The 260,362-nt window shown below is 36.0% G+C and overlaps 6 protein-coding genes and 2 long non-coding RNA genes across 11 annotated transcripts; 1 reads left to right on the forward strand and 7 right to left on the reverse strand.

Moving 5' to 3' along the window:
- Positions 1-9,022: 9,022 nt before the first annotated feature.
- On the reverse strand, positions 9,023-23,629 carry LOC126811080 (keratin-associated protein 10-6). Its single transcript, XM_050536556.1, has 5 exons — positions 23,551-23,629; positions 15,119-15,178; positions 11,938-12,025; positions 11,015-11,167; positions 9,023-9,977 (listed from the first exon to the last, which is right to left on the reverse strand). Exons 1-5 carry the CDS (start codon positions 23,569-23,571, stop codon positions 9,028-9,030), a joined length of 1,272 nt encoding a protein of 423 aa, XP_050392513.1. The 5' UTR covers positions 23,572-23,629; the 3' UTR covers positions 9,023-9,027.
- A 9,666-nt stretch (positions 23,630-33,295) lies between these two features.
- LOC126811089 (uncharacterized) lies at positions 33,296-37,598 on the reverse strand. The gene is made up of 4 exons (XR_007675380.2): positions 37,264-37,598; positions 35,798-35,863; positions 34,893-34,986; positions 33,296-33,576 (listed from the first exon to the last, which is right to left on the reverse strand). It is a non-coding gene; the product is annotated as an uncharacterized LOC126811089 (long non-coding RNA).
- A 5,326-nt stretch (positions 37,599-42,924) lies between these two features.
- LOC126811090 (uncharacterized) lies at positions 42,925-61,962 on the reverse strand. Of its 2 annotated transcripts, XR_007675381.2 has the most exons (8): positions 61,802-61,962; positions 61,139-61,163; positions 48,687-48,784; positions 46,960-47,202; positions 45,045-45,266; positions 44,358-44,576; positions 44,025-44,066; positions 42,925-43,553 (listed from the first exon to the last, which is right to left on the reverse strand). It is a non-coding gene; the product is annotated as an uncharacterized LOC126811090 (long non-coding RNA). The 2 variants fall into 2 exon arrangements; XR_007675382.2 differs by lacking the exon at positions 61,139-61,163.
- A 5,882-nt stretch (positions 61,963-67,844) lies between these two features.
- Positions 67,845-133,787, reverse strand: LOC126811073 (follistatin-related protein 5). 2 transcript variants are annotated; one of them, XM_050536545.2, is made up of 16 exons: positions 133,685-133,787; positions 133,009-133,136; positions 87,843-88,536; positions 85,747-85,965; positions 84,797-85,117; positions 83,912-84,118; positions 82,788-82,951; positions 80,083-80,200; positions 78,806-78,964; positions 78,441-78,581; positions 77,043-77,326; positions 76,247-76,432; positions 75,517-75,697; positions 74,877-75,071; positions 72,965-73,129; positions 67,845-72,638 (listed from the first exon to the last, which is right to left on the reverse strand). In XM_050536545.2, exons 2-16 carry the CDS (start codon positions 133,099-133,101, stop codon positions 72,439-72,441), a joined length of 3,327 nt encoding a protein of 1,108 aa, XP_050392502.2. In that variant the 5' UTR covers positions 133,102-133,136; positions 133,685-133,787; the 3' UTR covers positions 67,845-72,438. The 2 variants fall into 2 exon arrangements, with proteins under 2 accessions (XP_050392502.2, XP_050392501.2); XM_050536544.2 differs by lacking the exon at positions 133,685-133,787 and adding an exon at positions 133,439-133,528.
- Positions 133,788-141,923: 8,136 nt separating this feature from the next.
- On the reverse strand, positions 141,924-172,193 carry LOC126811086 (galactoside alpha-(1,2)-fucosyltransferase 2). 2 transcript variants are annotated; one of them, XM_050536563.2, is made up of 6 exons: positions 172,067-172,193; positions 171,316-171,349; positions 158,792-159,289; positions 148,797-148,847; positions 148,273-148,346; positions 141,924-145,977 (listed from the first exon to the last, which is right to left on the reverse strand). In XM_050536563.2, the coding sequence occupies exons 5-6, from the start codon at positions 148,292-148,294 to the stop codon at positions 145,004-145,006; spliced, it is 996 nt and encodes a 331-aa protein (XP_050392520.1). In that variant the 5' UTR covers positions 148,295-148,346; positions 148,797-148,847; positions 158,792-159,289; positions 171,316-171,349; positions 172,067-172,193; the 3' UTR covers positions 141,924-145,003. The 2 variants fall into 2 exon arrangements, with proteins under 2 accessions (XP_050392520.1, XP_050392519.1); XM_050536562.2 differs by lacking the exon at positions 171,316-171,349.
- A 12,380-nt stretch (positions 172,194-184,573) lies between these two features.
- Positions 184,574-189,866, reverse strand: LOC126811084 (angiopoietin-1). Its single transcript, XM_050536560.2, has 3 exons — positions 189,524-189,866; positions 188,717-188,795; positions 184,574-187,500 (listed from the first exon to the last, which is right to left on the reverse strand). Exons 1-3 carry the CDS (start codon positions 189,830-189,832, stop codon positions 186,845-186,847), a joined length of 1,044 nt encoding a protein of 347 aa, XP_050392517.1. The 5' UTR covers positions 189,833-189,866; the 3' UTR covers positions 184,574-186,844.
- Positions 189,867-199,274: 9,408 nt separating this feature from the next.
- Positions 199,275-211,725, reverse strand: LOC126811085 (angiopoietin-related protein 4). Its single transcript, XM_050536561.1, has 3 exons — positions 211,402-211,725; positions 208,514-208,589; positions 199,275-201,193 (listed from the first exon to the last, which is right to left on the reverse strand). The coding sequence occupies exons 1-3, from the start codon at positions 211,684-211,686 to the stop codon at positions 200,544-200,546; spliced, it is 1,011 nt and encodes a 336-aa protein (XP_050392518.1). The 5' UTR covers positions 211,687-211,725; the 3' UTR covers positions 199,275-200,543.
- A 7,684-nt stretch (positions 211,726-219,409) lies between these two features.
- Positions 219,410-231,445, forward strand: LOC126811077 (uncharacterized). Its single transcript, XM_050536551.2, has 10 exons — positions 219,410-219,419; positions 221,528-221,663; positions 222,013-222,172; positions 222,286-222,456; positions 223,138-223,229; positions 224,398-224,624; positions 227,869-228,122; positions 229,010-229,232; positions 229,851-229,940; positions 231,130-231,445. Exons 1-10 carry the CDS (start codon positions 219,410-219,412, stop codon positions 231,351-231,353), a joined length of 1,587 nt encoding a protein of 528 aa, XP_050392508.2. The 3' UTR covers positions 231,354-231,445.
- The last annotated feature ends 28,917 nt before the right edge of the window (positions 231,446-260,362 follow it).

The raw sequence follows: 260,362 nt of genomic DNA on the forward strand, positions 1-260,362 counted from the left end.
CTTACTTGGCATCCTATAATACGGTCTGTAGGTAATTTTTATTTTTTTTTTTTTTACTCGTGGGGTTTGTATTGTATATTTCCTAGCATTTCTATCTTAATTACGGAGTAAGGTTCTTGAAAGTAATACCAAAATGTCAGTGTTGGAATTTGTCCACAGAAAACCACGTCAAGGCCTGGATATAGGGCTATGAGAATATGGAGAAAGGAAGTTTATGATCAGCGATTTCAGCTAAATGTAGTCATGAATTAAGCCCATCGAATAAAAGCTCGCGCGTTGGTTACGAAATAATTATTGAGCTTGTTTTGAATTTATTTATGCGGTTCTAAGGACTTCCCTTGGGCCTGTAACTCCCTTAATTTCCAATTAATCTGGCCCAAAAGATACTACATATTACCTATAGCTTACAATATATTTAAATAATCCGCATTGAAATAAAAGTAAAACCTTACGGCATAATTCAATGATTTTGAGAAACCCAATGGCATCTCGAGATTTACGTTGGTTACTGCGTAAAACAATGTTGCAGCGATAATGTTAAAATACAATACGACGAAGAGAAACTGTTAGGTAATTAATTTAATGGTTCATACTTCATTGTTTGTGATAAAAGCCTTCATTTCAATATAAATTTCGTTTTACATGCGCAAAGTATCAATGGATGCATCAATTGTAGCGTAGCCCACGTCGACGCTACTATATTGCAGCTAAGAGCAGTGCTGTCCGTAAGAGTATTAAACTACAACAACCTGGATACGTGACACACAGTAGCTGCACCCTTCTGAAACGCATAGTTATCCGCCAAGTGCAAGTGATTGTAATTCGCATTCAATCTATGTAAATTGTATTCCGCCACGTGATTGTGATTGACACTCAATGCAATGGTCAATCTAGATACGATTCTCAAAACGTTATACACAAAATCAAAATTTAAAGGACGAGAAAAAAAACAAATTATCCACCACGTTATTGTAATTGGCATTCAATCTATGATAAATAGTATTCCGCCACGTGATTGTGATTGACACTCAACGTAATGGTCAATCTAGATACGATTCTCAAAACGTTATACCCCAAATCAAATTTTAAAGGACGAGAAAAAAAACCTATAATTATCGCTTAAAATGTGTAAGTAGAGAATTACTAAAACCAATGTAGGCCTATTTTTCACAGTTTCTCTTATCTCGTGATAGTCAATTGTTTTTTATGATTTGTCCGATTTGAACGGACAACCCTATTACAGTCTCATATAACAACTTTTCGTCTTCAAAGGAATTAAAAGTGAGCTGAAAATTGACCGTGTATCTGTTACCGCTCTCTGCTTCAGCCAGTTGTATATAAGAATAACTCGTGTTTTCCCTTTTTTGCGTCATAACCTGTTTCTTCATATCTTCGCTACGCATCTACCGGTCAATGATCTCTGTGTTAAAATTATATCTGGAATGTGTTTAACCAGTTCTATCACTTATGTAATATTGGTGAACATCAACATTGGCCTTTAATAGCCACTTTCACTTATAGCAAATTGTGAATTTGATGATTAACATATGGTACTGTAATTGAGAAGGTTCTCATACCACTTAAAACATTTTATTGGGCAAGAAATAATAAAAATTGTTTAGGCATGATCTTATTAAATCATAACAAAGACTGTAATGTTTTATATGGATATGAATTGGGTTCCGATAGTACACTTTTATGGGCCAGTGCTAATGTATTATATTTACGGTACCAATAAGTCAATTGTATTAACAGGTACAAAACAAGACCCACCATGCTGTAATTGTCGGAGAATAATATTTTAAAATAAAGTTTGCAGCTCGTCATGGTTAGAACAAACCATCATCGATTGTCTTGTTCCGTTATAATATGTGCATAGTATGTGAGTACTATTAAACAAGCCTAGTTATACAAGTATTAGCCGATGATGAATAGACTTATGTGACTTGGAATTTAGGATATATCCCCAGAAAGTGATCTCCTTAATCAAAAATCGAGACTATGTTCATTAGACAAGTTCGTTTATCAAAAACTGTCGGCCAGTTTGATTAGAGTACTTTAAATCTCATCTATTATTATGTCTATCTGCAATTCAGATATACAATGAATAGTCCGGGGTTTTATTATTAGCTTGTTGTTGTGTAAAGCAGCTTTCTTGCACTTACTGTTTCACTGGCCACAACTGCATATAATTTGGAACATTAACACTCTGTTCAACAATATTATAATGTTAGTTTCTCTAATTACTAAGTCAAATTTCGAAAGAAATTTAAAAAGAAATGAATATATCCTTGAAGAAAGCATCATATTGTCAAATGCAGAGTGCTGTGAGGGGATTTTTGCCCGCAGAGCCCTTCTTAATAGGCATAGGGTTTGAATTGAATGGGGTTTAGCGACCTACTTGTCTGCACCGACTTCGTTAATGAAAACGGACATACGCCATACAGTGTGCTATGAGGGAAATTTTGCCCGAAAAGCGGCCTGGTCTTATGTCGAAGTCCAACAGTCAAGGGTTCGTTTACGTGCACGTTTACGGTACTTTGGTTATTCGCCCCATTCAAACGACCAGACGCTTTATGTCCTTGCCAGGCCTTCCATCCAGCATATTACCAGGGAAACAACCACGCTGGAAATTCCCGGAGATCTTCTTGGCCACAACCGGGATCGAATCCCGGAGACATTGCTCGGCCAACACAGGGATCGAATCCTGGACCTTCTTATAGTTAGCGAGCCAACACTTTACTCACTGAGCCACCCCGTCTCCCGATGTTGTTACAAGAATAATGGCGAATGCGTTAGTTATATATGTTTGTTTATTTCTGATATTTACAGTGTATATCAGACAAAACAATAAATCTTGTTTTTATCCGTTGTTTAGTCAACAGCATGTCTGCCAAACACCTAGAAAGTTATAGAACAATTTTCCTCCTTGAAACAAACTGACAAGTCGGCCATAAATCAAAGGGGTTATGTATATACAGTTCTTATAATGATATGTACGACTCATGCTTTACATACCTCATTTGATAAATGTATTAGTACCCAGTAAGTGAAAATACACCGTGACCATTTCCTGTATAAATGCTACCTAGACATGTATACGTTGTGCTCAGAATCATTTTGTATTGGACAATTTCGGCAAGGGTAATTAATATCTCTTAGTTTATGCTATATTCTTCGGTGCCACTTTTTTTCCCAGGTGGAACCATCGGAGACAAGGCTTTTTATTATGTTTCCCCACTTCGAACAAAAATGCGGATATATGAAAATCACATTGAAATGTATAAAATTGTATGTTATTTTTTTTAAAAAAGTTTTGTGTGCTTATTATTTATAATTATTTTTTAAAATCTGTTTTTTTTTTCTTTTGGGGGTGGGGGTGGATTCCAAATGACTCTACCTGCTTGATGGCATTATTAAACTATGATAAAAAAAACTATGAAATATAGTATGATGTATGGAAGTCATTGCTTGTCTTTATCAACATTTAAATACAACAAAATAGACCGTGCCTTACGCAACTTGTGTTGATTTTAGTGTCCAAAAGTCCATATTAGGGTGAAATGTTGAATTTATTTAGGTAATAGCCCTTATAATCTAGAAAAAGATTGATAAATAATCTACAATATAGAATTGTGCTTATTTAATAAAACCGGTGATAGTTTCCGATAAAATTGTGTTATGTTATTGGATAATAAAGTCCTGAAATGACTTCCATACAGTTAAGGTTTTCCCATTTGATGCTGTGCGATTTTGTACGCTGTTCTTTTTCTTTAATTAAGTAGACTGCAGAAAGTAACACACCGTGAAAACCGCACTGTATGATATTAAACTTCAAAGGCTGATTCATATCAGAATCTTTAAGCTGGCAAGTTCACAATTTTAAAAATACCTTTAATTTGCGTTGAACATGTTCTGTAGACGACCTTAACGCCAGAACCAAAACAAGTTAAGTGCTTTGCCCCCTTGTGTTCAGTCTTAATGTCTTTATCCATACTAGGGGCGTGTTCGGGAATTTTGGCAGAGGAGGGTCCGTGGTGGTGACAACGTCAAGTTTGGCGTGGCTATTTTATAAAATCAAAAGTTCTGAGACAATATTATATCTGCTCATTGGGTTCATACGTGTACATGACGTATAGGATTAGAGTGCTGAACTTTGAACTGTGTATGGAGACACGGTGGCTCAATAGTGAGGATTTATCAGAGAGGTGTCCCGCTGTCAGCGGAGTGGAGGACATGGCATCGAACAGCGTCTAGTCGTTCGGATGGGACAAAATACCGAGGTACCGTGTACACATTGGCGTGCAACAGTGCCGAATTAAGACTCTACTGGCCCTAAAACACATTTTAATAGGTGGCCTGAAAATAGAGATATTTTGGGTTCATCGATAAAAGGAAGAAACTTAAATTTATTACAAAGAAATTCAGAACTATTTTTTTTGGTTGACAGTGCTGTAATTACTATCAGATTACAGTAGCTAGATTACAACTTATTTTACTCTAGTTTTTGTGGCCTGGATTTTTGGCTGGCTCTAAGGCACGTGCCTTAGTTGCCTAATGGTTAACCCGGCACTGCGTGCAACCCCTTGACACTTGGAATTCGAAATACGAGTAGACCTGAGTACCGCACACTGTACGTCGTCTTCCCGGTCGTTGCAGAAAAGTAGTACGTTAACCGTTATTTTGGGAGAAAACCCACAAAGTTGGACAGGCGGTCCTACTCCTTCTCACGTTCAAACGGGTGGAATCGAAACTACGCCACTTGACTCAGTGGCAGACCTCATGATCTAAAGCCCACGCATTAAATCCCCCGCCCCTAGATTGGTTAGAATCCCCACCGTCATGCCGATGTCATTAACAGAAAACGTGTATTGATTTAGACTAATAATTAATATAAATATCGACCGAGAACAGTAGCTAGCTATATCAATTTACAGTCAGTCTAACATAGCACTTATTACAGACAGGTGTGTAACTAGAACTCATGAATCCTAGAAATGAAACTAATCAATGTCGTTTACCTATCATGTTAACATTGATTACCTACCAGGCATTTCCGATCACAAGATAATAAATCAGTTTTCCCTCTGTGCAGTTTATGGCTTTCTTAATAGTTGTAAACAGCGAAATCAGGTGTTGAGAGCGTGGTATTTTTTTACGCGAAAGGTGGCGACGACATAATAAATATGACTTAAGACATATCTACACATTAATACAACATCTGTTGTTTCGTCTTGGTGTAATATTATGGATTGTAACTGTCTGGGTCGTTTTGTCGCCAACATTAAGCTGCTTATTAACTTAGTTAATATTCGTCTACCACAGGGAAACTTAGTACGAATTTTCAACATCGCCACAGTTATTATCCAGGTTCTTTTTCATAGCCATCATAATTAAGGTCATTTTCAGCTTCTCAATCGCGATTGTTTTCAACATAACCAACCATTATCATCGTAAACAAAACCACCTATTTTATCTATTGACATCACCTTATCTTCAGCATCATGGTTGTCGATGATGTTAGACAGCTCTAATAATGATGATCTAATAATGCTGATAATGATAATAATGGTGATATAAATGCAAAGAATGGTTTCGGCAAAGATAATCATAATGTCTAATGACTAGCATACAAGTTATAATTCGAATAGATACACGGTGGCATAGTAACATAGTAGAAGTGACCCCCATCCTCTTAAAACTATCTGTAACAAAGATATATGTATAACTTTATAAGACTGCTGTATGTAACCAATCAAAAAAAAATATCACCACCCTTTGATACACGCACTTGGATGGATTGATTGATACGCATTTTCCGGCGTGGTTCTCCCTTGTCAGTGATGCAGGACGGAGGGGTTGACAAGGAAAGCTGTCTAGTCGTTCGGACTAAGAGTAGGCCGTAGTGCCGCTGTCCGGGCAAAATTTCCCTCATAGCACACTGTATGGCGTATGCCCGTCTTCATTAGCCCAGGTTAGGAGCAGAACAGTAGGACGTTAAACCCCATTTCATTTCATTTCATTTCATTTTGATTGATACGCGTGTGTGAAGATATTTGTAGAGTTTGTAAAAAGGTTTTTTTAAAAAATGGTATAGGTTATGCAATAGTAAAATATCCGACAACTGTCTATTTCATTTTTATAGTTAAAATTTCGTTCTGTTGTCCTGTTTTGCCGAGGGTCCGTCACACTTTTTGTGGGAGGGAGGGGGGGCAATAACTCTGGTTCTAATTGAGGTAGAATGTTCTAACTTGGCGTAGATGTTTATTAGGTGAAGGTGGTGATCTTCATTGATGAACATCTTCTGCTGAGGCAGTGAAAAGTAATGTGATTGATCGAGACTTTATGGCACGATCAATTTGATTCTGATCAAGTGAGAGTGGTGACGGGCAGGCAGATAGACAGACCCAATTGAGTAGTACCCTTTGTAGCATGACTTTGAATAGAGATATTAAATAATCCATTTCAATTATACATTAAGTTATCCATTCCAAGTTACCCGTGAACAATTAGTTGATTGGGGTGGCAGCATTTTTCTTATCAAATCAACAGACACGCCTGTCATTATTTGTTCTTAACCCCCCTGTTCCAGATTAGATCTATCGTATGATTATATATACATTTAACCCACGTTGTTATTTCTTAATGAGAGGAGTTGTTCTAGTTACCTATTTACAAGAATTTGACCCTAATAATTAACTGGAACTTCGTATCTCCGCATCCCAATATTTCGAGAAAAGACACATGCACCGATTTTAACACCAATGTTGACCAGATATTTCAGCTTTGTAATATTCTTCCCCAAATTCATTTAATCATCAGAAATGGAATAGAACATTTATACTTTAAAACATATATGGAATACCATCCCAAGAGAGTCGGGTTCAAAGAATTAAGATCGCCGCATTGGCTCAGTAGGAATTAACACGTTTAAATGACAATAATGATCCATTATATCTGTACGTACTTATATCGGACTTTTACTTTAATACCGCAAACACTTTTCAGATTAGGGGGGTTGGATGGCCGAATGGCCGAATGGTTAGCACGTGCGCACTGTATCATAAGACCTGTCATTGAGTCAACTGGCGTGGTTTCGAATCCCCGGTTGGACGTGACAAGGAGTATGGTCGCCTTCCAACCTCGTGGGTTTTCTCCGGGTCCCCCGGTTTCCTCCCACTGCTAAAGACCCCTACGCGCAAGCGAATTATTGAAATAAAATTAAACCATATGTTAGTCCCGAAATTACCTAGTTTGTGTCGAGTGGACGTTAAACCCATCTCTCTCTCTCTCTCTCTCTCTCTCTCTCTCTCTCGCTTTTCAAGTTAGGATTTTCGGTGGTAAGACGCTTGCTCGCTTACCAGGAAGTCTCGACTTCACTCCTGGTGTTGGCAAAGAAAGTTCCTCTGCATTTTCCGACGTAGTTTCCTACATGTCCGTGATGCAGGAAAGGCAGCCTAACAAAAACCATTGTCTAGTCGTTCGGATGGCACGAAAAACCGAGGTTCCGTCTACATATTGGCGTGTACGTAAAAGAACAATTGACAATTATAATTCGATAAAGAATAAAAATACTACATATTTCAAGACATTATACATAATAGTATACACTCTAACAGAGTTTAGACAATAATGATAACCGTGAAAATTTATCACAGGCATCCTAACAAAGTAACGATATACCTGTATATTTGCAATTTTAGTGTCTTCCGTTAGATATAAGAGAACATTTTAGCAGCATTGCTAAAAGCCTCACCACACAAAAGGTTTGGCCGGTTTCCTGTTCGTGGCAATTTTGAAATGTTAATCTAAACTGTAATTGTGATAAGGCGAAATATAGACATAAAAATTAATTTAAAGTTTCTTTCAAATAGACAACCCGGTATATCTTTTTAATGGGTGGTGTTTTCTTACACAGCGCGCAGGTGGTTTTTCATAATTAAAGCTGCATAGCAACAACATTCTATAAAACGTCATGTTTACTGAAAATACATTATATTAAAATGAAAGCTCCCGAGTTGATTTCTTTTTGAAAGCGAAGCTTACAGTTTAAGAGAAGGTGCCATTTGCGTAACACTAAAAGCCGCTTTGAATAGAAGATAGAAATGTCGATATAATATGTGACTTAAAATGCACTAAAGTGGCTTCTAATTCGTTGTTCCCTTGCAAAACAATAGTTATACTCCAGAGAACCTAATTATATCAACGGTGGAAACCTGCATATTCGTGCAATTTCTTTAGCTTTCAATGCAAACGTATACTTGTATTATACTGATAACATTGGGGATGGCTTTATAAAGGTGTTATCAATTGTTATTTTTTCAAAAAGGATTTTAAAAAAAAGCTTTAACATAAACAGATCGATTATTGTTGGAGGCTCTTCAGCAGTGTTGGATCTAGATGACGCTATTTCACATAAGAAGCCCATCCCAATTCCCCACCCTTACAACTAGATGAAGATAAAAGGGTGTTTTAAAAACAATCGGGGCAAAGCCTAGGATGATAACCCGTGTTTAATACAACGGTGTGCGTGTAAGAAAGGCGTATACACCGTTGCCCATCTTGAGGCTCAAGGCTTCAGGATGTCAGGCCTATAGGTAAATCCGGAACTGTTCGCCATTTGGATTTATATTCAGCCATAAGCTTACGAAATAAAGTTCCAAATAACCACATACCAATTGTTGTTTGTTGAGTTTCCATATGTTTCTTGTAAACTTGCATTTAAGAAATTTTCAGAAACGTCTCAATTTCAGTGAAGAACAAATGTTATTCTGAATGAAGAAAATGCAGAATGACAGAGAGATTTGCTTCATGTATCTCGGATAAATATATACTGACTAAATGTATGTCTTTATCGTCTATTTGTATTCTATCTACGTAAATACTTAGACAGCCTATCAGTCTCAATTTAGAAATCAACTAATAGGTTGAAAAGGTCGTATCGGTAATGTAATTGTATTAATCAAATAAATCAGACAAACTGCGTCATGTACCTATCAAAAAAATTTTATTTCTTGTCGATTCGAATCACCAACTACATTGTCCATACATGAACTTCCACCAAGTACAACGGGTTGGATACGGTTTATACGGTGCGATAGGTACATCAATATTCAGACTGCATATGCGACCACACCCTACAGAATGACAACATGTTTCTCCCCCAAAACAGTCAGAATCTTGGTTACAACTTGTTTGTAGGAAACAATAAAAAAGGAATTGATTATTTGCTGGGCATATAGGGACAGTCCTCAGTGGCGATTTACAGAAACGACCACAGCCATTTGAACAGCATTTCATATTACCCAAGCATTCTCCATCATACGTACATTCGTTTATACATGGACCAAACTGTGTACCAGGAGGACACTGACCTGATTTCACGATACTTACTTCAGCAGTAATTGAACATGTACGACCACAGCCGTTGCTGCAACATTTTTGGTTTTGTGGACATTCTTCGTCCACGTCACACCGGCTTTCGCAAGTTCCTAAGCCAGTGACAGAAGGGCACGTTCCTGGACGAACTACGGCTGGGCGAATATCAGTACAGATTCGACCACATCCGTTACTGCAGCATTTTTGATTTGGTGAACAGTCTGCATCAAAGCTACATCTGTTTTCACAATTTCCAAAGCCACTGACTGCAGTACAACGCCCCGAGTGTATTATTGTCTCCTTTGTATCGGTACATATTCGCCCACATGTTGATGAGCAGCATTTCTGAAAGGTAGGACAAACAAAGTCATCAGAGCAAAATCTGGTAGTTGAACACGGGATATTTGATACCGAGGGGCAAGTTCCTGGTTTTATTCTCCTCACGGGCTCCGCACAAACATCTCCACAACCATTACTACAGCATTTCTTACTTCCAGGACAATTGAAATCAGTATCACACTCCGTAATACAGGCCCCAAATTGACCAGATGTATCTGGGCATACACCTTCCTTTGCTGTGGGTGTTGGAGTGGATGTTACTGCAATAAAATTAAAATACTAGAGCTGAAATGCAACATATGTTAACTGAAACAAAAGGAAAAACATACATAGCAGAGTATCGCCATTGAAGAGACGTTCACTGTCAAGATTGGTCGCATTATTTCTCATTTTTTTTATTATTATTTTTAATGAAGCCTGTACCATAACAGGCCCGGGGCTGTACAGCGCAGTGAAAGCTAACGACTGGCCCCCGGATCCATTCACTTGATTTGATATTTGTTTATTTAGTGCAATGTCTATTTTCTGTCTTGTCCGCAGGTTTATCTTGTAGATTTTTGGTTTGCGTGTTGTGTGGTCCTCCTGCACTTACTAATAATAGATAACGAAAGTAAATTAGTCCTAAGCATTTATAATTGACCAATCACTGCTTGAATCGGATATATCAGTCTGGTGGGAAATGAAGAAATGCAATGAAATACGGTGTAAAGTACTACTTTTCTGCATCAACCGGGATAACGAAGACGTATGTTATGATTTGATATTTTGCCTGGACAGTGGCGTTTCTGTCTGCCTATTCCAAATGTCGTTTACGTGCACGCCACTAAACGCCGTTCCTTGCCATGTCCTCCGTCCTGAACCACTGATAATCTCAGGGAATCTTTCTTTACCAGCAGTGAGCCACTGCGACTCCTAGCTGCGACAAATAGAATAATTCTTGTGGACTAGGGTCAAAACCATTGGTGATGCCAATTTCAATGTGGGCGTATTTGTTTACTTCACAATTATTTGTAAAACGATATCATAAGTAATGGCAATGTTTTAAAAAAAAATACTAATTTGTAAATTAAGAACATAATGGAAGAGCTAATATAATACCGTATTATCCTAAATGCGATTCTCGGAAAATTCTAGAATACCTTTAAGCTAGCAGAATTACATAAATCAAATCCAAATACCATTATCATCAAAAGCCTCCATTAGTGTCATTTGTATCTAAGGAATTTATTTTAATCTTGATTTTGGCTCATGAATTGTATATCTTTAGACATGACTACTAGAATTATTGTAATCTAACCTTGTTGGTTCCCTGTCCAGCAGCAATATCCATTCACACATCTTGTATAGTCCGGACATAGCCTGTTACCAGAACACCGTATCTCGTTAGTTCCTGCCATTTCGAGAACTGGTGAACCTTCTTCACATACCCCATTGGTTGTGGAACCTGGAGCTGTATAAATAATAACCATATGATAACATCATTTTTACAAACTGCTGAGAGGATTAATCATTTATCCCCCGAACACGCAGATATATTTATTATATGTTATCAGATAAAAAAAAGTTTTATTACAAATCCGACATTTGTTTTATTTATGTGGGGAGGTATATTTCATAGCGTTTCAGTTAATCAATCAAAGTGATGTCTAATGTAAAGGTTTAAATAGCTTTGTTTTTGTTAAATAACCGCGGTATGCGTGTGTTTCCATGAAAATTTTTAGTCTGTTAATATTGTCACTATAAATCATAATAGTTTAATTATCTCTCAATCGTCGGAAGATTTAAAGTATTAATGGCACAAAACCTCGCGTAGCAAGATATTAATCTATGATTTAAGAGTATAAGGTATCCAAAATAGCCCAAACGAATCTTATTTTAAAACTGATTTAAATTATGCAATACTTTGGTGCGTCATGGCTCGTTTTTACAGCTTCCCCTCTCGTTCAATACCAGTATAACTGTTGATTGTAACACTCGACAAAATCGTCCTATTCAATTAGTAACACAGTTTACGGTCGTATATGGGCACTAAAGGTTGCATAACATTTAATATGAATATCTAGGATCTAATGGTAATTGGAGATTTGCCATGCGGTCAATCGGAATCTATTGCTGTTTCTCGATTGGCGGAAAGTTTTATTTCGAACATTATTACTTTTATATTACAATTACAATCGTGTTATATAAAAGCAGCAGGGCATATGTCGTTTCTGTACATACCTATACATTTAACTTGAGGTACACACGGTGCTCTTATACAGTTTACTTCTGATACAACACATTTTGTACCTTGAACACACAATGCTGCCTACAATAAATAATATGAAAAAAAATAAAATGGGGTTAAAGTTCTACTTTTCTTGACAGGCTGGGCTAATGACGACGGGCAACATGTTTTACGTTGTGTGCTTTGAAGGAAAATTTGCCCGGGCATCTGAGCTATACCTTACTCATATTAGACTTTCCTACTGTCAAAGATTCTTTTACGTGCACGCTAAAGTGTTCATAGGACCTCGGTTTTATTGTCAAATCCGAACGACTAGACACTGGCATTGGCAGGCGCAATATACCAAGCATATCAGTTACACTTATTATTCATTAGCACAGTTTGGGGAGGGGTAAGAAGGGGGTACATGCAGATCATATAAAGGTATGTTGAATGTGACAAGAGTAGGGTCGCATGTCCAACTACTTTTCTGCTAGTCCTCCGGTTTCCTCCCACTGCTTAAGACCCCTACTGGCAAGCGAATTAATGAAATATAATTAAATCATATATTAGTCCCGAAAGGACCTAGTCTGGGTCAAGTGGACCTTAACCCCTCTATCTATTTTTTCCCCTGGTTTTTTTCCACTGTTATAATCAATAAGTTCCACGATACACAAGGAAGAAATTTATAGATTTATTTTAAATCTTAAAGCTTCCGTAAGTAATGCTGATTACTAGATGTCGGATTTACTGCTGCATTTACCAAATTAATTATTTTCTGTTTCCTTTATTGTCGTTAGAAATAAAGGAGTCTTCCAGGATGTGCGTTAATCATTAAAAACAGGTTAATTCAGCGTTCAATGCTCAAGAGATTTATCTTAATGCACTACTTTTACAAATGTAAACGGGAAAATTTGGACACAATTTTCATGACCTCGGGCTATATCTGTTTAAATAAAATGTCCACCAGCTTAACGAACATATTTACTTGTTTAAGCGATCAAGAAAGAGGCAGATTTCAAAGGGACAGTCTGTCAAAAATAATGACATGTACATACCCCCGCTCTCATGAGTTTTAAAGAGTGCTACTTATTTTTATCGAAATTGTCTCATATTTTAAAATAGTTTTGACATCAAAACTGTTTTTTGGAAATATACTCTTTTTAAGTGCCGTCTTCATTAGCCCAGGTTAGGAGCAGAACAGTAGGACGTTAAACTCCATTTCATTTCATATCAAATTGACATATTTTCAACACCCAAATGTCCTTTAATTAGTTCATATGTTGTTTGTTTCGACTGCACGCTTGTTTAAACCCTATGGTAATTTGGTTGGCTGCTAAGCTTAGCCACTGAATATCTTGTCTGTATGTACTTTCCCAACATCAAATTTTCAATCTTCATTTTGAAAAGGGAAGGTGGAAACGAGGTTGTTGCCGAGCGAAGCGAGGAACAATATTTTGGAACTTTTCCCGGGAATAAACCTGAAAAGTGCAGTTTGTTACATGTTGCATTTAAACAGTTTGTGACATTCTTATTTCCGACAAAGCGGTATAAGTTAGATCCAGTATAACCCCTGCATTAAAATCACTTCATTGGCTCCGTATCGCTGAAAGAATTGACTTTCAATTTCTATCTATTGTGCATCGTTGTTTAAATGGAACTGGTCCCGCATACTTGAATGATATTTTCAGACTTTACCAACCACCAAGAAATCTTAGATCTCAGTCTCAACTTAACTTAGTTGTGCCTACATGGAAATTGAAATCATTTGGATTCAAGTCCTTGGAAGTTGCAGCTACAATTAAGTGGAATTTTACTACCCCGTTCCTCTCAAATCTGCCCCGTCACTAACAACATTTAAGTCACGTTTAAAGACATACCTGTTTAATACGTCATACAGATGAACTTAGTTTTGTTAGCGCTTTGAGCAGACACGTGCAATTAGTGGCATGTTACATAATATAGACTGTTTATGGCATTTTTATTTCCCTTTTAATTTGTTCGCAAAATATTGTCATTAGCGCTGTTTTGATTTCTTACCGATATGTGGAAACACCTAGTCTCCGTCACCCAGAAATATAGTCTTCAACGTACGGAGAGTCTGGGACCGTTGCCTATATTTGACGAAAAGTTCCAATGCCCATGCGTAACCGGGAGTTTGGGTTTTTATGTGGTTGAATATACAGTATCTTTGGCCAAGTCAAGTAAGAGTTGCGCCCATTCCCACAATAAATCCCATAATTCTTCCATTAATATAAACAAACACGAATCGTGACGACGAATTAGGATTTAAAAAAAAGAACATAGATATGGGCCATGAAGAGAGAAATTTTACAATAAAAATAAATTAGTAGGAGTGATGGGTATTGAATTGGCAATGAAATCATATGGATTTTCTGAAATGGCATTCTTTAATTACTTTCATGGGCGTCAACATATTCTTTTAGGCTAGTTACCTCCCTAACACTTTGTTTATGATAATATTAAAGACCGGATAATCTAGCCAATGACCTATTATTCTCAAATGTTGACAACGCATTTAGAGACTAGGAAACATCTTCATTCCCGGCAAAAACTTATTACATGAATACTAAACCACCGTTACCGAAGGATGAGCTGGGAACTATGCGACTGTTCCGTCGGGGTTAAATCATATAATGTATTTACTACTTTTTTTAGATGGTATTAAAGAAATATTAAAGGACAATATTGGTGCCAGTCATTATCATATATGTGATAGAACTGGTTAAACACATTCCAAATATTATTGTCAGATATCCTTTCACAGTCTCACACAACAACTTTTGGTCTTCGAAGGAATTATTAGTGGGCAGAAATTCGACCATGTACCTGTTATCATCCGTCACTTCAATCAGTTATATAGAGGGATAACTCGTGTTTTCCTTTTGCGTTCGTCATTTCCGATTGTTGAAGCATTGATTACGCCTCTATCGTAGCAATGATCTCTGTGATAAAATGATATTTGGAATGTGTTTAACCAGTTCTATCACATATGTTATAATGACTGGCACCAATATTGTCCTTTAATATTATATACGTACTAGCATAAATACTAACAAAGGATACCCTGAGAAATCTCCGGATTTTCCTTCGGGGTTAAAAACATATAATGTTTATTAGCCAACTACATTTGGAGATGATTATTATAAACGAATATTAACTACGTGTACTTACATAACAAGGATAGTAGTCTGTCTGAGCATACACAGTAGATGTACATACAAAAACAGCTAACTAAATTTAGAAGAAAAAAAAATATTCGCTTATTATTATAAAGGGTATATTTGGACATTTCATAGGATTTTCTACCATAATTGCAATCCGGAATACATTGCCCAAAACATATGAGACAGACTACATTATATCACAAAACTATATTCATATGCATAAATAAAGACAAATATCACAGATAAGGATGTTTTCAACTTAAATAAAACCATGCATATAAATATTCAAAATATGAAAACGATACATAAATAATTATATACAATTACATCACCTTACAATATAGACCCGGTTGGGCAAATAAATTATGTAATGAAAGATTTTGATCTTATGTCATTGAAATACTTGCACTCAATCAAGATCACAGCACTAAATCAACGGAATCAAGTATAAACTTCAAATGGCAATTAGTGTGAAACGCAACAAATGAAAGAGAAGTCGATACCTAGAACACAGCGACAGATACCCGAATGGACAATTGCAACGAGGTACGCGTTTTAAGAAGTTGTTATTCTGTCCCACATTAGAGGTAATGACAGCAGAAAATCCGTGTCGCATCAACGCTCTGCTCACTTTACACTAAAAACTGGAATATTACGGTAATCATAATTATTGGACCATAAACATAACCAAATAATTAAAAAAATGTAAACATAATATCCAACATGTGCGCAGTTTATTTCTAATAGCAACCATACAATCATTTTCAAAACTATTTTTGTATCATTTAAATGATAAATATTTAAAATGAAAATAGGGTTTGTACTGATAGTTAATTTTAAATCTGTCAGACAAACGTTAAATTACCTTGCGCAAACACAAGTTGCGTTGGTAATTATGCGCGTAATAATATTGAGTGTATAAAGGTTGAGGTCTAGGAATTTTGGTCTGTTTTGTTGTACAAATGAAATGAAATGAAATGGGGTTTAACGTCCCACTGCTCTGCTCCGACTGGGCTAATGAAGACGGGCATGCGCCAAACAGTGGACTATGAACATTTGCCCGGACATCGACACTACCATCTACTCTTATATCGAATTCCAACTGCCAAGGGATCTTTTACGTGCACACACGACTAGACAGCTGTCTTTGTCCGTGTTCAATTCAAAAGTGTTTTGGGTATTTTTAATCTCAAAATTCTACTTGCAAATAATATGCATTATTATACATCTGTGTCAAATGTTGCGAGAAATGATTAACTTTGGCGGACAAAGAAGAATTAAGGGGACAAACAGAATGTAAGGACTTCAAAATAGCCATAGAATAGATGTGGGGGTAGAGCGGTCCCGAAAAGGAACTACTGCACAGGGAGCTAAAGGGGCGCTCGTGAAGGAAATGCCTTACCTTAAGTGGAGTCAAAGTTAATTACATGTATTTTCTTGAAGTCGCGTGGCTATGACACTAAGCATTCTAGAGATAAGGGGAAACCGCACAAAGTTATTTGTTAGAATTATTTACAAACATAAATCGTATAATAACATGACAGATTACTAATTAATTTGCATAACAGTTTACAAACAGAAATCGTGTAAATCAGATTACTAATTAGTTTGGGCAACATTTCCATAGGTTATTAGAATTATTTACAAACAAAAATCGTGTATGACAGATTGCTAATTATTTTGCAGAACAGTTCATTTAGTCGTTTAAATTATTTTCAAATAGAAATCATATAAGACAGGAAACGAATATGAGATTATAATCAAGTGCACACAACAACTACGCATGCCACGAATCCTTCCTAATAGTCCCAAATCAAAATTCGTGGCGATTCGAAAAGATAGTAGAGAATCGGGTGTACCTACGAAGCAGTTACGAATAACTGACTAAAGGGTTACGATAATTCGTGGGTAATCGAGCGAAAAATATGCCGAATGTGAAATTAGGGTTACGATAGAGGTACGAAATGAAAAAATCATCTACGAATGGTAGCGATTTAGTTACGAATGTGCCGAATTGTTTACGAATATGCCGAATTCGCTTACGAATGAACTACGCACTCTACAAATGATGCCGATAAAGCTACGAAAAGTTTACGATATGTGAGACTATTCGTGGCAATTCGGCATAAACGTTATAAAAAGCCGCCGATCACTGCCAAACCCGTCATCTGCTCAACAGAGATCGGGTCTGGTTCTGGCCATGGCACTGGAATCCCCAAGAAGACAGACATGGCCCGAGCGCTGACGGGTTTGACCATGGCTGACACCTCAAAGAAGGCTTAAGGAACCACACCCCTTTAGACCACCCTTAGAATCTGGACTGAAGCTGTCAGTGACCCTCAGACACCTGGCTACAGGAGACCGGTACCCCACCCTCCCTTATGACTTCAGATGTGGCAAGAGCAACGTGGGAGACATCGTCACAGAGGTGTGCCAGGCCATCATTGAAGAGCAGAAGGACAATGGCATGCCACTGTCCCGGCCCCAGGATGACTGTTATGAACAATACGAATGTGTATGAACCAAATAAGTATCACTTACGAACTTCCAGGAACCCTCTACGATTTTTCTACGAATTGAAAAAAGTTTGGATTCCGGACGATTCGTGGCATTCGTGGCCCATGTGAAAACGAGGCATTATGCTTAAACAATATAGTTATTCTCAACACGACTCCATACCAATGTCTTCTGATTTGAAAACAGTAAGTAATAATAAAACAGACCACGCTTGTAATAATTGGGAAAGCACTAAAACAGTAAGCTAGTATTACTTGTTTTTCTAAACAAATTATTTAGAAGCATGTGTCTCAGCAGATGATCTGTTTACTGCTTGCAAAAATGTTGTTATTTTTTCGTACAGGTTGCGCACGTCGTAATTCAATTAGTTTTATATAGATTACACCAGTATAGAAGAAAACATAGTCCATATTTCTTCAAAAATATATTGCGTTTATGAAAAAGGGGTATAACGTCCTACCTTTCTACACCGATTCGAGAAAAGGGCATAGGCCATACAGTGTGCTAGAAGAGGAAATAATACAATTGATATTTGTTCTGATGTCCTCCCAAGACATCGATTAGGGACAACATGGTTTCGAGAATCATGAAATAAATCCTCTTATACTGAAGACATACACAAAATTAACGCGTAATGAAAATAGTTTCTCAGAAATAATGATCGTTTGCATATTATTTAAAAAAACACAGCGATATGTCTATTTTAAAGTAACGTTGCGTAATTTGCATTTCTCGCTAAAATATCAAATTCCCGACCGCTTAAACATACATTATGCAAGAGCTAAATCTGCCTATTGCAGGTCTTTCTTTAGGCTTGAAATGTTATCTAAATTATTAATTAGACATTAATTAACTTATCCAGACCATAGTCAACTCCGATGTCATCGCTAGCCTGCGATGTTTACAGGATTAGGATCCGATATGCAGCTCAACTTTCATTCATGATCAAATTATGAAATGGATAATCGAGACTATGTTTTTTATCGTACCGACTTTAGTAATCGAGGCTAGGCCGAAATTTCAATCGCTAAATTCTCTGTTCAGAATGGATCAATTTGACTGAAATTCTTATCAAATAGCCTTTACGTTATCTGGTTTTTAAGTATTATAGTGAGAACTGCCAGCTCTTTATCTAATCTCCCATAATGTATCTATATTCAACGCTAATAATATGTACTCAAATTGATTATTCAACATTTGATTAATAAAACAAATTCAAATACCAACTTTAGATCATCTCCAGACTTCGAATCAAACGGATTTAATATGGCTGGCTTGTTTGATATCGATGAAATTTCAATTCAACATATCTTTGTAAATACTGAACCATTTATGAACCGATATTCCTGTTAGAGATTTGCCGTCCTCAATATTGTAGTATGCAAGCTATTCTTAATGCGCCAAGACGGCGCAATGAGAATTTAATACCATTATTGATTGCATACTACTATCATTAGCCGCATGTTACTAAGAATGGTATTTTAGAATCATATCTATCCAGACATTCGCTCTTCTCAATAGTGTAGTATGCAAGCTATTTTTATTGCGCCAAGACGACGCATTGTGAATTTAATGCCATTACTGTTTCATAATGACAGTTGAAATGGAAATAATGGGTATTGGGTATATTATGTTTTAAATAATTTGATGATAACAGGTTTCGTATTATAAAACACAGCGATATCTGACATCTTTTCGTAATAAAATATGGAAAAAATATGTCTGAAAATGACATAAGCTATCAACATTTAACAAGGCTCTTTACTCTACAGTCATAGTTATCTTCTTTGAAATTATTTGCAATTTCCGACTTGATGCTTTTGAATTTAAATATATAAGTAGGCGGATATACTAAAATAGCTTTTGTTTAGAGCTGTCCTTGTCACGAATTTCTTAATCAACTTACCAAAGCCAACTATACACGTAAATGTATTTAAGTTAATCCATTGGTTTTTTTTACTTCAACAACTTACTGAACAGTAGAACTAATCTAAATTCTATGTCTAATTGCGTTATTACTTTATTAAATTAGAAATTTATTCTTTATCTAATTACTTTATTAAAATATAATAGGTCATGGCACCCATTTGGCTTTTCTTCCGGCAATTATGTGAAGCGTGTATAATACAGATCTTGCCATTTAGGTCAAACCAATGTAATTTTCAGTTCTTCGGGGTCTTGGTAAATAAAAAAACACTTGAATTACATGAAAGGGTTTAGTTTTAAATTTCAAAACTTAAAGACTTTAGATTAAAAGCCTTTGAAGAGCATAACCAGGCACTTTTAGCAGGTGTTCGCTTGAATATATGTGTTATTAATTATTCACCAATCGGGTCAATTTATTTAATATACTTACGCCCACCCATTGCAAAATTATGTTACCTGACGAGTCAGGAGGCTTAAAGAAATCAAGAATTTGATTTAAAACACATAATATCCATCCATCATTTAAAGTTAAAATTAATTTATATTGATTGCATACCACCCTCCTTAAATGTGTGTTAGTTTCCAGTTAAAAGTTGTAGTCTGTTTCTATTAATGGCATGCTACTATCTTTAACTATATGGTATAGTTCTAAAGTTTAGAAAAATTAGTTTATATTGCTTACATACTACCCTTCTTAACAGTAATTATATTTTCATTTAAAGTTAAAACTAGTTTATATTGATTGCCTACTACCTATAACCGCACGTTAATACAAAATAGTATTTTACAATGATATCCACCAAATCCATTCTGGGACGCCCTACTCTATACGGAACTTACACTGTCTGTCTACATGATTCAGCTCCGTTTGAGAAGAGGCACAAAGCTAGTTTACTGACGATTTTTATCGAAAACACGAAGCATATTTCGAGAAGTGTGAGAAATATTTTAATATGCAATGAAATTGAAAATATATATTTATTCTTTGTTAGAACCACATAACAAAATAGTATAGGCCTACTCGTTTTTCAATGTGGCAGCCATTCCGATCAGACATCAGGGTCCGTATTCAAAGGACATCTTAAAGCTACGTTCCCAGAAAAGTGTTTATCGGGTGATTATTTCCAATAAAAGTGTGGCAATTTTGGTATATATGGAAAGTAGAAATATCCAATCTTACTAGAAAAATAATGGATTCCCTGAAAAACACTCATGGAGCACATACAGGACAAAAATGTACCGGTTTCCCTAATCGAAAGCCAGACAATTAGGAGTGTCTGCACGCGTGACGTCGAAGGTTGCACGCGGAGATTGAGCGCTTGATGTACATGTTGATAAACTTTATGAAGAGTTAGACGTACAGCACTTTCTGAGATAAAAATCATGGAAAAAGGCGCGGGCAGTGGATAATCCGAGAGTTTAATTAGGCTTCGATATTTGTTATAAATAGTCAGCGATAAAGGCAACATCATCTTGTGTATGCAATGAATTCTCCTCTGACCGGGCACCCGTTGTGTCACGTGACACAAACATGACCTCTTTTGATCGATTTTTATAGCCGGCTATCCCTGACAATTGCAATGTTTTGAGAAGGATTTGAAGCAAAATTATGATAAACTAATTAGTTTGAATATGTGTTTAGTCCAAATATATCATCAAATCACCCAGTTTGTACCCGGGAATGTATCTTTAAATCTATGATAGTCATTTAACTACTAGATTTCACTTAAATATACGTAACTTCAAAGGCATTCAAAGGCAATGTTAAGTATAAAATTTTCCCTTAAGTTAAGCTGCCTTAACTTTTAAGTGTTTAGTCTTTTAGCGGTATTCAAAGTCCAGTTTACGTGAGAAAAATCCACTTAACTTTAAGTGACCTATGGGAGGTACCTTAAAGTTAAGCGAACTTATAAAGGCTTCTTTTAACCAGAGTAAACAGTGTAGTAGCAGGCCCGTAATGGCGATTTTAAAAGTTAGGGGATTGAGATTGAAATAAAGACAATGTCACCGAGCGTAGCTGGCCTCAAACCTTTTTTTTCATCCTCAGTTTTGATGCTGTAGTGACAAAATAGTGTATAAGGTTACTACCACCGAAATGGTCATGGATATATTTCTTTCCGATCATTTTATCCTTTTCGTATTGCTTATTCATGTTTCCACGACTTTCTTATAACAAAGTTTAATGCGCTTAATTTATTTGTAAAATTTGACACTGTTGATATTCCATTGAAGATTTCGACAAACATTTATACTACCATGAGAAAAAGGCCTGAGTTATTTTTTACAATTTCTCCCATATATATATATTTGAAGTTAGCTGCGAATTGGCAGTAGTATTGTTTGCACCATGTTCTGGTTTTCGTTTGTAAATTAATTTACAAATATATGATGATGATTGCTGGTCGCAGTGTGCCACCAATGTTTTACAATTAATTTCTTGTACATATTACTTATTGCGTTTTAATCGGTATTCTTCAGGTTGAAAATAACGTCACGTGCATCTTTCGTATACACAATGTACCATCAACGCCGCCAGGCGTTTGGGATTCTAAAGTGTAAGCACTGACATAATTTCTATGAATTTCTCAAATGATAGATTGATATACAGCATTGAATGATGTCTTCAGCCTAACTTTAAAGCCAAAATGCCCTGTGTATAATTGCTAAGATGTTGTTTTATGTTCGTTATACATTTTTAAAATAATAAAGTTTACAATATCCGCCATTATACTACCACTATTCGATAACTACAATCGAAATCTATTGAAATTGAATTTTCTATAAAAATCTACCAGTTTAGTATGACTACAGTAGTGCTTTTAAGGGGACATAACTTGCGTGCGAAGTTATAAATTCGTGATTTTTGGCAGTTGCAGGTATTCCATCAGTGAGAAATTCATGCTTTTTGGCGATTGGGGGTATTCCATAATTTAAGTGTAGCGTTAAGTTTTTCACATAGTCAAGAAAATGTAACGTACAACCTTTGAATACCGATTTAAGGCAACACCGTTAGTTAAGTAGAAAAATTAAGTATTTTAACTCAACTTTAAGAAAACCTTTGAATACGGACCCAGTTCTCAAAGTAGATAGTTATCTGTGTGCAGGATTTTACTTCTAAACAGTAGGTTTCCTGTTGGTTACTGATATATTTGTAACATATTCTGATTTTATTGATTAGAATCATGCTGAATATTTAATATATTAGATACATAATATTGGGGATTTCATAACACATACAAGAAAAGTCGTTATTAAATAGAGAGAGAGAGAGAAATGGGGTTTAACGTCCACTCGACATAAACTTGGTCATTTCGGGACTAACATATGGTTCAATTTTTTTATTTCAATAATTCGCTTGCGCGTAGGGGTCTTTAGCAGTGGGAGGAAACAGAGAAGTAGAATACCCTGTGTTGTCGTTTGTTGTGAATAGATATATGTTGAATATTTTATAGATTAGATTTATGTTGATTATTTTATAGATTATGTTGATGTTTGTCTTAGATTCCGATTGGCGATTGAGATGAAAGGGAAGTTAAGCTATGATTTTAATATTGTTATTGTGTATCTTTGTGGGAGTCGCGGTGGCTCAGTGGATAAGATGGCGGTCGTGTTTAATACCGCGGTGTAGGCCGTGAAAGGCACTTGGCAGTTTGAATTCGAAATAAGAGTAGGTGATAGTGCCGCAAAATTTCCCTCATAGCACACTCTGTGACATACGCCCGTCTTTATAAGCTCAATCGGAGAAGAACAGTAAGACGTTAAACCCAATATCATTTCATTTCGTATAGCCCTGACTTCATCCGTCTAATAATATTACCATCAAAGACAGTCGTTGCATGCCTTTTCTGATTCAGATACTATAAAGACTCTGCAGAATGTTGCTTGATCCTTTTCTCTGGTGTCATGTTCTCAAATTTGGCAGCCAGATTCAATTATTCAATCACAAAGTTACGACGAAAAGAATGGCGATTTAATGCAATCAAAATTTATACTTACCGAAGTAATTAATCTGAGCATCGTGATAATAATGAAAACCAGTTCAGCTATCACTTTTTACCTGGTTGGTATCTATCACCAGTACATTGAAACTGGCAGATGTATTGAAACACCAAGCTTTCATTTTTCACCTTAAATCCCATTGGAGTAAATTAACATAGATAAATACCAGTCACTTGTCCGTTAACTAGTTATTCTGTATGCTTAGTGTAGAGAATTTACCTATCTCAGGGTCTCCTTAAAGTGGTATACGTGACTACAGAATTCAAATAATTCAAAGCAAGTATAGAATAAAATAAGATTGTCAATATCATCCACCCTTTCTTTAATAAAATTGTTTACCAGGAAAGGCGTTTATTCATATAGTTGACTGTTTTATTTTCTTGATATGAATATAACTTACATATCTAGGCATTTTCTACCGATTTAAACCAGCTCCTCACCAACAAAATAATTGGCTTACTCGACTAAAATTAATTGACACGCGTATATAATAAGTAATAAAGAAGTTTCTAGACAAAAAGTTTAAATAATACAATAATGTACTTATTGAGAATTTGAACTCCAACAGCGACGTGTTTCTCGGTGGCGCTTTATATAATTGATTCAGATCAAATCATACTTTAGCAAACAACGAAAACACACGAGTATTAATACATAACTTGTACTTAAATCTATATCCAATAAGGCCGTGCTTTGTATTTATTTCCCCAGAGATCTAAAGAATATATCTGTTTCTCACGCTACCACATATTAACCGTTTGGATAAAGCCTGTATCATCTTACTCGTGTCAGCTTAGGAAGTCACAATGTATTTTTGGAACAAAAAATATATTATCGTGACACAAAGATGCACGATCGAGTTTATTAACCACGCCAGCCACTTTGCAAGCCGCAATTTTGTTTGAGAGCGTAATCCTATTCAAATAATGTATTTACATTATTATGTAAAATATCATAAAAATAGTTTATCGAAAAAAAAAAAAATTTTTTTCAAGAGAAATTAAAACTGATGCTGAATCATAATTTAGACATCATAAAACAGTAATTTAAATAATTAATACAAGCCAAGTACGAGATAACGGGAATAAAATTGGGTTTCACGTACTACTTTTTCTGGACCAATCTGGTTAATGAAGACGGACATACGCTATACTAGAACAGCGGCGCAACGACCTACTCTTATTCCGAATTTCAACTATCAAGGCTCATCTTACATGCGTACGCGTGTGCATTCGAACGACCAGACATTGTTCCTTGCTAGGGGCCCCGTCATACACCACTGACATAGCGGAGAATTCTCATTGGATAATCCAAAGGAACTTTCTCGGCCAAGATAAGGATCGAAACCGGGATCCCCTGATTAATGAGCTAGTGCATTGCTCACTGGGCCACCGTGGCTCCCATGCAATTAAGAGGTGAGAACTGTGCAGATATATTAGTAGCATTGGAATTACATATAATTATCATGTAATGTAAAGATTACTGATAAGTAAAGTAAATTAAATTATATGAAGATTAAAAGCACGAATAAAAATCAGTAATGTAAATCAGCCGATTTAATTTACTTGATTACAGGAAAAATCTATCTGATTTGGTGTTCAGCTGATTCTTTATGCAACTATATTTTAATACCTTTTCGCACGGAATTGGAGATCTGTAAGATGTTTAATGGAGCGCACATTTTTGCTTTTTTATTTTTTGTTTTTTAAATTTCCTATAAACAACGTTTTAATCAGCATAATTCGTAGAAAGATTTCGTTTCTAGGAAAGTCACAAAGGGACGTCAAGTTTAATAGAAAGAACAATACACGCAATTCCCATCTTTTATTATGCCTAAAGACAATGTGGAGGCAATGTTTTTAATATAATAAGAAGTAGCCGTCTAACTATAGGATGTTGGAGTACTAATATAATCTTTTAAGCGTTGGCAGAAACTGAAAAAAACCCACAACCATTGTCATGTCTTCAATTACCCGGTTGGTTCAGAACAGAACGTTCAATCTAATTACTTTATTAGGTCATTGATTACACAAGCGAACAATAGGTCAAAGTGTTGCATTTGAGGTACTTGTCTCAATGGTGTGTTCCCACTTAGCCGGCAGACTGTTAATCCTTTGATTGATCTTAAAACTATAGTCTGTTTAAAAGTAGTCACCCAAGAACTGTTCACTAGTAAGGCATTTATTTATAAATTATATAATGCTATTTAATAAAAGTTAAATGTGTAAATTGTAATGCATTTTTATATCTGTAAATCATTTAATGTTATTTAATAAATATTAAATTTGTTAAAATCAATATATTTTTATATGTGTAAGCTATTTAATGTTATTTAATAAAAGTTAAATTTGTTAAAATCAATACAGTTTTAGTCTTAAAAAAGATATGGACTATAGTTTATATTACCATTGTTCTAGGATTAACTCTAAGTGGGAACACCCCGTCTGGATCATACAGTATGCTAGGAGGGAACTTGTGTCCGGACAGCGAACTACGACCTACTCTTATATCGAATTCTAGCTACCAAGGGTTCTTTTATTACGTGCACCTCAACGTGTACACACGTCGTCGGGTTTTAGTTCCATCCGAACGACACTGCACTTACCAGACGGGTGAATCAGTTGGATGGAATCATTGGAACAAACTGTTAGATATCTGATATACTTCTAAAGATTAAAACTCCTTTCTTACACAAACAGTTCGTATAATCCCATTGGGTTTTTTTTCGTATTGATCATCTTAAAATCAGCATGGAAGATACTGACGATATGAAACTGAATAATGGCTTTTTATTTCCTTTCCGTGTTTTTATTTCATCGTAAAAACATCTCGTTAATTCTAGGCGTCTAATTATATCGATTATCGACAGTAACCGTTTCTTTGTTAAGCAGAGATAAGAGCTGTACGTGGGCAATAGTTACATACCATTTTATTCCTTATACTAGCAGGATACCCGGCTTCGTTCGGGACCCAAATTCGCACGGGGCCCAAATTCGCCAGGGGCCCAATGCGCCCGGGGCCCAACTTCGATGCCCTAAACATTCACGTGGTCATGCTGGCTAAGTTGATACGTCATATGTGGGGGTGGAGAGTGGCGACGAAGCTTGATGAGCGAACATACACACATACATACACACTTTGATTTTATTCATATAGAAATGAAATGAAATGAAATGGGGTTTAACGTCCTACTGTTTTGCTCCGAACTGGGCTAATGAAGACGGGCATACGCCACACAGTGTGCTATGAGGGTAATTTTGCCCGGACAGCGGCACTACGGCCTACTCTTATATCGAATTCCAACTGTCAAGGGATCTTTTACGTGCACGCCAATGTGTACACGGGACCTCGGTTTTTCGTCTCATCCGAATGACTAGACAGCTGTCCTTGTCAGGCCCTCCGTCCTGCATCACTGACAAGGGGGAACCACGCCGGAAAATCTGGATGAACTTTCTCGGCCAATGCAGGGATCGAACACCCGACCTCCAGGCTAGCGAGCCAGCGCCTTACCCACTTAGCCACCGTGATCCCCTTATTCATATAGATAACAGAATAGATAATTGAACTTCAGTACAACTTGAGTAAAATTAAACAAATAAATTCGAGCATAATTGACATACATCCTAAAGAGACCCCGATGATATTTTGATAATTTGTGTTTTATTTGCTGCAATCTCATACGTTAGTGGGTCGCAAGGGTATGGCGTGGGGCTTGTTTGTAGGTCATAATGGGGAACTAGCGTTTGCATCGCAGTATGATCACATCGAACTACGCTTCAGTGTCAATATGTGCGCCACCGGCTGATAATTCATTGCCAATAAACCATTATCTTGCTAAAACTAATTTTAAACCTTATATTTTAAAATAAACTAATCGTTCATTGTATAGAACACTTAATTGGATAACTCCATAAAGGCAATGATAGTACCGACGTTTCGGTGATTATTAGTCTATCTGTTAACTATAATTCTGAGATCAACCGGTCTGCTAACGACGAATGTCACTGTTTTCCATTCCACGCCACATCCACACGAGAAGTGATTGTAGCATGCCTAACCCCGTGGGTTTTATATAAGGGTTAATCACCTATAAAAGACTCTTTTCTCTAGTACTATTTTCCCGTTTTCCTCCGATTGTTGGTAAACAACCCACTGATGTAGCAAGACCATGCTATTGACCAGTCACGAAGTAAGATTAAACTGTATACATTATATTAAACTACCTCTAGACACTAATTCACATGATCAAACCTTTAACTGAAAACGACCCTTGTTGACATTGGCATTTTAATTTATCAGTGCACGTCTGTCTTACAATACAACCACCTCACGGGGACTGTAAACCGACAATAACCGCGAGTCTACATGTTTAACGATCGACCATCACGATTTTGACCAGATTATGACACGTGGAAACATAGATGGAGATTTTCCCAAGCCACTCCATTATACCCACACAAGCAAAGTCTTCAATACTGCCCTTAAAACGTGTATGAATAATTTTAAAGAACAATATTAAACTAATATTAACCAAAATGTACCCACAAGAATATTTTCCATAATTTCAGTTCATATTTTAAATAGATATACATATTTGCATCAGTAGATTTTATCATCATCTCCTTTCACTTGAAAATTTACTTTTGCCATAATGTAGTATTTTACAGAGGTTACAATTCATTATAGAATTCAACTAAATTGTGGGTTAAATATTATTGTGAGCCTGATTTTATAGGTAGTGTAAAAAAGATTGTCATTTATAGTCATAAAATAATGGGTAACGGTAATTAATTACTTTCAATTCAATGTAGCGAGAAAGTAATTGTAATCATTGCATTCAAACGGAACGACAATTTAATGCATTTTTGCAAGATCCCCCCCCCCCACCCCGAGAATTGAATTACCGCTTTTTGCATTGTCTTTACGCAATTCTCTGGGAGAGAGCTTTTCAACAACCCCAAATGTTTATTAGTAACAGGGTCGGATTAAGTTTGCGTGGGTCCCTGACTGAAAATGTCAATGGGGCTCTTGCATCACCAGTAAAACAGGGATATATTCTGATCAGTGTCCGCCACTCTAACACAAATGCAATTAGTATGTTAGATAGACAGATGTATTTGGCACAAACATATACAACAAAATAAATGACAAATTTATTACGGTACAATTTTTTAAAAACTAACGTGGGGACCTCTTGTAGCACAGCCCCCCACCCCACCCCCCAACACACACACACTTTAATCGCGCTCGATTAGTAGTATAAACCTTCGATGTAGTGTTAAACATTGTGTTATTTATTTGCGCATTTCATTCCACCTCTATCATTTTACTCGCAAAGATAGACCGCTTCTTGTGTAACTAAAACGAAGTAGTGTATCAATCCTAACCAGATGCCGAGTAAAACAAAGATACAGTGTCATTAAGACTTAGACCTTAAAATATAGATTTCGCTTTGGTTTCATTATCTTCGCAGGTTATTAAACACCTCATGACCCCTGCCTAATACAGTAAAATCATTTTATATTAATAATTATTGCTTTGACGCGTGCAAGTTGATAACATTTATAAAAAATAACAATGATATTCTGGAATTCTTTTAAGAAAGGAAAAGCACGCCATAGATAAGATTTAATGTAAAAATCAGATTTAGCTAATGAATTTGGGGACTTGTGACCCCTTCAGCATAGTCGTATATAAATGGCGCTGATATTTAGAAACGCTTGATATGGAGACAATTAATAGATGTAAATCCTCGATGTTAAAACGTCTTTGTTGTAGAATAATGTTTTAACAATAAAATTTTACTTGCAGAATTTAGCTATGTACAGACTATGTACAGTCAATATGTTCTGGCCTATTATACAGCCCCCATCACACCAAACCAGTTATCGCTACGTTGTGGAAAATGTTGCCAAACGGGCTCAAACTATGTGCAAACGGGGTGAACGTAGTAGCAACTGTTTACGATCTGTTTAAAAACTTTGTGGACGGGCTCAGGCTGGCATGGACGGGAACGGTGCTCCAGAATTTTGAGTCAGTTCAAAATGTTCCCCGTCCTGCAATTAAACGGCGTGACAACGTACTTAAAACGAGATGGACGTACTAAGAACGGGATTGCCGTATTTCGATCCTACAAGGGACGTGTTACAACGTGACGTGGAGGAGCATCAATTAACAGTATTTAGGTAGTTCTTTTTGTTCGTGTCTTGCAGGCTTTTTGTTATAGAGGACTCCATTCCACCATACCTTCTTCTTGCACAGGTGTGAAGTGGGTGTGAGTCTGGGTTGTACTCAGCAACTTGCGCTGCTCTTCGTCATCTACTTAGACAGGGTGTGGAGATATACAGAGTATAGGAATAGGCTCGCGAGGTTCAGCAACTTGGGTCCGATCTGGCTGTCCTTCAGAGGAGCTGGACCTTGGGGATCCTTGGAAAGTACCAGTGACTGCTTTCCCAAGGACATTCCTTCTGGTATTTCTCCTTGGTGGCATGATGAAACCCACGAGGAAACTGTAGTACTATATTTTAATGCCTTGATCAGCACAGCTCGAAGCGTTGAATCAGAATGGGGAATGGCAGGAACGTATTAGGAACAAGGTAGAACTAGTTACGGGCGGATTTAAACTGACGGGCTTGAACTGCTTTGAAATGGCAAATTTACCCGATCTGAACTTGATATAAACTGACTGTGGACGGGGTATGGACGAGTTAGAAGTATTCAGGTCTGTTTATCAACGAACTGAGATCGTATTATAGACATTATTTACACATTATTTACGATTTTCTAGGACGGTGTAAAGCTTTTTTGAAAACTCGTTTGAACTTGTTTGGTGTGATGGGGGCTATAGCAAATCGACAACAAACAAACTGTTTAGCTCATATTCGAGTCAGTGGAGATGCTCGATTGTCAGTCCGGAACGTTCCGAATTGACGGAATTGCAAGCGGGTGACGTGGAATTCAGTCCTGTCACAGTTCTGTCAGTCCCAGCAACAGTGGTGGTATGAGTAGAATCGTGACGTAATTAAACACGACGAATGTGTTTCAGCTGTCGAGATATTTTCTCATGCAGTCGGCGCATGCGTTCTAGCCCAAAATCCCCATTTTTCCTCGAGCACCCCCACTATTTTTGAGTTTGACAGAATTCAATGCCGTAACGTTCTATCGAGCATCCCAATGTGGACGGGGAGATAACTCTTGATACAGACATTCCTAAATGGATGTAGACCACCATTAATTTCGCTATTAACTTCAATGTTAATTCCGGTCTCTGTGTCCGGCTCTAACTTTCACCCGAAATTTCGCTGGGCTGAACGCTTTTCGCTACAGAAAGAGCTACAACCGGTCATGTCTTTGCTCCAGATCCTGTATGAGATACACAAACTTAAAGGGGCATAATAAATCTTGTTACGATTCTCCGCACATACCACCGTAACCAATGTCTTAACTCTGTTATCCTTCCTCCTCTTAATCACGAATATTTACCAAAACATGGCAGTAAATGTTCATCCATATCCCCTTCTTCCATTCTAGAACAGTAAATCAACACAAATTTCGATGCAAAGGGGTGGGGGGTGGGGGTAGTGTATTGCTATAAATAGACGAAATACCTAGTGAAACTTAAAGGACAATATTGGCGCCAGTCATTATCACATATGTGATAGAAATGGTTAAACACGTTCCAAATACAGAGATCATTGCTACGATAGACGCGTAATGCCGGTTTCAACAATCGGAACAATCGGAAGTAACGAACGCAAAAGGAAAACACGAGTTATCCATCTATAATAACTGACTGAAGTGACGAGTGATAACAGATACATGGGCGAATTTCTGCTCACTAATAATTCCTTCGAAGAACAAAAGTTGTTATTTGAGACTGTAATAAGATATTTGACAATTCAAAAAAGTAAATGACTGTCATTACATAAGAGAACACGATAAAAAAAAAGTCCGTACATTCCCTTGTTTTTATTTATTCTATACCTTATAAAACCTTGGTAATGCACGGACTTTTTCTATTTTTCTTTCGTGTTATCTTATCTAGTGACAGTTAATTCTTTTTATGAATTGTCAGATATCCTCTCACAGTCTCACACCATCAATTTTTCCTATTTGATCGATGAACCATACTCCATAATAAATAGTGATTGTATTCCATATAATTGCTTCTTGTGTATTTTAAGTTCAATTACTAAATATCGCTGAACAATTTATCAGCTATCGGTATGGAGATATGGCAGTTGAACTCATCGATCAAAATAAGAATAATAAAGGCTAAATACGATATATGTGTATGTAACATTTTTACTTGCTTAATACGACGTAGACATTGGTGCCATGTTTCTGATTGATTACATATATATTATATCTCCGTGGTTCTGTAATGTGAATTAATGGAATGGGGTTTAACGTCTTGCTGTTCTACATAAATGCCAGAACAGCAGTTGAATTCCAACTATCAAGTTTTTTTTACGTGTATGGTTGGTCGTCTCATCCGAACTAGATGCTGTTCATTGCCGTGCAAAGGCCTTTTTTCGTCGCACACAAGAAAGTAGTTGTTTATCTTATCTTACAATGCCTGGAAAACTATAATATTTAAAATATTTTATGCGAAACAGGAGAATAAATGATCGCCAACGAAGTTTACGCACACCAGTGGCATAGGCGTTTCTAACATGTAACAAAATTTATTTTTTGGAGTTTTGAAAATAAAAATATTCTCGGGACTACTAGGTGTCGGTAACTATGGCAATAATCCCAGTCTCTATAAGAATCAAAAACATCTGACAAATGAAGCGATTTTAGGGGCTTGATTATAAGGGCAATAACTTTGAAAGCACATCTGGGCGCAGACTACTAAATATTTTCCCAAATTTCAATTTGATATTAATTCTAGTCTCTTTGCCCGGCTCCAGCTTTTCATTACAGATAGACCGCCAATTGACATGTTTTGCTAAATACAATTGGCAGTAGGATATTAATCAAATTCACTGTAAAGTTGATATCGTTGACTTATGAACATAAAACGTTTATAGATGAAAATATTTGCCATGCACAGACAGATCATCAAATTCGTAATGTTTACTAATTAGTTGAAATTGTTAGTAATCAGGTATTAGTCATTAAGTAGGTGTTATGTCACTTAGGTGTTCAAGCCGCGACTATTGAATGATATGCATCACTATTGGCTAACTTTGCATATTCAATTTCGAGATTAGAATTAGTTACGCTTTTACACTAGAAGGGGTATCTTAAACAGCTAGTTACACAACTGCTAATGAATGACTACTGTATAAATTCTAACCACTTTCTGTATATACAAACATTAGCTTAGAGTAATGATCATTACTAAAAGTCAGCGTTATCAGCTTCAGTGCAGGTGCCTATCTGTCGCACATATTACCGTAACCATCCTCTTGGCCTTGTTATCTTTCCGCCTCCAAACCATGAATATAAAACATGGCATTTAACAGAAAATGTAAATTCAACCCCTCATGTTATTGGCTACTATACCATCACGTCATCAATATGGGTGGGGGCGGGGTCTATTGATACACGCATCCAAAATATGTTAAAATATATTGATAATATAAACGGTCTAAAGACATACCGTTTGAGTCTCAAATCATTTTACCCCAGAGACCACCCTAACAAATATACAGTGTAACATTGCGATTTCAAAATCAGGTAAATTTAATATTATGGGGGAAAACGAGGAAATATAAATACAGAAACAAAGGACTCCGCCAATTTCTATAACGTTTTATTGACAAAAATGAGCTGAAATTGTTATTATTGTATGTACAAGTAGATTTTGTCATTATACAGAGTTCTATGTACGATTGTATCTTGATTTCTTGTAACAACAGACAGCAAATTTGTTACGCATGTGAAAAATGCACTTGGTTTTAGCTGGACATCTTACACGTCCTTTTCCACGGCCACAGAATAATTCCTTATTCGTGGCATCAATGATGGGTAGATTGGTTTTGCATACTGGGTTGGTGGCGTTTAAAGCTTTATCTGAAATATATATTTGTTACATCTGTTGTTTAAATGATTATGGGGGAAAAAGTTTACCTATAGTATATTCACACATCATTCTGCACCTAATAAGCTATACTGTGGATTTGTATTTACCTTAGAACAAAGCCTACACTATCTTAATGACGCAAGGAAAGGTACAGTGTGACTGGCAATTAAGGGTCGTGTCTAGTCGTTCGGAGGGGTCGGTTAACGGAAGTCCCGTGTACATGTTGGCGTGCACGTAAATGAACACTTGACAGTTGGAATTTGTAATAAGAATAGGCCAAAGAGCCGCTGTCCGGGCAAAATTTCACTCTTAACACGCAGTGTGGTGTAAGCCCCGTCCTCATTAGCCCTGTCGGTGCAGAAAAGTAGGGCGTTAAACCGCATATCATTTCTTTAAACAGGCCATTATAAATGTAACAGACATCAGACCACAGAGATAACACGCGAGAATGATGTTATCACGATCGCTTGAACATACCACATATCAATGTTCATGAAATGAATTCGGGTAAATGCGAATGATTAATCACGTAGGGTATGTGGCTTTAAAAAAGCTGTGTCAGTTTCTATGGAAGCCCGAACGATATGTCAAGGTTGACACCTTGACATACAGAACGTGCCATTGTGTTAATTTTAAGAGATAATATCAGAGGCAACTTGAAGCAGCTTTGCGACGAGCATGGAGCAGGATTCCACAGACAGACATTTCGTAGGCTTTTCTCGTCCATGTTATAGGGACGTTGCTAACGATGGGCACACAGGTTATTGATGTTTTAACCTCCCCTGAGCCTATTTCACTAGAGATGACATGAAACCCTAGGGCGTATCTCGTCCATGTTGTAGGGACGTTGCTAACGATAGGCAAACAGGTTATTAATTTTTTACCCTCTGTGCCTATTTCACTAGAGATGACATGAAACCCTAGGGGTTGATTTTGTAGCGTCGGTAAATTTTCCGGCGAGTATCTTTCCAAACAAAATTTGACGTCAAATTAATGGTGCGTTTCATTTCGGCCCAATATATATTTAATAATTCATAAATTGTTTGCAATTGATATTTGATATATATATGTTTAATAGTACCAATAATATAATGAAATTTGAGTGTAAAATAAAACATTTATAAACCCATGTCTTATTGTGTTTATTAATGTTCAGAGAAAGTTTATCAAAGTGGTCTTTATTTTATGTTGATCACAAACATATATTTTTTGACAAACAGTTTACACTTTGATAATACGGAACCGTTCTGGTATGTACGCTTAAATAATCAAACTGCCAAACAAAACCAGTCATTTTTGCACTCACCAACACAAACCGTGACAATGGGACAGCGTTTTTCGGTTTTATTGCATTCGGCCTGTTGCAGACGGCAATGGGTACTTTCGGGACATTCTACAGCCTGGAAGCAAAAGGAAATTTATTTTATCGATTATTATAATACCAAGAGACGTTTGGTATAAATTTATGTTTTGTACTTCTCCGATTTCAAAGTACTTCAAGGAAATAATTGTTTTGCTGTACGGCAAATCTAAACAGTTGGGGTAAGTATTAAAAAAAATGATTTATTCTATAACGATCCGGGGGGTATTGGACCGGCAATGGAGCGATGATGATCATGTTGTATGTGGTCGGTGGCTTTAACGGGCTGCCACGCCATCACTGTTGTCTGGAATGGGATAGTATAATACACTTCATGGGCCGGGTGTGCTGGGTGTGGGCCGGAATTCGGAATCCTGCAATGGGGATTCCGAATTTCATCCGAAAATTTCATCGGATTCACCCGACACTGTCGCCCGCAAATTTACTAATTATTATATTTGACGATATGATAATTTCACAGGTTGATGGTTGTAAATTACTTGCAGATCGGGGGTTTGGCCTAAATTAATCGATTTATGAGATATATTATTTGACAGAGATTATAATTAGATATGCCACCAATTTGCATATTTATTTGGGGTTCATTTTTCAAAATTTTCCCGGGGGAGAATCTCGGACTCCTTGTCCGGGCTACGCGGTCAGTAAAAGGGGCCGCTCCGACACGGGAGCCCGGGCCGGTTCCCGCCCCAATCCGCCCCTGCTTGTGGGGTTGTTTTAATTAATGTGTTTACTGCATATTTTCCATGACCCACAATCACAAATTCAGCCAGCGTTGGATTGCTTTATCTTTTCAATCTGTAGAAAGGGTGTCAAGTGTAAAAATCACTTACTTCACAGGGGTTGTTCAATGGCACATCTTCTAACGCATACACATGCAGTATATATACAACCATAGACTATAAAATATAAAGGGTGTTGGCGAGACAACATGGGGGTCTTAGAGACAAACATAAAATACGATTACTGAGGTCTAAATTGGTAACATTTTTGGCGGGCCCTCGGTTTCATATAGCTAATGAAATGATTACTTAAAATGACTAGCAATGACACACTTTCTTTGGTTGGAGGGACGAGAGTAGATAAACTTAACGGATGGGTTTGGGTAGCGCAATCGAAAGCCGTTGGTTCAGAACGTTTAATGCCGACCCAAATTGTTCACTGACAGCCAAAGTTTTTGTTCACTTTGTGAACATTCATTTTTACTTAGGAAAAGCGAACATTATTTGCTGCCTGGGTTTAATAACTGTCAAATCGGATGAATGTAAATACAAAACAGAAACGTAATGCACAAATAAATTCATACACCTACGAGTAAACACAGGTCACAACAGACAGCCTGGGTCCTGCAAGTGTTTCTCCAGTTTGTCCTCTACAAGGTAGTTTCACTTACAACCAGCTAGAATACACTTTATTATGTAACAATATGCGCGCTAACACTAAATTCTGTTTAAATTATGCCTAAAACATTCTATATATTTAAAGCCATGTCCGTAAACCATTCAATTGTGTCATCGATAGCCTTCTATCTCAATAACAGATTATCAAATATAATGTGCACTTTCCGCTGTACCCAGTTAAAGCGATAATAAAAGCCTTTTAGGTAAGCAGTGGTGAGTTGGATCGTGGAAGACTAAGAAAGATAATTTTGAGAATTTTCAAAGATCTCCCTTCGATCTTTCTACCGTTTATCTACCGTTGCTATACACAACCACGCATCACAATTGATTAATTATTCGTCGACCTGTCATAGCAATAAGTGTTATTGTTTAGACACAGCTCAAGGCCCCTTTTACGTGCATGTCTATTTTTTGGCATCATCCGAACTGCTTTGTGGCACTTTACCCTGTTTTAGAAAATTGGGAAGCTGTCCTTTCTTGAAAAATATCGAGGTTCGTCTCGACCTGTGTTGAGATTAGACCCCGGGTCATTCTAGTCTGGAGCGCCCTGATCGCTCGACTATACTGACCACCAATTATATGATGTTAGCAATACAGCCCTACAAAGTTCGTGAACACTTTAATATAATTCCTAAAAGACAGCGGATAATAATCATGTATTTTATGGCCATCTTTAGGAATATGACCCCCATATAATACCTGTAGTACCAATAAAAACGAATTGATACTGACCCAGTATATCCAAATTGTAAATATTTGATATTTGGGCGAGTCGTATTTACTAGCGCAGTTTTCTTATAGCAAGAGAAATGATCAGTCAAATAATACGTAATTTAAGTTGCATAAAATCAATGTAGACACAGATAAATACTTTAGTAGTCTTCGCACATAGTACTTACCCATATGATGAGATTGTTTGTCTTCATCTTGTAACATAAATGAGTTGAACAGAGTGTAAATTGATCCTAACTACTAGAGTACACGCGTCAACATATGACTAAGGCCAAAATTTTAAAAAAAAAACTATTTACGATTACCGGTCCGACCCTATTCTTTTAAATCGCGGACCCTTAACTTTTTTTTCTCTCCAATTTCGGTATTATTTTCAGCAACCTATCCAGTAATCACAGCTATAAATGGATAATACAAACGCCACAGAAAAAATAATAAAAAAAAAGTAAAAATATTTTCCTTCCGACAGGTCCTGTATTTGGGGGCCAATTAACCGTAAACTGGAAAAGAATATTTTCTATGCATGTATTTAACAATATAATATTGTATATAAATGATCTATAATGTAAGTTATAAAGCTATTGAAATAGGTGAATTTAATCGACTAATCTTTGTCTCGGTTTCACAAAATGTTAATTAGCGGTTAACAGCTGGCCATGATCCGAACATGCATTGTTGTGTAACGCATACATTTTGTCGTGAAGGTATAAAGCAATCAATACGTCGTAACTTTGTGGTGTCAACTAGTTGTTAGAAAGTAAAATCGTAGAAGATAACAATTCGTAAAAAATCATTGTCAGATGAAGTTGATATCGAAGAAAATTAAATAATTGTATTTCTACGTGTAGCCTTAGTAGAAACAATTTTACTGATTGGAAAGAGGCTTGAGTCAGTTATTTGCCCCTGAATTTGATGATCTCATTTATATTAATATCAACGTAATATAGTTTCAGGTTATTATTCTTATTTTTGAAAGTGATTTCCCTGAGCTCGCCTGATCTTCCCAATAAAACGCCCGATAATAAGATATGAACCTGTTATTTGTGCATCGTAAATGAAATAATATGACCGTGTTTCCGCATATCTATCTTTCAGCAAGTAAACGAATTAGCACCCCACTTTTAGCGTTCATATTGTTCATTAACTGTAACACTTAAGACATGATGATTCTCACCGGGCATGTCATGTAAATACAGAGATTCTCTTAAAAGACAATTAGTATCGGGATCTTTCAAGCCTTGTCAGTTATTCTTTCTTTCAGTTCATCAAATACGCACATCAAAGGGATGACTTGCATGTATACGTGGGGTTCTAGGGTAGATAATTTCACTAAGCTATAAATATGAGCATATCATTAGCTCTCTTATTTAAAAATGCATATTAAACAAAGGTTTCTTAGTTCATGGAATTAAGGAAGCAATCACCAGATTAATTATTTCTAATTCGACTCGAAATCTATCACATAAAAGGTTAACACGAGTGCTAAGAACAAAATGAAATGATGAAATTGAGTTTTATGGCACGTCAGCTCCAACCGGACTATATAATGCCAAACATATGGTGGTGTTTGACGAGACAAACCAATATCACATACATAAATAAATAAATAAATAAATACATACATAAATTAAAACAAGTATCACAGACAATAAAAATAAATACAAATAAATATAAGTCCTTTATGTATAGTCAAAAACAAAAATACGGGATAAATGTTTCTATATAATGTAAATGCCTGAAGAGCAACTTCGGCTGTGAAAATGTTAGCACAAATTATGTAGTTTCATTTCGCCAACATATATTAAAACGAAAGATCTGCAAATCGCATGCTTGGACGTTCTGGTGAAATGAAGGGGAGGAGAACGCCTGATAACGGATATGTATTCTAAAGAAACATACCAAAAACTATCTTTCTTTTAAATCATGCCACCCACGCCATACTAAACATAATATACCCTTTTCTTTAGCTAGAGAAATATGCATCATTGTGATATAAGAAGACCTCCGGATTGACATGGATTAGGTGAGCTAAAAAGAAATTTATTGCAACAGCATTACCACCTCGAGGTAATAGAAGTTGGGATAAATAAGGCTTTGGCAATTGATATCCAAACATTGAGGGCTAGAAAAATATGCGCCATTGTGATAGATGAAGACCTCCGGATTCTCAGATTAGGTGAGCTAAAAATAAATTTATTGCAACAGCCTTACTAACTCGAGGTAATAATAGAAGTTGGGATAAATAAGGCTTTGGCAATTGATATCCAAACATTGAGGGCTGCTAAAGCCAAAGAAAGTTCGGATAATATCATTACCTTTGTCACTACTCATAACCCGCAACATCCCAACTAATTTAAAACAATACACGAGAGCATGACACTCCTGGCATCAAACGACAACCCCAGAAAGAAATTTGATAATGTTCAATTCATTAATCACAAAGACAGCCACCTAATCTGAAACGCCCGGATCTTCGATGTAAATATTGCGACCATATTACGCAAATAACAAATATAATTTTCATACCTTTACTTTTAGTGTCAACGACAAAATGAATTGTGACACAAAAAATCTCATATGTGTCTTGACTTGCAATGGTTTTCAAAATTTCTACATAGGGGAGACGGGCACATATCTATGGGATAGAGTACGCAACCATTGACGGGATTGTAATATTGAAAATGGGCCCTTATTTGTAAATAGACATATCTTCAGATGTGCACAACACCTACAAGTAAAATTCCAAATTTTCTCTTCTTATAAAATGAAAGCCATTAATAGTAAATATATATAATATATTATACTATAATGACATTATTTATGAATAGTCCCAAGACGGGCGAAAAGTACTTTAAAATGTTAACATGTTATTAAACCAGTGTTGAAATCGTTTTGTTGCGACATACCGTTTATTTCATCGTTTACCGTGAAACAAAATAGTGCAGCCTTAAGCTTGTCCATCAGATGGGCACAAAACCAGACCCAAATTCTCTATAGTAAAATTTAAAGCAATAGGCTAAATGTCGGCGTAAAATATTGTCTGCGATATCATTTCTGTGGAAGCAGACGTTAAAGCACCATGGTAGTAGTAGCGTGAAATATACAAACTAGAGCGAAACATGTTCTAATTAATAATATAGGAACATTTACAATTTATCTTTAGTACAGAACTTTTACTTTGGAACGTCGAAAAAGATCTTGCATAACAGAACCAAAACACTTTGAAACCTGTTTCAAAAATACGTAAAAACTGTCAAATCCTGTCAAAAATACATAAAAACTGTCAAAACCCTGTCCCTGTCTTAAAAGAACAATTATATATAATATAATATGCGCAGTATTCGTTGACCTGACCAAGGCATTTGACTTAATTTGGGTGGCACACCTTAGGGTTTTGTTATTATATGTTAAGCTACGTGCAGTAGTGTTTGGGGTCAGTTTATGTGGAAATTAAGGGAGCTATTGGCCAGTAACGTTTTTGTAGTCATTTGACTAAAAGACTTTCTCAAGGACCTGCTTAGAACGATCCACTACTGTGGCTGGAGTAAGACGTAATACATCAATAGTGGAACCATTTCTATGTTGAACCTCCTGTTCAGTCAGCTGAACCTCCTGTTTTAACTCGTTTTTATATTATGACAAAAGGAGAAGATGACCTACCCTCTCTTCTCACGACAGCGATTTTTAAGCGTGTTTTAATGTTATATAATTTTTTATATACAATGACTTTTATTTTGTTTTTTTACCAATTGTCTAATTAGATCAACTTGTCCATAATATCATATTTAATTTATTGGACGTTAAATCTGCAATAAACAACAACGACATGGTCTAGACATCTATCAACTGATGTAAACGATTCTGAATTACAGCAATATGTAACAAAATTTGTTCGTTTTGTTTTTATTTCGCTTTGACGCCAAAACACGCGTCTTAGGCAAGAACAAAATATTAGTAGTATTTTCGTGTTGCTTTTAGAATGTTTTTTTTTAAGAAATCTTTGCGTGATCTACTCTTATTTCGAATTCCATCTATCAAAGGTTCTTTTACGTGCACGGGACCATGTTTTTTTGTAACGAATATTTATATTATATCCCAAGATCCAACATTGTATATCGTACTTTATTATATGTCATTACTATTTTCTTCATCGTTATATTGTTTAATAATTATTATTTCCCTAATTTAATAAATAGATATTCACACGACTCTTCAGTGCTCATAATTTCAGCTAGTATGTATGGGTGTATGTGTACCCAATTCATTATCTCTGTTAACTAGCTGCGATCATATTATCTGTTTCAAATAAATTAGTGAAAACATATTTGTATTTTGTCTTGATGATCTTTTTTTAACAATTAGTTGTGGTTCCAAATTTAATTCATACAGACGTCAAATGCCGTCTGTCCCGAATCATGTGCCAATCCGCATGTAACGAGAATAAATATAAATTGTAAATTAAATAACAATACACATCGCGCCGTATTCTGGCTGAGGCACCCGTTGTAAGAACGGGAACGGATGCAAATGGTGTGACGAATCAAACCTTGCCACTGAGCATTTAAAATGCATATATGTTTATCGATTAAAAAATGAATGAAGGTATTTATTATTAATCGAACTGTATAGCCCATAGTCCTGTTGTTCACTGTCATCCATTATTGTTTAAAAAGATTTCCCAAGATTCAATAATATTAATAAATCATTAATAATTTATTCAGGATTTAGTGACAATTTTAACGGAAAAGTTACCATTTAACCAATACTGATCATTTATAACAATTCTCACCAGAAATTGGGGGGGGGGGCGAATGGTTAGTGCGTGTGCGTAGTATCATAAGGTCTTTCATTAAGTCATCTGGCGTGGTTTCGATTATCCAGGTTGGACGTGTCAAGGAGTAGGATCGCCTGCCCATCCTCGTGGGTTTTATCCGGGTCCTCCAGTTTCCTATTACTACGAATTATTGAAATAAAATTTAACCATACGTTAGTCCCCAAATGACCTAGTTTGTGTCGAGTGGACGATAAACCCCATTTCTCTCTCTCACCCGAAATTTGTATAGTTAATGAGTTCAAGCTCTAGTGGCGTCGGTTCCATTTACGGACGCAGATTAAAGAAAACGGGTGGTTTGAGCCAGATAGTGAACGGTAGTCTCAATAGTGATTTTTTTCAATTAGTCATGTGTTTGCCAATTTCTCCCGTACGCGCCTGACTAGTGATATTAACCCACGTTTGTTTAATTACCCATGTTATTTTTAAATACTGGCCAATTAAATATTACTGACCGTTTATAGGAATACTGGCGTACGGTGCAAGTACTAAACGGGTTTACGCGACTACTGACAACGTATATTTTCACGGTTTTCCATATTAACCATAATTATCTTATTCTACGTGATATGAGGATATACTCACGAAGAACCCAGTTAGTAAATACACACGGATCGGTTCTACACACTATCTAACCGTGTTTGTTTACACAATTTAGTGTTTACACAATTTAGAGGGTGTGGTAAATAGTGGTTGCCGCCGTTGTTAGTGTGGACATTTCAGCAGGTAGAGCTAGCTCGTAATAATGCTTAGCAATACTTTCAGAATGTTTCCTTGGTATTGAAGCGCACTGTTGTATTTGTTATGGTCACCATTACAGTAAACTTGCGATACTAAATATTTACAACGGAGACAACCCCTGAATCCGCGATTTGTTTAGCCCGCTTGGTGCTAGCGTCTGGATAATCGAGTAATTCTGAGCTATTTTTTTTTAATAATCTCGATTATTCAACAAATATTTATTTCTAATCACAATCGCGAATTGAATAACTACATGTAATCTAAAGACATCATTAATCCTTTTAGTGATACCGTTTAAAAGAATTAAGGTTTATTTAACTGAAGCATATACATTATCAGAAGATATACAGATTGTTGATATTTCGATTGTGGTGTAGCTTAGAATAGATAGTGAAATATCACCACATCTAGCAGTGTTCCTTTAAAATAAGCGGTATTCTAGATGTACTCATTTCAAGTTAAGAATTAGCTCCCTTTACACCTCGGAACTAAGGGAGGAAGCTTGCGCTCTAGTTCACAAGGCATTTCATCTGTGCAACTGGGGGTTTGATCCCACATTTCCATTTAATTATTAACATAGAGTCTTCTCAATGGTCGTTTAACACAAGAAACTTCCGGTCATCCATTCCAGTAGATTGGGAATTTAGAGTAAACTATTCAGTGAACAAGGATTGAGGCATGGGTACGCCATACGATACAAAAAATATTTTGTTTTATAAGATATAATATTTACAATATTGCCAGATATAAAAATATGAAAACAGTTTTTGTCGATATTATGTTTACATCAAAATATGTGGGTCTTGTATTTATTCACAAACAAACCAATCATAATCAATACTAGTATACGAGTATCCATGGCAACCATCACGCCTCCAGATTTAACTAAAATAAAGATAAAATTCCATTCAGACTTGCTAGTTGCTACACACATCGAAAATAATTAACCGTGATCAAGTGCGAAGGTCTTCAACGACACTCCGTTAAGATGGATTTTGAATTGTTTATAAGCTTATATTTATATTTATTGTGAAACCAGTTTCATGCTGGCTTAAAAGGGAACTGCAGTCATCCTTTCTTACAATATATTAAACATTATTCATATATTATAAAATTATTTTCAGCCAGGCACAACCCAGCGTTCAAGTTTATTAGCAAATTAACACACCGGGGCGAGACGTCATGAGAGGAACTGTCATTCACTGGAAATAAACAGTTTCTCCTTTAATTTTACCCCCTGAAATGGTGAGTTTAAACTTATGAGAACCTGCGCATTTCATTACCTTCTGAGGAAATGGCAGTCGCGTGTAATTTCATCTGCAAATGTATTAATAAAAAAGAAAAATGTGCTCTTACCAATGCAGAGACTTGTAAATGTACCGGTTCCCATTGTAACACCTTTAAAATATAAATTTTTACACTAATAAACATAAACATTTAATAAAGTTAGCAAACTATATGTAATACTTATTTATCTTAAATTATACTTTCTCTACACTACCACGTGTAATTTGTAGTTCTCATAGCTAACTGCGTGGTTGTGGATTCGGTGTGAATGTCTCCACCTTTCTAACCTTGTTATTTTTCTTCGCCCCCACCCTGATCCCCGAAAAAAAACCACCATAATATGTTCGTCCAAGAACGACCTATTGACGTTGCCCTTGGTCAAATTTAATAACGAATTAATACCTGTTGGACATTCTTTAGAAATATAGATACTTCCTAATTCAGCACCAGTGGTTGTCTCGGATGTATATAAGGTACATTCCGGTGCCTTCCAGTACACACCAGTACAAGACGAATATAACGCACATAAAGACTGGCATGAATTCAGATCTGGTGTAAATGTTAAAGCTTGATCATTCCCTCCAGTTGTATTCTCAGCAGTATTTAAACAACATTCAATACCTAAAAGGAATAAACAGTAATTTAGTCCGGGTTTATAACCTTAAATAAATAAACCAGAAATGATTATAAATTTTTGAATAAGTAATAAGACAGCATTTATGGAAAACAGCTGATGCGTTTTACATCATGGTTTTTGCGCCACCTTGAGATTTTGTTCCCCGTCTCAAATGAAAAAATGTCACGTGGTTTCATATCTGTTTCCAACTTTCTTGGTCAGATTCTGATCTTTAGTAACTTATTATCATATTTTTCTGCCAGTGTCAAACATATATTTACACTCTATGGTTCAGGGTGTCTTGTCTGCTCTGGTAAGAAATCTACTTTTAAAGTTAATAATTTGGGCTGTTATTTTCATCAAATCCATTTTATTTGTTAGCCATTTAATTGATTGTTGTAAATAACCGTATTTCGATACAAATTATTTAGTTATTGTGACATGTTAATATATCAATACAGTATTAAACCTACCACTATAACAGTCCGTTTTGACTGCGTGTTTACTTCCGATCAGAACGGAAGTGCTTGTATTTCCACTATAAAGTTTACACTGCATTCCATTATACGTCACAGATTTACAATCATCCAAATATCTACATAAATCACGACAAGAGATTTCGTCCACACTTATTATTTTAGTAAATGGATTACTTCCCCCTTTTGTGTCATTTTGTGTAACCAAATTGCAATTACCTGAAAAGTTTGAAATATGTGAAATGTATTTGCATAATTATAAATTGTATCTATTTCTTAGTATATTAAGTAATACACAGAAAATGGGTCTCGTGTGCATCACCAAAACAATCTCGGATGTAACCTAATACGACGAACTACTCACTAACATTCTAGTTTATAGTCGATGCAGAACAGTGGGACTTTGTACCCCATTTCATTTCTAAGTCTAAACTGTGAAGTTTGCTCCGGATTTTTCGGTCTGCATGTCACTTTTCCAGTGGTGCAGGACGGCGAGTCTGGCTAGTCGTGTGTGTGGACATGTTTGCGTGCACCTAAAAGATCCCTTGGTATATGGAGTTGGCGGACACGCCTCTGTCCGGGCAAAACGCCCCCCTTTAGCACACTGCATGGTATATGTCAGTTTTTATTAGGACGGTTGGCGCACACGATTTAAAAGATGTTAAACAGCATGACATTATTGTGTCAGTACTGCTTATGACAGTTATTTAAATAATAATCCAATTCTTACTATATATTATACCAGGGAGAATATATGTAAATTAATGTCATGTTATGTATTATATACTTTATAACTTTTTGTTGCATTTTACCTGATATTATTTATAATCCATTGTCATGGAAATCTATTATTCTACAAAATATGTATATATGTATTAGAGTAAGGGTAAGGCTTGGTACCGGGTTAGGAATAGTGCCCTGGTTAGATTTCGAGACTGATGAAATCTGCAGGTCCTAACCCAGTATCCACATTATGACGTCATATGTGCTAAAATGTGCAGGCCCGTCTCCGATCTAGCGTTCTCCTAAGAATAACGTCATGGTTACAATACTAGATGAGAAATAAAGATAGTGATGAGTATTTAACAATATAATAGTCAGAAAATTCAAAAACAATTCAGTTATTTCAATAGTGAATTTGATACTGGGATCTAAAGAGTTCAACATTTCATGAAGGATCTTGATTGATGATTCACTTTCTTTCAAGGTAACGAAACAATCGTCCATAATTCTCTTCCATCTTTGTTTGATGTAAAAACCAAAGCTTGTGCTGAATCTAATATTTTATCTGATGATACCAGATCTCTTCTAAATATCTACGTTTGAGCGTAGCATGAATTGGGCCGACTTTAGTACCTACAATTGATTGTCGAAATCAAATATATTGTAGGAAATCACAAGATCTAGCACACTTAATACAAATGATTTTGGAAAGCGTTGAACTTTTAAATATTCAAATAAATTCGTAATAACCATTGTTTAACAAGACATTAATGGTGATATTTTTGAGGGGTATTTGGTGCAGTACAATTAATGTTTATGGTGATATTATCGATGTTACAAAAAACACTAGATTTTTCACACTTGCAACGACGTGTATAAGGTAAACTAGTTTCACTTGTAGTTTCACTGATTAAATAAATAATATGCAACAAGCTTCAATCCGACGTGTACTTGTTAAGGTCGTATAATATATGGTAACTGCATAAATTACACTGGTATGATACAATTGCATTAATTAAAGCAACGGGGCAGAAAAACATCGATCGCTTCTATTACCGACCTGGTTTAGATAATTCGTATGCAGATACTATACATCTTTTTAATGTACTTTAAAAAAATATATTCATAAATGAATGGGATTGGAGAACAGGCATAGCCTATTTAACCCCTCTTCTAATAATTTACTTACCAGAGGACGTAGTGGTATCTGGCGCACATGATTTTAAAGAATAGGTATTATTATCATTCGGGTTAGATACCTTGTCAGCGGTGTTTGATAAATAACACAGAGGATCTTTATAATATAATGATAAACACGCCGAGTTGGCGGTGCATGCATCTTCACACATATCTATGCTGTTTGTAGAGGAGACGCTCAATTGATCTTGGATTATTGTTTTATAGTCAGGTGTTCTCGAATAGGTACATGTTTCTGAAATGATATAGTAATTTTACTTATTTACAGCAAACTGAAGTTAGAACATATCTAAATTGACTTGTACCTAAAAATATATCAGTCAGATTAGATATTACCAAATACCTGAGGCAACAGACACACTAGTTCATTTTTGTGATCATTTTCCAATTATACTATTGTCGTAGCCTTCTTGACGGCGTGTCTAAAGATTCCATCTATGATTTATATGCAACGGCTCAGGTTATATCTGATACTCCTAAAGCATCTCATGTATCACCAATATTAAAATGTGGACTCTGTTTCTCGAAATCTTAACTAATGATAAAATCCAATTTTAGTAGATACTTCAATTTTGATTGGCTAAGCACTAAAATCAATTTAATATCATCCAGTCAAATTACTAAAATTTGGATTTTATTTTAGTTAAAATTTCGTGAAACAGGCCACAGGACTACAATTTGTAGCCCTAAGGCCGACAAGGAAAACATTTGGCGCAAGGTCTTTTAGTTTTCGTGTTCAATGTACCATCATTCAGTATATAAATGTATTAAAATTGTGCATACAGAGCGCATAGCGTACTTTCAAAGCGTAGAATTAGTGTTAGCGTGAAGTGGTCATACTACTATTATGTTAACATGCACGGATACAGGAGAGTTATGCATCCATGTAGGGTTGTTTTTTTTATTTATTTATTTTTTGAATAAGTCTTCACTAGGATTGCTTCTCAGAATACACTCTGTTCACGGTGAATTTTGATTCAACAATTTGTTTGTCAAATCCGTGTTGCTCATTTATTTATCCGCCTTTAGGGTCTGTGTAACATTACACTTTACAGAAATACTCATGGCATTTGGATTTTGTTTTGGATTTGGATTTTTAAGACTAAAAAAACGACTCTAGAAGACTAAAATGTAATTAAAACGGCTATAGCTTATAGCAACACGTTGATTGATTTATCCCAAATCTAATTTTAACATATCCGTTTGAACTGTACATAAATTGTTTTAATGACATTTAGCCGAAACGTCGCCCGTAATAAACAGTAATGATGTTACATAAAATTGTGTTCTGTTGATCGCTAATACGAGATTTACACCGGGGATCACGGTGGCTAAGTGGGTAAGACGCTGGCTCGCTAGCCTGGAGGTCGGGTGTTCGATCCCTGCATTGGCCGAGAAAGTACATCCAGATTTTCCGGCATGGTTCTCCTTTGGAGTGATGCAGGACGGAGGACAACGACAGCTGTCTAGTCGTTCGGATAAGACGAAACACCGCGGTCTCGTGTACACATTGGCGTGCACGTAAAAGATCCCTTGACAGTTGGAATTCGATATAAGAGTAGGCCGTAGTGGCGCTGTCCGGGGAAAATTTCCCTCATAGCACACTGTATGGCGTATGCCCGTCTTCATTAGAACAGTTCGGAGCAGAACAGTAGGACGTTAAAAACCATTTCATTTCATTTTCGAGATTTACACCCCACCCCACGATCTAAAACTTACCTGCAGACAGTGTTTCCCATTGTCTTACTAACATAAGAACGCTCAGCAGGAATGTAAATAGGTTGGCCATATGTTTTCTATGGTTATATTCTTCTTATCTATGTATATATATATAAAATAATAGTATACCTCTACTTGTAAATGTAATTTAAGGATAAAAAATAAAAAGTAAATATATTTTCTAATATATGTATCTCATATGTATCAGCGGATATCCTGTAAGTTCTGGGACAATACAAGGACTTCCATTCATATCTGCATCACATACATCCACACCTTTACGCCACAATTACACAGTTTATTTTATGGATAAAGCTGCACTTCCTTTAGTCCGGCTCCGGTCCGGTTGCTGATACGGAAAAAATCACTTTCATAGAATTTTAGTAAAGCTGCATTTCCTTTAGTACGGATCCGGTCCGGCTCCAGTCCGGCTCCGGTCCGGGAGTAGAGATAGCACACGGCAGGTTGTGTATCCTTATATGCGGTTATTCAAGCGGAAGGGCCCTCTTTTTCAACATGGCACCGGCATTGTCCAGGTTCGTAAAAGAAGAAAAAAAATTGATAATATTGGCTGCAACATACATACCGGAAACGGTTCAGCATGCGTTTCCGTACCGAACGCTACATGGTCCGTTTCGAAAAACCGTACCGGAAGCCGCATACAGAACCGTATCCGCACCCGCACATAAGGAAACATTTTTACATTTTTTCCGTATCCGCAACCGGACCGGAGCCGGACCGGATCCGTACTAAAGGAAATACAGCTTAAGAGTGTTTCCTTATGTGCGGGTGTGGATACGGTTGTCTATGTGGCGTCCGGTACTGTTTTTCGAAACGGACCATGTGTGACAGTATTGGTTCTTTAATCAGGTTCAGATGACAAGACTAGTTTAACATCTTAAAATACTTTTATTCTCTGCTTCTTTTAACATATTATATACAAAACTTAAAACCCCGTTACTAGCTAGTGTTGAGAGAGTCATGTCCTAGCTCGGCTAGGCACGAGTGTGCCAACTCCCAACTAACTTACATTACATGGCCGTTGTCCGGTCTTAACTCCAGACCTGCGTGGCCTGTCCTGGCCGGACCTGTCTGTCGAGTTGTTTCTTAATCTGGGTTTATAAACCTCTTCCAAACAAAGGACCTTATTAGGCATCTGGCTAATGTATCATATCAAGTTTAACATTCGATACATGCTAATCAGACAAAGAAAGTTTAAATAAAACATGCCAGCAAGTTAACGTTTACATAATCGTTACATAATCACATAGACCAAGAACTCCAGGCATGTCGATAACGAACAGGTGTCAAGTTGGCAGGAAGCGTCTTTAACATCAGATAATCTGTGATTATGTAACACATGTCGCGATCGGTACGGAAACGCATGCGGAACCGTGTCCGTAAACGCACATAAAGAAACACAGTTTGGGTAGCCCGCACGGCAAAAAGCTACAAATAGGTAGGGAAATTCATGGAATCAGAAAAAGAAAAGATGAAAATCGAAAGAAAGGACAAATGGTAGTATGTTGAAAAGAGCCCTTCCGCTTGAATAACCGCATATAAGGATACACAACCTGACGTGTGCCATGTCTGCTCCGGACCGGAGCCGCACCGGATCCGGATCCGTTCTAAAGGAAATGCAACTTTAAAGTATGCTACTTATCCTGTCTACAGGGGCCGTGGTAATCGAGTATTCGGGGTAGCGGTTACGACTAGAATCTTCTGTGAGCGTATCCCGCCGTAGGCGAGAAGGGCCGTTATGATTTATCAAGTCCAGTCATTAGGTCAGTGTGGAAAATCACGGTTCACCCATGTACACATTAGTCAGGAGACGGAACAGCATTGTGCACTCAAAATTAGCATATGTAGGTCTCGAAATGACCTAATTGTTGTGTTGCTGATACGTTAAATCCTGTTCTATTCTCTAGTATATATACCTTTGTTGAATGGGACAACAATGCGAACATAATCACAATATGTGTCAAATAGGTGCCACACTCTCTCTTGGGGGTAATCCTGTTTCAATTCACTATTCAACTAAATAATAATTCTATTGAAAAACTTGTACTCTGTGTTTGTTGAATTTAATAATAGATAAGACGTCAATAAGGTAAAAAATGAAATAAAATGAAATGAAATTTAGCATCCTACTGTTCTGATCCGAATGGGCTAATGATGACTGGCATACGCCATACAGTGTGCTATGAGGGACATTGTGCCCGGCAGCGGCACTGTGGCCTACTCTTATATCGGATTCCAACTGTCAATGGATCTTCCACGTGTATTTCAATGTATACACGGGACCTCGGTGGTTCGTCCCATCCGAACGACTAGACAGCTGTCATTGTTAGGCCCTCCGTCCTGCGTTACAGACAAGGGGAAACCACGCTGGAAAAGCCCGATGAACTTTCTCGGCCACGCGACCTTCACCCTAGCGTGCCAGCGTCTTACCCACCTAGCCACCGTGACTCCCGTGTTGACAGATAAATGACCAAACTATACATACCAGCAGTTTCTACATTTATAGGGAGAGAAAGAAAAAGGGTTTATTGTCCACTCGACACAAACTAGGTCATTTCGGGACTAGTTTAATTTTATTTCAATAATTCTCTTGCGAGTAGGGGTCTTTAGCAGTGGGAGCAAACCGGACCGGAAGACAACCCACGATGATGTACAGGCCACCGTACGCCATGTCACGTACAACCTGAGAATCGAACCCACGCCAGTTGACTCAATGACAGACCTTATGATAAAACGCACAAGCGCTAACCATTCGGCCATCCGATATAGGAAATGAAATGAGGTGTAACGTTCTACTGTTCTGTATCGACTGGCCTAACATTTAGAGGAGTTTGACACTATTTAGTGAAAACATAAATCACTATAATGGCGTCATAATTTGATAGAATGGGTTTCATACTACCCCGGTTATTTCGAGACTGGCGCGTATTTTTCTATATTTTTCCGGCCTCGAATTCCAAATTGGATGCTGTGAATTTTGTGCCGTTAAAGTCTATTTCCGATGGTCATGGGTGGCGTAAAAGAAGTTGTGTCGAATGGTGATTATAAGGTACATTAGTATATGTATGTAAAAGAAACCGAGATAAACGAAATTCAAAGAAATGTCGCTACCCGGGTAAACTTTTAATCCTCGCATTGCAAATGCAGCTTTAGTGAATTAGTGTACATGGAACTTGTTGCCTAATTAAATTGCTCACTTGATTTCCTCATCTGAGTGGATCGAGGTAAGTTCCGATACCTATAGTCTTAAGAAAAGATCAAAATTTAATGAGTCAAACAAAAGTATAAGAGAATAACACGGCGAATTTAATGCCACATTGTATGGTATGTACAGGTGAAACTATAAGTCAACACTATAATATTTTGTAGTAATTTATAAACTTTGTTTCATAACAGATAACACCATTACTTTTAAACCTTAATTACTTTATGGGACATAGAGTCCGTTGTGATAGTTAAAACTGGATCAATTCCGTTCTTTACAAAACAAGAAATTGACGAATTGAAAATTCCAACGATCTATGCTGTTCGCTAAGTAACACAACGACCACCATCTGTATTTGCCGTAAAAATAATTGATGGGCCTGTTTAAAATCCGTAATTAAATGTTAAATATTCAATCTGAGTACATATTAGCGTGGATTGAACCGTAATGAATTGAATACATTTTCCGAAACTTTAATTCAAAGTTATGCTAGGAAGATAACTCGCAAATAGTATCACCACTAAAAAGCAAATATTTAGGTATTCAGGTATAGAATCTCATATAACTAATGTATGCAAAATATGCTATTTTTATCTTAGAAATATCAGTAAATTCAGATGTAATTTAATTACTGATGTCTCTTCAGGCCTAGATAATTGTAATTCACTGCTTGTTGGTCTTTTATATTCATCCGCTAGAAATTATAACATGTATAAAACAAACACATTTTTCCTATTTCAATCAAACTGTTTTGGCTACTTATACATTATCGTATTGGCATAGTTATTTAACGGTACTATTAAAATTGCTTCACTTATTAGCAATCCCAGATCATAGTCTGATCAACATTTATTGAAAGAGGGGGGCGGGCCGAATAGTTTACCGCGTCACTTTAGATCATAAGATCTTTCATTGAGTCATGGATTTTCTCCAGATCCTCCGGTTTGCTTCAACCCCCAAATATCCCTACGTGCAAGCAATTGATTGAAACACATGTTAGTCCCAAAGAGACCTAGTTTGTGTCGAGTGGACGATAAACCCCATGTATCTCTCTTCTTTCTACACGCCCCCCCCCCCTCCCCACACTTCCGTTTATTAAAAGTATGTAAAGTAAAACTTTAAGTATACGGCAACAGGTATTCTATAACATAAGCTATGGTATAGCCTTTTTGGTTTACGCAATACCCAGTCCATAGCTATTTTATACAAACAATCTAAAGCAGACTTTAAGACTTTGAATTGATATTGATTTACTTCTGACTATATAGTATTTTGTGTTTATCATTCATATTTTAAAATTATTTGTATTATTCTAAATACATACATCTTCCGAATATTTTAATATTTACGTGTATCTAAAGCACACCTAAATACTTTGGTGAATACAACACTAAATAAATGTTCTGTAATATTACAAATAATAAACACTTCAATAATTTTAGTACCGAATTTGTAACACAACCCAAAACATGAAAAACATGGACTTACCCTGCTTACTGTCAGAGAAGAATGATTCAAATACACAGTGGACCTTCTTTATTAATACTTTGTTTATTACACAGAAATTATTGTGAAACATCCAGTAAGTGTAATGCTAAATACATAATGAGGTCGGCGCCCACAGAAAGGGTTTATAGCTTCAAAAGTAGTATATCGCATTTCGACATGCAAGTTCCTCATTTCTTTTTCTATAAATGTTGGGGGGGGGGGGCGAATCTTTAGCGCGTGCGTGTTGTATCATTTAAGGTCTGTTATTGAGTCAACTGGCGTGGTTTTGATTCCCCGGTTGTACGTGACAACGAGTTATACGGTCTGTCATCTGTACTAGTACCGTCTATAGGTGACACCACCACATCCATTAAACAATTTGGCAGTCACAAGAGTAATTCTGACAACCCACGTTGGCCAGTGGCTATACAAAACACTACAATACCATACATGACAAAAAAGGTATATTAATAATTGTAATTAATTAAATCCATATTGTTCCTATGAGAAATGATGACAGGGGCTCTTAAAACAGATCCACCGCCGAACCGATGTCTAATATAAATAGGGGCCCTATGTCCTCTGATTACACTTTAACAAAAATTCATAGAACCGGACCTCAGTTTTAAAAAAAATAGCAATATTTGAGTGTAAACTCGCGTGTCGTGTTCTTTTTTTTTCTTTTTTTTTTCAATTTAATGTCTGGCTATTCACAGATTTTAATGGCTTCTTTTGTGAAATATAAGGAGACTGTTGACAAAGTTAATGATAAGAAAACAGTCATCACAATTACAAAAATGTTTTATATTGTAAAGCAAATAATCGCTACCATTATTCCGCTTTCATTCGAAAAAAAGTATGTTCTGATAACAGATTACCTTTCTGTCTATATGTATTTTCAGATAGATAATTGTTTACACCATTGAATGCATTGCAATTATAAAGATTGTAAAGGCTTTTCATTCATAGAAATCTGGAGTAGTTCATTAGAAAAGTTATCATAATCATATGAGTAATGATTCATTTATTTATTCTACAAAGTACCATGACAACAAATTGATTTGACTTTCGTATCTTCAAAAGAAAAGAATTCAAACATCGTTTGCTTAAAAGAAATATTTTTTAAAACTAAAATCTGTTCCTTGAAATATTAAATTTGATATATTGTCGCTTTCATGTTTAAAGAGTCACAAAATATTTTATATTGAATTGATAGAATCTCTTATTGTGAACACTTTTTGGGTATTATCCAATTTGGATATCCACCTTTTTACTCAAGCGGTTTTTTAATATCAATTTGTATGTCTCTAATTACTAACATGTGTATTATTCTAGCTTTTTTTTAAAAATATATTACCTTGACAGATGGAATTCAAAGAAGAGTTTGTGAAAATGCGGCAGCAAGTCGACATTCTTCAGTCCCCGTGTTAACCATACAAACAGATATTACTATATATGTTAGTTTCAAAATGATATAGGTAAAGTATCGATGAGAAGTGAAACCCATTCCATATCGCTCAAAAATTACAACCCTCGAAAATAGTCCAGATCAATCAACCCGCGCCTTCGTTAAGTTGCTATATATATATATTTTTTTTTTTTTAAAAACTTCTATAAACCAATAATAAATAATAAATTTCGCTGTTATTACTATAATAATAAATCAAGGTTACCTATAATATCCTCAGTGGCGTGTAAAGAATTGAGAAATGCGTACTTCTGTTATTGATACCTAACATGGCAATGTATTTTAATATAAATAGAACTGTACGGCCACACCTCCTTAAAAACATTATTCATGTTTACTTCTAAACGTCAAACGACATAAGACTTGGCTTAGATAATGGTTTTCGGTCGTTTCCACCTATATGAGTATCACGGAGACACATTTATTATTAAAGGGGATTAGCTATTTGTAAAGAGTTTGTAATGTATCGGGATGCTGCTAGGCAATATACTGATAAAATCTAACTTGATCATTAGTAATTTAACTGGTCTATTCACATCAAATATGTATAAAGAAAATAAATCCAAAAGTCATAAATTATGTGTCATAAATAAACACGTGCTATAAGTTTCAAGACCTTACAGCTTAAACCCTATACGCCCCAATTCTTTTGTAATTTAAACATCGACAACAAGTTTTATCGTGGGCCATTAATTTTGACATAGCTAATAACTGTGTTTATTTAAAGTAGCTAAGTCTCTAACTCAATATCATCCAAAGTCTTCGACATTGAAAACATGAATTATTTGTCAATTTAAATCAACATTGATGTTGTGATCTTACCGGGAAAAAGATGGACTTCTGATATGCAATATTTAAGACAAAATAAACATTTTACCATTGGTACACGAATCGTGTACGATAATGCGTTTCAGACCAGTTTTTAACACGGGACTCAAAGAACGAGGCTAGACATATTCCACAATTCTTGTCAAACGGGGACGGCATATTCATATCTGGAGAGTATACGCAATAAATACTATGTAGATTAGAATAACCAGACGCTAGAGATTATCATTTGATTGAGACTTCTGGCGTATTTCGCCGAACATAACTGATTTGAAATTAGAGTAAAAACGGAAAAGATTGAATGTAGATCAGTTTATATACATTCATATTACATTATTATATGCGTTGCGACCCATTTGTGTCCATTTCTAGCTGCCAAAGAATAGAGATTTAGCTACTTTAAACATGTCGCAACAAATCAATGTTGACCATGATTTAAAAGTATATACCCTCACCCCATTCCACTCCTAAATACAAACGACAGTCATGCATTTCAACATGGTCAAGTAATTCTGTACAACTCCTTGGCGCAGTTTTGGGTTTCCAATACACCCGCATGATTTCAAACACATGGACAAGGGACAGAATTAATTCCTATACGATTAAAGTGAAAAGCTATTAATAGCCTTTATCCCCTTTCTCTCCATTTTCACCTATTTTGCATGACAATTCATGATCAGTCTTTAGGCTCAAAGAAAAGGGTCTGGATGTACATTTGGTCAGTTTGTGATTAATATCGTTAGTACAAGCCGTCAGGGTAGCCTACAACAAGTATCATCAACCAGTACCATTAGGACACAGTGTCAGTCTAAGTAAAACCACAAAACACAATAAGTATCATCGGCCAAGATACGGCAAGTGATTCTAAATAAATATACATTTTTCGATTTATTAAATAAAAGCAGAATAAATACATCTCAAAATATACATAGTGTTTTCTAATAAAATCGTCGATTTAGGAATTAAAATTTCGATCAATCAGCTTTGTGTCTTTTAGCAAGCGGGCCAATTGTTTAACGACAGTGTAACTTTGGCATGGATAAGTAGCAACCCACGTAGTACGAGAATTATCAATTATTAAGATCCGCTAAGTGAAACCCGTGAAGTTAAACATATATGCGACCCTACTCCTTGTCATGTACAAGCTTGGCTTCGAAAACAAGCCACCCCTTGACTCAATGATAGACCTTATTCCACTTGAGACCCACACCCCTCCTCCGCTGTTCAAGATACAATAGGTAGTACGTGAACAATAAGGGTTGGAAAGAAAAACTTGTCAATCAATATACTCCCAATCGACTTCCAAACAAGTGAAAGAAACAGAAGTCTACAAAAATTTTCCATTTAAGCATGAGTAAGGTTAAAAAGTCGTAAGAGTTAAATTCGAGTACGCAATTTAGAGCATAGGCTTATAATATTGGTAGTATTATTTGAGTGCATACGTAAGTGTATTTACGGCGGAGTTCGATTTTATTGTAGAACATTGACCTATCGAGTAAAAATTAAACGAGAATGTCCCCAAGTGAGCTGTGGCCATAAAACCACTCTTATCTTTTACGAACGTTGATTTTCATTGTTTAATTCGCTTGGTATTGTGTTCGTTAACCTGGTCTTGATCACCAAGTCGTACTCTTGCATCGACACGTTAATATCAGGCGTCTTGGGTGATTTAGCGCCTGCTGTTTTGAGAGAAATGTGACCATGGGTAATGGGGCGGAGGGGGTACAGACGGGTTGAGTATTCTACGTATAAATCATTTAAATTAGCAGACCAGTAGACCCCCAACATAGCCAATATCCTGGTAATATCTCTACGTGCCCAGAGCACTTCCAACCATTAAAGGAGCAGAATCGCTATTCTTTAGCATCTAGATTTGGACACAAAATGGGTCGCAACGCATATAATAATGTAATATGAATGTATATAAATTGATTTGCATTCAATCGTTTCGGTTTTACTGTAATTTCTAATCAGATATGTTCGGCGAAATACGCTAAATGGCGCTCCAACGCATTCTGGCACGCGATTCGTGTGCTAATTATAAAATTTTCATTCTGTCTTAAATATAGGATATCAGAAGCCGATCTTTTCACGGTAAGTTAACAACATCAGTGTTGATTTAAATTGACAAACAATTCGTGTTTGCAATATCGAAACTAGACTGTATTTGAGATTTGCCTCCTTAATGTTACGTTATTATCCCGTTGATTTGATTGCACTAGTCTCTAAATGATCTTAGCTCACAGACACATGAAGGTATTAAAATAAAACTTCTTACTACTGTTTGGCTATATATTACAGTATTAACAAGTATCCCACCCGCCATATTGTTGACTCGTTGACGACATTTCGTGTGCTATCATCTCACAATACTCACTAGTTCTACCACTTCCCATCGGTTGTATTGCCAATGAGACTTTATTTGATCATTACGCAGCTTACAATGTAATTAAATTTGTCGTTTTACGGCGTTATTAATTACAAATCAACCCCAAAGCGCTATCTCTTGACGAGTATCAACTTCGTTGGACCGGAAGTTACACGAAATGAGGTCAATGACGTCGCGTTGGGGAAGCCCTTGTTTTTGATTGGTCGAGACGTGTTACTAAAACTAAATACTCTCATTGGTATGTGGGGGGGTTGGATGGCTGAATGGTTAGCGTGCGCGCGCTGTATCATAAAGTCTGTCATTGAGTCGACTGGCGTGGTTTCGAATCCCCGGTTGTACGTGGCAAGGAGTAGGGTCGCCTGTCCAACCTCGTGGGTTTTCTCCGGGTCCTCCGGTTTCCTCCCACTGCTAAAGACCCCTAGCGCAAGCGAATTATGTAAATAAAATTAACCCATATGTTAGTCCCGAAATGACCTAGTTTGTGTCGAGTGGACGTTAAACCCCATTTCTCTCTCTCTCTCTCATAGGTATGTGGTACAAAATTAATATATTTTTTGTGAAAAAACATTTTGCCTTTTAGTCGGCAAAATGAAGTGCCTGAAATAAAGTCCCCTCTTCTCCTCATCCCCACCCCTGCCCTTATCAGATTGCAACTCATATTATTTCTTAGAACATGACGATCACCTTTTTCATTTCTGAATCCTGATCCCATACTATGGCATAGACTGCCAGTCTATTATTTTGTTTGTGATGCCAATGCCAGAAATCGAACGTCTCAGGTTTCGGCCTATATGTGCTATAATAGATTTTTCGGGCATCGATCATTATTTGTTTCATCAATTTTTCAGAAACTGTTATTTTTTAAATTGACTAATGAATTTTTTTTTTTTTAAATAAGTGTAAAAAACGATGTGTAGTGCCACTCTAGAGTAGTCACTTTGCTTTATGTCCGCAATTTTTTGTTTATGCCCAAATAGACAGACAGACAGACAGTAACAACAAGATGACGTCCCGTTACAAAAATATTGTGGCCCGTTTTTATAACTTCATTGGCCTGGTTTTGCTCTGGAATTAATACCAGGGACATTTTTTTTTTCATTTTCACCGGACATGCACGCGTGGTTGTGTCTTGGTGCAGTCTGGATCACCCAGTCCCTAGGCAAATTTGGCATAACGGATAGGTTAATGAAGGGACTGTGTGATAAAGACTGTTACTAACAAAAACAAAAGAGAATTCCTTTGACCTCATTTTGCGTTACTCCCGGTCTGACGAAGTTGATAATCACCACGTGATAGCACTTCAGGTTTGATTTGTAATAAATGACGCTGTAAAAATGTCAATTTAATTACATTGGAAGATGTATAAAGATCAAATAAAGTCTCGTTGGCAATACAAAACGATTGGAAGTGGTAGAACTAGTGAGTGTTATGAGATGATAGCAGACGAAATGTCGTCAACGAGTCAACAATATGGCGGGTGATATACTTTGTTAATACTGTAATATATAGCCAAATAGTAGTAAGAAGTTTTATTTTAATCCCCTCAAGTGCATGTGTCTTACCATTGTGTTCGCGAGACTTAAAGCCAAGTAATCATTCTCACTATTGCAAATACATACACCAAATTTAATATATATGTACATTAATATATTTGATATCCAGTAGTCTTTTTGTTGTCTAAAGGAATGTAATTGTACACAATTGGTGCTTTTAAAGTATTTACTTAACTCGATAAGTAGTAATGGAGTAACGTGGGTATGTGTTGACATACTAATCGGGTGATCTTCTTTGTCATATAATGCACTTATTAATCGACATCTTGGCATTTTGCCGAGAAAGTGAATGACATAATAAAAGGGATCCCTCAAACCCTTTTTTTCGATAAAATAACTCAAAGAATATCAATGAAGTAATCTCATTGTGATCTATTTTTTTTATTAAATCTTACCGCAGTGACTGGAAATTTAATTTTAAAAAGAATTAATTAAATGACAATATTTGACATCAGGGGCGCCGTTCCGGGGGGGGGGGGTCTCTACCCCCGGCCTCTAGAAAATTTTGAAATTTGTCAAGTCCGAGATCGCTGTTTAGGGCGCCTCTAGCATTCCAAATTCCATCATAGACATCTGGCCAAGACATGGACTGATAGCTGATAATGAGAGTTCGAGAGCCGGTTCGCGACCGACCAGAGAGCAATTACATATCTATCATTTAAAAATGAATAGACTAGTACGGGTATACATGTATACCCTAGAAAAGGGCAGGGTACCATTTGTATACCCTGGTACCCGGGTTCCGCCGGCGCCCCTGTTTGACATGTTATTAACGTTTTTCATTGTAACTTTTCCAAACCTTATATCAGAGCCCAAATTTTCAATTTCATTTATCATTAAAAGAACAGAGTGAAACACCAATAATATAAATTTTGGAGTGATTCATTTATTTAAAATGTCAAACTAATCACATTTTCAATTATGTCATCGATGAGAGTATATATTACGTAATATGTTTAAAGTAAAAATACGATATAAATTCGAAATATTTCGATGGGAACGAGGGAAAGGGTCAGAATTTATTTAGTAGTCATATCAAAACCCCCAAATTCCTTTTACTTTTATTAAAAATCTCTCAATTGTTGTATGTATTATTATGTTCATATTACCATTTACATTATATATCATAATTAACTTTTAATAATGTCTGTATATTATTATGTTCGTTTTATTATTTACAATACATATCATTATTAACTTTTAATATTTTTTGTATATTATTAACCTCATTAACGTTTAATAATTTTTGTATATATTATTATGCCCATATTATTATTTACAATATATATCATCATTTACTTTTAATAATTTGTGTGTGTGTGTGGCTGGTTATTAAAGTAGACTTTCTATAATGTTTGTTGTGTATGATGGAGAAATCACATATATATAAATTAAAATACAATGCCTTAAAAGTCCAATTAAATACATGTGTATATACATGTAGATAAGTACAAAATGCTTTAAAAACGCAAAGCGCAAATCATAGTTATATGTACTTACCCACGTTTTGTAGCTAACTAAGACACTGCATATGGAGAAATGTCAACACATACATATACGTGGAAATAAAATAAAAAAAACAATCAATATACATTCATATCCAAAAATCCATACGCGAACATTCCCGTTAAGGGCACTTTTAGATATGGGCTAATAATAGATAATGTAGTAGTAAATGTTTACTGACCAAAAACAGATCATTATTTAGCTTATCAAAAAAAAAATCAAGGTTTAAGATATTAAAAATTTACTTCCTATATCTATAGAACATATATTTTTTGGAGAGAGAGAGAGAGAGAGAGAGAGAGAGAGTAATGCCCACTGGACACAACTAGATCATTTTTTGACCAACATAAATATGTTTTAATTTTATCCCATTAAACCTGTAAGGGTCTTTTGTAGAGAGAGGGCCAATCAAGATACATACACACCCAAACGGATAAAAGATAATTTAAACTTTTAATTAATGGCAGAATAAGGCCCTAATCGAAACGTCATCGAACTATATTCCGTTATTTTAGAAATGGGCTTTGATATCGAACGGCTAATCGCTGTTTGAACAGTATAGTATTAAATGTTTATTACATTTCATAAGTGACCAATTCAGATCATTAATCAGGTTATTAAGATATTCAATCTTTAATAAATTTCAAATATACTTACATATATTTTGTATATCCATAGAACATTCATATCACATTGTTTAATATTTACGAACAATACTTATTATAGTTGAATTATCAGCGTAGTATTGCAATCTTTCTGTGAATAGTATTTAACACCAGTTGGATATTTCCTATTTACGCTGTAAATACATGACAATGTCATATTATACATGTACCTACTTTATAAATCTCTTTTCACACCTACTCCCGAATAAATACACTATTAAAAAAAACTACTGTTCTTTTAACAGTATAAAAAAGAATGAGTTTTAACGACTCGTTATGCCATTTTGAGACTAAAAGACGTTTAATCCAACTTCGAAGGGATCCTTTTATTATATTACATTATTACACACTTATTATAGCCAACAACGGAGATAACAAAGAACACACTTGATAAGAAAGAAGAAAAAAACAGAACACGTTAAATGTGTCCTTCAGAAATTACAGCTCTAGATAATCTATCCAATAAAAGAGTCACTAAGTAAACACTTTTTAAAATCAGTCTTTAGTTTTAAACGCTGAAATAGAACTGACTTGTCGAATTTCATTTGGTAAAGAGTCCCCAAGTAAACACTTTTTTAAAATCAGTCTTTAGTTTTAAACGCTGAAATAGAACTGACTTCACGAATTTCATTTGGTAATGTTTTCTACATGTGCTAATAAAGTAAAGGGGCGGGGTCCGGGAGGGAGGTCTCCCCTCAGAAATTTTGGAAAAATACATGGTCTCTAGCGTCTATTTGGTGTATATTTGCGGAAACTCTACGAGGTCATTACCAAATCACAGAAACTGACAAACTAAACTGTACGAGGGCAATCCATACCTATTAATTCACACCGCAGACTGTAAGTATGATTCGGCGGATATTAGAATTTTTTTAAAATGTAATACTTCCTAAAGAGTAGACCCTCCAGCGTATATCCAGAAACAAGAAGAATTCGAAATAAACGAAATAAAAAATACAATTTTCACAGATGGCGGCTATCTGAAAAAGAAAGCGAATATGCCATGCCAGACTGGCGACCAAGCTTGAGTTTTAAGGGGGACTGGGAGAGATTGGTCACATTCTCAACGCGGCGTACAGCAACAAAACATCGAATCATAACTCAGATTCATATTTTCGAACAAAGGTACGGTGATACCTGACGGCGCCTTTTTGCCCACATTGAAACTTTTTTTTTCTCATAGCACGGTTTTCGCTCATCAGAGCACGGACGTGCTCCAAGGCATGTTAAAATACCCATTGAGATATATAATGTGGGACCAAATCATTCATGCATTTAAAGACAAGTAATAGTATTTTGTATTGTATCCTATATGCTATGGGTAGTCAGTGCACAACATAAAAGAACAGTGTGAAATGCGACAAGCTTTATGTGACAGAAATTAACTGAGTACCGCGGAGGTGTCTAGGGGTAATATGAAGGAATTGGACCAAGTACTGATCCTTGTGGAACTCCGCATTTCGGTTCGGAATTTTCGATTTTCCATTACCAATAATTCTAATACACTGTTCTCTAAAATACCAAATTTTAATCCGGTGTATTGAATAATGTATTTTGACAGCTAAAATGTCATTCTGAACACGAGCCAACTTTAGTATCTATGATCAACCTATTAATTTGCGAACGTATTTTTATTAAAGACACATTATGTAAGAACTAAATCTGCTTAATACAGGTCTTTCGTTTGGACTTAAATGTTATATAAGTCAGTAATTAGACATTTGTTCACATGCCAAGCCCATAATCAACCGGTAGTTTAGATTTTAATGCCAGTTAATAATTTAATTTCAAAAATAGATATTATCGTAACCATCAAGACTACAGTGTTCTACCAACGGCGCTCAAAATGAAGTACTTTGACTTAAATTTTCAAGATATTCCATTTTCATTATCAATTTGTTTAACTATTGCAGCGAGAAGTGTCATCTCTTTATCTAAATCTTACATAATGCATCTTTATTGAGGGAGGTAAGCTATCGTTGTCCATTATAATTTGGCGTTCATTAATCAAATACTCTAGGGCAATTAATTCCTAATTTAGTCCAATTTGTTTGTGTAGATTAGCACCTTTATAGCTAACACAATCTGTTTTGACCATATCATCCTGAACTGAATATGACTTAATTGTTGAAAGTGCTTTCAGAAATGTTTCGTTTTCACAGTGTAATGCTGTATGATTTAAGTTTACAATATAAAGTGTAGTATTATATGACCATTCGGGTAAATAAGTATGTAATAATACCTAGGATAGTATACAATTCTATACCACATATACAGAGTAATGTGAGACATGTTGTGGATATTGAAAAGACTTTTATCGTTGTTTTTAATCTTCCATTCTTAATAAAGAAGTCACTACGTCAAGCCTTTAGCTATGAGATCACGATTAATACACAACTATTCAATATACAAGGACCTTTAAATGAGAGAGAGAGAGAGAGAGAGGGGGAGGGGGGGCTGGAGAGAGAGATACAGAGAGAGAGAGAGAGAGAGAAAGGGACAGAGAGGGAGAGAGGAGGGGTAGGCAGGCTACCCATCATGCTAGACCTTATTTTCTAAAGTGTAAGCTTTAGATCGCTTAGGGATTTTATATTGGCCATTGAAAGACATACAAAAGACCGTATTTGACTATCAGTATCCGATTCAGAATCGGTTTACATACATTGAAGAATTGGCAATTTAGTGTGTTGTTTTATTCATCTTAAATATCATTCCTTTATATTTATATAATGAAGAATCGGATACCGGATTTTATCTTTGACCATGACTAAAAATAACAGTTTCTAAATTTCCTCCCATCCGAACGTCTAAACGTTGTTCCATGCCAGATTAATAAGTCCCGTCAATAATCACCGAAGCTCCATATGAACATAGGAAACCCTCTATTAATTTGAATACTCAAGAAACCAGGCCCGTAGCTAACGGGTGGGGGCGCTGCCCCCCTTGGACGCAATACAAAGCCAACGAGTGACATTGGTTGGACTCCCACGATGAGGCGCCTCATAATGAATCACACGATAACTCCACAAATTGATTGATGGGGTGCCCAAAACGGCGTGATCTGTTGTTTGCCTTATCCCAGAGGGGCGCCCATAATGACATGATTGGTGGGGCGCGCCTTATAATGACAATATATGATTGTCGGGCCGCACACAATACACAATAACGAGTGAGATTGGTTGGGCGCCCACGACTTGATCAATGGGGCGCCCAAAAGGGCATGATTGGTGGGGTGAGTGAGATTGGTTAGGCGCGCCCACGAATGAATTCGTATTCTTCCTTCAAATTTTGATGATGTTCATATCAAAATATAATACGCCAATATCGCAACTTCAGCCTCAAAATTGAAATTTTCCGTCATTTTCATAGTTCGTCTCCCCAGGTACAAATCCTATTTTCCAAAATTTTCTGGGGGGAAAACACCATAGACCCTTTATCCGAAGGGGGCGCGTCCACGGTGCCGTTCGCCGTGGACCGTCAAGTGTAGGTCCATGGGCGCCCCCAGACGCCCCCTGTTCCACCACCAACCCCAACATTTTTCGGCTAGCTACGGGCCTAGAGACGACCCAATCTGTATCTGGTAAATATAACTGGTTTTGTTGTGTATATTTGTGTTTGATTTGAATGCCTTCAAGCAAGTTGACAATATAAATCAATCAGTAGGTATGGTCGAACACGTATCCATTCATCATCATTGTCCAGTATATATGTTATACGCCATTCTTCGAACACTTGATATAGATAAACAAATACCCATGTTAAATTTGTACAAACAAGATCATAAATGTTTCCCTTTTATTATGATAATAATACACTGTCCCCAAAACACAGGTCAGATGCTTTGAGAATATACACTCAAAACTATACATGTATTTTTATTGCACAGGGTAGGTATATTGAATCGTAACAGACATAAGGTCTCTTCAATTCTATGTCGTATTTTTGGCCGCCATTGCCCATTCATGGTAATTTAACACAACTTATTTGCTCTTCTACTACACACACCAACTGGGTAATACTATAAAATTTATAGATATACTAAAATTGTTTAAACCAGATGGGTCAATTGTCTTCGTTCATATTGCAGATCAGATTTGAAGTTAAATCTATTTCAAAATAATCACGTTAGCGACTGACACTACACATTGATTACTCTTTAGCCATGTCTTGGAATAGTAATGATAGATCAAAGATTAACAAGCCGTTACCATGCAAGATATATACGCCAACATGTTTCAAGGGATTGACAGAGAACGAGCTAAAAATAGCGATTTCTTTTATACAATCAGGGGTCATAATTCAAGAAGTTGGAATCCGATATGCGCAAATATCAATAGTAATCAAAAACTTTGGGAAATGGACATATATTTCAAGTTGGTATTGCATAGTCTTACACTATTTGCGTACGGGGAGCGACATTTTTGTCGGACAGGTTTTTTTTTTTTTTTATCGGATAACAGTTGTGATCTCTAAATAAAGGGTCCACAGACTAAAAACGCGATTTTTAGTACAATTAATGGCCATAATCCTGGAAGTTAGTGTCTGATAAGCGAACATATCGAAAGGAATACATATCTTTGGGATATAAACATATATTTTAAGTTTCATAAAAATCGTATAAAAATTGTGACCTCTAGAGGGGTCCACATCTTTGGCTTTACATACTTTTACACTATTTGCGAACGGAGATCTGCCATTTTGTCGGGCATTTTTGGTCCGATTTTCTCGAAATTCCAACCCACCTCATTATAGTGTAACGGTGTAATATTCAAACTTTATATTAATTCCGATAAAAATTGTGACCTCTAGATAACGCGATTTTTGGTACAAAACAGAAGCGGGCAAGACTGTCGTGTTTCTCAAAAGGTGGAGAAGCCGAAGACATGCTATAACGTATGTTTTTTATTTTTTAAACTTTCGGATTATACCATGGAACTCTTTTTATCGTAGATAATTCTGAAGTTCTAAGCTTGGATTAATGCTTTATGTAACTGTAGCAGTTAATTATGTATTATATAGCCATGTTATCAAAGTGTATACATATATTTATAATTATATGGTTTTACGTTTTATTTGTTTAATAATACATTGACAAAGAATGATGGAAGAGAAGATTGAAATCAGGCGGGGAATCACAGAAAGCGAAACCCAACACTAGACTACCGCTCAGAGTCACGTAAATAATCAATCAATCAAATAATCATCAATGTTCCCTATCAATCATCTTTGTACAGTCAGAACAACATTATCCGTGACCAGAATAAAGAATTACAGATGTACATATCTAGATGTGTATTGTGGACATTCAACAAGCCAACAGTGAGGCTGATGTCCCCGCCGAAATCCCAAAATGAATAGATGACACATATTAATTTATCGCACATTTATTTTTTTCAAAAGTATCGAGCAATCAAACTAATGAAACTATACACCAAGTTTCATCACTCGCATTTAATTAGAACTATAGTTATCATGTCCCAAAGCATCAACCAATCAAATTGCTTGTCTTTGCTTACCCTAAACAGAAAATGCTCATCTTGGAACTTAATCAAGGCATTGACTTAATAAACACCTACACCAAGTTTGAACATTCTAGCTCAATTAGAAGGAGAGTTATTGTGTCCCGAAAAGTGTGACGGACAGACAGACAGACGGACGAATCCATTTTTATATTCCCCATCTTTCTTGGAAAGGCTGTGGACAATTTTATAACCTGGTCGTTTTATAATGTAAATTGTACCAAGACAGCAACATTTCCAGCTAATCTTCATCAACTTCGATGGGCATTATACCCATTTCCAGCTAATCTTCATCAATGTCTATGGGCATTATACCAATCTTAGATTGCCAATTTGTGAGCAGGACATATATCTTGTTTTTTCTTTTATATCTTAAACCAACAACAAGACAAGACACAATTTTCACAGCAGTCCTTGAGACATTACCTGGCAAATGCGGTTCCAGGTTAAACCAACCATTAAGGAAAATTTGTAATACCGTTATATATTTGACTACAAAAAGTTAAAGAACGTAAATTTGGAAACAAATTTTTTTATTGACAAATATCGAGAATGTTTGACAAAAAAAGAGACAGGGTGGTGCCACATTGACAAGTTATACATATATGTATATATAGCTTCACTTACATTGCATATAATTCTCTTTACATTAAAACAAAGTAGACAAAATAACACATGAAAAAAAAAACAATAGCACGGACAGTAATTACATAAGTGAGATTATTGAAGAAATGAAAAACAATCTTCTTTGGAATGTGATGAAACTTACTTATCATATGTGTGTGTGGAATATTAGGTTTTTCATTTCAGCATTCTGTCAGCCATTCTGCACATTTGATTAATCCAAGATTATCCATATTTTCTATTGCGGGTTATAATAATTTTTTAGCATTATCTCAATTTCATAACCAATTTTAACTGAATTTGCTGTATTCTGTTTTATTGTTAAATTCTTTTGAGTTTAAATTCACCAACAAATCAATTCTAAGGCTATCAATTTCACTGGCAGTCAGTCAAGACCAGAAGAATGATTGAATGAAATGAGACCAATGCGGTTTATAACCCTTTCTAATATCAATATTCATGTACCGGGAACTGTAGCATTAAAATTAGTAGGCATGTGCCATTATGTAAAATAGGTTGATGGTGAAAGTTAAATTGGTTATCAGATTCTGTTGAAAATTAAATATAATGTTATCAGATATGGCTGGAAATTATATATAATATATACATCAACCTAATAATATACTATACTCTCCATCAGAACACTGGCCTTTTCAATAATATTATTCAGATCTTTCATCACCTTATAAATTATAACCCATATGTCCTCTCATCCAACCATTAATATATTTTTTGTTATTATTCAATTTAACATTGTCTTTTGGTTATTATTCAATTAAACATTGTCTTATGATTATTATTCAATTTAATATGGTCTTATAGTTATTATTCTATTTAACAATGTCTTATTTTCTTATGGTTATCATTCAATTCATCATTGTATTCCTACTTGTATTTTACACACACAACCATTATCGCAGACTCAATATAGATGCCCAGCCCAGAACAAGATTAGGCTCACTTTCTGTCATATGATCATCATAGTATAAAGCTATCAAAATTATGCACTAAGTTCACAAAAATATAAAATAAAAAAGATAACATTAAACAATTATAATAAAAACAAAACAAATGACCCATGTAAATAAAATATAACAATAAATTTTTAATGATGAATGACTCATATAAATTCTTACTTTATCCTAAACTTTAAATATTTCTTTTACTTACTTGATAGACAGATGTTGAATATAAGTAAATGAACTTGAATTTAATACATAGTACAAATGCACTATAATCGTTTTTCTTTGGGCTTTTAGGGTTAAGTTTAGACTTTCATCAATATATCACTGCTTCATTTTAAAATTTTTAAAATGTAAATCGAATTTAAAAAAGAAAGAATCTTAACAAAAATCTTAACAACATTTGAAAGGCACGTAAAACTTGCAGGAACATCATAGCGTATAAATTGTATATTCATCACAAAGCAACTACAAGCAAAATTTTAATGTTTAGAAATATTATTACTTCATCTATCTTAAATTCCACTGACAATTCTTTAGATAATGGAATTTTTAATTTAATGTTTTGATGACAATAGAGAGATTTATTTTGATTTGTAAGAAATCTTATAAAATGCTAGAACACAATGGGAGATAATCCAAACCATATTATGTCATTCAGAATGACATCCCTTGATAACTAATGTTTCATGGGAATTCATTAATAGATTTGTGATTAGCCTGTTTGCAAACAAATAAATATTAGCATACATATTTGTAAAAAATTATTTAGGATTTTTTTGATTTAATGAGCAACAAATTCCTAATTATTTAAAGAATTTTTTAAAATTATTTTTGTCAAGGGCATGTTTAAATGCATTCCATCCTGGACATCTTTGATTATTATTATTCCTCATTGGATATTTTAGATTAAGATCTAGGATCTACCGTGGGAGTTATGTCTTAGATTATGACCACTATTCCTTAAATGTCTTTAGATATTATTTAAATTTTAATTATTATTCCTTAAATCGAATTAAATAATGATTATTATTCCTACAATATTTTTTAATATTTTGAACTATGATGGTTATTTTTAAATCTCACTGGATATTTTGGATTATTTTAATTATTCCTAAAATATTATTATGACACAAATGATGGTGGTGGTGCTGTATATGATTTAATTAACAGACGGATACACAAACAAATATTTACAATAAAAATAACACACAGTGATCATATACATCATATATATGTGAGGAGAAAGTTTGAAAAAAAATATCACTGCATAAGGAAATGATTATAATATATATTTCCCAAAGGAAATAATTATAATATATATTTCCCATTAATAAATACACAACATATAATAACAGCAACATTGTTACATTGTTTGTAAGTAAATTAATGTCTTTTACAGGCAGTTAGAAGCTGAATATAACAATTCTGATAAGATGAAAAATTTCTATATTTATTTCACTCATTATCCTGTTATCCATAAGAATTGTTATAGGTAATTGCTTATGATAATTTTAATACATTCTCAAACACACTGATTACTATTCCTGCAACAATAATACCAATAATCATGATGCATTAATTATTATTCCTGCAGCAATAATACCAATAGTTATCGGCACAGTAATTATTATTCCTGCAACAATAATAACAATAATTATCGATGCAGTAATTATTACTCCTGCAACAATAATACCATTAATCATCTATGTAGTAATTATTACTCCTGCAACAATAATACCATTAATCATCTATGTAGTAATTATTACTCCTACAACAATAATACCAATAATTATCAACCAATGTTTTGTAATGTATTATTTACCACTGCCTTTATTAATATAACTATAGATAAGTCTATAATAATATAACAAGTATAAACAAAACAATAATTAGTTATACATGTACAATGTTGCAACATCTTCATACAAAATAAGTCCGTGTTCACAATTGAATCCAAATTTCATTTTAACCCTCCCTCAAAGGTAGCTACATTAATGTTTCCCATTTTATTAAGACAATCTGAAGACAGTGAATTTATTTCATAAATTCCCAAATCACTGACTGGGAATTATTTAGTATCTTAAATTGCTCCTTTGTGATCTCAATGTGCCATGCACACACTAACAACTTTCTGCTGAACAAATACCTCAGCCAATTGATAAATACTAGTAAAATTACATGTACCTCTAAATCAGAATCCACAAGTCTATGTTCTAATCTAAAACACTTGGCTAAGAAAATCTGCTGAACAAATATATTAGTGCGTACTGGCCTTTTGATTCATGTGAACACAGCTTAAGCTTGGGTCTGTTAAAGCTTTAAGAATAATAATAATGTAATTACACCAAAATATGCCAATTACAAACAATATGGAGTATAACATGTTAAGTCATATCATATTGGTACATTTGATGTACTTTGTCATAAGATATTAGACATTCAAAGAAAAAAAACACTTAAAATTGGTTTAGATTTTTTAACATGAAAAATTCACATCAATACAGTTATAGGCAGGTATATAAAATTTCTTAAAAATTGAAGCTAGCCAATCACAAAGCTTCTTACATCTAAATTTTGCGTAACCATAAGCTGCAAATCTTTTGGGACTTTAGATGGAGGCCAATTAAAAAGCATCTAAATTATCCTTTTTAAAGCACCTACATAATCTACTGCTTCACATAATTACCGAGATTTTTCTGTTAGGTCTTAAATATTTTATTTTAGAATAGTGAAGTAGTGTCTTCAATAAAATTATGGCACAAAATATATTTACTTCAAATCAAATAGAGTTTTTGAACATCAATCCAGATATTATCCTTGTTGGAACCATTATGAATTTGTCATATAAATTTCACAGCAATGTCTCAGAAATGCACTCTTTTGGGAACACCTCATAGCACTTTCTCATTTTCAGAAATATTTTGAAATAAAAATTCAATTTATCTTTTCTTTATTGTGCTGAACACAACACACATATCTAAAAAGTAGTTTCAATTTCATGAGTGTTGTTTTCAAAAGAACATTTCACACAAGAGACATTGAATATGAAATCTTGACAAAGTACTCCATTTCTAAAAACAAATCATTAGTAGTATCATTAAATGATTTTCAAACATAAGTGTTATTACAATTAGTTCACACATATTAGACTAGCTAAAAAGACTAGAGTTCCATTTTAAAATTAATTTCACATTTCATAAATCGCTTCGCTCATATGATTTACATACGATTCAAATGTTATATTAATTGCAAAAATATTTTTTGCACTTACAAAACGTATCTTTATCTACTACTATCAACACAAACAAATGGAACTTTAATTTGTTCAATATTTTTCAAAACAATTGAATTTCTTAAAAAAAAAAAAATTCTGTTGAAGTCATTACCTTTTTTTTCTATCATCTAAAACAAATTCAAATTTATTTTTATTGAAACAAATAGTTTCTAATTTTATTTCGTTATCTTCTAAACGAAGCTATATTACGAAACCAAAAAATAAGTCTTACAAAAAAAATCACTCTTCAATTTTCTACAAATACTATTCCATTACTCTGTAGTGTTCCCTTGAATTCACATTTCACATGGTGGTGTTTTCCATCAATAATTGAAATCGTTGAATCAAATGGTGTCAACAAATAATCACCAAATACTCCACCTGATACGACGGTTCTTGTCATGTGACTTGGTGTCATCATACTGTCACCACCTACTTTATGGGTTCCTATAAAAGTAAAAGGATTCCCTCAGTCACATAAAAATATTATTATATACTGGAATACAACATGTATTACTATATACTGGAACACAACAACATGTATTACTATATACTGGAACACAACAATGTGTATACTGGAATACAAATACTGGAATACAATGATATGTATTATTATATTCTGGAATACAACAATTTGTATTATTATATTATGAAATACAAAAGATTTGTTTTTGTGCCTTATCACAAAATAAAAAAAACATTTCTTGGTATGGATTTCCAAGTGAGAATGATAGAACATCATTTTTAACTGAAAATATAAATTTTACTCATACCTTTTATTTTTTCAACCTTTCCATTGTTCAAGCTAAGGATAATTATGTTCTCTGTATCGGCGGATGACATGACAAAATCGTAACCTTTTCTCTCAGATGACGGGAAGAATTCCACATCACTAATAGTTGTACTAACAATTACTTCAAAACCCATCTCCAACATACCTGTAATTAACAATGTTGAATATTGTAGATGTTTATAAAAGTCTACTATGGCAATACATTTTGAGACATGGTTAATTTTTGTTTATGGTCAAAAGTGCAATTCTAGTGACAAGACTCTTGCCTGCAGATCAGAATGTCCACCCTCTTTAGTGAATTTTGCCAGTCACATTGAATTTCAATGATAGTAAGATAGGTTGCCAGGCAACGAAACATACACCCACAGCAGCTAAATCGCCTGAGCGATCGACCAGGGTTGCTGCATATTTATTCTTTTGTAGGTTATTGGGGGCATTTACAAAACAATTTATATTTTTTGTCCTTTGAGTGTTCACAAGGTTCTAAAAACTGAAACAAGGGCTTTAACGCTGGAAGTAATTTATAGAAAATTTTGAAATTTGACAGGCTTTTTCGTTTTACTATTTTAAATAATGGATATAAATTTCTTACAAATCGAATGATAACTTTTGTCATTCGAACGATCACAAGGTTCACAAAGTAAAACAAGGACCATAACTCTAGAAATAACTGACGGAAATTGCTGAAATCCAATAGACCACCGTTTCACAAATTTAAAGGATGCATATAAATTTCATACATATCAGATGATAACTTTCATCAATCGAGCATTAACAAGGTTGAAAAAAGTGAAACAAGGGCCATAACTCTAAAAGTAATTATTGCAAATTGCTGAAATTCAATAGGCTGCGTGGTTTCACTAATCTAAATGATGCATATAAATTTCATACACGAGGTTGGACAGGCGACCCTACTCCTTGTCACGTACAACCAGGGACTTGAAACCACTCCAGTTGACTCAATGAAAGACCTTATTATACAGCGTGCATGTGCTAGCCATTCGGCCATCCAACACCCCAGATCGGCAGATAACTTTAGATGTTAGAGCGTTCACAAGGTGCAACAAAGTGAAACAAGGGCCATAACTCTAGAAGTAATATATGGAACTTGCTGAAATTCAATAGGATTCTTCTTTCTATTAATTTAAAGCATATATATTTCATACAGATCGGCAGATAACTTTAGATGTTCACAAGGTGCAACAAAGTGAAACAAGGGCCATAACTCTAGAAGGAATTACGGGAAATTGCTGAAATTCAATAGGCGTCTTCGATTCCCTAATTTAAATAAGGCATATAAATTTCACAAAGATCGGATGATAACTTTTGGTGTTAAAGCCTTCACAAGGTTCAACAAAGTGAAACAAGGGCCATAACTCTAGACGCAATAAATGGAAATTATTGAAATTAAATAGTCATCTACATCTCACTAATGTAGCCAACATATATCAATTTTAAAACAATCGGATGATAACTTTTGGTGTTAGAGCGTTCACAAGAAATTGTGGACGGATAGAATTTAATATCTGGTGAACATATACTTCACTCAAGTCATTTTGAAATAAATACACAGTAGTTTTGATTTCCATGTGCATGCCAATTTGTAGGCCTTCACATCCCATCCGAATGACTAGGCACACTTCCCTTGTCAACCCACAGGTGCTACCCCTGAAGTCTAAAAGGCTTATCTCGATCCACAATTCATCAGTAAGAATAAAGAAGTTTATATAACAATTACATTACTCATTATTATTTTATATACTATCTTCATTAGCCATGTTGGTGCAGAAAATTAGGACGTTAAACGGGGTGGTTTATTTTAAATTCACCGCAAATGTCCTGAGTCTCAAGGAATAATGACTGACCCTGGGACAGAAAACTGGAAATTTTACCTTCAGGTGTCACATTTGAGACTGATATTTTTCCAGACAGGAAATCCACAGTGACAACATGTCGTGAGTCAGGGCTGACAACTGGTCGTCCAGGAACTGCCAGGTGTGACACGATAGCATCAGTGATATAATCTACAACAATCTGCAATGTTTTACGAGTGGATGGTACAACACATTCTACTACAACATGACCACCTGAAAAATACCAATATCAATATACAACACTTTTGCAAATGGTTACAAAACTAAATTGGTTGATAATATTAAACACCATTTGAGAATAATGTTCCAAGACCCATCTCACAAATTTACTGTAAACTCTTACAAAATAGAGTAAAGACGTGTTCAAACAGCATCTCATGTCCCAAGTCCCATTGCACAAATTTATCGTAAACCCTTATAAATAGAATAAAGTGGTGAGGGAGAGGGTATATTATACAGATGATCAACAAGAAGAAATTTTAAATGGAATAGCTCAACCTTCTAATTACTCAAATCTCTAATTTTCCTTTTTTATTCAAATATGCTGTAATTTATGTTTATATAACAGTCAGGAAATTAGCTTTAGTTTGATAATTAGTATAGGCCCTATATAACAAATGTACGTTGCAACAAATTAAATAAAATTAGCTATACTTACCAACAGGAACAAAGGCAACTGATTTTGGGATACAGTCAAAGTGTGAGAAATCAATGACTTTGACATATTTCATCTCTACAAGATCAAGTTTAAATAAACCACGTTGTTGGGCATGTACGATATAACCAAAGTTAAAATGGTGGTTTAAATCATTCTGTGGTGGCATGAATATTTGTTCAACCTAAAAAGAAACAAAAAACATTCCAAATTTACATATGACAGGTTGCCATACAATGAAACATATGCCAACATCAGCTAAGTCGTCTGAGCATATTTATTCTTTTGTAGGTACTATAAACATTTACAAGACATTGATATCAATTTCATACAGATAGGATGAAAGCTGTTGTCATTCGAGCGTTCACATGGTTCTACAAAGACGAATGGACAGCAGTCACGTTAATATTCCATTTTCGTAATCTTCTGATTAAAAAAAACAATTGCCAAACTAGATGAGGTAAACCAGATCAGTTGTCATTAACCCTGCTAGTGCAGAAAAGTAGGACGTTAATCCCATTTTATTTTTGTAAACTAGATGTTGATGCTTGTCATTAATATGACATATTTTGTTTCAATTCTAAATGACATTACAATTGTCTAAATGCTGGCCTATTTTAGAAACATGGCTATTAGATAATATGAGAGTCTAGCACTAATTCTTCAATTCTAAATGGAATCCTTCTACCAGATTGAAGAGCAAAAAGCGTTACAAATGGTTGTTGGAACTCACCAGATCAAATCTGTTTCCTACAGGTTGAGTATGTACTGAATGGTGTTGTATTTCCTGACTGGCATCACGTATTACTACAATAGTCTTCATACTACCATCATCTCTTCCATTCCAACATAATACCCATACTTGATCTAGATGGGGTATATAGTATAATCCGATTGGTTGACGATCAGTGTCAATCACCTAGAACAAATATTGTTGTTAAACACGATATGCTTTAATAAGAAAAATCAGAATTAGTTCGGAGAAAAAAAACCAGATTTCTTTAAGGTATAAGTAATCATCAAGATGTGCTTACTTTTTCTAGAACACCTCATATCACTTTTCATCGTTTTGAGAAGATCTATTGATATTTGGAAATCAAAACAGGACAAAATTTCCAGAATAGTGCACAGCATAATATAGCATGTCTTCATTAGCTACCTTGGTTCAGGAAAAATCCCATATTTAGGTAATAATTTTAGTTTACCTTTGAAATTAAATAATTACTTAGAGAGAGAGAGAGAGAGAGAGAGAGAGAGAGAGAGAGAGGATTTAACATCCACTCAAAACATACTACACCATTCCAGGACTAAAACATGGCTCAATGTTATTTTAATAATCCTCAACAGTTGAAAGAAAATGGACGACTTGGAGAAAACACACAAGGTTGGAGAGGTAACCCTACTCCTGGTCACATATAAGCAGTGATTCAAATCCACGCCACTCAATGACAGACCTTATGATCTAAAGCACACACGTTAAAACATTCGGCCACCATGCCACCGTAAATTAAAGTAATAATAATCATTACCTGAATTGGGTTCCATTTTCGTGAAGTTTCTATGACAACAACACGATTTTGTGTTGGCTGACTGATAAACACAAACTGATTTTTAACATTGACAGACATTCCCCAATCACATTTACTGTTAGGACACAGGGTCAAGGGTGAGTCCAGGTTGTCAGGAATAAATTTAAAATTTCCGAAATTTCCTCGAACTTCTCGTCTCATCAAGCAAGATTGTGGTTGGTAAGCTGTATATCCTCTTGAGTGGAACACCAAGAATGTTCCAAATGATTTCTGTGAAGATGTGTCTGAAAAATAAACAATTCAATATTTCAAAGTCAAGATAATTTTCTAACTAAGTCCTGACCCTGAGTTCACAAAGCATTCTCAGACTTAAAGTAGTTAAATCGCTAATATTTGGGACCCACAAATTGACACAAATGGGTCGCAACGTATATAATAATGTAATATGAATGTAAATAAACTGATTTACATTCAATCGTTTCCGTTTTTACTCTAATTTCAAAGCAGTTATGTTCGTCGAAATACGCCAGAAGTCTCAATCAAATGACAATCTCTAGAGTCTGGTTAATCCAGTCTACACCGATAGTATTTATTGCGCATGCTCTCCAGATAAGAATATGGGGTCACTGTTAAACAAGACTTGTGGAATATGTCTAATCTCGTTTTTCCGAATCACTTGTATCAAATGTGCTGAAACACATTATGGTACACGAATCGTGTACCAATCGTAAAATGTTTATTTTGTTTTAAATATTGGATATCAGAAGCCCAGCTTTTACCGGTAAAATCACAACATCAATGTTGAATAAAATTGACAAATTATTCGTGTTTTCATTGTCGAAGGTTTTGAATGATACTGAGTTAGAGACTTAGCTACTGTAAGTTAAGAATTTACTCAAAATTGTTTGCCTTATTTTAGTTAAAATATAGAACTTTATAAAACTGTTGTTGTTTTAATATATCAAATAGATCAATATGAAACTATGTGCAAAGTTTTGTGTTTATGGATCAAACACATTTCTCATAAACAGTGACTGAAAGTTGAGTAAATTCTTAACTTAATGCTTTAAGAACTTAATGCCTGGTAACAAAATAAGGAGTTGTCTCCCTTTAAGTTTAACTAATAACATATTCCCAGCTATGGTTGTGCAACTTGGGAACTAGAAACATGTATATGTGACCTGTGTTGGCAAAATGAGTCACAATGAGGAAAATTTAAAACTGAGTTATTGTTATTTTCACATTCTCAATTTCAACCAAAATCAATATTGCTCACTTGTTTTGCTTGTAGCTCATTAAGCTCTGCTCATTCTGACTCATTTTAAGTGTGTTTTAGGTGTCAGAATTGATTGTGGACAGATTATGAAATCGTGACAATATTAAATCTAATGTACTTACGTATTTTAGAATGAGAAATATCTTCAATAAATATAGAAGCTACATCTTCAGCAATACCAGCTTGGTTTTTAGCAACACATTTATAAGCTCCTGTATCTCTTTGGTAGTCTGCTTGACGAATTGTTAAAGTTTCATTATCATCTGAAACAAAATATTATCAATTGTTTAGTTTAATTACTTTTTATATCTTAGACTGCTTTTAGAGGAAACTAAAGGGGACACATGGAGTGTAAGTAAAATAAATAGTAATAGTTGGAATTTGGTGAAGAAGCTGAAGACCGCTATCCGGACAATATGAAATAAATATCACTTTTGAAAGCTGCCATGAAATTAATTTATGCATCTTTTCAGCCCCTATCATTTACCTGATTGTATGAAATGATCTGGATCATGAGGTAGAGGCATTTCATTGATATTCCAGGAAATAACAGGTCGTGGAATACCCTCGGCATGACATTTTACTGTTATATCTGACTTGGACTGACGCATCTGACTCATTGGTGAGACTTGAACAATAGGTGGCACTGTAAGTATAGAAAGATCAAAATTCTGTAAATAAAATTTAACAAAATAACATAGAAAACTTCCAAACATTAAATTTATATTAAACATCTTAAAGATTCTAATCTACTCATGTAAGTCAACTCTTTTTTGGTGGAATACTAGTTCTCTGACTCCTGTAGATTACAGCTGTCTAAGAAGCTGTAGTTTCGGGTAGACTCAAAAATAAGCTTTCTTTACTTTATTCAGAGAATTGAGGTAGTCAATATTTACATGTACCATGTGCTAAATGATAAAAGCAGTAATATCACTTTTTTTTACCAATTTTCAGTGCATAGTTACAGCATGTATTGTTTTCACTGATAGATTTATTGTATTAGTTCAATTGTTTCTTTAGGGGGTCACGGTGGCTAAGTGGGTAAGACGCTGGCTCGCTAGCCTGGAGGGCGGGTGTTTGATCCACGCATTGGCCGAGAAAGTTCACCCAGATTTTCCGGTGTGGTTCCATCTTGTCAGTGTTACAGGACGGAGAGCCTAACAAGGACAGTTGTATAGTCATTTGGATGAGACGAAAAAGCGAGGTAACATGTACACATTGGCGTGCACGTAAAAGATCTCTTGACAGTTGGATATAAGAGTAGGCCGTAGTGCTGCTGTCCAGGCAAAATTTCCCTCATAGCACACTGTATGGCGTATGCCTATCTTCATTAGCCCGGTTCGGAGCAAAACAGTAGGACGTTAAACCCAATTTCATTTCATTTCATTTTCAATTTCATTCCAATTAAAGTAACATTGAATCATTTGCATTTTTCACTATAATAGCAAATTTCTAACTGCTTAGTCCAATAATCCACACAAAATATAAACTCATTTAACATTTAATTAAGAAAACAAAATCAAAATATGAATGCTAGATAATGCCCTGGCTTGGATTCAAAAGTTCTATCATTTTTGTTTTCCCACAACAAAATGGTAGAGGGTTTATTGGACCGATATCTCTCACAATATTGTAGTTTTGTGCGGGATTACTATTGCTTACAATGACACCCTCAAGACTTCAAATGACACAAACTTATTTCCTGGAATTAACCTACCCTGGTGAGCCAAATATTGAATTATCCTGGAATTAAACAAAACTTACTCTGTACTTTCAGGACATGAACCTGTTTAAAGTTGTTATTTTTACGATCAAAGCAGGAATAATTTCCAATATGATGGACCCCAATTGTACTGAAGAATAGCGAACCATCATCAAATACCTGTTGAAATAAATAATTCATCAAATTAAAATAAAATACAGAACACTATCATCAACTATAAAGGGTAACCAATTAAAAAGTCTGTATACAGTATATACGCGTAGTATGTGGACTTAACTAGAACTGGGCGATATTTCGTTTTTCCGATATGAATCATCACAGAAATAAAAACCATCAAAAATACCGTCTTCAGAAAAATATTGAAGAAACGAACATTCCACGATATATTACGATTTTGATTTTTCTGGATGATATTCAACATAAATATTAAAAATGTCTACCTTTTTATGTTATTTACGATATTTTATAGCTTAATGATGAATAAATAGCAATATAAGTAGGCCTACTGTTATAAACTCTGGAGTGTTCATTCCACGAAGTTAGCAAATGCCGATAAAGAGCTTTGTTTATGTCACATGTTTTCTCACTTATTTTTTCACCGACCAATATCCCTGCTTCTATTCAATTTCTTTATGAATTGTTTGTACATATGATTTGATTTTCCAAAGGAATCATTGATTTTCAGATTGAAATAAATATAAATAATGCAGCCAACTATATTGAGAGGTCCAGTAGACTGATTATCATTCAGCGTTGGACGTGTCATGGCAGACCATGATCTGGAAAAAATACTTGACTTAATCAATGGACACTTTTTGACATAGTACTTTTAGTAATTTTGCATTGCATAATGCATTTTCAAGACAGTTTGCGCTTGAATGAGTTAAAAACGATTTTGCTAGGGTAAATGTGTAGAATCCAATCGTACCCGTAGTTATAAAAAAACATGCACAGCCGAAAGAACACAGGTTTTTTTTTAAAATATTTTTTGTACCTCCTTCATGCAAATATCTTTAATTTAAAAATAATATCATAATTAATATACTGAAAATTAAAATTGTAATATTTGAACCAGCTCATTTAATTTTGTTTGTAAATTCGGTACTGTATTTATGCTAAAAACTTTTAATAATATTGACTAGAAAGTGTCAAGTGAATACTCCGGTGGTTTTTCCAACATTTTATGCATGTTTATTTGCATTTAAAAAGTGATAAACTGAAATTATTGACATTTTATAAAATATCGTGATATAGTGATTATATCGTGATATTTTCATAAAAAATTGTGCAGCTTTAGACTTAACTAGGGAAACGTATCAAACAGTTAAGCATACTCTAACTCATGCATGATACCCTCTACCACTCAGGATTCCTTAGTAGATTTTGTTAACTCCACCATATACATAAAGCAATTTCATTGGTCAATAACTATGGATCAATTTCAAACTGTTCATTATTAAAGACACCAAATCAGTATAAAAGTTCCATGGATATCTTATAATCCATGTTTTGTAATAGTGGTTACAATAATGGTGGAATGAACAATGAGTGGATCATAAAATGGCCTGACAAGGACAGCTGTCTAGTCGTTCAGATGGAATGAAAAAATGAGGTCCCGTGTACACATAGGCGTGCGCTTAAAAGATTCCTTGACAGTTGGAATTCGATATAAGAGTAGACTGTAGTGCCACTGTTCGGGCAAAATTTACCTCATAGCTCAATGTATAGTGCATGCCCGTCTTCATTAGCCCAGTTCAGAGCAGAGCAGTAGGACGTTTAAACCCCATTTCATTTCATTTCCTATCACTGTAGCTAGGCCAAACACACTGTGGGATGTTTGACACACTTCTACTGTATATTTTTCTTTTTTTTTTCTTGCATGGTACTGATACTCCAAGAGTGATGCATGTTTTGTTCACTCTGACATGGTACTAATTCTCCAAGAGCAATTAATGTTTGAGTATTAAATTGTTCACTCTGATATGGTACTGATACTCCAAGAGTGGTAAATGTTTGAGTATGGTTCACCCTGACAGGAAGCATTATCTTGATCACAGGTTTATTTTTTTATTTCCTCCTTTGGAGTTAAACATTGTCTTCGTCTAGTCAGACTTCATGAATATCTTATTTTATATATCTTTTCTTAATTCAAATGATTTTAGTCATTCTGTTCTGTCAGTTAACAAGGAGATTTTTCTATTGAACTCTGTTGATTCTCAGAGTCTTGTAATTAAAATGTCTGTGGAAGAAATTAACCTGTCAGTCATTTGAAATCCAGAAAATTATGTTTTTTATTGATCATTAATCACAGTTTGAAATACAGCCTTTGAAAGGCAGAGATTGGGTCTTGCCTACGCAGACTGAATAAATTATTTTTTTTATTCTATAGGTTTTGTGAGCAATACTAAGGAGATAGAAATTTGTCTCTGATAATTATTTTCTACCTACTCTTCTTCAAATGACAATTGTCAAGGGATGTCTAACGGGCACAAAAAAATGTGACACAGAACTTGGTAACCTGTTTGATGTGAACAACTAGATACTTCCTGAACATTACCTATCACAGATGAGAACCAATCCTAAAAATAAAAAATCCTGAAGGTACCATATGACCCATCTATGACAGGAACAGGCCTGGGTATTCTTTCATTAGTTCTATTGCAGTCCAACAACTACAAGGCACCTTAAACCACATTTCTGAGACAGATTTTGCTTTTTTTTTTAGGAAGGATCAAATTTTACTTACTGCTAAACCTTGGTCTGTATTATCACCAATTTCTGACTCGTATCGTTTCCACACGATGTCCTCCGCTCCAGGGATTGCACACTTCAACTCTAGTCCATTTCCTGCTGTAGCTAGGGTTGGTATAATCTGTATATCAACTTTCTGCCCACCTTTTCCCGATTTATCTACAATAAAACATTTAAGTTATTAATAGAAAAGAATTGGTTTCTTCTGATATTAGGTTTTTTTTTTCTTATATTGGAACATCTGAAAGTTGGGTTAAATAGCCTTTGTTACTGAGACACATTGATATGTAACAAGGGGTATGATTAGTGTGATTTATTACTGAGCTTATAGTCAGATATCTTCTGTGATTCAACAAAGGCATTCAAGTTATCAGACAAATGTGAAGAATATAAATAATACTGTTCAGTAACAAACAATAGGACAGTAACATGCAACTAGACAGAAAAATGTTTTATGCGGTGAAAGCTACACAGATAAATACAGAACAAACTAGACAGATTAAATGCTGTAGATTTAGTCAGATGGAGAACACAGTCATAAATCAAATGACTTTACATTAGTAAATGGATGATATTTGTAAATACTTGTAGACTAATATATGGTTCAGACATCCAACGTTAAGCTGCCGATTCTCAAACTATAGCAATCACCTAGACTAGAAGTCTAACGAGCTTAATGGTTCTAAAACCTTTGGTCAGATAATGTTAAACAAACCTATTTAGATGACAGCTCATTAAACTTATAACAGAGATGGTGGTCTTACATAGTTTAGCCTGTGGTCAATAATTTTACTGAATAAAAAACTGTTACAAGCCTGGAAATAAGGCACCTGTAACAGACTTTGTCCAGCACAGATCCAGGCTTTGCTTGGCACTAATTCTTCATGTGTCTGACATTTTGACAGTTAAAAATTTGTCTATTTTCTGTATTTTTGTTAATATTTTTAAAAACTTGTCCGGTACGTACAAAGTTGAAAATCTCAGGTACAATATTTGCAGACCTGTTGTTTGCATGTAAATTGTCTGACAGGTAAATCTTTCAACCAGACATTAAGTGTCAATGACAGTCAAAAACTGAATGTCCAAATGGTCAATATATAAACTAAGTTATCTACTTACCAAAAGCCTTAAGGAATTCATTGACTGATATTTTATTATCATTAGGTTCAACATCATCATATAACAACATATCGGGTAAACTACAAAAGTTATCAAGTTGTCCAAAATCCTCTTTCTTCTCAATCTCGTATAACTCTGATTTCTCCAAATAATAATCAATATCCCGGTCATAATAACTAAATATTAATGTAGCCAGATATTCACGATCTGAAATTAACACAAAAAAAATTATTCAAATTTCAGTAAAATAATCTTTGTTAGCTACATGTATGTGATTTATCCGAAATGAGTGAGAAGTCGTATACTAGTAAACAGTAGCCGCATCAGAGGGGCATGGTTGAAGTGTAGCCAACAGTATCAGGTAAACTTAAACAATTCTGTGCGATATTAATTTAAACATTAACCCCAAAAATAGACAGGATTGCAGCCAGCCAGAAAACAAACAGAAAACAAACAGAACGTCTTTTATCAATACTCCTACTGATTAGGGGCGTGCCAAAACCTCAAAAGGAAATATGAAACAGTTTTCAAAGGACTATAACTCTGAATATTGCTATTTAAATGTGATAAAACTTCATATTAATATGTTTAAGTGAACAATGCCAAACCACAATATACCACTATATTTAGTATTTCTGTTAATTGTTTCCTGATCCAGGAAATAATCAAAATCACATATTTTACTGGAAATTTTGAACATTCTATATTAATAGCCAATGGGATAAGGTATATGCTGGTTCAGCTCTACAACTAATTCTATCTTAAGATCCAAATGTGACCGACCCTACACATTTCCATTCTGATTGAGATTCAAATCAGGAGCAACTTTATACAATATACAAAATGTAATATTTTATTGTAATTGTTGATAAATATAATGCTTACCTTTCTGCTTGCTGACTTCTGATTTACAATCTGGTTCAGCAAAACGAGCACAGTGATGAGTCAATAGCTTCTCCTTAAAGTCATTGTAGTTTTTCAGATTGCATCCCTTGTCTGTACCATCAACAGATCCCTTGTCCTTGCCATTGACACCATTCTTCCAGGATTCCTTATCATCAGCAGAATTAACATGGTTTTTCTTGTAGGATCCAACAAAGATTTCTTTGGAATCAATGATTGCACCAGCTGGTAATTTGGGGTCAACTGGAGCATCAACTGAAGAGGGTTTCTTGAATTTTGGTTTCATAGTGATGGCAGGTGTATCTTTAAAACAAATTAATGATCTCAACAAATAGTAATTACTTGATCCATCACATCATTTAGTGTTAATTTTCTACAAATTACATTTCTTTACTCAAAATAAAATAAGAGTAGGTATTGGCCAGAGTTAAACTATGAAAGTATCTAGGTATTTAAAGTTTTCCATTTTTGTTGTGCAGATGCTGAGGTGATGAGAACTATTTTGTTCCATTGACAATTCAAGAGATGGTAATATGAAAGCTAAGACAGGCAACAATACTAGATTAGGTACTGCAGATTCAGCTTTTTACAGACCTTTATTTGAAAAAATTTGAGACATTTTCATTATACCATATGGCCCCAGTTTCACAAAGCATTCTCAGACTTAAGTTAAGAATTTACTCAGCTTTCAATCACTGTTTATGACAAATATCTTTGATCCAGAATCACAAACATTTGCACATAGTTTCTTATTTATGTGTTCGATACATTAAAACAACAAAGGCTTTATAAAGGACTATATTTTAGTCAAAATATGGCGAATAATTTTGAATAAATTCTTAACTTAAGTCTGAGAATGTTTTGTGAAACCAGAGCACAATCTTTTACAGAGCCGTAGGTCCAAAACAACTGTATATACTTTGTTTACTTACCGTCATCTGATTTGAGACATAGATTACTTCTATCAACTTTAATGTGAATACGATGAACACAGGCTGTACGATGTAATTCACAATGACTAGGATACCAACTACCATCTGATCCACAGACTGGATGATTGTGTTTTAAACATCCATCATTAGGTAAGCACATACAAACACCTTGATGACACATTCTACCCATTCTACAGTCCATATCATGCTTACAGAATGCTGAAATATAATTATATCTACAATTATGTAACTGTTTGCATAGTCACCAAGACGCATAATAGTAATGTAAAGTTTGAAGTGGACATCCTGGTAACCAAGACTACAAAACCCAATGATAAACAGTAACAATCAACGTTTGTGTAAGTAAAGTATGATTGATCTCACACATAGTTAAACACCAAATGCAATAGACAAAATTGGCAAAATCAAGTAACGCGAGAGAAAAGCACCACCATCTATTCTGGAAAGAGAAGGCATATTATACCATGGGAGAATGTCATGATGTGCTCCATGTGGCTTATAATATTTCTAAAAAGAGTATAGATTGACAAATATATTAGGTAAATGGCTAATCAGAGAGATTCAAAGTGAGTATCTGACAATCAGGTAGGGAGGAAATCAGCTTAGAGGGATGGAAAGAGATGGCATCAGGGAGATGCATAGAGGTGTATATGGGAGATGAATTTGGCAGATATCAGCTTAGAGGGGGCACCAGGACAATGCATAAAGGGGTATATGGAAGATCAATTTGGAGGAAATCAGCTTAGAGATATGGATAGAGATGGCATCTTTCAGATGGATAGAGATGGCATCTGGAAGATAGATAGGGATGAAATCAACTTGTACACAGATGGTATTTTTGAGATGAATAAAGACAGTAAATTGGAGAAGGATAGAGAATGTAAACTGTAGCAAGAAGATAGAAAGACCAGGAAGATTGGAGTATTTATTACCACACACAGTCCTATAAACAACAGACTGTTGTGTAATCGATATGAACTTTCAGTATACATGTAATTGTAATGATATATTCCTTACTGACACTCAAAAAAAAAACCTGATAAAAAATGTATATGCGTTGTAGTCTTGAAACCATTACAGCAAGATTTATTGCCTTGTTCCTGACATTAGTTATATCAAAACACTGAAATCAACATTTTCTAAATTCACAATCTCTTTTATTCTAATATATCATTGGTGGGGAGTCAAAAGATCGTATCTGGCATATTTTGCGATATTCACTTTTTTGCTTCTTCAGAATGAGAATTTTCTTGCGCATCTTTTCATCTGGTTGTCATATTTCTAAGCCAATAAAAAGAGGTTTTATAGATACTGTTTCAAAATGTCAGATATGGGGTGTTCCAAAAACAAAAAAAAAAATTATTACGAGCGAAAATGTCATATTTTCTGGAAAAAATCAACTTTGTGTCTAACCAAAGCATTACAATCAAACGAAATATAGCCAATATTGTTTTATGGCTACATACGTATTATTGAAATTATTGTTTAGTCTCTACTGTATGAGATCTATGAAATTGAAGCAGTTAAAGGTGAATATTTTCCTGAGATACGTCTTTACTGTATAAAATTGCAAATAACTAGCTTTCACTCCATATTTCTGCACTAGATGTTGAACTTGATATGTGCGGATAGTTACATACTGTTTAAATGGCTACACATACATTTTGTACATAAATATTTGAAGAAAGCTTCAGAAATACGACATTTTATATACAACATTTTGACGTGACGGTTTTATAAGACATTTTGATTCTTAACCTCTGTGCTATTTTTAACTCTCCTGGACAATTTCACAAAATCCAGATACGACCTTTTGACTCCCCACCGACGATATCTTACATCGACTGTGTAAAAGCTGCACTAGACTCATGGAAAAAAAAACAATAACCAATTGTATACATGATGTGGCAAGGGCCCTTAAAAAAACCTTTGGCTAAACCAAGTATTTTGAAGAATTCCCAAAGTAAGAGAACAAGCTGGTTTATTACAACATGCGTACAAGAAACAATAAGCAGGTTCAAGCAACCCACGTTGGGTCCATAATACATAATGTCAATAAGTAAAACAAGTCTTACCTGCAGGTTTGGACTCAATGTAGGTTTTCACTTTCTTATAATCTTTCTTGGTGGCCGGCTTCTTCCCTGCTGGAGTTACCATGGGTATCTTGCCTTCTCCGTAACCAGGAGGAGGAGGATTTGGACTGGTCTTCAAGTCAGGTTTCGTATTCGTAAAATCCTTCAAATAGACTGGGTTTTCCAGATCCTTTTTAACAGATTCATGTTTAGTATGGTAGACTGGATAACCACTGTATGAAATTTCCTTTGATTCTGCTTTTTTCTTCTCATCTTTGCTTTGATCTTTTTCTGGAACGATTGAGTCATAACTGTTCAATCCTTGATATTCTTTCACATTCTTTGTTCCTGGGTCATCCTCAACTTTCTTTTTACTTTCAATTTCATTTTCCGTAACCTTGTCATCTTCCTTGTTCTCAAAGGCAATTGGCTGCTGGAATTCGGCATGCCAATCTTTTTCACTTTTTTCTTCTTTCTTTAAAAAAGATTTTTTATCATCATCCAAAAAGGATTCAACATCATCTTTTAAAGACAGAGATTTATCAAATGAAAAGTCAGAATCCTTTTTGGTACCATGTTTGCTGTTTTTGCTGTTACTGTTATAATCAGGCACATTGTTGGTATGAGAGCTGTCACTTGTTTCTTTCTCTTCAGGAAACCATTCGGTCCAATCTTTATCCCACCAGTGCTTGTGTTTCTGAAGCGGAAAAGAAAGATAAAGTTTATTTAAAGTTCAGAATTATATTTTGTTGACAGCAGTTGATCATTATTTCATCCCACTGTAGTGTTAAATCACTATCTTGCTGATCTGAAACATTAAAACTTTGGAAAGAGAGCAAGGGAAATAAATGGGATTTAACGTCTACTCGACACAAACTTGGTCATTTCAGTATTACCATATGGTTCAATTTTATTTTAATAATTCACTAGTGCGTAGGGATCTTTAGCAGTGGGGGTAAAATGGAGAACCCTGAGAAATCGCACAAGGTTAGACAAGCAACCCTACTCCTTGTCAAAATCACTCCACTTGACTTGATAATCTAAGGATCACACGTTAAACCATTCATTCACCCAACCCTTTGTTAAAGCTTTGGTGACATGTTGCTTTGGTGTAGAACAGACGTAAATGTAGAGAAATTCCATTCTTTTACTAATTGCATCAATATTTTTGTAATATTCTCGATTGTAAAGATCTTATGAATTTTCCTATAAACAAGATTTCATACATCAATGATAAATGATCCAGACATGTGCATGATCATAAAATGTCAAGTATATTGCTTTAACAGTGGGCAGTTAGCAGGTCGATAGCCTTAGGGGTTTCATAATTTCATTATAGCTATGGATAAAGATGAAATGAGAGTCAATATACAGCAATGTTTGATTATACTAGCGCTTCACTAAAACCCTGATATTTGGAATCATGGACCACTGATACATATGCATTAGATTGAGACTCTTAATGCCTTGTACACTCTCTTCATTCAGAGCCATAAAGGAAGTTCACCATAGTGTGGTTGAAGTGTATTTCTATTGGTCTATTGATTGCAAAAATATTTTCTAGGAATGAACAATAAATACTTTATTCTCTTCCAAACTGTCGATTGATTTATTGTAAAAATAGTCTGTGTTTTCAGCTCAAATCATTCAGTCTGTAGTTTTCAAAAGACTAAAACACAAATCAGTCATCTTCAAATTTTGTTCAATAAACACTTCATTGGAGAAAGAATAATATTTTCTCAATAAAATAAAATTGGAAGAACCAGAAGCCCTAACAGAAGAATAGGCTATATGTCTGTCTACTCAATAACCCCACCAGATCAATATTATAACTTAGAAACTTCCATAACCATAGGTTTATGTTAAGTAGCCACAGTGGCTCAATGAGTAACATGCTGGGTTGCTAACCAGGATGTTTCAGGTTCACTTGGGGTGCTGGCATAGAAGGTTCCTCTGGATTTTCCGGTGATGTTTCCCCTTGTCAGTTATGCAAGGACAGTGTTTAGTTATTCGGATGGGAATTTGAAATAAAAGTGGGCTGTAGTGCTGCTGTCCAGGTAAACTTTCCCTCATAGCACACTGCATGACGTATGCCCGTAGCCCAGTCAATGCAGAAAAGTAGTATGTTAAACCCCATTTCATTCCATTTCTAGATGTTAAAAAGTAGAGGCATAAATTTCTTTACGACAAATGATTGCATTTCTGCATTACCTATAATTAAAGATACATTATGGGAGATTTTTATAGAGAGTTGGCCATTCTTGTTATAACAGTTCAAAAGTAGATGATGAAAGAAGAATATATTGAAAAATTCAGTCAAATTACTTTATTCTGAACATAGTTATCATCGTTGTAATATTTGCCTAGAAATGGTAGCGAATTGTGTCTTCACCTTCGCTGATCGTTTGATTGACAGGCGTTAACTCCACCTACATATCTCGATTATCAAGTAAAGTTTTCAATGGCATACCGAAACGCTTTACGGCGGCCTCGCTAAATACACTCTATCATTTAGCCTCGATCTAACCGACGCATTTTTATCAGGTTACCCCTTATTTGATTTAATCAATTAGTGAAATCCTATTTAAATCCAAGCTGTAGCCGAGCCATCCGTGGGTCTACAGAGTTGATTTTGGTCTTGTTGTTTAAATAAAGATCTAATTTATAATTTCTATAACATCTGAAGCCTAAATTAAGACTTGCAATAATCAGATTTAGCTCTTGCATAATGCATGTTTAATAATTGATGTTGTTTGTTTTGAGAACACCTGATGACACTTTTCATTTAATGATCGGTTTACATGCTTTTCCATTGAACATCACAATATTCTAATCATGAAGCTGGTGGCCGTGCTTAGGCCTCACTATAACATGGTTTGTTTTTGGCCACCAGTCAGGTCCTGCACCAGTAATCAAAAAGGTGCATGCACTAATTGAACTTGGACCCAACATCAGTATTTGTGCCTTCTTTTAAATACAGTATCTATACAAGAAATGAAATGGTTACTAAAAATGGCTTTCTTCCTGTGACTTTTTGATTGTCTGTGGTCCCAAGGAAAAGAAACAATTACTGGCAATGTGCCATTTTTAGTTGATTCTTGGATCAGTGCTTGAAGTATATCAGCATTTATAATTGATGATTCTTGTTCTCAACAAAAAAGCTATCATTATATTTTACAATACAAGTATGACTTGGAATATTTTGACATGATTTTATCTTTAAGAAAATCAATGTTGACAGATATAATTAGCATATTATTGATTGATCAAATGAATTTCAATATTGTGCTTTATTGATCAACAGATTTAAAATATTATTTCTGTTTGATGAGTAAATAAATTAAATAATTAAATTCTGTTTATTTCTGGTAACAACTAATTGATCTTATCACAAAATACATTAATTTCTCCATGTCAACATACTTTAACACTTATTCAGAAGTGCATTTTGAAGATTGCAATGTTTCTGTCTAATTTTCATCAAAGGACAACTGTCATAGGTTCTTTGCCATGCACACCAATGTGTACACAGGACTTTGTTTTTTTTTGTCCCATCCATATGACTAGACACTGTACCTTTCCAAGCCTAATTACGTCCTGCACAACCAAAAAGGCATATTCACAAAGAAAAAAAATCCAGAGGAACTTCTCTCTCAATACTGGAATGAAAACTTGGAACCTTTTGGTTGCTCACAAAGCCATTCACTTAATAAATTGAATGGCTAATAAAATGAGAGCTCTCGATGACAAAAAAATATATAAAATGTTTCACATAACCTGGTCATACTGTGAGGTTTCTTCCCTCCCCCACCCCCAGCTTATCCTGATTTATGAAGGTGTAGCCAGTCTATGTAGGTGCAGGACTACAGAGATCAGTTTTGAGTGATCAAACTGCTGTGGGACATCTCATCATTTTTATGGCCAATACAATTTATAGTTTCAGTATAAGCCCTATATATATTTATTATAAGTCAATGGGAATCACAATAACAATGTTGGAGGGCATGTTGACCGCCATCTAATATCGAACTGCCCTTTTAGTGAGGTATCTGTGTATCGGTTGACGCATTAGAACCAACAGGATATCTGTATATGTTGCAAATTGTGATCACACACACTGATTAATATTGACAATATGCCACACGTCACACTCTCGTAGACTTTCAAACATTGCCGTCTTCTCCTCCACATGCAAAATATACATTACATGATTAAATCCCTCCACATGTCTATCAAACTCGTGACAAGGTGTATTACTACATTATTGACCTGATTACTTTACCACGATGTAAGGCTATTAACTCCCAAGGCCCTGTGGCTAGCACTAAATAGATTTAGTAGAAAGCCATTCATGTTGTTCTATTTTCCACCATTTTTCCACATGAGAAAGTTTGGTTGGAACAGATAAGCCAGTAACATAGGAGGTGATTGACATTTAATATCATATTGAGAACAACATCAGCTTCAATATAAACCATGACTTCATTATAGCCACGTCTACTATAGGGCTCCAGGCAAGAGACAATAAAAGAATTTATTAAAGAAATGCTGTTTTTTTATCCCCTGTGACATACACCACTGAAAAAGGAAAATGAGGCTGAAATATCTTGGGGGAATTTTCTCAGCTAATATTAGGATACACACCAGTTAAAGGGGCATTATGTAAGATTTATATAAAGATCTGGCCGTTCTCGCTATAATATTTCAAAAAAGATAATGCGAAATTAATATATTGAAAATTACATTCAAATTAGCCTTTTTTATTTTGATCGAAGTTATGAATGGTTGTAGTTTTGACAAGATGTGGGCATCGATCGTAACCACCATACTGGTCATTCAAGTCTTAGCCTCACTTCTCCATTTTTAAATTAAATCATTCAATGGCTGAATCATTCCAATCTACTTAAAATCAGAGCCATCCGATGGCATCGAGAGTTGATTAGGGTCTTGTCATGTTAATAAATGTCTAATTAATAATTTATGTAACATTTAAGCCCTAAAGAAAGACCTGCAATAGGCAGATTAATTTAGCTCTGAGTGAGTCAGTGTCAAATTAATAATAATTATACTCTCATTTTTGGAATGTTTTTGGAATTTGAATTTGATTCACAATATCTTAATGTCCAGTTTGACATATTAGTATTCAGACTTCAATCAATGCAGGCGGACATGTTCGGCATATACGTATGAAACAGAATAGATATTCACTTTAAATTCATTTTCACCAACTCTCCACTTTCGTTTACTTCTAATATCTTAATTCTCTTTACTAAATTAATTGTGTAAAAGTGAACTCAAGTTTCTGAAGTTTAAATTATCATTTATTCCAGTATCTCTTTTTAGTCTGGATTAGATGTCTACATTTAGTAACAAGAAAACAGTTTAATTAAACCCTGTACAAAGCCATGAATAATTGCGTCTGGAGCGTAAAGATGTATAAAACACAATGTCTTAAATATCCAGTCAATGTGTTTATAACATCCATCTTGAAGTCTCCCCTACCGTTAACGACCACATTTTGATCCGACCTAAGCTGGGTAATATTGAATGACATGAAGACTAATCGAAGTTATGGATTTTTTTGTGGGTCCAAATCGGTTGAAATTGTTGTGATCGCGTGTCTCTTCATACAAGGTATCAAATTGTTGCCAATTCACAGAATCTATCTGGAAAACTGTGGACATTAAATCAATAACGTTAACCCATCCACTTCGTTTCAATGGCAGTATTTTTTAAAACACCTTCATACAAACTCTGAGGCATTATGTCAATGCAATTATAGGAAATGCATTGAAATTGATTATATATCACATTATTATACATAATCTGTTATTCATGTCAAAAAATACATTTCTTTCAAGCAGAGATAGAATGGGAGGAGGAGAGAGAGAGAGAAATGGGGTTTAACGTCCACTCGACACAAACTAGGTCATTTTGGGACTAACATATGGTTCAATTTTATTTCCATAATTTGTACCCACAAGATTGGGCAGGCGCCCCTACTCCTTGTCATGTACGACCGGGGAATCGAAACCCTGCAAGTGGACATCAATAACAGACTTTATGATACAGTGCGCGTGTGCTAACCATTCAGCCATCCACCCTCCCCCACCCCCGAGTGGGAGGAGGGGTAGGGGGTAATGTCCAACTTGTTCAACTGACATTAACCAAATTATTTTTAGGAGGAACATGTATATCTATATTTCAGCCAAGGAAACCAGATATTTGCAGGTTAGACATAAATACTACCCTACTATTGTCATGTACAAACCAAGATCAAACCCATGACTTGCATATATGGACTTGAATAATGCCTAGGCCTGGAATTAATAATTTTAATTTTAATTGGCAATCTGTCAGGAACTAAAACCAAATAATGACGAAACATACAGGAAGATATCAGCAACAGACATTATACACAACACAACACATACAGACCTGGAATTAATAATTTTAGTTGTATCTATGACATTTAAAACTTCATGCCAGACACATGTATTACAAATATCAATAAAAAACACTGAAAATAACAAAATCTGTGCCAGACAAAATGACAGGCATCAGAGTTATTGTACCACACATGAATATGTGAGTAATGTATACATACTGGTGACTTATTTTCAGCTTAGTAATCCTGAGACTACTTCTCATCCCATGATTTCTTTAATGTTTTTGTATTTACATTAATCAGTTTTTATAAAATAAACCAGTAATTTTTCTTATTAAGAGAAGCTCAGACGAAACGTCGTTCAGTTACAATCAACAGTAATTGTATTCCATAGGATTGGGTTCTGTGGATTTCCAGTTCAGTTACCAAATGCAATTGTAACAATTTCTCTGATATTTTTGCATCTTTTTTCTTCTGTATGCATCCCTTTTTTATGTAATTGGAAATTCTGATATCATAATCCTACAGTTCACCTCCTCCAGTTTATAACTTATCCACAAAATGTTGATAGTTTTAAGGGCATTGAGTACTCTAAAATGCACATTTTAAAGCTAACGCTGTAAGTTTTATTCATGAAATGAAATGGGGTTTAACGTCCTACTGTTCTGCTCCAAACTGGGCTAATTAAGACGAGTATACACCATCCAGTGTGCTATGAGAATAATTTTGCCCAGACAGTGGCACTAGGCCTACTTTTATATCAAATTCCAATTGCCAAGGGATCTTTTACATGCACACCAATGTGTACACGAGACCCCGGTTATTCGTCCCATCCGAACGACTAGACAGTTGTCCATGTCCGGGGGACCACGCCAGAAAATCTGGATTAGTTTTATTTACTACCTTTGTTCCAATCTTGGCTCAAAAACATGATAAACAAAGAGTGCTTATCACACCAAAGGTCTACATGGATTTTCATCAAATTTGCCATAAATATTGCTAAATGCATGTCCAAGAAAACTACAGTTCACTTTTTGGCTATTTTCCGTGGTTTGTTTGGTATCCATGGAAATGCCAAGAAATGATGTGTTTTCTTGGAAATTCTATAAGTTCATGCTAAAAAGAGATATTGATAAACCCAACTGTAGACAGAACGTACACGTTACAAGCAACATTTCAAAGGCGTTCAAAAATATCAACTCAAAGTATTTTAAAATCGTTGCTCATTAATTACCTTCAAATAAGATTTTGTGATTTTAGGTAATTTCTTTGAATTTGTCCACAACAAGTTTTAAAATACAACACTTTGTATGTAAAAATTAAATATTTACTGCAGTGCACTACTCCACCACACTCAAAATCTTTTTAAACATTCAAGAATGGTAGCTTTCGACCATCAGGAAAATAAATTCAGTGATGCAGCAGTCATGATAGATGGTAGACCTGGTTAATCACATCGTAGAGAGAATTCCTTCTGGACATGTGACTTCATTGGGGTCATGTGATATCTTTGAGCGAAACTGTTGCTGGAGGGAGCCATGATTGTTTATTGTGGATCACATGACCGATGTGTAAGTCATAATTTATTTGACAAATGATCTAGGTCGGAAATTTCCTGTTTGCTATAAATATTTTTTGTTTCTTATGACTGTTATGTGTCCTCTCGGAAATTTTACACATGGAGCCAAGTATGCAAAGTCTTAATAAGATTGGCGGTGAAAAGTTAGTATGTATATTAGATTACTCATCGACCTTAATTGCTTAAAAATGAAATGAAATGAAATTGGGGATTAAGCGTCCTACTTTTCTCCACCAATTAGGGTAATGAAGCTTTAGGTATTAAATACTAAGTTAGGATCAATCTTATCTTGTGAAAACAATAGTATTCATAGATTTGTTTAAATATATATGAATTATATTTATATTATCCCTACCAGTACAATTATTCTTAATGGCAAAGTATCAGGACAAAACACAAAATATAATACGTTGCCAATTAACGTCAACATATTGTCCAATTATCGACAACACCATATTGTTCAATTATTAAACTCATTTTTCATTATTAATTTCCAACAATCTCTTTTATTAGTTTTTTACTCTTTTACTAACTAGATCATTCTAATAACATATATTAACCTTTCGTTGGTAATCAATTTTTTTTGTTTAAAGTAAAAGAAAATTGCTCTGTAATTACATATTGTATATATTGTGTAAAGGGCAAAATCTGAAAGAGACAAAAACACACTTTCTAAGAATCGATAGTTTATTGTTTCTTTTGTTCAAAAAGCAAGAAAACCTCAAAAGATACAAAAAATAAAAAGTTTCTGTGAAACTGGAGAGATAAACGTATAAATAATTTTTATAATCTTATTATTCCTTTATGACTTTGAATTAAAATTCAATTACAGTTTAACACACAAAGCCACATATATACATGTGTAATTTATATAAAGATCACAGTGACCTTTACAGATAACTTCAATTAAATCTAAATTGAAACAAAGTACTAGTAGGTTTTCTCTTATTTTGAAAACTGTCAGATATTTCATCTTCAAACAGTATGGGCCTACCTGTTAATGGTTACAGGTTGGAGAGCCTACCAAGGCAATAATGAAATTAAGGTCCCCCTGTATGTATATCACTGGCCGTGTGTTAAAGATCCCTGGACAGTAGAAAATCAAAATAAGAGTAGGCTGTAGTGGTGCTCTGCGGGCAAAAATCCCCTCACAGCACTCGACATTTGACAATATGATGCTTTTTACAGGGGTATATTCATTTCTGTTTAAATTTCTTTCGAAATTTGACTTAGTAATTAGAGAAACTAACAATATAATATTGTTGAACTGAGTGTTAATGTTTAAAATTATATGTAGTTGTCGCCAGTGAAACAGTAAGTGTAAGAAAGCTGCTTTACGCAACAACAAGCAAATAAAACAGAAAAGAAAATAAATGATTTATTGGGCTGTGATGTGCTTCCCACACAGTAGGTCCCAACAATCGTAAAAACACAAGTAGTAAATGTCTGGCAAAACAAAGGAGAAAGTGAAATTCTTTAGCTATCCGAATCTTCCCCAAACAAAAAAGCGGTGTTATCTGACATTCCAAAGAAACAGTAAGCATTTCCCTGCATGACACCCAACTAAAATTCTTACCTATCAGAGTCTCACAGATAAGCATCCCAGTAGATCCAAAGACCCAATCCCAGGAGCGCTATTAGTAAATGTTTAGCAAAACAAAGGTACAACTTAAATCCTTACCTCTAAATCTCCAAAAACAAATGATAAATGTTATCATGATAAATGTTATCAGATGTTCTTGAAAGAGTAATCATTCCAGTAGGTCTAATATTCTAATCGCAGGAATGCTATTAGGAAATGTCGCCAAAGAAAAGAAGTGCTACCTGTTGTTCTAGAAATAGTAAGCATATCTTTAGTCAATACATGACATCATTTGGACTTGGATTTCAGAAACAAAGACTTGATTGAAAACAACCTGGAATACTGATAGAATGGGCATTTGGCATAATGTTTCCAAACCATTCAACGTCAGATTAGCAACCCAAATACATTAGACTAATGGGTAAATATCCTAACTAATACCCAAACCATGAATAGAATTATCGATAAATATTCACCAATGTTCAGTTTATTGATTGAGGTAAATTTATACGGTCATCAGAAGTGACCACCTTTTATTTTATTGTTCCGTCTAATCTCTGTAAACAGATCATGTCGAATGAGAACTTTTCTGGCCTTAGAAAGGTTCCACATGAACTTGTAATCGGATAAGTTAGGATAAATATTGGATTCTCCCAGTATTCATACAGATCGAAAATGAGTGTTCCCTATGCTATGTTTAAACATTGTAAACACACAATGTAATGGTTGTGTTGTCACGGAAGCGCATTAAGTAATGAAATTAAACATCATGGCAGGCTTTGTGTAAAATGACAAGATGAACAAATAAAATAAACATAGTTATAATGTTTCATAAATATTAAATACTTCAATTTTTGTGCTTTTAGATGTATTTGATGCAGCCACTCTTGTTATTGAATTTATTGGTGTCAGGTAAAGGATTTTTATTATTTTGACCAGCACCAATTAAATTAGAATTGCCAAGGGAACCATTTACTTTATTCACTACATGTGTACACAGAACCTCAAGGCAAATTATGAACCTATATACGCCAGTGAAATGATTATTTTCATTCCATATTCTTTTCATTAATGAACAGATATCTGTAAACAGCGTTGGCTGGCATCCCCTATTGAAATACAATCTAATAACCACTTTTAGATTAAACACCATGTTGAGTGGTAGTTAGTGCTATTTTAAGGCAAATCTTGGAGAGGAAATAATCACAATGAGTCTCTTCAGTAGAGGTTTTAATAACAATGTAGAGGTCAACATGGGTCAACATATCGTTATCCTAAATTATATCACATTAGTGCCAGAAATCTTAGCAAGTTTTTGGTCAGTATCGATGGTGAAGATGTTATTACGCAAATTAATAAGTCAAGTTTTGCGTAGGTTTAAAGTGGATTTTATTGATTATCTTGTGAGTAAATGAAGAAACAGAATACAGATCTTCTACAGACAGTTGATTAAACCATATAGATATTATAAAATATACATATCAATAACAGGTTGGTCAGATATAACAGACATTATCAAGGGGAGAATGTAAAGTAAATGTAGATATTGATGTGGAGATTGGTTCCCATGAAGGTCTTCAAATACACCAAGACCTGGGGGCATGTTTGGTAAACTGAATCTAAACCACTAAAAGTAGAGGCTTGTATTGTCTGGGGAGTTACTGTACACCCCATGAGTTGGACTCCCTTAATGCCCCAATGGTATGCCAGAAAGAAAATTAGAATAAATCTGAAAAGTCAGTAAGGTCATTGGAATTGTAATCAAAATGAGTTAACCTTGTAAAATACAGACATTATACACTCAAAAATAAATTACTATCATGCATGGAGCCATATATACACAATCTTTTACGTCTGCAAAGATATTAATTTCATAAGCCTTTAAAGTTGCTAAGTCTCTAACTCAATATCATCCAAAGTCTTTGACATTGAAAACACAAATTATTTGTCAATTTAAATCAACATTGATTTTGTGATCTTCCCGGGAAAAGATGGGCTTCTGATATCCAATATTTAAGACGAAATAAACATTTTACATAATGCGTTGAGTGCCATTTGTAACAAGGGACTTGAAGAACGAGGCTACACATAGGGTAACAGTGACGCCATATTCTTATCTGAAGAGCATGCACAATAAATACTGTTGGTGTAGACTGGAATAACCAGGTTCTAGAGATTGCCATTCAATTGAGACTTCTGGCGTATTTCGCCGAACGTGACTGATTTGAAATTAAAGTAAAAACGGAAACTATTGAATGTAAATCAGTTTATATACTTTCATATTACATTATTATATGTGTTTCGGCCCATTTGTGTCCATTTCTAGGTCCCAAATATTAGCGATATAGCTCCGGTAATTGTCGCCTAGAGTATTCCCTTGTGGATTGAATAGTTGCCCTATACAAGTATTGAAATATTTATAGTGTATCAAAAAGAAAAGGAAATAAATTACACCTTGTCAACACAATCTTCTGGCTATTTTCAGATTATCGTCACATATTCAATGCTACAAAGGCAAATCTGTCTACACATCATTAATTTAAACTGACAAGTTATCTTTCCATACACTCCCAACACCAACGGACCTCATTTTGTAATGACTATAGGCAACACTTTCTGATTTAGCCTGCCCCAGCAGAAGCTATCCCTGAAACATGGGAACAAGGGGTGAATAAGCTGTAGGTTCTTCTCACCAAACAATCGGATTCAAACTCAGGAAATTCTAGTTTAAGGTATAGTACAGTGACTGAAAATTTCAACTTCTTTTAATGTGGTGTTAACTCCATGCAGAGAACAAGGTTGTTATATTTTCATGTGTGACAACTGTGTATTCCTCCCACATATAAATACACTGTTTCAGTTTCAAAATGGCCAAAGAATTCTGTAGATGCAGCTTAAATATCTTATTTCATTGTTAATAAAGTAAATGGGAAAATGGTCTACATATTATTGTTCGAGATGACCTTATAATGTTTGAATTTATGTTCTGTCTGAGTTTTGTCATAAAAAATACATTATATTTATAAGGACCATTTATAAGGACTATATGATGAGTCAAATACAGTAAAACCTGTCCAGATAGATTCAACTGGAAACTTGATAGAACTAACAGCAATAAAACAACGGAACCCCATCATCTCCGAACTGCTAATTTCCTGACTTGTATATATCTATAAATGAATTGGTGTAAAATTAAGATATAGTACCATCAATCTAAAAGGGAAACCAACGCTATTAATACAAAAAACCCAAATAGCTGTAAAAACAGTGGATTTTACCATGGGAACATGGGAAAGTATTATCAGGAGTTTTGAGAAGATAAACATACTCTGCCTAAGGCATGACCACATTGGTTAAATATGGACATTCTATACTTATTGATCTCCTGATGACCAGTATCAGAGTACATGCTCTAGTATAGTGGATTAACTAGATATGTGACTGGGGATATATTACTGCATATGAATTTGAAACTAATACCATGAGTAAATTAAAACCACCTGTTGTTTTTCTACTCAATTCAACAGCACATCTAAATGCTATAATCTATCTATTAATATAAATAATAACCAATCAATATGTGTGACAAATGATTTATTTTTTCACTTATTTAACATATTTCTGCAATAAATAGTTTCATGACTATGGGTTTAATGTTTCTATTAAAATAAACGCTGGCCTAGTAATAAATTCTTTATTAATAGAGGGACAGCAGATGTTTTCAATATATACATATATATATATATATTTATTCCTTGTTTCAATTTCATATCTTTTCATGAATGACAAAAAGAAATGGCTTAACCTCCACTCAACATTAATAGAGGTCACTAAAAATTTTCTTACATTTCATTAGGCCAAAGCAATGGGTAAGGTCAAACCTAGTGTTGGAGTAAATATTTATGACATAATGTAACACTATAAGTGTATGCCGAATGGTTAGCGCGTGCACCTGTATCATATGGTCTGTCATTGAGTCAACTGCCATGGTTTCGATTCCCCGGTTGTACCTGACAAGGAGTAGGGTCGCCTGTCCAACCGTGTGGGTTTCTCCGGTCCACAGATTCCTCCCACGGCTAAAGACCCATAAGCGTAAGCGAATTATTGAAGTATAATTGAACCATATGTTAGTCCTGAAATGACCTAGTTTGTGTCTAGTGGAACAAAAATTCCAGTTGTTTGTATTACATAAACAAATTGCTAATTAGTCTCCAAAATAAGTGGGGGGTTGGATGGCTGATGGTTAGCGCGTGCGCGCTGTATCATGAGGTCTGTCATTGAGTCAACTGACGTGGTTTCGATTCCCCGGTTCTACATGACAAGGAGTAGGGTCGCCTGTCCAACCTTGAGTTTTTTCTCCAGGTCCTCCCACTGCTAAAGACCCCACATGCAAGCTAATTATTAAAATAAAATTGAACCATATGTTAGTCCCAAAATTACCTAGTTTGTGTTGAGTGGATGTTAAACCCCATTCCTCTCTCTCTAAAATAAGTAAACAGTAGTTCACCATATTATTTTGTAAACATAACATGAATTCTATTAAAGATGCATCATCTACATGTAAGTTAAACTGATATAAATAGGTGGCCAATCTTGCTATATAATAGTTCAAAAATAATGAAAAATGAATATATTGAAGATTTCATTCAAATTTCTATATTCTGAGAGAAGTTATGACTGTTTGAAGATGTAGTGTATGTTGTTCATTATTGTAGCAATGGTACTTGACAACCAAGATTAAGTCTCGATTATCCATTTAATGACTGTTTGAAGATGTAGTGTATGTTGTTTATTATTGTAGCAATGGTACTTGACAACGGAGACTTAAGTTTTGATTATCCATTTTATCGTTAAATTTTTAAATCACATGGGTGTTCTAATCCATGTAAATCACAGCCATGCTTTGGTTTAGAGAGTTGATTATAGGCTTGCCATGTGAATAATTGTCTCAGTAATAGCTTAAATAACATTTGAACCCAAAATAAAGACCAGCAATAGGCAGATTTAGTTCTTACATAAAGTATCTTTAATATTTGTTTACATGTACATCATTTTCATGCACTAAGATAGTTTTAATTGATATTTACATCTGCATCACATCACATAATCAGTACTATACAGAAGATGCATGTTATGTAGAGGAGATATATAGAGTGCTAATTTGTTTTTAATTCTGGTTTCTTCCTGATGATAGATTTAATGAGTATTTACACCTGTGCTACTTCAGTTAATTGTTCATTAATAATTTTGTAAACAACATGCTCAGATGGTGATAACCCTCTCAAGGGACCAACAATCTGTAATATTTTTTCTGTTTTCAGTGTGTATTATGGGGGTGTGTATTTAATCATACATTATGCAAGAGCTAAATCTGTCTATTTCAGGTCTTTCTTTAGGCCTGAAATGTTATCTAAATTATTAATTAGACATTGATTAACCTATCCAGGCCATAATCAACTCTAGATGGCAGCGCTAGCCTGCGATCTTTAGTGGATTGTAAGCCAATTTACTGCATAACTTTCCTTCTCTAGTAAACGATTAAATGGATAATCGAGACTATGCTGTTTATCATACTGACTTTAGTAATGATGACCGAGGCTTATGGGAATTTCAGTCGCTTAGTTCTCGGTTCATAGCGGTTCAATTTGAATGAAATTTTCACCAAATTGCCTTTACATTATCTAGTTTTTAACTATTATAGTGAGAACTGCCAACTCGTTACCGAATCTCCCATAATGTATCTTTAATAGTAAAGAAATGAAATTAAACAGGGTTTAATATCTTACTATTTTGCATACGCCATACAGTTTTTGCTGAGGTAAATTTTTGCCTCGGCACAGCAGCACTACAGCCTGCTATTATTCTGAATGCCAACTTTCAAGGGTTCTTTTACATGCACACCAATGTGTGCATGTAGGACTTAGGTTTTTCATCCCATCTAAATGACAAGAGGAACTTTCTTGGCAAAACCCTGGAAGCGAAGCTGAGACCTGAACTTCTGTTATTAAAGGAGTTAAAAATTGTTGATTTCATTTAAGTGAGGATGGTTGATCTGCAAGTCATTTAGTGGTGAGTTCAGTTAAGTGGTTGATCTCACAAGTCATTTAGTGATGGAAACAAATATATATACCATTAATTATTCAATTTGAAATATCTAGTGAAAGTAGGTTGCTTACTACTTTGATTTTTGTTTTTGGATTAACCCTTTCAATGCTAGACGTAAATCCACTGCCTGTGCTAGACCCTTTTTTGAGGAAAAAAGGGAGGTTGGAACTGAATGCCAAGCAGTACTTATGGAAGCTTTTATGAAAAATCTTTTTGTCTGTTGGGATGGGCATGAGGTTGGGCTAAGAGAAAAAAAATAGAATTTTGGAAATTTGCATAATAATGTAGTCACGTGACGTCATGGCGGCCATTTTGGATTTCTCATTTCTCACTAAAGCTAACACGAAAACGAATTTTTCTCCATGAAATACTTAAAAGATATTGTTTTTTTCACTGGATTTTGATAAAGATATATAAAATGAACAAAAATATCAATAGCAGCCATGAGCAATGCCGCCACGAACACGCGCATCACGTCTCCCGCTGCCATGACCACGGGCGGATTGCAATACCTTGTTTTTACTTTCACTTTCATCCCCAAGTCCCATATCATTATCAATATAGTCAGTCAATAGATCTACACGTTCGGGACTCAGGAATTGCCTACGTCTTTTACGATCCAGCAGGCCAGCATTATTATCAACATCAGAATTATTGTCAGAATCTACTGCAGACACAGGGCTATCGTGTTCACATTGGGCTTGTTCATCATGCACGGGAGACATAGCTATAGCCATGGGCGGAACGTCGCACAACAAATCACCCACTTCATAATACCAATCACTGTCCTGACTACTATCATTATCAAGTAACTGGAAACGAATTATGTGTATCACCCGCCTCGAAATTGTCCACGTGTTGGTCAGCAAGACGTCATTCACGACTTCGTGGAGAGTGCATCGTCTACGTTGTCACTATGCACTCCATTTTACGGTTTGCCGCTTTGAAACACGTGGAAATATGTTCTAGTGTATAGAAAATACAATAGATGGCACTTGCAGTTACGGTACTAATTTTAGCGAGGGCTTTACTGAGTACACGGTAATACCGGGTACGCGCATTTTACCGACATCTTATAATACCCGGTACTACCGGGTATACGCAGTGAAAGGGTTAACCCTCTAGTACTTAGACCGGTTCAAACCATCCTAACTAGGTCTTCTTAGACTGCTCCTAATAACCGCCTTGTCATGTGCACAGCTAGTAAATAGTCCTATAATATGGAAAGCTATTCACATATGTCAGGCAGTTTGAGAGGGTCTATGGAACAGCAGTTTCAGACTGATTTTCTTTAAAGATGTATTATTCAAGAGCTAAATCTGCCTAAAGCAGTTCTTTCTTTTGACCTCAAATTTTATATAAATCATTAATTAACTATACATTTAGATGCCAGGCCCTTAATCAATTCTCTGGAACTTGGGATGGTTTTGATTTTCAACAGACTTTTAAAAATACGATTGACAGTTAATGATTAATAGAAACTTTGTTTATTATTGTAACAACGGTAGCATTGACAATCGAGACTACACTGTTCTGCAAACTCCGCTCAGAATGAAGTAATTTGACTGAAATTTTCAACATATTCCCTTTTGATTAGCTTGTAACTAATATAGTGAGACTGTCAGCTCTTTATCTAAATCTTTTACGTAATGTACATTTAAGGAACTGGGCTAGTCAATATTTACATGTACTAAAGTACTAATGGGTTATATGCTTCTCAACTGTTGATCACAAAATTATCTAAATCTGAACACCTTCTCTGTCTGTGAGCTAAAATGTTAGATACAGACAGATATCTAATTCCCACAAACAAATCAACAGATCAAATTAAAGTAAATGAACACTTTCACGTTTTACCTAAATTAACATGGGTCTATTACAAATGCCATAACCATCAATGAAAATAATTCAGCAAGGACAGTAACTAATTACTTTTCTTATACTTAGAGCTACCTTTAAAGATACATTCCCGGGTACAAACTGGGTGATTTAATGATATATTTGGACTAAAAACATATTCAAACTAATTAATTTATCATAACTTTGCTTCAATTCCTTCTCAAAACATTGCAATTGTTGGGGAATACCCTGGCTATAAAAAATCGATCAAAAGAAGTCATGTTTGTGTCACGTGACTTTCTCTCTCGGTACCTAGCAACACAAGCGAAGTTGGAGGAGAATTCATTGCATACACAAGACGATGTTGTCTTTAATCGCTGACTATTTATTACAAATATCAAAGGCTAATTAAATTTTCGGATTATCCACTGCCCGTGTCTTTTTCCATGATTTTTATCTCAGAAAGTGTTGTTAGTCCAATTCTTCATAAAGTTTATCAAAATGTACATCAAGCGCTCAATCTCCGTGTGCAACCTTCAACGTCAGGCATGCAGACACTCCTAATTGTCAGGCTGTCTATTAGGGAAACCCTTACATTTTTGTCCTGTATGCCCTCCATGTGTGTTTTTCAATGAATCCATTATTTTTCTAGTAAGATTGGATATTTCTACTTTCCATATATACCAAAATTGCCGTACTTTTATTGGAAATAACCACCTGATAAATACTTTTCTGGGAATGTTGCTTTAAGTCCATCCATGTCGACATAACTTTTACATGTAGTCTTTCGATAAGTGTGAAGTAATTGTCAGAAAAAATTATTTGATATATAAATAACCAGAGAGTAAGGGGAATAACTTAAGTGTTAAGAATTTTTAAATTTAGAAAATGTGTTCTTTTTCTCATTACTGTTTGAAATACTGGAAATTCTCATTTAACTAGGATTATATATGCCTGAAAATAGTTTGCAATCGTGATCCAACAGACGAGAAAATAATTCGTTTTCCTGAAAGCCTGGTTTGTCTCCGCTATTTACTTTAATACAAAATAATTTATCTTTAATTGGATGAATTATGGTAACAAAAAAATGTATTTCCATGGAAACTGATAAAAGCCATACAAAATCATTTCTTGTGAATACTGTCTAGGAAATCACATATTTTTTCTGAGAGGGAGAGAGCTATGTATCCACTCAACACAAGCTAGGTCATATTTGGACTTACATATGATTAAATCAGAGAAAGAAAAATCCAAAAGGTTTCATTTCACCTTGTCAATTATATATATGGACTCAACTCTCGACTTTGCATAGATGACTGTACTTGTTAGACCAGTTGACCACCCAACCGTCTTTGAGGGAAAGACTGATATTTTAGTTTGTGTCTCAGTAATTACCAAAAGCTTGTCAGCAGTAAAGTGGACAGACCTTATAAACTATTGAAAGAGTTTCAACAATATGGAGTTAACATGCAAATTAAAACACTCCCACGAAACAGAGATTTAATTTTAAAAAAATGGAATTACAATGTAGGTTGTGTTGCATGGGAATATCTATAAAAGCAAATTCATTTCTAAATGTATCTATTCAAAAAAAATCTATTTATTTTTTAAATGCTTTCAACTTTCCCTTTAAAATAAAACACCAATTTTCATTATTTTCTATAAACAACACATCAGGCAATAACAATTCCCCACAGAAACACATGTTAAATTTTTTGTGGCAGAAAAAGTCAAATTCTCATCAAACAAATACGTGTCTAGAAAAATAAGACTGGATGGTATAAATATTTAATAACAATTCTTTGAAACAAGTCATGTTACGTTTCACACACATTGATTTATCCTAAACTTATTTTACTTTCAATATAGGTTGCCAGGCAACAATATATACATCCGCCAGCAGCTAAGTCCTTCGACATAATCAACACATCAAAAGATTAAATCAGGATTAAAGCCTTCAAGGTGCTAACAAGATTATGTAAGAAAGGGACAATCATTTAAAATCATTGAAAAGTTAAGCATACCCTTCCATGCCATCTATTAAAAACAACTGGAATATTAGCAGAACCTCATTAAGAGCCTGTATGCCACTATAGGCTAGTGCAAGTATGAGGCCCCAGAAAGTCAGTTATGTTGCAGAGGCCCCCTGGGCTGCAGCCCTTAAAATATGTACCTTAGAATAGTGATCTGGTCTTAAAAACATATTTGCCGGTTTCTTAGATGCCTCATGAGTAGACTACCAGTAATTAATCACACAATAAGACCAGTAAATCAGATTGTTAGACTTATATTCAGTTAATTCACAGCAGCCAACTATTGAATATTTCTGTAAAACCCCCATAAAAGTTTGCAACACAATAAAACTGATATTTAATTGAATCTTTCAGTTTGACTGGATTGTCTCTGTGACATTTATCTCCATTTTATAATCCTCCTGTGTGCAGTTATATAGTGGAATATAGTACAACAAGGTCACTGCAGGTCAATACCATTGTTATAACTCTCAAAAGCTATAGGAGACCACAATGATCTATCAAGTGAGAGAATAAATAATAGATTAAACCCAGTCTTTTAAAGGAAACATACTTTTTGTCTTTCTGCAATTTAACTGACTAGAAATCAATAGAGGGCGGAACTTACACTAACGGAAATAGACAAGCTTAAATCTATAGGATTTGTCTTTTCTTTGTAAAGCTGCTGATCATCACTGGAAGGATTTTTAATCCTTTGCAAAATACAATATTGTAAAGTATATCAGTCCAAAAACGGGTCAATTCCATTCAGTACCAGCATTCACAAAGATATGATGAATTAAAAATACTTCAACATTTGGTCTCTCCTGCAGACAATATAAACAAGCCAGTGCCACCTAAAACTGTTGGGCAAAATCTGTTTTTGTGCATCTTTTTAATCCAATTGAATACAGGCCAGAAAATTATCTACTGTTGATAATCAGCACAAAAATAGATATTGTCCAAAAATTGTGCAAATGATGATTAGTGGCCAGGCTTTAATAACTGTATAACAGAGTGAAATACTATTGCACCTCCCAGGTTCCAATATGTTTATAATTAAAAGAATCTGAAGCATTCATTATCCACAAGAGATTTAATGTTTTTATCCTGTATAATAAAAAAGGCTGATATTGTTTAAGGAGGCAATAACCAATATTTCATCCTATGTAAAAAGAAGTGTGAATTACATCAGACAATTTAATATTAACCATACAGTCGGGTGTCCATGTTTGAAGTACTGCACAGCCCATGGATAAATTAATATAAAGCTTGTGATATGACAGATTACAAAAAATTCTGAACTGACAAAAATCAATACATGAAAGAAAAAGATGATGATTGTACTCTGAAATTATTTGATAAAAGATGAATTCATTAATTTGTTTCTTTTATCCTCAAATTTTCATAAAAAATAAATCTGTTTGTTATCTGGCAGGGTACAGTTTACAGTCTCACGTGATTTTACATAGTTCAGGACTACTGTTCCCTCTTAGCTGTATGCATGTGCATAGCTGCACAATTTTCTTTTTATGCACAGCCAAATTTAATTATCCCCCATGTGTGTCCTCAATGAATTATTTGGACACAAATTCTAGCAATTTTCACTGTTATATTTAATGTATAGTTAAATAAGATTTCCTTTCCCTTTCAAAAGCCTCAATGTATTTGGAAATGTATATTCTGCAGATTTAATTCAAACAAATAAATTTGTTCAGGTTAATTACATATAGCCTTAATAAACTCTATTCATTTCCTTTAAACACAACAAGATCAGTATAGTCTAACTGGTTATGAAACATGTACAAGATCTGGAGTAGATCTGTAATATGGGAGCCATGGTGACTAGGTGAGTATGACCCTGCCTCATCAGCCAAACGGTTCCAGGTTTGATCTTAGAGGTGACTGAGAAAGTTCCTCAGGATGTTCCTTGTTTTACCCTTGAAGATGTTGCAGGACAGAGAGTCTGGCAAGGCAAGGCATCTATTCGACTGGAACAAAAAATGATATCTCATGTACACAAGTGGCATGTGCATAAAAGAACCCTTAGTGGGAATTCAAAGAAGAATATGCAGAAATGCTGCTATCCAGGCAAGTTTTCCCTTGCAGCACAAAGCGTAAGATGTTATTTCAATTCTTTTCATTTAATATATGCATAATGAATAATTTTTCAAACAAAACTCAGGTCATATTCATATCTGGACATGCTCCCATAGCACAAACCTCCATACCAAGAAACAGACAATACAACTCCAAAAGCAGTATAGCATAACCCTAATTCATTATGCAAACATGTACCATGTCTGATGGATGTCTAGATGAGACATACTACATCATGAATAATTTATAAAATACAAGTTGTGTCGTGTGACAACATGGATGTTATTCAGCCTGCTTGCAGACACCTGTTGTGTTTGTAATATAAATAGAGACAATAGATTGATATCATAAAGTTGATGGAATATTCAGCCATGATGTGATGAGAGATGAATATTGATTGACTATTATGACCGGATCTATTCTCTCCGCTGGCTAGATAGTCAGACGAGAGTAATCATTACTAATCAACTGTCTTATACATAGTCAGTAATTGAATAGAATCGTGTCTCACGTGATTTTACATAAGTCAGGACTACGGTTCCCTCTTAGCTGTATGCGTGTGCATGGGCACATAATTTTGTTTTATGTGCACCCAAATTTAATTATCCCACATATGCCCATACCCACCACCACCTAAATGCAGTAATTTATAGAAAATAATTTCTTAGCTAACTTGATCTCTGTAAATCCCCTTATCAAACACCATATTTTATTTGCACGTCATGTGAAGATTTTACCAAAATTATCTTGAAACAATTCAAATAATTTTCACACAAATACTTTGTGAGAGGAATAAAATTTGCATACCGTAAGATTTTTTCGTACACTCACTACTAAAAATTTGAGTGAACATTGGTTATGACCATGGGTGAGGTTAATTTTTCACAAGCAGTGGCACTTTCATCAACCTTTTATAATCATTATCTCATATAACTGTCAAAAGCATCATACAACTATTTATAAGTGTCATTCTGTGCAATATGGTTGTGTAGGTGAATTTTGTCTGTTCAGTGACGCAGAAGATTCTTCAGACTGTCTAATTTAGATTTTCCCTTTCTTCTTCATAATTTGGTTTGCCTAACTAAAGTCACAAAAAGCCAGATTGTTTACATTTATCTTAAACAATAAAATTAAGTAATAAAGACTTTTATTATAAGCAGAACTGACATTTAAACATACATTATGCAAGAGCTTATAAACCTGCCTGTCTGTTGAAATGGTATATAAACTATTAATTATACATTTATTAACATGACAAAACCATAATTAACTCTTGATGCCATCATATATCTTTGATATTAAGTAGATTAGAATGGTTCTACCATATTTTGATTTAATTTAAAAATGATGAAGCGAGGCTTAGCTTCGATCAACCAGTGCGGTGGTTAGAATTAATGCACACATCTTGTCAAACCGTTAAAGTCAAATATCTTCGCTCACAATAGAGTAATTTGAATGAAATTTTCAATATATTCATTTTGCTTAATCTATTTTCTAACTATTATAGCAAGAATGACTAGCTCTTTATCTAAATCTTACATAATGTATCTTTAAGAAAACATTGCTTGATGAAGAAGAATTATAATATGTTTTAAGATGATGGTGGGAAATCAATAGAAACCTATTTAAGTTGCAATTGATCGATTTGTATATTGTTTTGACTAAGATGTTTTTGTACTCTTGAATGTGTATATGTATATGTTTAACCGTTATGCTGCAGTTGGGGCTTTAAATGCCATTCCATTTAGATGTTCTCCTCAGATATGATGTTGACCCTATGATATAACCAATCATCTTGTAGGAATTACAATATATTGGCTAGACGAGGGGTCACACCAGGTCAATATGAATAAATCCCCTTAACTATATACATGCTTTAATTCTAGACTGTAGCACTGAGATTGACATTGTTGAATCTAGTTTCAAATGAATATTCCTGATGGAACAATAAATTCTGTGTCTTTTTAATTAAATGGTTGTGGCAGTCTGTTTCGTTTTGTTTTTTTTGGTTTTTTTTTTAATAAATGGAATAGTAGGTCATTTTGGTCATTTTGAGATGAATGAATTCCTGATTAATCAGAAATAAGCCCAAGAATTGTTTTACATTGGTGGACCTCTGGTATTTCATCCCATCCAAATGACCAGGCACACTTTGTGTGTACACAGAAACTTGTTTTGAGTCTATCTGAAAAGGATTTCCAATAGATACCTACAAGAGGACACAAACTATTAAAATTAATTAAACTGATTTGGTAGAATTCAATTCTTTTTTGATCTTAGCCAAATTCTATTCTTTGTTAATGTTTTTGGCATCCCCAAGACAACTGAACCATACTGAATAACCCTTGTGTAAAATCGTAACATCATATTTCTAACTACTACCATTCTATATATATTGGCAAAAAACTAAGGGCCCAAATAACAGTCCAACTATGTACATGTATTTGGATATCTACAGATAGGTAGGCCTAAGTTAATATATAATCTAATTTCTTTCAATTCTAAATAATGTCTGACATGAGGCTTAGATTCTGCTTCATATACACAGTATTTCGATTTGTTTCTCGTGTTCCACTCCAATTTTATTTATACAGACGACAGTCAATCACATTTATCTGAATTTCATCCATTATCAATGAGCAGACAGAGTATGATCGAAATTAATTTGATGTCTCTTTCAAGTTGTGGAAGCTAATACGACATATAAAAAGCCTTTAGGATGGTGGAAGTTAGAATTTATGACGACACACAATAAAATATTTATAGGTCCTCTGCTCATTGGTTGAAATATTTGACTATATGTGTTAGAAGAAGAGCAGAAAGGCTGGATAAACAAATAAATGCTAGATAGAACTTTTCAATCAATTCTTCACAGAAAGAATGTTCTTGAGATACATTCATTTGTGAGGATGAGGGTGAGAAATTTGGTTTACCTCCATTCAACATATAAAGTCATTTTGAGGCTAATATTGTTAATATTTTTATTCCATTGACAATGGGAAGACACTGGGTAGAATCCACAAGCTTAAACCTGTGACCACACACTCCTCATGACAAATAATCGATCATATGAATACTCTCACCATACATGTACACTCCTACTCATGAGCTAATCATAGGAATAATCTCACCACTGCAATTTTTACCCCCTCCCCCAATTTAATATCACCCAGATATTTTCTATGAAATCGTCACATGGCCGCCATCTTGTGTACAGCCAGCAAGTGCCTCTACATACGTCGACAGTAAAGGATGACATCACATCTGAGAAAAGTAAGTAAGGTTGTCCAACTCCTCAATAGCACAAGCATTGTTAAGAAACACGTCATGGTTCTTCTCCATAATGTGTTTTCCTCCCATACCCCATCCCCACGACTCCCCCTTTTAAGTGTTCCTCCCAGAATGGCATAATTTGTATTAAGTGGATGTTAAGTCCCATTTTTATCTCTCTCCTTTTTCGTTCTATATCTAAAATAATTTATAGAGAACAATATCAATAATTATAGTGTGCCATGTACAATAACTCTCCCGAACCATAACATAAACAGTTGAATAACATGCAATAAAAAGTGTGTTATCCATCCTCTGCTAAAAGCCCTCCATGACAGTGTCCCAGAATAGACTAATTTGGGTTGAATTGATGATAAACCCCATTTTTCTCTATATCAATCTAATTTCACTACACCATTCTATATCTAAAATAATTTATTGAGAATTAAGTCAATAATTATTGTGTGGCATGTACAATAACTCTTGGGAACCATAACATATGTGAATGGCTGAATAACATGCAATAAAAACTGTGTAAAATATACAAACAACGTTTACAACCAGAACCAACTAATTTATCAATTTTATTCGACCAACAGAATACAAAATGATTTTTACGAGTGGACTTTGAATAGTAACTATTTTCCCTGATTTCATGACACTAGTGAGTATATATCAGTTCCCTCTTTCCTTCCTTCTGTATGTTAAATTCATGCCATTCCTTGGTTAATAACAGTTTTGTTAACATTCTGATTTAATCTTAATTGTTATAACAACAAGGAGCTCAACATGTCATAATCATCTGAAGGGGGTTGTTCATCTTAAATGTTTGCTATGCTCAGTACAAGGAATAGATAGGCTCTAACTTCATTACATAAAACAAAACTAACACAGTTTTATATGGGACAAAAATCACTGGTTATTATACACAATTCTGGCATATAGTACATACACTCTGACATCATTTTCAGTACATTAGCTCTTACATCATTTTAGTACATCGGCTCTGACTTCATTTTAGCATGTGATTTCCCTAATTCATGTTTGTTTACTTCCTGATCACCCTTTCGCCTCAAAATCATGACTATTCACCAAAATCTGGCAGATAATGGAAATTTGAATATTCTTCTTCAATTCTCGACCAAATAGTCAACAAAAATCTCTATGTGTAAAAGGGAGGAAAAGGTGATATGTTATTTTGGTGAAGTATCTAATCAACACCTCAGAGAAACAGAATCATTCACGATATTCTATTCTAAGCAAAAAAGCTCAACCAATAATGTGAATCTCTTGGGGTTAAAGATTGTTTTAGCAACAAGAGGCTTTTCTCTGACAAGAGGAAATTAAACCCAGTAAATAATATTGGAAAAATATAGAAAGTAGTTTTAAATAACTCTTAGTATATTTACGGAGTACTATATTTAACAAAATCAAATAAGTAAATGGCGTTCATCTTCTAGTAAATATAATACCTCTGTCATTTTGAGACAAACATCTATATTTTATAATTTCATGCGTCCAATGCCCCAGAGTAGAATTGTGTCAGGACAGTGTTGTTTACGCCTACTCACTACTCAATATTGAATTCCAACTGTGTAGGGTTCTTTGATGTGCACTCCAGTACAGTAAGTACACAAGTGGGCCATGCTTTTCTGTCCCATCCGAATGACAGGGCACATGTTCCTTGTCAACCCAGCAAGGTATATTATGCCACACATTAAATACTTCATTAAACGTGACTAAAATGGATATACTGACTGAGTTTTGAATTATAGCTGGATGCTTATTACTGTTTTAAAAAAACTAAAACATTTGTCAGTTTAATGAAGCTAGATTGGTATTACATAGAATATGGTATGGAATCAAGTTTATTTATAAAAAGATTGTAAAATGTCAACTTATCAGCCTGATATCTTGACATTTTACACTCTCTTTATAAATAAACTCCTTATTTGATTATAGACAGTAAATAATACACTTCACATTCTTATTTCAATCACTGTCTTTCGGGTGAAATTAAAAGAACAAAATGTGACTTTTTATTTGATTAGGACTATAAATATAGTACACTTATCACACTTATTTCAGTCACAAGAAGGAAATGTTGTTGGCAGTTAATTTACACACTAAAAGAACTTGGCAACTTAAAGATACATTATCACTTTCAAGAAGAGAGATAAATGTACCAGCAATAAATTCAACCCTAAGTCTGCTGATGGTCCTTGTACACAAATACCATCTGTATTTCATCAACATATTCACAGCTTTGATGTAACTGCACATAGTCAAATCGCAGCAAGTCCAAAATTATTGTTTTCCCCAACGAGTCAAGTTCTCAAGTTGCTACTGCCACTTTAATGTTACCTGACCATGCAAGTATATTCAACCTTGTAATCCTGAGTGGTGAGGAGGGTTGACCAGGCATGTACATCTTTTTATTCATGACATTTCAAGCATGTGCATTATCAAGCATGATCCCCATTTTCCGAGGAGTCAAGCATGTGCATTTTTTTGTTTAATATGATACCCAGTTTTCATGGAGCCAAGCATGTGCATTCTTTTCATTAGAGGGTCAAGCATGTGCTTTGTTCTTTTTAAAGTAAGATCATCTTTCCATGAGCATTGGCATTGTTTATTTATTTTCATTTCAAAGAAATGCACACTCTCCAAGAGATCAATCATTTAAATTGTGTTTTTAAAACCATGCCCACTTCCCGAGGGTTCAATCATGTAAAATGTGTTTTTAAAATAATGTCCACTTTTTGTGTGATCAAGCATGTGCATGATTGTTTGATTATTTAAAAGAAATATCCATTTTCCATATGTCTCCTCCTTTCTTTTCTTCAGTGGACTGAATTATGTATGGAGTAGTTATATTAAGATTTCTATCCAAGTCATGTCCACTTTAACCATCCTACAGTATATATAATCAGCTACTATTATTAGATGGATGATATGACTAATACCTCTACCTAACAATACTCGGTACATTATACTCAATAGGTCCTCATGTTCACATTAACAAGACACACAGAGCGGTTATAATACAGCAGATCACAGCCATTCAACCTATCAATACACATGCATATGCCTATATGTGTACTTTTTCAGTGGGGGGGATTTTTTATAAGCAAGAACTTCGTTCGACCCAAATTTGTATATAGAGATGTGTTGACTAGGTTTTCTTAACGTCATCAGCCCCCCCCCCCCCCCCCGACACACACACACCCGCTCCGACCCACAACAGTATTTCATAGATTAACATCATTTGTCTATGGTATTAATTTGGATCCTTTTTAAAACATCACAACTTTTCAACTTTTCACAATTTCACCAGTCACTTACAATTAAGATGTAGTTTTGAGAGACAAGAAGCCACAGATGATTAATTATAGATGTCAGTGTCTATTAAGGTGTTCAGCGATGATGTTTCACTGTTATTGGTTCCTGGAAGTCAAGATATATTTAGCCTGGGGTGATATTCATGATTGCTACTGGAAATAGTATGACTAATACATGTACTGATATAGAATCATCTTTAAGCAAGGACAACTAGATGAAAATGTCATCATAACAGAATAAAGGTTTCTTAAATATATTTAAGGAGGGTTTATACAAGTACATGTATTTTCATAGTAGCTTTTGAGTTCATTTCCCCTTGTAAATCAGTGATATAGGATGTAGGTATTGACAATGAAAAGGGTCTAGTCGTTCTGATGTGATGATAAAGGACAGGCCAACAACAAAGTCTTATTGGAGCACTGTTTGGAGCATGACATGTCCAACCAATCATTGCCAATGGTAAAATGTGTAAATGTATGACTAATACTACAGGATAGAGAATCTGATTGAAGAAGCAATAAAATGTCTCTGATTACATTGATGATGTATGAATACACTTTTATCACATACACTATTACTTCTATGTATGACTAACTGCAATGACTCAGCACAAATGATGAATAATGGCTGCAAGGAAATGGTGATGGAGTGAATGTCATGTCAGCACTAAATGTCAGCAAAATCGACCAGATTATTCAGATACATTAAGACCTTAAGACCAATGAAAGTACAAAACTGAAGGATTATAGACTAGCTTAAAGAATTAAATAGACAAATAGTTTGATCAAGCAGACATTATTCATAGACATTCCAATACATATTAATTAGGCGCTGAAGTATATTGTACAAGTGGATTTCTTTTATAATTTCCTGAATGTTCGTCGATGAATTAATTAAAACAGGATTATTGGTTAACAATAATCAACATACAGAGCCGCACACAATTACTGTTAACAAATCTTGGTTCAATTAAATGCTTAAAATAGTAGATAAGCTCCAATATGGATATGGTCGAATTGACATAAACACATCTCCAAATACAGGTAAATATAAGGTCTGTCCCTAGGAATGTGATCTAAAGTTGATCTCCTAATGACAGTTTGTAGAAAGGTCCCCCCTGGCTCACTCATTCTGATCTATATATCACCATGGATCACCTATGTAGGGCAATAATCCTATAAATCTATCATCTATACAAACAATATATCATGGTAACTAAAATGCTTTAGTTCCATCCGAACGTCAACCTTCAAGGTACCACCCTTGCCTGTGACCCCCAAATAAGCTGAAAGGGAGAAAAATATAACAAAAATGATACAGGCATCCACTTTAAATAGTCTAATATGAGCACTATTTCGTTAATTACCAGTTAGTCAGTTATTGGGTGTGTTTAGTAAAGAATTCTCTAGTGTTTTCTTTTGGGGTTGGATGGCCGAATGGTTACAGCACGTGCGTTGAATCATAAGGTCTGTCATTAAATCAACTGGTGTGGTTTCGATTCCCCAGTAGTATGTGACAAGAAGTAGGGTCGCCTGTCCAAACTCATGGGTTTTCTCTGGGTCCTCCGGTTTCCTCCCACTGCTAATGACCCATACGCACAAGCAAATGATTTAAATAAGATTGAACCATATGCTAGTCCCGAAATGACCTAGTTTGTGTTGAATGGATGTTAATCCCCATTTCTCTCTCTCTCTGTTTTTTCTTGGAGCTGTGTCATCTTACCTTTTAGGGCCTAGCCTTCACATAAGTCTATCAATTAATTGTTGAAATTAATAAATAGTGATAATTTTCCATTGCTGAACAAATTATTTTTTTTTCGTGATTCAGAAATATAGAAAACTGTCTGTGAATTTGATTCATACTAATTCTTAAGTAGGATCTTTGTATTAACCCTTTCAATGCTAGACGTAAATCCACTGCCTGTGCTAGACCCTTTTTTGAGGAAAAAGGGAGGTTGGAACTGAATGCCAAGCAGTACTTATGGAAGCTTTTATGAAAAATCTTTTTGTCTGTTGGGATGGGCATGAGGTTGGGCTAAGAGGAAAAAATAGAATTTTGGAAATTTGCATAATAATGTAGTCACGTGACGTCATGGCGGCCATTTTGGATTTCTCATTTCACACGAAAACGAATTTTTCTCTATGAAATACTTAAAAGATATTGTTTTTTTTACTGGATTTTGATAAAGATATATAAAATGAACAAAAATATCAATAGCAGCCATGAGCAATGCCGCCGCGAACACGCGCATCACGTCTCCCGCTGCCATGACCACGTGCGGATTGCAATACCTTGTTTTTACTTTCACTTTCATCCCCAAGTCCCATATCATTATCAATATAGTCAGTCAATAGATCTACACGTTCGGGAATCAGGAATTACCTACGTATTTTACGATCCAGCAGGCCAGCATTATTATCAACATCAGAATTATTGTCAGAATCTACTGCAGACACAGGGCTATCGTGTTCACATTGGGCTTGTTCATCATGCACGGGAGACATAGCTAGCCATGGGCGGAACGTCGCGCAACAAATCACACACTTCATAATACCAATCACTGTCCTGACTACTATCATTATCAAGTAACTGGAAACGAATTATGTGTATCACCCGCCTCGAAATTGTCCACATGTTGGTCAGCAAGACGTCATTCACGACTTCGTCGAGAGTGCATCGTCTACGTTGTCACAATGCACTCCGCCATTTTACGGTTTGCTGCTTTGAAACACGTGGAAATATGTTCTAGTGTATAGAAAATACAATAGATGGCACTTGCAGTTACGGTACTAATTTTAGCGAGGGCTTTACTGAGTACACGGTAATTTTACCGACATTTTATAATACCCGGTACTACCGGGTATACGCAGTGAAAGGGTTAAGGTCTCCCATATAGTCACCTTTCTAACGCATCTGAAAGGTTACTGCATCAAATGTCTAGATCCTAGGGGTGAAGGTTGGGGTATTATTGTAGGTGCCATTTATTACATTGTGTACATTATGATATGGTGCACTGATTCCCTCTCAACTTTACAAACATTATCTACTATAAAACATAAAAGTATAAAATGTATTTCTGAATTGTCATAAGATAAAATGTTCTATCATATATTCTATATATATTGGATATCAACACTGCAATAAATACATGTGATATCATATCATCACAACGTCTAAGTACTCTAACCACTAATCTGCACAATTTACATGTTGATAATCATCAACTCCTATTCACAGTCCAAACATAAATCATCGCTAGTTCCTGTCTTTATTCATGACTTCAGGCAATCATCATTTATATCATTGTAAATGTCTCCTGCTGAGAAGTTAAATGTCAAAGGTCACATGTCTGATCAAAGTTCCTACTAATAAGAATAACATTTTAGATTTTACTGTTAATTACATAGCAATATTCGTGTAAATATAGCATTATCAATATTTAATATAATATTTGTAAATTTGCATAGTTTTTTGTCCCTGAAATACACAAAGTAAAATTGTGCTATTATTGAGTCACAATGAACCATTTTCTGGGGTTAATAGCAATATGTACGTGAATATAGCAATATCGATATTTAATTAGGTTTTTTTCCTGAAAATTGTGGTAAAAGTGAGTCACAATGAAGCATTTAAAGGGGTTAAAAGTCAAAAGTCATTGTTCAATGACTTTGATCCTTTGGAAGATTAGTTTTGACACAGCATGAAATGCTATTGACGAAATTTTCATTTATGACAATTACAATACGTTGGTACTGCACGTTCTGTGCCTTAAATGACAGGTAACAGATATTTTTTGTAGTAAAAAACTGGTTAATTAATAAATAAATCTATGTGGTACTTCTTCAAATACAGTGTTTGCCCATTTTGACAGACATTTCTCAACAGTGCAATATTATGAGGATTTGGTTGAAATGTACAGTGTTTGCACATTTTGAAAATCATTTCTCAAATGTACAATATTTTGAGGTGTTGGTTGAAATGACCCTACAGCCCTATTCTCTGTATCCATCTGAATTTAGATTTACATGTGATCATGTCTGGTTGTAATGCCCTCTTGTCTGCATGTACCAGTCAGATATCTAAATCTTTATAATGAATAAATATCTTATTTATTGATCAGACGAACAACTGACAACATTTACATCTATACGCTATCTGCATGAGGCTTCTTTTTCAAACCCATTCTGAAATACATGATTATATATATTCATTTTGTAAAAAAAAAATAAGTGGAATATTGCTTGAAATTCATTGAAATATAAAATCAACATTTGTTGGTACTTTCAAACTGAAACTGTCTGTTTTACCACCAAAATGTCAAGGTTTTTATCCTGGTTTAGTAAAAAGAACGCTTCATGTTTGTATGTTATTTATTTCATCATGTATATTGTAGGATCAGGCATGAGTTGATGGAAAAAATACATTGTGTGTCTTTGTGGGTCAGTTATAAGTTGATGGAGACAAGACTGTATCGTGTAAGACCTTGAGTTGATGGAGAAAAGATGTGTATCTTGAAGAACCAGTCATTAGCTGATGGAGACAAGACATGTATCTTGAAGAACCAGTCATTAGTTGATGGAGACAAGACATGTATCTAGGCCCAGTCATGAGCTGATGGAGGAAAGACATATGTTTTTTGAAGAGCTACAGACACCAGTGGATGGAGATCAAGTATTTTGAAGGCCTGGCCATGGGCTGATAAGGGAGGCCAGACATAGTCACTGACATTTTATTTTTTTATTATTTTTGATTGAAAGAATTTATTTTCCTACTGCTGTGAAATATTGTAGAAGGAATTCTAGCCACTGTATTAAACTTTAACATTTAGTCAGTTCTTAGATGAAAAATAAGGCTTAATAAAAAATAAGGCTGAATAAAAAATCAATTATAACTTAGAATGACCTAGATAATAACAAACATTTTATTCAGTTTGATTCCATTTAATTTAGAATGACAATAAAATGAGTTTTATGTTGACAGTGTAATACAATCTCTTACTGCTCTCAGCTCAATACTTTCTCCATTTTAATTTAATATTAACCACAGATAGATGAACAATGCAAGCATTACATGACTACAATTACCCACAATTACTGTCATTATTTCTACTTCCTGTTTCCTAGGGGTCACTTAATTCTATAGAATCATGTCTCATTATATGGTCACTTAAATCTGTTCCTTTGATGCGATATAATTTAGTTACTGAGTAAGTTCTAATTCCCTTCAGGATCAGATTTTCTTCGTCTCTGAATTAGATTACAGGACACAACAAATCAAGATGAAATGGGGTTAAATGTCCTACTTTTCTGCACTAACTGAGGGACATACTTCAAAACATGTACATTGTGTTATGGGTGAAATTTTGCTGAAGCAGCTGCATTTCTGCATAATCTTAGTCAAATTGCAAATGTCAAGATTTTTTTACACTGGATCTCGGCTTTCCATCCCAGTTTGTGCACCACTGACAAGGGGAAACTACATTGAGAAATCTTTTGGAACCTTCTTGGCAAACACTGGGATTGATCCAGTGCTCATAGTCACTGAGTCAAATTAAGAAAACCTGAAGTGACATACAAAATTCAAGGTGTTCCTCCAGAACAGGGCTGGTTTTTGGCACATTTGACCAATTTCCCCAAACTAGTAAGGGGCCCACAGCTCACCAACTTAAATATTTTCCAGACCAGACAAGACCAACTTTGCAAAGAGGGTTGGCTGGCCGAGTGGCCAAACAGATTGATGTAGATCATCAGTCCTGTTATCTATGCATGCAGGTACCCCCATCTTTAACGACCCCTAATTGCAAATGATTTACTTAAATAAAAATATATCTTATGTTAGTCGCAAAATAACCTATTTAAACTCTGCAACTACATATATAATAATAATAAATAATAATAATCGTTTTCTATAGCGCTGAACATTCATGTTTCACTATGGATGGCTTGTATTAAAGATACATTATGGGAAATTAGATAAAGAGTTAACTGTTCTCGCTATAATAGTTAAAAAATAGATATAAATAGAAGATGTTGAAAATTTCAGTCAAATTGCTTTACTATGAACCAGGAAATTAGTTTTTATTAAAGATACATTATGGGAAATTAGATAAAGAGTTGACTGTTCTCGCTATAATATTTACAAAAATAGATAACATAAATAGAAGATGTTGAAAATTTCAGTCAAATTGCTTTACTATGAACCGAGAAATTAGTTTTTGAATTTTAAGCCTAGCGTCGATCATCATTACTAAAGTCGTTATGACAAAAACATAGTCTTGATTATCCATTTTTGGATTTAATCACCCATGATGCGTTGAGCAGCAGATTGGATTCCAATCCAGTGAAAATCTGACACATAAGATGGCATTATTGTTTGGATAAGTTAATTAATGTCTAATTAATAGTTTATATAACATTTCAGGCCCACAGAAAGACCTGCAATAAGCAGATTTAGCTCTTGCATAATGTATGTTTAATTCACAATATGATTATGTGAAGAAATAAAACTGAACAGGGTTTATTATTCTACTTTTCTGCAACATCATCTGAATAAGCTTTGTTTAAGATCACTATGCAAATAACTGTACATTGTCATTTAGAAGGTACATCCTAGTTTTATTTCTGAGTGATGACCTCAGCTGTTTATAAACTTTAAAATTCTAAAAAATTCTGAATGTAATCAATCTGATACAGAGATCCTATTTTGTTTTGACGTCTATCATATAGATCTGTATTTCCGTCAGATTGGGGTAACATGAACAAATTGAAATGAAATGAAATGGGGTTTAATGTGTAATGTTCTGCTCCGAACTGGGCTAATGAAGACAGGCATAATCCATACAGTGTGCTATTAGGGAAATTTTGCCCGGACAGCGGCACTACGGCCTACTCTTATATCGAATTCTAACTGTCAGAGAATCTTTTACATGCACTCCAATGTGTACACGGCACAATTGGTTTTCCATGCCATCCGAACGACTAGACAGCTGTTCTTAACATGAATAAAACAAGAAAAACAAGAGAAATCCAGGTCCGATTCAATGCTCCAATTAGTTTTAATTATATATACTAACAGGCATCGTACACACGACAGGGTGTGCTTACTCTTTTATAACTTCTTATACACTCAACCTACACTTAATATCAATTTGAGTAAATGTTGTGTCACATCACTGCTCTTTTGAAAGTCCTGTGTATGACACTATGGCTGGAATATGTTAATATTTATTATAAGAAATCTAAACAAAAGATATGTCTACCGTTTTGGTAATATTGGCAAAATATATAAATAACTGTAACAAAAGAAATATTTTCTCCTGGGAATGAAAGTAATTTAATAAAAACAACTCCTTTATTCCATAGAACAGCAAGAATATTGACATATATGGCATGGTGACCCGCACACTTCAAATCAAAACATACAGCCATATTGCGTACAAAAGGAACTCTCTAGAGAATAAGGTAACAATCATATAACCCACATCTTCACTTAACCTTCGATCATGTCGTATTTCATCCCATCACACGACTCCATGGAGATTACAGATATTGTTATTCAGCTGAATATCGATAAATTCCAACAGTTGAAACCCATAATATAGAACAGCAGCTATAAGCCTAACGTTAATTTTATAGATTACGACTATGCTGCAGAAAATTGATTGTCTAGTTTTTGTTTCTCATTCACAAAACTAATTTTAACAGAGGAATAATATTAATATTGTTGCAATGATATTTCATGGTCCTGTAAAATTTTCATTTAATATGACAGCGTGGCGGAACATTGACAACTGCTAAAAAAATTTTTTAATGAAATATTTGAAAGTGTGGATTGACAAATAATTTTTTTTATGCGATATTTGAAAGTGTGGATTGACAACTGATTTTTTTTAATGTGATATTTGAAAGTGTGGATATAAACACGGAATGGAGTTAAACACCTCGTTAACACAAAACTTTGGTCAAGTTGACAATGTTATTGAGGAGAATTTGCAGGACAGCATCATTTCTGCCTACTTTAAGCAAATCCAATCTGTCAAAGTTTATTTTTACTAGCATGCCAATAACCAAGGGATAAAAGGCAAAAACTTATTTCTCTAATTTCAAATCTTTTCTTATGTTCTCAAAATATGTAGCCGTAAATTAATAATCCTGATCAAAGATAAAAGAATCATTTATACAAATAATTTTACACTCTAGTTTGTCTCTAATTTATGAAAGTTGGATCTCCAAAATAAATATCAATCCAAACATGGTTCATTTTCGTTTTACAAAAATATGATGAATTGAACATTTGTCAATAAACAGGAATAATGGTGAAAGAAATCCACTGACACCTACAATCTTCATGAACATTTTGTGATGAGCCTCTTTTAAATCCAACTGTATCCAATTCGAGAGAATAACATCTACATGACGTTGATATTTTTACTCTTATGTTTTCTTTGTTATATTCTGAATAATCAATTTGAGTACATTTTAGAATGGACAATTAAACATACATTATACAAGAACTAAATCTCGCTATTGCGGGTCTTTTTTTACTCCTGAAATGTTATCTAAATAATTAGACATTAATTAACTTATCCAGACCATAATCAACGCTCGCTCGATACTATCGCTAGAATGCGATGTTTAGCAAATTGGAATACAGTTTTTGAAAAATAATTAAACGTAGAAATGTATAATTGAGACGAGACTTTGTTATTTATTGTACCAGCTTTTAGTAGTGATGATTGAGGCTAGCCTAAAATTCAAAAGCTAATATGGTTCAGAGTGGAGCAATTTGACTGAAATTTTCAGCATATTCTATTTACGTTATCTATTTTTGAACTATTATAGGGAGAACTGTCAACTCTTTATCTAATCTACCATAATGCCCCTTTCAGCAGTGAAGAGTTAGATATTTTCTAAGAATGCAAATGATGATCTAGAGAAGAAGAAAATAGGCAACATTTAACAAATTTTTTATCTATGCACAAACTTTCTAAATTGATGTTCAATATTCCCAATTCGCGTGTATATTTAAGGTTTAACATTGTGAGTATGTGTCATGATTTAAATGAAAGCAATTTCATTAAAACACTGATATACTGATTTCAAATTTTCTTTTTAGGAATTCTGAAATAAGGACATAAGGCCATGCAGTTTACCAATGATAATAAGAAACTGTGTTCCTTTAACTCTACTCTAGACAAGGGTCGGAATTGAATTTTGCGTAATTTATAGACTTCAATAAAACATTTTATATTGATACTAGATTATCCAGACTGTTGATCAATGCAAGAAAGACTGATAAAATTAATCACATCTTTTGTTCAAGACTACCCTTGATGTAAATTTAATTATTTTCAACGTGTGAAAGACACGATTCTATTTCCTGTTTCCATTATGTAACTCTTTTACTAAAATCAATAACTACCTTATAGCTATTTTTTTTACGAGCCAGTTGTCGAGAGTCGAGACCTATAAATGGACATCAAAACCAGGCAACATTTTATCGCACTCCATGTTCTGTCTGCTTGGAAATAATCCAGTGATTCCCCGCTAAACATCAGTAGATGGCTAATCCTTAAAGGATCTGAGAATTACATCCTATGTTTTGACCATCATCCCAGCAAGGAATTGGTCTGCACTTGAAAGTAATTCTTTTACCTTCAAAACCAGGCCGAAATGAAAGAAATTTAATTTGAAGGATAAGCCATGCTTGAAAGTAATACAACAACAGTCAAAACAAATCTATACCATTGGTAGCATTCTCTGAAAGCACACTGCTTGGGTACAACTGTCTTTACTAGTCCGGTTAGCGAAGAAAAATAGGATGTTGAAATTCATTTCATTTCTCTGAACCTTGATTTTATTATGCCCCTGCAACCTATGCCTAAGTGTTTAAACTTTTGCCTTGGTTAGATGTGGATGTCTTTTGTCTTTTGTTTTGAAATTCATTATGAGACTACATCTATTCCAATGACGCCACTAGACTATTCTTATCTCCCGTATGCCAATCAAATGTCAAGAAAACTTGCAGTTAGATTCTGGAATCGATATGTTAATTGATCCATACGAAAGTGGTTGTCTAATCTCAAAATAGTTTAAATGTCAATAAATGCAAATAAAATGAACAGCGAAATTTAAACAAAGAATAATAACTCAATTGAGGCGTTGAAATTAAATAAAGAATAAACATTCAAAGTCTAGCAAATTAAAATCAACATACAACTGAATAGCCACATTCTCAATATATAAATCCCAAATAGCCACATTGGTGCCCACATTTAGTTATTTAATACTTTTAGCCCGTTCAGACGCTTAAGTTGAACTGGTTTAAAAACCCTGGGGATTGTTAAACCAGTTTAACTTAAGCGCCTGAACGCAAATGTGGGGTAAATAAACCAGTTTAAAAAACCCTGCTCGCGACCTGTCTTTGAGAAGGTTTTTTACTTTAAACTGGTTCATCTTAGCCGTCTGAACGGGTTGGCTTAAAAACCCTGGCTCCAGCTTGCTTCGAGCATGTGCAGTACGCAGTTAGTTACATTCCTGTGAAAATATCAGAGTCAGACAGTGCCAATGTTATCGAAAGCGTGTGAGACCCGAATAAAGAATATGAAGCTACCCATGGGTAGTTAACTCTAACCTCCGACTGAAGAGGTCAGAATAGTTAGACGATGCTGTCTTAAAAACCCCAGCGATTATGAACTGGTTTAAAAATAAGCGTCTGAACGGGCTATTTGTCTTCCTATTAAATTCACTAACATTCATTTGTTGTCATTTGAGGGATTGCTAATCCCTTGCTAACTACAATAAGCTATAAGTAGTGATGTGTATCTTGCAATAGGCAGGATACACTTTTTCCTATTGGGACACCGGATACCAGTTTTTTTAACTGAGAATTTTGGTATTACAATGTACTTTTTGATAATTAGGTAAGTTAACCTGATATCTATTGATTAGGTATTGATTAGATTACCATGGTTACCACAATAAATACAGTGGCATCCTATTTATTATTGATATAAATAATTGTATCATCATCATCAATTATCATTGAGACTGACAGATTGCCACTGATCCTCGCACTTGATTTAACATATAGCTCTGATTACTTAATTACGTCCATGGTGTTTTTACTTATTTGACACACTGATGTCAGTGTCTTTCAGGCTATAGAATACCCTTATCACCCCTGCCGTCCTTAGTCTCAATAATCATGACTTTTTTTTCCTAACCTACTCAATTACATATGTGACCAGCAAAACTGGTTTAGCCATATAGAGCATCAATTTGCTTGATTTGATATACCATGTGTTAGTTCTTACTCAGAATGTCAGTGTATATTGTTCATCTTGTCCGCAGGTTTGTCTTATGAGAGTTTCATAATGTGCAGTACAGTCTTTCTACATTCACTATTAATTTCTCAAAGGCCAGGGCTTGGGTCGCTAAATTCTTATTTCCCACATACAGATGAGATTAAACGAAATGTAATGTTTTTATTTTGTCCCATCTGAATGACTAGATAGCTGTCCTTGTCAGGGCCTCAATCCTGCACCACTGACAAGGTGAAACCACACGGGAAAATCATGATGAACTTTCTCTCGGCCAACACCTTGAGCGAACCTGCGACCTCAAGGCTAGCGAGCCAGTGATTAAATGCCCTAATAACACACTGAATCTGAATAAAACCCTTGACATTAAATAACAGTCAGTATTTTTGTCTAATAATGTAACATATACCCTTTAATGGTGAAAGAGTGACTTAAAGTTGTGCTAACAATCACCTCTAGCTACACATACGCTTTGATCTACATGTACTGCGTAGAATGATCAGGTATTAATGTGTTGCTTTCGATTTTTCTAGAGGCCAATTTTAAAATCCATGATGTGTTCTTGTTACAGTGTCAATCATTGATTGCATGTTACTAGATTAAAACATGCAATATTGATTATAACACACAATCATTTGTGCAATAATCAGAGCTAAAATACAAGTAGATATAGATATCAACCAGATTTATTGATTATAGAAACTCTGACAGGTGAATCAGTCTACTTATATATACATGTATATATATATACTACACCATTTATATTGGTTTCTTGCACAATATTTCAATATGATGCATCACTATATCGTTTTAGATTACATCCTGATATAAACTTCAGGAAAATAGTCAACTGGCACGACAAAAAATGTATTATCTTATGCAAGTTGTACTGGATAACAACATGAAATGGACAATGGCACTAGAAAAGGAATTCAGAGACTTTAAATACAATATGCTTCTTGGTTCTGGAAAGGTTCTTTTTTTACATCAGATTATACAATATGCGTAGATAGTAGATGTATATTATATACAATATGTGTAGTTTAATGGTCGAGTGCGAGACATTAAGTAATATATTGATATATCTATATATTACGTAATGTCTTGCACGAGACCATTAAACAACTTAAAATACAGACACTATTTAGCATGTGCATTTCAATGAAATACGTCACGTGGGTCCAATATTTCAACTAGTATAAATAATGTAAGCTAGGCACATTGCCCGTACCATTATTAGAAATAATGGTACACCAACATCATAGGATGACGTCACATCTGTATTTTAAGTGTAGATAGTAGATAGTACATGTAGATACCCATTAATATTATATACAATATATGCCTAGATAGTAGATGTACATGTATAGACATTTTTTTTCAGTTATCGCCCCTAGTATCTCAATATATACAATATATGCATATATACTCTTCAAAAAAAAGTAGGGGATATTCAGAAACAATACAAAACTGCGGAAATGTATTTCTGTTTTTATTAGAGGTAACCAGTGTATGTTAATAACAGGCCTATTGCCTACACATGAACATAAACAGTTCATATATAAGACGGACCCATTTCACTTACAAAGAGATACACCGTCAAAAGTGAAAATGGACGTTTTTGATTTTTGTCTTAATAATGAGTAATTGCTCCACCAATCCTCAGACATTCAGCAATTCTTCGTGGCATGCTCCTAATCAACCGTCCAATCACGATTTGGGGCAATCTGACCCACTCTTCTTGCAGTGCCACGGCCAATTCTTGCAGTGTTGTCAGTTGACGTTGACGTTGACGTCGACGAACACGTCTCCAAATGAAAATAAACGTAACACACTAAAGCAATGATACGCTAAACAGTAAAGCTTATGCAAGAACCGATAGGAATGCTAACATGGATAGATAAACCAGCACGTGGCAGTTTTCATCAACCCTTCCTTGAAGTGTCAAATTTGACAATGAACCCCTCCCACGTGTATGGCGCTATTGTGTGTCGCATGTGCAGCTCAGTGGTTCTGTTGGGGCGATAAATTCTTTATCTGTGAACATACTCTCAAAGCATGTCAAGTGTCCATGAGTATTTATCATATCGCAACCTGCATAGTTATTTGCATTTCAATATCCCCTACTTTTTTTGAAGAGCATATATATCCTAGATGTATATACAATATGTGTAGATAGTACATGTAGATGTATATACCCAATATATACAATATGTCTAGATGTAGATTTATATAATATACAATATGCTTAGATATAGTAGATGTATATACCAAAAATATAGAATATATGCCTAGATAGTAGATGTATATTATATACAATATGCCTAGATGTAGATGTGTATACCCAATATGCACATTTACCTATTTATATAGCAGATGTACATATTATAACAGCTATATTGTAACAAAATGACATAGATAATATATTTCTTTATGAAAGATGTACCAGTAATTTACTGTTGACTGGAGTTAAATAAAGACACCAGCCTGGTTCAAATACCACAATTCATATATAATCTGACACAGTAGTTATATGAATAAACACATCTGTTGAATTGCAATATATTATCTGATAACCCAAAACTTTATTTCTTTATAAAGTCCCATAAATAAACGCAAAATATTTAATATCATTAAAGAAATATTATACATGTATTAACATAGGCCCTATACAAAACATTTATTGCAAGTGAATTTAAATACAATATTGTATCGATAAAAAAGTACTATTTGCAACTTCTACAAAATAAATGAAAAGGAATATGGTTCAATGTCCAACTTTTCTGCCCCAAGTCAGTGCTAATGAAGACGGGCATACACCATGGAGTGTGATATGAGGGAAATTCTAACTGTCAGCAGTTCTTTTATGTGATACTGCCAATGAGAATACGGTTGACCCTCTTTTTTCATAGAATAAGAATGACTGGGAAATCTAATGCTAGGTTCCCACTATTACAATTATAACGCTACGATTGAAATTGTGGTTTTAATTGTGCAGTAATTATGGTGATCCTATCAGGTATTACAATATATTGTGGTTAGTCGTAGCAATACGTTGGGGTAATATGTTGAATATATCGAAATGTACCCCAACGTATCTGCACGGACCAGATTGTGTACTCAATGGGATCAATCCTATCGTAATACATCGCACGACACTGGGAACCTAGCATAAGGAATGTTCACCTTTGTTTATTGAACATGCCCCTGGTTACTGATGAGCCAAAATAATTGGCATCAAAAAAAAAAAAATCTTCAATAAAATTTAATGTCTGATAATTGTCATCAAAAATCCAAGACTTGTGAGTTACATATTGTAACAACAAATATTTTTTTGAACCACAGAAAATATACAACTGTTAACCACTACCATGGCAAAATGTTTCGGCAATATTTTCGCTGAATAACAGTTGTATTAGTTCAAATGACTTTCACTGAGGTAATGTTGAATATGTTAAGTATAGTAAATATATGAAATAAATTTACACATGTCAACATAGCTAATAAACAATCAAACAGTTAACATGTTTACATGGTGATCTATTGACACAGGTATTTACAGTTAAATTCAACATGATCTGTCTTTACCTCGTCACTAAATAGTTTATCATATGTAGAGGGTCACACTTATACATTCCATATTCAACGGAATAAACTAAGCACACATACAGGTATTCAAATAAACACATTAATATATTGGGTGAATACATAAATGTTGCGTAAAAATGAAAATAATAATATTGGGTATTCAAGTGAACATATTATAGTATTGGGTATTCAAATAAACACATTAGTATTGGGTATTCAAATGAACACATTAATAGTGGGTATTCAAAGGAACATATTAATATTGTTTTTTATCACAGATTTACACATTATAATGACAGTATAAGCATTTTTACCAAGAAAACACTTTATTTTATGATCAGTAGTGGAATACCGCGTTTTATCAGTGAAATAAAAGTGTTATTCCACTGGCTAGAAGCGGACAAAGTAGTCCATGTTGTTTTTACCTAAAATGATTGTAAAATCATTAAATAAATAGAACATTTGTCGTTTTGTCGTGAATAACATATTGTATTTCATCTCTAAGCAAGAAAACGTTTATATTTTCACTCATGCTACGCATTCGTGAAAATATAAGTTTTCTTGCTTCTCGATGAAATAAAATATGTTATTCACTCTAAAACGACAAATATCCTCTATTTATACTCATGAAAATTTAAACTAAAATATTCTAAGAAGTAGCCTTTTCATTGACTAATACTGAATTACTTTATACTCAAATTTTAACTCTCAACCAATAAAAAGATTGCATCCTCAAAATAATTTAGTTTAAGTGTCCATGAATAAGGCCCCCAATCTTATTAAATGGTACGTTAACATTGTGCTTAATCAAAACTGGTTTGTATTTGCTAATTGTCCAATAACTAGAGTTGATATACACAACCACTGGTTATATTTCATTACCTAAATGACCTCAATAAATTAAAACTTCATAACACCTGAGCCCTTTGCATATATATTGATCATAAACTGGTCATATTATCTCTAGGTTTATACATCTATCATGTGTCATATCAATGTATGTGGACCTATAAAATATTGTCATATTAAAGCCCCAACATGCCAAAATAAATTTTGCATTAAAGAATGATACTGTCCAGTCAAAAATATATGCAGATTTAATATGGCGGAATCTATAATATCTGGATCTAAGGAAACCTTACACAAATGCTGCCTTGACAATAATATAGAGGTGTAACAATGCCTTGCCAAAAATATATGAATTGAATACTGTTTAGTCAACAATACAAGAGGTACATGTACATGTATAGTAGGCCTACTGATCAGTTCCCTCTGAATGTTATACTTCCCAAAGTCCAAAGCCCTTTGATTGTAATACTCTGCTGTCAAACAAAAATCATTAGTATAGCAGGATTAGTATTGACAGGGGGCACCCCTCTGAAAAATCCTGATGAACTTCCCAGCCAACACCAGGATCGGACACGTACAGGACCTCCAGTCTAGCTAGCCAGCATCTTACTCACTGAGCAACAGTGGCTCCCTGGGCAGGATTTATAATACGAAAGGGGGCCCACAGAATTCATTAATAAATAATTATAAAATTTATCATTAAAACAAATGTGTGTGCAAGCGTCAGAAAATAGAATGATAGGGTGTGCAAAAAAACATCTGAGGTTTTGCAGTTCCACTATTCAAGCAGCAGCTTCTTCACTTTAATGTTATTCTTAAAATTGAGCAGAATAAAAACATTTATTCATTTTGTATTTGTCATGTAATATAATTTCTATTGATGGTTCCTCAAGCCTGGAGACCCCCCACACCCAACCCCAAACCCAATGTCTAAATCAATGCCTGAATATAACACATCTGAATGTAAAATAACATAATGTAATTTACTATTACTACTAAAAAGTGGCTCTGCCCTTGTTTAAATGAGCAAAAAATATGACAATAAACATAACTATTTTATTCTTCATCGATATAAAATACAAAGTGTTATTTCCTATCATGACATTATTACTATTAAAGCATTTTGTGTATTATTTGCACCAAGATAAAATGGCTAACCGCAAGATAACCATAATACACTGGGTAAGACGCTTACCTGTTCTTTGTGTTGAGATGGTTTCGCTTCTGTAGCAGACGACACAGCGACAACAACCAGGACAATACCCCACAAAAACATTTCCCCTCTCATCTTTCACAAATTATCTACCCATATATTCCAAAATACTACAATAAAAACATAGAACTATAAAAGACCTAGCCCGATTCTCGATCCTCGATCCTTTTATGGCAGTAATACTCTGGTTGTCATGTAAACGCACGCTCACAGCACGCTGTCAGCTTCTAAACGACAGAAGCAGTTTAAAGAGTCGAGACAGAGCGTTCTTTAGCATTCCATATTACTTGAAAGGAAATTTGAATGTTTATCCCAAACGTATGTTTTAATTAATCTTCACGATTATGTAATAATAACATCTTTTAGATAAATCTATGTAATTGATTTTTTATAATCGACAATGGCGACTTACCTATTAGGACTGAATTAGAATCGACCGATCTCCATAGTCCAACTACTGCCAATAGATGGCGTTCCGTTCAGTCATTATAAATGATAATAATAATAATAACTGATGTGTGTTCAATAAAGCGAGGGATGTTAATGGAACTATTGCTAATGATCATACACTGCGCATATTAATTCAATTTCTGGTGGACATTTTGCAACAATAGAAATATCGTGACCTTATAATTAGAGTAGAATTCAACTAATATACCTATTAATAATTAATGGACTCGTCCACAATGGCTCGATAATTTACCATGAATTATTCACTATACCATGCTCCCAATATTAACCAGTCGATCGGATATTGCACCATATTCATCGTTATATTACCCCCGGATAACCGATACATATGTAAACAACAAAGCTCGTTGATGACCTACTTGCATTTTACCGCCAAACATCCCCGATGAGTAATCGCGAGGGGACATAATGGCGCGCTAATTTGTATTCATGGACACGAATAAACTTCTCCTTTTTCTAAATCAGAAAGTTTTAGATTTCAGCTTTGTACATTTTAAAATGGTTATCATGGATATGTCTATTTTAAGAATAACATGACATATTTTTTTTGGGAGTAAAATATTCAACATATTCGTTTCAAATGACCATATTATGCAGGTAAATTTATATCCTAAGCAGGACCCAAATGAACAAAGAAATCTAATTATTTTCTTTTCGTAGATACAATTGTTGTAAGCCATTATATATAAAATAAAACAAAGCTATTAATATAAAGGGTAATATTGACGATTTATTAATGGGGAACAAAATTTCAAAATTATTTGTTTATACTGACACTGTTTGAATTGACATCAAAAGATGAAAACATCAAGCTTTTAACCTGGCCGGTCGCATTAAAATATTCGATAGGAAATGAACAAATTTTAACGTCTCGTCAACTTCATGGTAATTTTAATACTGACACACGGTTGGTTTCCTTTTTTTTTGGGGGGGGGGGGGTCACAGTTGTTGTTCTTAGTGTTTAACGTCCGCTTCCATCGAGGGTGATATCGCAGACAAGTTGTCTTATTTTCTTTTTTATTATCTTAGCGCACGCGCAGGGGTCTTTCCTGTGGGTGGAAACCGGAGTACCCGGAGTAAACATGCGGTTAAGAAGGCGCCCCTATCTCCATGCGCTCACACCAGAGATCGAAACCAAGACCGCAAGCTAGAGGTGACCGGCCATCGACACTTTAGACCACTGGGCCATCCCAACCCCCGGGTGTCACAGCAAGGGTACGAGCTTTTGTAATGTCGTCGCCGTGGGGGTCGTTCGATCCGCAGAATCGCAGGCCACATTGACGAGCGACCATATAGGTCGCGAGTAAACCAGCTGGGCGTCCGTGGAGCGTTGTAACCACCCCAGTGGCATATTGTTGCGATTTTAAAATTATTTTCTGTTAAAAATTTTAACGGCTCTAGTTTCAGTGGAAGTAATTCAACACATTCTGAGCCAATTTTCTGAGAAAAGTCTGCAGTGACTTCGGGGCCCCTTCTGAAAATAAAGTCATCATGACTAATATTATAGCGAGTCACACAGCTTCGTAAATATCTATCGCTCTATAGTTTGGCGATTTCGATGCCCCTGCTGAAAATTAAAGCCAACAACGTCTGCTAAAAATAACACCCCAAGTCACCACACCACTGCAAGTCTGGTGGGTGACGAACGAATTTGCCAGGACAGCGGCGTTTCCGACTACAAGTCATCGAGTTCCTACTGTCAATGTTCACGGTTCGTTGTTTGACCCATCTGAACGACTAGTCAAAACCTTACCTGTCAGCCCCGAGGTTTATCTCGACCCGCGCCTGAATTGGCGTTGAATCGTTTATTTTTAAATAAGAGCGAACCGCTGTTATTTTGTTAAAGTGATGAAAAGGGTTTGCATTTACATTTTCGGCTAGATTTTGCTAAATATTTTGGGTCGGGAGAATGTGTATCTTTGGATCGACAGTTTTATTTCAACCAAGTCGTCAAATTCAAGACTTAGTACATTTCATACAAACTGTAGTTACAGCTGGTCGCAGGGGCGGATCTAGGAATTTTGAAAAGGGGGGGGGGGCGCTGCAAAATGAAGGCATTGACCGCGGAGACGGGGCACGCCGCTGAGGGGGGGGGGGGGTCCCCAAGAAAATTATCCGTCATTTCCTTGCATCTGTAGCCATTCCAAGAGCTATTTCCCAGACTGGTGTGTTTGAGTCGATGGTTTGAGTCATTTGGGATCCCTACAACGGGTTGGTAACGGACATATTTGAGTCTGAGAAAAGGCACTTTCAGCAGTAAAAAAGGGCACTGTCGAAAATTAGGGGGGGGGCGCCGCTCGCGCCCCCCATTGAATCCGCCTCTGGGTCGAACCTAACATAGGCGCAAGTCGTGAAATAAATTGTAGTAATTACTAAGCATAAAACGGAGTTGCCTCCCTTTGATTGCTTTGTCATTAAATATTTTTGCAGCTTTTCAATATTTCAAAATACGTTACATACATATCAAAGAGAAGAAAATATACCAAGCTAGAAATGTTAATAACTATTTTAACGTGCCTTGGAGCACGCCCATGCTCTGATAAGCGAATATCGTGCTCTGAGAAATAAAAAGACGAAATGAAATGAAATGAAATGGCAATAAACTATAACACATACTTATGGAAGAACAATTACTGATTTATTTGGGCGACGTTTCGAAGAGTATTCTCTCAACGTTTTCAAGCAAGTACAGTAGCCTCTAAAAGATCGAAATGAAATGGGGTTTAACGTCCTACTGTTCTGCTCCTAACCTGGGCTAATGAAGACGGGCATACGCCATACAGTGTGCTATGAGGGAAATTTTGCCCGGGCAGCGGCGCTACGGCCTACTCTTATATCGAATTCCAACTGCCAAGGGATCTTTTACGTGCACGCCAATGTGTACACGGGACCTCGGTTTTTCGCCCCATCCGAACGACTAGACAGCTGTCCTTGTCAGGCCCTCCATCCTGCATCACTGACAAGGGTAAAACACGCCGGAAACTCTGGGTGAACTTTCTCGGCCAATGCAGGGATCGAACACCCGACCTCCAGGATAGCGAGCCAGCGTCTTACCCACTTAGCCACGTACTCACAGAAAGTTTAAATTTGGGCAAAAAGGTGCGCCGGGTATTACAGAAGAGAGGCCCATCATTACACCAAGTCCATATTGTTGGAATCTGAATTATGATTCGATGTTTTGTCGCTGTACGTCGCCACGAGCATGTGACCCATCTCTCCAAGTCTCTCATAAAATTCGAGCTTGGTCTCCAGTCTGGCATATTCGCCTTTTTTTTCACATCGCCCCCACCTGTGAATATTGTATTTTTTATTTCTTTTAATTCGAAATCTTCTTGATTTAACGGAATTTATTTTTTCCAGATACGCTCAATTTTAATATAATTTGTTTTTGTTTTTTTATAATTTTCACCCAAGTCAATTTTAATTTCCAACCAAGTTATATTAAAATTAACTTGGGTGGAAATTAAAATTGACTTGGGTGAAAATTTAAAAAAAAAATATATTAAAATTAACTTGGGTGGAAATTAAAATTGACGTGGGTGGAAAATAAAATTGACTTGGGTGAAAATTATAAAAAAATTGTTCGAATTTCTAAATTTTTCTGTTTATTTTTCTTATCTATGAGTTCTTCAAACGCATTTCATTTTGTTTTGGCGGTATTAGGATCAGCTGTTTTGGAATCATATATGTGTTCTGTACGTCCTGGTTGTGGTATAACTTGTCCTAACCTAGCTTTCGGGATTAAGGTTAATGTCGAAACCTAGATACTCTGTAGGACAATACGATGGACGACTGGCTGCAGCGTTATACAATTTCATTCTAGCGGCATTGATTAGTGATTTCACCTCTCGGTTGTCTGTTACACGTCGCAGACGATACGTAAAATTATCTTTAGATTCGGTTGTATAATAGGGTCCTTCCAGGGGCGGATTCAGGGGGAGGGGGGTCGACTCCCCCCCACCCCCGCTCAGCTACATTTTTTTTTGTAAATCAACACTTTTTATGAGATAAGTTTCTCGTCAGGTGTGGGACAAGATGGGCACTCAAAGCACGAGATAATGATATAGACATTACGTGATATCACAAGTAATGCTTTGCATCCCTGAAATTGAATCACAATGTCATTGTATTAATTCATAACAAAAATTGACGTCAAACGAGGTGTTAAATTTCTCTGTTAAAAAGCTCAATGTGTATGTATGTACGCCAAAATGACGATAGAGACCATGCGGGAGGAGGGGGGAGGGATACATTGTCTCAGGAACCTGGCAAACCCCCTCCTGCAAAAATTCCTGCACCCGTCCCTGTTTGTAGGAATGTATGATTTTATAGATTGAACACTTGTTTGCGATATCACTGTCGGTGGAAAAGAACACTATACCTATGATGTTTCAGCCGGCTTATCTAAAGTATTTCTTTAAACATAGTAAAGTTTGAAATATGTCGGTTTTCACTCTTAAGAATGTTTTTGTAAACAAGTCTTTAGTGTAGTTCCGGTGACGTATTCCCAATAAGCGTTAATGTTGTGGGGGGGGGGGAATAATTTCTTTTCAAATTTTGCAAACACAACCAGGATATAGAAGCGAAATGTGCCGAAAAACGAATTTGATAAAAGTCTGTAATACCTCAGTCAGATTGGTTTAGAAAATTAAAAGTTTTAAGTGGCTGAATCAATAAAAAAAAAGTTATTTCAGTAGGCTGCTCCTGTGGTCAAAGGGAGTCTGTTCTAGGATATAGAGTATTGAACCCACTCAATTTATATTATTGATATACACTTGTAAGATCCTGGGATGTGAGTGTGTGTGTGTACTCGGTTGTTGGTGTTGACCATACACAAAGTCCCCATTTGTCGGTATTAAAACATAATGCGTCCCCGGTTGATCACATTAATAAATGACTGTTATATCGCGATAGTGTGCCATACATCAATTTTAAACAGTTATATAATTCATTTTTTCCCATGTGTGGTCAAGGAGGGGAGACAACGTAGTTATTTACGGGTTAAAGACCACAATCAGTGTCAAGTCCACAGTATGATATTATAGAGCAAATGACATCGTTTGGCAGCGTTCCCAACTTACACCATGCATGTCCTCGATTGGGCGTAACTAGCATAGGGACTCGGTCGGTCGTATTTCCCCAATTATTTGCAAACTCCTGTGTGTCCGCATGTCTTCTGTAAAAAGTCAAATGCCATGGAAAACGCATCACTTTTTTTTCCCAAATATTTTATTACTAAGTGGTTTTGTATGTATAATATTATGCAATACTATGAACTATTGTTTCACACAATGCTCCCAAACGCAAAAAATATCGGCCCGTGTGCGCAAAAACAAATTGCACGAGATGCACATGAAAAACTCAATATTCACGTGCAGCCATTGTGTGTGAGCCCTTTAAAAGCATGTTTTCAACTTAATGTGCAGTACATGAACTGTGAAACGTCAATCTGTCGTTTCGATCCCTGCATTGGTCGAGAAAGTTCACCCCGATTTTCCGGCGTAGTTTCCCCTTGTCAGTGGTGCAGAACGGAGGGCCTGACAAGGACAGCTGTCTAGTCCTTCGGATGTATAGATTGGAATGCACGTAAAAGATCCCTTGGCAGTTGGAATTCGGTATAAGAGTAGGCGATAGTGCCGCTGCCCGGGCAAAATTTCCCTCATAGCACACTGTATGGCGTATGCCCGTCTTCGTTAGCCCAGTTTAGGAGAAGAACAGTAGGACGTTAAACCCCATTTCATCTCATTTCATTTCATTTGTCAATCTGTCGTAATTTGTTGTTGGACGTGTGAAGGAATCGAGCTAGAGATGCCGAGACTTACTGAAAATCAACGGAATGAAGCCATGGGAATGTCCAGGGCTGGCATGTCTACACGTGCTATTGCCAGACACTTCAATTGTCATCAGTCCACTATTGTAAGGTTGGTGGAACGTGTTCGAGTTACTGGATCAACACGTGACCGTCAACGTCCTGTTCCACAACGCGTTACAACCCAGGCTCAAGACAGCTACACCCGGGTCACTCATCTGCGTGACAGATTCCGCCCAGCGACTCGAACAGGTGCAACAGTCTTCGGAAGACAAGGACCAGTAAGTGCCAACACCGTAAGACGTCGTCTAAGACAAGTAAGACTCCCTGCACGACGATCTTATGTTGGAGCTATCCTCAGGGATCATCACCGTCAGCGGCGTTTGATATGGGCTCAAGGACACCAGACATGAAGAAGAGTACACTGGCAAAGTGTGCTCTTCGGTGATGAGAGTCGCTTTCATCTTTATCACGCTGATGGCCGTCAACGTGTGTGGAGACGTCTTGGGGAACTGCTGCGTCTTCGAAACGAATCGATGGGGTGGGGGAAGTGTAATGGTGTGGGGAGGCTTCACATTTCATCACCGGACCGCCCTACACATTTGTAGGGGTCGCGTTAATGTTGTAGCCTACCGTGATGATGTCTTGCAACCAATTGTTGTTCCTATGTTTCGAGCGCACCCACAACTTCAGCACTCCAACAGGATAATGCACGCCCGCATACCGCCCGTTCCATGTCTCCGGACATGGCACCGATAGAACATGTCTGGGATGAGATTGGACGCCGTCTGTATCGGAGACCACAGATGCACACCATTGCTGCTTTAGAAGCTGCTCTTGTCCAAGAATGGAACAATTTGCCCCAGGCCTTCTTTCAAACATTGGTAAATTTCATGCGACGTCGCTGCACAGCGTGCGTAAGAGCCCGTGGAGGACACACGCGCTACTGACATCTGTGTCGTACTTTTGGTTTTGACCCCTCTGACTTTGTACCGTTGATTACAGATTAGACATCCATAAGTGTACAAATGTGTTGTTATTGATGTGTTCCCATTTGAATATTGTTCACAATAAGAAGCAAAATAAATAAGATAATGTTTACAGGATCATTTTATTTATACGAAAAACTAAGTGATGCGTTTTCCATGGCGCTCAGTATATAAATTGGGGTATAATTTATATCTTTTCATAATCGTTTGATGTAATAGAGTTCAGAAATAACTGTGCTTTCCAGCTACACGCTATATTTATCAAGACCCCGATTAGGAGGAACCAGTCAAAATCCTCGATTTACACCATATACATGTGTGTGTGTGTGTGTGTGTGTGTGTGGTTGTGTGTATGGGTGTGTGTGTGGTTCGCCTACAGGCCGCAATTCTTAACTGATCATCTTGAAACTTTACATACTTATTTTGTATACCATAAGGATGATCCCTATTGTTTTTTGTGCATGCCCGACCCCCAGGGGCAGAGCCACACCCATTTATTTTATTTGTCGTCTACAGGCCGCATTTCTTAACGTATCAACTTATTCCTTATACCCTAAATGCCCAACCCCCAGGGGCAGAGCCAAGCCCATTTTCTTTCTGTATGTCTGTGTGTCGGCTACAGGCCGCAATTCTTAATCGATTGTCTTGAAAACTTTTCATACTTATTCCTCATGCCCTAAGGATGACCTCTATGTTTTCTTTGTGTGTCTGTGTATTGCCTACAGGCCACAATTCTTAATATATATTCTTTATAGCCTAAGGACGGCAACTATAATTGATGCATGTCCAGAGCCCCGCTCAATTTTTGTCTTTATGTTATACAGGTCACAATAATTCTGAAGGGATCAGCTTGGAATTTGGCACATGTATTCCTCATAGCCTAAGAGTGGCAACTGTCGATGTTGGTGCATGTCCCGACTCGCAGGGGCAGAGCCACGCACAATTTATGTGTTTAGCGCCCGAAGGCCACAATTCTGAATGGATTATCTTGGAACTTGGTATGCTTATTCCTTATACCCTGAGGATGTCAACTATTGATTTTGGTGCACGACCCCCCCCCCCTTCCGTCCACACACACACACACCCACCTTTGGGTGCTGATCCGCCCACTTTTGCTAATATTTTGTCTGTAAATGTTATATAGGCTGCAATTATTAACAGATTTGGATCCAATTCGTAATGATCCATCATAGGGATGTACCTATTTATTTTGGTCCATGTCCAACCCTCAGGGGCAGAGCCACGCCCAATTTTTGAGTTTTTTGTCTACAGGCTCAATTCAGAATGTGTCAGCGTGGAACTTGGCGTATTTATTCCGGTAAGGATAGCAACTATTTATTTTGGTACATGTCCTGACCCCCAAGGGCGTGGTACCACACTCACTTTTTTGTCTGTAAATACTCTACAGGTCGCTATAATTAACCGATTTTGTTCAAATTCAGCATATCAATCATTTCAATAACAGGATGGTACCTACTTATATTGTCCAAATCCAACCCCCAGGGGCAGAGCCGTGCCCAATTTTTGTAGCGATGCTCTAGTTTGTACTTACGGGATTTCCAATTTCAAAATATGGACACATGCTGATGTATGTGTTTATCCTGCATAATTACAAATTGCATATAGTACTTTATTTCCAAATTGAAATTGTGGATAAACTATACAAGCTATAAAAGCTAGCCAATGACATTGATAACTGGAAAATTAAACACAGATATGCAATGAATTACCACTGCGATAGATAGTAATCCCTGACATTACATTGTGAATGCTAGCGAGAATATTTAAATGGAAGTAACAAAAGTGAAACGTTTTCGATAAAAAAGGGTGGTGATTTAATTACATAGTAATGAAAAGACCAATAATTAATAACAATTCTAAAATCGAAGTAAAAAATAAAAAGACATGCTTTCTGTGCAGAATTTAAAAAAAACGTCCAATGTTCGTCACAAATTCTATAACAAAATAAAATCCAACTTTTTCTGTAAAAAATCATAAATAAATAACAAGCGTAACAAAATATATTTAAATATATATTATAACTTTACTGAGACATTATGGGAGATTAGATAAAGAGCGGACAGTCCTCACTATAATAGTTAAAAACTAGATACTGTAAAGGGGACTTGCTGAAAATTTCAGTCAAATTGATCCACTATGAACCGAGATTTTAGCGATTGAATTTTCGACCTAGCCTCGATCATCATTACTCAAGTCGGTAGGATAAAAACATAGTCTCGATTATCCATTTCATGATTTAATTATGAATGGAAGTCGAACAGCAAATCGGAACCTAATCCAATAAACATCACAGCCTAGCGATGCCATCAAGCGTTGATTATGGTCTGTATAAGTTAATTGATGTCTAATTAATAATTTAGATAACATTTCAGGCCTAAAGAAAGAGCTGCACCAGGCAGATTTAGCTCTTGCATAATGTATGTTTAAAGCACGGTATAAACAAAACAGCACCACCTTTAAGTGTTGGGTAAAATCTGTTGACGGACATCATGTTAATCCGATTGAATCCAAGCTGGCTTGATACTTTGGTTTTGTTTTCTTAAACATGCTTTATGCAAGAGCTAAATCTGCCTATTGCAGCTCTTTTTTTAGGCCTGAAATGTTTTCTAAATTATTAATTAAACATTAATTAACTTATCCAGGCCATAATCAACTCTAGATGACAACGTATTTCTCCGATATTAAATAGATTAGAACAGTTCAGCCATATTTTGATTTAAAGATACAATACCGCGTACAAACTGGGTGATCTGATGATATAATATTTGGACTAAAAACATATTCAAACTAATTAATTTATCATAATTTTTCTTCAAATCCTTCTCAAAACATTGTAATTGCCAAGGAATACCCTGCTATAAAAATCGATCAAAAGAGGTCATGTGTTTGTCACTTGGCTTACCTCTCTCGCTACCTATAACCAAGGGGGCGAAGTCGGAGGTGAATTCATTGCATACACAAGGCGATGTTGCCTTTAATCGCTTACTATTTATTACAAATATCGAATCCTAATTAAATTCTCGGATTATCCACTGCCCGCGTCTTTTTCCGTGATTTTTATCTGAGAAAGTGTTGTACGTCTTACTCTTCAACATGTACATCAAGCGCTCAATCTTCGCGTGCAACCTTCGACGTCACGCGTGCAGGTATTCCTAATCGTCGGGCTGTCGATTAGGGGAACCCTTACATTTTTGTCCTGTATACGCTCCATGAGTCTTTTTCAGGGAATCCGGTATTTTTCTAGTAAGATTGGATATCTCTACTTTCCATATATACCAAAATTGCCATATTTTTATTGGAAATAACCACCCGATAAATACTTTTCTGGGAACCTATCTTTAAGCTAAAATTGGAGGAGCGAGACTTAGTTTCGAACAACCAGTACGGTGGTTGAAATTATTGCACACTTCTTGTCAAACCTTCAAAGACTAATTTCTTCGCTCGCGATAGAGTAATTTGAATGAAATTTTCAAATTATTCATTTTACATTATCTATTTTCGAACTATTATAGCAAGAATGGCTAGCTCTTTATCTAAATATTACATACCTTTCAGCGTGGATTAAGCTGGGACAAAGTGGACATTATCCAGTATTTTTTTTTTATTTATCAAATCTCAGTTATGCTGGGTTGCTTTACAATAGTATGTGTACTATTGTAAAAGCTAAAATTCTCTGGTTATAAGTCTTAAAATGGAAACAAACACTGTATTAGATGTATGGCAAGTTTATATTATATGTAATTCATGATCATATTTATACAAGACAATTAAACATATAATTACATAAAATAAGGTATTAGTAATATATATACTAATATTAAACATATAATTAAAATAAAATGACATATTAATATTTACATAAGTTGGGGGTGGGTGTAAGAGCTTTCTTACTCGCTGGTGTGTAGAGGCACTATTTCGTCTATGGGACGCCTATCTTTAAATTATAAAACTACACACTTTGGACAGAGTGCATCGATAGTTTTAAAAACAAATAATATACAAAATATACGCTCACCTTAAAATGGAAACAAACACTGTATTAGATGTATAGCAAGTTTATGAGGAGTCTACCAGATGTCTTCCCTTTTATATCTACATTATGTATTCCTAGCAACTAGTTTATAGCAACCAATTTAGTTAAATAACCTTGTAAAAGTCATGTCATGATCTAAATGTATAAATAATGAATTACACCAACCATATAGTTAGCGTTGATGTTATACATATATATACAATTTCACACACCGTCTTTTTTATATTATTATTAGCATACTTATCCAGCAAGGAAGTTACTCATATTCATTTAATTCGTGCAAACCAGTGAGGTGTTACGATAGAAATAGAAGATTTTAATACAACCGTCTTAATGCTAGCTTCCCACTACATGTATCACGATTCGCGACAGGAAAACGCGTATTCGGCCGACAAATTTTCCAAATTTGCATTTGGAGGGGGGGGGGGCTACACGGCAAGCTCCGCTCCTACGCTTCTCGCAGACAACTGGCACCGCCGTTTGTAACCCGAATTTTAGGTACCGGTACTTCCCAAACCCACTCTCCAACATTCATCAAGCCCGTACGCCAAATTCTAGTTATCCCATTTCTGAAAGATGTCACTGGTACACGGGCAGGTGTTAAAAAGGCGAGGATCAAAGAGAGGTCCAGTAATCAGTTTTCGTTTCTTGTCGTCAGTTTAGGCCAATCCAACCTGGATAAAAGAAATCAGAGTAATCAGAACTAAAATGTTTCCGTAAAGGCGAACCGTCTCGCGCGGGATATTTATAATATAGAGTTGTTCCCCCTGCTAAAAATGCCGACCACCACCCATATGTCCCGACAGTTGTGATACTGTGATTACACGAGGCTAGTAAAACCAAGTCTAAATTAGGATCCGTATTTGAACTATAAAATATATTGTTCCCATAGAAGTTTGATTTTGCCCACGGCACATCGTTTGAGGCGAATATAAAAACGGTTTGCTGGAACTTTCGTCTCATAAAATCCATTGCTTTATGTACGTAGTCAGGACCCGGTAACACATACCCGTACTTTTTATAATAGTCATCTAACATATCCCCACGGCGAACATGAACACCTATAAACGTAATCTGTGTGTTTGTCGTCGTCGATATTGTTGTGTAATGTCTGGCCACGTCTGTTAAAAACTGATTAGCGGAGTCTTTTAAAGATTGTCTAAATCTGAACATCCGTTTAATATCTTGCTCATACTTATAGAAATACTTGTATGATTGCAAGTACTCGCCTATTTGGTAGTTTATATTGGCAGGTATATTTAACATATCTTCATCATAAGCACAGTCATATGTAGAAACCTTCTTAGGTACACAATGACAGAGAGTTCGACTTAATTGTGTAATATCAAGATTGAACAGATTATTTAAGGTATTGCTTTCCATTAACATTATTCTGTTTGTGGATCTGGCGATACCGTAAGCTGATGCATAAAGAAACATTTGATTTCCTATACCACCCGTCAGTATCGGACATATATAAAACTTCTCTCCATCACTTGTTTTTATCGGTGTGAATCTCATTTTTTCATCTCTAAGACTATCGGTTATACACGGAAAGAGTAACAGAAAAATGAATGGACAGGTTACAATGGCTGCCAACACCAATATTGCTTTTGTTGATTTCTGACCTGCAACAGAAAAAATGACAACGTGTATGGCATTTTGAATTTGTAACTAGGTTATGTGGATGGACAATATGTGGAAAAACTCTTTTAAAAATGATATTAAACTGTGACTAAGTATAATGTTCGAAGTCTATTAAGTCCATGTTCGTGTAAGCGCGATTACGGGTCTGAAACAGAGAGGTTCTAATCACAGGAAATACTCTATCAGTAGATATGGATTCAGACAAGCAATTATTTTCCCATTGACTTCAATGTTAGCTTAAAAGTTCCGTTGGTTCCAATCTTTATAGGCACATAGGAGATCGCATTTAGCACTCTCCTCATCATAATTTTGTAGGGGCTTGACCGTTTAGATTTTTGGCTAGGAGGATGGTTAGTGCTAAATGATAAGACCAGCTCAATTTTTCGTCATAGTTCACGAAATGATAAGGTCAACTTCAAGTTTGGTCAAAGAATACGAGATGTATCCAGGGCTAGCGCTAATCCCAACCCTAACCCAAGACCTAACGCTTACCCTAACACTAACCTCCAATCTCGCCAACAATCACATTCCTTAACCTTACTTACATCCCAGCGACCTTGACCAAGATTAAGTTGGCCTTAACAAACAGATCTAGCCCAATACTACCTTAAACTGCTATGAAATTGCAAATGGAGTCTACTATGGCGGTTTAAAAATTTCCCCGCGTTGGTCACCCTGGATAAAATATATAGGCCACCTCTAACAGCTACAGTATGGACAAAGCGATTTGTTTGTAATAAGGAAAGTCGCTCAAACCCACAAGATGCCGAGGAACTTTTCGTATAAGTGATATTAAGTGGCAGGATTTTACTAGTTATCCTACATGTGATCTAATCAATGTTGTGGCATACATCATGTTCAATCATCTTACTTTAGTGATTTATTTACCCACAAGTAATATAATGCTGCCAGTTATATAAGACGATCATAGTTAACAAGGCGGATCCAGGATAGTTTGCAGGAGAGGCTTGCCGGGGTCGAGTTAAGGAAATTTGACAGTTGACATTACATGGTGCCATAATACTCTCCAATTTACGTAGGCATACATACACACTGAGCTGTTTAAAGAGAGAAATCCAACACTCCGTTTGACGTCAGTTTTTGTTATGATTTAATAGGATCACATTGTGATTCAGTTTCAATGATGCGAAGCTTTAATCACATTATGTTTATATCATTATTTCGCGCTTTGAATGTCCATCCCATCCCGCCGTCTGATGATACAGGACAAAACACACGGCCGTAACACTTTTGCTCATAAAAGTGTTGTTTTAAAAATATATATGTAGGTGAGCAGACCTACTCTGGCCCCGCCTCTGGTTAAATAAGTTTAAATCTGTCACATATCAATCATCTACGTGATTAAAATAGATGTAAGATTTTAAACAGTACACACATAAAATATAAAGGTAGACATGCAGGATTGAGGGCGTGTATGATTTAGATGGTCGTTAGTCGTTACTCAAGCGAATATAAATAAAAAATATATTTAAATAACACACAATTTATATAACAATTATTATGGTTTATTTCACGGTGACGTTTCAACAAGATTTTACAAGTCGTTATCAAGCATATATCAACATAAATTAATGAAATGATGAATCCAAGAAATGAAATGAGGTTTAACGTTCTGCTGTTCTGCTCCGAACTGGGCTAATAAAGACGGGTATATGCCATACAGTGTGCTATGAGGGAAATTTTGCCCGGACAGCGACACTACGGCCTACTCTTATATTGAATTCCAACTGTCAAGGGATCTTTTACGTGCACGCCAATGTGTACACGGGACCTCTGTTTTTCGTCCCATCCGAACGACTAGCCAGCTTCTTACCCACTTAGCCACCGTGATCCCCCGAATCCAAGAAAAATATACATGTATGGTTATATGTATTTATCACCCAATAATACATTCTACAGTAGATATCGCTTGTGTGATAAATTTCATAATCTACTACGATATCTCCTTAGGAGATATTGCTTTGCATGAATTTGATTGGCGAGTTAAAAAGAACTAATATTTTGTATTTTTAAAGAACAGTTCATTTTTTTTATATTAAAAGTAACTTCTTTTTTTCATTAAAAATGAATTACTTTTATTTAATTGACCTTGATGGAAACACTGGGTCAATATACAGGACTTTGATAAACATTAATCCCAACAAGTTTCGTCGTACAGCTCTTTTTCGAATCCAAATTTTACTGTTGTATGTTCCTTCTCATCGTCTGAATTTAGGCAACGTTTATTGTACACACATAAAATATGACCTACTCACCTCGTGGGCAGAAAGTCTTCATTATTAAATATTGTTGTCACTGATATCTTGAAGTCTATACTGTCTTAAACGTTCTGCAATGGTTATAAATATAAACTTTATATTATCATGGCTATCCCACCCTATCACGGCAGATTAAACTAAGGCGTCCAAATACTTTGGTCATGGTTGATGACTATAGTTTAAGGATATAGGCCATCAAGATACATATTCAAACATTGCACACAGGACTTGAGATTTATGAGATACTCATACTTATCTTAGACATATGAGCTGTATTGTTTACAAAGGACATAAAATTATATTATAGGTATATGAGACTACGAAAAAAGCGGATATATCTTCATTAAATTCAAGATCAATGATCTCCTACATCTGTGTTCGTATACTTTCTTTATCAGTGAAATATACCGTCGATGTATTACAATGCTACATGTATAACCTGTTCTATTGTATGATAATCCTGTATGTAATTAAGTCTATAATTTAAAAAGTAATTAATCCAGTATTGTAAACACCCAAACCTGTAGAATATTCGTATCATCCCAAAACTTAGACAGCCATATCTTAGACACCTTAAAAAAAAACACAAAAAAAAACAATCACATTTATGGTTGGGTGCACAGCATACTGAGACCGGGTCCTGTTACCTTTGCTAAATAATAGAACAGTCCAACAGAAATAAAAGATATATCATTTATTGGTAGGCGTATTGTTGATAAAATCGCATAATAGCAAAATTGACATGATTCGCACTGACATACTTATGGACATAATATTTTGACCGAGCGGAATCTCTCACCCGTATTCCCACATTGATTAGCAATGAATATTCTCTAGTCCACTACAATCACTGATATGGATGACCCAAATGCCCTCAGATCACTAATGATTTCCCCATTGACTTTAATGTAAATTCTCGTCTCTTAGACCGGCTCTAACTTTTTCCCAAAGTTTTGTAGGGCAGAATGCTGTCTACCACAGATAGAGCAACATATATATGTGGCAACCTCTTGCCCAAAAGCACGTATGAGGTTCTTCGTCAATCTGATTAAAATACAGATCTATATTTCGTTTCGTTTTTTTATACTTTCGATGGCCTACACTACATGAAGATCTGACAAGTTATAGCCATAGGTCACGTCAGGGGTCAAAAGACCGACTTACATGTATGACCCTATGACGTCAGACATTTGATTAACCAATCAGCATTGATGTTACTGGTGGATTACCCACAGTTCCGTGCAAAACACGCCTAAAGCTCGCTGTAACAGACTGTTTCATTGGCTTATCCCTGACACCATTCAGAACACGAGTTAAATAACAACTCTTCCAGATTCAAGTGTAGTAAAGACAAGTAAAACGAAATTTTGAACTATAAAAACGAAACGAAATAGGATCTGTGTTTTAACCAGATTGGTTCTTTGTGAAAAACTTGAGATACACAAACTGGATGTAGAGACAATAAAAACATGCAATTTTCGGCCCTGCATTTCAACCTAACCAAATCTCAATTTAAAAATCCTTCCACCTCAAAATCAAGAATATTCACCAAAACCTGACAGAAAATGTATTTTCAAACCCTTTTCTTTGATTCTGCACCAAAAAGTCAACAAAAATCGTCATGGAAAAGGGAAAGGGAGAGAAAGACTAAAAATAACTTTCTCGGGTGACCGCGTCCAAATATTAACTTTTTTCCTCCAACAAATTAAATTCTAAAATATGTATTAGAAAAATAAATAAAGACGTTGGAAGTATTTGTAGGTAAACCAGCGGCTGCCAGGCAGGAAACGCCCACATTTTTGAGAGATGGATAGAAAACAAGCTAAAACGAAAGTGATTTTTCCTACAATCAAGGGCCATAATTCCGGAAATTACAATTCGATATGCGCAAATATCAAAAGGAACCAAGATCTTTGGGTTATAAACTTACATTTCAAGTTTCAACAAAATTGGATAAAAATTGTGACCTCTGTAGGGTCCACAACCTTGATATACCATATTTTTACGCAATTTCAGAACGAGGGGCGGCCATTTTGTCTGTCAGTTTTGGGCTGATTTTCATGAAATTCGAACTCAGCCGTCCTTAGGGTGCAACGTTAATATAATAATACGTTTTTTTAAATCGGATAAAAATTATGACCTCTATAGGGTCCACAAGCTAAGAACGCGATTTTTCGAACAATCAGGGGCCATAATTCAGGAAGTTACGGTCCGATATGCGTGAATATCGAAAGGAACCGAGATCTTTGGATTTAAACTTACATTTCAAGTTTCAACAAAATCGGATAGAAATTGTGACCTCTATAGGGTCCACAACCTTGATATACCATATTTTTACGCTATTTGAGAAGATGGGCGGCCATTTTGTCTGTCAGTTTTGGGCCGATTTTCACGAATTCAAACTCAGCCATCCTTAGGGTTTAACGGTGATATAATAATACGTTTTTTTAAATCGGATAAAAATTATGACCTCTATAGGGTCCACAAGCTAAAAACGCGATTTTTCGTACAATCAGGGGCCATAATTCAGGAAGTTAAAGGTACGATATGCGCGAATATCGAAAGGAACCGAGATCATTGGGGTATAAACTTACATTTCAAGTTTCAACAAAATCGGATAAAAATTGTGACCTCTATAGGGTCCACAACCTTGATATACCATATTTTTACGCTATTTGAGAACAAACGGCGGCCATTTTGTCTGTCTGTTTTGGGCAGATTTTCACGAAATTCGAACTCAGCCATCCTTAGGATGTAACAGTGATATAATAATATGATTTTTTAAATCAAATAAAAATTATGACCTCTATTGGGTCCACAAGCTAAAAACGTGATTTTTCATACAATCAGGGGCCATAATTCAGGAAGTTACAGTCCGATATGGGCCAATATCGAAAGGAGCGGAGATCTTTGGGTTATAAACTTACATTTCAAGTTTCAACAAAATCGGATAAAAATTGTGACCTCTATAGGGTCCACAACCTTGATATACCATATTTTTACGCCATTTGAGAACAAACGGCGGCCATTTTGTCTGTCAGTTTTGGGCAGATTTTCACGAAATTTGAACTCAGTCGTCCTTAGGGTGTAACGGTGATATAATAATACGATTTTTTAAATCTGATAAAAATTATGACCTCTATAGGTTCCACAAGCTAAAAACGCGATTTTTCGTACAATCAGGGGCCATAATTCAAGAAGTTACGTACCGATATGCGCAAATATTGAAAGGAACCAAGATCTTTGGGTTATAAACTTACATTTCAAGTTTCAATAAAACCGGATAAAAATTGTGACCTCTATAGGGTCCACAACCTTGATATACCATATTTTTACGCTATTTGAGAACGAACGGCGGCCATTTTGTCTTCCAGTTTTTGACCGGTTTTCACGAAATTCATACTCAATCATCCTTATGGTGTAACGGTGATATAATAATATGTTTTTTTAAATCGGATAAAAATTATGACCTCTATAGGGTCCACAAGCTAAAAACGCAATTTTTCGTACAATCGGGGGCCATAATTCAGGAAGTTACGTTCCGATATGCACAAATATCGAAAGGAACCGAGATCTTTGGGTTATAAGCATACATTTCAAGTTTAAACCAAATCGGATAAAAATTGTGACCTCTACAGTGTTCACAAGCTAAAAACGTGATTTTTCGTGCAATCAGGGGCCATAATCCATGAAGTTACGGTCCGATACATGCCAATATCGAAAGGAACCGAGATCTTATGGTGATAAACCTATATTTCAAGTTTCATTGAAATCGGATAAAAATTGTGATAGACTGTTCACAAACAATTGTGGACGGACGGACGGACAGGGGCGACAACAATATACGTCCACATGTCATGTGGACGTATAAAAATATTTCCTATTCAGTGTAAATTTATGGATATTAAAATGAGTAAATGGCACCATTCTGCCCGAACCAGCAACGTCTTATGTAAACGTCACGCCATTGAGCTAATGAATAACGCCCCATCATGTGACGTCACATGTTGAAAATAGTCATATTAGCACCCCCGAAGTTAGCAAACATATTCCTAGCGCCAATAAAAACTTATATATTATAATTATCACGTAAATAATAAATAATTGTTACCTTTATATTAGAAAATAACATTTTAAGACATACCGGTATTAATGCAAAGTTATTAGGTTTTTAGAAAGAAAATACTACTTTCATCTTAGCTAGGGCTTTCACCCACTACGGGGATCATCAGGCATTTAATAATGAGATAGTAAACAATTACTTGACGTCATGGCATTATTAAATAATTCATGACAATAATAATATCCAATATAAATATTTTAGAATATCAAATTACAATATAAAATTATGCAGCATTTAGTTTAGATTGATTCTTGTTAATAAAATGTGTTCTTTATTTTCTAGCAAATTATTATCGGACCAGTGAGTGTATATAAGAGGAAAACCCTAAATTTTCCCTTTCCACATGTATCTAAATGTTCACTTAGTAGAATCATGACAATAATAATATCCAATATAAATATTTTAGAATATCAAATTACAATATAAAATTATGCAGCATTTAGTTAAGATTGATATTTGTTAATAAAATGTGTTCTTTATTTTCTAGCAAATTATTATCGGACCAGTGAGTGTATATATAAGAGGAATACCCTAAATTTTCCCTTTCCAAATGTATCTAAATGTTCACTTAGTGGAATCATTCTATTATTGGGATTAGCGATGTGGGATCTGTGTAGGTTCATCCTTATGCTGAATTATGATTCAGTTTTGCCTAAATACTCTTCATTACAACCTGGACATATTAGCAAATATATACTCAGCCAAATTAAAAACTTGACACTCGGGATTTTTGGGACTAGATTTTTAATATTTGGTTTAATGCAACTATTTTATTTAGTGTTATGTTGTGCACAGACGACCTTGACATCAACAGAAAGCAAGAATACGTCTCGCCGAAAGTCCTTGACATTGATAACGTTCGTTATGTCACAGTACCCCCCAAAATGAAATTCACAGACTTGGAGAACAATCAGAATAAAGTGTTTAGTACCGGTTGTGGCCTCCTCTAGCGTCTCGTACTGCCACACAACGTCTTCTCATGGATCTCAGAACATTAGTAAACACTACCCGAGGAAGACGTCGCCACTGCTCAGCAAGAGCATGTTGAAGGTCCTGCAATGTCAGTGGTGGATTCACTTGCTGACGAACACGTCGACCCAGTTCTTCCCAGATGTGTTCAATAGGATTAAGGTCGGGGCTAAGCGACGGCCAATCCAGGACTTGGACACCGGCATTTCTTAAAAAATTCTGGGTAGCAATTGCTGTATGGGGTCGAGCATTGTCTTGTTGATCCCTGTACTGGACAGCATTTAAGTTCCCTTGGACAACAAGAGGAGAACGTCCATGTGCACAAAAAGAACCCCAAACCATGACGCTGCCGCCACCAAATCAGTCAACTTCTCTGACGCATACTTGAGCGTAACATTCACCTCGTCTGCGGTACACTCAGGCCCTGCCATCGGCAAATCTCAAAGTGAATCGAGATTCGTCACTAAAGACAACCGAATTCCACTGTCTTTGAGTAAATCTTATGTGTCTTGTGGCCCACACAAGTCAGTGTCCATATTGGTCCATTATAGGGCCTCCGAGCTCGAAGACCAGCAGCCTGCAAGCGATTTCGAACAGTTTGTGCAGTTACCCTTCCACCAAACATCTCTCTACTTGTGGGGGTTGCAGTGACAAATCTGTTTCTAAGATGACGTAATCGTAATGCTTGATCTTCCTGGAGTGACGTCACACGTGGCGCTCCCGCCCTTGGGCGGTCGGCAATAGTTCCAGTTTGAAGCACTCTCATTTTAAGATTAATTATTGTCTGGCGTGAACAATTAAAGGCTCTTGCAACAGTGACCACAGACTGACCAGCATAGAGCCTACCTATAGCACGTAGACGTTCTACATTTGATAGGCGCGGCATTTTCTAACAAAGATGAAAATAACAATTTTAAGTTGTTTTTCCAGTTCAAGTTACGTGTGCGTGTTCAGTTTAAGCAAACTTGCATCGATTGACCTCACGAGTTTGTGTTTGCACATGTTTTTCATCTTTATATGCTCAAAAGTCACGTGATCCACGTGACTTTACAATTTTATGAAATTAAAGGCTTCTTACTACTTACTATCGTTAGAAACACTTTAAAATTCATTTGACTTACCAGAAAAAAAAATTTGTTGAAATTCACCAGTGTCAAGTTTTTAATTTGGCTGAGTATATAAAATTTTTACTTTTACAGGTCATAGATTGATTTACTTTAAAATTTACATTTCCATTAATTTTTACTGTTTGCCCTTCAATAATGTTGTCACAAGTTTTATATCGCACACTAGGCTACATGTAACTGAGCACACAGAAAAGGGAACTTTCATTTTGTACCAAAAAAGCACCCAAACCAGCTTTGGTGGTAAAATCTTTTATTTCACAGAATCAAGGGATGAATAAACTACTAGACTGTAAAATACCAGAAGCCTCCTATGCTGGCATTTTGAGATATATCACAGTAAACATAAAAATATGGGGGAATTGGGTTAGGGCTGGCTCACTGCGCACAAAATAACTTTTCAACTCGCTTTGGTGGCGCCGAGATCTTTATTTCACTAACTCGACAGATGCAAAATTTCATTAACTTTCTATGTTGACGTATCAAGTAATATCATCGCAAAGTTAAAAGCACCAGGATACAAGGCGAGGTTTGTGGGCTCACTTAACAAAGGGTACACCCACACTGCATCCAAAAGCACCCGAACCAGCTTTGGTGGCAAAATGTTTGTTTTTGTTTCACAGAAGCAAAGGATGAATAAACTACTAGAATGCAAAATTCCAGAAGCCTCCTATCCTGGCTTTTCGAGATATATTACAGTCAACATACTAAAAATATGGGGGAATTAGGTTAGGGTAGGCTCACTGCAAACACAATAACTTCTAAACTAGCTCTGGTGGATCCGCGGTCTTTATTTCACCAAATGGACATATGCATAAGGTATGAACATGCCAAATTTCATTATATCATCGCAAAGTTCCTAGCACCCGGATTCAAGGCGAGGTTATTTGGCTCAATAAATAAAGGGTGCGTCCACGCTGCATCACAAAGCACCCAAACAAGCTTTGGTGGCAAAATGTTTTTTTATTCTATAGAATCAAGTGATGAATAAACGACTAGACTGAAAAATTCCAGAAGCCTCCTATGCTGGCTTTTCGAGATTATTACCGTAAACATACTAAAAATATGGGGAAATCGGGTTAGGGTAGACTCACTGCACACACATTACTTCCAAACTAGCTCTGGTGGCTCCAAGATTTTTATTTCAACAAATCAACAGATGCATAGGGTATGAACATGAACTTTCTATGTTGGCATATCGAGTTATATCATCACAAAGTTCCTAGTACCCGGATTCGAGGTGAGGGCCATGGGTTCAATAAACAAAGGGTGGTTTATTCAAACAGCACCCAAACAAGCCTTGGTGACAAAATGTTTTTCATTTCACAGAGTTAAGGGATGAATAAACTACTAGACTGAAAAATTCCAGAAGCCTCCTATGCTGGCTTTTCGAGATATATTACAGTAAACGTACTAAAAATACAGGGGAATCGGTTAAGTGTAGATCTTTATACCTTATCCATCTGTCGATTTAGACTGGATAACCTGTTCTAATACCCCAGACTCATTCCTACGTCACCCTTTTCTGATTTGCATATGAGACTGGTGGTGGCAAGGCTCTACACAGCATTTTGAACTAACTTGTGCAAACATAAGTAAATTTTCAAAACCACTAGCCAAACAAAATTTTCAGTTGCCAAGTCTGAAGATTAGAATAATTTGTCGTATGATATAGCTAAATTATACTGTGAACATACATAACTTGTCGTCCTATAATAATAATAAAAAAAGATGTTTTAAACATTTTTTTCCGACTGGGACTCACTGCGAGACTAAGACGGCGGTCGGCGAAGCTTGTAATTTTGCTTGTTTGGGTGGTGTAGCGTCAGTAGCATGACTATCATCATTTTTCCCCAACTGAGACTCACTGCGAGACGAAGTTACTTCACTAGTAAAGTAAGACGATATAGGTTTGATTCGTCTGCTAGCCATGCTGTCAGGAGGCAGACCACCATTAATTTCCCCATTGACTTCAATGTTAATTCTGGCCTCTTTGCCCACCTCCAACTTTTCCCCAAATTTTCGTTGGGCTGAATGCTTTTCACTACAGACAGAGGAACAAATGGTCATGTCTTTGCACTAAAATTTGTATGAGGTTGACCACCAAAATTTTGAGATACACAAACTTGAAGAAGCATACTAAAAACATTTAACTAGTTGCCGTACATATCGCCGTAGCTAACCTGATAACCCTCTTATCCTTCCGCCTCAAAATCATGAATATTTACCAAAACCTGGCAGAAAATGTTAATTCAAACCCTCTTCGTCCATTCTAGACCAAAAAATCAACACAAATGGGCATGCAAAAGGGGAGAAAAGAGAGAGAGAGAGAATTGCTATAAATAGACGAACTACAATTCGTGGGTACCGAGATGATGAAATTTAATGGTGGTCTGCCTCCGTCAGCTGTCTCGCAAACTTCCGATAAATACAGCGCATGCGCAATGAGAATTTCCTCGCAGAGGACAATGAGATTGACCCAATTTCAAACCAGGAATGTAACAAGAGTGACATTTGACTGGGATCATTGCCGATTACGTTATCTTTACGGAGGAAAGTTCAGATAGCTATAGTGTTAATTGGGGACTTCAAGATATATGTTCACTCGCCAGAAACCTAGCATTTATAAATATCTGGTCGCCACTGTCAAAATTCACTCGCAAATGCGAGTGTTTCAGTCGCATTGTAGAGCCTTGGGTGGTGGGCAGACATGTTTTGACGTGGTGTTACTAATCAGCACCTGCCAGACCGAATACGCCCAAATTTTGCAAGAGATGGATAGAGAACAAGCTAAAAATAAACGCGATTTTTTGTACAATCAGGGGCAATAATCCAGGAAGTTATGGTCTGAAATGCGGAAATATGAATAGGGACTGAGATCTTTGAGATATAAAGACATCTATTAAGTTTCATAAAAATCGGATAAAAATTGTGACCTCTAGAGGGTCCACAACCTTCATATTACATACTTTTACACAATTTGCATACAAATGGTGGAATGGTGATATATTTAAACGGTTTTTAAAATCAGAAAATAAACTGTGACCTCACGAGAATTCGCAAGCTAAAAATGCGATTTTTCAAACAATCAGGGGCCATAATCCAGGATGTTACGTTTGGATATGGGCGATTATCAAAAGGTACCAAGATCTTAGTGTGTAACGGTGATATATTCACACATTTTTTTTTAAATCGAATAAAAATTGTGACCTCTACAGGGACCACAAGCTAAAAACAAATTTTTTCATACAATCAGGGGCCATAGTTAAGGAAGTTAAGATCTGATACGCACGAATATCTAAAGGAACCAAGATCTTTGGAATATAAACATACATTTCAAGTTTTATCAATATCGGATCCAAGTTGTGACCTCTAGAGGGTCCATAACATTCCAGCGTACAAGGGGCGGCCATTTTGTCCGATGGTTTGGGTCCAATTTTCATGAAATTCGAACTTAACAAAAATCATGGTGTAACGGTGATATATTCAAACATTTTTTTTAAACCGGATAAATAATGTGATCTCTAGAAGGACTACAAGCTAGAAACTCGATTTTTCGTACAATCAGGGGCCATAAACAAGGAAGCTAAGATCCAATATGATCGAATATCAAATGGAACCAAGATCTTTGGGATATAAACATCCAATTCAAGTTTTATCAAAATCGGATCAAAATTGTGACCTCTAGAGGGTCCACAACCATATCATGATATACCAGGTGTTTACACTATTTGCGTACGAGGGGCGGCAAATTTATCCAACAGTTTTGGTCCGATTTTCACGAAATTCGAACTCAACCAACATTATGGTGTAACGGTGATATATTTAAATGGTTTTTTTTAAAATCGGATAATAATTGTGACTTCGACCACAACTTAAAAACGCAATTTTTCATCCAATAATTGTGAACCTCGAGAAGGACCACAAGTTAAAAACACGATATTTTGTACTATCAGGGGCCATAATTCAGGAAGTTACAACCGATATGCACGATTATTTAGGTTATAAACATGCATTTCAAGTTTCATCAAAATCTGGTGAAAATTGTGACCTCTAGAGTGACCACAAGCTAAAAACGGGATTTTTCGTACAATCCATGAAGTTATGGTCTGATATGCCAATATCGAAAATCTGGGTGTATAAAAATAAAAGGGCATACCTAATCATGTTGTTTAGTGTTAAAATGAGTAAGCTAGAAGATTTGTTAAAGGGATATTCCCAATTTCATAGAGCCTAAGACATAACAGTCTGTGTACCTATGAAATTTACTTGCCAAAATATAGAGGAATTGTGTATTTACCTTGTCTGAAAAGTTCAGTTCAAAATATTGAGTCATTTGGACGTGAATGTCAAAACCACAGGCACTTGAAGGGATTAAAATATAAATTCTTGCTACTGCATTCCACAATAACAACACGGTTTATCACTCGATATATTGTTTTTCCTTGTTGAAAAGATTTTGACTGCCATCATCTCACAATACTCACAAATTCTAACAGTACACTCCTGTCGTTTTGATTGCCAACAAGATTTTATTTGATCATTGTAGCACAAATTAGAAATTTCCTCGATTCTGACTGGTCGAAAAGTGTGGTCTAATGGACAATAAACCCCCTCTAAAATTATCACGGCGCATTATGCGTATAAATATTACTAGGCCTACAGTGTACTTTTTTCATTTTGTGTTCAATGATCTTCCTCGACTCAAATCTTTATTAGCAAATATCTTCAAGAAATTCTGCACACATGACTATCACACCATTTTCAACCATACTGTATCTTTTATGAAAACACATTTCTGAAATACATAAAACAGTATAAAATAAATTTTGCAAGAGATGGATAGAGAACAAGCTAAAAACAAATGGAATTTTTTGTACAATCTGGGGCAATAATCCAGAAAGTTATGGTCTGAAATGCCCAAATATCAAAAGAGACTGAGATCTTTGGGATATAAAGGGTCCACATCTAGAGGGTCCACAACTTTGATATACCAGATGTTTTCACTAATTGTGTACGAGGGGCGGCCATTTTGTCTGTCAGTTTTGGTCCGATTTTTACAAAATTTGAACTCAACCAACCTTAGGGTGTAACGGTGATATAATGTATTCAAACGTTTTTTTAAATCGGATAAATATTATGACCTCTATAGAGTACACAAGCTAAAAACACAATGTTTTGTAAAATCAGGGTCCATAAATTAGGAAGTTCCAGTCCGACATGCGCGAATATCGGAAGGATTCGAGATCTTTAGGTTATAAACTTACACTTCAAGTTTCATCAAAATTAGAAGAAAATTGTGATCTCTAGAGGGTGCACAACCTTGATTTTGTCTGTCAGTTTTGGTCCGATTATTACAAAATTAGAACTCAACCATACGGGGGGGGGGGGCAACAGTGATATATTCAAACGTTTTTTTATCGGATAAAAATTATGACCTCTATAGGGCCCACAAACTAAAAACGCGATTTTTTGTACAAACAGGGGCCATAATTCAGGAGGTTACAGTCCGATATGCCAGAATATCGACTGGAACTGACATCATTGGTTTATAAACTTACATTTGAAGTTTCAACAAAATCGGATAAAACCTGTGACCTGTGACCAATACATGCCAATATCGACAGGAACCAAGATCTTAGGGAGATTAACATATATTTCAAGTTTCGTTGAAATCGGATAAAAATTGTGACCTGTAGGGTGTCCACAAACAATTGTGGACAGATGGACAGGGGCGACGACAATTTACGTCTACATGAAAATGTGGGCGTATAAAAATCGTTTTCAGGTATCCAAATATATTCGTAATTAGGCAGTGACAGTATGGACAAATTTTATTTTATTTTTTTTGTAGGCTTTCTTCACTCATCAATTTTTACTTTAATAGCAGCTGAAATATAGGCCTAATCATTATTATGCCTATAGCAACCACTAGAATCTTACAGACCAAGAGCCAGTGACGAAAAAACTGCCTCTTAAAGAGTCTTAACTCTTAACTGACCCACAGCGACTTTTGTCGACACCTATAACGTTACCGTTAAGTACCCACGGCGACTTTTGTCGACAAAACCGGTTAGCCGAATCCAACGTTCCTAGCGTAATGAGAGTTATTTCCCTTATGAACAGACGACTTTATCTCATTTGTTTACTTCCTGTTTGACATTTTGACAGTTAAAAATCTTACTGTTTCTTCTTGAAAAATTATAATAAAATGGTGATATGTCTAGACCTATTCCGCAATAGGTCTGTGTTAGGCATTAGTCGGTTCTAAAAATATAAAATCTGACTGGTATCATTGGGGCATATCCCTAATCTGACTACTTAAATATCACAACCCACCACACCAGCAAGGTGAATACACATTTTGTTATCACTTAAAAGTTAAACCTACAAACTGAAATATGATTCAAATTTGTGCCAAATGTCTGTGAGTACATGTAGGTTCTGTTTGGTTTATAAACCTTTCAGAACTTTCTACATCTGGCCTAATTTACACTTGTTAAATGACATATGACAAACAAACTTTTCTATTGTACATGTAGGTGTATCTTCGTCATTCATATCTTGGAGGCATCCAAAGTTGGAAAATTATTCTCGGGACTCTGAATTGCCCTAAGGACCTTTATTGGACGAAACTTTCCCATTCTGAAGAATGCAGCAGTGTAGTCACAGTCCGTGATCCAGTGAAAAGCTAGCAAATCACTGCATAATGATGGAACTAATTCTCTCAATATATCTCAAATTATTTTGTGACTGTATTCCAACCTCCATCCACACATTTCCAGCACAAGGAATTTCCAAGTAGAATGATCAAAACATCTGTAGCTATGTTTGGACAGGTTTGTCGAAGCTATATGAAAGATAGGTTGCTAGGCAACAAAACATATGCCTACATGTCGACAAGGGTTGTCACATATTTATTCTTTTGTAGGTAATTAGGAGCATTTAATAGACAATTTCATACCGATGACATTATAATTTTCATCGTTTGAGGGGTCACAAACTAAAACAAGGGCCTTAACTCTGGAAGTAATCTACAAAAATTGTTGAAATTCGACAGGCTTCTTCATTTCACTAATTCAAATAATGCATATAAATTTCAGAAAGATAGGATGATAACTTTTGGGGTTAGAGCGTTCACAAGGTTCAACAAAGTAAATCAAGGGCCATAACTCTAGAAGTAATTGACGGAAATTGCTGACATTAAATAGGCTTCTTCATTTCACTAATTTAAATGATGCATATGAATTTCATACTGGGTGAGAACTTTTGACGTTCAAGTGTTCACAAGATTCAACAAAGTGAAACAAGGGCCATAACTCTAGATGTAATTAACGGAAATTTGCTAAAACTGAATAGGCTTGTTTGTTTAACTAATTTAAACGATACATATAAATGTCATGCAGATCGGATAACTTTTGTCGTTAGAGCATTCACAAAGTGAAACAAGGGCCATAACTCACGGTGTAATTAACAGAAATTGCTGAAATTCAATAGGCTTCTTCCTTGCACTAATTTAAATGATGCATCAATTTTAAACAGATCGGATGATAATTGTTGTCATTAGAGCATTCACAAGATTCAACAAAGTGAAATAAGGGGCCATAACTCTAGATGTAATTAATGGAAATTGCTGAAATTCAGTATGCTTCTTTGTTTTACTAATTTAAATGATGCATATAAATTTCACACAGATCGGATAATAACTTTTGTTGTAAGAGCATTTACAAGGTACAATAAAGTGAAACAAGGGCCATAAATCACGCCGTAATTAACGGAAATTGCTGAAATTCAATAGGCTTCTTAGTTTCACTAATTTAAATGATGCATATTAATTTCAAACAGATAGGCTGAAAACTGTTGTCATTAGAGCGTTCACAAGATTCAAAAAAGTGAAACAAGGGCCATAACTCTAGATGTAATTAACAGAAATTGCTGAAATTCAATAGGCTTCTTTGTTTTACTAATTTAAATAATGCATATAAATTTCATACAGATCGGTTAATAACTTTTGTCGTTAGAGCGTTCACGAGGTGCAACAAAGTGAAACAAGGGCTATAACTCCAGAAGAAATTAACAGAAGTTATTGAAATTAAATAGGCTTCTTTATCTCACTAATGCAAATAACATTTATCAATTTCAAAACAATTAGATGATAAATGTAGTCTGTAGAGGACGAGGGCGAAGGCAATATACGACCACATTTCCATGTGGGCGTATAAAAAGCATCCTTGAATCTTCGTGCATACATGTCAATGTAGAATCTTTGTTACACTGAAGAGACCCATTTACATTCGTATAACATAACAGTCTGTATCCCGAGTTACATACAATGTGTTAGATCTAATTGGCAAATACCGGTAGTCAGTACTCATTCAAATGTTAAGTATGTACTGCACAAGAGATTTTTTGAATTTATCATTTTTTAATGCTGATGTAAAGTTTGATGGCAGCCTCATGTTTGGACCTGAAATGGTGTATTCTTGGTCTTGATCTAAGGAACCAGCACGTCTATCTCTCTCTATGTCCTTTCTCGATGGTTTTTCATTGCTGTCAAGTACAGCATGGAACTCTCGACTCGACACATTAAATACTTTAACCAAAATATAACAAGCAATTGCACAAAATGTTGCTGGGAGGTCTCCAAGTACATGTAGATGAAGAAAAACCATTCCATCTATCACTGTACAGTCAATCCATTTAGGCTTACGAGACTCAATTCCGATTTCAAGGGCCTTCAAAAGCAAAGATGTTTGAGTTGATATCATGGTTTCATCTATATAACTAAACACAAGTCGCATTGTGTGAGGGGATAAGATTATAGTAATCATCAGGTCAAATTTATTTTCGATAAAGCAATCGACTCATCATATCTTTCTCCACTTTCAACTGTAGCCTACGATGTTGCCTGTTTTTTTTTATTTCTTTTAGGTACCGTCAGAAGCAAATGTGCTTGGTTTTGACCGTTTTATGGGTTTATCAAACCAGGAAGGGTCTGCAATAATGTCTGAAATAAATTTGTCACCAGACATGTTACCATTTTCAGAAACGTTTAAAAAGGAAATCTGTTGATTAATGTTAATTAATATATCTTGATCCGCATTATTCTTGAATGGATTAGACATGTTTAGTATTCTTTCAGTAATTTTGATGCGATGTGCTGTGTTCTTCTGAATATTAGCTTGTCTCAATTCAGAAGTTACATCTTCAGATCTGGAAATGCCTAAATGTTCAAACTCCAACTATAGTAGCCCTCATAATGATATAATGAGACATGGACCATCTCTGTCTAGCTGCTATGAGAGAGAGAGAGACAGAGACAGAGAGAAATGGGGTTTAACATCCACTCGACACAAACTAGTCATTTCGGGACTAACACATGGTTTAACTTTATTTCAATAATTCGCTTGTGCATAGGGGTCTTTAGCAGTGGGAAGAAACCAGAGGTCCCGGAGAAAACCAACCCACGAGGTTCCACAGGGGACCCTACTCCTTGTCAGGTACAACCGGGGAATCGAAACCACGCCAGTTAACTCAATGACAGACCGTATGATACAGCGTGCACGTGCTAACCATTCGGCCATCCAACCCCCTCTCTAGCTGCTATGAAATTTCTATGATGATACTAATATCACCGAATAGTAATACTAATTTTTAGTTCTTTTTCAAATTTTATTTTAAGAATACATGTACATAATTTATTTAACTCTTTATTCATGTACCGGTATATAGACAATTAAAGCTAACATTAAGGTTATCAGTCTGTCTTTACTTTTAATGTTAATAAAGTCTATAAAGTAATTGCATTAAGCAAGAAAGGTCTTGACTGTACTGTAATAATCTTTGGGTGCCAATAGACTTATTAAGAGACATCTCGATGCAAAGGTTATACAATTGACAATGCAGTCGGATCAGTGCCAATCAAGTGTCATCGCTTTTACTTTATTTATGACTTAGAGCTTATTAACTGATTCTATTAATTATATTTTACTATAAAAATTTTAACCAATGAAATTTTTATATTAATTTAACTTCTTTCATTTGATTCGTTACAATATATTTTTATCTATATTGTATCTTTAATCTGATTTGTTGAAATGATTGTCCTTTTGTCTGTATGCAAATTAAGTTACTTGGACTTTTAATGCACAGTGACCACCTTCACCAAAATACTTCTCCACGAATGAGCTATATACACCCCCAATTCTAGCTCATCCATATACATGTAGTATGAAATATAACAATTAACATATGTATCACCTGGGTGCGTATTCAAACGTAGAATAGCACCGAACCATTGGTGATACTAATACCTGAAAAACGATTAGCAGCATCTGCATTAACTGTCTGTTCTACGTATGGGAAGGGCACCTCTTTGGAATTTGTCAGATATTCCAGGATGTGTTTCATCTATTTTCATCATTTTGTCATGCAACCAGAGAATCCATCTGGCATAGTTTGGCCGATATAAACTGAAGAATAAACTTGACATTTCAAAGAGGCAGTATGTAAATAAGTTGTCACCAACATGAATACCTCGTGAAAAAGGCCGAAATATTTGAATTATTTTCACACACGTGTACCAATATTTGGCTGTTTTCCCCATGTTCACAGGCCAGTGTCTTTTGTGCATGATCAATTATTTCATTCAGTTCTTTGGAGTAGCTGTTGAAGAATTTGGTTCACAAAACTGTCTGAAACGTAATACCTGTTAAAAACCAAGTAAGAGAACCATCACATATTATCCCATCATCCCTAAATTACGAATGGTCCATCAGATTCTCCAATATGCTTCCCAACAGATTTGAAATATGCTACTGATATGTGGAAAGGTCCTAGCATTATGAAGAGGTTGTCAAATAGAGGACTTTCTGCAGCTTGAATTGTACATGTATATATGCCATCTTTGCAATAGCCAAGTCATATGTCACTATCATGTATTCCTGACCACACTCTTCACCAATCTGTTGGGATCTCTTCATTGTTTCCAAAACAAAATTGAGGGAGGTTGGCGATTGATTGATTTTAGGAAGATAACATATTTGTTGTTGAGGAAGGTTATCTTTTACCACAAGTGAATTCCATCCTATCCACATTTGTGTATCAGTAGTTTCTAATGCATGTGATATCATGTTTGTAAAATTTTACTTGTCTCAGGTGACAAGTGGAAATACTTTTTACTTGTCAATTGGTCATTTCAGGATGTCACCATTGATTTTTGTTTTTAATTAAAAAAAAATAACTTATTAATAGTTAAAAATTTTGGGGTTTTTTTTTAAATATTTATCGAGAGCAGCTTTGTTTAGTTTACATTTTTATATATATATATATACGATTAGAATTTTAAGTTTTTTTTAAGCCAAATACACTAAAATCAAATTTTAATCACCGCTTCCATTTTTTATCGCAAATCGCCACTTTGGTGACCGACAGCCTGAGCCCTGATATTGCCATGGAGTTATGTAATATTGACTGTGATTGGGTGATTAAGAACGAACAGCCAATGACATTACGGCTTTCACAGAACCAGTAGTGTTACTATTTTAATGCAAAGAAACCTATTCCAGGCGTATAGAACGAACTTAAAATGACCATATAAGTTTCAGTCATGTTAATCGGGGACACAGACAGCTATGTCGTGTTCTGTTAGATAAAATCTAATTTGTTTTAAAATGAAAGATTCCCCTTTTCCAACTTTATTAGAATGGATAACTTAGACAGACATTTTTAGCCAGAATTTATATAGACATTATTATAGTTGTTGCCGGCGACGAGTAGGTTATATTTCTACTTGTCATTTGAAAATGTTACATGGATTCGACAAGTAGAGAAGCGTTTTTTCGATCCATGAAATAACATCATAAAGCTTGACATCTGCCCAGCTACAAGGATAATAGATCTTCTGCGATAAATCCACTGTTATGAAATCTAAGCGTCTTCCTATATGGTTCCTAAATGACCCTCTTTTCCGACAAACAGGAAGCTGGTTATCACTGTCAGTTGTTTCAGTACTAGTACTTGTATCTGATACTGTTTGTCGTACTTATCAGAGGCAGTACAGGTAACCAATGATGATATCTTCTATATTCCATGTGGAACCATACCCTGTTATTCCTGCGAAATGTATGTTAATTCATCTCCAGTTCTTCAATGCCGTTGTAACTAACACGTCCATAACGATTTAAAATATCAATTACTGTTCTTCGGCTTCCTGGTATACTCTTCATCGCCATTTATAATACAAGAGTCAAATGTTTGGAAGTTTTAATTTTGCCACACAAAACATTGTACATGGCATCTTAAGAAATTGATGCAATTTTTCTTACATTTTTTTCTGCTTTTCTTCTCTCTGGTCAGGACCTCTAAAATGAGTAAAAAGTTGATTCTGGCACAGAAACCACTTCTTGACTTAAATATCCTGCACTGTTAATTTTTATGATAAAGTGGACTTTGGTACATTTAGTATTTGCTTACGAAATATGAATGCTATGTCACAAATCTTTGCTTTTATCAATGTTTTCTAAGAACACCTCTTTAATGGTCTCTTCAACATTCATTCTATTGTTATAAATGATATTTCGTTTAGTATTTGATGATAATAATGTCAATTTCTCTGGTTCAAAGTAATTCACTATCTTCCTTTCAAAATAGGAAATATTAAAATCACCAAATATACTATTCAAAAAAAGTAGGGGATATTTGATTTTGGGGGCATAATACTAAAATATGCAAATGACTACGAAAAAATTCACTATAGAACCTAACAGAAGAAACATTTCCAGTTACATGTGACGCCCAAACGCACCAATAGCTACCGCATGGAATGCAGGTGATGCTTGGGATCATCATGGGGGTCCAACCCAAGATTTGCACGACTCTGACTTTGAATGTTACAGTCATTGTGGCATTAAATTCCAGGGTGGAAACATCAGTTTAATTGTTTTAGTGACCAGAAAACAAATTTTGATATGCGTCGGCTTACCAAAAATGAAAGGTTACGTGCCCTTGGCATGCTACAGATCGGCACAACACAGGCGGTTGTGGCGCGGACGATGAATGTTTCTCAGTCTGTCATAAGCAGGCTATGGTCCAGATACCGTGATACACAATCTGTACAGGACAGACCACGCTCAGGTCGACCAAGGGCGACAACTCAAGCCCAGGATCGATTTATCCGTACCTTGGCCTTGAGAAATCGTGTCATCACAGCAAATCAGATCAGCGCTCGTCTTCAAACAGACACTGGTGTGAGAGTGAGTGGCCAGACGATTCGGAATCGACTGCATAGGGGTCACCTTCGCGCCCGACGTCCTCGCGTGATCCCTTGTTTGAGAGATCATCACATTCAGGCAAGACGTCGTTGGTGTAGGGATCGTCAACACTGGGATAATCGACGCTGGAGCAATGTGATGTTTTCAGATGAGTCAAGGTTCACTGTTGATTTTTTGGACAGACGTAGGAGGGTGTGGCGTCGTCGAAACGAGCGCTTCCAAGACGTTAACGTCATCAGACATGATCGATTTGGGGGTGGTTCTGTTATGGTGTGGGGAGGCATCACTGTTGCTGGAAGAACGGCTTTACATGTTGTTGCAGGGCGTGTTACAGGCCAGTACTACCGGGACAACATCTTGGCAGTCCATGTTGTGCCGTTCGCACGACGTCATGGCCGCCGTTTCATCTTCCAGGATGACAACTCAAGATGTCACAGGGCCAGGATCGTTACAGGTTACCTCCAACAACAGAACATCACCACATTACCTTGGCCAGCACTGAGTCCCGACCTCTCCCCCATCGAGCATGTCTGGGACATGCTTGGACAGAGGTTACGTCAACGTCAACAACGTCCTGCCAATGTCCAAGAACTTGCTGCTGCGTTGCAACAGGAATGGGACAATCTGGACCAAAATGACCTTAGACGTCTCATTAGGAGTATGCCACGTCGGATCAATGCTTGTTTGGCAAACAGAGGAGGATTTACCCGTTACTGACTTGGTTGTGATGCTGTGGTAGCTTTGCTGTTTGACCCCGGGTATCATTTTACCCTTATAATGGTCAGTCTGTGCCTTACTTAGTCTAACGATCATTTGGAATAAATCGATGAATGTGAACTTCATTTCATTTTGTCATTTGTTTCTTCGTCAGTTTCATTAGGTGACTTTAATAACACTTAAAAATCAAATATCCCCTACTTTTTTTGAATAGTATATATTATTATTTGGGCTGCCATCCTCCGAAAAACTGGTATATACTTCCAACAGATTTGCAATCTGATTATACAGTTCTTTTGTTGTGTATACATTTTCTTCTTCAACAGATTCTTGTATAAAAGATAATGCCATGAAATAATGAGATAAATTGCTATTCTTTGGCACCTGGAAATGGACATAAATGGGTCGCAATGCTTATAATAATGTAATAGGAATGTATATAAACTGATTCACATTTAATCGTTTCTGTTTTTACTGTAATTTCTAATCAGTTATGTTCCGCAAAATATGCAACAAGTCCAAATTGAATGGCAGTCTTTGGCATCTGCTTATTCCAGTCTACACTGGTAGTATTCTTCTACATGGGATATTTTTTGCCTCGTTCATCGAGTCGCTTCATACAAATGGTGCTCGAAAGCATTCTGACACACGATTCGTGTGCCAATTTTAACATTTTCATTTTGTCTTAAATGTTGGATATCAGAAGCCCAACTTTTCACGGTAAGATAACAACATCAATGTTGATTTAAATTGACCATTAAGTCGTGTTTGCAACCTCGAAAAGACTTGGCTCCTTTAATGGAGAATGATATCACTTGAGAGGCCAGCCCTGCTGTATTGAATTTCTACTATGTTGTTGAAAACTGCAAATTAATAGTGGGGGTGTCAAACTAGTCAGTTTGTAGATTTAACTTTGAAGTGAAATCACGCATGTGTATTCAACCTTTGGGTGGGTGGTGACAATTAAGTAGTCAGATTAGGAGTTTGCCCCACAGTAACCCATGAGATTTTTAGAACTGACTAATACATAGTTAATATTTGGCACCAGTTTAGTTATATTACTTACGAGGCAAATTTTTTAGACCCCATTTGTCGGCGTGGTAGATGAGGCATATTTAAGTGGTTAGATTAGGGGTTTGCCCCAATGAAACCAGTCAGATTTGATATTTTTAGAACCATTTCATAATTAGCTAACATTTGGCACTCAATTTCAATCTTATTACTTACATGAGGCATTTTTGGGCCCCCATCTACACTTTTAAGGGCAGTCAGAAAGTAGAGTGGACCCATTTTTCCCGGTCAGATTTTGCATTTTAAGATTCAAATATATAGCACCACAACATTTCAAAACTATTTCTGATCGTATTACTTATGATGCACATTTTGACCTTTTTGTTGGTAGATCGGCAGATTTTAAGTGGTCAGATTAGGAATATGTGCCCCACTGAAACCAGTCAGATTTAATTTGATATTTTTAGAATTGGCACCAATTTCAAAAAACTATATTACTTATGAGGCAAATTCTGGCCCCCGTCAACACTCTTTTAAGGCAGTCAGAAAAGGGCATGGCCCCACCTTTTCCGGTCAGATTTATATTTTTTATTCATACATTGCAATGCATGGAAATATTTTAGAAATAATTCTGATCCTATTAATTATGACTCAAATTTTAGCCCTTTTTATCTGCTCCTCCCAGCCAAATTCCCCACTGAAACTAGCAATGCAAAAGCTCGCTAGGGGCGCCCTTGATAGTGTTTTTATCACTGTCAAAAAATCTGATCGCAAAATGTGCCGTTTTTGTTCCGCGACTTCGGGAAGGTGTATGACCACCAACACTGATGACTTTTTACTTTTTTCATAGAGAAAACAGAGTTTGTGTCGAGCGTGGTTTGGTCATTCAGAAACGTATTTATGACTGATTTTTTATATTTTGAAAAAATAAAATGAACAGAAAAAGACAAAAACAACGCTTGTCACTGGAACTAATAATATTTTCTCATATTAAAATCACCCCTTTTCTGCCAGAACTCTGGAAAACAAATCATGTGGAAGAAAAGAAAAGATAACTCCACCTGATGTGGGTGCAGACCACAGCCGCTTTCTTGTTATTGTGAACGTGTTCAACCAAGTTTCCCTTTTGCTAACAGTGGGCTGGTTCAGGGGCACAATTTTCATGAGCACTTTTTAGGGGTATATATTCTGGTGCACGGTTTGAATTCTTTTTCTTGTATTGTTACAATATTTTATTGATTCTAATAACACTTTCCTAAAATTAATTTTTTTAAAAATTATCTCTTGGATTACTTTCTCTTTTGTTAGTGATCAAATGACAGCCATATGGAATCTGTTACAAGAAAATGAAATGGAGTTTAATGTTCTACTCCTACTGGGCTAATGAAGACGGTGGGGATGTGAGTGAGGGGAACACGCCATTGCAGTGTGCTATGAGAGGAAACTTTGCAAAACTGCGGCGCAACAGCCTAGTGCAGAGCCTATTCTTATTTCAAATTCCAACTGTCTAGGGTTCTTTTATGAGCATATTTCCATTCTATCCAAATGACTATGTTGTCACTTGCTAGGCCTCCCCTCGTACATCCGGAGGGGAGGCTGGTGTGTACAATGAATTTGCTCGGCCAATGCAGGAATTGAACATGGCACATCCAGTTGAGTGAGCCAACGTCCTACCCACTGAGCTACCGTGGCTCCCTGTTGCCAGAAAAGAGAATGGGCTAGATGAGTATAGGATGTCCAGTGCTCCATCCCCAGAATTCACTCTGTTTTGCGGATCAGAGAACCTGACAATGATAAGTTGAATGAAAAACAATGTTGTACGTACGTATTGGCGGCACACATCAACCATCCCTTGATACCTACAAATCGAGGAGCAGTGTAGGAAGTTGTTTTAAGGATTAATTCTACCAGAATAAAGCAATACCCGAAATTTGAGGTCCATGTGAATTCTATCTTTAAAAAAGTCTTCAACGCAAATTTGGGGGTTTTATCCATGTTGCAGACCCAATATCAAAACAAATAAATTATATAGCCCAAATTTAAAAATACCAATAGATAGTTAATCATTTGGAAGGATATTTCCTGAAAATTTGATGCCAATATCTTCAATAGTTGCTGAGAAAAGGTCTTCGGTCACTTTTTTGGCATATTTTTAAAAAAAGTGTAAGTGCAATAACTTTTTTATTTCTTAACCGATTTTTAAATTTTGGGGGGTTTCTTAAATGGGAAGGGGGTTGGAATGCTAGTAAATCTTCAGTTTTAGTCTAATCGAAAAATATAAAAAAGGTTTTTTTTGCATTTCTACTGAAACCTCGTAAGACTGGGTGTTTTGAATTAGCCCTATCAATAGCTGCCAATTAAATGGCAAATTTCTTCTATTAGAATATTACTTATGAGGCAGTGTTTTCGTCACTGGCTCTTGGACTATTAGTATTAGGCTAGACATTACTGTCATAGTTTTATAGGGTATTTCTGAGGATGTAAGTAGGCCTACGAACTGCAATTGTCTGAACAAGAACTAGCTACAACATTGTGATAACAGTCTGCAAATAAAAGAATAAAGGCTGAAAACTTACACGAAACTCCCGCCCAACCAATAATTAACACAGACCAGTTTCTGGCAGACAAGATTGTCTGCTCGAAGTAACCAATAACACAGAGTATAATAACTAACAGACAAGAATAAATCTAGGTCAAAATATTCACCTCTTAGCACAATGGGTTGATCTGCTCTAATCACGTGATCAATTCTATCCAATGGTCGAAGTCGGTACTGATTTATTGTGGAAATCACAGAATATAACAAAAAGAAACGCAACGAAATACAATATTAATAGAAGTTTGAACCTTCCAATTCACCCTGAAGTGATCAATGTGCCAGGAACATGTTTATATTTTCTTAAAGATAATAAATTGTTCTTTTAAATGGTATATGAAAATATACTTGGAATTTGATTTTTCATATGGGCTCGATGTCTGTCCCACCCCTCTTATATCTTACAATTCACCCTGTAGATATTAATGTGCCAGGACAATGTTTTTATTTTATGAACGATGATAAATTTATCTTTTAAATGGTATATGATATTATACTTGGCATTTAATTTTTCATATAAAATTTCGTTGCCGCAAATGACAACATCCTGTAAATATTCCGTCTCAAGGTCTGCTACCCCACCCCAATCTGTTTCACAGAGTAATACGAAAGTCTTCTAATATCTCTGTAAAAGATGACTGCCTTCAACACATGACGTCATATCACGCGGCGTCAATCATTGGCCCAATGGCGCGTGCATTGTTTACATAAGACGTTAAGAATGGCGCCTTTTACTCATTTCAATACCCATTTACACTAAAATAGGAAAAAAAATTACCTACACATACTTCAAACGTCTTTATTTATTTTTCTAATACATAAAAAAATGTTTTAGAATTTAATTTGTCGGAGGAAAAAAGTTAATATATGGGGCTCATTAAGTCGCGTGTGAAATAGCTTGCTTTAACGTCCGCTTCCGCCGAGGTGATATCGATGTCATCCTGATATCAGTGATTGTCGCGGCCTTGCGAATATTCACTGCGGATCAGTGTGACCTCACCTCTCTTATACCTTACAATGTTTATATTTTATGAACCATAATAAATTTATCTTTTAAATGGTATATTATTATGATATTATACGTGGAATCTGATTTTTCATATAGCATTTCGTTGCCGCAAATGACAGCATCCTGTATAAATACCGTCTCAAGGTCTGATACCCCACCCCTCTTATACCTTACAATTCACCCTGTAGATATTATGAGCCAGGAAAATGTTTATATTTCATAGACGATCATAAATTTCTCTTTTAAATGATATATGATATTATACTTGGAATTTGATTTTTCATTTGCATTTCGTTGCCGCAAATGACAGCATCCTGTATAAATACCGCCTTAAGGTCTAGAGAAGATTAAAATAAACTTTGCCATCAGTTACACACCTTTGAAGATGAATCTGGAGTAATCAGATGTGTTGGTGGTGGGCGATTACAGAAACACCCAATACTTTTAGATAAATCCCATTGGTATACCACTCTTGTTCGAGAAAGTCACGGGAGAGTACTTCATGGTGGAGTGAAGGCTGCCCTCACCGAAGTTAGATCGAAATACTGTATTATACGCGGAAGGCAGTTTACGAGACAGCTGATATTTTCTTGAACTATATGTAAAAGGTTAGCTGCGAATCCTTGTCAATCAACAGATCCCCCCCCCCCCTTTACCATATCTATTGGTTTGGATTACATTGGGTCATTGTACTTCAAATCTGTATCCGGAAACTGTTCGAAGTATGGATTTGTTTGTATACATGCTGCGTTATCAGGGCCCCTGGAAATAGTATCTGATCTTGCATCAGCATCCTTTATCAGAATCTTTAGAAGATTTACTCCAAGGAAACAAGATTCCTTCTATAGTGGTTTCGGACAATGCAAGTGCCTTTAAACCTGCTGCGAAAGAAATTCAAGATATTTTGAAGAACCAAATTGTAAATTATTATTTTACAGAACACAACATTTGATGGATATATATTCTACCAAAGGCCCCTTGGTGGGGAAGAGTTTTTGAGCGGCTTGAAAAATCCATCAAAGAGTGCCTGAGAAAGTCTTGGCTCAAGCCAGATTAACATATGATGAACTTTACACATCAATTACAGAAGTTGAGGTGATCGTAAATTATAGACCTCTTTCTTACATAACATCGCGATCGGAAGACTCTGAAGAACGTCTTACACCTTCTCATCTCATTTGTGGTCACAGAATCGCAAGTCTGTCTGATAAGTCATTTGACGTACAGTCTAATCCTGAAACCCTAATAAAGCGTATGAAACATGTTAATGGACCAATTCTGGAACAGGTGGCGTAAGGAGTACCTTATGGAATTAAGAAATTCCCATTGTCATAATCATTGAAAGTCATCTGAGGGTGTACAAGATGTTTCGGAAAGAGATATTGTTCTTGTACATGACGATGATCATCCTCGTGGATTCTGGAAACTCATAACTATTGGGTCTCATAACTAGTAAGGATCGAAAAGTAAGAGGAGCAATGGTTAGTATTAAACATCTTAATCGTAAGCCTATGATTCTTCAACGACCTCTAAAATTATTATACACCCCTGGAAGTTATATTTAATCTAATGGATAAAAGTCTGATAAATGATTTTAGGTACAGAACTCACAGATCCTGATAACCTGGAAACTATTAAAACAATTGTATCTGACAAGAATATGGAAGAGTTACAAGATGGAACAAATCGTCCACCAAGGCGAACAGCAGCCACTGAAGGGGAACGACTTAGAAGACAGTGGATAGCTGAGTTAACGAACTGAACTATTAATTGGATTTATAATGGGTTTATTGTTTACTATTTTTGACTCTTGTAGTTTAATTGTATTGACTTCATTTCAAAGTCAATGGGGGGGGGGATCCTAAAGTACGAGTCTATATTTTAGACAGTTAATAATTGTGTTTATTCAGAGAGACTGGGTAATCTAAGCTTTAGATCACGTGTTGTTAGAAGAGATCGAAGCGCGACAGCACGGGCACTGGGGGGGGGGGGGGGTCCTTTTCTATTCCGATTTAAGTTTGCCACTTTTAACTCTTTGTATTAGGCAAATAAAAATATATTCCTCAACTGTCAAAGGACAGGTAGTTTCTCTTAATCAGAGTTATATCAGATGCATTGTAGGGTAATTGACCGGTAATTAATTAATTAGTGTTATCTGATCTTATCATTGATTGGTTTGTATTCACGTAGAAACTAATTTGATAGAATTAACCATTGTTAATTGGTGTACTGATTCTGCTTATATCTGTCATTGAGACGTAAGTTATTGATGACAAATGGTAACGGTATATATACCTTGATAGATGAACACTGATCATGAATTATCTGATTCCACGTGAACTCTTCTCATCTTTTACCACTTGATACACTAATTGCACACGGTAGGTAACTCTGTGTCATTCGAGTCGATATACCGCTACTTTTGTCCCGTCAACAACTGTCGTCTGTTTAAACTTGATGTTGATATAAATATTCATAATTATTGCATAACATGTCTGAGTATCAAGCTGATGTCATGGACAATGATAAGGATCCTTTTTTCTGTACCTAATATATCCTATTGTTTGTCCCCTGGTGTACAATAGCGAGTTTTAAATCTCTATTCGACTGTGTCTGAACCATAGCCCCAATTAACCTAAAGTAGTAGCATGTGAAGGGTACAGGACAGGACATGCGTACTTATGCAGCAAAGAATATGGTCAATAAGCGTCACCGATTTGATATCAGTCGATGAGTCTTAAAGAGCATATTTTGACAATAATATATTGTATGGTCTCTTAATTATATTTTCAGATGTATAAATGGTTGAAAAAACGATGTTCGCGTAAAACAACGTCCCCAAATAGGACATCCAATGAGAAAGGTGATAATCATAGTATAGAAGAATCTGATTCGTATACCTCACTGGAAGACTGCCACATATATACTGAAATATCTGATGTCTCGGTAGAATGTTTATCGTTAGATTCCGGAATTAACCCATTTTATGAAGAGTTCAGTGAAGTTGACTCCCTTTGTCACGAGTGCTCTCTTTGTCGAGATTTTCGCCATAGTTCGTGTGAGTGTGTGACGTCGGATCTATTATCCGAGATGAGCAGCATGTGGGATATATATAGTAACTCGATCTTAAGATCCACACCAAGCTCCCCGACAGGAAATATCACGGGGTCACAAAATACAGCAAAACACCATGTTGATCTAGCAATTCAGAAAAACTATATTTTGAGAACTGCATCATACATAAAACGGCGTCCACTACCACCAATACCTTCTGAAATTACGGTGCGGGGGGATTCCCATAATGACACTAGCGGTTTCTTTGAATATTAACATTTAGAAATATAAGTTAATGATTTGTGTTAACATATGAGTTTCATTTGCTTATTTATAAAATATTTACAAATACCATACCAATACGTAATCGAAACCTTGGGTAGAAATATGGTATGCTATTAAAAAGATACTTTAAGCATCTTTATTGAATTCATTTAACCTGTCTGATATTTATTTTTTTATTCTTTGTCAAATTGTGCTGAAAGTAATATATATTATTGTTTGTTTCTGTTAATAAAATTATTACTAAAAAAAAAACAAATAGTAATCGTCGATTACCAGAAAAAAATATACATCATTCAATTCGTATTGTTGTGTCGTATACATCCAATTATTTGTACAATTTAGAATACATGCATACTGAGGGGATCATTATGGATTTAAGATTAGGAAAATGGACCAGCACTATAAATGTCTCAGATTTACTCCCGTTTCCCACTTGCCTTGGCCCTCATAGCACACTGTATGGCGTATGCCCCTCTTCATTAAACCCCATTTCATTTCATTTCACTTGCCTTGGCCAATGCATATGGGTCTGACATGGAAAAGTGTGCCCAATAACTCAAGGTGCTCAATAATCATGCCCCAATCAGCACTAAAACCATCCATCAAATTTCTTGCACCCTGCTATCCAGGTTCGATAAGAATCTAAAGGAGACAGGCTGGAAAACTGTTGACTGGATTCATTTGACCGTATTACGAAAATATAAGTTGTTTAGAATGTTTTATGACTATTAAAATTGCTGAACCCTATCGACATTCGATGTATATTTTACATTTGGTGTTTGACTATAATGGCGGCCAAGATATTAGATGAATGTTATACATTAATCAGTAGAACCCTAAACTAGAAATTAGATTATATTTCACATTCATCACTGGGGGGTTGGATGGCCGAATGGTTAGCATGAGCGCGCTGTATCATAAGGCCTGTCATTGAGTCAACTGGCGTGGTTTCGAATCCCCGGTTGTACGTGACAAGAAGTATAGGGTCGCCTGTCCAACCTGAGATCGTGGGTTTTCACCGGGTCCTCCGGTTTCCTTCCACTGCTAAAGACCCCTACGCGCAAGCGAATTACTGAAATAAAATTAAACCATATGTTGGTCCCGAAATGACCTAGTTTGTGTCGAGTGGACGTTAAACCCCATTTCTCTCTCTCTCTCTCTCTCTCTCTCTCTCTCTCACACACACACACATTCATCACTGGAAATATTGTATTGTAGATTATTTAAACAACTGGTTTTAACTATACTGGCGATATTATACATTAATCTTATGTTAAACCGTATATTAGATTTACGTATAATATACATTAATCATTAGAACGTTTGGTGCTAAACTATTATGACAGCCAATATATTAGATGTATATTAGACATTAATCATTAGAACATTTGGTGCTAAACTGTAATGGCGACCAAGATATCAGATGTATATTATACATTAATCATTAGAACGTTTGGTTTTAAACTGTAATGGCGGCCAAGATATCAGATGTATATTATACATTAATTATTAGAACGTCTGGTGTTGAAGTATAATATGGTAAGTGCAGTTGATGGATATCATACACAAGGCTCATTATGGCCCTTGATCACTTTGTGAAGCTCTAAAGGCTAAAGTTATCATTCGATTGACTTCAGATTGATACACAGAGTTTAAGATCTTGAGACGAACCAGGGTCGTTAAAAAAGTATTAACATTAGTGTAACTTTGCTCTTATTTTTTTGAAAAATTTTCACAAGTTGATTTCCTTTATTTTGTTAATGTAGAATGGTAATGAACTGCTCTTTTCATTTTCTTTGTTTTATTTGTTTCGTTTGAATTTGATTTATCTGTTTAGTTTTTGATTGTTTAATTTTTGTTAATGAAGTTGATTCTTTTAAATTTCGTTTTTATTTTTTGAACTCTACTTGGTGTAGGTGTTCATCAGGTAATACCTCGACTGAGTTCAATATAGAGATTAACCGGTTGATTTGTTGGATATAAACCTTTGAATAATAGCGCCTAACAGGCAGCTGTGTTTAATTATGTTCTCCTGATTTTGATTGTTTCTGTGTGTTTGAAGTATATGTTTGTGATATGTGCTTAGAAACACTTCACGTGTAATGAAGCGCTATATAAATCGAACAATAATAATATCATTGGAATGCCTCATTTGGTAACTTCAGTCAATTAGTAGAACGAGTGCTGTTAAAAATTGCATTAATGTTTGTTAATATTATGGTGAAATATGTTCACTAATCCTTGATTACCCTAGTATTGATTTTCAAGACGTACGACGGGATTAAGGCGTTGTGGAGATAATTAATTCCGCTTACCGTTAAATAGACATTAAGCAGATATGTTGCTTTAATCGGGTTTAAGGTACGCATGCCGTGTTTATCGGTATAAGGTATTCTGTCATTAATTGATATATTCATATACCCTGTCTGCGATATCAATGATTGATGGAAGCGGGTGTAAAACGATCTGTCGACAATGTAAAACATTATTAGCGCTTGTAAGTAATCTGTTACAGGGTATATATAAATGGAGTTCACGTACGTCTGTTGTATCATTCGTTTACCAAATTTGGAGACGACAGAGAGATTGGGAAACCATATAATACATAAAATTTTAAAACATTTCAATATTTATGGTAAGTGATGGATTTACTACATGCATGAATCGGCAACTGTAAAATGAATTCAATGACAAATAATTGTACATTGTTATGCCATGCTTGTTCAATAATACTGTTAAACTGCTGAACTTACATCTTATTTATTAAATCGAGCGCCACGGTGGGTCAGTGAGTAAGACGTTGACTCGCTAACCTGAAGGTCCTGTGGTCGAAGCCGGAGTTGGCCGAGAAAGTTCAGTGGCCCCGTGTACACATTGGCGTGCACGTTGTATCTCTTGGCAGTTTATATTCGATATATAAGAGTAGGCCGCAGCGCTGCTGTCCGAGCAGAATTTCACACATAGCACACTTTATGGTGTATGCCCGTCTTCATTAGACCGGTCGGAGCAGAACAGTAGGATGTTAAAACCCATTTCATTTTTTTTATTTATTAAATCAACGTTATGCTTGCATCTTATTAATTTCTTACCGTCATAAAACTGATATAATGTGTTATATATATAGATATATATCTATGGCATCGTATTTTTAGATGAATTCCAGGATGTTCAGTTGGATTAAGAAACGGTGCAGACGAAGATCAGGAACTTCTGGTGTCAGACGGAGCTCGATTATATATGACGAGGAGATAACACAAGTCAAACCTAGAATATCCGATTGTCCAGTTTATTTTACCATAGAAGAAGTCGAGTGTCTAGAAGAATTGAAGATGAATTTTCTTTAAAAGAAGACGTTTGTCCTCTTTGCAGACGTAAAACTGAAAAAAATAATTTTTGCTCCTGTATTGATTTAGCATCGCATGGCATGTGTACATCACATAACCAAGCAAATATTTACGGATTCCCGGCAAAGGCATACTGCCAAAAACAGCGTAGACTCTCTTATAATTCCTGCGGAGTCAACCGACCACTACCAGACCCTCCGGGTCACTCAACGATAAAACCAGATGCGATGAGCGGAGATTATAGCAGTGGGTTCTATGAAAGTGTTAGTTGCGACTCTGATAGTAGTAGTGATTACCAAGCCTACAGTTATAACGATAACGTCCTGAATGTTCATGACATTGGCTTCCTATCTATTGATGATGGCGACGAAAATGTTTATGAAGAAATCAACGTGAATCCCAAAACATTACACAAACGTGGATATAGTCTGAGTTCACTTTATCTATCCCAGTCACCACATAAATTATTTAAACGTGCTGATAGAGGGAGACAGTCCTGTTTGTCAAGAAAATTGATTCGAGGGGGACCTTTGTTTAAACCCCAGAGAAATAAAATGCGACTGTCAGCAAGGACTTTAAAAAGGTTTTCATCCAAATTAGAACTTTAAGATGAGTTTCACTAAGATTATTTAAATATTGGAGCATCGAATGCCAGTTATCTCTATTAAATGTTTTTGTTTTATATTATTTCAATTAGTGCTAAATTCCGAATATTCTCAAGTGTGAATACACGGCTCTAAAGTTATATAATGAAAGTCATTAAAATATAGCCTGGTTTTAAAGTCATCAATATACAGCCTGTTAACATAAACATTGTTTACTGAATTAAAGGTGTTGTTTTTCTATCTCATCAACATATAGGTATATTAGTGAGGTAATGGCATGTGCGTTCAGTTTTGCTCAAATAAGTTTGCTGGAGCGATCGTAGAAGGTTCAAACTTAGACTTACTACACATTGTCGATATCCTCTTCTGATTAATTCATAAGATTGAATTTAACAATTGATTTTGCTTGGATGGTGCTTATTTAGATTTGTTCAAATTGTGTAGATTGGGCAATACGCGTGTGGTACTCCAAAGGCGAAAATGTAGACGTCTCTCTGGAACGAAAATAGCGATTACGCTCAAATTCCACCCACCCGTCGTCTACCAGTAGGAACGATTATCCTAAAGATTTGGCAAAATGCATAAGCAAAAGGGCGATAACTCCCTAACAAAAATAGTGATTGCACTCAAATTCCACCCCATCCGTCGTCTGCTCGTAAGAACGATTATCCTAATGAATTCACAAAGTGCATAAGCAAAATTACGTTCATTAAAAGGCGATAACTCCCTAACCAAAATAGCGATTGCGCTAAAATTCAATCCCAATCTTCATCTACCCATAAGAATCATTATCCTAAGATTTGAATACTGGTGACCTTTAGAGAGCTGAAAAGCATGTGTGACCGACAGACAGGGCAACTGCATTATACGCCCATACTATGTGTGGGCGTTTGAAAAGGGTTTGCGGTAAACTCAAAATCCTCATATAGTGCATCTTGAATAGAAGGCTTGATCTCGCTTTAACTCCGTATATCTATCTTATCAAGGCCTTCACGTAACACCCTAGATATTTCGGCACTAATTTCGATTGGGTATTCACCCAGCATGAGAGCCTTAAGATTCCTCGATTATCGCGAATACTAAGTCTCGCGCTTTCCAGCTAAAATGTCTACCTGTGATAATTGAGTTGCAAAGTTCAATGTTCGTTCAATGTCAAGTTATCCGTGGAGGTTGCTATATTTGGGAGAGAGAAATGGAGTTTAACGTCCACTCGACACAAACTAGGTCATTTCGGGACTAACATATGGTTTAATTTTATTTCAATAATTCGCTTGCGCGTAGGGGTCTTTAGCAGTGGGAGGAAACCGGAGGACCCGGAGAAAACCCACGAGGTTGGACAGGCGACCCTACTCCTTGTCACGTACAACCGGGGATTCCAAACCACGCCAGTTGACTCAATGACAGACTTCATGATACAGCGTGCACACGCTAACCATTCAGCCATTCAGCCATCCAACCCCTCTGCTATATTTGATTTAAGCGTAAGCAGTAAATGGAGATATCGTAGCTATAAGTTCGGGAATTGTAAATCAATCTAGCAACGCCCAGATGTTATAAAACTCAAAGTCGTTTGGTGACTAACCATTTCAAGTGGATACTGCGCAAGTGCGAATATAGAATTAAGTGGAATGGCGATCAACGTCCTAATTTTCTGCGCACTCTGGGCTAATGGACGCCAGTCGGGGCAGAACAGTGGGACGTTTATCCCCATTTCATTACATTGGGGGAAATTCCAACTGCCAAATGTTCTTTTACGTTCATGCCAATGTGTATACGGGATACTGTGTTCAGAGGTGTAGCGGTGAAATATATATTGGTGGGGAGGGGGGGGGGCAGGGTCCGCAACCCTAACCCTAACCCATTTTTTAAAACCCCTACAAAATATAAACAAACACCATGTGGCCATGCTGTCTACCAAGACACCGCGTGCAAAAGCATTATGGTTACGTTGCTGGCTGAGCGGGCGATAAATATTTGGTTTAGGCGGTTATGTTTTTGGGTACCTACATGCGATTCACTCTGATAAGTGGCAGAAAAAAAATAACAAAATATTACTGACAGGCTAACTAGACACAATTTTATGGAACACAGATACTTTTCACTTCACACATGTTTCCAGGATGATTATCTCTGTGTTTTATTTTAGCAGTATAAACCATATTGGAATATGTACAGGTTTTATACAGGTATAATCTTAACTAATACTAATAATTGTTGTGTATAGGATATTACCCCCCCCCACCTGTGACGCCCACGACTGTGTTGGCGAAACGTTAACTCATTCCATTATGTACAATCCCTTTGCTTTTCCATTTGGATGAACAGGGTACATGTTTTCATTTTCTGTCACGCTCTGATAAATGATAATGACGCAGAGATGGACCATTAGGTAAAACTACACCCATTGGGAGAATTTCCCTACCTATTTTCAATTAAGTTTCATTACACCTCGCATAGTGAGAACTTCAATAATTTATCTGATAATTGGGCTTCTTGTCACCGGGACCCACGGTAACTAAGTGGTTAAGACATTGGCTCGCTTGACTGAAGGTCGCGTGTTCGATCCCTGCATTGGCAGAGAAAATTCATCGGGATTTTTCCGACGTGGTTATAGTTTGGTACGAGACCTAAAATCCGTGACCAATTTGCGGGGAAGTTGTTTTGAAGGTGGTTTCTATATGATAAAAACCCACTGAAACGATTAAGCTTGGGTGCCTCTCTCTAAAATGCTGGCGAGGTCCGATTCAAAATGGCTGCCGGATTTGGCGGGAAAATATAAAATTATTTAATTGGGACTTCTGAGGTGTCTATTCATATGTTTTAAGGGTCTCTGAATCGAAATATCGTAATCAAAAATCCATCCGGCCACTAGCTTTGCCAATATGGCTGAACAATTCAAGATGGCCGCCAAACACTCTCCCTTTGGTAATGGTTGGAAACTGCTCCAATCTGGACAGTGAGTGTCAATTGGATATGAGAATCCAGCATTACCAGGTCGCTCATAAGTGACTTACTTGTTCATGGCAATGATAGTGCAAATGATGAAGATTCCGACGAAACTTCAACTTTGGAGGAACAATCTGAATCTGAATAATCAGAACTGGATCCAGTTTTTGAATCGAGTGACTGTGATTTTGATGAGTAACACTTTAAGTGGAAAAGTTGATGATGATTAGATATTACATGGATCCATTATCAAGCGTTGATTAAATTAAAATCAATTACCTACAGAGTATATCAGGTGGTAAATATCGGTGAGTACCTTCATTTCTTCCACTCTTATTGCTGGTTGCCTTATTATATGGATACAACTTCCTCAAAATTGATTACCTCGATCTCGAAAACATACAACTTGGATATAGTTGACAAAACATACGAATAGACACCTCAGAAGTCCCAATTAAATAATTCTATATTTTCCGCCAAATCTGGCAGCCATTTTGAATTTGGCCCTCTAGCGGATTCCGTTTCAGCGGGTTTTTATCATATATAAACCACCTTCAAAACAACTTCCCTGCAAATTGGTCACGGATTTTAGGTCCCATACCCAACTATTACCCCTTTGTTAGTGGTGCAGGACTGAGGGCCTGGCAGATCCCTTGGCATATGGAATACGATATAAGAGTAAGCCATAGTGCCGCTGGCCCGGCAAAATTTTCCCCATAACACTGTATGGTCTAGGCGGAGCAGATGGTAGGACGTTAAACCCCATTTCGTTTGCTTCTTGCCATCATACAGTATAAACTCTACGGGAAGTTACAGGCCAGGAAATAAAATTGATGTGTAAGGAAACAGTTCGGAGAATTACTCTAACTCTGTTAAATTAATATATTGACCTATTTGATTTCGTGTTTGTTTTTTTTATAAACAATATTTTATTCTCAGAAAAGGATTGAGAAACAGCCTAGGCCTATATTACCTCACTCCACTCCTATTTCTAGTGTTTGGCATTCTATACGCCCAAAATAAATTGTCGTCACCCCAGTACCACAGTTCGATAATAATTACGTGTGAACGCAATACAATTCAGCTATGTGTGCCCAATTTTAGTAGGTGGTGCTTATATACATGTATACGTATATATGTCACTATGCTTGTTTTATTATGTATGCCCGTCTTCATTAGCCCAGGTTAGGAGCAGAAAAGTAGGACGTTAAACTCCATTTCATTTCATTTATTATGTATACGCAACAACTATTTAAACAATCACAATCGATAACAGTTAAACACAAAAAGGTAAATACAGATACAAAATACTATAGATCTGAATAGGTAATCAATAATATATATAATCGAAACAAATAAGACTACGTGCGTTTCATTCTAGGTAAAATGGCAAACAATCATTGCACCGTCAGTGAAACTGTAGCATGGAAAATCACTTTTAAAATACAACATTAAACTGTGGCCAAGTATTATATTCATGTTCGTATCGTAAGCGAAACTATCAAATCCAGAGGCAAATAACTCGTCTTTAACTGATTCTATATCAGTAGATATAACATAGAAAGGCGAGAAACACTTCCAAAGAAAGGTGGGATCAAATTCCACGACACTTCATTCCCTCAAACAGCCGCAATACTCACACATTTTCACTAGTTACACAATCGAGGAAAGATGTCATAAGAAAAGAGTAAGCATACACTACCTCTATAAAAATACGTAAATAGTGAATTACAAGAATATAAATGTCAAACAAGACGTATTAGAAAGTCACATACATAGTCACATTCTCAGATAGCTGAATGGGACAAAATTGTTTTTGATATTTAAAACTAACAGCCAAAAGGTATTTTGCCATTCTCTTTGATATTTACACTTAAATGTTATTATCGCCCACATTTTTTACCCACGACACAAAATGAATCATTGTATAACATAACACAAATCACTAGTGATGCTGATGTCCCCCGCCTCAACATCAAAATAAATAGATGACCTGTATTTATTAATTGCACATTTATCATTTTGTAAGCATCGATCAATAATAAAGTTTTTCTATACAGGCGAAGTAGTTTCTTTTCAGGCTAAGCAGGGAATGCTCCTAACCAAACTTAGTCAAGGTTTTGGTGTAGTGAAAATTTACACCAAGTTCAACACTCTCACTCTATCAGCCTCAAAGTGATCGTGCCACAAAGCATTAAACCGCATCAAGAAAGTCACATAATGATTATTTAAACCAAGTTTGAACAATACATCTTAATTAAATGAAATAAAATGAAATGGGGTTTAACGTCCTACTGTTCTGCCCCGAACTGGGCTAATGAAGAGGGGCATACGCCATACAGTGTGCTATGAGGGAAATGTTGCCCGGACAGCGGCACTACGGCCTACTCCTATAACGAATTCCAACTGTCAAGTGATCTTTTACGTGCACGCCAATGTGTACACGGTGCCTCGGTTTTTCGTCCCATCCGAACGACTAGACAGCTGTCCTTGTCAGGCCCTCTGTCCTGCATCGCTGACCAGGGGGAACCACGCCGGAAAATCTGGATGAACTTTCTCGGCCAATGCAGGGATCGAACACCCGACCTCCAGGCTAGCGAGCCAGTGTCTTACCCACTTAGCCACGTGATCAAAAGCAGAGTTCTGGTATTCCAAAGTCTTGACCAATCAAATTGCTTATCGCTATAACTTAGCCTAAGTAGAAAATGCTGATCATCGAACTATTTTACGGTATTGCTGTAATGAAACTATACGCAAAGTTTTACCGCTGACCACTCTCACTCAAGTGGATACGATGCTTATCATCGAATTCAGTGTGTGAGTTAGTTGTATTTTACGCCCGCTTCCACCGAGGTGATCCTGCAGACAATAACATGTTATGTATACATGGTGTAATATTTTACAATGTGATTAGTGAAAAGAGATTAAAAGAATCATTAGATATTTATATATATGTACAGAAGACAGTAAACGCCGGAACGAAACGGTTTATGACAAGTGAAAAATAAAATCGAATTCAGCCAATGCCAAGTTGGAGCATTCTACCTCAGACGACCCAACCAATCAAATTGAAGTCTTCACTCCATCATCGAACTGTGTCAAGGCATTGATGTAATGAAACTATACGCCAATGTTCACCACTATCAATCAATCAAATTGAAGAAATGCCATCGTGATCTAAAGTCTCGCACAATTGAATTGCTTACATCATATTATCAATTTATTCTTTTGTTGTGACGAAACCATTATTCAAGTATCTCCACTCCCAATTAGGACCAAAGTGATCAATTTGCTTATCTTAACGTAGCCCCACCATCGAACTCAATCAGGGCATTTACCAAAAAAAAACCCCACCTACACCAAGTTTTGAACATCCTAGTTTCTTTAGAAGCAGAATTATTGTGTCCCAAACGTGTGACGGACAGACAAACACATTTTAATAGTACGCCGGTTTCTCCGAAAGGTGGGGGACAAGAAATACAAATGATTACATTTAAACTTATCGAAATCCCCATTTAAATTCTCTTGATTTTTATATGACTGTTTTTAATATATATCTCTTCCCCCAGAATATCCAACCAGTGCAATCTCGCTTCAGGAATATTTTCAGATCTTCTACCATGGACGTTAGATTGTGAACAGACTACATCATCCAGATACCACCATCCGGCCATAAATCGTCCTGGACAGTCATGATTACTAAAGTCTCGGTCAAACGTTGAAAAGGGTCTGCCATCAATGTTGAAAGTACCATTTGTTAGTGGGTCAACCATCGGTCCCTTTAAACCACGGAACTCACCAATCGTAATTCTGTATAAATTATCTCTGTTTGCGATATCAAATTTGGAATACCGACAATGTTCAACATTTGAATTATTAAATGTGAAGTAAAAGTCCAAAAGAAACTGGCCATGGTTTTGCAGAATGTTGTAAATATTTTCCAAACCCAACCAGTAATTTCCATATCGATTTCCAAATCCTGTAGAGTATTCTTCAAAGGTTCTATTAAAGTCAAGTTCTAGACAATTCTCTTCTCTCGTTTCAATGTATGTCCATCCGTCATACCGAAAGTCACACCTTACTTCTTCAACTTGCCCGCTGCCTATAGGTTTTATAAAGGCATAGCCGAGCCCTTCGGGAACAACTGACTTATTTACACCATCTGTGCAGTCTGAAAAGATTATTAAATATGATTGGGCCATGTAAACCTTACTGAGCATAGCTCCATCGGAAGGCTTTTCATAAGTCAATGACTGTCTAAGTGACGAAAGGACATACTTGACGAATATCTTTTCATTTCGAATTCATCCGACATCTCGCGGATATAGGACGACACGGCTGAATATCGATAGTGTTCGTCTGCACATGACCCCAATGCCTTCACACCAAATTTGAAATAAATTTGTTATAAACTATAGTCTGTGTATAGCGTTTAAGTTTTCAGTAAAAAATGGGAAACCTGGACGAGAAGGGCACGAAGCTTACCCAATGCATCACATTAAATTTTAAAAATAATTGTTTATTGCAGTAGCCGCTATAGCATTCACAAGGTTTTCAATTAAATAAGTATAATTCTGTAATGAAAGAGTCGCTGAAAGGCGATAGGGTTCGCCATCCCATAACCCCAAATTCTTCGAATATCAAATTTTAAAACAATCCGCTATACACTGTAGCGGGCAAAGGGTTGGTAACTACAGAACGGAAGGTCGTCGTGGAACGCTGATTATCGATGGGGTTTGTCCCCTCATGACCCGGATCCGGTACGGAAGGTCAAGGAACGTAGATTATCGATAGGCTCATGCTGTCATGTTCCTGTTTGATCACACCAGGGAGCCCACAAACATCATTACACGTTTTGCGTACATGGCAGGGGTATAACCCAGAAAGCTACAGCCCGCTGCGCACGAAATTGAACTCGTCCGAGATTACTACCCACCCTTATGGATTCCCACCGCTTTCATGGTTCCTAAATGATTATCTCTAATAAATATTTGACCTTGATAGGGTCCACAACCTTGGTATAATTGCTTTGCCACTCTTTGCATAATGGCTGGCAAATTTAACGCAAAGTTACCGTCCGATTTTCACAATAATCGAACCCACCCGTCAGCTATAAACATATATTCAAACTTTCATCAAATCGAAAAAAGTGCCGGTTATTTTCTTACAGCAAGGGGCAATAATCCAAGAAGTAACGGCCCGATATGTGCCAAAATCGAACAATTCCAACAATTTTGGAATAAAAATATATTTTGAGTTTCATAAAAATTGCGACCTGTAGATTTTAACAAATCTGGACGGACGGCTGTGCGACGACATAATACTTCCACTCTGATATTAGGGTGTGTTTTAAATGTCAATGGTGTTCAAGAGAAATCTATACAGACCTTGTATTACCTTCTGACATTTATCTCCATAGTAACCTATCGGACATCTTGTACATGTGATGTCATTACAAACGGACTTCTGAAATAAGATACAATAATTGTGTTCTTGTAGTAATTATTCTTAAATGGGTATTATCAAGCTCATCAAGCACATAAATGTTATTAACTTTGCACGGTATCCTCAAATATGTTCTGACCTGCACCTGTTGTGTTAAGGCCATTAATGTTATCTTTATTTGATGATATAACGCACAGGTAATATATACATTGGCAATCAAATGTGACAGTTATCAAGTTGGAAAACAGACACAATCAATATATGTATAGACCATCAGTATAATATAGTTTCCAAAACACGTGTAGTGTTCAGTGGATCTAATAAATGTAACTAAATATAGTCGAATTTGATAAAAGTCCTGAATTTTATAAATCACTTTAAGTTTGATAATTTATGAATAATGAATCACTTTGGCATATACCATACTCGGATGGTTTAAGTCAGGTGTAGCTCGTGGCTCTTTCAAGCAATCTATTATTCTGAATCAGCCTCGTGCATTTCATCTTGGATTACGTTTCTAAGGTGTAAAGTAAATATGCATACACGTGGTTGGATCACAGATCAATGTGGGGAACCTATAACGCAAATTGTCCAGGCTTAATTCACCAATTTTCAGTCATATTTTTATCCCACACAACAAATCATCAGCTAAAATTCAATGAAATCGATAATTTTTTATTTTTTAAGCCAACCTAAGAGGTCTATAGACATTTTAAATAATTGAATTTTAATTTTAAAACAATGCTTACCTGTATGTAACAAACTTTGTTATGAACATCATCGGATGTAAAACAATGTTCACCATGTCGGAACAAAGAACAGAGTTTCTTGTTTTCATCGAACATAAACCGTTTACATTCTTCAACTGATGTACATAATCTACTACATCCTAGTAATGAAACGGTGGTTTTCTCGAGAATTGGTTGTCGTATTGTTGCATATTTGCATTTCTTCAATTCATTGATAGTCCGTGTCAATAAATAGTTTGAGTGCAAGTTGCAAATTACACTTGTCAACAAGAGTAACATCGGCAATAAATGGAAACAGCCCAACTCCATGTTGAGAATATCAACTGAAGTGCGAACCTTCAAATCTTAGCGATCATGTGATGTGAAGTTAGTATTTCAACTTAGAATTAACCCTTTAAGTGCGCGTTGATATTCTACGTTTTTTTAGATTCCTAGTTTAAACAAGCACATCTCTAAACATCCAGACCTTTAGATTGCCAGAGTCTGTGGAACAATCTACCCGTAGAATATCCCAGTTTAAAAACATATCGACAATGCCAGACCTTATGACAATCGGGCCTCATTTCAAACAACTTTCCCACGATCGTGCTTCCAAACGATAGAAAACTACCCGGCGTTAAGATGCATGTCTCATTGTTTTGTTAGCTTTCTATTTAAACCTAGCAACGTACCCATACCACGGGTGAAATATGAATGCAGTAATTGGATTACCCGTGGCCCTTACCAAGGCGCACCAATCATAACGCCCGTATTTTTTTTGAACTAAAAATAAACTACACACCACTTCTCAATGGGTAACTACAACTTGTATCATGATATACTGATTTTAATGTTTTTCTTAGTTTTACGTTAGTGAATATGTTCATCAATACAAAAAAGGCCATGCCATGGAAGATATACATATTATTATCTATACTTGTTTTATATGATGATTTGTGTTATTTGTTTTCTACACCATTCTCTATATTTTTGTACTTTCATTATAACTGGCCCAGTCAAATAAAACACTATTAATGGATAACATTAAGAGTTTATTACACTGCGACGTTTCAACAGGATTTCACAAGTTGCTATCAAGCATATCAACAATGGTTATCTTTTTTGATAACAGCTTGTGAAATCTTGTTGAAACGTCGCAGTGGAATAAACAGTAGTAATTGTTATCCATCCATGAATAGTCTTTTAGTTCAGTATGTTCCAATTACTAAATGTCACTGAAATATAATTGACCAAGCTTAATGTAATACTGTTTTTATAACTACTTGCAGTGCGCATGTAATCCAAATGTCCAAATTTAATAGCATATTTCGATTTTGTTCCGTCTACGTATCTGTCTCAATTTACTGAAATGATCAGTAGCCAATGTATCAGACAATTCAAGTTATACATTGACAGAGTTAATATTCTTATATCATGTATGTATTTCTCAGTATAGCATTGGCATTTATTCAACGAGGATTTAAAACTGGTGGCGCTCTAAACGGTTAAAATACCGGTAATTGAGTCGTGATCTTACTCTAATCCGATATTGATCAGTTAACAGCATTATTAGTGAGCAGAAATTCGCCCGTGTATCTGTTATCACTCGTCACTTCAAATCTTCTTTACGCATCTACAGTAGCAATGATCCCTGTGTTAAAATTACATACTCTTCAAAAAAAGTAGGGGATATTCAGAAACAATACAAAACTGCGGAAATGCACTGCTGTTTTTATTAGAGGTAACCCGTGTATGTTAATAACAGGCCAATTGCCTACACATGAACATTTCACTCGCAAAGAGATACACTGTCAAAAGTGAAAATGGACATTTTTGATTTGAGTCTTAATAATGAGTAATTGCTCTACCAATCCTCAGACATTCAGCAATTCTTTGTGACATGCTCCTAATCAACCGTCACGATTTGGGATAATCTGGCCCACTCCTCTTGCAGTGCCACGGCCAATTCTTGCAGTGTTTGTCGGTTGACGTTAACGTCGACGAACACGTCTCCTCCCGATCATGTCCCAGACATGCTCTGTAGGGGAAAGATCAGGACTCATGACTGGCCAAGGCATATGGACAATATGGTGACGCTGGGCACGGGCATTATCATCTTGAGAGATGAAACGGGCAGAACTATCGGTGCCAGGATGTGGTCACGGTAGTACACACCAGTGACCCTTCCTTGAACAATATGCAAGTCCTATCTGCTGCCAGTCATGGCTGCATGTAGCCGATTTCTAATCGTTTGGGGTGTAACTCGAATTTCTGTAACTTGGTACAAGTTTAAAGAAAGCTGATTGGCCGTTTGTCATCGATTTCGCAGGACCTGTGTACGAATATATCGACCCTGGGCTTGTGTAGTGGCTCTAGGACGACCTGAACGAGGTCTATCATCAGCATTGTGTGTTTGTTGGTACCGGTTCCATAGTCTGCTTATCACAGACTAACACATTAAGCACGTTGGCTACTGCTTGCTCTGTAGAACCCATCTGAAACATGCCAATAGCACGTATACGTTCATGTGGATAGGATAAACCACCACGCGGCAGTTTTCATCAACCCTTCCTTGAAGTGTCAAATTTGACAATGAATCCCTCCGTGGTTCTTCATCTGTGAGCATACTTTACAGGCATGTCAAGTGTCCATGCCTATATCACAACCTGCATAGGTATTTGCATTTCAATATCCCCTACTTTTTATGAAGAGTATATTTGGAACGTGTTTAACCAGTTCTATTACATGTGATAATGACTGACACCAATATTGTCCTTTAATAATAATTGATATGGATTGTGTTTTTTTCTACCGGATCTGTTTGATTTACTGTAAATCGGCAAATCAATTTCTTAATAGAAAATAAAAGAAGTAGTCAAAAGAAATGTTTTCTGGCTGATATTTGAAATTCATAGGTAGTGTCTTTTATGATCAATTTCCTGGCATTACAGTGCGAGATGGTAATTGATGGCTATTCACCGAACGTTAGCGGCTAAAAAGAGGGATTAATACATAAGTATTTGATACACGCGAGGTATCTACAGTTTGTGCGAAATGAAATGAAAAGGGTTGGTTTAAAGGAGCTAAATCGCTAATATTTGGGACCTAGAAATTGACATAAATGTGTCGCAACGCATATAATAATATGAATGTATATAAACTGACTTACATTCAATGGTTTCTGTTTTTACTGTAATTTCTAACCATTTATGTTCGGCGAATTACGCAAGAAGTCTCAATCGAATGACAATCTCTGACGTCTGGTTATTCCAGTCTACACAGATAGTATTTATTGCGCATTCTTTCCAGATAAGAATATGGTGTCACCATTTGACATGACTTGTGGAAAATGTCTAGCCTCGTTCTTCGATTCCTTTGTTACAAATAGCGCTGAAACGCATTATCGTACACGATTCATGTAGCAATGGTAAAATGTTTATTTTGTCTTAAATATTGGATATCAGAAGCCCATCTTTCCCGGTAAGATCACAACAGCAGTGTAGATTTAAATTGACAGATAATTCGTGTTTTCAATGTCGAAGACTTTAGATGATATTGATTGAAGAGACTTAGCCATTTTAACGCCCCACTGCTCTGTTCTGACTGGGCTAATGAAGACTAGCATGCGCCATGCAGTGTGCAATTAGGGAAACTTTGCTCGAACAGCGGCGCTACGGCCTACTCATATATCGAATTCTAACTGTCAGTGTCAAGGTTTTTTTTACGTGCACGCTAATGTATACAAGGAACCAAGGGTTTACTTCCTACCCGAACGACTACACAGCAGTCCTTGACAATTTGTGGGATGTATACCCCCTTTGTACCAATGCTTCGGTCGGGTTAATTTGGTCTACGCAACAGTGATTTCGGACTGTCCAGTGAAATAACGGTATGAACTATATCACATTTTTCTTATGTTCTTCAAGGAACCGTGGCCATCAGGGATATAATGGTATGAACTATATATATATATATATATATCACCTTTACCTAATTTTCCTCAAGGAGCCGTGATGGTCAATAGAGAGGTTAAGATTTGACCCGAGAACGAGAACGAGGTGACGTCGTTCTGTGCATTACGTCATCAGTTTTAGTGGGGTTTCTCCACGTCTGCTGTCAATCTCGGACGTGAAAACGACTTGAGGACGCCGAAGTCGTAAGTACTTTCCGAGTTTATATTACTAGTATTTTACATCAATAAACATAAATTTTGTTACGTGTTTACCAAACATGTACCGAACACACGTACAAAGTTTGAAGGACATGAGGCGTTGTTAAACGAAAATATCGTATGTTTTTGTTGGCATAGCAAAAATGACCAAAATGTTTCAAAATGGCCGTTTTTGGTTCTTCTTGTCGTTTTTGTTTGTCTGTGTTTTTTACAAATTTTAAATTACTATAAATTTCACACACCATTTTAAACAACTTAGCCTATTTATCATGCCATTTTTATACATTTTTGGTGCACATTGTCCAGAATTATGTCCCGATGTGCCATGAAATGAATGCTAAAACAACATTTTTTCATCCATTCATCAATTCCTGTCGTGCATCTGAGTCTGAACATCCATTCCATCCATGTCCATCATACTCTCTTCTTATCTTAGCTTTAGCCTACTTACATAATATTAACAGTTTAATACATAGGCCTACGTGAATACGTGTATTGTATGATATTGATAATTGATGTAGACCTAGCTATGACCATGGGCTTAAAGTGGCTAAAGCCGGGGTCTTAACCGCATTTTAGCGTCGAGGCCCACGAGAACGAGAACGACGTCACCTCGTTCTCGTTCTCGGGTCAAATCTTAACCTCTCTATTGTTTGAAATTACCCCCTTTAAAATATAATCCTTTTTTATACGCCTACATTTTCATGTGGACGCACATTGTCGTCGCCCCAGTCCGTTCCCATTTTGTTTGTGGACACTCTACAGGTCACAATTTTTATCCGATTTTAATGAAACTTGAAATATAGGTGTATCTCCCAAAGACCTCGATTTCTTTAATGAAACTTGAAATATAGGTGTATCCCCCAAAGATCTCGATTCCTTTCGAAATTGGCATGTATCGGACCGTAACTTCGTGGATTATGGCCCCCGATTGTACGAAATCACGTTTATAGCTTGTATACACTCTAAGAGGTCACGGTGTTTATCCGATTTTGACGAAACTTGAAATGTATGTTTATAACCCAACGATCTCGGTTCCTTTTGATATTCGCACATATCGGACCGTCACTTCCTGGATTATGGCCCCTGATTTACGAAAAATCACGTTTTCGATGCAATTTCTGGCCCGGTTCGAAGAATGTTTGCTCAGTTGAGGTAATATTTTTCGTTCTCATTAGGTCATGAATGAGTAAATAATTCTGCTGAGGTTTTGTCACCCACACGAGTCACTGTTGGATTATCTTCTTGACACCTTTCCCATCCTGGATTTTTATCCAGTTTTTGAGAATGGAGGCGATTTCGTTGGTACTCCGCTTACCCTCACGTTCATACCATGTAAAGCAGTGGCCTCCATTGGTCTGAGATGTTTTGAATTGTGAAATTATACGCGCTGCCAACAGTGGGCTTCGGTTATGTTATAACTTGTTGGAGGTCAAAGGTCGCTGTCACTTGCCCGTCTTCCTCTCTTCGGTCGTTCTCCAAACATCCACCCTTTTAGAGCATAAATCACTTACGACTAAATTTATTACCGTGAACGTAATTGATTGGGTACTTGAATGCATCACATAAATTTATGGTTAACAATTTCCAAGAACCATGTACATGAATAGGATCACTCAGCAAATGCCGAATCAAGTGGCTATGGGAGTTTTGCAGCATCCGTGCCTTATGAACCTTGTAAATAATAGGCGCCCAGGAACGAGGAGGAGAATCAGCAGGGCGCTGACGAAGGCAAATAGAGAAATAAAACATTTAAAAAACAAGAAAAAAGAATTGAGACGGAATCAAAGATCAGTTACAAATAACACAAGGTCACATTCATTACCACAAACACCTAGAAGTCAACGATTTATATTTTGGAATGCTCAAATTTCTGAAATCAGACCAGCACGAATCGAGATTGGCAACATAAAAGAGCAAGTAAAAACGTTAAAAAGTACAGCGCCTGTAAAGATTATCAAAAAATACCGTGGGTTAAATTCGTTAAGTAAGCAACACGGAATCAATAAACTATGGTCTGGCGGAAAGTCAAATCGGTTACATTCTAAAAGTCAAGCGATGTAGCATTCGGAAAATGTAACCACTTTCTTAGAAAGACATGACAATAGTCGGTGTCAACCCGGAAAAACTGATTCGAAGAAGGGTGAAATTGGTGTGAGAAAACAAACTCGGGCTTTAACTGATTATTTAGATAATTTATACAAGAAATTTTCATCGGAATCCTAATATGTTTTTATCGCTAGGCACATTCTGCAGAATGAGACCAAGATATATTCTGTTAAAAGTTGCTGTTTATGCACCAATCACCAGTAAATGGCACTAATTTTAAAATCACTCGGAAAGGAGGGTATGGTAGTTTTTTTCTAATAGGAAACTTACCTGAAGGAAAACGAGTTAAACATTTTTAATTTGGTTGTTTTACCTGAGAAAATAAAACTTGGCCAATGGAAGAGGACAACTGTAACAGAGAAAGGCAAAGAAAAGTGTGTGATAAGAGTGAAATTGAGAAAAATACATTTAATGATTTGGTGAGGACCCAGACCGCTGACTTCAAAGAACATTCATATCGCGATGGAAAACAATACAACGAAGTAAATAAAAAAACAGTAAGAAAATCTTCCACAGCATCAGTTTATAATACAGATGGACTTGACTGAGAATTTTAACTGTAAATCAGTTGAAGCGTTCGTGTCCACTTATTGGAATCAGACTAGCGTAACTCTACACCCAGTTGTAGCTTAATACAGAAACAGTATACGTGAGTTGTTCCATACAAGTTTTGTGGTAGGTTCCGACGAATTGGGGCATTCATCAACAACAGTACATGCTTTTCTAGACAACCTAATTCCCGATATAAAGATATTAGACCCTGATGTAGATACAATACATTACGGGACACATATCGCAAAAAACAGATATTATGTACAGTAGGTAACCATCAAGATATTTATGAAACTAAAGCACGATGGAATTATTTTAAGGTGGGCCACGGTAAAAGTCCATGCGATGGTCTTGGGAGTACGACAAAAAGAATGACTGATCAAGCTGTAAGGTGTGGAAAAGCTGTCATTCAGGACGCAAATTACTTTTTTCAATGGTCAATCAATTCCAATATAAAGGGGGATCACGTGGCTAAGTGGGTAAGACGCTGGCTCGCTAGCCTGGATGTCGGTTGTTCGATCCCTGCATTGGCCGAGAAAGTTCATCCAGATTTTCCGGCGTGGTTTCCCCTTGTCAGTGATGTAGGACGGAGGGCCTGACAAGGACAGCTGTCTAGTCGTTCGGATGGGACGAAAAACCGAGGTCCCGTGGAATTCGATATAAGAGTAGGCCGTAGCGCCGCTGCCCGGGCAAAATTTCCCCCGTAGCACACTGTATGGCGTATGCCCGTCTTCGGGTGTTCGATCCCTGCATTGGCCGAGAAAGTTCATCCAGATTTTCCGGCGTGGTTTCCCCTTGTCAGTGATGCAGGACTGAGGGCCTGACAAGGATGGGACGAAAAATTTCCCTCATAGCACACTGTATGGCGTATGCCCGTCTTCTTTAGCCCAGTTTAGGAGCAGAACAGTAGGACGTTAAACCCTATTTCATTTCATTTTCATTACATTTCCAATATAAAGGGGAGAAATTTATGTTTGTATCTTCAGATACATGTGAAGAGGCAAGAACCACATCAGCAGTTTGAAGAACATTTAAATTACTCGTTGTTGTTGGGATGGGAAGTTCCACAGTTGCATCCAAGGAAACCAGTTGTTATTATGAAATATGGGAAAAAAACCGACATGACCGCGAAAACATCGAGTAACTTGAAGGAGGTAACTGTAATTGATGAGTCAATTCCAGAAAAACAAATCGACAATGTAGCGGAAAATAAAGCAACACATCAAAAGTTCGCGATGCTGATTTTGTACATGGTAACGAATGGTTTATTGGACAAGTCGTACATGTGTATCACGATGCTGAAGAAATAGAGGTTAAATTCATGCAAAAAAAGAAACGGCGTTACCAGTGGACTATATGGGAAGACCCATGGGTAAAACCGCAAGATATTCTATGTAAAGTGGAAAAAAACCCAGTAGCCACTGTTCAGTAAATGGGGATGTTTATCTGAAGATAAGAAAGATAACATTTTAAATTTAGTAACCGAAAGGAATTTGGATTAAGATCATAATCTGATCATAATCTGCGTTATTTTGGGCCATCAGTTATTGATTAAGTTCAAAATTGAAAACCATAATATGGGTTCTTTTGTAGTATAGATTACTTGTTAAATTGTTCACACATTTTAAATTTGAAAGTTTAATTCCAATTAAAATCTGTCTGTCTTTCTGTCCGTCTGGCACACTTTTTGGGACACAATAACTCCTAATGGAGCTAGATTGTTCAAACTTGGTATAGTTGAGCATTTTCGGCTTAGGGTAAACAGAGATAAAGAATTTGATTGGTTGATGCTTTGGGACACGATAACCTTAGTTCTAATTAAGTGAGAGTGCTGAAACTCCGAGTATAGATTCATTATATTAATACCTTGACTAAGTTCGATGATAAGAATTTTCTGCTTCGGCTAACTAGCGAGATTGATCAAAACTTTGAAACAGAACAACTCTTCTTTTACTTGAGGTAGAATGTTTAATCTTCATTAGGTGAATGTGTTGACTGAGTTCAATGATTAACATTTCCCACTACAGCTCAGCAGAACTAAGCAAAATTTTATTGGTCAATGCTTTGGGACAAGACAACTTTGATTCTAACTGATGGAGAGTGGTGAAACTTAGTATATCGCATTATGGTAGACAGGTACTTTACAAATTGGGTGCATTCGGTTAGAAATGTCTAGTGAAGGAGAATTCGTCCGTTTGTTTCGCGTCAATAATACTTATTAGTGTTTAACACTGTGAAACAATATTGTTTTTGTTCGGGTTAATATGGGTTTTTTTTCTGTTTCCACCTTGCTTATTTAGCCGAAAAATGCTTCCAGTCAGCGGGACAAACAACCGTGGTCTGGGATCCAGTAAATAACGCTTTCAAAAGAGTTATATTCTACTGGGTTGAAACAACCACCTACACATCCAGTTAGGGCGAAACGACTTAAAGCTAACCAGCACCCCTTTTCCGCATAGGATCTTCCAGATAACTAGGCTGTTTTCAGTACCAAGTTGTCAACAAACCACGATTTTTCAAGGGAGAAAAGCTATATAAGTTGATCTGTATTTAATGAGCATTCGAGTTATTTCATAATGTTTTAGCGAATTTAAATAAAAATTAAAGAAATGGCAAGCAATTTTCGAATCGTAGTATCACTTGGAACAGACAGTAGACTAAGTATAGATAATCAGTTTGATTGCGCGATAATTTTGAAAAAGATAAATGTGCAATTAATTAATATGTGTTACCTATTTATTTTGGGATTTCTGTGTGTGTGTGTGGGGGGGGGGGCATCAGCCTCACAGGTTGGCTTGTTTACTATTTTTATATTACCACTGCCGAGTTTTGTCAACAGAAGCGGTGTTTTTTTATTTGCTAAAATTGACTGCGTAACCTTTTGTTGTCAGAATGGAGCATTGTGCGCTGTTCAAATAATACATCTGATATACATTTAACTTTATTGAGTGAAACATTTAACTTTATTGAGTGAAACATAATAAAATCTGTGTATCTGGCTCAAATAACAACATAAGCTTCCTGTTTCAGTAATGTATTGTTCTTGTTTGACACATGTTAATCTAAGTGCGCACGCGGGCTGTACAAAATGAAATGCGTACATATAATAAGGTGCAAACCAAAAAGACATCCACTAATGCCTAAAAGAAACATGTCCAATCTATATGGAATCATTTTAAAATGTATATAACAAAAAAGTACATGAGATTTATGAATAAGGTGTCTCGGGGGCATGCCTCTACATTGAAACCAACTGTTTAAACATCACATACTTACAACAATCACTAAGTAATCATTATGGCTTACACAGAGAAATTAAGAAACTCAAAGATTGCTTTGCCCTGTTGGTTTATGTGATACCGGTACAATCATGTCTGATACCGACACACAGACAGAGACATTTACTTGTATTGTGAATTGTTTTAAAAGCAGAAGTAAACGCTGCACGGTCGATGAGTTTGATTTAAGTGTACATATCAGACCTCAACGTTTTGGGTTATGAATTTTAAGCAAAATGTGAAATATGTACAATGTTTAGACGAAACTTAAAATATTTTTTTTAATAATCATAAGATCACGGATGAGATTAATTTTGGTAAGCATCGGACCTTCAGTTCTAGAGTTATGCCCCCTTTTCCGCGATAGATACAAAGAGTTTTTACAAGTTTAATTTCAAGCATAGGGGTCATGGGAGGACGAACACTATCGAGTATCAGTTTCTGTGACATGTATTGCAAAGTTATGGTCGGAAGCATTGGGTTCATTAGAGGATAACACTATAGTTATTCAGTGTTAAGAAAACTTCCGTTCCGGAGTTACCCTCCTTTATCGAAAGTCTCCTGAATACGATTGAGGCTATAGTTTCTCAAATTTTATGCTAAACATTGTGATTTACCGCCCATCTCTTGCAAAATATAGGTGTATCTTGCATGGCAACTGATTGTTTTTGTTTTTTATTATCCAAACTTAATAATCATCATCTATCTAACAACGCTAACTATTCTGGATGGACATGTTATGCTCCGACTGGGCATTATTGCACTAGAGATTATTCATTTATTGTGGGATTGCGCAAAACCAATAGTCTCCCTTCTGGAAATTATTCATAATACAGGTATTCCTATTTATGTGTCTCGACTGCTGGTCTTTTTTAATTAACCAGATTCAGATATTATAGATTATATTCTTAAATATAATAAAACTAGTGATTCAAATAAATCTTAACTGAACTGCAACTAGGTTAATGGCATTGGCGTCGAACCAGAAGTTGTCTCTCCCTGAACCATCCATGGTCCCAGTCAGGAAACCCCTTGTGCAATCCACATGGTCCTTATACCACCACCCGCCTCCATATTTTATGGCACACTCATAGTTCCCCGTGGTGTCAATATCAGTGGTTGAAAAGGACTGATTTAATAGACTAATACTGGATAAAAGAGCATCACCACAATATGTAAACGAAGAAACAGCAACAGCCCCGGTTGAAGAGAAGGCATACCCCGACATCTCATTCTTAACAGTTACATCCCGATATTCGATTTTACATTCAAAGTTATCGACCTGAAGATAAATTTCCATAACAGTCTCACGTTCACCAGAGTGTGCAGCTTGTATGCGTACAATGTTCTCTAGGCCGACCCAACTATTGAATACTACCTCGCCAAACCCGGTCTTGTAGTCGGACATAGTTCTGTTGAAGTTTTCGGTGTCGCATTCAACCAGTCTGTTAAGAATAAAGGTTGAGCCACCATTATCAAACACACAGAGCACATGCACTGGTTCACTGGCCCCTATCGGCCGGATAGATGCTACGACTTGATTGGTGTTCCTGATACCAATATCATATCCGTCAGTGCAATCTGAAACATTCAACCGTAGAGACAATTATTGTGCGTGTTAAAGGGGCATTATGGAAGATTAGATAAAGAGCTAACAGTTCTCATTATAATAGTTAAACTCTGGATAATGTAAAGGGAATATACTGAAAATTTCAGTCAAATTGCTCTACTCGGAACCGAGATATTAGCGTTTGAATTTTAGGCCTAGCTTCGATCACCATTACTAAAGTCGGTACGATAAAAACAAACCTAGTCTCGATTATCTGTTTTTGGATTAATCATAAATGAGTGTTGAACAGTCAATCGGTTTCAAATCCAGTGAAAATCCGACACATAAGATGGCATCGAGAGTTGATTAAGATCTTTTCATGTTAAACGTTTAATTAATAGTTTATATAACATTTCAGGCCCAACAAAAGACCTGTAATAGGCAGATATATCTCTTGCATAATGTATGTTTAAGTGTAGGCATCAAAATCATTAATATATGGCAAGTTGTGGAGATTTTGTGTTCAAAGTGTTTTGGTCTATGATGTTTTTCACCACAAGATTTCTACACGACATTTTTTCTCAGACAACCATATATTTCCGTGTGGTTCAACATTCAACAAGATTATCCATATTCCAGATCATTGTAGAATAATTTTGATAAGTGTTTATGATCTGTCAAAAGATATTTCACTTAGAAAAAAAATAAATTTGAAAAAAATAAATGACAAATACAAAGTCATTTTTTTTTTTATGAAAGTTACGAATTTATATTTTTTAAAAGTTATTTTGCAGCAATTTAAATCACAATAACGGAAAACATAAACGAAATTAAAATCGTACCGCCTGTGGTCAACTTTGCAATTTATTTTAGACAAATCCGATATTTCTTGTTTGCATGTTCATAAATCTGAAAGTTTGTAGTCCTTTTATACGTCCACAGTGTATGGGTGTGTGTGTGTGTGTGTGTGTTTGTCGCTAACGCATCTATGGCAAGGTTTGGGGGCATTTGTGTGGAACTTTTCACCACAAGAGTTCCACAAGACACTGGGTTTCTGAAGAATAATATTCATAGTGTGTTTTGGGTCTGTGGTGTTTTTCACCACAAGAGTTCCACAAGATTTTGGTGTTTTTCACCACAAGAGTTCCACAAAATATTGAACTTAGAAAAAATATCAATTTTTTCAAAAATTTCTTCTCATACCTCCCTATGTGCCTGTGTGGTACCACATTCCACAAAATTTTCGACGTAGAATAATTTTGATAGAGTGTTTTGGGTCTGTGGTGTTTTTCACCACAATAGTTCCACAAGATATTGAACTTAGAAAAAAAAATCAATTTTTTCAAAAATTTCTTCTCAGACACCCCTCTGTGCCTGTGTGGTACTACATTCCACAAAATTTTCGACTTAGAATAATTTTGATAGAGTGTTTTGGGTCTGTGGTGTTTTTCACCACAAGAGTTCCACAAAATATTGAACTTAGAAAAAATATCAATTTTTTCAAAAATTTCTTCTCAGACACCCCTCTGTGCCTGTGTGGTACTACATTCCACAGAATTTTCGACTTAGAATAATTTTGATAGTGTTTTGGGTCTGTAGTGTTTTTCACCACAAGAGTTCCACAAAATATTGGACTTAGAAAAAAATCTTAACTGATCGTCTTGAAACTTTACATAGTTATTCCTTATATCCTAAGGATGATCCATGTTGTTTTCGGTGTATGTCCAACCACCAGGTACAGAGCCACGTCCATTTTTTATATTTTGTTTGTGGTCTACAGGCCGCATTTGTTAACGTATCATCTTGAAACTTGGCATACTTATTCCTTATACCCTAAGGAACATCCCTATTTTTGTGGTGCTTGCCCAACCCCGGGGGCAGAGCCGCGCCCATTTTCATTCTGTTTCACGTACAGGCCAGAATTCTTTATCGATTGTCTTGAAAACTTTCATACTTAATCCTTATTAGTAACAGAGTTAGATTCAGGTTGTTTCGAAAATCGCGCACAAAATTTATAATATGCTAGATGAGTGGACAGCGGTGTCCGATACTCTAAACCTTGATTCTTAAATTGCGGGTCCCTTTCCAATGGGAGTGGGGGGGGTCCGATAAAACTTCGAAATTTCGAATTTAATTTGACTCGCGTACAACAACCAACTTTAGATGTCGCCAAATACACTGCTTAAGAAGACTCCCGACCATTCCTTCCACCCTTATGAACACCCCCGTTAGCCCCATGAGAGATGAGTTAATTCGACTTCCGCGTAAAACATTAATTCTTTCGTTAAGAACGCGGAATTCCCTTCTATCCCACATAAGAACGTCAAACGGGGGGGGGGGATGGGTGAAATGACCAAAATAACGATTTAATTCGACTTTTGCGTACAACGATTAACTTTCGTGCATACGCCGACCAACGTCAGATGTCATCAAAAATATTGCTTAAAAGACCCACGACCCTTCCTTCATCCCTTAAGAACACCACCCTTACCCCTCTGAGGGGTGAGTTATTACGACTTCCGCGTACAACATTAATGTTTTCGTTACAGGTTTCACTATTGGTTCACTAGAACATAACACCAACTTTAAAATGCGAAAACCTTTTCTATCTCGGATATGGACAACAAAACGGCGTGGTGCGAGGGTGAAATGGACAAAACTGGAATATCATGAGTATGACGAATCCTACAGATTGTATTTTGGTGAAACAGAATGGACGTGAGGTGCTTTTAGGGTCATCAACTAAATCAGCCCCGAGACCCGAGCTATATAAAACCCGTACTAACCCGTGGACTAATAGTGAAACCTGAAACGTTAAACGCAAAAAAAATTGTTCTAATGGGGGGTTCGTAAGGGATGAAGAAAAGGTCGGGGATCGTCTTAAGCAGAGTTTTTGATGTTATTTGTAATAAGTTTACAGAGGCAGGAAGGATGATATTTGTAGGTTGAAAGGACAATATTGGTGCCAGTCATTAGCACATATGTGATATAACTGGTTAAACACGTTCCAAATATTATTTTATCATAGTGATAGATGCGTAATCAATGTTTCAACAATTGGGGGGGGGGGGGGTCATAAGGGAGGAAGGAAGAGTCGTGGGTCTTTTTAAGCAGTGTTTTTGGTGACATTTGAGGTTGGTCGATGTATGCATGGAAGTCATATTAAATCGTCATTTTGGTTATTTCACCAATGGGTGCCCCGTTTTGTCGTTCTTATCCGGGATAGGAGGGTATTAAGTTAGTGTTATTTTCTAGCGAACCAATAGTGAAACTTTAACGAAGAAAATAATGTTGTACGCGGAAGTCAGATTAACTCATCTCTCGGGTGGGGGGGGGGGGTGTTCTTAAGGGAGGAAGGAAGGGTCTTGGGTCTTCTTAAGCAGTGTTTTTGATGACATCTGAGCTTGTACGCGAAAGTCGAATTAAATAGTCATTTTGGTCATGTCACCCATGCCCCCCCCCTCCGTTTGGCGTTCTTATCTGGGATAGAAGCGGGTTTCGCGTTCTTATGTTAGTGTTATGTTCTAGGGAACCAATAGTGAAACTTTTAACAAAAAAAATAATGTTGTAGGCGGAAGTCGAATTAACTCATCTCTCGGGGGGGGGGGGGGTAAAGGGGGCGTTTTAAAGGAAGGCAGGAAGGGTCGGGGGGTCTTCTTAAGCAGTGTTTTTGGCGACGCCTGAATTGTACGCAAAAGTCGAATTAAACTCGAAATTTCGATGTTTTGTCCGACCTGCCACTCGCAATTTAAGAATCAATGTTCAGAGTATCAGGCACTGCTGTCCAATCATCTAGCATAGAAGAAATTTTGTGCGCGATTTTCGAAACAACCTGAACCTACCTCCCTTACTATATTCCCTAAGGATGACCTCTATTATTTTTGTTGCATGCCCGACCGCTGGGACAGAGTAACGCCCAATTTTTGCATGTCTTGTGTTTCATCTTCAGGCCGATATTCTTAACATATCCTATTCCTTATACCCTAAGGATGACCCCTATTGGTTTCTGGTCACTGCCCAATCCCCTGGGGAAGAGCCACACGCAATTCTTAATGGATCGTCTTGAAACTTGGCATATGTATTCCTTATAGTTTAAAGACGGCAACTATTGATTTTAGTGCATGCCCCGACCCCAAGGGAAGAGCTACGCCTAATTCTTGTGTTTATAGTATACAGGCCGCAATTCTGAATGGATCAGCTTGGAAATCGGCATATGTATTCCACGCCCAATTTTTGTGTTTAGCGCCCGAAGGTCACAATTCTGAAATGATTATCTTGGAACTTGATATACTTATTCCTTATACCGTAAGGACGGCAACTTATTCCTTATACCCTAAGGGCGGCAACTATTGATTTAGGTGCATGACCCCCCCCCCCCCCTTCTTAGGGCGGTGCCACATCCACTTTTTGTTTTAATATTTTGTCTGTAAATGATTTACAGGTTGCAATTATTAACATATTTGGACACAATTCGGAATGATCCTTCATAGTGTTGTACCTATTTATAATGGTCCATGCCCAACTCTCAGAGGTTGAGCCACACCCATTTTTTTTGTTTTTTGTTTGTCCACAGACTGGAATTCTGAATGGATCATCTTGGAGCATGGCATATTTATTCCTTATACTGTAAGGATAACATCTACTTATTTTGGTTCATGTCCGACTCCCTGTCAAACCCACTTCTTTGTTAATATTTAGTGTAAATTTTAAAAAAAACAACACCCACCCTTCTTTGCACCATTTCATATTTCATTTTCTTCATTTTAAAAAGTACTATATCAATCAAAGCAGGAATGTGGATGGATATTGCAGCGTTAGCGATGCTCTTGTTTTTACTCTACCTTTCGCGATATTGGTTTCGAGCTTTTGTGAACACTGCATTTCAGGGAATGTAGGACGTTTCGGTCAATGGACATTTCGGCCTTAGATATTTCGTCCACTTCGTTTTTAATAGAGGCGTTTTGCCCAATTTTCAACAGATTCATTTGTGGTAAGAAAGGTTGTGGATTGTCGCCTGTTTGTCATGGACCAAGAACCATCTATGTTAAGTTCTTGTAGTGTACAAAACTTAAGAATCCGTAATTAGCTGGTGTTGAGGGAGCCATGGTCCTGGCTTGGCTTGACACCCTTGGGTACCAACTCCCGATTAACTCGAGTCCTGCCGGTCCCAAGTTAACTTCTAGACGCCCTCGCCTAGTCTGCCCGGCCTCGTCTCGTCCCTGGCTTTATCAACCCTTCTGACAAAATTAATGATCTCATTACACATCTGGCTACTGCATCATATCAGATTTAACATTCAGTTCAGTTAAATTTGCTTATAAGACAAAGGAAATTAAATAAAACAATTAAATAAGCTTATATTATGGAAATGACTAATGAATTCCACCAGGACCACCAAGGGTTTCGATAGCAGACAGGTTGATATTAAAATCAGTTCCACTTTCACGTGTCAAGATGGCACGAAGCGTCCATAAGATCTGACATTATGTAACTTACGTAACAGAATAGTTAGCGTGTGCGCGCTGTATCATAAGGTAGATCATTGAGTCAATTGGTGTGGTTTCAATTCCCCGGTTGTACATGATAAGAAGTAGGGTTGCCGGTCCAGCCTCGTAGGTTTTCTCCGGGTCCTCCAGTTTCCCCTCACGGCTACGGCTAAAGATTGAACCATGTTAGTCCCGAAATGACCTAATTTGTGTTGAGTGGACGTTACCAGCACCCCCTCCCGCTCTTTGTTTTCATGTTTTGTCTGCATATGTCTTTGGTAATAGCATTCTCGTCTGGTTCGTGGTTATGTGTTTTTTATGTCAAGATTGTCCATATTTTTTTAGGGGTATGGATCATTGCTGTACATTTGACTAGATCGTCTCTTTGTTTTTGTTTGTAAAATTGGCCGAAACATCCTAAGCCAATATGTCCACTGGTCGAAACATCATAGGCCGAAACCTGTGATATTGACGTCAATCAAACAGCTGCGCCAAATTCTGAACAATAAAATATGATTCGGAAAATAAATATTGTGAAAAACAATGTCTCAACAACCATCAAGAATTTCGACTGAGAATAGTTGTGATTCGTGTTTTTGGTCTTAGGTGTATTTTGCCACAAAATTTCCACAAAGTGTGTGCCCCCGCCCGCCACTCCCTAGCTGTCAGATGTATAATGAGTGGAGAAGATCTAATATTCATATATTGCATGCTGGATAGCAACAAAAGAAAATGTGAACTGGAACTTCTTCGGGTTCATCGCAGTTGCCTGTGGTGTATTTCGCCACAAAATTTCCACAAGGTGTGTGCCCCCCCCCCCCAACTCGTCAGATGTATATTGAGTGGAGAAGATCTAATATTCATATATTTTTAAATCCGTCACGGTGGGTAAGACACTGGCTCGCTAGCCCGGAAGTCGGGTGTTCGATCCCTCCATTGGCCGATAAAGTTCATCCAGATTTTCCGGCGTGGTTCCCCCTTGTCAGTGATGCAGTACGGAGGTCCCGGCAAGGACAGCTGTCTAGTCGTTCGGATAGAACGAAAAACCGAGGTCCCGTGTACACATTGGCGTGCACGTAAAAGATTCCTTGACAGTTGGAAGTCAATATAAGAGTAGGTCGTAGTGCCGCTGCCCAGGCAAAATTCCCCTCATTGCACACTGTATGGCGTATGCCCGTCTTCATTAGCCCAGTTCGGATCAGAACAGTAGGACGTTAAACCCCATTTCATTTCTGCATGCTGAATATTAACGTCATTGTCAGCTGGATAGACGGAAATGTGAACTAGAACTTCTTCGGGTTCATCGCAGTGTACATGATTGCTGGGACATTGTCTTTCCACAATATTAATTTTTGAAATCGGATCTTGTACGATACAGAGAGATAAGGTTGTCCGAGAAAACATTTTTGAATTATTTTTTCCCCAAGTGAAATACCTTGAACTATTGTGATGAAAAACACCACAGGCTCAAAATAGTTGTGTGATGTGGTATTACACGAAGAGAATGATAATAAGACATATTTGGAAAATTCCAACATCCTACGGAAATCTTGTGTTAAAAACACCACATAATAAAATCTTGTAGTATGTACTTTCCACGCATCTTAAATAGTTAATGTTCCAGGAAAATAAATAGAAAATGTTTCATAAATTTGTCATGGTCCAAACGTCCCATGTCTAAAATAATAACAATGGACATTGCACCCCATTCGTCTTCTGTACAAAATATTGAAACTGCATGTCTAATACATCTAATTTTAAATATAAGGACTGAAAGTAGCATGTAGAAGTAAATGAAAATAAATGTATGCTGAAATGAAGCCTTTCCAAAGCTTGTACCTGACTCGTTTTTGTGGGAACATTTACCTTCAATGATCTTTTGACATCGCTCACCATAGTATCCGTATGGACAGGTACATCCAGTCTGATCACAGTCGAAATTCTGAAAGTTAAAAACAAAATAATAAAATCCCCCCCTCTCTGTTTTCAATCCACACCGGATATATACCAGCGGTTGCCCAGCAAGATAGCCCACATTTTGCAAGAGATGGATAGAGAACAAGCTAAAAAGCGATTTTTTCGTACAATCGGGGGCCATAATCCAGGAAGGTATGGTCGGAAATGCGCAAATATCGAAAAGGACTGAGATTTTTTTAATATAAAAATGTTTTAAGTTTCATCAAAATTGGATAAAAATTGTGACCTGAATAGGGTCCATAACCTTTGTAGTACATACTTATACACAATTTGCGTACAAAGAGCGGCCATTTTGTCGGGCAGTTTCATTTCGATTTTCCCGAAATTCGAATTCAACCTTATTATGGCGAAATGGTGATATATCTAAACAGTTTTTAAAATCGTAAAAAAATTGTGAGCTCTAGAGAATCCACAAGCTATCGAAAGGGACTGAAATATTGGGAATATAAGTTTCATCAAATCGGATAAATATTATGACTTCTAGAGGGTCCACAACATTGGTATTAATACTTTTACACTATTTGCGTACGGGGATACATTCAAAATGTTTTGTTGTTTTAAATCGGATAAAAATTATGACCTCTAGATGCCCAACAAGTTAACAACGTGATTTTTCGTTCAATCAATGGGCTATAATTCAGGAAGTTACGGTCCGATATGCGCAATTATTGAAAACCAAGATTGTTGGATTATAATTATACATTTCAAGTTCCATCAAAATAGGACACAAATTGTGACTTCTAGAGTGTCCATAACCTTGGTATTACATACTTTTACACTATTTGCGTACAAGGAACAGGCATTTTGGGTCAGATTATTACGAAATTCGAACCCGACTATCATTTATGTGTAGCGGTGATATATTTAAACGTTTTTTTAAAATTGAATACAACTTGTGACCTCTAGCGGGTCCACGATTTTTCGAACAATAGGGAGTCATAATCTAGGGAGTTAAATTCGGATATGCGTACTGTCGATATCATGTTTGTGATATAAACATAAATTTAATTGTGACCTTTAGAGGGTCCACAACCTTGATATAACATATTTTTTACAATGTTTGTATACGAGGGGCGGCTATTTTGCCCGGCAGTTTTCATCTGATTTTCACAAAATTAGAACTCAACCATCATTATGGTGAAATGGTGATATATTCAAACGGTTTTTTAAATCGGATAAAAATTGTGACCACCAGAGGGACAGCAAGCTAAATCCGTGATTTTTCGCACAATCAAGGGCCATTATTCAGGAAGTTACAATCCGATGTGCGTGAAGTTCGACAGGAACCAAGATCGTTGGATTATAAAAATGTTTAAGTGGCATCAAAATTATGACCTCTAGAGGGCCCACATACCATATTTTTACACTATTTACACTAAAAAGTAACCAGGTTTAGCTTTCCCCCACCCCCAAAATCCCCAGCAACATCAGAAGAATCCCGTTAAAAACTGTGATACATGCGTGACTACTCAGAAACAAGATACATATTAAGATATAATACACAGATAACACGTTACGTTTGGCTCAGGTAAAGTTTGGTTAATTTAATTAGGTAAGTAGTAACGTGATTCAGTCAGCATGACACTGGTTCACAAACCAGAAGGTCCCGGTCTCAACCTTGGTGCTGAGTAAATTCCTCGGGATTTTCTACTCTGATTTCCTCTTGTCAGTAGTGCAGCGAGGAGGGCTTTCTGAATTAATGCGTATGGTCGTCGTCAAACCCGGTTTTTACTTGTCAGGTTTGCTTTATGTGGGACTAACAAAGAAAATGAGTCTAGTCGTTTGGATGGGAACGAAAACTGTACAGTTGACACTCCAAGAAGAGTATGCGGAAACGCTGCTGTCCAGCCATGTCCCACATAGTACACTACAGTATGCATGCGTCTTCACTGGCCCGGTTACCACATCAATAATATAAGCCGTTAAACACCATTTTATTTCATTTCAGATATTATTCAGATTTTTCATCCGAACCTTCTATGTTGCAAAATATTTTTTCTTCTTCTGAATTTCCCGTGTTAATGATTGCCGAATGGATAAGTGATTTCTTTTGAAAAATAAAAACATTTTTTATGATTTATCATGTTCTATGATGATGCATCGTTATATTGAAATGGGATAATGTAGATTTAAATGACGGGCGACGCCAGGCGATAACTTTTTGTGGGGTTAGTTGCTGCGTTTACCCTAAGCTCGTGCTGAGAATTTTGTTGTGGAGCACCAAACTGATCTAGAAATCACCTTAACTGATTTAAATTCTCTCGGATTTTCACAATTGAACAAAACCGCAAGCTTTTGAATATCTGGTAAAACTTATTTTTAACTGGTCTTTTTTATTATTTGCGCTTTTTAAAAGTATCAAACAAATTGAATGTTGATAAGTATGAAATGCGTCTTAAAAACTCTGATGTTTCTGTACGTGTCTCTTGGATGTCACTGTAGGGAAGTGACTATGCTCAATATTTTTTGAAAAACCTTATACTGTACTACTTTGTCATGCGAACGCCTGTTATCCTGCATGTTTCACGAGTGCGGTTCACGTGTCATAATACTAATTTGTGTGTTTTATTTATGTGTGTGGGGGTGGGGGAATGAGTACGTTGAATTGATTTACATGGTGTAAACTAACCGTTTTATAAAAGGAGCAATCATTGGAGTCGTTTGAATAAAATTAATACCATCAATAGAAATGATACTCCTGCTTCTTCCTTGGGGCTTAGCGTTCATTTTCTCCCAGGGTGTTACAGCAGACCATTTTACAAGATAAAAATACTAACCTTTCTATAACAGGAACAATCAATGGAGTCGCTGGTCATAATACAATCAGTGCCATCTAGATATAAGTTGCAGGATGACGTGGATGAACAATACAAATATCTTCGACAATCAACATCAGATGAGCATAGAATAGCGCAGTCAACATTATTTTGAACTGCATTAACTATCCCAAGATTGGTTGTTTGGTCACATTTGTTTATGATAACCTTGGTTTTTGTAAAGAGTGCAGATTTATCATTTCCAGACACATAAGTTAACAATAGTAGAAACGCGAAACAAGACATTTTACTGATAGATTAATTTCTCTACGTCTTCGTTTGAGAACGACTGTTTGATTACGTGTAATCCGGTGGAAGTAGCGTCTTATATCAGCCTCAAATCGTTTTAAGACGTGCCTAATTGCTTCGAGATAATTTGCTTAAGTTTTTATCTTCAATAGATTCTCTATTTTCGACTACCTGAATAAACAGATGTTTTGTTTATACCCGGGGTTATTGCACCATAGTAAAATCAATTGCCATCAAATGTAAATACATTTTATAATTGCTTTAATAGCTGGTCGAAAGCTCTATAATGATCTATTTTTTTGGTCAAACATTGTATTATAAGATCTTCCATCAAGATAAATCGATTCAAAACTTTTTTTTAATACAAAATGATTAATTAAATAAATAATAGAACGAAAGAGATGCCTGTGTTTGAAAACAATAGGAAATCGTGCGTTCTAGTTGAGGCCTGTGAAGAAAATATATAGAGAGGGATGTAAATTGTAACGTCCATTAAACATGAACTATTTCATTTCATTTTGGGACTCTAAAATATGGTAGATCACCATTTCAATAATTCGCATGCACACAGGGATAATTACAAATTGGAGGAAATTAGAGACTCACACGTTGTCACGTACAAGAGTGGATTGTGGCATTGCTAACCTGTGATTTGAGTCGATGACAACCATTATCTTCTTCAACACAAATATTAGACAACCTTTGCACCCAAACCCGGGCCATTTAGTAGCGCCACCTTCGTATAATGCAATTTTAAACTACTTCCGCCCCAACACATGCCATGGTTTCCGATTGGCAGGCACAAAGCATGACTCTTGTAGACACACTAGAGATAACAATTGTCAAAATATAGTCAACTGAGCCTCTAAGAGAGTGACATACCAACGTTTCAGATAGGCTCGTTCATCGGTAATATCCTCCTACTTTAACCCTTTACAAGGAGGGTCTCCATTATCATATAGGCCTTAACCCCATCAGTAGCCTCAAAATAGATACTACGATAATTAGTGTCGATAGATTCTGGTTGGTAAGGTTCTCCTATACTAGACTTAAAGATTTCATTATCTTAAATGTAAATGGACGACAAATAACCGTAAATGTTATTTAGGCATAGTTTTAATGTTCAAGCGATATAATATGCGATACATGTATCTATATTTAGCGTTTCCTTTATATAATTTGTACAATTTTCTTCAAGTATAGACATTTACTCCCAGGCAACAAAGGGAGATAACCTTCACAGTCGTCATGACACATAGAGTTTATCATTAATAAGGCCCAGTAAATATCACTTAATTGCAACAATGTGACGTTGAAATAACATACCCGAGACTCTGTGAATTGGAGGTTATTCATTGCCATGTTCACAGTGTAGGCTAGTCGTTAGTGGTGGTTTTGACGGGTGAATAAATTTTCAAAAGTAAAAAATAAATGAAACGATTTTTTTTTGCGGCTTCCGTAACATTCAAATAGAGATATGCATAAATTTAAATAAATACGTATGGAATTACAGAAACTTTGATATCTTGGCTACCCTTAACATGAAAACGTCAATACGGGCCTTTATTTTCAGTGCCAGATTATTAGTTGCTAGCAACCAATCGATTATCGCCCAACAAATCCATATGCGATAAACCGTGGTTAAATATATTAATATGTAAAACAATAAATGACCTACGCGACTAAATACACCATTTCGTTAGAAAACAGGAACAGGGGAAGTCCGTATCAATGGTCAGTATAGATTACAGACGTTACAGGTAAACAAGATACAGAAATCATGCCTTGTTACAGCAGTGTAAATTTATCACACACAAAATACAGGAGGATGAAATTAATTCAAGCTATTATGATTTTCATGATAAAAGTGTTTTTAAGTCCGCCGATTAAGAAACAGTATATCTCTACAGTTTCAGACCCAATTATCGATCGTAGGTGATTTCTATATTTTCTTTACAAGGTAACGTAAGAAATTCCATAGTTCAGAAAATCCATAAACTTCGCAAATAGAAAGTTTAAATTATGAATAACATGTTATTACTATTGTTTTAACAGATATCCATCTCTGAATAGATAAAACTCGATTTTTAATTTTAAAAGATGTCCTCAATTCATTTCAGGAAACCAACACATGGTGTAGCCTTAAGAATAGTCATATCGACATAAGAAACATATTTGTTTGATATACATGTATGTTTATTTGATATAGACATAACCTGATCAATTACTTATCTACTTATTGGAACTGTTTGCATGTATTGGTGAATATTCTAGACTTAGTCTATGTTATTTGTAAAAGAAAAAAAGAGCGCAATTAATTTGGTATGTTTGGTACGTCATTTATACACAGCATTTCCTAATCAGTTTTTAAAATCATATTTACTCTTAACAGCTATACTTAAGAAATAGGCGGCCAAGTGAAATAGGCAGTTGAAACCTGTTGTACAACTGCCTTGGTCTGGTTTTGATTTAACAATGGTCCATTTTCATCACAATGACTCTTCATAAACTGACAGGTACTATTAAAATGGGTCTGTCCGTCACACTTTTTGAGACACAATAACTCTGCTTCTAATTGAGCTAGAATGTTCAAACTTGGTGTTTATTAGATAAATGCCTTGGTGAAGGTCGAAGATGAGCATGTTCTGCTTAGGGTAAGCCGAGATAAGCAATTTGATTGATGCTTTGGGACACGATAACTTTAGTTCTAATTAAGTGTGAGCGATGAAACTTGGTGTATAGTTTCATTACATCAATACCTGACAAAGTGCGATAATGAGCATTTTTTGCTCAGTGAAGCAGGGCGATAAGCAATTTGGTTGGTCTTAACGTTGGAACATAATAACTCTCATTCTAATTGATGATGAACATTGTATGCTTACGGTAAGCAGAGATAAGCAATCTGATTGGTTGATGCTTTGGGACATGATAACTTTGGTTATAATGAAGTGAGGGTGATGAAACTCCGAATATAGATTCATTATAACATTACCTTGACTAAGTTGCATGGTGCGAATTTTCTGCTTAGGCTAAGGAGCGATAAGCAATTTGATTGGTCAAGACTTTGGAACATAACAACTCTGCTTTTATTTGAGGTAGAATGTTTAAACTTGATGTAGATGTTCATTAGGTGAATGTCTTGAGTTCAAAGATTAACATTTCGAGCTGAAGCTAAGCAGAGCTAATCAATGCTTTGGGACAAGATAATCTTGATTCTGTTTGATAGAGAGTGATGAAACTTGGTGTGTAGTTTGATTCCTCGATACTTTTGAAAAAAAAAATGTGCTATTAATTAATATGTGTCATCTATTATATTTATTTTGGGATTTCGGCGGGGGAGATCAGCCTCACTGTTGGCTTGTTGTTAATGTTATCGATCGCTTTCAGTCCCTATAATGTTATAGGAAATACATATTAATATAATCAGCATATTTATTCTTAAGTAAATGCTATCATACAAGAAGGAACGTGATCCCGAATTTGCATTTGTTCTTAATTATGTATCTTCTAGTTTATATTCACTTATTCAAACCCAACTTCAAAATGTCAATCTATATCTCAAATCTGTCCATAATTTGATCAGCTATTGCATATTTTTCATCCAGATTGATTAAAATAGCCTGTCATTATTTATTTAATATTCTGATTATTCCATGAGATTTTTCTTTAATAAACATACTTCCGAACATTATTTCTTAAATGGGACATCAAATATAAATTTACAAAGGCACATTCACATATAAATACCAATATAAATAGACATATGTGTCTATGGGTATACAGAAAATATAAATAGATTGGTCTAATATATCTACAAAAACTTAAATAAATTCAAATTGGACTGCACACATTAAAGATGGGTTCCCAGAAAAGTATTTATCGGGTGGTTATTTCCAATAAAAGTATGGCAATTTTGGTATATATGGAAAGTGGAGATATCCAATCTTACTAGAAAAATACTGGATTCCCCGAAAAATACTCATGGAGCGTATACAGGACAAAAATGTAAGGGTTCCCCTAATCAACAGCATAATGTCAAAGGTCACAAGCGAACATTGAGCGCTTGATGTACAAGTTGATAAACTTTATGAATAGTTAGACGTACAATACTTTCTGAGATAAAAATGACGGAAAAAGACGCGGGTAGTAGATAATCCGAGAATTTAATTAGGATTCGATATTTGTAATAAATAGTAAGCGATTAAAGACAGCATCGTCTTATGTATGCAATGAATTCACCTCTGACTCCCAAGACGTGACGTACACATGACCTGGTTTGATCGAATTTTAATAGCAGGGCATTCCTTCGCAATTACAATGTTTGAGAAGGATTTTCAGCATAATTATGACCAATTAATTAGTTTGAATATGTTTTTGGTCCATATATACCATTAAATCACACAGTTTGTACGCGGGAACCCACGGGAATGACAGATCCCAAAACTGAGCTGCGTTGCGCATGCTCGGAGATCCAAAATGCAATCGATAGCAAATTACGATTTAAACGGAACAGTTTATAATAAAGGGTCATCTAGGGTTGTTGTTTATATAGATATAGTGCCCTAACTGTAAATAGTTTTCGAGATTTACTTTTTAGCTCGGGGCACCCTACACTAATATAAAAACAATGAAGCAAATATTATAAATTGATCGGGAAAAGTCCAATAAGAGGGACCGTACACAGATTTATTATATTTCAACAAATTTTATATTTTTATGGTATTTTTATCAAATTTTATGATATTTTTATCAAATTTTATATTTTTATGATACGATATTTTTATCAAATTATATTTTTATGATATTTTTTTTTATCAAATTTTATGATATTTTGATAATGTTTATATCACATTTCAGGACTTTTTATGTTTTTATCATTATCAAATATGATTTTTATATTGCCCTCGCACCTGTGTGTGTGTGTGACTGTGGTTCGCCTACAGGCCGCAATTCTTAACTTATCATCTTGAAAAATTACATATTTATTATATTTCAACAAATTTTATATTTTATGATATTTTTATCAAATTTTATGATTTTTTTTTTTTTTATCAAATTATTTTTTTTTTATCAAATTATATTTTTGATATTTTTTTTATCAAATTTTATGATATTTTTATAATGTTTATATCACATTTCAGGACTTTTTATGTTTTCATCATTATCAAATATGATTTTTATATTGCCCTCGCCCCTGTGTGTGTGTGACTGTGGTTCGCCTACAGGCCGCAATTCTTAACTTATCATCTTGAAACTTTACATACTTATTCCTTATACCCTAAGGATGATCTCTTTTGTTGGTTTTGGTTAGTCCAGATAGACAAATGGGTCGATTTTTTTCGGGAAAATGGGCTGTTTTATGCAAGTCCTATGAAATATATTTATTGTCGTCGATATCAAGTCGATGGAAGCGGGCGTTAATAATAATAATAAAAAATATAGATATATGTATATCAATTTTGGTCATATTTTTCACCGTTTTGAACAAGGTGAATTGTGGCCGTTTTGACATATCTGCAGATTTCGAATGTTGCGAAATGCATTTTCATTTCATCAATATCGTTGTAAATACTGAACGGGATTTTGACTGGCATTTCTTTTTAGAGACTGACATTTTACAATATTGTATTGTTTGCAAAAAACTATCAAACACGTTAAGAATGCGAGAGTGCAAGGCAAAAATCCAAAAGGTGCTAAGGTAGGGGTTGGAAGTCTTCAATCAAAATCACGGTATGGGACCCTCTGGTGGTTAGAACTTTTATGTGCTGAAGTGATTTTTCCCGAAAATCCGCAAGAATGAGGCTAAACATGTACAAATATCAGAACAAATGGTTGAGGTAAAAATGACATGGCACTCGCCCCAATTAATTATTCTATCAAATTTTGGGGAATATGATTGGTGATAAGGCGGACGAAGCAGTAGGTGTACAGGTTCCCATTTGAATGGATTTCTCTATTACAAAAATGTCCATTTCCGTTATAGATTTATTAATCCTCGACCTAATCAATTGGACTCTTTGCTACTATACATTTTAGACTTCACGCCCAGTTACAGGCCTATATATAAAATTAACAGTGACGTGTATACGTAAATGTTTGGCTTCTTAAAAATATACGAATTTAATACTATGGATTACATATCAAGATATAATTTTAATCTAGTATATTTATTTTGTTTCCAATGAGTGACTCCTTGATTAAGGCAATGGTTCTCTAACCAGGAGGTCAAATGTTCGATCCCAGTGTTGACCGAGAAAGTTCCTCGGGATTTTTGCAGTGTCTTTTACCCTTGTCAGCGTAGTGTGGGACGGGATGTCATGGCCGGGAACCGCGTTTAGGCGTTGAAATGGAATGAAACAACAATTAACTCTGTTGGTGTGGTTCATTTCGAAATAAAGTGTTTATCTTAATTAATACTACATGTTTATTCGAGAAAGAATATTTTAGTAAAAGATCTGTCGTATATTATATTTCCAACAGTTCGATAGTATTTACTTGTGAAAGCATTGAGTTATTTGTGCACGGTTTTATAAAGGTATTAAAATATCCATGTGTACGTAAGGTGAATAATTAATATTAAGATATTAGTTTAGGCGTTGAAATGGAATGAAACAACAATTAACTCTGTTGGTGTGGTTCATTTCGAAATAAAGTGTTTATCTTAATTAATACTACATGTTTATTCGAGAAAGAATATTTTAGTAAAAGATCTGTCGTATATTATATTTCCAACAGTTCGATAGTATTTACTTGTGAAAGCATTGAGTTATTTGTGCACGGTTTTATAAAGGTATTAAAATATCCATGTGTACGTAAGGTGAATAATTAATATTAAGATATTAGTTATATAAAAAATATTTAAAAAAGCACACATATAAACAGAAGCGGGCAAATACAAATGCGGTATTTAAGAGATCTTAAGGGAATGAAATGAAATGGGGTTTAACTTCCTACTGTTCTGTTCTGACTGGGCTAATGCAGACTGTAATCATTCAGATCCCAGCATCCGGTCTTAAATCGTCCTGGACAACCGTGATTACTAAAACCTCGGTCAAAGATTGAAAAGGGTCTGCCATCAATGTTGAATGTAACATTTGTTAGTGGGTCGCCCGAAGGGCCGAAAAATCAGCGGAGTACAAATTATCCCTGTTCGCGATATTAAATTTGTAATACCGGCATTGAGCACGAATTAAATTGTTAAAAAGAATAAAACGTGCAGATTAAATCTGTTGTAAACATTTTCCAAACCCAACCAATGATTTCTACATCCAGAAGAATATTCTTCCCATGTTCTATTGAAGTCAAGCTCTAGACAATTTTCTTCCCTCGTATGACTGAATGTCCGTCCACCAAACCGAAAGTCAGACCTTACTTCTTCAACTGCGCCGTTGCTCAAAAGTTTTATTAAAGAAACGATAGGTATGATTAGAGGGGCAAATCTCAAATTGATCAAAGATTATTTTCAATCAGCTGTCCTTATCACCTTGGCACCTGGAAATAGTTCCCACGAAATCTACTGGGTGTGCTATTTTATTATTAACCATAACAGCGATCTGGGTTGTTTACAATGTCGATGTATTATTTTTTAGTTATATTTTATTGTTTACACATTGCTGCTGTCACTGGTGATAAATACCCCTTTAATAACATATCATTGTCATGGCAAGAAAGGGTGGATGACCTTGTCAGTCGACTGACCTTGGAGGAAATGATGTACCAAATGGTTGTAGGTAATTAGCTACTATTTATTTAATATTTATAGAATGAGGTACTTACATTTCTTTATTTTTAAACCATTTCGAAGAAGAATATGGTTGGTCGTCGCGAAAAACCCCTGTCCAATCAAACCGAGGTCATGTTTACACTCTCGTATATACACACGTGTCTGGACAAAATTCCCCACATAGCACCCTGGACGGTTAATGCCCGTCTACATTATTCCCCGTTGACGGCTTTCAGAGATGTATGTAATACAACACATAGCCTATTTCGCAACACAACAAACTTAAAAAAAGAATTAGTACTTAGTTAATGACTTGTCAAAATTATAACCCTTTCGATACGTTATATGTGTAATTAACGCAAATGGGTTTGTTTTGAAAGTCAACGCCCGTATCATGCTGAAACCGTTCTAGTCTGATTTTTTTTAGGTTTTAATTCAAACTTGCAATATATGATTGGCTTGTCACAGGTAGTCCCACTACCAGGTAGTCATTTCTCCTATCACTGCAACTATACTATTCAAAAAAAGTAGGGGATATTTGATTTTTAAGTGTTATTAAAGTCACCTAATGAAACTGACGAAGAAACAAATGACAAAATGAAACGAAGTTCACATTCATCGATTTATTCCAAATGATCGTTAGACTAAGTTACCACAGCATCACAACCAAGTCAGTAACGGGTAAATCCTCCTCTGTTTGCCAAACAAGCATTGATCCGACGTGGCATACTCCTAATGAGACGTCTAAGGTCATTTTGGTCCAGATTGTCCCATTCCTGTTGCAACGCAGCAGCAAGTTCTTGGACATTGGCAGGACGTTGTTGACGTTGACGTAACCTCTGTCCAAGCATGTCCCAGACATGCTCGATGGGGGAGAGGTCGGGACTCAGTGCTGGCCAAGGTAATGTGGTGATGTTCTGTTGTTGGAGGTAACCTGTAACGATCCTGGCCCTGTGACATCTTGCGTTGTCATCCTGGAAGATGAAACGGCGGCCATGACGTCGTGCGAACGGCACAACATGGACTGCCAAGATGTTGTCCCGGTAGTACTGGCCTGTAACACGCCCTGCAACAACATGTAAAGCCGTTCTTCCAGCAACAGTGATGCCTCCCCACACCATAACAGAACCACCCCCAAATCGATCATGTCTGATGACGTTAACGTCTTGGAAGCGCTCGTTTCGACGACGCCACACCCTCCTACTTCTGTCCAAAAAATCAACAGTGAACCTTGACTCATCTGAAAACATCACATTGCTCCAGCGTCGATTATCCCAGTGTTGACGATCCCTACACCAACCACGTCTTGCCTGAATGTGATGATCTCTCAAACAAAGGATCACGCGAGGACGTCGGGCGCGAAGGTGACCCCTATGCAGTCGATTCCGAATCGTCTGGCCACTCACTCTCACACCAGTGTCTGTTTGAAGACGAGCGCTGATCTGATTTGCTGTGATGACACGATTTCTCAAGGCCAAGGTACGGATAAATCGATCCTGGGCTTGAGTTGTCGCCCTTGGTCGACCTGAGCGTGGTCTGTCCTGTACAGATTGTGTATCACGGTATCTGGACCATAGACTGCTTATGACAGACTGAGAAACATTCATCGTCCGCGCCACAACCGCCTGTGTTGTGTCGATCTGTAGCATGCCAAGGGCACGTAACCTTTCATTTTGGGTAAGCCGACGCATATCAAAATTTGTTTTCTGGTCACTAAAACAATTAAACTGATGTTTCCACCCTGGAATTCAATGCCACAATGACTGTAACATTCAAAGTCGTGCAAATCTTGGGTTGGACCCCCATGATGATCCCAAGCATCACCTGCATTCCATGCGGTAGCTATTGGCGCGTTTGGGCGTCACATGTAACTGGAAATGTTTCTTCTGTTAGGTTCTATAGTGACTTTTTTCGTAGTCATTTGCATATTTTAGTATTATGCCCCCAAAATCAAATATCCCCTACTTTTTTTGAATAGTATATTACTTCTTTGACCTAGTATCATCCTATGACGTCTTATCTGATACCAACTGACGTTGGGCGTATTTGTGTTGCCTGGTTACGCCATGTGTATAGTTTTAATATTTGATTTTATATTTATTCATCTATTATAAGTCAAGGGAAAAGTTCCTGCTATTCCTCGCCTGGGTATTAAACCATATTCTTGGGCGACAGAATGTTTGAGAGGTGACGTCAGAGCGGGTAATGCCACTTCATATCCGGAACCAATTGGCCTTGGAGCCATGTTCAGGTTGTATGTTAAAATCTAAAATATCTATTATGGCGACCTATTGCGTACTAAAAATAAGTACATTCAATGAACACGACGTTATTAATTCTTACAGGTTACCTGAAAAATAGGTCACTTGCCGAATATCCCATGTTCAAACCAAATAACAATTTTGTCTCAAATATTATACGGATTTGCACGCATATCTAAAAGATTCGGAAACAACTGCAACAAGGTGGAGCGCATCCGACCCTTCTCTATGTCAGGAATATTGAACAAAACTAAGCAACAATAAATAGGTTTTCCAAATATAAAAATTTATACACAATTCTCATCAAATCCTTGATTCAAATTGTCAACATTTTTACAGTGAAGATTTGTTATTTAAACTGGCAAGAGCTACAGGATTGGAAGTTCGTGCTAAAAACAACAATTATACACAACATAATTCATATGGAGCATTTAAAGGTTTGAGCTGTTTTAGCCCGGTCATCAATATAATGAGAGATTCCAGATGGGGTCGAAATGAAGTAAGTGTTATAACGTTTATAAATATTTAACGAATAAAGATTAAGGATACTAAGGGGGGGGGGGGATTACGAAAGACCGAGGAGATTGGAGGAGATGCTTCCTTCTACTTCAGGAAACGTATGGTGAAGATCCGTATCTGAGTGGTGTTTACGCTGCAGGTTTTGTCCGTGGACTACAGGGAGATAACTCTAGATATCTTCTAACCAATGCCGGTTGTAAACATTTTGATGCATATGGTGGACCAGAAACTATTCCTGTATCACGATTTAGCTTTGATGCTCAGGTGGGTGTCTTCTTTACTTCTTGTCAGTATTTAATACCGATTTCTGAACTTCATATAAAAAATTGGAATCAACCATTAAGGTTGAGAAATGCATATTTTTGTCAAGGGCATTTGTCATTAACAAAATCAGCGTTCCCAACCTTTTTCACTCGTTCACCTCTTTTCGCGACTCATACTTTCCATTCACCCCTCGGGGTCATAAACGGCAGTTATTTATTGATATCCATTGTGTCATATAGCCAAGATATTTTGAATATTGCATACTATCGTTGATACATTCAGCCTAACGCAGTGTCGGAGAATCTCAATCAGATCCCGAATGTGGGGCTGGATATTGGTTAGTTTGAGCTGGAGGTCGCCTGGAAACTCCACACCTCAAAAATACAAATCATCCCTGACACTATCCATTCTACCCTGGAGTCCACATGAAAGCAGGTTGCGAATCACTGAACTAAATGGAACTATAGTAACGGTACGAACTTCCGAAACTGTTGCCAAGTTCAACTTCATCGACCGATCGTTTTAGCCAACAACACCTTTACACGACTTTCTCATTTCCAGATTTAGAATCTATTTCGCCTCTGGTTTTGATCATGTTACTGTTAATTAAATACAACATGTACTAAGTGACCCTTCCTTTTATAATCTATTAATATGTTGTTTTGAATATGATTATTACAGGTGAGTATGAGAGATTGGAGAACAACGTTTCTTCCAGCTTTTAGATCGTGTGTTACAGCCGGTACTGAGAGCCTCATGTGTAGTTATAACAGGTGAGTCACATATTAAACCTTTCGTTGAAGCCTATCAGTTTCTCAGTGGTGTTAAGTTGTCCTTTCATCTCGTTAATCCACCGAAGGGCACAGAAGGTCGTATGCTGAAAATTTGCTTGTTATTCGGAAATAACGGATATGAGAAACAATTACGACTTCATCCGAGAATATTAATACATAAACGTTATACAAAAAGTTATTGTATTACAATACAGGAAATAAATAATATTACAAAAAATGTAACATTGTGTCTTACTAACTACTGAGAAATAATAATATCCTTTGAATCCTGATCATCAAGTGACTGATATCGGCTGATTCAACACATTTTATTCATTCCATTGGTAAACATGCGGTAGGCGGGAAATAAAACAAATCCTGTGAATTCTGATAGGTAAGTCGAAGTTTTCCTGATGTCGACTTTCGGGGAATTAAAGACGCCGTAGTAGCTCTATGCTAGTTGGAAAATATCTCGTTTTAATAAATTTGTTTTCCGATGGAAACAAATTTGACCCCGATTTTGGATGTACGTTTAAATTTCGGGGGCATGTTTGAGAAACCGTTTAAGATATCATTGGTTGTGCTTTTACTATCTGATACATGGATGGGTTTATATTTTTGCCGACAAATGTTCAAGATCGCATCACGGGGAACCATTTAAAATATATAGGCTACTCATGGACTGTTGTGTTGTTTGCTACTTAGACCATTTCCAGATGTATATTTTTGGGAGTTTCCATAGCAATTAACTTGTGTGTGGACTCGAAAGTGTAAATAAACCAAACAAAAATCGGATTTATGTATATTTATTTTAAATTTCCTCTATGATAGATAATGTTATATGTTCATTGCGATTCCATTATGCTGGGCAGCATGATGGAATTATTATAAGCATATAAACTTTCTTCAAATGACGAAGGACAATCTCGCTTTCCAGAGATTTAAAATTCAAATTTTATGATCGGTAAATGTGGCAACCTTTAATAGTTTAACCATCCCGAACCACTGACTTATTACTACAATTAGGCCTAAATAAATCGTCAGTTATTAGAAGATAAAGATATTGCAATATACTGCCCCATTGTATGAAAACATGTAATTATTGAAAACACAATAGGTAATGAAATATAAAGAAAATGAGTTCATGTTTGTTTCACTTTATTTTTAGTATAAATGGTAAACCGGCATGTGCTAGTAAGGAATTATTGACAGATATATTAAGAATAGAATGGGGTTTCAAAGGTTACGTTATTAGTGATGCTAACGCAGTTATAAACATAAAAACAGAGCACCATTACACTAACACCAGTGTTGATACTGTCGCCGCCTGCTTAAATTCTGGGTGTAATGTTGAATTATATGGCGGACAAAAGTCCGCTGAATTTTTCGCTATGGGTAGGTTGATTCACTTTTATTGCATTGAACTGGTTGGGTTTGCTGTTTTCATTAAAGTTTTAAGTACTTCAGTCTGAAAATCGTCAACGTAGAATTTACCGTTGTTAAAATGCAAGGAAAATAACTGTTACAAAATTAAACCCCACATAGATAGGCTACAGACCCCCATATTGTTTTTGTTTTTTGGGGGGTTTTTTTTGTTCGGTTCTTAAAATTTTATGAGGTTGACCATTGAAACTTTAAGATGCACAAGGAAACATATTATAAACATGTAATTATCCACCGTACATATCACCGTATCCAGCCACTTAGCTCTGTTGTCATTTCGCCTCCCTCTAAACCATGAATAATTTACCGAAACGACGCAGAAATATCAATACAACAAACCCGATTCTAGATATGAGATACGCCCACATTTTGCAAGAGATGGATAAATAACAAATTACACTATTTGGGTACAAGGAGTGGCCATTTTGTCCAGCGGTTTGAGTCAGATTTTTACGAAATTTGAACTCAACCTTCATTGATGTGTAACGGTGATACGTTTAAACGTTTTTCAAAACTGACTACAATTTGTGACTTCTACCGGGTCCTCGAGCTAAAAATGCAATATTTCGAACAATCAGGGGCCATAATCCTGGAAGTTACGTTGGATATGGGCTCAGACTAGCAATTATTTGCTATTTCCTCAACATTCCGTTGGTTCTAATCTATATAGACACAAAGGGGTCCACATTTGGCAATCTCGTCATCATAATTTTGTAGGGCGTTGACCATTTAGATTTTTTTCTGCGGGGATTTAATGTTGACTGGGGTCAAAATCTCACTTCCGATAAATGATTGCTCTGCAGAAAGACACTTGACACCCCCTAACCTCCGCTGTAATGTCGTCAGTATTACCCAAAACTGCTATAAAATTACAAATTTGATCCCTTTTCTCCAATTCTAGACCAAAATCTCAACCTAAAAATGCAGGAAGAGGGGAGAAAAAAAATATAAGGGAAAAATTGTCTATTTATAACTCGCACTACATTCGTCCATCGTGAAAATAAGGGGAAATAATTACTAGTCTGATTCCATATGCGCGATTATCGAAAGGAACCAAGATCTTTGTGATATAAACATATATTTACACTATTTGCGTACGAGGGGCGGCCATTTTGTCCGGCAGTTTTGGTTCGATTTTCATGTCTACAATTGTTTGTGAGCACTCCACAGGTCACAATTTTTATCCTATTTCAACGAAACTTGAGATATAGGTTTATCACCATAAGATCTCGGTTACTTTAGATATTGGCATGTATCGGACCGTAACTTCATGGATTATGATTGTACGAAAAATGGCGTTTTTAGCCTGTGAACACTGTAGAGGTCACATTTTTTATCCGATTCGGTTTAAACTTGAAATGTATATTTATAACCCACAGATCTCGGTTCCCTTCGATATTTGCGCATATCGGACTTCCTGAATTATTGGCATGTATCGGACCGTAACTTCATGGATTATGATTGTACGAAAAATGGCGTTTTTAGCCTGTGAACACTGTAGAGGTCACATTTTTTATCCGATTCGGTTTAAACTTGAAATGTATATTTATAACCCACAGATCTCGGTTCCCTTCGATATTTGCGCATATCGGACTTCCTGAATTATGGCCCCTGATTGTACGAAAAATCGCGTTTTTAGCTTGTGGACCCTATAGAGGTTACAATTATTATCCGATTTAAAAAAAAAACGTTCGAATATATCACCATTACACCGTAATGTTTGTTGAGTTCGAATTTTGTGAAAATCCGGCCAAAACTGCCAGACAAAATGGCCGCCTCTGGTACGCAAATAGTGTAAACATCTGGTAAATCAATGTTGTGGACCCTCTAGAGGTCACTAGATTGATCCGATTTCGATGAAACTTGAAATACATGTTTATAACCCAAAGATATTGGTTCCTTTCGATATTTGCGCAAATCAGATTGTAACGTCCTGAATTATGACCCTTGATTGAACAAAAAATCACGTTTCAGCTTGTTGTCCCTGTAGAGGTCACAATTTTTATCTGATTTAAAAAAAAACGCGTGAATATATCACCATTTCACACTAAGATCTTGGTTCCTTTTGATAATCGCAGATACCCGAACTTAACTTCCTAGATTATGGCCCCTGATTGTTCGAAAAATCGCATTTTTAGCTTGCGGATTCTCTAGAGGTCACAATTTTTTTTCCGATTTTATAAACCGTTTAAATACATCACCATTCCACCACAATAAAGGTTGAATTCGGATTTCGAGAATATTGAAATGAAATTGCCGGACAAAATGGCCACTCTTTGTACGCAAATTGTGTAGAAGTGTGCAGTACGAAGGTTGTGGACCCTATACAGGTCACAATTTTTATGTTCCCTTTTATGTGACCTCTAGAGGGACCACAAGCTATGAACGCGATTTTTCGTACAATCAGGGCCATAATGTAGGAAGTTACGATGCGATATGCGCGAATATCGAAAGGAGTCAAGATCGTTGGGTTATAAACATGCATGTCAAGTGTCATCAAAATTGCATCAAAATTGTTACCTCTAGAGTATCCACAAGCCAAAAACGAAATTTTTCGTACAATCGGGGCCATAACCCATGAAGTTTCGATCCGATACATGCCAATATCGAAAGGAACCGACTTCTTTTCGATATAAGCCTATATTTCAAGTTTCGTCAAAATCGGATAAAAATTGTGACCTGTGTCACAAACAAATTGTGGACTTACAGACGGGGGCGACGACAATATACGTCCACATAAAAATGTGGGCGTATAAAAAAGGTCAGCAAAAATGGCCATGTAAATGGTTGTGGCAATTAATGCAAGAAACCACACTGAGAAGTTGGAATTTAATGGTGGTCTTCCTCTATATGTGTACATGTAATTGTCTGTTCGAGTTGATAATATATTTCATAAAAACGATTTGACGTTACTTATTGCCACACATTACTAAACAAATAATCACCATTGAAATTGTAGATAACCTGGAGAACGACAACTTCTTTAATATAAACAACTAATAGATTTGTATATCTTAGTCCATGTTAGGATTTAAACCTCCAAAGGTGTATTTATAAAATATGTGATTAAACATCACAATTAGCGATATAACGGTGGATAGCATAACGTCATCTGCCCTCGTATCTCATAATAAAGTCTTGAAGACGGGATTCTCCATATTAGTAAATGTGTATCTATCCGTTTTTCTACTTCCAGTCGATGCTGTAAAGGAGGGAAAAGTAACTGAAGATCGAGTTCGGGAGATGATGAAGCCAATGTGGCTGACCCGAATGCGACTTGGAGAGTTCGACCCACCACAGTTAAACCCATATAAAACGTTGAACCTGTCTGTGATTCAGAGTGATGAACATAGACAGTTGAGTTTAGAACTAGCTTTGAAGTCTTTTGTGTTGTTGAAAAATGTGAACGGTGCTCTACCTTTACCTAATAAAATATATGATAATATTGCGGTAAATATCACCTTCGAATATGTTAAGAGTATGATTATATTATATATCGTCTTTACAAAATATCAAACTTAAGAAAATGTTAAACGAATAACAGTTAAGTCCAGTGAGCATACACAGTTTGTAATGCTTGTCAGCACAATAGAGACCAAGGTTGTCATCAATGTTTTGAAACTTTCAGGAAACTTGTATTATGAAAAGGTGATGCCCCTTGTTTGCCAAAACTCCCTGTTACCATAATATAGTTGCTTCAGATAAGTTGCTTTATGACCAGACAAGGGTATCTGTTCCTTTTCGGGATAATTAAATGAATATTATTAGAGTTATGGCCTTTGATTTTACGTACAATACATACAAGCTGTTTTAAGGACAGGGTTTTTTGGTCTGAATTTCATAAAACTTGTTTGAAAAGCTGCGAATGCGATAGAGGCTAATCATTTCTACAGATTGATTTGAAACTTGGTGTGGAGCATTTTGTGGTCATTAGAGGAGGAACTCTACCGATAGTCAGTAACCTCTAACACCCTCACGCCACTACACTACTTTAAAAAAAAACATTGGGAATTCAATGGGAGCTATTAACAAATTTTCTTTTTCAAGATTAGTGTGAATCATAGGAGTCGTGAGAGGTCGAACCCTACCGATATTTAACGTCCCACGCCCTTATTTCCCGGAGTTGTGCATGCGATAGACGCTACATAATTTTTTCAAATTTGGTGTGAAGTCGCGAGGTTTTGAGAGAACGAAACCTAATGATATCCAGCGTCCCGCCCCTTTTTTGACAAGCTTGTGGTGAACGTGATAGAGGCTACAATAATTTTTTATGAGACAAAGTTACTATGTGGGCGTATTCTACGCTTTACGCGGCTATCTTATTATTGATATTTCAGGTAGTGGGACCACTGGCAAATAATCCATATTCACAATTTGGGGACTACACACCAACAATTGATCTACATTACACCACCACACCCCTAGAGTTCAGTACGATCGCGAAGATCACCCAATACGCCCCAGGTTGCATTGGCGATAATCGTTGTCTCTCTTATGATAAATCAGAAATTGTAAATGCCGTTAAAAATGCAGATATTGTGTTGGTCTGTCTAGGATTAGGTAAGAAAATTATTAAAATCAATTCCCTCGCTGAAAAAGTCTAGGGGACAATACATTTAGATACTTTCATTTATTTGTGAAGTGACAAGTTTTGATGTTTTTATGTCACACCCTGATCAATTGAACCTGTTGCTATTTACCCCAAACCCTAAATGATCAATTGAACCCTTTGCTACTTTCTCCAAACAGTAATTGATCTATTGAAGTTGTTGATTCCTTTATAAAACATTAAGTGTTCAATTGAATCTGTCGCTACGGTATCTAAAGCAATTATACTTACACACTGTACTTCTAAGGCGGCGAAGCAATGAATCTAACCTCTCTTACAATACTGAATATGCCATAATAACTTGACCTCGGCTATTGAATACATTTATTGACCCACGAACACACCACTCTTCCACATCAACTTCGACTGTTCTCCCTCCTGTAAATTATGTTCATAGTTAATATGTACATAATATTTCAAGGATGTTTTTGTTACCTTGCTGAAACAAATAGTTTTCCACTGTCAACTTTCATCCTAAAAAAGGATAAATCTGATACCAACTAGAGAACAACTCAATCTTGAACATTCTTTTTAATGTTTAACATAGCTATTTGTTTCTCTGTTCTCAGGTAATGAGGTGGAAGACGAGGGTAATGATAGAGCAAACATCAGTTTACCAGGATATCAGTTTCAATTACATCAAGATGCTGTCTTCCACAGTGAGTTGGTTTCGCCAAACAAGGCCAATTGCAGATTTAATGAAGACTGTGATACAAGACAAATTGTATAACACAAATCCACTCAAACAGGACCGTGCCAACCGTAAAAATTTCAGCACTGTGCATGCTTTTATAGATTTGGCCAGTGCGCGACAGGATATGCTTATTGGTCCAGGAACAACCGATTGGGTATTAATAGAGCATTCCCTTTATGAGAAGTCTGAGTAATGTTATAACGACTTGGCCTTTAGTTGTATGGAATTTGTGTCTTTGACCACCCATTAGAACAGTATTAGACCAATTGGGACACATGAGGCACACACACTTAATGTTAATATGTTAACCTGTTGAAATTGTTCATTTATAAAATGATGATATGTATCTAATAGCAGAGAGGAAGAGGGGTCTAATATAGGCAATGTCTGTTTCCCAATCCTCATTCTGAATAAAATATTGTTTTTAAAAAAGGAAGAAATACTGAAGCCTGTACCCGGGGTAGTGTGGTAGGGCCCGAAATACATGTACTTAGACTTCCCATTATATGACACAGTTTCTACATCCATACCAAGATGCGTAACGATATATTTAACATGTGGCATGCACATTTCAGTGCGGCAGGATCGCATGATGGCATTTCATTTTGAAGCATACATCATCAATTTTTTTTATGGGCAACATTGAATAACCCATACAGTTGTCCATCAGTCCGCCCACAATTTCCCGAGAAGAAATTGCAGGTCAGGGTTAATACCGTATTTTTTTTTCAAATATGCAGGATTTTATTCATTTGATATACAAGTATCGAAATTCAAAATTGATTGATAGCATACTTCGGAGAAATTATTTAAAGATTTACGGTAGAAGGATGCCCCCTATGAATTATATTTATGTTGAGTTTTCATTCCGATCTTGCCCTTTTAAAACATGTGAACTTTATCAATGAAAATTTGACGAGATTGTCGATTTGTTCACTGGAATGACCCCCTAGCAAACTATATGACTTTCAGGGAACGCTATCGAATTTAAAATATCTCGACCGTCAATCACATGGGTGGTATTTGAAGAGCAAAAACGACCATGGTTCTGATTAGGACTTTTAATAGCACATGTCTGTGTTTTCGCATATCCATAATCTCTTTTAAATAAGACTGCAGATAGTTAACACTTGAATACTTTGAATGTTATACAGGTCCTCCGAATGCAAAAGTTATTTTGATATTGTTTAATGCTGGCCCGCTTGATATTAGATGGGCTGCAAGTGAGGATAAAATTGTTGGTATAGTAGAAGCCTTCTATCCAGCTCAAGTCACAGGAGAAGCCCTGAAACTAGCTCTAGTGGAAAATGATGAGAATATTTCACCTTTTGGAAGACTTCCATTTACATGGCCCATGAGTACTGATCAGGTTTGTTAGTATGTAGCTCTCCTCGTATGAAATAATTAGTTACCTTATGCAGTGCCACAATTACAACTTAATGCAAACATCGGAATCTGGATTGGTTCCAATTATCTGACCCAATTGTTAATATTACTCCAGAATGCTATTCTTTTTAATACCGTGTTCATTACAGTTGCCACCAATGGTAAATTATTCTATGGAAGGAAGAACATATAGATATCTAAACACAGAGCCATTATATCCATTTGGTTATGGCTTAACCTATACAACATTTACATATTTTGAGCTGCAATATTCTGGTTCGGTTGAAGCTGGAAATGACGTGACAGGATCTATAGTTGTTGCGAATGATGGTGCAAGGAATAACTGTGACGAGGTACATTTTCAGCTATAGAACTGATATAATTTGTATCTTGTCGTTAGCATATTGCAAAAAATAACACCTCAGGTTTTGAGCATATGGTAGCTGTGGAATATACAAACATGGAAATTTCGAAAACGATTAGACGCATTTTGTTTTGTTTTCGTACATGGTGTTGTACTGTGTTCGGTAAATGAACATTCAGGTATGGCTATTTTACATACTAGTGATTCAGAAAACATTTGGAAAAAAATTCTCAATTTTAAGCATCATAATAAGCCCCTTTCTTGGCTAGTTTACCACTCCCACTTCCGCCCGTCTTTATAACCATGTATGCATTTTTAGTTTTCATTTTTTAATAAACTTTTTTTGAGATATTTGATAACAATTTGGTACACTGCTTAATATAGTAGGGTTATAGATCAAGCTCGCGTTTTGTGGGGTTCCGTTAATGTTTGACCCACTCATGTCCTTTTGTTGACTTAAATTCAACGAGAATTCGGTTTTAACTCCTATTTAACACCACAGACTAGGTCATTGTTGGACGACTTATTGTTCAATTTTATTTCAATAAATCTCTTGCGTGTAGGGGTCTTTAGCAGTAAGAGATTCTGGAGAAAACCCACGAAGCCGGACAGGCGATCCTACTCTTTGTCGCGCTCAAGCTGGGATTCGAAACCTAGCCACTTGACTCAATGACAGACCTTAAGATATAAAGCGAACTTGCTAGACCATTCGGTTACCCCCTCCACCGGTATTACTCTCAGAATGCTTGTATATCTTTGATTACAGGTTGTACAGGTTTATATCAGTTGGAATAGTGCAACAGTCGTGACACCTATACGCCAGCTGGTTAACTTTACCAGAGTGCATGTTCCTGCAAAATCCAAAGTTCGCGTGGACTTTACAATTAAAGCAGAACAAATGGCAGTATGGAGGGAAGACAACATGGGGTGGCAAATAGAACCAGGTAAATATTTGGATGGTAGATTGTTCGACATGTAGTAATATCATACAAGTTTCTAAATAAGCACAGGGGGTCGGGGGTATTTTATTTGATTAGGATGGGGTAACTGTAGCAAGTTTATGTCGCTAACGGATTTTGGTTCGTTTTCACATTAGATTGTGATTTGTGATTAGGGGGTTGCTTAGCATAGTTCTTGAAACATTTCACTTATATACATTATTTGCCCGGTTCCTATTTGCCAGGGGTTAAACAAGATGACCTGAGTAAAGAGTTCAACCCAATTCTATTTAGTATAGCTATCTACTACTGTAGTATATACATTTAATATGATCTTTTGTACTGTATTATATATTTAGGCACTTACAAGCTGTCTGCTGGAGGTCAACAACCAAACCAGAAAAGATCACTGACTTCTAATGTTCTCACTGGTCAGTTTGTTGTCACTGGGTCGAAGTTTTTAGGAAAATATTAAAATCTGTTCTTTATTAGAATTTACGTGTTATTATCAAAATGGAATACATTTATAAGACAATATGACTTGTAATTTATTTGTAATGTTTACGATTTTGTAGATAATAATAATAAAATGGTGTATTATGCGCTAAATACCAGATTATAATAAGGACCGCGTACGACGCACGTCATGATATCACAAAACAAACTTTATGCATATATACGATGATTCCCTTATTGAAGATAACATTTGAAAAGTTGGGTCTTGCGGTTTCATTTAAATGAACTTAAAATTTCAGCAGACTTGAGTGTAACAAATTCCAGAGGATCTGGCACCAAATACATGTTGTTGTAACTCTAATATAAATATGATATTGCCTTTTCATCGATTGATAGTTAAAATCTTGGTTTAAATTTCAACTATTAGCGAATGAACAGGTTCCTTTTTAAAACATTTTAATTCTTGTTTCATAGGGTTTTTTTTTATAGATAAGGCCCCACTATATGGATAGTGGTAATATTCTCATTTAAGATTGCCCTTTAAGGAACTAATACGTGCGATATAATATAGAAATTCACCCTAAAAAATTGAATTGATGGATATTTTAATATTTCCACGGGTATCAACCTTTATGATAGCACAGATATTCATTATAAATTATATTCTGACCTCTCGTATTTATCTCGTGCTATTAATTCTCATATTCCGTCAAGTGTTGTATGATTTGTTGGTCAAGGCTAAGAATATCACTACACCATAGTTTGACCGGCAACTCAAAGATTTCTTCTAATCCAGTACGAGTCCATTGTGCTGTATTCAGCTAATGACAGCCTAGTATAATAAATTAGACTTAGATTTGACTAATAACACGCGATGATATTGAAAATCTTAATGAATAACTGTCAATTCAGAAGGATATCGGTAAAATATTGGGTTATAACGAATCATGGACACTGACCGTTCACTTCAGTACAGGCGTCACTTATTCCAAATCATCTTTGGAAAACGGAGCTCCAGAAAATGAATATAATTCTCTGATTTTAATATTGCTGTTAACAAGTTTAACTTTCCAGACTGATTTTTAGATAAAGTAAAACCAGTACAATATATACAATAATGTTAGACCTAATGCACTTATGGTCGCCAATGTTTGAGAAGCTCATATGAATTGAAGATGGACTGAAAATAGAGGTACATATATATTTTAATTCTTATTTAATTACTGATTACATCATAGTTTGTTTCACCTGTTATTATCTATATATTTACTATACTGCAAATTAATTCCAACTCTTTTATTACAGTATATACGTTAATTATAACTCTTTTATTACAGTATATACGTTAATTATTAATCTATAAAGTTATGGTTTATGTCATATATTCGTATGTATATGAGAACCCATGGTATTTTGAATTAGAAGATAAATAGGAATAAATGTTCGTTAAAACAACTTTTTTTTGTAACTAGTATTTGTCAGCAATTTCTACTCAAATGATCTTTAAAAACAGCAATATCTCTATCCCAGTATCTCGATTATCACTTGGAGATGTCGTTGACGGTGCACTGTTCAGAAGTCGTTTAACATGATTAGGTCAATCACATAGACCTGGTGTAAGCAATAGTTCCAGCAATTCACAAGTCTGAATTTAATTCGCCGAGATATACGATATCGCCCTGGGATACATAGATATCTTAATATATTACTCTAGGTCAATCACATGCTCTCTCAAAACATCTACGTCCATCTGGGGACCACAAAATACTGATAGCGGTGAACATAGAAAATAGTGACCATCTAGAGATTTTTCGAACTCATTCTACTATGTGTGTTGCTCATTTTTTTTACAATTGTTTATGTCATAATAATCAGCAGGCTTATTAAAAGAATGTGTTACAGCCACGTTCGTCGTTCAGTGTGATTTCACGTCCGCTTCCACCTTGGGTGATATCGCAGTCAAATTACTGTCTTTTTCATGTTAAAATTTATAGTTCACAGAATCGGCAGCCCAATATCACCTGTTATCTATTTTCTGTATTGTGTGCTTTTAAATTTCTTTCTGTGTGGTATATGAAGACCATCAGCGATACTATGGTTGGTATGTTTAATTGGTATTCAATGGTAATCTGTTATTACAGCTGGTAAATGTCTGTTTGAAATGAAAATTCAATGATAACTTCCCATTCCTTTGTGACGGTCATGTTTAATACATGTGTTTTCGACGGACCGCGGACCCCTTGTCCCCCCCCCCACACACACACACACACTCCACAGCCTTTCGGAAACATTATATGCATGACACTACCCGTATATGAATAATATATCTTTACGAATTAATGATTAGGTATCGGAAATAAAATGAAATGGGGTTTAACTTCCTACTTTATTTGTTCTAAAAGGACTCCTCTTGTCCGTAGTGTAGGAGGGGCTGGCAAGGATAGTGTCTAGTTCTTTGAATAGGACGAACAACCTAGGTCCCGTGTACACATTGGCGTGCTAGTAAAGGAACCACTGACAGTTGGAATTCGAAATAATAGTATAGGCCGTAGCACCGCTGTCGACGCAAATTGTCCCTCATAGCACACTGTAGTAAGCCCGTCTTCATTAACCCAGTCCGTGCAGGAGAGAGGGACATAAAATCCCATTTCAATTCTAACCGACATAAGTGCATTAAGGCCCACTCTTGATTTACAAGTGTCAGAGGGTCGGTAACGTTATGGAAATGACATACACTGGACAATCCCAAGAATTTTTTTAGCCAACACCGGGATCAAATCATGGACCTCCTGGTTAAACATTAATGGAGTTTATTGGGGCACTAATTTAGCACAACTCTCTGATCAGTTCCCGGGTCTTTTAAGAACAGAAAGTAAACCCTTGACATTCTGTAATCATGTTTTGTGTAGATAGAATTCAAGTTATCAATATATTATACCGTGCTATGGTCTGTCTGTAAGGTTACTGTACGATCTGGCACACGGTGTGCCTGATAAGATGAACCTACAGGGATCATAATGGATAATTGTATTAATCAACTGTATGGAATAAATATATACCGTAAGACGTATTTTATTAATTCGCCTCCCAGACAAAGACCATTCGTTAATATTTGGTTTGATGATTTTAGATGTGCACTAAGAGTTACATAGTTCTGTTGCCTAGACACTCCAAATATAATATCAACGTCATTTAGTGTGGATAAAGAATATTTATAATAATTCAGAACGTTTGCTGTATGTCAGTTTTAAGGGACGACCATCTACTGTTTAGAATGGATGATGTGTACTTTTATTATTGGCCGAATTTAAAATGTGTACACGTTTTTGAATTTTACAACGATAATTTGTGAAGCTAAGCGTGAAAGTTAACTAATTCGTCTTTAGAAAGATCTTGTTTAACATTATTCTTAAAATAAAAAAAGACAAATAGTATGGGTTGGATATTTCGGAAATTAAATAATACGTATTTGTTGGACGGATGTGGATAAGAGACCTAAAATGATTTACATGGATTGACAATATAAATGCCATTTCCTTCTAGTATGAAGAACATTTTTGGATTTATATAAGGAACGAACTATCATTATTTGATATTTCAACCACTGATTCTCTTGTATCTTTGATGTGAGAATAATGTTCTGCTCAAGATATTTGAGCGAAGTGTAAATAGGTAATTTTGTAATGTATTCGGTAAATTCACAATGAGGGACAAACTGGGGTTAATTATGAAGCAAATTAAAATAATTCGAATCTAAGACTTGACAGCACATACATAAATTATGACTAACGACTTTTAAAGAAATTGATTAAGTACAGCTTATCCAGTGTTTATTATCTGAAAAATAGCAGATCGTGTCAGGCTATTCTCTATTTCTTTTAACAGTTATTGCAGAAATCAGGGAACATTATTATAATTTCAGATGAGATCCTGCCAAGTTAGACTACAGGTAAGTCGTTGTTCGATTTTTTTCTTGTTAGGGTTTTTTTTAAATCACAAAAACAAATCTTTATGTAATATAAATCCAATTAAATTAGGTATAAATTTTAACCTGATTTTTCTTATAGTAAACATTTTTAGTTGCATCTGAAAATAATTGGCCTGTATTTTCCTATATCAAGCATTGGAATGCTGGCTTTGATTTTTTTGATTCTCGGGCGGCCTAAACCTCAAATCATGGTTTTACGTAACATATGAGGTGAAATAGGAAAAGAATCGCATACAAACAACTCAGTAATTTATATTTGGGTATTACTATAGGGATGTTAATGATAAATTGGTTGGGAAATCGCGATATACATCAATCTTGTTATTAAATGAACAATGTTGCTCATCGAACGCTTTGTATACATTTTAGACTAATACCAAATAATACACACGAAAGCTGAAAAACAGAATCCCACGCTTTCCATGTACGCGTTTCCTCGAGCGTGAAAAAATATGTCCAACGATTTTGTGGACATGGCGTGTGTTTATATTATTTCAAAAACGCGGCGATTGAATGAAAGCAATGTGGGCCTGCGCGCTGTGACGAGAAATCCTCATTTATGACGTCGTTACTTACGTAGAATTTCTCAAACTTTTCAGCGAATTTACACTACTTGTTGAAATGCAAGCAATTTCGTGAGGAAACGCGTACATAGAGGCGGTCCTAAGACAAACACAGGAATGTCACCGAGACAGAATATTGTAATCCGCTATCAAAAGTTCTAGGCATATAAACGGAGCTAAATCTGCCTTTCCACATTTTTTATTATCTATTTTCGAACTTTGATAGCTAGAACGACCAGCTATTTATCTTACTCTTTCTTACATAAAGTAATTTTAACAATATTTCACCAAAATTCAGTCTTCTTCGTCAAGCCGTCTGATGGTAATATGATTATTTCAAACGGGCGTCCCTGTAGGTATATTATAATATATAGCAGTGGTTCTCATCCTTTTTTTGCCAACGGCACATCTTGGAACACATGAAAAAATAGCGGCACATCTGGATAAATATATATGAAAAATATTTGACTTTTGCAAAATAAAAATATGGTAAGTCAGACGGCATACAACCGTAGACAGAGACTAGTCATAGGCACATAGAAACATACAGCTATGAACTTATCAGTAGACACCAATGAATACTCAGTTGGCATCACGTGGTTTTTTCGTATTTTCTTAGTGTGCCGTTCAAAATTTCGCGAAACACTTAGGAGGATCTCGCGGCACACCGGTTGCGAATCACTGATATATAGAGACAACATAACCGCACTTTGTAAACAGTAACTTTCGTACAGGTACAGAGAATATCACGTGTCATTTGCAGAACTGGGCACAAGGCGTTTATATGATATGCAGTAATCTGGTTCCTGTTTTTATATTTATCCATAAAAACGTTATTATTATTTCAATTAGTAATGCATGTGTAAAGCATTTCGAAATTAACACGTCCAATTAGTAAATAATGTTCCAAATCATATGCTCAATACATAATTCTAGCGCTGGGGACTGTGATTAATTGAACGTAGGATTTGATTAATAATTCCACGCGCTCCTGTCTCTGGGGTGTGCTTAGCATTCGCAGTAGTTTAAAGACAGTTTATTATATATTATCCAGATTTGTTTCATCTTTTCAGTGGTGTAGGACAAGGAGGGGGGGGGGGCTTAATAAAAATAACGTCTAATCCGAGGCCCCAGTTACACGTTGTATTGGAAGTCGATATAAGAGTAGGCCGTAGCGACGCTGTCCGGGTAAAATTTCCCGCATAGCATATTGTATGCCCATCTTCATTAGCCAATTAGGTGCAGAATAGATGGATAAAGAAACCCAAATACTAAAGATAAATAAAATATTGTAAAACAAATACAGACTCAAGATAAATAAAGATGTAAAATATGCCCGGAATAAAGGCAACACATATAAATTTCAATGACGATTTGGCCCATTATTTTAATACAAAATTAAGAACAATAGACGAACATTTAATGTATGAAATAAATAAGTCAATAGATAAGCGAACATTTAATGTATTATTTAAATACGTGAATAGGGTATGTATTTAAACTGTATCTAAAAAAGACGCCATATCATATTATCACCAAAGCCTTTCTCTGTTACGTACAGTCACTTCTTTTAGTAGTAAAAATCAGGTATTTTCAATTTTTATATAGTAATACAAAATAAGCGGGAAATCAAATAATCCCGAACATCAAGTCCGATTTTTCCTATTTTTCGGCATTTGTTCTTTCTGACGGATCAAAGACATTTGGAGTTCAGTTTTGTGCGGATTGTTACTCAAATATCAGAAATTGTTAGAGTTGAGGTACAAATGGTTTAGTCGATAATTCAAAATGGTCGCTAAGCAAGATAAGAAATTACTCAATATGCCACAAATACAAGAGTTTCACTACAATTGGCCGGGTTGACGTATTATTAAACAGAAAATATTAAAAATAGTTATCTCAACAACAGGAATAGGGGTTTCAGTTTAAATACATTTGTGTTATTAAGAAAGAACATGACATATCCCCCTTTTAGGGGAATGTAAAATTTCGATTATTTTATTATGAACACTTATATGACTATTATCCTCCATTGTACTCGACTTCGCTACTAAAACAACATAGAACATACAATTAAATATTTAAAATGTAGTTAAATGTACAGTTAACTAAAGCCTGGCTAAAAGTTATTTTTAAAAGCCGTTTAAATCAATGCACTCTTTCAGAATTGGTACCATAAACACTATTAACATGTAGGTAATTAATGTGAAACATACACCCGCACTTCCCAAAGCTCGTATCCGACAGTTCGTACCGGTCGAGTATTACCAAATCTTAATAAATAAAGCGGAACCTTAGTGGTTTTGTTTTAGAATGTCGACTAATTTTGAATACACTATTTCAAATCGATGCACGAGCTAAACATTGGCTTTATATGGGCCACATCTAATTGAAGCGACATTACAATTCAATGTTTTTATCTTCTTTTATTGAGAAAATCGGATTTTGTTCAATGAAATGAGGTGATTACCTTTATAGATAGTGGTTACAAAGAAATAATTTCCGTTTTGTTTTATTTGTCGTTGTATAATTGATTCCCCTATGTCTCATTTGCCTCCAATTAATGTTCCGGAATTATATATATGGTCGTTTTAAAGACTCCTACAACATATGTTTCTGTTCTTGTCAGATTTACTAATCTGCGTACATATCGAGATAACTCATTAGATGATACAGAAATGTGGATTCTCTTTCGTAATTAATATGGACAAAACAATGATAGATTGATAATCTGTGTATTTGTGTCGTCAAAACGCGCTTTGGACACAGAGAACACATACACCAGTTTAGTTGTCACAGAAAACAAAACTGGGATTAACAATATGGAATTTAAATATTTGTTATAGTTTCAAGTGCATTCATCGCGGAATTTTCTATTATCGAGTTGCGGTACCCAATTGAAATCTAAAAGTAAGTACGCAGTTTTTAATAAGACATTCTCCTTCGATAACTTTATATCTGTTGTCTAAAACAAATCTAATTTATAATCCTTGAGTGGCATTTAGTGATTGAGCACATTAAAAAACACAACACAATTTATATGGAAAACAATCACTGTTTTATACACATATAGCACGACGTTTCGACAAGTATTCTTTTATCGGTATCAAGTACATCACTGGTTTATACACATATAGGACGTTTCGACAAGTATTCTCTTATCGTTATCAAGTATAGCACGACGTTTCGACAATTATTCTCCAGAGACAAGAGAATACTTGTCACAAGGGAATACTTGTCGAAACGTCGTGCTATATGTGTATAAACCAGTGATTATTTTCCATATAAATTGTGATGTTTTTTTTAAAATCTAATCTAAACAAAAGGTCATTATTTATTTGTTTAAAATAGTGTTAAATTTGTCCCCTATCTTTTAATCTTAGCTCAGCTTCCTGCACACTAATCGTATGATTATGTCTTTGACTAGAGGTTTTGTAATGGATTTTATTCCCATCGCAGAGAAAATGTTTTTTTCGTCTCATCCGGAATTTGCGACAGGTTTTGGATTGAAAGGGTGCTTTAATGCATTATACAAGTTGATTTAAAAATTAAAGTCCAGTCTAAACGCAAATTGCTATTTTTAGAGTTCACCAAATTTGTACATTTATGCCTCCTTGAGAGAATGGGTTGTACTTCGATTTTATACGTGTTGAAAATAAGTTACGTTTATGATAGCCTGTAACTTTCTACTTGTAGAAAGTCTCATTACCTCCCTTATATCATGTTTGAGGCTAGCGCCAGTTTTGGTGTTCATATAACGGCCACGAGAAACACGTTCTAGTGTCTGATTCAGTTGCTGATCATCAAACTTGACCATAGTAGATCTGATCACTCTACTGTAGCAAACTTTTATATAGAGAATCTCCTACGAGTCTTTTTTTGATATCAACACAAGTCGATAAAGTAACAAAAACGGGGCTCTGCCGAGTTTTCTTTTCCTTTATCGACGAGTGTTGATATTTTTAGATATCAAAAAAGACTAGAAGGGGATTTAATTTATCACCCAATCCTTTCTTACATGCACAAATAAATAAATATAATTCTTTGCTGTAGATTTTACTTTTACTGAACCTGATTACATTACGGCGTAGTTATACATCATTTTTTGACAGCAATTCAACCATTGCAAAGTCCTTTATATTGACCCAGTGTTTCCATCAAGGTCAATTAAATAAAAAAATAGTTCATTTTGATTAAAAAAAAGTTACTTTTAATAAGAAATGAAGTGTTCTTTGAAAATAAAAAAGTAGTTCCTTTTCAACTGACCAATCCTAAGGAGATATCGCAGTAGATTATGAAATTCATTACACAAGCGACATCTACTGTAGAATGTATTATTGGGTGATAAAAGACGTTATCTATCATTTAGACATATCCACCGAGTTTATTTTCTGAACACTATCAACAGAAAGTATGTATACCCACATACGGGTAGCACTGTGGCTTTCTTGTAAATCATTGTTTTTTTTTCATTTTGAGTGAAGCATGTGTTATTACAGGCCCGGGACTGTACAGCACAGTGGGCACTTACGGCTAGCCCCCCGAATCCATTCACTTGAATTGATATTTGGTGTTTATTTATTGCAATGTCTGTGTAGTTCATCTTATCCACAGGTTTCTCTTTGTCGGTTTTGTTTTGCGTGTAGTGCGGTTGTCCTGCATGCATTTGCTTTAACTATTGACCTTCCCTTGCTATATCGAGAATGGAACCATTTCGACACTTAGTTCTAGTTGATGTAAGATGTAAGCGAAAGATGAGAATCCCTGTTGTCCTTACAAGGCTAGTAAACTTTAAATGTCTAAGAAGTGATTTATTGATGATTGGAAATACTATTTAAAACAACTGAAGTAGTAAAAAGGTCAAACTGTATGTAAAAAAGTAATCCTTTTAATTATTACAGCGGAACATGTGATGATGTGATGGACTCCTCTTTACGACATATTCTACATTTGAGATGCTATCTGAATGCGGCCTCAGTTTTATATTTATGACATTTTCGAACTGGCAACCATTCTATGTTGAAGGATGAAGAAAATGGTGTATGGTGTCTGTGAGTTGCATAATCATAATCTTGGATTTGAAGAACATTGATGAACATCCATTAAAATATGAAAAACAATTGTTTACTTTTCATATTCATCACCTCTCTGAACTTGCAATCATTCTATGTTTAAAGGAAAATGGTAAATAGTGTCTGCCAGTTGCCTATTCATAATCTTATTATGATATAAAATGTAGAGTAACTGCATTTATAGATCGCCCGAAACCAAGTACCGACAAGCTGCTCAGTTCTTATAATTGAATTATTAGCCAAAATATATCTCCATGAAAAGATATAAACGTCGAAGGCAAATCGTAGATTCTCCATATCAAAACAAGTGTTAAATGCTATGAATCAAACAAGGTGGGCCATACAATATGACTGATTGCATATAGATGCCACTCAGTACCAGCTGTGATAATGTCTGTGGACATATTGTAGCACTATCTTAGTGATAACAGTAGACCAGTTTAGTGAATACAGAATTTATTTATAACGGGAACAGGATATAACATTACTACTTCAACACTACAGAAACTAGACTATACTGGAACTATTATTACATCGGAAACTAGACTACATCGAGGACTAGACTATACTGGAACTATTACTACGACAGGCACCATTCTGCCAAGGCAGCGGCTGAACTCGGGTGAGTCCATACGCCGGTCTCTCTGTCTCTTCTGCTCGGTCTCTGCGTCTCTTGTTGACTTCAGTTATATACCTTCTGATCATAGATAAGCTCATGGTCATACATGCAATGGTCTCTTTTTATCTCGTCATGGCATGCTTACTGACCAGTACGTACACAGAGCATGTGTAGCTTGTAAAGGACATATTGAATTAATTACATGTTTAATTACAACACAGACAATCGTGACTTAAGAACAGTGCATACAGAGTTGAAAATAAATATTATATATATTATCAAGAAGCATGGCTGGAGGTCATTAAGTTCTAAACACCTAAATGACCGTTCAATTTGAGGAAAGTTAAAGAGTGCTTTGTTACAATATTTCTCCCTACACAATGAAATGCCGTCTAAAGTCCTACTTTTCTGCACCAACCGGGCCAATGAAGACGGCACGCGCTATGCATTGTGCTATGAGGGACAGTTTGCCCGGACTGGGGCTTTTTTGCCAACTGTATACCGTGTTCCAAGAGGATCACGGTGATGTTTTAGGAACTGATTGATACTGGTTCGACAATTACAAGTAATAAATTAGATTTAAGATTACCTGCACGCCAACGAGTACACCCAGTTACACGTTTTTTCTTGCCCGACCCTCCTTTCTGCGCCACTGACAGGAGTATCCAGGGTACAAAATGCTACTGGCGAAATTTTGCCCGGACAAAGCAATTCCGACAACACTTAATCGAATTCCAAGTATCTTGGATTCGGTACGTCAACGAATATGTGGGGGAGTGTGGGATCACTGCTTTTCCTTGGCATGGCCCCTTCGTGTACCATTGACAGGGAGAAGCCAAGGATCAAAATCCCCATGAACTTCTTCGGACAACACTAGGAGCCCTCCCCCAACCTACTTATGGAACAAGCGCCTCAACCCCCGAGCCAACACTACAATCAACTATCATTACTTTATGCCAAGCAAGCTAAAAAAAAAAAGTGGCAAGAAAAGGATTTATAATCTTGAAAAATCGTTTAATCCATCTGTATCCGAGGCGAAGTTATTCTGATCTGCTATTATTTTTCCAACATATTGGTATAACAGGCTCACAGCGATGTTTTAGGAACTGATTGATACTGGTTCGACTATTACAAGTAATAAATTAGATTTAAGATGATTATTGGAGTAAATTACAGATAGTTCTCCTCTGTTATGCATCAAATATACCCATTATTACCACGACTGCTGCGTCCATCATATTTCGTATGGGATCCGTTTTCCTTTCCAATTCTTCATTTAACGATTACCGACATGTACGTTACTAGGCAACATAACGCCATGTTAGATATTTCTAGAGGAATTGGCGGTAATAATGCCTTATTTTGAACAAAAGAATTTCATAAATGGTTGTAGTATTTTGAAATAATGAGCGGTTTACAAAACGTGTAATAATAACCGTTCTAATCACAGTAATCAACTGTGACTTTTCTCATAAAGGGTTATACAAGCGACAGGTTGAATTGATTTCAATTGCTGTATAATGTCTAGGAAGTGATCGACTCCATCTTTATTCTAAAACCACAACAAATTCAGTATTTTAAAATTAAAATCATAATCAAACCAAAAAAAACCCACCAGAAATTATGAAAAAAAATCGAGCAAACTATTTTCTTACAAAAGTTTAACATCCGCATATTTAAAGGCGGAGATAATATTTGAATATCCGAAGTCCGTTCAATTGAGAAGCAGAGGCGTGGTGGGCGACGGTCTCAGTAGGGTTTAGTAGCTGACGCGGGAAGCGCTAAATAAGAATAACACATAGAGGAGCGTCGGCTCAATTATAAATGTGGACATATTATGAATGTTGGTCGGAAGAGCGCGAGTAAACATGCTTGGGGTCATGGACATAGGCGTACGACCAAATGCTGGGAAAATTTGGGCACACAATTGTACTTTGTAAAAGTTGTATAAAAATATTGTGTTCTTGAATGTGTCCAATTTAACAGCTAATTTATTATTATTATGTAACATACTAAGAACCTAACTGCATTTTTTGGGCACCAACCACCACCGCCCCCCCCCCCCAGTCAAAAATTTCCCTGTACGCCTATGGTCAGGGAAGTGTGAACTCGTATTGCTATTAATATTGTTCAACTATATCCCCAGCTATCAGTAGATGCATCATTTCAAGGTCGAGAGAATTATATGAAATAGGGTTTAACCTATTACTTTCTACAGTGGGTGGAGTGAAATTATGTCAATACAACGGCGTTTCCAGATACTCTTCGTCGAAATCCAACTGTCGAGGATTCTTTTGCTTTTGCGTGTGTACCAACGTGAATACGGGACCTCGGCTTTTCGTCCTATCCGAATGACCAGACGCTGTTTCTTGCCAGGTTCGCCCTCATGCACCACTGACAAGGAGAAACCAGACTGTAAAATCCCGAGGAAAGACCAACATCGAGATAGGATCCCGGACGTCCTGTTTAGTTAACCAGTGCTTTAGTGACTGAGCCACCGCTGACTTCATCAGATATTGGTATTGGATAAGTATTTCAGATTAGAATGGGTTTTGGAGAGAAAATAACGATATGTTGAAATAGTGATTGGTTAAGGTTAAGTTTGGGAATGGTACCTGGATACTATTGAGGAATGTACGTTATTGGTGTCCAGGGCATAGTTGAGATACCTTGCTCCCCCCCCCCCCGAACTTATATTCATAGAAGGCATATATAGTCAGTCGTATTTGTGAGAACATTGGTCGAAGATGGAATCTCATTTTAGTAGCTCTTATTATTGGGTAATTAACTCGTGGCATGGTTGTTCCGTGTATATCTATATATATATATATATATATATATATATATATAACACGGGCGTTTTCTTACCTGAGTAGGATACTCCACGCCTTCTTGTACTGAATGGTTTTTGATATCTAATATTGTTTTAGGGTATAGGATATTTCTGTCTTTATATGGATATTTGAGTTACACACATTTATCGATTTCTGTCAATAATTTTTGCAATTAGGATAAATTGTGCGTATTAAAGAGGCACCTGTCGCGTTTCAGTCTTCTGAAATCGCATTTTTTTTTTACCTTTGTACTATTATAACTGTATGTTGTTGCTTTTTAATCCCATTAAGAAAATGAGGGATACCGATCGAGCTGTCATTAAACTGGAGTCTATTTTATAGTTTAGCCCTTCGATTGTTTCATGGCATAAAGCTTACAGATCAAACAATCCATCTTATAAAGACTTTTTACTGTTTTATTTTGTCATTTTGTAGAAGTATTTTATTCTGGAAGGACACATTGATTCATTGTTGTAGCTTTTACGGCCTATTCTTGGTTCCAGTAAATACTGATATTAACTTAGAATTTATGTAACATTATTCCTGGGTTGGTCCTCTTTAATAGTAGAGTCGTAGAAAGTGATTGTCGTTCTGACTAGATTTACGATCTATTTTCGAGTCGGAATGAGCAGATTGCGTGACTGCTCGTATGTCTGCCTGTACAAATGTTGTGGCTACCGAACGAGGCTTTCACTTAACTTATCATTACCGTCAATCAGTGGAACTGCTATGATGTTCCTAAACTCCCGCTGAGCCGCTTAAGGCAATAAAACTGGGTAATAGTCTAACGTTCACCGCATTGATTTAATGACCGACTGCATGACTGGTAGTGTACGGTTTGCCATAGTACTCAGGAGTACAGCATGACACCTGAAGTACAAAACGTGGCCTTGTTTTTTTACTCAATGGTAACGAGTAGTACAACATATGGGTTCTGATTACCAAGATATGTCGCGTATTGTCTTGCCGTGAACGGCATGAGAAACGGACATGAATCAATGTTCATGTGAGATTTCTCGAGATTTGTTTCTCAAACTCACTGGATAAGACTACTAGACATGGCCCCCGTCGAAAATGAAGCAGCGTTTGTCCTTGCTATTGCAACGTTTTTATTGCTCTGCTTGTCAGAGATTGTATAATCACTGTTGGCCTTAAAACCTTTTTGTCATTTGGGCAAGTTTCGATGATGTCTAGACATATAATCAGTAAGGTTTACTGCAGATAATGCATTATTCCCAATCTGAAAATTAAGCTAGTTTTGGAATTGCGTTAGCTTATGGGTATTTCATTTCTAACTAGACTATTTTCTACATCAGAAATATTAATTGATTTAACTATTTGTCCCACTTAATTTTAGTATTGGAAATCATTCAGAACAGAGAGGTATACTGTCATCTTTGTCCTTAATTTGGTGAAAGGCGTATTCTACAGAAAGCATTGTACTTTTTCGGGTCGAATCTCTACTTGAAGCTTTCAATGGTATAAATAATTGTCAATCAATTCTAATTACATCTTGTGGGATCTGAATTGTTTCTGAATATAAGACATTCTAAAGAAAAATAATTGATTAGTAGAAATGCATAGGATTAAACAGATAAGGCTATAAATTTTACTTTTTTATACGCCCACAATGTCGTTTTTGACATTTTTTGTTTGTTTGAAGCATTAGAGTCATGGGAGTGCGAACCATATCGGTATTCTGCGTTCCAAGACTTTCCCTTATTAAATTTTGGTGTAAAGCATTGATGTCCTGAGAGGATGAACCATCACAATCACGACCTTCAGTCCCGGAGTTACCCCCTCGCTACTTGACATAGGCAGCAGTTTTTAAGAGCGTATGGCTCCATTTTTTGGAACCTTGAAATAGACAAATGGTTTTAAAGCACGTATTATTGTAATATTATGAATGTATGTAAAGTGGTTTATATTAAATTTTTGAAAAAAAATTGTTATTTCTAATCAATTATGTTCGGTGAAATACGCGGTGTGAATAGTTTAAATTGAACGGCATTCACTGACGCCTGCTTTGCGCATTCTACACGAATTTTAAATTATAATTTTGTCGTTTTTGAATCAGCCTTTACTAATTACTTCCACATTGTGTGTTCTAGTATATGTTTTTATTTGTTCATTACAAAATGGCACGCGAAACCATAGGGTACACGGCTCGTGTACTGATTATAAAATGTTAATTGTGTATTAAATATTTGGATATTAATATATAGGATCCTATAGTTTCACGACAAGATAACAACATCAATATTGATTGAAATTGATCAAAATTGAATTCTAATTCGTGTTTTACTTCCATATATTATGGAAAATATTGAGTTAAAGACTTAGTTCCTTTAACGCAATGTTTGTTTTTTTTAAACCCATCTTCATTAGCTCTGTCAGAGCAGAACAGTAGGGCGTTAAACCCTATTTCATTTTTTAAATTTCTGGTGTAAAGCATTGAGGGCATGAGGGGATGACCCCATCGATATTCAGCGTTTCGCGATCTTCCATTGCCACCCACTTAAGTTCTTGACGGTTTTTTTTCAATTTTGGTGTGACGCATTCGGGCCAATGAGAGACTGAACTCGATCAATTCTGTTAAGAGTTGCCTCTTCTTTCTCGAAAACCTTGTGGATGTCATAGAAGCTAATTTCTTTTATTAAGATTAGTATTCAAATTGGGTGTGAAGTTATGGGATCATGAGAAAATATGCTCCCCGTATGCTATAGGTTTTAACAGATTGTGAACACGACATAGATTAAATTTTTTGAATACATAATTATCAAATACAAAATTTTTTGAATACATAATTATCAAATACAAAATTTTCTATTTCGGTATAGTTGTTGTGGCAACCTTTTAATCGAGTCAAAGCGCATGCTTACGAGGCTACATATTTGAACTAAGAAACTGTGTTTTCATCTAATGGACCCCCCTCTCGTCCACTAACAAATAATAATACAAGTAATCAGTGAAAATGGATACTGATTGGAAGAGCTATACTGAAAAAAAACCTGGTGGAAAGTATAGTTTGAAGTGTCTTGAACTGTATTTTTGAAAATTGACTTTGGAACTGGCTTCTTTTCCAAGATTTACGAGATTGAGTTTAGATAAGATAGACTCTGGTATGTCGAACCATTTAGACTACTAAAGCCATCAGAAGAAATTGTGTCATTTTTCCGTACAGTGTATAGACATTCACTTGAAAGCATTAATTGATTATGAAGGACGTCTCAACTATACTTATTAATAATTTAAGCAATGTAAACAGGCCATGAATATAAGAGAAAGTAGAAATCATTTTTGTCGATTAATTAGTATTTATACTGATGCTAAATATAATATAATGTGACGTCACAGATCTTATCCTAATCGATCGGCTAATTTAATTAATTGAATATTTTATTATCAATTAAGCCAACAAGCATAACGGTTTTAATTTTATTAAAATCATTACATCTCTAACAATTAGTTCCTCGCCAATAAACAGGTGGGCGACAATATGGTTCGTTCAGTGCAAGAAATGTGAAGTCTTGCGCAACGAGCCCATAGCTTTGTTCGGCAAGTAATTGTGCCCGCTTTCCGCTTTGAATCATATAAAATTGGTACGTAAAAAATGAGCGATATACATGTTGGCGTGCACGTAAAAGAACCTTTGAAAGTTTAAATTAAATTGCTGTTCCCGCAACATTTCCCTAATAGCACACTGTATGGCGTATGCCCTTCTTCATTAGCCCTCTCGGCGCATAGGGACGTTAGACCCTATTTCATTAATTATTCATTCTACATCGAGTAGTAGTATTATTAGAAATGCGCGATGTATTGCCCGGAAGTAGTCATAAATGAACAATTCGCAGAGAATGCAGTAGCGATTACTAGCTAGAAATAAGCGAATCGGTATCCGCAGTTTTTTTTCTTTTGGGTTTGCAAAAATAAGAGAGCTATACCTACTGAATAATGTCATAGTTCTTTAAGTGGAATTGGGTGTTCCACGTATTACATTGATAATATGTGCTCACTCAACAAAGTTTAATAGAACCATATATTATCTAAGTCATTTATAAGGAAACTGTGTAAACATTTAGGTCTACAACAGGTTGAATTTCTCATAATGGGGGGGGGGGGGTGGCTGAATGGTTAGCGTGCGCGCGCTGTATCATACAGTCTGTCATTGAGTCGACTGGCGTGGTTTCGAATCCCCGGTTGTACGTGGCAAGGAGTAGGGTCGCCTGTCCAACCTCGTGAGTTTTCTCCGGGTCCTCCGACTGCTAAAGACCCCTACGCGCAAGCGAATTATGTAAATAAAATTAAACCATATGTTAGTCCCGAAATGACATAGTTTGTGTCGAGTGGACGTTAAACCCCATTTCTCTCTCTCTCTCTCTCATAATGGGGTTTTACTATATTTGCATTGAATGAAATGGGATTAACGTCCTACTTTTCTGCACCAACAGGGTTAAAGAAGACGATAAAGCTCTAGTGCACCCGGTGTCCTAATCTATCATGTCTATCCAGTAACCAAATATACGTCTACATCAATTTAGTGACGTGTCTAGGTTTTATTTCTTGATAAAATAACAAGATCAAGACGCGTGTCAGTAAACTAACCACTTCATTCATTACACCAAATAAAGTAGTCCCCTAGGTAGCGCGCGTTTCTATCTTTAGGGTCGTCGTTACAGTCTATCTAATTAAGCCTGGCCTTGCTCTTTGATACCAAGTTTTCCGGAAGGGCACGTGGTAATTTACGGAACGACCAATCAATAAAGACAATACATAAGACAGCTAAGGGAATATCAATTCATCTTACGTTTCATCGTTTCAAAGGCTAGAGAGCAGAGATTGAATAGATGACACTTTCTCCAGTAAAAGAAAGAAAATCAAATGAAACTTGTGAATACTGCTATCCTATTCCTCACGTTATGTTTACAGAAAATTAAATGAACAAAATATAAGTATATGTTACAATAAAATAAAATCTGGATGTATATTTTGTTTGGTTAAAGATCTGGGCCCTGTTTCACGAAATTTTAACTAAAGATAAAATCTAAATTTTAGTAGATACTTCAATTTTGATTGGCTAAGCACTAAAATCAATCTAATATTATCCAATCAAATTACTAAAATTTGGATTTTATCTTAGTTAAAATTTCGTGAAACAGGACCCTGAATTCTTAACACTATTTTCTAACCTGATAGTGTGGAAGAAAACCAATCCTTGCAACCATGTGGGTATTTTTTATTTTTTTTTAAAAAAAAACAATTGTTGTAATTGATGAAAAATATGCACTAACACATTTCACGCAAGTTCTAATAATAATACTTTAATAAATTTCACAAATGAATAAATGTGACCTTTTAAATTCCAATGTGAAATGATAGTTTTAAATCTTATATGCTGACTTATGCTTATACTCTCACACAGTGAAGAATAATATCCTTAGGAATGTGGAATTTGGTGAAACTGATATATTCATGAGGCCCTATAAATGTTTATCAATGCTGTGGATTTCTTAAGAATTCTTGTGAATCCAAACGAATGTTTACGGATGCCCCACTAATGCTTGCGAACGCCTTGTGAATGAAACGACTTGCATATAAAAGTGACGAATTGCATATAAATATACTAATGCTACTGTCAAGGATTGGCAAATGGGCTTACAAAAGCAATTCGCAAAGTTCACAAGGTTGTCTTCAGACATTCGTCCGTGTTCATGAGCATTCGAGGTCGTTCACAAGGTGTTGCGAATATTATGAACATTCTCCTAAAATTAGCCATGAAAGCATTCTTATTAATGGTAATTTATGTGTGTGTAGTGATTGTATGAGATTTCCAAGGATTGGTAAGACAATCATAAGCATTGATAAACATTTGTAAGTTCTCATATTTTCGGTATTTCTCCATACCAAACGTATTATATTCGACGAATTTCAAATTTTCATATAAGGATATTCGCTACTGTGTGAGAGTGAATCCCTACGTATGTCTTACGATGACATCAGTATAAGCATTGAAGGGGATTGCTCACGCGAGTGTCGCGAAAGCAATGCGACAAAATTCTTTATTGGTGAATTTTAGGAGCATGTTCTCAATATTCGCAACACCCCATGAGAAGATTTACCGCGTTGAACATCACACTGCAAGGTTTATTTGCTCTTGTTTATTTGTGTTATTCTTGGAGGTAGTTATCCTAGATAACACCCCATATAACGTCCCTGCTGCCTCCACACCGTGGGTTACAACTCACAAGTTTACCTGTGTTCTAAACGGCATATCACACGATCATTATTTATAAACAATGTTTATCATATTTATATTCGCTTCTGATACAACACAATTAAAGTTCTGAAGAATCGTATATCCTGAAACAATGTTGCTTTAATGTTTATTTCTAATTTTTGAGATGTTTTGGCTATTTTTTCTGTGAGGGTTTAGTATTCCAGAAAATGTTTTAGTATGCTGCATGGAAAATAAATACACATGTTGGTAAACACAGATCTCCTGATGTAGTTTTCGCGTACAGGATGAGATGTGTAAGCCATTGTACTTTAGACAGTAGCGCATTATTGGGACTGTATCATAAAGAAACATCGCATTACCACACAACTTCAGTTTCAGATTACAGACCTTACTGTGCAAGAAATTTCGTGACACCAAACCATGGGCTATATTGAAAATAGTACAATAGCAACGGTAAGAGTTTGACAACATATGGATTACATAGTATATCATTATATTGTGATACGGGCTAACGAGTATTGTCAGTATTTATCTATGTCTGTGAAGCCATAGCGAATTATCAATTTGTTTTTCATATATCTTTGTGTCGTTGTGCAGATTTATCTATGTCTGTGAAGCCATAGCGAATTATCAATTTGTTTTTCATATATCTTTGTGTCGTTGTGCAGATTAGGCCCTTTCAGATAAAATCAGTAGTTGATTAAGCTCCTAGACTGAATTTCGTTGGAATGACAGACTTTATGATCTAAATAACACGCGCTGGACCATTCGATCACCTAATCTTCAGCCCCTCTCTCTTGAAAATGAAATTTCGAATATCAAATAATAATAAAACCGTGGGTAAGCTAAATGCGCATAACACAGGTGGGTGATTCTACAAATTCGGTGAACTTTTCGGAATGAGAAGTTTAAAATAAAATATGACTTTTTTAGCCCGCTTGTTGCCTTATTGTGTTTTGTATATATCATGGATGAATTGTGCTAGTTGGCCTTGACGTCCAAACAGTATTAATTATAAAATATTTGTATTTGACCCCCGACTGACTCGTCATATATGTCAACACCGCGAGATCAAAATAGATATCAATGTAACTAAAATAATGTGCATTACTGAACATTTAGTTGTTGGATAATATTATTAACACATTACCTTAAATATATATTTGAGGGGCACCTTCACATTATGCACGTGGGTGGGTGGGGCAGGCATAAATCTTACCTTTTTGAAAGTCACATGATAATCGGAACCTTTATGATTGATTAACTGATGGATTTAATTTGTGGGCTACACTGATTAATTTATTTCCATCGTGAGGACACGAGTGAGAGCAAATTAATAACAGCTTTTGATCATGTTCCGTTGAAAATAAAACTAACACAAGCCAACTGTGCACGGGGAGCGGAGTTGACACAGCGGTAGCGGTAATGACACGGTTTGGCGGAGTTGACATCGAAAATACGAATCGCATTTTAGAGACTATGCCCGAACTCAAAACTTTATTGTTGGCATTGAAGATCAACCGGAGATACAAATCGGGTGTGTGGGGACATAAAATATTAATATGCGAACTAGAGAATCTCTTTCCATCATAAGATGGTGGTGTTGACCCACTGTCGAAGATTGTTAAGACGATTTACTGTCGATATGCGTTTGTTTCTAGAAATAATCGCTCCATATTAGGTCCATTGTTCTATATAACTCTTCGGTAAGGAAATGGTTTATCTCATCAATTTTATAATTCTTTTATATAATGAAACAACAGGACAGCAACATAATAACAAACATTCACACCAAGTCCCCACTTGTTACGGGTGGCGCCTGCGAGGAAAGGAAAGTTATATTTAATATAGAAGCACATATGGGCGTAAGTGTCGCCAACAAGACTACGTTTTTTGATTTTATTAAAATCGGTTAAAGTCATCATATCTCTCAGAAAGTTTCTTTAATATATCGTCTCTTATTTTATAGTGTCTGTCGGTAACCCGTTCTAAAGGAGAGATGAGGGCGATTACTTTGTCTTGTCGGTACCAGACACGATCCTCCATGGACGGCCAAAAGAATTTATTGAATCCAGTCTTATGCATCGCCTTCACTTCCTCATCATCGACATCTTCTATTAATCCAGGATAAAATGCACCATCGTATTCTACAACACACATCTGCTCGACGAAGTTTCCACAAAAGTTTATTTCAGAAAAAGCATCTTCTATTTCCATCGGTATTAAGTTAGCTTGTTCCTGGTCCACTGATCCTGAGTCAAACGCCGGATTAACTGCAGGCGTCTCTGCTTGGGGCTCTAACATATGAAATTCGACTGGCTCATAGCATGCACAATCTAACCCTGCACAGAAACAGCTGACGTCTCTACAAAAACTCTTCCGGGTGACTTGGTTACAACTTGGTGAATTTTCAATGTGCCTTTCACTGCACGTACATTATCATATTTTGTTTCATGCTTCATGTCTTGGCTTTCAATAAAATAGAGCTTCACTGAAGTATTGCCATTCAGGGTGTCAAAGAGAGCCCGTGCACTGGGTATATCCGACTTTTAAGAAATTAACCTATTCGCTGTTCTTTTAATCACTGCTTCGATTCCGTCAGGTGCACCTTTGCCGTGGCTGGTTTCCAAAAAATTCCAAGAGACCCCTTTAAACCCGAATTCGAAAGTTTTCAAAGACAGGGTGGCTATATTTGTTGTTTTTTTGTATTGTGTGCTAGGTCCATCACTTAAAAAATGAACAGTTTTGATATTAGGATACAATTCTTTTAGATTTTGAAGGACAGGTGTCAAATGACACCAGACTGCTGCAGGGTCCTTCCGAAGAGAATCTGATATTGTACAAACAGGTATTGAAGAGACTGAGGTATCTACCAGTATGAAGGGTGGCTTGGGTACACTCTGTACTTCAGTGTGGTATTTGCAAGAATAATTTTCACTAAAATCCATATGGATTAAAGCACTGTCTTCCATGTTCCGTCTCCGTTCACGAATCTGTGTATACTGGTGACGAATGTTAAAACCATGCCTGCAAATTCTGTTTATACCTTCCATAAAGTCGGGGACCAATTCTCTGATTATTGCTCCCGTTTGGCCGTGAACCGAGCTGTATACAGCTTCATGGTTCCGTCAGGTTGTCTTTTACTGCGTTCTTCGGACACTGGGAGCCATTTGTCTCACTTTACAAGAATGTTGCCTTCCTGTTCAGAAAGCTCTGGCATTACTGTGTTGTTTTTACACGTAAGACAATCACGATAGGCTGGTATCAAACATGAAATTTTAAATTAATGCATACTATTTTAAAAACTGTTCTATATTTTATCAATTTAGTTATGCTCATTAACCGAATAGGTAGAATGACCCGCGTAGCGTTCCGGTGACGGTGACTTATGTGTCCATGTGTTACCTCATGTCAAGGAGAATCGTCGTTCACATACAATACCAAGCTGCAGCATTAAATATAGTATGCGCTCATTAGAGTAAGAACCATTCTTAGCTAAATACGATAATTTAAAGCTGTTTTACAAAACGCTCTTTAATGTCCAAATAAATTTATTAATCCAGACAAATATCAGCATTTAATATGGCGGAGAGCCTGTTCAGTAGAGGTATTAACGAGTTCTTTAGACAGCGACAATAGACTCCTCGTTTAAATAACATGGTGTCACCACGGAAAGGGGATAATAGGAACATATTCCAGGCTTTCATTTAATTTCCCACCGATCTAACTAGATAAAGACGAATTTCATCCTATTGCGGTTCTTTTAGTGACAGAGATAGTTGAAAAGACAAACTGATATCCTTCAATGAATTGAAACTCAATTTCACGCCGTACAGAACGTGACGTTAGGAAGCTATTGTGCACGTTCTTCATTTTCCGCGTCTGTTCGTGTAGCCATTACAGCTCACAGCGCGCGCTTCAATTGATTTCCGGTGTTTGAATTTGTCGACGGTATCAATGTTAAGGCGTAAAGATGTTTGTATGAATTTTTATGTTACTTAATCCGTCTATGTGTCAACATACTTGAATTTTTATCAATCATGTGATGTTATTGGTGTCAACGTGTCATTATTGAGATGGTGAAGGGTGCAATAAACCATTATCTAAATAATACATACAAGGTTCTACGGATGGGCACACGACAGAACTTTGGCATTTGTCAATACTATTTTCGCTCTAACCAAGGATATATTCTCCCTATTTCAACAAGTATTTCTTATAGTGAATAAATACAGATTGACCCCATTTCGTTTAAACAATATTTTATTTCTTAATGAGTCAATTATATAGTTACCTGCTATATATGGATACAATAACAACCATTGTTGCTTATGTAAAATCGCTTCCATAAGCGACTGGATATATTCAATTTACACATTTTACAGGGTGCGAAAAGATTCCTTGGAAAGAGCGTACAAAACACATACAATAGATTATAACGGTAGATATTCATAATATCATTTAGGTATAAGCCATATTGCAGTATGCATCGAGTAGGTGAATCAATCCAGAATCCGTATATATGTTAGGAGTGTGTAGGGAAATAGGGGTGGCAACCGTTTGGCCAGTGACGAGTGTAACGTAACCCTATTTATGTCTTTACTGGATTCCTGAAGTACGAAACCTCTTTCATCTTTACGGTTTTGTTAACATTCTTTAACCGAAGAAGCCGGATCTTAATTAGTGAAACATCGACGTTTCCCGATTCCAAAATAGACGATTGCAACTCTCTGGAGGCTGAACACCGGTTTTAGTATGGATAAGAAGTCTCAATTAATCAGTCTCCCATTAAAGTCGGAGTACAATCAATTGTTTCATATTCAGGCGGTCCTCTAAATGTCTGGGATATCATCCCTCGGTATATAAGTATATTCATGTTTAAATACAATATGTATATGTATACATTGCATGTTTATCAATTTACTACGATCTGGGCTTTCTTTTATTAACATGGGGGTCACGGTGGGTAAGACGCTGGATCGCTAGTCTGGAGGTCGGGTGTTCGATACCTGCATTGGCCGGAAAAATTCATCCAGATTTTTCGGCGTGATTCCCACTTGTCAGTGATGCAGGTCGGAGGGCCTGACAAACACAGCAGTCTAGTCGTTTGGGTGGGACGAAAAACCGAGGTCCCGTGTACACATTGGCGTGCACGTGAAAGATCCCTTGACAGTTGGAATTCGATAAAAGAGTAGGCCGTAGTGCCGCTGGCCGGTGTGATAGTTTGAGTTGACTCCTGGTGTGTGTTTTCTCCTGGGCACTTGCGCATGTCCGAAACTGACAACGAAACTATATCTACTTCCTGCAGTGTGAGTTGGTTCCTGACCACTGGTCAGTACAGGAAAAAATATATCATGTACTTGATTAGAGTTTTGTCATTAATAAAATACTTGTTGACGTGATTAGCTGTTGTTTTAGCGATCAGTAGTTACACGATCAACGGATCTAAGTTGATTGGCTTGAAATTGATACTTCGTTCGTGATTTGTTGCCGTTGTTTTTTTTTTTAGTGATTAGTCGTTCTACACACGTACGATCAGTGGAAACCATACAAATTAATGATTGGCTTGAAATTATCAATTAATTCACCTCCAAAGGAAGATTAAGGCCTTTGATATTTCGTGGCTTCATTTAACACAAATATAAAAGTATGAAATTTCTTATTCCGATTTCTTTAACATAAATATAGATTTATTACACCATCCCATACGTACATTCCAACATGCATGTAGACAGCCCAAATACAAGAGAGAATGTTCGCATTGTGGACGGGTATATATACTAAATAATAATAAACATCGTCAATTTGCATCCTCTCTTAGTGGTAATATTGTAAATATATAATAGTCTATAATATATTGATTTGACCGTAAGAACATCTTAGGGGAAATCCTATCACGAGGAGTCAATGCACACCGCGTCTGTAACGGTGTGAGGTGACTCCTATAACTGGGCATGCGCCAAACGGTAATCACACACCAGGGACCATCTGAAACTGCCACACCGGGCAAAATTTCCCTCATATAGCTGTTAGCACACTGTATGGCGTATGCCCGTCTTCATTAGACCAGAACAGCAGGACGTTAATAAACCCCATTTCATTTCATTTATTAACAGGAATTAACCTCTAAAATATGCCAATACAGACCATTTTCTCTGCAAAGCGCGAGCGCGTATGTGTATTTTAGAGTTATCATTCTGTATACATACAAGATGTACACATTCTTTGCGACTGGCCCGAGGTTATCGTGTAAAATCTGCCTTTTAAGTTGCTCAAATTATAGGTTGTGACGGTGTCGTGTATGGAAAGTATCCTATTTACATGCATCAGTAGCCTGGCGTATGTTGTCGTGTACTAGACATGGTATGCCCACTCTTTTTATAACACTTGATGTCATGTTATTTGAGAAGTTCCCATTGTTAAAATTTGAATAAGATCTTGAAAACCACTAAATATTTAAATAATTATAATGTACATGAAATGTGCAGGAAAAAGGCTTTTCGGGGAGATGTGATAAGACATGTAAGACTAAACATCTGAACGTTGTATCTGTATACTATAACAAAACGAGTGAAAACGTTTGTGGTGGTAACAGGTATAAGTTCTGAATATTATCCAGAGAACAATATTACCTGTTGTTAAAAAATAATTACTCAAATTAGCTAGAGTTATTGTAACGTACATGGTAACGATTTATCCCTGGAACAAGAAATGAACATTTAGATAACTGCATGCTTGTCAATATTAAGTGATTTGTCACTATAATCTAGAGAAGTGGCTCCAGGCTACTAGAATGGTGTCAATAATTTTGGAAGCGCTGAATCTGTGATGTTTCATGATTAAATTTGTTTGAAATAAATCCAAATCAGGATTCTGTCCATGTAAGGAAACTATTTTTTGGGTTACTCTAAGCCATTAGTTTTTTTTTATATTAACATGTGCAGGATTGTGAGAATTTTGCTAGAGCTGCGACTTTTTTCAATCTTTTATATCTGGAATTTTCAGTGTTCGCGGTTCAGTGGCATTCCAGTGAAACACGTATTTTCATCTTTACCATAATGGGTCTGTAATGGTTCTGGCGAGCGTAACCACTGCTTCCACTGCACATGATACATATATATTATGTAAGAACGCTGTGCAACTAGAATTCGGAAATACTCTATCATGACACTACTACCTTGACATACTTCTTCAGTATATAACAAGTGAAATGTGTATACCACCACGATGCTACAACTATTTAAAATAAGAATCGTGATGACACTATTATAACCTGATATCTAACGGTGGGTCATTTGCGTTTTCGCTAAATATATCGTTGTTTTAGTGTTTAACGTCTGCTTCCTCCGGGGGTGATATCGTAGACAAGTTGTCTTATTTTTCACGCGCAGGGGTCTTTCCTGTGGGAGGAAACCAGAGTACCCTGACTAAATCCACGAGATTCAGAAAGCGCCCCTATCTCCAAGCCATACGCGCTCACAACAGGGATCAAAACCACAACCGCAAACCAGAGGTGACGGGCCAACTAGTGGTCGAACCGCGACACTCTAGACCCCCCCTCCCTCCCATCTAAATATATCAAATTTCTCACGCCTTAGTACACGCTAAATATGTACTCAGATTGATTATTTATGTTTAATTAAGAAATCAATATACGAAAGCTAGATAATCTCCGGGCTTGGATTTAATCGGATTTAAACTAGGCCCACTAGGTTAATCCGCTACCAATAAAAGATGGTGGGACTCTGCTACGCTCGAGCAACATATATCGATTAAATTTCAATTGATCATAACTTTGAAAATACTAAACGGAATTGAACCATCTTTGGACTGATATTCCAATTACAGATTAAACTTTGTATATGCAACGGGTTCCTACTGCACTAAATGACGCATTAAACCGTAAATAGCACCCATGTCTTCTCATCT

This window comes from Patella vulgata, chromosome 2 (genome assembly GCF_932274485.2).
Source record: "Patella vulgata chromosome 2, xgPatVulg1.2, whole genome shotgun sequence".
Classification (NCBI taxonomy): domain Eukaryota; kingdom Metazoa; phylum Mollusca; class Gastropoda; family Patellidae; genus Patella; species Patella vulgata.

What these genes read in the sequence shown, in the direction of transcription:
- LOC126811080 (XM_050536556.1), bottom strand. Translation starts at nt 23,571, where the DNA reads ATGCTCAGATTAATTACTTCG. An exon ending in CAGACTACTATCCTTGTTAT is followed by an intron (nt 12,026 to 15,118) that starts GTAAGTACACGT and finishes TATTTATTGTAG; the next exon opens with GCAGCATTGTGTGTTCAAGG. An exon ending in ACCTCAAGTTAAATGTATAG is followed by an intron (nt 11,168 to 11,937) that starts GTATGTACAGAA and finishes TTATTTATACAG; the next exon opens with CTCCAGGTTCCACAACCAAT.
- LOC126811073 (XM_050536545.2), bottom strand. Translation starts at nt 133,101, where the DNA reads ATGAGAGGGGAAATGTTTTTGTGGGGTATTGTCCTGGTTGTTGTCGCT. An exon ending in CATTGAGTCCAAACCTGCAG is followed by an intron (nt 85,966 to 87,842) that starts GTAAGACTTGTT and finishes ATTATATTTCAG; the next exon opens with CATTCTGTAAGCATGATATG. An exon ending in AGTTGCCTTTGTTCCTGTTG is followed by an intron (nt 75,072 to 75,516) that starts GTAAGTATAGCT and finishes GGTATTTTTCAG; the next exon opens with GTGGTCATGTTGTAGTAGAA.
- LOC126811086 (XM_050536562.2), bottom strand. Translation starts at nt 148,294, where the DNA reads ATGAAGACTTTCTGCCCACGAG. An exon ending in GAAGACTTTCTGCCCACGAG is followed by an intron (nt 145,978 to 148,272) that starts GTGAGTAGGTCA and finishes TTTCTGTTGCAG; the next exon opens with GTCAGAAATCAACAAAAGCA.
- LOC126811084 (XM_050536560.2), bottom strand. Translation starts at nt 189,832, where the DNA reads ATGGAGTTGGGCTGTTTCCATTTATTGCCGATGTTACTCTTGTTGACA. An exon ending in ACAAAGTTTGTTACATACAG is followed by an intron (nt 188,796 to 189,523) that starts GTAAGCATTGTT and finishes ATCTTATTTCAG; the next exon opens with AAGTCCGTTTGTAATGACAT. An exon ending in ATGTCAGAAGGTAATACAAG is followed by an intron (nt 187,501 to 188,716) that starts GTCTGTATAGAT and finishes TAATCTTTTCAG; the next exon opens with ACTGCACAGATGGTGTAAAT.
- LOC126811085 (XM_050536561.1), bottom strand. Translation starts at nt 211,686, where the DNA reads ATGTCTTGTTTCGCGTTTCTACTATTGTTAACTTATGTGTCTGGAAAT. An exon ending in ATTGTTCCTGTTATAGAAAG is followed by an intron (nt 208,590 to 211,401) that starts GTTAGTATTTTT and finishes TTTAACTTTCAG; the next exon opens with AATTTCGACTGTGATCAGAC. An exon ending in ATGTCAAAAGATCATTGAAG is followed by an intron (nt 201,194 to 208,513) that starts GTAAATGTTCCC and finishes TGAATGTTTCAG; the next exon opens with ATTGCACTGACGGATATGAT.
- LOC126811077 (XM_050536551.2), top strand. An exon ending in GGCCTTGGAGCCATGTTCAG is followed by an intron (nt 221,664 to 222,012) that starts GTTGTATGTTAA and finishes ACATTTTTACAG; the next exon opens with TGAAGATTTGTTATTTAAAC. An exon ending in GATTTAGCTTTGATGCTCAG is followed by an intron (nt 222,457 to 223,137) that starts GTGGGTGTCTTC and finishes TGATTATTACAG; the next exon opens with GTGAGTATGAGAGATTGGAG.